This window comes from Scyliorhinus canicula, chromosome 1 (genome assembly GCF_902713615.1).
Source record: "Scyliorhinus canicula chromosome 1, sScyCan1.1, whole genome shotgun sequence".
In the NCBI taxonomy this organism is placed as follows: Eukaryota; Metazoa; Chordata; class Chondrichthyes; order Carcharhiniformes; family Scyliorhinidae; genus Scyliorhinus; species Scyliorhinus canicula.
Window position 1 is genome coordinate 270,072,823 of NC_052146.1, and position 288,358 is coordinate 270,361,180.

At 47.4% G+C, this 288,358-nt stretch overlaps 1 protein-coding gene across 2 annotated transcripts; it reads right to left on the reverse strand.

Moving 5' to 3' along the window:
* Positions 1-33,889: 33,889 nt before the first annotated feature.
* On the reverse strand, positions 33,890-216,240 carry epas1b (endothelial PAS domain protein 1b). 2 transcript variants are annotated; one of them, XM_038813208.1, is made up of 15 exons: positions 215,716-216,240; positions 120,844-121,031; positions 88,044-88,189; positions 84,818-84,902; positions 79,077-79,195; positions 77,055-77,257; positions 71,319-71,425; positions 58,266-58,413; positions 56,393-56,616; positions 54,378-54,586; positions 51,618-51,728; positions 48,866-49,347; positions 44,995-45,112; positions 36,419-36,551; positions 33,890-35,741 (listed from the first exon to the last, which is right to left on the reverse strand). In XM_038813208.1, the coding sequence occupies exons 1-15, from the start codon at positions 215,739-215,741 to the stop codon at positions 35,590-35,592; spliced, it is 2,451 nt and encodes an 816-aa protein (XP_038669136.1). In that variant the 5' UTR covers positions 215,742-216,240; the 3' UTR covers positions 33,890-35,589. The 2 variants fall into 2 exon arrangements, with proteins under 2 accessions (XP_038669136.1, XP_038669129.1); XM_038813201.1 differs by having other exon boundaries at positions 120,844-121,034; positions 215,716-216,239.
* Between the last annotated feature and the right edge of the window lie 72,118 nt (positions 216,241-288,358).

The window sequence follows — 288,358 nt, forward strand, 5'->3', positions numbered from 1 at the left end:
CATTTGTGCCCGGTGACTACCTTAAATTGTATCAGGCTAAGCCTCGCGTACGATGAGGAGGTATTAACCCTGCTTAGGGCATCCGCCCATGGACCCGCCTCTATCTCTCCTCCTAGCTCGTTGTCCCGCTTACCCTTAAGCTCCTCCACGGGGGTTTCCTCCACCTCCGAAAGCGCCTGGTAAATATCCAATACCTTCCCCTCTCCCACCCAGCTACTGGAAACTATCCTGTATCCCCCGTGGCGGCAGCAGCGGAAAGGCCGGCACCTGTTTTCTCATGAAGTCTTGCACCTGCAAATACCTAAAACCATTCCCTGCTGGCAATTTAAATTTATCCTCCATCTATAAATAGATCCCCCATCCTTCTAATTCCTGCCCTTTGCCATTTTTGGAACCCGCCATCTAGCCTACTCGGTACAAATAAGTGGTTATTATAAATCGGGGTCCAAATCGATGCTCCCTCCACTCTCTTATGTCTCCTCCATTGCACCCAGATTCTCAGAGCCGCTACCACCACTGGACTTGTGGAGTATCGGGCCGGCGAGAACGGTAGAGGTGCCGCTATCAGTGCTCCCAAACTGGTGTCTTTGCATGACACCGCCTCCATCCGCTCCCATGCCGACCCCTCCCCCACTACCCAATTCCTAATCATGGCTATATTAGGTGCCCAGTAATAATTGCAGAAGTTTGGCAGCACCAACCCACCCTCCCCCTGACTGCGCTCCAGTAACACTTTCTTCACTCGCGGGGTTTTACCCACCCACACACAGCCCAAAGTACTCTTATTCACCTGCTTGAAAAAGGCCTTGGGGATGAAGGTGAGGAGGCACTGAAAGACAAACAGAAATCTGGAGAGGATCGTCATTTTCACGGTCTTTACCCTCCCCGCCAGTGATAGCGGGAGCATGTCCCATCTCTTAAAGTCCCCTTTCATTTGTTCTACCAACTGGGATAGGTTTTTTAAAATGTTTTTATTCTCCATTTTCGCATTTTCCTCCAGAATTTACACCCCACCCACAAACAGTAAATGGTAACAAATACAAAATCAATCCCCTTAACAATAACAACGATCCCATCCTCCCACCACCCCAAACAACAGCCCACCTGTCAATATATGCATCCAATAAAACAAACCCTCCCACGATGGAAACAAAAAGCAAAGGAGAAAAAGAAAAAAGGAGTCCGGGACAGCTCATAGTCACCATAGAGTCTACTTACCCCCCCCCCCCCCCCCCCCCCCAAACACACACACACACACACGCACTCAACACCGTCCAACCTCTGAAAGAGTGCCGTACATGATACCCAAGAGTTGCAAATCCCCCCCCCCCCCCCCCCCCCCAACTCCTCCCGTCCACTACCTCTTGTAAAACTCCTTCCCCCAACCTCGGTTCCTTCCTCTCCAACTTTCCACCCCGGCTAGACCACTCGGACCCTGTTCTGCCAGGCTCCGATGGCCGCAGCCCCTCCCCCCACATCACTCCTGTTCACTGGCCGGCTTAAACCGGCCAGCGCGGAGGCTCCCGCCCGGGTCCCTTTCCCCCTTGCCCGGCCCTAGGAAAGCCCAGAAATCCCCCTTTTAGCACACACACCCCGCATATCCACCTACACCCCAAAGAGCCCTCACTTCGAGTGAAAGTCCCATCACTTCCCTAGTCCAAATATATACAACATTGGCTCCTGTAGCCCATACACCCGCACGCAGTGAAACAAACAAACAAAAAAAAAGAAAATACAGTCATGAATTTACATCGGTACATGGTCATTTCTCAATTTCTCAGTTCTGCGACAGTCCTTCTGCCTTCGCAAACTCCTCCGCTACTTCCGCCGTTCCAAAATAAAAGTCCTTGAGCTTGTAAGTCACCCTCAGCTTCGCTGGATATACAATGCCGCACTGCACCTTGCTAATGTACAGTGCCCTCTTCACCCGGTTGAAAGCAGTCTGCCTCCTCGCCAGCTCCACCGTAAAGTCCTGGTATACACGTATACCAGCTCCAGCCCACTGCACCACCTGCTTCTGCTTGCCCAGCACAGGACCTTCTCATTCACACTGTACCTACGGAAGCATAGAGTCACTACCCTTGGTGGCTCACTCGCCTTTGGTAGAGGCCTCCACGACCGATGAGCCCGATCCAGTTCATATCGGGAGGGTTCTTCCCCCTCCCCAAATAGTTTCGCCAGCATCGCGGCAAAATACTCAGTCGGTCTCGGCCCTACAACTCCTTCGGGCAGCCCCACAATCCTCAAATTCTTCCGCCTGGACCTGTTTTCCAGGTCTTCCATTTTTCCTCGCAGTCCCCTGTTAATCTCCTTCCGCATCTCCTTCCCCATCGAGGTAAGTTGATTACCGTGCTGCAATAATGTCTCCTCCACTTCCTTCAGCGCCTCCCCTTGCTCCCACACCTCTGCCACAGCGCTCGCCACCGCCGTCGTCACTGGGGAAATCGCCTCCTCCACCAGCACACTCAAAACCGCCCTCATCTCCTTCCTCATTGTCTCCATGTATTTTGTAAACTGTCTTTCGAATTCCGCAGCCATCACCGTAGTTATTTCTTCAGCCGTAAGCAATGCAGTCTCCCCGATGCTCCAGCCTCCATTTTCCTTGGTTGCCCCACGGTGACCTTTCCACTCCCCGACGAACTTTCAGCTGTATTCACAGCCGTTTTCTTACTGGACCTCGACATATCTCTTCCCTGTACTTTCTCCTGGCCTTCACCGCCTTCGCTGTCCCTAGGACCAGGCGTCAATCCCCGACAATGCCATTCCCGAACGGGAGCCCTCCAACGCGCGGCTGCCTCCCGCCCGCCGTCACCAGAAGTCAGCCGTCACCGCTTCTTCAATGGCCTTGGTGAGATCTTTTCACAGTTGTTCCCTCTGCTGCTAGAATTCAGCTTTCATAAAGGCCCTCAAGTCAGCTTGAGGCCTTTAAGCTCGCCCTTCCCCCGCCTGCATGCTGGAAGAGGCTTTTGTCTCTGCTGTAGCTTCAGCCAAATCTTTCACTGTTTCTGCGGGTCTGGTAACCAAGAAACCATTCCTGGGGGAAAGTACTCCTCCAACATTCACCTACGCCTTTTCATCAAAATTCCACCCCGTATTGCTTAAAAAAGAGCTCTTTTCTGTAACCTTGGGCAGGAGCTGCCTTTTGTGTGACCACTTACTCATGGTGCACACTGGAAGCCCAGCCGGAATAGGTTTAACTTGTGTCGTACCTCTCATTCCCTGGCCACCTGGATTCCCAGATATCAAAAGCTCTTCCCTACCATTCTAAGCAGCAGATCTCCCAGTCTCTTCTCCTGTCCTCTTGCCTGGATCGCGAACATCTCGCTTTTCTCCATGTTCAATTTATACCCCAAAGAATTGCCAAATTCCCCCAAGATTCGCATTACTTCCCCCATCCCCTCCAGCGGGTCCGAAATGTACAAGAACAGGTCATCTGCACAGAGCGAGACCCGGTGCTCCTCCCCCCCCAACCAGCCCTTTCCAGTTCCTGGAGGCTCTCAACACCATGGCCAATGGCATCTGGCCAGAGCAAACAGTAACGGGGAGAGGGGGCACCCTTGCCTCGTCCCTCGGTGTAGTTTAAAATACACCGACCTCAGCCGGTTCGTCCACACACTCGCTACTGGTGCCCGATAGAGCAACCGCACCCACTCAATAAAGCCCTCACCAAACCCAAACCTTCCCAGCACCTCCCACAGGTAATTCCACTCCACCCGATCACAAGCCCTCCCTGCATCCATCGCTACCACCACCTCGGCCTCCTCTCCTTCTGAGGGCATCATAATAACATTGAGAAGCCTTCGAACATTGGCCTTGGGTTGCCTGTCCTTATTAAATCCCATCTGGTCTTTCCCTATCACCCCCGGGACACAGCCCTCTATCCTTGTGGCCAGGATCTTAGCCAGCAGTTTGGCATCCACATTCAGTGGAGAAATTGGCCTGTATGACCCGCATTGCTCCGGATCCTTCTCCCGTTTCAGGATCAATGAAATCGAGGCCTGCGACATTGTTGGGGGGAGGACTCCCTTCTCTCTTGCTTCACGGAAGTCACCTTTCACATAACATGATCGAACATGTCCATTGAATTTGCCTTAGTTAATGTTCAATTTGAAAATAAATTTATATTGTGATACCATCTAGTTATCTCAAGTATCATAGAATCACAGCTCCACAGAATACGACAGTGCAGACGAGGCCCTTTGGCCCATTGAGTCTGCACCAATGCATGAAAGGCCCTGACCTGCCCACCTAATCCCACTTGCCAGCACTTAGCCCATAGCCTCGAATGTTAAGTTGTGCCAAGTACTCATCCAGGTACTTTTTAAAGGATGTGAGGCATCTCGCCTCTACCACCCTCCCAGGCAGTGCATTCCAGACTGTCACCACCCTCTGGGTAAAAAAAAGTTTTAATTAAATCCCCTCTAAACCTCCCACCCCTCATTTTCAACTTGTGGCCCCTCGTAACCGACCCTTCAACTAAGGGGAACAGCTGTCCCCTATCCACCCTGTCCATGCCCCTCATAATCTTGTACACCTCAATCAGGCCACCCCTCAGTCTTCTCTGCTCCAGAGAAAACAACCCAAAACTATCCAACCCCTCATTATAACTTAAATGTTCCATCCCAGGCAACATTCTGGTGAATCTCTACACCCCCTCCAGGGCCGTTATATCCTTCCTATAATGTGGCGACCAGAACTGCACACATTACTCCAGCTGTGGCCTCACCAAAGTTCTATACAGCTCCATCATGACCTCCTTGCTTTTGTAATCTATACCCTGATTGATAAAAGCGAGTGTCCCATGTGCCTTTTTCACCACTCTATTAACCTGCCCTTCTGCCTTCAGAGATCTATGGACAAACATGCCAATGTCCTTTGTTCCTCGGAACTTCCCAGTGCTAGACCTTTCAAAGTATACCTTCTTGCTAAATTATTCCTTCTAAAGTTTATCACCTCACACTTTTCAGGGTTAAATTCCATCTACCACTTATCCCCCCATTTGACTATCCAGTCTATAACTTCATGTAACTCAACACACTCAACCTCACTGTTAACCACCCGGCCAATCTTTGTGTTATCCCAAAACTTACTTATCCTAGTCATCTATGTAATTTAAATGACAAACAATAGGGGTCCAGCTCGGATCCCTGTGGTACACCACTGGTCACTGGCTTCCAGACACCAAAGCAGCCATCTGTCATCACGCTCTTGTCTCTTCCCGCTAAGCCAATTATGAAACCACATTATCAAATCACCCTGTATCCCATGTGCATTTGCCTTCTTAATAAGTCTCCCATGTGGGACATTGTCAAAGGCTTTGCTGAAATCCATGTAAACTACATCAACTGCACTACCCTCATCGATACACTTGGTTACATGCTCAAAATGTTCAATCAAATTTATTTAGACATGACCTTCCTCTGACAGAGCCATGCTAACTATCCCTGATAAAACCTTGCCTCTCCAAGTGGAGATAGATTCTCTACTTCAGAGTCTTCTCCAGTAATTTCTCAACCACTGACATGAGACTCACTGGTCTGTAGTTCCTTGGCTTGACTACATTCTTTCTGAAATAGTGGGACCACATTAGCTGTTCTCCAGTCCTCTGGCACCTTCCCTGGTGGCCAGAGGGGAATTAAAGATTTGGGTCAGAGTCCCAAAGTATGTTGGAAAGCTAAGATTTCTTATCGCTGACAGTTGTGAGATGGATTGTGATGGCTGTTACCTGTGAAAGAGAGAATGAGGGAGAAAGAAAGGAAGGGGAAAATGCGGGAACATCTCAGCAGGTCTGGCAGCATCTGTAGGGAGAGGGAAATGAAGGGGGTTGGAACTCATACCCCAAATGCAGTCGTTTTGTTGCTTTCCCTGTCATAGAACATAGAACATAGAACAGTACAGCACAGAACAGGCCCTTCGGCCCTCGATGTTGTGCCGAGCAATGATCACCCTACTCAAACCCACGTATCCACCCTATACCCGTAACCCAACAATCCCCCCATTCACCTTACACTACGGGCAATTTAGCATGGCCAATCCACCTAACCCGCACATCTTTGGACTGTGGGAGGAAACCGGAGCACCCGGAGGAAACCCACGCACACACGGGGAGGACGTGCAGACTCCACACAGACAGTGACCCAGCCGGGAATCGAACCTGGGACCCTGGAGCTGTGAAGCATTTATGCTAACCACCATGCTACCGTGCTGCCATGCCATGCTGATGCCATGCCACTGACCAGAACCCACCTAAAAGGAGAAAGAAATAAACAAAAGAGGTGTTGGTAGTCAGGGGAAAGGGTTTAAGGACATAACTGGTGGTGGAGAAAAGTAAGTGAGGATTAACTTGGCTTCCCGTGGTGATTCTTGAATCATGAGAAATTTGGGGATCAGAAAAAGCCTTGATGTGCCACAGCCGGGTCTGGTGATTGTTGGCTAAGCCATTTGTATGCTGAATATGTTCAAGTCTGCACCCTTTGCTCTTGAGGAAGTGAAGATGGGGGAAAGTATATATTTTACTGCGAATGAGGGCACCAAAAGTGGGGGGGGGGGGATTGAGCAGCTCAACAACTGCCGAATTATAATGAATGGAAACCCGAATATCAAGCAATTCCGTTTGAAAGCACGAAGATAAATGACTTTGGGAGGAAGGTTTCCATAGTGGATGCAGAAGGAAATAGAGTTGGAAGCGAAAAACAGGGAAGTAGTTTGCGGTGGCCTTGTCTATGACTGAGACCATCAGAGCAAAGAGGCAATGCAAAATAGTAATGTCAAAGGAATGATTATAAATACGATTTGAACAGTTTATATGGATGGAGAAGTTTAGTGTAGACAGGACCATGATAGCAGAAGAGTGTGTATACAAGACGAGCAGAGTCACTTGGGGACAATAGTGGGTGGTGGTCCAGGGTGTAAAGGAGATTAAGCCTGCATGAGAAGGTGTTGAAAGACCCGTGGTATGCACATGTTCTTTGATACTGCTGAATTAGCAAGTAAATCATTGCACTTTAAATTCAATTAAAAATATATTTTTGTATGTAATTCACACTATTTTATACGCTTTCATTTATTTAGCATTCATTCCTAACCTCTGCAATTGATAATAATCTTTATTGTCACAAGTAGGCTTACATTAACACTGCAATGAAGTTACTGTGAAAATCTCCTAGTCACCACATCCCGGCATAGAGGGAGAATTCAGAATGTCCAAATTATTTCATTTCAATTACCTAACAGCACATCTTTTGGGACTTGTGGGAGGAAACCAGAGCACCTGGAGGGAACCCACGCAGACACGGGGAGAACGTGCAGACTCCGCACAGACAGTGACCCAAGCTGGGAATCGAATTTGGGACCATAGCGCTGTAAAGAAACAGTGCTAGCCACTGTGCTACCATGCTGCACTTACATACACTTTGAAATCACATTTCAAATTACTATATTAATTTCATTTCAGCTTTCATGTCCAGTGTATTATGGGTGCGATCTAACGGAAATGAAATCGAGTCTCATGTCGAATGCGTTTAGCCGGGTGTGTTATTTAGTGGCCACAGCGGGGAATGCCCTGTCGAGGCCACACTTATTCTCAATCATTCCCCTATCATTGGCGCCCCTAATGTGAGACCCCCAACGCAATCTCCGGACCCCCACTGCGATCTCCGGACCCCCCAATGAGCCAATAAGGGAGACATTGAGCAACCCCGGACCCCACCAAGGCAGGGAATCTCCGGTCCTGATCCCTAGTCTGGGCAAAATGCCAACCAGATACTGCCAGGGTGCCAACCTGGTTGTGCCACCTGGGCACTCTGGCAGTGACAGGGTGGCAGAGCTAAGGTGCCCAGGTGGCATTGGGAGTGCAAAAGTAGCACCCTGCACAGAGCCCAGTTGCCAAAGGCCTAGTGATATATTCACAAGAGTAATTCATAAGTTAAATCATATACATCACTCTTGTTATAAAACAGTCTATTTGCTCACCAGAAGAAAGTATGTAAAAGAAAAGACCATAAGAAATAGGAACAGAAGGTTATTCGCACCCCCCCCCCCCCCGCCCCGCCTGCCTACTCCGCAATTCAATATAGAATCATAGAATCATAGAACTTACAGTGCAGAAGGAGGCCATTCGGCCCATCGAGTCTGCACCGGCTCCTGGAAAGAGCACCCTACCCAAGGTTAACACCTCCACCCTATCCCCATAACCCAGTAACCCCACCCAACATAAGGGCAATTTTGGACACTAAGGGCAATTTATCATGGCCAATCCACCTAACCTGCACATTTTTGGACTGTGGGAGGAAACCGGAGCACCCGGAGGAAACCCACGCACACACGGGGAGGATGTGCAGACTCCGCACAGACAGTGACCCAAGCCGGAATCGAACCTGGGACCCTGGAGCTGTGAAGCGATTGTGCTATCCACAATGCTACCGTGCTGCCACAATGATCCAACATTCCTCACGTCCAGTTTCGCGTAACCCTTGATTCCTTTATTGATCAAGAATCCGTCTATCCTAGCCTTAAATATGCACAAGGGCTGGAATTTTCTGTCCGCTGGCGGCGGGATTCTCTGGTCCTGTCGGCAGCACACCCCCACCTGTGGGTTTCCCAATGGTGTGGGGTGACTTTATTCGTAATTCCCATTGACAAAAGCGGGAGCAGAGAATCCCGCCATCGGTGAATGGCACACCTCCACCTACTGACGAGAAACACGTGGTTGAGAGGACAGAGAATCAAGCCCAAGGACTCTGCTGCACAGCTCTCTGACAAGGAGTTCCTAAGACTCACAACCCTCTGAGAGAAAAAAATCCTCCTCATCTCAGTCATGAAGTTTATTCTGAAATGATTCCCCCTGGTACCAGACCCTCCCATGAAGGGAAACATCTTTTCAGCGTTTACCCTATTAAGCCCCTTAGGAATACTATTTGTTTCAATGAGATCACCTCTGATGCTTCTAAATTCCAGCGAGCAGAGTCCCATCCTGTTTAACCTTTGCTCACAAGACAAGCCATGCAAACATGGACCTGTCATAATGGCAACTGGGAGGGCGTTCTCCCAGACTATTGGAGACCCCCCTCCTTGGTTGGGGACAGGGCAGGGTGGCACCCTGGCTCTCCCTCTGGCATCCAGCACCTTAACACTGCCATAACCAGGGTTCCCAGGTGGCACTGCCAGGTTGGCAGGAGTACTGCCTAGGTGCCTGGCCAGTAGTGCAAGGTTTGCACTGTCAGGGATCAGGACAGGAGGGGGTCTTGCTTAGTCGAGGGGAGGGGACGGGATGGTTCAAAGAGGCCTCCACAAAGTTGGGGGGTGAAGGGATAGAGAAGATTGTGGCAGCCCTCCAAAATGGCGCCCCAATCTAAGCTCACCAGCAGGAAATCCCTCTAAGTGCTGCCTCAGTGGAGAGAATCTCCCCAAAGCCAAATGGCAGAAATGCGTTGAATAGTGCGATGTTTCTCACACCCACTGAAACGCTCCCAATACCCTTCCTTAAGTAAGTGGACCAAAACGCTGACAGTATTCCAGATGTGGTCTCACTAGTACAATGTACAATTGTGGCAAGACTTTCCTGTACTCCAACCCCCTTAAAATAAAATAAGGATCAACGTTCCATTAACCTTCCTGATTACCTGCTGCACCTGTGTGCCATCTTTCTGTGTTTCGTGCGCAACTATCCCCAAGCCCTTTTGTGTGCAGATTTCTGCAGTTTTTCTCTATTTAAATTCAATTTTTCTCTATTGAATCACCTGAGGAAGGAGCAGTGCTCCGAAAGCTAGTGTTTGAAACAAACATGTTGGACATTAACCTGGTGTTGTTAGACTTCTTACTGTGCTTACCGGCATCTCCGCATCATAGATAATACTGTTCTTTTGTTCTCCCTTCCAAAATGAGCAACTTCCCATTTTCCCATATTATACTCCATTTACCAACTTTTGTCTAGTTACTTAATCTGTCGATATCTCTTTGCAAACTATTTGCATCCCTCTTGCAACTTGCCTTTCCACCTATTTTTGTGTCATCTGCAAATTTGGCTCCAGTACATTTGCTTTCTTCCTCCAAGTCTTTATATTGTAAACATTTGCAGGCCCAGCACTGAACCCTGTGGAACCCCAATGGTTACAGGTCACCAGCCTGAAAAAGAACCCCTTAACCCCACTCGCTGTTTCCTGCCCATTAGTCAATTCTCTATCCATGCCAATATACTACCTCCAATGCCATGGGGTCTTATCTTACACTTAACCTTTTATGAGGTACCTTGTCAAACACCTTCTGGATGTCCATAAACAGTACATCTACTGGTTCTCCTCTATCCACTCTGGCTGAGACTTCTTTGAAAAACTTTAACATATTGGTCAGATATGACTTTTATGAATCCACGCTGACTCTGCTTGATTAGATTATCATTTTCCAAATGTGCTATTATTACTTCCTTAATAATTGATTCCAATATTTTTCCAACAATAGATGTTAAGCTAAACAGCCTACAGTTACCTCCCTCCCTTTTTGAATAGGAGTGTCACATTGGCAGTTTTCTAATCCTCCGGTACTTGTTCAAAATCCAAGAATTTTTGGAAAATCACAATCGATGTATCCATTGCACACGGTTAAGTGAATGAGCTCAGTAACTAGCTTTTGCTTCGATATTTTCCCCATTTCTTCTGTCACAGTTCTGTCTCTCACTCACTCTCACGGATTGTTCGAGGAATAGGACTGTGTCCATGAATCTGAATCCCCCACAATTTTCGCGTTACCAAAAGTGTAGACTGCGACCCTTATCTCCACGGCCCTTCTGACACCTGCCCTCGACCCACCCACAGATCACAACCTGCACTTTGAAAAATCCTGCTCTAATCTGCTGGTGGAAGACCATTGCACTGACAAATGGGACACGATTTAATGGAAACGTTTCTAAGTGTGGTAGCGAGCGGGAACTGTCGCGATGGTTGACCCGGTGAGGCTGTCACTGGCACCAAACGGTAATTGGTCCACTTAATGAGGCCCCCTAGGCTTTATGCCGCAAATGACTGTCCCGCTGTCTGATTGGCCGGGACCATGCTCGCCAACCCCTGCTAACGAAGTGGAGCAGCACTTAAACCGATCCCGCAGAGGTAAACCCACAGAGCACACAGCTATGCTACCAAGGAAACCAGCTTCAAGATTCAGGGATGTCGAACTGGCCCCCTGCTGGATGCGATGGAGTTACAACGGAGCCCCACCTGATCCCCCAAGGGGCTTGGTGGGTAAGCCACAGGGCAGCCAGTGCCGCCTGGGAAGAAGTGGCAGCGGCCATCATCGCAGGAGCGTGATCCGGAGGACCGCCACACAGTGTCGCAAAAAATCTAAATGACCTCCACCAGGCCACATGGGTGAGCTGGCATCGGCTCCCGGCACTAGTCCCACAGCATGTCCCTGTCGCTGGGGGATGTTTCCCAGATATAGGTGGATCTTTCTGAGGCACTGCGGAGCATGTCCCAGCATCAGGTGGGCATTGCCAAGGCATTCCAAAGCATGTCCCAATCACTGAGAACCATGTCCCAGACGCAGTTGGACATTGGCGAGGCCCTGCAGAGTGTGGCCCAGTCACAGAGGGACATCGCTGAGGGCGTCAACACCATGATGCAGACATTGGGTACAATAACAATCTTTATTGTTGAAAGTCGGCTTACATTAACACTGCAATGAAGTTACTGTGAAAATCCCCTAGTCGCCACATTGCGGCGCCTGTTCGGGTACACAGAGGGAGAATTCAAAATGTCCAATTTACCTAACAGCACATCTTTCGGGACTTGTGGGAGGAAACTGGAGCGCCCGGGGGAAACCCATGCAGACACGGGGAGAACGTGCAGACTCCGCACAGACAGTGACCCAAGCCGGGAATCGAACCTGGGACCCTGGCATTGTGAAGCAACAGTGCTAACCACTGGGCTACCATGCTACCCATCGTGCTACCGTGCTGCCAATCTGCTACTGTGCTGCCCATAAGACATCCGTGAGCCTAACGTGAGTCTAACGGGTAGCTGCCAGGGCTGGCAGAGCCAGAGGACGCAGAGGATCCGGAGCTCAGTCCAGCTGCCCCTCCATCCCAAGGTGACCCCCAGGGCCCTATAGACACCGACCGGGAGGAGGGGACGCCTGGGGCCAATCCAGAGCCTTCACACAGGGTGGCGATGGCGGCCACTAGCATCTCGAGCCTCCCCTGACAACCACGCGTCTTGGAGTCGGCATCTGGAACAAGGCGGCAGGGCAGGGTATGTTGCACTGGTGAGTGGACGGTGGGCCCCAGGTCCCCCAGAGGAGTCCCACCAGGGGCATCAAAGGCCACTGGACATGGTAAGCAGCAGGCTCCACCACTGCATCCTGGGGAAACACCTAGACAGAGTGGCAGAACACGAAGGACTAAGCAGATAGAGAGCGGATCATTGAGAGGGCACTGGGGTGGGGAAAGGGGGACAGGGTGGGTGGGGCGGGGAATGGGTTGGGAGGTAGATGGGGACGTGGGGAATGGGCACGGCACCATCGGGGGCTCGGGGCAGTTGGGGTCACTATTGTACAATATTAACCACGTTGCACCCGTGACATGTGAAGCCTCTGGCACATTATTCCGAATGCAAGCCAGCCTCCAAACCCCTGCCCCAGCCCCTAGACACGGTGGTCCTGGGTCTGCCACCCTACCCAAGGCAGACCATGTGCAGGTGATAGGCGCGGGTGCACACTTGGCAGCCATGCAGTAGCCAGACTGTGGCCTAGTGAGGAGCACCAGCGCTCAGGTCACCCTCCTGCCCTCTACATGGATCCACTAACAGTGCCGACACAGGCCCATCACTGTGGAGTGATGTAACACAGACAATGGGAGGATGGAACCGGGCGATTGGAGGGAGGGGGCGGAGGAAGAGAGAGAAGATGTGGGGGTGGAATGGAGGGAAGGTGATGTGGAGGAGATAATAGAGGAAGGTGAGGGGGAGTGCCAGGTGGGGGATGTGGGAAAGGGCGGAGCAGGACGGTTGGTGGGAAGCGGAGGGAGAGGGTGCGGTGTCGGACTTAACCGCATCCTATGTGAAGCGGGCGAGGATGTGGGCCTCCCTGGCCCTCCAAGCATGCTGGATGCTTGCCGCTGCTGCTTGTCCTCTATCCTCCAACTGGTCCTACGGGGTCCTCCGGGCTCGTCCTACACCCCCACCTGGTCCAACACTTCCTCATCCTCCTCCTCGGAGGTGGCCGCATGTTCCTCCAGATCCAGCACATTGCCCCAATGCTGTGCCAGGTTGTGGAGGGCACAGCAGACCACAAAGCAGACGACCCTCCAGGGGGTGTACTGCACTGCACCACCAGATCGGTCCGATGCATCGCTCAATGATATCTGGGTGGCCTAGTGGGCCAAATTATATCGGATCTCCACATCAGTTACTGGCTTTCGTACTGGCTTCATTAGCAAGGTCCTAATCGGGTACCCCTTATCCCCTAAGAGCCAACAGGTCACCCTGGGTTGTCCCTCGAAGTTGCCAGGATCTCCGTGTGTCCCATGATGTAGCTGTTGTGCACATTCCTTGGGAACCATGCACACATGTGCATGATCTGCATGTGGTGGTCTCACAGAAGTGGCACGTTCAGGGTGTGGGACCCCTTCCTGTTGATGTAGGGCGCTTCCTGATGGCCCGGTGGGCGCAAGGTGACATGCATGCCATCTATAACTCCCTGGACCTGAGACATCCCGGCGAAGGTGGTGAATCCTGCTGTCCAGGCATTGGAGCTCTCCCTTCTCTTCCCCCCTACTTCGCAGACATTGGAGTTGTCTCCTCTCCCCACCCCCAATAGGCTTTGCCACCTCCCCCGCCCCCCCACTACCACCACCACCATCACAGGCATTGAGATGCTCCCCTTTCCCCCCCCTTCTGGGCATCAGGGCTTGCTGTACCATCAATTGGACGCAAGACACAATGAAGATCCAAACTATGGCTTTAATCAGCTAGTTGTTAGCCCGGTGTTCGACTACAGAGAAAGGCCGACCGCCGGGAAACCTGGGTACTTATACCCCGCCTCGGAGGCGGGGTCTGTTTGCCTCTCGACCAACTGGTGAGCAGTCACATGACTAGTCCCAGCCAATCAGACGGGAAGCACATGACCAGCCAGAGCCAATGGGGAGCCAATGCTCTGCACCAATGGCAGTGCTCCCACTCATATCACCACATTCACCCCTTGTGGAGAAAGAAGGCGGGGGGTGTTTGTGTGAGGGGAAGAGAGAAGGGGGGTCCGAGGACTGGTGATATGAGTAGAGATAATCGAAGATATGGGCTGCCCACTGGCTCGTGGCAAAATAAACAATACTACATACTACATTAGGATGCAAAAAAATTACAATAGAGTACAATAAAGTCCCATGATTGCATCATATGGTCACGATCAGCCTGTCGGGTGCCCGTGATGTTCTGGTGGAACATTGCAGTGGAGCCGGTGACGTCGGGCCGATGGTCGTCCTTGCCTCCGGGAGCGTCGGTCGTAGATGTGTCTCCGTACCCCGGGCCGGTTGTGGGGATGCTGTAATCGGGGAAGAGGGGGTATATGCGCTGGGTCGTGGGGGCGCGGGGGGTGCTGGGGGGAATTGGGGTTGGGGGGGTGTTGATGGAAGAGGAGAGGGCCGCACGACGGCGGGTGCCAGGTCCTGAAGCGAGACCGTATCCTGCCGACTGTCGGGATACTCCACGTACGCATACTGCTGCCCGTGGGGACCTCGTGGCAGCTGAGGGCAGTGTCAGTGGCGTCTGCGGGCCGGTCAGGGCAGCCAGGAGCGGGGGTTGGGAGGACCGTGGGCCTGTTGCGGGGGCCGGGAGGCGGGCCGGAGAGGTCGGTGCGCGGCGTGGGGCCCTGGGGGGTCCGGGGGGGGGGGGGGGGGGTTGGTGATCCGTGGTCACTGTGCGGAACAGCAGCGACCGACTTGGTCTGGCAGACCACCGCATCGTGGCCCTTCTTCCCGCAGCTCTTACACAGAGCGGAGCGGGCCAGGCAGCGCGGGCGGGGTTGCTTGGAGAGTCCACAAAAATAGCAGCGGGGCCCCAATAGCTTGTCGGAGCGTCCCGCAGCGCAGGCCTGGGGGAGGGGAGAATGGGGTAATGGAGGACGGAGGTGGCATGTGCCACGATGTCCAAGGGGTTGCTGCGCGGCCAGGGGCGTATGCGCGGGCGTTCAGGTGAGCGACCTCCAGGGAGGAGGCAAGGGTCCGTACCTCAGCTAGGCTGAGGGCGTTCTTCTCCAGCAATCGTTGGCGGATAGAGGAGGATTGCATGCCAGCAACATAAGCGTCTCTAATTAAAAGTTCCATGAGCTCGGTCGCCGAAACTTGGGGACAGGCGCACATTCTCCCTGGAGCTGTGAGGGCTCGGTAAAACCCGTCGAGTGACTCACCAGGGAACTGCTGTCTAGTCGTCAGGAGATGCCGTGCGTATACTTCGTTGACCGGCCGGAGAAAGTGTCCTTTCAGGATATCCATGGCCGCATCATAATCGCTTTCGTCCTCAATCATTGAATATACCGCCGTGCCCACGCACGAGTGGAAGATGTGGAGTTTCTGCTCCTTGGAGGGTTTGCTGGCTGCAGTTGTCAGGTAACTGTTGAAGCACGCCTGCCAATGTTTAAAGATTGCAGGCGCATTTGAGGCATGTGGGCTGGTGCGGAGGCAGTCAGGCTTGATGCGTAGCTCCATTCCAAAATTCTAGCTGATTAAATTGATGTACCATCAATTGGACGCGAGACACGATGAAGATCCAAACTGTGGCTTTAATCAGCTAGTTGTTCGCCCGGTGGTCGACTACAGAGAAAGGCTGACCGCCGGGAAACCTGGGTACTTATACCCCGCCTCGGAGGCGGGGTCTACTTGCCTCTCAACCAATTGGTGAGCAGTCACATGACTAGTCCCAGCCAATCAGACGAGAGGCACATGACCAGCCAGAGCCAATGGGGAACCAATGCTCTGCACCAATGGCAGTGCTCCCACTCATATCACCACAGGGCTCTCCCCTAACACCCCCGCCACAAACATTGCAGGCATCAGGGTTTTCCACTCGCATGCAACAACCCCATGGCCCCAACACTGCAGTCTCGGGGGCACCCTCCCCTCTCCAACGTCATGGGAGGGTCTCCAACCCTCCAATAACGCTTCCCAGAGGGCCCACCCTTGGCACTGCCCTCTGGCACAGGTTGGTACCGCCAATCCAACCCGTGCTGGGGGAAGTACCAGGACACTTCCTGGATATGTCCCTCTTCCACCGGGGGCTAGACTTACCTTGGCACCCCGAAAGGATCCCATCGTCACAAAGCTGTTGAGAACCTCACCGACGTGATATCACATATCCTGTGAAGGGGGACAATATGGAGGGGAAGAACTTTAAACAGGTGTAGACATATTAAAATGTACCTAAATGACAACATCACAGGCAAGGAACATAGCACATAGAACAGTACAGCACAGAACAGGCCCTTCGGCCCTCGATGTTGTGCCGAGCAATGATCACCCTACTTAAACCCACGTAACCCGTATACCCGTAACCCAACAATCCCCCCATTAACCTTACACTACGGGAAATTTAGCATGGCCAATCCACCTAACCCGCACATCTTTGGACTGGGGAGTGGGCAAAATCGGGAAACGTGATCTCTCCAGCAAGAATCTCGTTTCCCGATTCTTGCGAGGCCTTGCTTCCGCGGCGCTATTCTTGCTAACAGCGAACGCGGCACAAAATCGGCCTCATGTGGGATGTGGTCGGCTGAAGGAATACTTATTGACATATACGAAGATTTAAGGGCAGACTGGATGGCAGACTAATGAACATATGGAAATATTTGTTCACAAAGCAAAACATGATGACAAACATTGCACACACAAACCTTTTCCTGCTGCATTGAGAATGCAATAAACACTTGTCTATCCAAAAAGAAAAGTGATGATAAATCACATTTTGAAGACTATAGCACAATGCAAAACCCTACTCCTAGCATAAGCAAAGTAAAATAGAAAGCCTCGATTAGCTGGACGGAAATAATTTTGAACCATTTGAAATTATTAATAGTTTTATTTTTGCATTTGTTATCCCCAATGGAAACATCCAAAGTACTATTGACCTGTTTGTGCTTGAGCAGAATTGTGTATCATTTTCAAGTCTCTGTTACGCTGTGGCATTTCCAGTCAGTGAACTGGACACTGATAACCTTAACAGGACAGATCAGTTCCTCCACCCATTTTATCTTGCGTTTTCAGCAATCTAGGAAAATAATTTTTTAAAATATATTTGTTATTGTAACAATGCCGTTTGGTTGATTTTTCATGGTTGAGTGCAAGTGCTTCTTTAGTATTAAGTACTTTGTGTGGCAATGGCGGTACATGGAGGATTTGGCATAAAATACATGTTTTTCTTTCACTTGCTTTTTATGGAAATTTATACTGATCACAACAAGAAAATAGTCCCAGGAAATGGAATGCATTCAAATGAGTTAATCTCTTTTCATCCTCCCCTGCTGCTTGAAGAAAGATAAAGGCCACTTCCATCATACTAGTGGTTTATCTGGGTGACCAGCATTCCCCATTGCAAGTACACAACTTGTTCGGACATAAAAGATAATCAAAGACGTAGGTCGAGAAGCATGACGTTTCTGTAGGGTCTAATAAAGTCATTTTAGATATTGCTTAAAATGTAATTGCGTATTCAGCTGTAATGTATTTCACTTTTCCTGCTAAGATGTGCATAGTTTTTAAAATATATGAATAAACAAACATGTTCCAGAAGTGGGCTTAAATTTATTGTGAACTTTATTAATTTCAGTGTTTGTTGCTTTTGCTTGAGAATAATCAACATGAAATATGGCAAGCCCATACTATACTTATGGTCAGTAACCACAACAGCCAAACCCATAAGTGCTTCATGTTTGTTTGGTTCCACTTCCCATCTTCCTATTAACATGACACATCGGCGATTTCTTTTGCACTGTAAAATTTCAGAGAAAATAGGAAGCCAAAGATTTCTATCATTAGCACTGAAACCTTTAAAAAAAACTAAACTGGGATTAAATACCAAACCCCCTACTTTCCTACACCAGTAGAAGTTAAAACAGGTTGAAAAGGTGACTGAAGATCTTGGCCGTGGTTTTCCAGCTCTTCCCGCTGGCGGATCAAAGGATCCGGCCGAAGGTGACCACCCGGCGGTGGGATGGGCGAGCCGGGCAAAACACCGTAGACACCGTCGTGACCAGAAAATCCTGCCGACACCCAATGGCGAGCCGCCTCCCTCACCAGACAGCATGCCGCTGGTTGGCCCAAAAATCTCACCCATAGTATGGAGAGAGGATTGAGTTTGAGAACCTTAAAATGGTAAAACGTAGCAGAATGCCATTCTGATCATTGAGTCTGGCCAGCATTTTCAGAAGATAATCCCGTTAGCCCCATGCACTCAGCATATCCCCACAACTTTGTCCCCTTCAGGCACATATGTATCCATTTGAAGGCCATTATTGAATCTGCATATGCCCTCCTTCAGGAAGTGTATTCCAAATCCTACCCACAGGTTGCTTTCAAAATATTTTTCCTCATGCCTCCTATGGTTCTCTTGCCAATCACCTTAAATCTGCCTCCTCTCGTCATCAGCTCTACAGCCATTGGAAATAGTTTCTAATCATTTACTCTTTACCTTCCATGATTTTAAACAAGTCTGACAAATCTCCACTTAACTCTGTTGTAAAGATAACCCCACTTCTCTAATCTAACCTTGTGAATGTAATTCCTCATCCCTGCAGCCATTCCAGTAAATCTCTTCTGTGCCCTCTCCACTTCCTTCCTGAAATGTGGTGACCAGACATGGACACAGCACTCTAACCGCTGCTTTCCGAGAGTTCGATATACGTTTAGATTTTAAAAGCTTGCATGTTCTCTTGAGCAAGGAAGATGGAGATTTGACAGAAATACTCGGCGGGGTTCTCTGTTCCTGAGACTAACTGTTGATGCTAGCACAGGATTCGTGGAGTTCCATGACAGTAAAACTGGCGCCGCACCTGGACCGATTCAGCAACTATTGAGGGGCTAGCACCGGCACCACGTGGAACACAATCGATTCCAATGAGAAACAGTGCGGGATTCACCGGGTTTGCGATTGACACTCAGGAGGCTGACAAGCTGCAGCTGCATATACACACTTGACTCCTCACACACACCATCCCAGCCAACAAGATGGCAGCAATGAGAGCAGCATCATGTTTCACCAATGCCGAACTTGAGACCCTCCTGGACACCGTGGAGGAGAGGCAGGTGACACTGTACCCTGGCACGGGAAATAAGCTGCCAGCCATTCTCTGTGCCCGGGTGCAGGTGGCAGAGGCAGTAAGAGCCACCAGCAACACCATCCAGACCTGCCTGCAGTGCCATAAAAAACTGTATAGTCTCCTCAGGGCAGGCAGGGTGAGTAAGCGGAACCGTGCCCCTGGCATCAACCCCCGTCACACACACGCGTAACCCCAACCCCCACCAGAAGAGTAGCTGAACCTCCACTCTGCACTACATGCCAGCACCCATACCGGGTGCCATGGCCGGGTGCTCTGGTTACTGAAGCCACAGCTACCCACCCCCCTGGGCTGCATGCATCGGACTGTCTAACACTGTGCATTTTACGTTCCCCCCTCCACCCCCGGGGAAAGACCACCCATAACTGCCAGGAGTGGGAGAAGACTGCAGAGGGACTGCTGGACCTGTGGCCCCTCACTGCGGCAGAGCCACGGGCCCTGGATGTGGTCAGCAGGCCCGAGGATATGGCAGTCACCGGGGTCAGCCTCGGGTGAGGAAGTGAGATACTGCTGAGTTGCGCATGCCATGCCACGTGTGTCAACCCCCGCACGCATTCTTACCCCCACACCACCCTCACACCACACCCACACTCCCACTACCCCCCCCCCCCCCCCCCCCCCCCCCCCGGCCCGCAGTCTGATCAGATGTCTTGTCCTGTGTCTTGCAAGACCTGCTGGTGATGGGGTGGGCCCTTCTGGTGTCCCCCAGCCACAGCCACTGCCAAAATCCCAGGAGCCAAGCAGTGATGATGACACCGCCACAGAGGGGACCCATATGCCTGAAACCCAAGGCACTCCAGAGCTTGAGGCTGATGTTGACATGGATTTCTCGTCACAGCTGTCTCCAACACACTCCAGCATCCCAGAGACACTCACCTCGGTTGGGCAGTTTAGCGAAGAGACTCCTGGAACATTTCCTGGTGCGCACCACACACATGCTCTTGTATATCAGGTGGAGGTAGGAAGACCAGAGGGGGCGGAGAGTTGGAGGGCGGGCCGACCACAGGGACTAGCTGCCATCCAGATGGGTTTCCGGCTTCTGGATGGGTTTCAGGCTTCTTTCTCCCATCAATCATGGAGATGACGGCGAGCATCCAGCACCTGCATGCGCAGGTGGAGGAGTCCAACCGTGCACAAGAGCAGGGGTTGGTGCCGGCCTTGCATGATCCAGGCCAACACTGCACGGATGGGGTCCACATTGGAGGCCTTGGGTGCAAGGGTTGCGGCTGTGGATCAGCATGTCTAAAGCCTGGGGTATTCTGTTCAGGCGCTGGCCAAGACCCAGGACAGGACTGCCCACTCATAGGCAGCAATGTCCCAGAGCCACCTGGACAGTGCAGCAACTCTCTTGAGCGTGGCCCAGTCACAGAGGGCCATGGCTGAGAGCGGCGGCAGCATTGTCCAGGCTCTGGCCGACGTGACACAGATGCAGAGGAAGTTGGCCCAGTCCCAGAGTGAGATGCACAGTCACTGGCTGTTGTGATACAGACCCAAAAGATGGTGGCACAGTCAATCGGTGATGTGGCACAGTTGCAGATGGAGGTGGTCCACTCCCTCTGCTCCATGCCCACGAGCATGCAGACCTGGCTGAGATGGTAACGGACCTCCAGGACTGGCAGCGTCAAGTGGCGGGGGCGTCTCAGGGGTTAGCCAACCCATGAAGTAGTCCAGGGGTGGAGGAGATGATGGGGCCCATGTCAGTGACTCCCGCACGGGAGGTGCTGAAACACTGCAGTACCTCGGACCCCCGCCCCTGTCCCTTGCCCACCTTGTGGGCAGCAGGCAGAAGAGGATGGCACCACGCTACCTGGGACACCCAGCAGCAGCCGGCCCATACAAGCCCGGTCACCCTAGAAGACAGACACCAACAGGGACCCCAGTCGCAGGACAGGAATCACAGCAGGCCGCTTCCACTCCTAATGTACCATCTGGAAATCCACCTAGACATAACGTTAGGATCCGTAAGGCCAGAAAGTTAGACACCAGTTAAGTTGGCATGGGTGCAGGGCACAGTTTAGCAATAGTGGCTAGGTATATATGTGGCCACATTAAACACCTGTTCACAATGTTACAATCTGCCTCGGTGCTCTGTCAGAAGGGTGCTGGATTGGATTTGTTTATTGCCACGTGCACCGGGATACAGTGAAAAGTATTTTTCTGCGATCAGCTCAAACAGATCATTTAGTACATGAAAAAAAGAAAAAGTAAATACATAATCGGGCACCACAAAGGAACACAATGTAAATAGATAGACACCGGCATTGGGTGAAGCATACATGAGTGTAGTATTAATCAGATAAGTCCATAAGAGAGTCGTTTAGGAGTCTGGTAACAGCGGGGAAGAAGCTGTTTTTGAGTCTGTTTGTGCGTGATCTCAGACTTTTGTATCTCCTGCCCGATGGAAGAAGTTGGAAGAGTAAGCTGGGTGGGAGGGGTCTTTGTTGCAGACAGTGTTGAGTGCAGTACTTTGCATCCTGAAGTCAATGAGCAGCTCTTTAGTTTTATTGGCATTGAGGGGCTGGTTTAGCACGGAGGGCTAAATAGCTGGCATGTAATGCAGAACAAGGCAGCAGCACGGGTTCAATTCCCGTACCGGCCTCCCCAAACAGGTGCCGGAATGTGGTGACTAGGGGCTTTTCACAGTAACTTCATTGAAGCCTACTTGTGACAATAACCGATTATTATTATATTATTAGATTGTTGTCGCTGCACCACTCCACTAGGTTCCCTATTTCCCTCCTGTATTTTGACTCGTCGTTGTTCGAGATCCAATCCACTATGGTCGTGTCGTCAGCAAACTTGTAGATGGAGTTTACTCCCACAAGTCCCGAAAGACGTGGGTCGGGATTCTCCGAAATCCCGGCCAAGTGTTGACGCCAAAATCAAAACCGGCATGAGCCGTCGTCGGTGTCAACGGGCCTCCAGGCCCAGGCATTCACGCCTTCTTTGGGGGGTTAGAAGGGCGCGAGAGTGCAGTGTGCTATTGCGGCGCCGAAAGCTAGCCTGCCATGGCCAGTGCGGGTCCGCGCAGGCGCCGCCATGGCCGGCGCATTTCTGTGGCCCCTGGGCAATATGGCTGAGCCCTACAGGGGCCTGGTGTGGAGGAACATAGGCCACGCCGGAATGAGCCCGCCCGCCGATCGGTTTCCCCCTAATCACAGGGCTGGACACCGTGGAGGCCCCCCCCCCCCCACCCACCCAGGAGTTGGCTCCCCCCCCCCCCCCAACCAGGACGGCCCCCGTAGCCAGAACGCCGAGGTCCCGCCAGGAGGACCATACACAAATGACGCCGGCGGGATGCACTCGGCCCGTCGAGCGCGGAGAATCGCCGGGGGGGGGGGGGGGGGGGATTTCAACAGCCCCCGAGTGGCGCTGCGGCGACCTCACCGGTGCGATTGCCGCCGATTCTCCGAATCGGAGACCTGGTGTCGGAACGCCGTGGCAGGATTCGTGCGGCCCCCTGCCGATTCTCCGGCCCAACGCGGGATTAGAGAATCCCAGCCATGCTGTTCGGTAATTTGGACATTCTGAATTCTCCATCAGCCTACCCGAGCAGGAGCCGGAATGTGGCAACTAGGGGCTTTTCACAGTAATTTCATTGCAGTGTTAATGTAAGCCTACTTGTGACAATAAAGATTTTTATTACAACAAAATCATAACAAATCTTATTTAAAATGAATCTGGCTAAAGATCAGTTGGCAGACAGTATACATAGGAAGAGCAGAGACCTGACAGCTTCACCTTCTATTAAAGAATGTGTTGTCAACCAGAACATCAATTTCAGTGTAGTTTTCTGAAAAGTAGACCACATCAAAGTAAACTAGTAAACTTCTTTGAACTGGTAGGTAGATAAGGAGGATCAAAGTTTGTATTTTCAGAAAGCATTTGATAGTAAAGATAATGCAAAGAGATTGCCTGCTATTATTGAGGTACATGGAAATGATGGCAATCTCATGGTATGGATAGGAAATTGTTGAGAGATTCAAATGGATTTGATGGAAATTCCTCCCTCCAGCCAAAGCTGGGCAAATCTTTCAGTCTTGTTTAAATCCTCCCGAGCTTCATCTCTTCAATCCGAGCATGAACTCCTCCCCACATTCTGCATGGTGAACAATAGGGACTGGCTGCCTTTATCTCTCTGCTCTCCCTCTCTCTCCCTCTCAGATTTTACAGACTACCCTATCTGTGTGATTCAGGGTTATCTTTAGTAAACCTGCAACCCTATTCTACAATGGCCTCTGATGGCAACGTGAATCCAGATGGAAATGCCAAAGTAACTATACTTTAGACCTGCAATTCTGTGTTGAAATTAAATAGACAGTTTAAAATATACCATTGATTAAACCTGATATTCTTAATACATCCTTCTGAGACTTGAGTCTACTTATAGTCAGCATAGATGCTCCTGTCATTGTTTATAGGTGTGAACATTTTTCACCTTGTTTCAAGTAAAACAAGCTGGGCCTTACTGTTCCCATAGCAATCAAGTCATGTTGCCAAGCAGGATTCAGAACAGGCTACACGATTCCTTTCACTACTCCATTTTACATTAAGTTAAACAGACAATCCCAGATATTAAAAACGTATAAACTCTTTATTTATAGCAATCCTTGCTTTAGCAAAGTTTAAAAAATGTAATATTCCATTACCCTACTATAAAGATAATTTGTATACACTGGAAGCAGGCAGAGTTGGTGAATTGTGACATCAAACAGTCTGTAACATTCATTTGGCACATGCTCTGCTATCTTGGACTATGAAGGTCAGGTCACCCTCTCTCAGTCACTGATGTTCAGGTGATCAAAGTAACCCTCCACCCAGCTCCTCACCCAACAATGGTCTTTTAGGTACCATTTCTCCTATGTCTGGCTCAGCCAGGTAGTGTTTGAGACACCTAAATTTCACAAAGTATGTGAACAAAGAACAAAAGACAAAGAAAAGTACAGCACAGGAACAGGCCCTTCGGCCCTCCAAGCCTGCGCCGACCATGCTGCCCATTAAACTAAAATATTCTACACTTCCGGGGTATCATCCCGGGATGAGAATCAAAGAACACCAGGACCCTAAATTTCAACACCCGTCAATTATTCCAGGTGTAAGCGTAGGACATCAGCAGCATTTTACAGTTTGCTGTCCATTGCTGTATCAGGACGGCTGGGACATCATGGAGCAAAGCATTGGCATCCTGAAATAACAGTTTTGATGCCTGCACCACTTGGGATGGGGGGGACCTCCAGTATATGGTGGTCTGCTGCCCACAACCTAGCTATCACAAGGGCCCAACCCTTGCTAACAGGGCTTCAAAGGGCACCTCAGAAGGAGACAGAAGGGAGGGGGCATCTGGGACCCCGTCACTCTGTAAGTATGATTTCTGATCAGATACTCTGGATCCAGATGCGTTCCCACATCATAGTTGCTCCACAAATCAATCCACTGGCCACTTACCATCATATTGTGCTCTTGGCCAAAACCCTGAAACAAAAACCACCACAATAATCTATTCCTTCCCAATATTATGCAATGGAACTTCCAATAATACATCTAAAACAGAACTCCACCTTTGTGCATTCCCTGAGTGCTAGTCTCATGAGGGGTTTTTGTCTGGTTTTGTATCCTGAAGCCATGCTACCCCAGTAGCTGTAGCATGACTGGTGGAAGGTTGCTGACTTTTAATAGGGGAGATTGCAGATGGCCTTGGAGGATGACTTTGAGCAGCTCTGGGCTTGCGTGTTTGGCTTTGGACTGCTCTATCTCAGTTGGGGGATTGCAGCAGCCTGGTCTGGCTGGCTGAAAGACAGCAGGAGAGCATTGATGGAGTGGCAGTGGTGGGAACACAGAGATGAAGGCAGGTTCATGGACCGCAGAGCCACTGCCATTTCCTGGGGCATCATCTCATCAATCCAAGTACTCTGTAGGGGGTCAGATTGCTGGTCTGCTGATTTACAAGCTCTTTTTGAGGTCTTCCTCTGCAGCAATGATCACAGAAGGGGGAGCCTGCATGGCAATAATCTGGGGTTGCAGAGCAGCACACATGAATCCTATAGACCTCGGTCTGAGATTCCACTGCAACATTGACAGGTTACGTGCTGGCATAGTGGCTTCTGTCTGTGCTGCAGTGGCAGCTGAGACTTCGGCCAACTGATGTTTCGTCACTGGTAGATCCTCAGGTTCTGTCTTCAACTTGACCATCACTTCTACATTAGCAAGGATGGGCCGCAAATGTATGCAAATTTTTGGATCAAGTTGCATCTGGAGTCCTCCATATTTCTTGATTGTGACAGAGTGTCTGTGGCAGACCTACCAATGCACCAAACATCTCTCTGTGTAAGCTCTTGGGCATGCTCCTGTGCACCACCCCATCAAAGATCTCATCTGAGTCCTCTGAAGTAAAACCTCTCTGTGATCTCTCTTGTGCGCTAGGCCATGAACTATCTACCCCCAGGCCTGACTGCAATTCAGATGAGCCTGGTGATTCACAACAGGAAGAGTCCGACTCTATACTACTCTCTAAGGCAGTGCTTGTCAAACTTTTTTCCTGGGGCTCACTTTTACCAAGCGGCCGACCTTTGCAACCCTTGCCTGCCGACCTTCGTGACCCAAGCTGGCTGATCTTCGCGATACACCACTACTGCTAACATTTAATGCACAGAAGAGCCAGCTTGGTCCTCACAATTTCACTTGCTTTGTCATTCAATGTTACATTTCTGTTAAGGATGGGTGATATGCATCACTGTAAATATACAAGGGGTTAATGTGAATACACGTAGACTAGCTAGATACTAGAGGGAGCACCAGCGACATGACACACAGACATTCAACCAATAGGTCAGTAAGATAGGACACGACTAATGGGCATTCACGACACACACAGAGGTGACACTATCACAGGAGGGCATTACACCAACCCATATAAAAGGACACAGCACACATGATCTTCCTCTTTCCAGTGGAGACACTCAGTGAGTACACTGGATTGATTTGAAACACATCACACCCACCACCTGGATTGTAGCAGACTGGTTCGTCAGCCTGAGTAGCTATAGCAGGATTAACAGGTGAGTCGAATCCATGTAAGAGAATCATTAACAGTTTAATAAATGTGTTAAACCTATCTCCAAGTCTGAACCTTCCTTTGTCAGAGTGTACATCAAGGAAGCAGCTTATGCTACCTCAAGAGCATAACGAAACAAAGGACTTCAGCTGGTGATTTAAGTTCTTGCTGCATCTTTTGAAAAAAATCAAGAGGTTTGTCCTCAAACTCGCCATGCTTAGTGTTCAAATTCCTTAGAAGCTTTGAGGGATTTAAACTTTCATTTGTCAGTATTTCTCTGAATATAACACACATGGGCGCTGAATCCTGATTTGCATTGGCATAACCTAAGCCACACCTCAAGAAATCATCTTTATACAGCTTTGTTACCAATTTCAGCTTCTTCTTAATGGGTTGTTCCCCAAAGGGCCTGGAACTCTGTACAGAGCTAACAGTAGTACTGCTTTGTCCTGTTATGGACTCTCCTGTATAAAAGCAAATTACTGTGGATGCTGGAATCTGAAATAAAAGAGAAAATGCTGGAAAATCTCATCAGGCCTGGCAGCATCTGTAGGGAGAGAAAAGATCTTCGAGTCCAGATGACCCTTTGTCAAAGCCCTGTTAATGTGCGTGCCGGGTGTGTGACCTTTCCTCTTCCATCGCATCTGGCAGAAAGACCATCATTTGTATTTAAAGGCCAGTGGCAGCTGCCATTCTCAACTTAAAAGCCCATTGTGGCCGGTATTCTTTTTTTTTTAAATTTGAAACTTTCCAAGTTAATGACTTTTTAACTACTGAAAATTTAAAGCAATTATTGTTGAATATGCACATACTTAGATTTGCACACAAACTTTGTTTTAAATATCTTTAGAAATTTAAATAAGTATAGCAAAAAGTGCCATCTTGCTTTTCTGATAATTAGACGAGATGAAGTAACTTGTCAAACATACACAATGTCACAATATTTCTTACTGGTTCCACTGCATTGCACTGTCAAACATCCAAGTCATCTCTTTCTCCATTCTCACCAAAGCACGTACGTCCTGGTTCCCAGAGAGTGGCTCACAAAGTGATGACTGTGTATGTTTCTTCCAGTGGTGACATGTGGCAGCCTTATTGACTGGCCTCATTTGATTGGTATTCCTTGTCGACAAAATTGACCTGACTTCCCTCGCAATATCTAGTAGCTGTTACTGTTGTCCAATGCATCTGCCCCAGTCACAGACTGCTGACCACTTCCCAACCTGTATTTCACATCTTGAGAGTGCAAGTGGACGTTGTGCCAGCCGTTGAGCAGTTTGACCACGGAGCCGCAGGTCACATACTGCTGATTGGTGGTTGGGGATCAGCCGAGTAGGGTGCAGAGGGCGAGAACCAGAGCAGAGCTCCAAGCTGGGGCCACCACGTCAGCATCAGGCATCCACCTGGCTGCCCGTCAGCCCCTGCCACCCCCCCCCCCCCCCCCCCCACCCTCAGTGACCAGCACACAGGCCAGCCTCTCGCCGTGCAGCCCCTTCGAACACAGCAGCCAATCAGGGACTGTCCATGGCATGTCGTGGCCCTGGGAATTTCTTCTGCAATCAGGAATACCACGACCGGTCTCTCGGTGACCCTACCGACACCCGCCTGCACTAAGGTGCGCACAACACCTGATTTGAACTGGTGACTGCAATTATCAGATTACTGATTCTTCATCAGAGGTCTGGTGGTGTTGTTCCCTTCATGATCATTGAATCGCTACAGTGCAGAAGAAGGCCATTCAGCCCATCAAGTTTACACCAACCCTGTCAAGGCTCACCCTACCTAGTCCCATGCCCCCATTCTACCCCGCAACCCCACTGAACCCTTTGGACATGAAGCAGTATTTTAGCATGGCGAATCCATCTAACTTGCACATCTTTGGACTGTGTGAGGAAACCCACACAGACCACAGGGAAAATGTGCAAACTCCACAAGACACGCAGGGCCGGAATCGAACCCGATTTCCTGCTGCTGTGAGGTAACGGTGCTAACTACTGTGCCACCGTTCTGCCCTATTATGAGGCTACATTGGCTATCCAGACAGAAAACATTTGGTATCTGAAAGCAGAAATGCAGAAGGGTAGGGTTAGGGTGAGGGAAGGTGAATGTGTGGAAAACAAAAGGTGCCTGGCCATACCACCTGAAGCTTGCACATCATGCCACTTGGCAGGATGAGGGTGATGGGATTTGGGATAGCACATAAGGGAAGTTCAGACTGCCATTCTGAATTATTTCAGTGACGCCAGATTCAACAACCTCAGTAATAGTAATAATAATAATTTATTGTCACAAGTAGGCTTCAATGAAGTTACTGTGAAAAGCCCCTAGTCACCACATTCCGGCGCCTGTTCAGGGAGGCTGGTACAGGAATTGAACCCGCGCTGCTGGCGTTGTTCAGCATTACAAGCCAGCTATGTAGCCCACTGTGCTAAACCAGCCAGTAACAGCTGGCCCCATGATATGGAGCGCCCTCTCACCCAGTGGACCCAGGAGGTTCAGGTGCACCCCTGTCTCCTCGTGGTTCTTCACTGCTCCCGATGCTTCCACATGCCCGGCAAACGTGAGGAAGAATGTTAATGATTGTAGTGCGATAAGTTTGATTGAGTTCAAAAGGCATCTTGACAAGCACATGGATAGGATGGGTATAGAGGGATACGGCACAAAGAAGTGCTGAGGTTTTTGGCAAAGGTTGGTATCATGACCAGTACAGGCTTCGAGGGCCGAAGGGTGCTGTATTGTTCTTTGTCCTTTGAGTGATGTGGCTGAGGTGCATTGAGTAGATAATGGTGGAGCCGTGTGCAGGAAATGCTCTTTGATGATCCATTCACTGATGTTGCCCACCTGTGAGAGGTGGACTTGCTCCAGCACTGCAGCCAGTTCCTCAGGGCCAGTCCTTGGCCATCTCCAGATGTTCTGGGCAGCATATTTCATCAGCTCCATTATAACAGTACAATGATGTGGAGATGCCAGTGTTGGACTAGGGTAAGCACAGTAAGAAGTCTTACAACACCAGGTTAAAGTCCAACATGCTTGTTTCAAACATTAGCATGAAAGCTAGAGCTTGAAACAAACATGTTGGACTTTAACCTGGTGTTGTAAGACTTCTACCAGTACAATGGTATTGATAAAATCGTTAAAACACGTGTAATCAGGTGCTCAGGAAATGCTGCATATACTCATATTAGAGCGATACATACTGTAAAATGCTCAGCTACACATGGCATGTCCATTCATTTAATCTTTTGACAAATTAAAGTGATTTTTCACAACATCCATTAACTGAGGGCTGCTTGGACCTGCTGCAGGAAGTACAAAAATATTGTAGTCTTGTAGTGATTTCCCAAGAGTTGACTTATATGATCTTTACTTCCACCCTCAAAAATAGATAAATCAACAGCAAAGAAAACTCTACCAAATTATTTTGGCAAACAAAGTAATTTTTCATGTGCATGACTGCATTCCTAATTCTGGTAGTAACATTCCTTCCCATTACTTTTTCCTTTTAACTTCTGTTCTAACGTGTTCTTTTCCTCTGCTGACTTAAATATTTACATTTGTTCTTTTAAATGTTTTTTTCTTCCTTCCGCTTTAAAAGCAGATAGAACTGCAGATTTTAAAAATACCCGATTCTTTTTTTATCAATAAAGGGGCAATTTAGCATAACCAATTCACCTACCCTACACATATTTGGGTTGTGGGGGTGAGACCCACGCAGACACGGGGAGAATGTGCAAACTCCACATGGACAGTGACCCGGGCTGGGATTGAACCCGGTTTCTCGGTGCTGTGAAGCAGAAGTGCGAACCATTGCGCCAATGTGCTGCACTCGAACTGCAGATTTCTCCACTTCCTCCCACCACACATCCAGGAAGCAGACAGATAATCAAACACCCAGGCCTCTGCCCCATTGTTTATCCTGGCATCCGTATAAGAGTGACTCTATCACACATTCGTAAACCAAGTTCACCAACACACAATTCTGATTCACTAGAAGTGGGAACTACAAGTAGCAATCACATTCAAAAGCCTTCAGAATAGCTGATGGAGAATGTCATAGTGGTGAAGCAGACAGTACTCTTGTGTTATTGATTTGAGTGCTGAATGTACAATACGCTTTCTTCAATATCATGCAGCAGTTTTAATGGTCTACAATGCATGTTTGCGTGTGTGTGTTAGCTGCAGTATTATTTTCTGTTTTGTCATAGACTTTATCTCTTTTTGTAGCACCTTGCACATCGCTGAGGAAATTGACAAGCATCGGTACTGGTAAGATTGGCTCTGCAGTTTAAGATTAGTGCTTTATGTTCCCATGACTCGCGCTTCCAAATACTTGCAACGCCTCAAACCTTTCAGCTCTTCAGGCCCTGAATTTTCCAATGGGCACAATGCCAAAGCACACACTTGAGATGCTGTGTGGTGTTTTTGGTGCTGAAGATCTGACTGTAGATCACCAACTTCGAGCAGCCTGAGTGCATACATTGGCCAACATGCAACCTGTACCCCTAAAAATTACAATGGGCAGCACAATATAAAACACATTCAGTTTGCCACATGTACTATCAAAACTTGTTTTGAAGCAAATGTATATGGGGAGAAAAGCTAATTTCTGCTGGTGTTATACTTTGGATGATGATTGTATATAATATTAGTTTGTGTTATCCAAACTGAAGAAGAGAAAAATCTTCAAGAGATCAATAGACTATAAGCTTTCCAAGCAAAAAGCCAGAAATTAGATGTGACCTAAAAATGATAGGGGGGGCGAACTAAACTTGCAGTTTCTAATTGACTTTGTTTTGTTTTTTCACACACACTTTCTTTCCCTTTGGGGAATAGTGAGATAGTGTGGTAAAGATTAACTGGCTGATGATGCATCTGTTGGACTACAGATGAATGCTCCTTCCGTGGTCAACAAGTCCTGGAATGAGACTTGTACTTGAAACATCTGGTAATCAGACCTCCTGGATCTGTTGGATGCAGAGCACCTGCCCACTCCAAGCAAAGCTCTCAATACCAGGGGTTTCCACAAACCCAGATTCTCAGTCATTTGGTTTGTCAATAGTGAGACCAGCCATCCAAGGCTGTCAGAAATTGGGATCATGGACTCATGAAGCCTGGAATTTTCTTCTGATCTTTCAAGAGCGGGCTATTCCCACTTTATTTGGCAGGAAAGGTACCCTTATTTCCCAGGTAATTCTTGGCCTATTTAATATAGTGGGCACCCATATCTTAAAATTAGGTGATCTCTGACCCTGCATTTTTCAGTGGGTACGGTGACTTTTGCACGTCACTCATTTTTGGGGTTGAGTTCTTTCCAGTTCCATTTAGCAAAGCAAGCAGTAGGTGCAGACAGATGATCAATTGGGCTTTTTTGGTCCTGTCTGCTGTAACATGTAGCTTACTAAATCAGAAAGAACAGTTGAGGTCAGCAGTCAGCACTTGGCAGCAGGTGCCATTGCAATTTACATAAAATATCTCTTTGGCTGTGAGTATGCCTGGAGAGGTAAGCACAGAGGATATTCTGAAGAAGCTGGGAAGCCAGGAAGGCTGGTGGAGCTGCTACACAGCAACAATGCAAAATAAGCTCATGATTCAAGATTTTGAATGAAGATGTATAGCACTCAGTGAAATGCGTGTTTGATCTTTAAGCTTTCTCCACGTAATGAACGCTACTATCTGGAAGCTGTATGGCAAACATAATTCATTTATGTCCATGCATAAGCCGTGTGTGTTTTGTGCTGTGCACTATGAGCTCCTGCTTGCTGATTTTTCTGACTGTGTGCTTCCCTAACGCAAGTTGCACTACCATTGGGTAGCTGCATAGTCAATTAGACAGCTGCATGGGCACAGATCGTCAAATCTGTGACTGATTCTGATGACCTGCCTCATTGCCACAGCCTTTCACAGAATGTTACAGCACAGAAATGGACCATTCAGCCAAAGTCTGGACCAGCATCTACATACTCTCCTATTCAATCCCCAAACCAGGATACAAAGGTAAAAGGGAATCAGGCTGTACTGGGAACTCAGGACAGTAGTTTCAACAAGGTATGTATGGATTGGGGGTGGGCAGTAGTCTGCAAGCCCAGGTAGGGTGGATCCAAATGGTGAGCAAAAGCAGTCTCCAGAAAACTTTTAAATCACTTACCTAGTCCTAGCATCTTTCTGCCGTCCGTTTCTGCTGATGAGCTGTGAGACTCCTGACGAGAAGGTCTTTTGGTGCAGCTGTAGCATCCCTACCTCTGAGCCAGAAGCCAAGGGTCTGAATCCCACTCTATGACTTGATGGCCACAGAGGATGAGTTCAGAATTAATTATCAGCCTGAAAATCCTTCCAATACGCCCATGGCAGGAGGTAAGAGTGGAAGAGTTTCATCACCATTGCCTCCCCACATGGGCGGCACGGTGGTACAGTGGTGAGCACTGCTGCCTCACAGTGCCAGGAACCTGGGTTTGATTCTGATCTTGGGTGACTGTGCAGTTTGCATTTTCTCCCCATGTCAGCGTGGCTTCCTCCGGGTACTCCTGTTTCCACCCAGAGTCCAAAGATGCAACATATGTTCTTATGTTCTTATGTTATGTGCAGATTAGGTGGATTGGCCATGCTAAATTACCGCTTAGTGTCCAAGGATATGCAGGTTAGGTGGGGTTATAGTGGGGGGAGTGGGCCTGGGTGGGGTGTCTTTCGGAGGGTCTGTGCAGACTCGATGGGTCGAATGGCCTCCTTATGCACTGTACAGGTTCTATGAACGCTAAAAGACGCGGCACATAGGTTCTTGTCAAGCGAGGTATTCTGTGGCATTTAAATTAGGTCCCTATTTTGGGAAGGGTAATCTCCCTGAATTCAACAATTAATAATTGTTTGAGGCAGGAATGTGAAACAAGTGTTTCCCTTATTTCCAATTGCCTTCGAGAATTGAGAAAAAAAGCAGGTATAACTTCATGTCTAACATTCTGTACGCACTCACCCTTATACCCAGACTGCTTCCTGGCTCAAACACTTGGCTGTGTCAGATGAAAGCTGTCTTCAGCAGCTCTATACTTTGCAAAGGAGATCAGATGCTGGCTGCTTCTTACTTAACCTGCAGATCCCAATTGGTGCCATCATACTGGATTTCTTTTCACTTGAACCTTTTGCCTGGCACTATCTCTTTCTCAAATACCCACCTTTGCAAAGGCTATTATTGAGAATCCACTTTGATTATTAAAAAAAACTTATTAAAAATGTAAACATATTTGCAGCCACTTTTGAAGAGGTCACATCCTTTTAGGTATGAACTGCTCACCATATTTTATACATTTTCCATTAAACCAACTTTGGGCCAAAGGGAAATGCTATGCTAGGAACTGATGCCTATTTTTCTAAGTAAGCTGACATTAGGATGTTGCGATAGTAAGCTTTGTGCTTTTAATTCACTCTGGAAGCATTGCAAAACTGGTACTTATGTGACATCCCCTTTCATTCCTATCATGTATTATATAGTAGCTTTTTTTTATAGCCACAAAGTGAATGACAAAAGACACAAGCACAAGTGAATTTGTGACATGAAAGTTTTTATGCTTTAATAAGCTAGTGGTGTCAAAAATACATTACCTCATTAGATTAAAATTTCCCGTACAGAATAAGATATTAAGAGCCAAGCCTTACAGATATTAAATACTTGTAATAAAACCTATGGTTATTAATATTAGAACTGAAACACTGGCATAATATTTTTAGCATGTGCTTGCATTGTCTGTTTAATGTTGAGACTGCACCAAGTCTATAAATCCCCAAAAGTTTGCCTGCAACCCTAAACTTCAAATGCATTGACATTTTTGAGCCAAAATATCAGATGATTCCTCCACCTAAAATTTACCGTACCCTGACCCCCTTCCTTCGATTTTCAGAAACTAGTCTTGGTGCTTCCTTTAAATATTTCCTTCGGGAAAAAAATATCAGTGCTCAAAACTAGTGGCACTTAAAGGGTTCCCTGCAATGTAAAAGCAACTTTATCACTGAAGAGTTTATGTATCGAGGTCAAACCTTCATAGTCTGTTGTAAGTGTGGACCTGTTGAATATACAGTGGGGAAGAAGTATCACAATATAATGTCACTCATCTGTAGAATACCCTTATAAAGGGAACATTTGAGCTCAACGAATAAATCCGAAAAATTAAAGTATGAGGCCCCATTGTTTTTCAATGACGGTGAGAATTGACCCATTTAACCCCCAATTTACAGTCTTTTGGGAAAACTTTGCACCTTCCTCTCATGAAGTTAAGTGTAAAATACTTTCTTGCAACAGCTAGCCCCATTTATCATGTGTAGAGCATAAAGGTTTGACCTTAATTCAGCAGGGTCCCACAAAATTCCACGACAAGTCAACAGAATAAAAGAACTGTGTTATACCTGACCAAAGAAAAATACAACTAAATATATTTTAAATCTTTTATTTTTTGTGTTTTGATGTATTCTCTTACTGTGCATTGGATGTGTAAAATATTCCAGCTTTTTGGCAGCTTGCCATTCTCAAGACGCCCCTAGGTTACCACTGGCCAGAATGCCAATTGAATGCAAAACCCAGTGCTGAATAATAAAATGATTTAACTTGATTATGTGATTACAAGTAGAAATCCATTCTGTTTCTGCTACTTGAAGTACCAGTACAAGATTAACATCAAAAATCTATAAATCTTTCAAAGCTTAATATTTAGTAAATGAACCACCAAAAAAGAAAAAAAAAGCTTATTGAAGCTACAGTGTGCAACTGAACAAAATGTCCACATACAAATATATCTGCTTTCTAATATAAATTTTTAGTCGTTAGTATTTTAATTCACTGATCATCTGTAGGAAAAATAGTAGAACATTTTAATTGTCTTATTTTTAAAAAAATTAAGTGCATTTCTTTCAACACATGAAAATAGCTGCTTTTTAATTGAAAGAAGAGTGAGTTGAGAATTAAGAAAGAACATCGTAATGCTACAGGAACAAAAAAACCGAGAATCTTTTTTCGAAATAAAAGATGTTTTAGTTAAAAATCTAGAAAGATTCGGCTCGACAGGTGTGATGCTAGAATGGCAAGAATAATAGAACACGCAGGCTAATCTGAGAAAAGTCATTATGTAAAGATGTGGACAAGTTGAACAAATGATTCTTTAAACTACATGTCAATAATGGACTACTTGCAAAATATATCTTTAGGAACTGAAGCAGTTATCACAGTTCAGGCTAGTGGTTTATTGCAGAACCATTTAAGTTGCTTGGTCGAGCGCTCTAAGCAATTCGCGTCCATGCAGAAGTGTTGAGCTCCCCAGTACAGGTGCATTTACTTCACAGTCATACCTTGTCAGCTCTGGCAAGGAATAAGCAAGAAACGATGAACCCAAAAGACGACTTGCTGTTCCTGCAGTTATAAAAATGGACAAAGAAATGTTTATGCTATGATTAAGATTACTTTAAAATAGTTATCCACCAAACATCATGGTAGAAAGTATCAATTTTACTATTCAGGATACCGTGCACATTGTTGTTTGTGCAGTTCCTAAAATTGCAAATTAAAGAGGGACATGCTTAAAACCAATGTTTTAACAGGTGGAGACAAAATAACATACGGATCTAGAAATTGGGATACACCAGGGGATAATTGCTGCATATGAGTGTTGACGACCAAGATAGCCCAATATTGAGCATCGGGTCACATTTTAACAGAGCCTGTCAATGCCAGCATTTCATTAATGAAGGAATGATGGCAGCAGCTCTCAAATAGGCGAGTAGGATAGACAATTCGGCATTACTTTTTTTGAAGTTATCAATGACTGGGGAGTGGAACAATTGAGACTCGGGTCTGAGGAATCAGTGACTGGATCAGGGTGGATCGGTGGCTGGGTTGGTAGTGGGGGAGGAGGAGTTTAGAGGGCACGTTGGGAGTGCGGTGGGAGGTGGTGGTTCTTTCGATGTGGAACATGCACATTCAGGGAATTATGGAGGCTTTCCTACCATTAAACAAATCACTCAGGAGATAGAAATCAGAAGGAATTGAGTACAGAGAAGAACCCAGGGAAGGACAATATCCATTCTTACCTGTAAGTGAACCTGAACTCCAGGATTTCTTCTGTATTAATGGGAAATCATTCTCAGACTTAATGCTTTTCATTCGCTTCCACAGCATCTGTGAAGAAGCGTTACTCCTTGGTGAGTCTTCAAATGGCGATTCCTTAAACAGAAATAAGTCAATCCATAGATATCCATTTGACCATATAACTCATGGCAAAATGCTGGCTTAACCAGGGATCTTCCACATCCCATGAAATAATTTCTAAAAAGAGACACATTAGATGGTATTCAATAGAGGTGATAGGTGTCTCACACTTAGGATGGAAGATTGGCTAGAGCTTCACGTCATCTCTTTTAGGGAAACCTGCTGAATTAATTGGAACTAAGGCACTTAACTGAGCAGCAGTGGGCCTTTCCTAGCATCCTTAATCCTGGGACTGGAAGCTCTATTGAATATCAGTGCCCACCCAAGGCTTTATCATTGCTGGATCCCAGACCATAAGTGAGTCACAATGGGAGGTTATGGCGAATCAGCAGCAAGGGCGGAGAGTTGGCACTCGGTGGGCCACCCCCTTCTCGAGGCTGGGTTTCGCAAGCAGTGCCGACAGGGTTTGCTTGTCGTACTCCCTGCATGGTGATCCTACTGCCTGCCACTGGTTGAACGCCAGTGGAATGAGGCCCTTACATTGGTGGAGGCAGAAAGGTGGTCAGCTGCAGAGGCAGTGTGGGGAAAGGACAGATTTAAGAGAGGAATCAGGTAGGAAGGAGGGGGTTATAAGGTGAAATATAAGCTTTTTTTTTCTTTTTGTTGTTGATGACGTGGTGATATTGATATTGCAAGTCCGCTGTGAATGTTGTTGGTGTTCCTTGTTATCTTAAGTACCCAATGCGTCATCCCGAGGTGTCTGCATGGTCACATCACTGATGTTGACTGGCATTGACTTTTTTTTTGTGCTTGTGGTGTTGATTTATTGTCTCATCCGCCTTGGATGCTGGTGTGCTTTGCCATTGTGTACAAGTCGTTGTTTCATTGCTGTTGTTTCTGTCGTTCCTGTTTTTGTTGTTTCCGTTGCCGTACTTGTCGCTGTTTTTGTCGTTTCCGTCTTTGTTGTTGTCGCTATCTTTGCTCCTGACTTTGTTGTGTTTGTTGCCATTCTTGTTGTTTCTGTCTCTGTCGTTGTCGCTATCTTTGTTCCTGACTTTGTTGTGTTTGTTGCCATTCTTGTTGTTTCTGCCTCTGTCGTTGTCGCTATCTTTGTGCCTGACGTTGTTGTTTGTCTTGTTGCGCTTCATGTTGCTTTTATTCTTGCTGTTGTCGTTCTCGTTTCTGCTGTGCTTCTTGCTATTGTTGTTTGTCTTGTCGCGCTTCATGTTGCTTTTCTTCTTGCTGTTGTCGTTCTCGTTTCTGCTGTGCTTCTTGCTATTGTTGTTGGTCTTGTCGCGCTTCATGTTGTTTTTGTTCTTGCTGTGTTTCTTTTGACTTTTGTTTTTCTTGTTATACTCTATGAGTGTCCCGAGTGGATAATTTGAGTCATTGAGCATTCCGTCTCGCGAGTGGTGCAAATGATCTGATGTTGCATCGGTGCAGGTGACATCAATCAGTTGTGGAGAATTGGATTCCGCATCTTTGCTTTCTTGGTGCTCGTCTTCTCGCGAGTGGTGCGAATGATCTGATGTTGCATCGGTGCAGGTGACATCAATCAGTTGTGGAGAATTGGATTCCGCATCTTTGCTTTCTTGGTGCTCGTCTTCCGGAGTCAAAGTCTTCTCGATTACAATTGACGTGGTGTCTGTGGACTCTCGGCGCTCCTCTTCTGGAGTCCAAATCTGCATGATTTCACTTGGCGTGGTTTCTCTAGACTCTTGGTGCTCCGCTTCTGGAGTTAAAATCTTCATGATTTCTGTTGATGTTATCTCACTGGACTCCAGGTGCTCCTCTTCTGGAGTCAAAATCTGCATGGTTTCTTTTGTTTGATGTCTCTGGACTCCAGGTGCTCCTCTTCTGGAGTCAGAATCTGCATGGTTTCTTTTGGCTTGGTCTCTCTGGACTCCAGGTGCTCCTCTTCTGGAGTCAGAATCTGCATGGTTTCTTTTGGCGTTGTCTCTCTGGGCTCCAGGTGCTCCTCTTCTGGAGTCAAAATCTGCATGTTTTCTTTCGCCATCGTCTCTCTGGACTGTTGGGTGGCCCGACTCTGTGCTTCTGTACAGACAAGCTGAGAACTGTCAGTCTCACTGTGATCCTGTACGTTGAGTGTGATCACCTTGTCACTGTCTTCGCATGCAGTGGGCAGAGGTGCATTGTCTTCTTCTTGTTCCTGTGAGCGTGTTGGACTTTCATAGTCCGCTCTTTCTTCTTGTTCCTGTGAGCGTGTTGGTAGACTTTCATAGTCTGCTTGCGGTTGCTCAGGTACAGCGGGTTTACCTTCATGGTCTTGTTCATGCTTGGTGTCCGCCCGGGAGTGTTTGCTTGCATCCCTGTTGGCGTCTTTCATCACTCGCACTGTGGAGCCTGTCATCGCTCGCTCCGTGGAGTCTTCCTGTGCTCTCTGTGTGGCGTCGTCTTCGTCTTGGGTATTGCTGTCATCCAATGTATCGACGAGCTGCCATGGCACCATGGTGTTGGATTCATCCACCATGAGTAGAGTCGTGTTGAGCTTTGCAACGGTGTCGCTGATGCTGTGATCAGCATGTCCAAATAACTCCTCCATGTCTGAGTAGTATTCTTTGAAACCCATTTCATCTTCGTTGGCTTCTTCTACCACGAGTTGATTCGTGTTGAACTTTGCGACCGTGTCGCTGATGCTGTGATAAGCATATCCGACTGACTCAGCTGTGTCTGAGTAGTATTCTCCGAAAACCAAATCATCCTGGTTGGATTCTTCTACCACGAGTTGATTCGTGTTGAACTTTGCGACCGTGTCGCTGATGCTGTGATAAGCATATCCGACTGACTCAGCCATGTCTAAGTAGTATTCTTTGAAAACCAAATCATCTTGGTTGGATTCATCTACCACGAGTTGGTTCGTGTTGTGCTTTGCGACCGTGTCGCTGATGCTGTGATAAGCATATCCGACTGACTCAGTCAGGTCTGAGAGGTAATCGTCGAAAAACAAATCATCTTTTGTTGTTTCGGAATTCTTTTTGTTCGCTTCACTGTGTGTGGTGAAGGCAGCTTTTTCCAAGGTTTTGTGCAAGTTGTTTTTCACTGTTGGTTTAAGTTCAGGCGTTTTTCTGTGTTCTGAGGCAAGAAAATTTGGTTTTACCACTTTAAGTGTCTTGGTTTCAATTTTCGGGCATTTCCCTTTTAAGTGGGCGTGGTCAGGATTATCAGACGTCATGACGTCACGCGTAGGAACGACTTGCACATGCGCAAATCGGCTTTCTTTCCTTGTGCGGTTCGGTGTCCATTGCGCATGCGCGGCTTGCGCATGCGCATGACGGTCCGCGACGAAGACTTTTTTTGACTGTGCATGCGCGGCTTGCGCATGCGCATAACGATCGGCGCCGCGATCTTTTGTAAACTGCGCATGCGCGACTTCCGGTTCCGGCGCATGCGCGACTTCCGGTTCCGGCGCATGCGCGACTTCCGGTTCCGGCGCATGCGCAGACGCGATTTGTAGTTCTTTGCTTACCAGAGACTGCAAAATGTGCTCCGACGCCATTTTATCGCGGATTTCAGCGTTTTTTCTTTCTAAAAGTTGTAAGTTACCTTTTCTTTCCGATCTGGACTGGATTTCAGCGTTTTGGCTTTGTGAGAAATTCTTTTTATTTCTTCTTTTTGATCTGTACTTTTCATTCGCGATTTCTTGCTCTTTTCGTGATTTTCTAAGTTTTGCATCACTCAGTCTCTGTGCAGTTTGGACTCTGAGTATGTCTTGCTGTTCAAATTTCTCACAGTACTCTTCAAATTTGTTTAGTAACGTTTGTAAGCTGTTTTTGTCTTCACCTTTTGAGTATTTAAATCCATTATAAACTTTCCTAGCTTCATGTCCTTCGATGAGGATTGCTATTTTAATTTCGTCTGAGGCTGCTGCTGCATCATATGCTATGATACCGAAATCGAACATTTGTTTAAACCTTTCCCAGACACTTCTTACTTTTCCAGTCGTGTCCAGGTGAAGTGGGTATCCAAGGCACATCCTCTCATCAGCAATGTCTTCCCAAGTCGAATGTCCAGCAGGAGATCTCCATGCCATTCTTGGTTGAGATTTCCATGCCATTTTTTTTTGTTTTCTGTATCTGCAGCTGAGTTGTCCTGTCATAAGCGTCTGAAATCACTCCTGGGTACCATGTGTTGTTCCTCGTGTCTTAATAAAGCTCGCAGTCTCAAATGTGGAGAAGATGCTTTATTGTGGGTTCGTTCAGTTTCCAGAGCTCGACCTAGAACTACCTTCCAGTGCTAACTACCAGCTTTGCTTGCTGTGTCCTGCTTACCAGCCCGCCTGCTGTGAAGAGTGTGTCCTCACTTCCTGTCCTGATCTATTTATATGGCTCTCCCGTGCTCCCTCTAGTGGTCGCTCAGTTGTGTTGCATCTGGTTAACTTGTGATCACCACACACGCCAAACACATTATGGCATGGTAGTGTATTATTAGGGTGACTAGGCTTGATAACTAGGTTAATTGGCCCTTGAATTGTCATTCGGCAGCCTGCCAGCCCCACAGCCCCATGTATTACTATTGGGGTGAGTTTGGGGATGGGCAGAGTGGTGGTGGGATAGGTGTCCACCAGATTTTACATCACCTCCTCCACCCCATGGGAAACACACCTACTGGGGACACATAAAATTCAGCCCAGAGTTAGCATCCACTATCTCTGGTGCTTCCTCTTTTACAAGCCTAGGAAGTAAGATATAGGCCATCCGGTCCTCGGGATTCATCAGCTTTTAATACCGGATATTTTTCTAACACTTTATCTCTGTTGATAGTAATTACTTTAAGCTATTCATTTTTATTACCCCACATTACTCTCTATTTCTGCTATGTAATTTGTGCTTTCTACTTTGATGATGGACGCAAAATATTTGTCCAATGTCTCTGTCGTTTTCTCATTCCACATATTAATTTCTCCTATTTCTGACTCAGGATTGTTGACTTTAGCTGCTTTCCTCCTTTTTATGTACATGTAAAATCTCCTACAGTCTGGGCGGGATTCTCCGTCCCGCCAGACCTATTTTCTGGTGCGGCCCGTCCCCACTGGCGGCGGATTCTCCGTTCCAGCAGCCGGAAATGGATTTTCCCATTGTGACCACCCCCATGTTGTCGGAAAATTCGCGGGCGGGAGTGTAATGCCGGCGAAGTGGAGGATCCCACTGACGGAGAATCCCGCCCTCTGTATTTTATGTTCCTGGCTGGTTTATTCTCAAATTTTCTCCCTTTTAATCAAATGTTTTGTCCCTCTTTGCTGGCTTTTAAAAACCCTCCCACTCCTCAGACTGTGAACCATTTTAGCAAAAGCAAAGGGCAGTATATAACTGTTTCTGATCTTTTAAAAATAAATTACACATGACCACAAATTGCAGACTTACTTGATTACAATGGAGATTGGGCAAAATAGACAAATCAGGTCCACATTAATCTTCTACCTTTAGATGTTGCACTGTATTCCATTTTTGGAACTGACTTCAATATAATTTCAGGTGAGCTAGCTCAAACCCGATTCAAGGACATGACGTTCTTAAATTCTGTGTGATTACGGGTGGGATTTTCCCATTTTTGTTTTTGCAGAGAGTGTTGCAGCGGTGTTGAAGCCGTCAACCCCAACTGCGGTTTTCTCCACCGTGTTGCTCATGGAATTAGTCAAATAGAATTGAAGGGGCGAGTCCCACTGTGTCACCTTGATGGGGCAAGCTCGCCACCAACTTCGTCCTGGTACACTGAAGTAAAAATAGAACACTCCCACCCCACGCAACACCCCAGCCCTAGCAGGGTCAAGGGGAAAATGAAGGGTCTAATAATCTGATAATCTAGTGGAGGTGAGTCGAGCGGGGGAGTGGATTATTAGGCGTAGAGGCTTGATAATTGTGGTATCTCCATGGAGCACATGTATCAGGGTTAATGATTGTCCTCGTATGGCTCGAGGACTATGCACTCCCCCACTAATTATGGGGCAGGGACTGTTGTATATAAGGTCGACCTGGCTGGAACAGGTCTCCAGAAAGGCCGGTAAAGCCTAACCGGGTCCTGTGTGTGGAAACGTTTCTGTTGTGAATAAACTAATACTTTGTTTTTACTCAACTTACTCCGTTGCTTTCACTAAACTGGCGTCGAGGATCAACTGTGATTATGGAACTGTGTTAGCTGACATGCTGAGGGACTGTTTCATCTGTGGCAGTAATGGCCATGATGTCTACAAACGTCTTTTGGGTGAAGGTTCCCTGACCTTTTCATCAGGCATTACAAATTCCTCTATCGCAGAAAAGCGTAGCCCGGGGAGTGAAGGAACTTCAGACAATTGAAGTCAATGACCTCAACCGCAACCCCCCGCAACACCCCATGCCTCCACATGCAGACCATTGCGAGACTGCGGAACGGTGGCCTCATGATCAGAGGCACCCTCTCTGGACTTTCAGAGCTGAGGGCACCCCCTGTGCCAAGTGTGGCCACTGCAATCGCCCGCTGCGGCGCCCCTGTGAGTCGCCTTCCATTACCAGAGCAGGCAGTTGACCCCCCCAAAGCAGGCAAAGTCGTGACAGTCCTTAATTTCATGGACTCCCTGCCATCGACTGCTCCGTGCATCCACAGTTGGATGCCGTATGATCCCATTTTATCCAAAGTTTAACATATGGTTTTGACCGGTGGCACAGGTCAACAACTCCCAGTGGAGCTGAAGGCTTTTTCAACAAAGGTGGCAGAGTTGACCGTGGAGTACGGTCCTCCTCTGGGGTACCAGGGTCGTCGTTCCCAAGAAAACGTTCCTGTTGTGAATAAACCTGTACTTGATTTTTACTCCACTGACTCCATTGCCCTTGCTGAAATAATTACATTCTAATTTATTATTAATGGTGTTCCTGACGTTCAACGTTGGGATTCCCATTACATAACTGGCAGGGGGATGGGAACAGTCGTAATGAGACTTCCCTCTGGTACAAAACACAGTTTGAGCCTCTTGCATGATTCCCTCGCTCCCATCACTAAAACAGCCTGAGAACAATGGGAACGTAACCTCCCAGCCTAAGTTAATTTTAATTTGCTGCTTTGGATTAAAGGACTGTGCATGTTGATCAATGTGGTGAATTTATTGCTGTAACAATTCACCATGTGCTTATCTGTATTACGCTGTTGCCCATGTGGGCTCCACCTATGGACCATTGTATGGTATTACCTATAATGTAGCATGTTGGGGCCTGTGTGGGCTCCGCCCCTGGCTCCACCCCTTGAGGGGAGGTATAAAGAGCAGTCGCCCTGTAGGCGACTCCCACTAACAGATCAGTCGCAGGCAGGCACTGTTCTAGTTGATTAAAGCCACAGTTTACATCTACTCCTGGTTTCGTGTGAATTGATGGTCACATCAATCAGTTAGTTCTTGTTCTGTATAAAATAATTGGAGCTAGTAGTATAACCCTTTAAAGTAATTGAGAACTCTATAGTGTTTACAAATTGAGTTTGTTCTTTGACCTGTTTATAGATTTTTTATTTTACCGTGGTCTCCTCTAATAATTATTGCAGAGTAAGAAGTCTTACAACACCAGGATAAAGTCCAACATGTTTGTTTCAAACACTAGCTTTCGGAGCACTGCTTCTTCCTCAGGTGAATGAAGGGGTATGCTGTGCTCCAAAAGCTAATGTTTGAAACAAACATGTTGGACTTTATCCTGGTGTTGTAAGACTTCTTACTATGCTCACCCCAGTCCAACGCCGGCATCTCCACATCATGGCTAATGATTGTTCCAGAAGGTATGACATTTGATCATTGAAACATCGCAGAATCCGTAAAATCCATAGAACCCCAACAGTACAGAAGGAGGCCATTAGGCCCATCGAGTCTGTGCTGAACCTCTGAAAGAGTACCCTACCGTGCCTCCTCCCTTACCTATCCCCATAACCCCATAGCCATACATAACCTGCACATCTTTGGACACTATATAGGAATCAGTAGAACACTCTTTAACCAATTTAAATATGGAAAACAAAAAGCATTTCGAAAAGTGCACTACAGGCAGTCCTTTACTTTATGACATTCCAGCTACAACGAACGGCACTTACGACGTTTATAAATTGACACCGTTTCATCTTTACAATGCTAGTTTTGGCTTCATGATACCACACCAGTGAACAGTTGGTCTTTACCAAATGTTACCTTCCTTTTTGTTCTGCCTTTCATAGCCTCAGAAGAACAAATTGCTGCTCACACACAGTATAGAAATGTTTTTTAATAGTTTAGATTCTCTTATATCATGGGAGATACACTGCTGTCAGGCAATTATACGAAAGCAAAATTCAGTGAAAATAGGGGATCGCGACTTTGTTCGGGAGCCAAACCTCCCAATTGTCCCGATGGGAAAACCAGTTCTGAGTGCGGTTTCGACTCAGTCATGGTTTTCTGGAACCAGTTATATCGTAAGTCCGAGGACTGCCTGTACTGATTATATGAAAATAGACTTACTGCTGAGAGTTGGAATATCTGCTCTCCAAAATCCAGCTGCAGTTTGCGTTTTAAGTTGTTTCTGAAAGTCATTTCGGTGTTCATGTCTTTCCCATGCTGTCCAAAGTTGTCCAGGGACCTAATACAAAGCAGTAACATGGTGTGAAACTCTTTTCTTCTTCATTCCCCCTCTCTTCTGAAGATGTTGGGGCTGAAATTTGTTTTTATCAGTAATGCAAACAGGCCTCGTAGCAAATTGGCTGCCTGTTTCACAGTGTGTCCCATTTCCATTTCTACTGATGTTTGGCAAAGGCTAATTTCACCACTATTGATTCCACTGTAGGATATGGTTCCAATGGTGCTGATCACCACATGGTGCATTGCTAAAGAGACCATTCCCTATATGACATCCGATACAGTGAGCGCTAGTAGAATATATGATGGTGGAAGATGTTACATCCAATCTTGTCCTTTCCTGAATTCCATCTGTGCACTTAGAATCAGAGAATCCCTACAGTGCAGAAGAAGGCCATTTGGCCCATCGGGTCACACCGACCCTCTGAAAGAGCACCCAATCGAGACTCACTTCCTGCCCTATCCCTGTAACCCCACCTAACGTTTTGGACACTAAGGGACAATTTAAAATGGCAGTCACCTAACCTGCACATCTTTGGACTGTAGGAGGAAACCTGAGCACCCGAAGGAAACCCACGCAGACACGGGGAGAATGTGCAAACTCCACACACAGTCACCCTAGATTGGATTTGAACCCAGGTCCCTGGTGCTGTGAGGCAGCAGTACTAACTACTGTGCCACCGTGCTACCCACTTGGAGCAGGGAGCAACTAGGAAAGGGAACCTTGGCCAGTTTCCCTCCATAGCCTCGGGTGCTAAGTCTAATTTTACCAACCTTATCATGAGCTCAGCTGAGACCAGTAAATCTTTTGTTAAAATTAGTTTTTAGGATGTGGGTATCGCTGGCTGGGCCAGAATTTCTTGCCCACCCCTAACTTCCTTCATTTTCAGAGGGCATTTGAGAGTCAACCACATTGTTCTGGATCTGGAGTCACATGTAGACCAGAACGGGTAAGGTTGGTGGAGTTCCTCCCCCAAACGGTGGTTACAATTGACAATGATTTCTTGGTCATCATTGGACTTTTAACACCAGATTTTTACTGATTTCATCTGCTGTGATGGAATTGAACCCAGATCTCCCAGGTCTTGCCCCGGGTCTTTGGGTTACTAGTCCTGTGACAATTACACTAGGTCACAGCCTGTCCTGTACTCCAATGCCTCCCCTGACTGGCAGTATAATCTGGGACTTTGCCAGTATGTATAGTTTAGCTAGTCATTGGATTAACTAGCCGAGACTTCACTACTCTTCAGTTTTCCTTGGGCCTCTTCAAAAGCTTACTCCATATGAAAGCAACTTTCAGTCCCACATCACCTCCCTCTCCATCCACCAATGCTGCTTTATTGACCACGAGGAGGTGTGTGAAGCAGAACTAACTGCTAAGGTTCTCTCTTCCTGTTCTTTTTCAATGGCTATAAGGAAGTAAAGTAGTACTTTCGCTCATCACGAGAGAAAAGCTGAGAATGGGAGTTCAGCCAAACCACACTTGCATATGCTACATCATTGTGTTTTAAATATTTAATTCTTCATGCTTTCATACATAATTCTTCATGCTTGCAAACAAGATAAAAGTTTAAATGACTTCAATTTCCTTTTGTATTAATTTATAATACTTTTATAATTATGGACATCATTTAATGAGTGGCGGGATTTCCTGCCCAGCTACTGAAGTAAGGCAACCCCACAAGCATTTAATGCCCTGAGGAGCGTTAATTGGTCGAGACGGGCCTACTGTCCCATCTGGGGAGGAAGTGTCAACTCCAAGAGTTATTGGCCATCTATCTTGTCAGCAGCTCTCTGGACCCTGCAGCACCACCGAGACTGGTGGCCACTGCTGCGACTGCATTCAGTCCCAGAGGAGAAGAGCCAGGGGCCAGATGCAAGGTGAATATTGGCAGGCTCTTTCCCGAGCCAGACCAGGAAGCCGCTACGATGGAGGGAGGGTGCGCAGGGGGTCGGGTGAAAAGCAGGAGGTGAAAGGGGGGCCCCCCAATCACAAATGAATGAATGAGTGCCTGTGAAGGGCGGCAATTGAGGAGAGGGTCGACAGGCTGCCTAGGTCTTGCACACTACCTGTAAACTTGCAACAACTTTGAGGGTGAGAAGGTAGCTGGCAGAAAAGCCATCTGCAGAATTTTACCTGCTGCACCCTCTGCAGACTGTAAAATTCTGCCCTTTGTTTTCCACAACTTCACTATTAATTCACTATGAATTAATTTACTATGAAACCATTCACTATTTTCTCTTCAGGATTAAATAGCACTTTGAAGTGACAGAAGATCTGATGGTTGAGGAATTATTTTAGAAATGCAGTTTATGTTTAGGGGCCAGTTGACCCAGTTAGGTGAAGTATTGCTTAATAATGCCAATGGCATGAGTTTGAAATCACAACCTGGCTGAGGTAGATCTTAGGACTTGCCTCTTAGACTCATCCCATTTTGATATCATGCCAGTCATGGAAAGACTGTGACTGGAGTGCCATGGTTTGCGATCCACATTGAGGGCATGAAGAATCAGTTCAAGATACTGGGGGCGGGACATTTACCATCCCAAACGCCGCTGGGATTTCTGACCCTGACAAGAGTCGATAAGACTTTTGGCTGGGCTGCGGAATTTCCCACGGTGGGTCCTGCCACAACAGGGCTGGAATATCCCGGCCTGAGTCCTGCATTAAATTCAAGCAACCTCTTTGTGTTTGCTTCAGGAGTTCAGTTCAGAATGAACAACTGAGAGGGGACAGAGAAAAATAATTTGCTTCAATTGGAAGAAAGACTTTTCAGATAGCGTACAGAAATCCAAGAAGTCCAACTTTAGGATAAAGTTTGCAGAGCGTAAAGGAAATGCTAAATAGTCATGAATAAGTCTGTGTGCTGGAATTAAATTATGCCGTGAATATCAGTGCACAATTGTTAGAATTAGCACTTCAGTTTTGAAATGCCTGGCGAATTGCAAGATTTTTTATATTTCCAAAGATATAGGGCGGAATTCTCCGCTCCCGGGAAAAATCGGGAAGGCCGTCGTGAACTCGGCCGAGTTTCACGACGGCCTCGGAGGCCGCTCCTCTCACCGTATTCACCCCCACCCGGGGGGCTAGGAGCGGTGCTCCGTTATTCTCGGCCGCCGGGCCTTGACGCTTGCGTCAAGGCGGCGCGTCAAGAATGACACGACGGCGGCGCCTATGTGACGTCAGCCGCGCATGCGCAGGTTGGCCGGCTCCAACCCGCGCATGCACGGCTGACGTCACAACGGCTGATGGCTCAAACCCGCGCATGTGCGGTGGCCGTCTTCCCCTCCGCTGCCCCGCAAGACGTGGTGGCTTGATCTTGCGGGGCGGCGGAGGGGAAAGAGTGCGTCGCTTTTAGACGCTGCCCTCCCGAGCACGGCCGTGGTGCTCACTCCCCTCTCAAATGGGCCTTTGGCGCCCATGTTCACGACGGCAGCGACCAGGTGTGGTTGCCGCCATCATGAACCGGTCGCGGACGGCAGACCATTCGGGCCGGAGAATCGCCGGTCGCCGTGGAAAACGGCGAGCGGCGATTCTTCCGAGCGGGGGGTGGGAGAATTGCGGGGGGCACCAGGGGGGCGTGAAATCAGTCGCCCGGCCCTCCCGCAATTCTCCCACCCGGCGTGGGGAGCGGAGAATCGCGCCCGTATTGTTTCAGAACCACTCCCTAAAACAAACATCAGTGTCTTCAACTTTTAAACTACCATTCAAAAGTACATACAGTACAGTAATATCATTTCCTATTGTTCTCTTTACCTTTGTTTATACAGTGACATATGCACTGGTTGGCCAGGTGGGATACCAGGCAATGAGCCCGTCCTCTGATCCGTTAATCTCCATTTTGTGGGTGTACAGTTAAAGGGCGGATCCGGCGGCCATTGAACGTTTGGCCTGCCACCCATCAAGGATGCCGGAGTACTTGCAGGTGCTTGGTAAGATGGCAGGGAATTACCATTCCCAGTGTTGTACGACAGTGGATGAATATGAGCGGGGTTGCTCTTGTTTGACGGTGTCATCTGGGGACCATACTTGTCGAGCGTCATCTGTCGGTGTGAAGTCACAAAATTTGGAGCAAATGACTGGAACATGCTGTTCATGTTGGTGGAATAATCTTGCGTTCTTGACGGGTTCTCGGAACTGAGCTGCTCATCGTGGCAGATTGGGCTTAACTGGAAATCCTCCCCATCCATAGGAATGTAGGGAGCCAGAGTTTCGAGGTCCAGGTCACTCAATTCCGTCTAGAACAACAAATGAAGGATAATGAATGGAGTACAGGCTATTATGTGTTGAATACTTGGAACATGGATCAGACTGTTCAGCTTTACACATTCAACAGCACGTAAACTAGTCTACTTAACAGCAAACCAAATGAAGATAAAAAAGCAGCACAGCATTTCCGGAACGAGGATAAGGTTTAGACAGGACTGCCGCAGCTTGAGAACAAACTTGTCACAACAACCATGCAAAATAAGGAAAAAGAAAATTTGATTTTAACTGCTTTCAGAAACAAGCCCTGAGGAATAGTAATGATAAGCTGGAATTTAACTTCAATTTCTGCTCCCCACCCCACAAAAGAACATTTTGCTCCCTTATCGAGAAGCACAAAAGTTATCTGCCATGTCATTAAATTCCTGATGAGGGAAAGCTGTCCTGATATTTGAAAAAACAAGTATTATTCGCAAAAAATAAAGACCTCAGACTTATTTTTCCTGTACTTTGCTCTTTTATTATTCCCTGCAGATGCTTATGGAAAATTACCTTCTCCAGTTTCTTCAGCGATAGTTATGACTTAGTGCACTGCAAAAAACCCAGTTAACACATTAAAAAGGTGTAACTTATTTGAGGTTTTCTGCACGATCTTGCAGCGTAGAAGGGGAAGTTCTCATTAGTTCACTGGTATCTAAATCAAATTTGGGGAGTTCAACAGCATGTAAAATCACTGTGGAATGTATGCATTTAACTGCGCATGCGTGGGCTCCACTGGGAGGTAATGTGGTGGAAATCTTCATATGGATGGGCAGATGGGATTGGATGCGGGTAGGGGGCGTTAAAGGACCCAAAATGGAAGCTGCTTGGAAGCTGGCTTCAAACTCACCGACAGACAGGGTAAGTGGGCAGAGAGCCAACTCGTTCCCAGGAGGTGGGTTTGGTATTTTCAATATATTGAGGCTGGAAGGCTGAGATTTAAACTGCTTTACAGATTTAAGTGTGGTAGGCCAGCTTCCCAGGGCTTTGGGAAATTAGGTAGTTGCAGTGAGTTGAAGAAAGCCTTAGGGAGCACTCCTTGTGGGTCATGAGGAGCAGGTGTCCTTCCTCCTGGCTCACATACACCCCTACCATCAGACCTTCCTCCCTCCCCCAACCTACCACAGGATTGCATAATCTCTGGGATTGGATGCTCTCATGGGGTTAAAAATTGTACCCCCAATGGTCATAAATCAGGATGATTTAATCCTGTGGCTTTTTCCAAAAGATTCCCTATCTGGCTAGAAGCCAAGCCCATTGCTCAGGCTGTCTTCTGTGCAGAATGTCAAAAGGCACACACTATAGGGGAAAACCCCACATCCAGCGGGGAATTTCAGATCTCCACGTTTCCCACACACTACCAAGACCACCCTCCTACCCGTTCCCAGTGAGTCAGAATGCTAGGATTCGCTTTCAGAAGTTGCTGTAAGTTTCAAAGGAATAATGACAGCGATCGCTGACCATTTTATCATCTTTGCTACTGCAAAATCCCGGCCAATATTCCTGATCTGCTCCTTCATATTCGGCAGGTTGGAGGTTCAATGTTGTGTCTCACATGTAAAAATGAAGCACGGTGCATTTTCCTTGGAAACAATTTGGTGTTTGAATTATTACATTCACACGTTATTATTTACTGCCTTACAATCTTGTATATTTTACGTGGTACTCTTTCGCATCACCAAAAAATGTGGATATACATTGTCTACTCAGTAGACTTTTTCAAATCTCTGAATATTGTGTTAACAATGGATAAAATTGTGGAGAGTATACTGCACTTTAAGGTACTTTTGGAGTCATTGTGCTAGTGAGAGGAAGTCAGCCCTCAACAAAAACCCTAACCCCTCAATGACTGTTCATTTTCCCCTGAAGGAGCAACGTAACACAAATGGAAATACTCCAATCCATTTGATATAATAATTTTGAACAATATTAACATTTTAGGATACTCACCAAATGTTACTGAAACAAGATGTGGTACTGTACTTACTGCCGTATGCCTATGCTGTTCTCTATTTATTTATTATATTTCAAGAAAAGTACATATATAAGTAAGAAATAAAGGGTGAACCAAGTTCTCTGAACTCCTTCATTGCACAGTACAAGTAATAATCCTGCTCAAAGAATTCTGAGGTGACCTTGCTGTACCTTAATTAAACAGAGGAAATAGATGCTCTTGTCTTTATATCTGTCTCCAAGGAACCTCACTGACTGAGTGATACAGCTTAAGTTAATGGTTATTTTGTGTTTATTTTAACAAACTAACCTGAGTGCTGCATTGTTTTTTTGTTTCAGTGTCCATAGCAAAAAGCTTCTCAATCAGTTCAATCTTGAGATCATTGTCGAACGAACTGTAGTAGTCTCCAGGGCTACTTGGCTATAATTGTAAAGTAAAGAAACATTTTGAAATGTATTGTCCTCAAGAATAATCTGATTCATCCCCTCACTATAGTGCATCACTAAATGGTATCAAGCATTACTTACAGCTGTCTCACAGGTCTGATTCTAAACCTTTGTTGCGTGCAATGAATGAAGGTACTGTTGTTTTTCAGAACTTGGTTTCAAAAACAATGGAGGTCGAGAAAATAGTCTGATAGTACAATTCTACCTATCTTAGAGACTATTGTGGAAAATGGGTACAAAATGTGAGATAAATTTCATCCTACCAGAAGTAAAAGAACATTGAAATGGTAGACTAAAAAGTAACATTAAGACATAAAATCCTTTCAATTTGGGAGAATTTTAATTTGTGTGGCTACAGACAGTGAAAAAAACTTAATTTACACTGAACTGTCATATAAACTAGACAGCTTTATTTAACAAATATTATTTTAAATAAAAGTTCTTATTATGTTTTTTAATACTGTCTCAGAAAAGGTCTTTCTAAGCACCCTTTGGATACACACACACTGCAGAATTAAATTTAGGGGCATGTAATATTCAGCGGTATCACATAAATTACTGGTCAGAAAACCATAGGCAATACACGGCATTTAATGGAAAGCTATAAGTAGCCATGCAGTGCTTCCTTTTGGGAAGGCCCACTGTATTAAATGCTTCTTAGGGATTATGGAACCCAGGGGTCGAAATCCCACCCTTCAACTGCTCAGCAGTGCGAGTGGGAACGGTGGTTGCTATGGGCAATGCACCCACCTGAGGCTAGGATCACAGTGGGACCGAGGCCACAGGTGAGCGATGCAGGATGGGGGTCATGAAGTTGGCTGTTGGCAGCTTTTGGCTTTTCCACCCCTCCCTGGCTTCCTGATCAGGCATTGACTGTGTTTGAATGAGGGGTACCTGCACCCCGCCCAGTCCCCTTCTCCCACTCAGAACACTGCAAGCAACCCGGATAGGGTTTGCCTTTCGGCTTCCCGCATGGCTGAACTAGAGAGCACTTTCTAAGCACTCGCTTCATTAAGGGAGGCATTTTCTGGGCTCGCCAGCCACCGGGATCATCTGCTCCTGACGAAAGTAGACTGATTTGTGTCTGGGCCACTAAATCGGCAGTAGCTGGTCATAGAATCATAAAATTTACTGTGCAGAAGAAGACCATTCGGCCCATCAAGTCTGCACAGGCTTTTGGAAAGAGCACCCCACTCAAGCCCATGCCTCCACCCTAACCCCGTAACCCCATCTGACCTTTTTGGAAACTAAGGGCAATTTAGCAAGGCCAATCCACCTAACCAGCACAGGTTTGAACTGTGGGAGGAAACCGGAGCACCCAGAGGAAACCCACGCAGACACGGGGAGAATGTGCAGACTCCGCATAGACAGTGACCCAAGCCAGGAATCGAACCTGGGACCCTGGAGCTGTGAAGCAACTGTGCTAACCACTGTGCTACCATACCACTGGCCAAAACATCCCAGGCAAAGTGTTTTTTTCAACAAAAGCTTACATTTATATTGTACTTATTATTTTAGAAGGGAAGAAAGGAATTTGAGGAGAGTTAGCAGAGACTGTCAAAAGCTGGGTTGAAGTGATATGTTTCAAAAAGTGTTTTTAAAGATCATAAAATGAGGGGGTGGGTTTTAGGTAGGGATGTTTAAAGTGTGAGGCAAGGTTTGGGGCTGATGCAGGCGGCCAATTTTAGAGGGCAATATAATGTGGAAGAGAACAGAGCCAGAGGGTGAGCCAAGTGGATTTATAGATGAAGGCAAGAACTTTAAATTCCATCCTTTGAGGCAGGAACAAAAAGTATAGACCAGAGAGAATAGATTTGATGGGCAAGCAGGACTTAGTGCAAGGCAGATGGAAGTGAGAGCTTTGGATGATTTGAAGTTTGTAGAGGCTGGAGGTCAGGGGCGTTGCACACATCAAGTGTAGAGACAATGATACTGTGAATGAGATTTATGTGGTAAATGTAGGTAAGGTAGAGGCGAAAGTGGGCATGGCTTCGACCAATATTTTGTCAACCCCTCAATTTTGTTACTGCGGCACGGGGCTGGATTCACCCGCACTGCCCGCTGCAAGAACGGTCGAGCCGCGTACAATGGAGAACTCCATTGACCTCGAGCGGGATTTTCCGGTCGCCAGAAGGATGTGGCCGGAGAATCCTGCCCACAGTGTGTACTCCATTTTCTCTTCATCTTCCCACGCCCATGTGGCATGTTCTACACCAGAGATTCCCAACCATTCCTTTATGCAGACCATAGTTGTCATCAAATGCTTTTTTGGACCACAACATACACAAGCCATTTTAAACATTTTTTTCATAGCTTATGGCTGACGGGAGTCAAACTTACATATCAACAGGTATTAAAAACTCAGCTGTTTCTAATAGTTTATGATGCACACTGACAAATGCACTGTGGATTATATTACACAAGGATGTTTGTGAAGCACATTACATTGTGAATTGATTATGATGCATACAAGGTACACTGAATAGTATTTGTTTTTCCGCAGACCACCTGCAGTTCTCTCGCAGAATGAACCACTGCTTTATACTAAAGATTACATATAGATTTGAGTTACTCCTGCTGCTGTTCAAAAGGCGAGCAACAGTAATTTTATCTGGTCACTTACGGAAGAGCAAGAGGTGCTGCTGCATGTGCGCGGAGTGGAATTGCCTGATGGGACTTGTGGCACTGTAAATGAGTGCAAATCCGGTGGTGACTGCTTGCTGAGCTCGTCAGGGCTGTTCACATTTGGTTTTGTAACTTCCATTGGCCACAGCTTATTTTGTGGCATTATAGCCTTATTATAAAGAGGGGCTTCCTTGAACTGCTGGTTTCCTAGTGAAGATGACAAAGGACATTTATTGCAATTGTTGGTCTGCCACATCCTCACATACTGATTCATTGCTAGACAAAAATGACCCTAATTTGCCAGCTTGACAGGATACGGACAAATTGGCACCCAACAATGGGTTTTACAATGAATCATTTCAATTGCATCTGAGACAATTCAGATCGTTTTGCAATAAAGGCTCAACTAGACATTCTGCCCGGTTTGCATTGCCTATCAGTGCCCAGTGATTTTATTTGCTTCCTTTGTGCGTTTGCCTCTCACAATACAGCATTCCCAAACCATGCTGAGATCTCTCACAATACAGCATTCCCAAACCGTGCTGAGATCTCCCACAATACAGCATTCCCAAACCGTGCTGAGCTCTCTCAATGCGGCATTCCCAAACCGTGCTGAGATCTCCCACAATACAGCATTCCCAAACCGTGCTGAACTCTCACAATACAGCATTCCCAATCAGTGCTTGGATCTCTCACAATACGGCATTCCCAAACCGTGCTGAACTCTCACAATACAGCATTCCCAATCAGTGCTTGGATCTCTCACAATACAGCATTCCCAAACAGTGCTTGGATCTCTGACAATACAGCATTCCCAATCAGTGCTGAGATCTCCCACAATACGGCATTCCCAAACCGTGCTGAGATCTCTCACAATACAGCATTCCCAATCAGTGCTTGGATCTCTCACAATACGACATTCCCAATCAGTGCTGAGATCTCCTACAATACAGCATTCCCAAACTGTGCTGAGATCTCTCACAATACAGCATTCCCAAACCGTGCTGAGATCTCCCACAATGCAGCATTCCCAATCAGTGTTTGGATCTCTCACAATACGGCATTCCCAAACTGTGCTGAGATCTCTCACAATACAGCATTCCCAAACCGTGCTGAGATCTCCCACAATACAGCATTCCCAATCAGTGCTTGGATCTCTCACAATACGGCATTCCCAAACTGTGCTGTGATCTCTCACAATACAACATTCCCAAACCGTGCTGAGATCTCCCACAATACAGCATTCCCAAACCATGCTGAGCTCTTACAATACAGCATTCCCAAACCGTGCTGAGATCTCCCACAATACAGCATTCCCAAACCGTGCTGAGCTCTCACAATACAGCATTCCCAAACCGTGCTGAGATCTCTCACAATACAGCATTCCCAAACCGTGCTGAGATCTCTCACAATACAGCATTCCCAAACCGTGCTGAGCTCTCACAATACGGCATTCCCAAACCGTGCTGAGATCTCTCACAATACGGCATTCCCAAACCGTGCTGAGATCTCTCACAATACAGCATTCCCAAACCGCGCTGAGATCTCTCACAATACGGCATTCCCAAACCGTGCTGAGATCTCTCACAATACAGCATTCCCAAACCGTGCTGAGATCTCTCACAATACGGCATTCCCAAACCGTGCTGATATCTCTCACAATATAGCATTCCCATACCATGCATAGACCTCTCACAATATAGCATTCCCATACCATGCATAGACCTCTCACAATACTACTCAAAAGAGCACAAGAGCAGCCTGAGTTATTTTTCCTCCCATTTCTTCTCCTCGCGTGGAGCTGCCTATTTTCTATTTTGTTGCCTCACTCAGAGAGCACAGCTGAAATTGTAGCATTTTTGATTGTGAACATTATCAATCACCAATTTTAAAAAAAATTGGGGATGAAAGTCAAATATTTATTGAAGAAAATATGGTTTATATACCATTAAAGTTTAACTAAATCATGATGTTTTGAATTCTAACAACTTACTACAGTTCTTAACTGCATACCATTGATACCGAAATCAAGTAAAATGATGGAATCTCCAGGTGTCGGAGCAAGTTGTGCTAGTTCTTCAGGTTCTTCCTTCAGTTTGCTGAACAGCAGGTTACCATCGTCTGGCATTGGAGTTCCATTGATGTGCTTCCCATTCATATTTCTCACACCCTGGCAAGGCCTGAACAGAGACTCTGTCTGGTCCATGGAGAACACAATATTGTTCTCCTCAATCTCACTGAAAATGCAAAACAATTGGTTTCAGAATATTTTTTAACTGCATTGTAGAGTGAAAGAGAAAGGAACAGTGTGCATTTTATTTACCATGTCCTCAGATTCTCATGACATCCCAAGGCAATTTATAATCATAGATTGCTTTGAACTATAGTCACAGTTATGTTGACAATTGCTGTAGCCAGTTTGGCACAGGACAGGGTTCATTGAATCAATTAAAAAAAGTATCTGATTTTGGTGTACATGAATGTTAGCCTGGATGCTGGGAGAGCTATTTGCTCATGTTTAAGTTGTGTCACGGGATTTTCATATCCTGCTGAGAACAGATGTGAAGAGCTTTGGTGTTGGCAATGACAATCAATGTGATTTTTTTACTTAATACAGAATGATCTCACAAGAAGACAATGGCTTATATTCCATTGCTGCTTTGACACCTTTGATGATGTCCAATCTGTAACCCAATTTTCTATGCTTTCGAGATGATTGATCATTCCAATTAGATAATGCATTCTCACCTTAATAAAAGGTGGATAAAGACTTAAGTTTAAACGGTCTTGCTTCTTATTTGGGATTGGCAAAATGATTCTCTGTAAGTATTCAGTCAAGAGACTTGTACATCTCTTGGGTATTTTTCTTCCATCCTCAACATAGTCACTAAGTAGTTGTTTCAGCAGGGATATATTTGGGCAGCATGGTGGCACAGTGGTTAGCACTGCTGCCTCACAGCACCAGGGACCAGGGCTCATTTCCGACCTCGGGCGACTGTCTATGCGGAGTTTGAACTTTCTCCCCGTGTCTGCGTTGGTTTCCTCTGGTTTCCTCCCACAGTGCGTGTTAAGTGGATTGACCATGCTAAATTGCCCTCCAGAGTGGCTCGCTGGAATAGGTCAAGGGGATTGGGCCTCAGTTGGGTGCTCTTTCGAAGGTTGGGACTCATTCAATGGGCCGAATGGCCTCCTTCTATATTTTAGGGATTCTATGATGTATACAAATTAAATAACCTTGTTCCCATTTTCACGAAAATGTTTGCTTTGATGCATGTGACCTGTTTTCTTTTTGTCTTTACATATAGACATCCAAATCTGCCCAACAGAATTATTTTCTCTGATTAAACCATGACGCTTTCCATGTGTAATGATACCCCTTCAATGGTGATGGAACACGGCAACTTTTAAATATTAGCACCATGTTTGTATTCAATAACTGTTGATGATAAAATGATTTTCAGCACTCTGACAGATTCAAACCCTGGTCATATGCAGGTGCAACAAGGTACCATTCTGTCTTTCTATTTTTTTCTATATTTTGGCTATTTTAATCCAAAAACAGCTGGTCTAAGTTCCTGTCAGTTCTGTCATTTTTGAGTAACTAGCTTCTTGTCCTTCCTTCAAAATCTTTCTAAGTTCCATTCACAGAAGTATATTTTACCACCAGGTTGCAAAAGGACCACTCCCTTTTACCACCAGGGCTGCTGAAGCACCACTCACACCTTCCCAAGACTGTGCAGTAGATAGCAAATTCACCAAGTCTCGATTCACCACATCTAAAGAACAATAGGAGACTCATAGGTATCAAAATAGGATAATTTCAAGGCAGAAATCCTGTGCTTAGTTTCCTGGCCCTCAAATCAATTGTGTAATAATGCAGGCTTACCTCAGTACATAGTTGATGCAGACAATGCACTGTGGCTGAGAGTTACGGCTGTTGTAGATGACTGTCCCTTGGGTCTCAACCCACACATATCCACCACGTTTTGCGAGCATCCGGTACTGGCCAGTAACTGCTTGACCTTTGGTGCACACTTTTGAAACAAAGAGACAAAAAAGGAACATCGCTCCAGTTAATCATTTTTTTTTAGTACCCAGCAAGAAGTACTGATGGTTGCTATATATGTTGCACTTCATCTGGTCGGCATTTTATATATAATTTTTGATTATATAATACTGATAATAGCAATTCTGAATATTGTCCCCAAGAAACTCTGTATTCTATTTTTGTTTATACTCTAAATAGTAATGGCTATACTTCACTGCGTTATATTTATAAATATTATCAAATTATATCTTCAAACTTCTTACACACTTTAAAAACACTTAAAAGATTAAAACACTAGAAAAATTACATTCAGCATTTCTGATTGATGTTTTCTCTGTTTACACTGTACATAAATACAGCACTATTTTTGTGATCTGACTTTTGAAAACCTGTTACTTTGTAATCTAAGCTGTACTTTGATCCAATATGAGTTTGGGTAGGCTGCTGTAATCTGGCAGTTATCATTGAGTTTTGAAAGGATAATTACATTGGTCGCAATCAATAACATCTCAATGTGCGCCATGCCCCAGTTACTTGTTTTCCAGAAGGCCTTGTTATTACAGTAATCTTGTTTTATGCAGCACACAATGTCACCAGAAGGATAGCTGCCAATCTGATAGGCCACTGATTACGCAAGTACTGCCATGTGGAAGCTAAACTCTACTGCTGATTTCTGTTTGCCTTATACTGATCTACAAAACAGTTGCCTATGGGCACCTTGCATTAGAGACAAAAGATATGGAATAAACAGAAATTGTCAATTTAAGAGATTACATTTTTTTCTTTTGTCACCACTGAAACTTGAAAGATTTCCCACCATTGAGGATAAAAGCTTTGTAAAATAAGAAATTAAATGAGGTATCAAAGGGAGAAGTGCATAGTTACAAGAAACAGAAGGTTTGAGATTACATTCATTTGAAGTTAGCTGTAGAACATGGGTCATTAATATAGACAGTTGAATGAATTAAGGATGAATTATATCGATCAAATAGGGTTTAAAAGTCTTTCCAGTTTAATTTAGATAATTTCACTTAATTGCTGATTTCTCATCTCTCTCTTTACTTGTACATTGATGTAGTACAGCCCTATCCCTCAATCATTATTATTCATCCAATAAGACCCAGAATTTAGATCCCTGAATCCCTCTTTACCTTTGACAATATAATTGACTGGGAAACAGGAGGTGTCTTCCTGTGGCTAAGTCTGACCCTGAAATGTCTTCCTTCTTCCTCAACTGAGCCATCTTCTGAACATGCTGGAAACCTAAACCCCAATTAGGATGGCTAAAATGAGGATTCAAAGGCCTGAACCATTTATAAATCACCCTGAATCCACAAGGCTGGGGCTGATTTAGCTCACTGGGCTAAATCGCTGGCTTTGAAAGCAGACCAAGCAGGCCAGCAGCACGGTTCGATTCCCGTACCAGCCTCCCCGGACAGGCGCCGGAATGTGGCGACTAGGGGCTTTTCACGGTAACTTCATTGAAGCCTACTCGTGACAATAAGCGATTTTCATTCCATTTCATTTTTTTTATTAGGCCCATTATATTACCAAGTGAGAGCAAATGGTCACTGGCGGTAAATACAGTGGACTGTACATATTCACAGTTTCAATTATACTGATGTGCATTTCCAATCACCAAATCTAAATTCCTAACAATAAAACTCTAGGGTGTTCCTGTGGCTCATCTCTTTAGAAGCTAGGGGTATTATGTCTTGAGGGATGCTGTCCAGTTGCAATATGGACATTTCCAGTGGTCTGAATACATTCCTAAATAAATTATTTAAGATCAAATTTGCACCTGGTTTTGGGAATAAAGTTGCACAAGAGGAAACTTGAGAGTGCTGTTTCCAAAAATCACCTGCACCTCATCGCAAGGTAAGTTCAGATGAAGAAAGCCTTTAAGCCCATGAATGCTACACTGTTGATTTCCCATTTTTGCATCTACATTGAGCGAGTTCTTCAATAGTGTTTTTTGGAAACAGAATGTTTCCTGTTAAGAAAGCTGGAGAGGAAAAGACGAACCATTCTGTCATCAGTGAGGTGGTTGAAAGAGAATAATACCATAACTTTGCATAAGGAGGTTTCAAGAGACACACAGATTGTACATTGATTATACCTGTAAATTTGCAATTCACGAACAGGGTATTCTAATTGTCTACATTATTAATCTACTGAACGCTAGATTAAAGATTAATGAAAATGTCCATACTAAGTTTCTATGCACCCAGCCCAAAACTATAATGAGGAATTTCCTCATAAACTACGATTTAATAACCTTTGTTTCTGCCTTATCTTATAAATGTCAGCTTCAGGTAATCAATATTGATGAAAACTGGACAAATGTATCTTACACACCTCTTTTCTGGTTTCTAATTTCAGCTGCTGTAAATTCCTGAGATCTATACTAAATTCGCCCTTCACAACGCTAAACTTGTCGGGTTCAATGCCCGAACATATCTAAAAATATTAAACAGAATTTCATGGGCTCCCACTGGCAGGTGGCCAGGCATAATAGTCTCCAGATGGCCTTTCCACCCAGTCTCAACTTATCATAAATTGTACCGGGGGTGGCGGGGGCACTCTTTCCCTAATTGAGGTCCAAAAGTAGCCAATAATTAGTTAGCCTGCTTGTGCCTTTGTGGGGAAAAGGGTGGGTGCCTCCATCACTGGTGCCCCCTCTCGATGGGGTCCATCAACTCTTCCTTCCCCTCCTTTTCTCCCCCGCTCCCATCACGAGACTTCTGGATTTACCGTTGTCCTGACTTCCCAGTACTTAGAACCCAGGGTCAGCTTGTAGTTCCAGCTGTAGGCCACCACTGCAGATAATGCTGTTTGGACTTGGCCAGTCAGACTGGTCAGCAGTTCTCTGAGTTGGGACTTGCTCCAGAGTACGTGGTTGAAGACCTGTCTCAACCAATTAACATTTCATAGAGTTTTAAATGGCTGTGGGCTGCCGACATCAGTGAGGATGTGATCTCCACTGACTTTTTCCTTGGCAGGCTGAGAAATCTTGCCCATTGTTTCAGGACTATTTTTTTTACCCTATTGACCAATTTTTGTAAAGTTCCCCAAAAGATGTACCTTAGAGGCTGATGGGTTTCTGGTTGTTCCTTATAGCCATTTACTATTGGAGAGGAAATCAGCCTCACTGTTGCTCTCTACACTGCATCTAGGGCTTGAATGGCCACTAGTGGTGCAGTAATCAGAATTATGTTCAGTGTCAGCCGTAAAGCTTGAACAGGGCAATATGCAGCTTCTGTATGATTGATAGAGACTTGGCGATATAACCTAGCACATCTAAATCAGATATATGTAAGTTACACCATGTAAGTATTGTAGTCCATGTCTGTGTTTATTCTCCACATGGAAACATAAGAAAGAGGAGCATGAGTAGATGATGCATCCACCACCCAAGCCTGCTCCATCATTTGCTAAGACCTTGGCTAACAGTTGAACTCAACTCTATCTTTCCGTCTGATTCCCCCAATCCCTTAGATTCCAAGAATCTATTAATGTTAATCTTGAATATGCAAATCGACCGAGCAGTCTCAACGCTCTGTGTTAAAGAACTCCAAACTTTCAGACCCTTTGAGTGAAGAAATATTTCTTCACTTCAGTCCGAAAAGACAAACCCCTTTCGCTCAGACTATGTCATCTTGTTCTGGACTCTTCAGCCAAGAAAAACAACCACTTAGTGTTTATCCTGTCAAGCCCGCTCGGAATCTTATAATTTTCAATAAGATCACTTCTTGTTCTTCTGAACCAGAGAGTACAGACCCAATCTGCTAAATCTCTCCTCACAGGACAGCCATCTCAGCCCAGCTACCAATCTAGTAAACATGCCTTAGGTCAGGAGACTAAAGTTGTACAAAGTTTTTCCAACTCCTATGGAAGTGGCTTTGGCGGCATGGTGGCGGCTGAAAATTTAGAGGGAAAGGCATCAGGATTCCCCAAAATGCTCCTGCCTCTTTGCAATTTTTTCAGGGGTGGTTTCACATTGGAGCTGCCAGCCACCCTTCACTTCGGGCACACTATTTGGCCTTCCTGCATGACTGCTGTCCCTAATTAGACTGCGAATGTGGAGGAAGCCTTCTAACTGCCTTCAGTAAAATTATGCTGGAGGGCAGGATGCGACAATGAGCAGGGTTGGAACACGAGATGACCCTGATTATTATTGAAGTTCACAAAATTCAGCCCTTTGCATACTCCGTGGAGTTTATTTTCCCACCTAGTTTTTTGTATCGGTGGGTACATTCCAGTGCGATCCTTCACCTCAGTTACTGATATAGATTGTAAATAGCTGAGGGCTCACCATTGATCACCTTGGTACCTCAATTGAAACAACCGGCCAACTCAAAAATGACCTGTTTATTCTTGCTCTGTTTTGTGTTTAACCATGCTAATATATAGCCTCCAGCCCGATAAACCCTTGATTTGTGCGGCACTTGGTGTCACATCTCATCGAATATCTTCTGAAAATCCAAATATACTACTTCAACTACTTTTCCTTCATGTACATCCTCAAAGAACTCATGTTAGATCTATTCCCGCATAGTTTCCTCATGTTTACTGTGCTCAATAATTTTATGATTTTCTGAAACCGTTACTACTTCCTTAATGATGGATTCCAGTATTTTCCTGATATCTGTGTCACAGTAACTATTCTGTAGTTCCTTGTTTTCTTGCTGACTCCTTCTTGAATAACCTGTTACTTTAATTGCCTTCCAATCCACTGGGACCATTCCAGAATCTAAAGAATTTTGTATGATGACAAACAATATTATTCTGCAGGCACCTCTTCCAGTCCCAATAATTGCTCCGGTACTTTAAAATTAATTATGTTCCCCACACTCATTAGACCCTTGTTTCTCCATTATTCCTAATGGCTCTTTGTTTCATCCAATATAAAGACAGATGCAACATTTCCATTTAATGATTCTGCCATTTCCTTATCCCCTATTATAATTTCTTCTGTCTCAGCCTTTAAGGAAACCCAGTTTACTTTTGTTAATACTTTTTCGTATATTTAGAAAAAGCTCTTGAAATATGTTTTTATATTCGTGTCCTCGTTATATTTTCTCTGTCTTTATCAATTTTTTTTGGTCATCCTTTGCTAGTTTCTAAATCTATCCTAATTCTACTCTTCCTGGCAATATTATAAGCCTCTTCTTTGAATCCAATACTACCCTTCATCTGTCCATCGGTGGATTACCTTTTCTGTGGAGTTTTTATTTATCAATGGAATGCATATTCTTTAAGAACTATGAAATATATTCTAGGCTTTCTATCAAAATGCATTTTAATCTGATTTCTCAATCTGCCTCAGTCAACTTGTCCCTCATACCTATGTTACCGACGTTTTTCAAATTTAAGACTCTAGTTTTAGACTTAAATATGTTATTGTCAAACTCAATATGAAATGTTCTTATATTATGTTCACTCTTTCCCTACAGTATCCCTTACTAATTTCCTTACACAATTACTAATCGTGTTGATGTAAAATGTTACCCAGGGTGATCTAAAATAGCCTGTTCCCTTGCTGGTTTCACAATGTTTTAAGAAACAGTTTTAAGAAACTGTCTCAAACATATTCCACAAACTCTCCCTCCAAGGTAATTTCCCCAATTTAATTTGACCAGCCTATAGGATGATTTACAGTTCCTCATTATTATTACATTACCTTTATCTCAAATTCCTCTTTTCCTTGAATAATATCCTGCCTTACAGTTTAACTATTGTATGGGGGCCATGTTATGAATGCACATTCCATGGCTATTAAATCCAGGGGCAGAATTTTATGTTTCCCCACTTGTGAGTCTGCAGGTAGCTTGGCCCACAAAATTCCTTGGATGGCCATCCCACTCAGCTCGCACCTGCCCCGAGCACTCTACAATTTTATAGTGGGATGGACAAGACCTCGGCCAGCCCATTCACCCTTTCCCCAATTGAGCCCTTAAATGGCTAAATAATGACCACTTAAGCGTTATTACCTGCCCGGCCTTAATTTTCAGGTTGCCAGGAGAAATCCCGCTGTGCAGGGAGGGCCAGGAAGTGACTCTATTCAGGCCTCGAATTGGAAAGGAGGGGAGGGAGCGTATCTCCGACAAAAGCCTCCTTTCAACACTGGGTCCTTTCCCCACTCCACCCAGCTTCCCCATCAACATCCCCAACCCACTTCTGCCCACTAGCCCTGGATCTCACCTCCCTTCCCTGCTCTGAGACCCTCCCCAAAATTAATCTTGTCCTGAATTCTGGGACTTAAAGATTCTGGGAACTGCATGCAGTCTCAGTCCACTAAAGTTCTTGGTATTGCTGTGATTAGAGAGCTGGAAGCCAATCAAATTGGCTAGTAGTTCGTTGAGGTGCAACTTCCTCCTGACTGATTGGCTGAAAGCCTCCAGCAATTTAAGGTACTTTGGTTGTGGGGCAGCCAGTATCAGAGGCAATGAGCTCTCCACCAACTAATTTTGCTGCTGGGGTGGAAAATCCCATCATGCGAAAAAAAATCAAGCCCTGGAGTGGTACACAAACCCAAAGCACCTGGTTCAGAGCCACTGCTCACTCTGCGACAGGAACTCCTGTAGTAATTGGTCTATCCAATTTAAATTGTTGATTTAATCATCATAGAATTTACAGTGCAGAAGGAGGCCATTCGGCCCATCGAGTCTGCACCAGCCCTTGGAAAGAGCATCCTACTTAAGCCCACACCTCCAACCTATCCCAGTAACCCCACCTAACCTTTTTGGACACGAAGGGCAATTTAGCATGACCTTCACTGTACCTCGGTACATGTGACAATAAACAAATCCAATCCAATCCAATCCAACCTGCATATCATTGGACTGTGGAGGAAACCAGAGCACCTGGAGGAAACACACACAGTCACGGGGAGAATGTACAGACTCCACACAGACAGTGACCCAAACTGGGAATCGAGCCTGGGACCCTGGAGTTGTGACGCAACAGTGCTAACCACTGTGCTACCATGCCGTCCTTAATAAAGTAGAGCAAATAGATATAATTGCATGTATTCACCCCGCTCCCGTATTCATTCAAATCTCTTTCATCCAGCTCTTAATGTTCTTTATTATCACTTCATAATGTTTGCACAGCAAAACTTATTTTGCCACTGAATAACCCAGATGCAAACCTCATTGAGCTTTCTTACTAATATCTGCCCCCTTTCATTATGGTTAATTGAGCAGATGCCTTTGCACATTTAACTATCATGATACTGTGATTTTTATTAATTTCCATGCACCAAAAAGTGGAGAGATTACAATACCAATAGCAGAGTCTGACACTTTCCCTTAACGTGACCCATCTCCTCTTATTGCCACCTTCTGCATCCTTATCATTAGTTGTTAATCTGTGCCTTGGTCTTCTACTTGGTAACAAGTGACCTTGCTTCGTAAAAGAGTTCCCCCTGAGATATAGGTGTGATACTTCATAATGCCTCCTTCATCCCCCCCCCCCCCCCCCCCCCCCGGCCTCCAAACCAATAAATTTGGCATATTATTTCCTCCAAAAGGGCAACATACAACTTTAAAATCCACGTTGGCTGTAATTTATTCATTGGCAATGCATAATAATACATTTTTTTCTGATCATTTGATTCCATTATTCTTCCAATTACTGAGGTTTGTAGTTACCAGCTATGGCTCCTTCACCACTCTTCCATAAAACTGACCCCATGACTTTCAGATGCGTCAGCCCGAACCTTTGGTTTACTAATATTGTAGTCCCTGCGCACATGTGTGCTTGATACGGCATGGTACACTGTTAGTGTAATTCCTGATAACTGCTTTCAACCAGGTGCTGACTGATGGAAGCTGTATGAAAGATGTCTGATTATAGATCTTCAACCTTCCTTTCTGCCGTAGGGTAACATCCAGGATTGGCCCTTTCCCTTGGCTACCTCAGAGAAATATTTAAATTCTGGGAAATTAACATGACTCCATAATTTGGCGACTTGCATTTTGAATTATCAGGAACATGTCTGTAATTTAATTGCTTTCGCACGGGCATGAAAGATTGGTACCTTTTGCGGAATCTATGTATACTTTCGCTTCAACCATTCCTTCATTCTAAAGGTTCAACTGTACTCTTAATAAACGGAACAATTTACTTGGTTGTGGATTGTTTGCTTTTTCTAAATGTACAGTATTGTAACACAAAATGCCAGAAACTCAATCTGTGGAGTCAATTTGAACTGTTCCTGTCAGGAAGGGAGCAGGCTGCAGGGGGTCAGCTGCCCATCTTAAACCCTCCCCCACTTTCCTTTCCATTGTTTAACTAACAGTTCTTAACAGGCATTCACAATGTGTTTTTCCATAGGGTGTTGAGTTGGACTATTCCAATCAGGCTGTTTTAGGGAGGCAGCTTCAAAGAGAACAGTCCACAAGAAAACTTTTTGCGTCTCATTTAAAATGTCCCTCCTGTGCAGATGTGTACGAATATGTGAAGAAGTCAGCATGGTCGCACAGGGGCAGCACGGTGGCACAGTGTTTAGCACTGCTGCCTCACAACACCAGGGACCCGGGTTCAATTCCGACCTCGGGTGCTCCGGTTTCATCCCACAGTCCAAAGATATGCAGGTTAGATGGATTGGACATGCTAAATTGCCCCTTAGTGTCCAAATGTTGGGTGGAGATACAGAACTAGAGCGGAGATTGGGCCTAGGTAGTGTGCTCTTTCAAAGGGTCAGTGCAGGCTCGATGGGCTGAATGGCCTTCTTCTGCACTGTAGGGATTCTATGATTCTAGATGCAGTGAATGGGGGGTGGGGGTTGGGGATTGGTGGAGGCAGTTAACTCCCAGATAAAGGGAACAGGCATAACCCACTTGACTGTAAATAGCTCCTTGGACAGATTATTCCTGTCAGCAGCTTTTCTTTTTATGCACTGAGACAACGCTCTGACTGTGGAGAGTTGGACCATAGTTAAGCTTATAGTATTTTATTTGTGTTGTAAGCAAATGCAACTAGGTTTACTAGATAAATCGTTTGCCTATCAATCGAACTGTTTTGGAAAGTTTTTTTTGTCATTGTCAGGATAGGATTCCCTTTTCCCCCTTTCTCTCTGCAAGTCACCTTTTTATTCTGTGATTCAAAGTCTTGCCATCTTTACCTCTGAAGCCGTCCTTCACACATTGACTAAATCTGACCATAAAATTGTCCATCAATCGATCGACGGTGATAACATTGATAATTGCAAACTTCAGTTCCAGTATCTGACTGGAAATTTGAGACTTGCTACCGAGCTAGATACTGCAGCTTTCAACTCCCAACAGCAATATTTATTAAATATGTTGGATGGGATTTCCATTTGCCGACGGCGAAATCACAAAACGCGATTGGGCAGAGAATAGATTCCGATGCGAAAATCGCGGTGGGCGCCGATTTGACGCCAACTCGAGATTCTCCATCGCCTTGACAATGGTGTCAATGTATACCGGAACGCACGTACAGTAAACACCATTTGAATATCATTAGCAGGCCCGACTCGGTATTCTCCGGGGCCTCCACCATTCCCCTCATTTGATGGGCCGAGTTGCTGATGGCGTGGTTCACTTGTACTTTCAAAATTCGAGAAACCGGTGTGTTGGCTGCTGAGGGAGAGAGAGGAGGGAGGGCATGGAGTGGAGTGACTGCGGTCTACAGGACCAGACACTGGCCATGCTGGCTGGGGTGGGGGGGAATCCTGCTTGGGCTGGGGGAGGGGGAACGGGGGGGAACAGGCCGAGCCACCTGGGTGACCTACCACGGGACTGGGGCCGTGCCCAGGCACCGACCGGCATTACTCCGGCCATCTTGCTGCACACCCACTGACCACCCACCTTGGCCCCTGGTTCTGCAGAGGGACACGAGCCATATGGGTGCCCCACCACTACACCCCACCCTCCGCCACAACACCCCACTCCCACCCGGCCGTCACCCACCAGCGGCCCACCCAGGGCAACACCCAAAGTAGCTCCTACGGGGGTTGTGGTGCCTACCCCTGGCAATGGCAGTGCAAGCCAACGGTACCCTGGCATCAGGGACGGGTGTCAGGGCCAGAGGCCCCCACGGTGCTGGCCACCGTCAGAGCCAGGGGTGCGGGTACGGGTACAGGGAGCGACATGCATGGTCAGAGTCCAACTGGGGCCACCATGTAGCCCAATGGACCTGGTTGGGCATGGGGGTAAGCATCATGCTAACATGCTGGCCTTTCACCTCCTGCAGCCAATGGATATTGGAATTCAGCCATCAATGGTGGCCTCCCTGCTAGTTGCCGCAGCTCTGGGGATGCCCTGAGGTTGTACGATCAGGCGCTGCTTGAGGAGGAGGAAGCTGCAGCAACAGAGGAACACATGGCAGGTGTCCAGGTTGGAGAGCCGGCTGCCCAACAAGCTGATGAGGAGGAGGTGCCAAGGAACTGCCGCATGAAGCCTCGTGTACCAGCAGCGCCTGTCATTCGAGGACCGGTCGGATTGGGCATGCCATCGAAGACGCCGACTGAGCAGAGAGACAGTGCGACGTATCTGCCAGATGATGGCATAAATGGCACCATGGAGGGAATGGGGGAAGGACACCTGCTCCTGGTGGCCATCAAGGTGACAGTCGCCCTGAACCTTTATGCAACGGGGTCCTTCCAGGCGCGCAGTGGGGACCTGAACGGAATCTCACAGACCTCAGTGCACAGATGCATCCGTGCTGTCACGCAGGCCCTATATGCCCAGGTGGCTCAGTACATCCACTTTAATGTAGACCGAGCCCAACAGGATGCCCGGGCAGCGGGATTCGCCACCATCGCCGGGATGCCCTGGGTCCAGGGGCTGATCGACGGATGCATGTCCTCCTACGAGCTCCTGCAGATGACAGGCTGCTCTACACAAACAGAAAGGGGTTCCACTCGATGAATATGCAGCTGATATGTGACCATCAGCTGTGCATCATACACCTCTGCGCCCTATACCCAGATAATGTGCACAACGACTTTATCCTGGCATACTCGATGATTCCTGATATGTTCGAGGTGCACCCCCGCCTAGGGGGCAGGCTCCTGGGCGACAGGGGTTATCCACTGCGGTCGTAGCTGATGACACCAGAGTTCATACATGCACAATTTATGGAAGTAGCTGCCACTTATATCGCCATCACCCTCCACTGAAGCGGGATTTTGAAAGAACAGATGTTTCGAATGCAGTGTACAGAATAGAACAGGCAAGAGGAGGACTATCTTTGTGGACGTGTTTTGAAAGGTAGGTAGCCTTTTGGTTAGGGTCCTGACATACCATTGGAGAGGTAAGGCACCCTTTCGGATTGTTAACGATGAACATGATTATGCACATTTTATGCATAAATAGTTGGAACAGTCAAGCTGACAAGGAATTTTGCATCTGTCAAGGAATTGCCTGACTGTTAAAGAACTATTATAGAGCTGTCCAGCTGTCAAGGACCTGTCTAGATGTCAAAGAACTGTTAAAGAACTGTGCAGCTGTAAAAGAAATGCTGAAGAGCTGCCCAGCTGTCAAGGGATTGTAAGGAATCTGTCCAGCCGCCAAAACTGAAGAAATGTCAAACCTGTCAAAGTCATCCAGGAAGTGTTAAAGCTTTCAATGAACTGTCCAAAGATACTCTGTGAGTTGGTGTGTAGGGGTAAGGGAAAAAGGGGCCATGAGTTAGCACTTAATTGGCTTGAGGATTGTGGGAATGGGTGGAGGCATTGAAGATATGGGGACCATAGGGGAAGAGTGATGGCGGAGTGGGTTGGCATAGGTTGGCATTGATAAGGCATAAGAAGGGGTGAAAGCTGGAGGATGTTTTTGTTTTAGTATTATCTTTTATTATTTAAATACTGTGCTGGAGTACAGAGGCAGGTCTTGCGTCCAGCCTGCCTCCCCATTTGTTCAGGGGTCACCTGCCCCGGCTCCTTTTTCAGTCCACGTAATCCCCTGACTGAAGATTCAACCGCAGGTGACATTTATAAACGTCAGACTTGCCAAGCCGGGAAACCTTCCGATTCTGCGCACCGGCTCCACAGAGCGAAATATGGGCCTCTTTAAATTGTTACACAGGTTTCTTTGTAGAAATGGAAATAATATGCAAATGTGATTTTTTTAATGTGTGTTTTGTAAATGCTGGCAAGGAAAGTACGTAGGACAATTGCTGACAATCCGCTGCACAGGCTTTTAGCCGAGCTGGTAGCAAAGCAGCTTCAGCAGAGACCTAGAGATATCTTACAGGTCACAGGCCACCATGAAGCACATGGGGAAAAAGGTAATCATGATTCATCCCATCTCCCACCGGCAAAAGACTTCATGAATGTTACCAGTTTTTCACTGATAGACTTAATAAATTTAGAGTACCCAATTATTTTTTTCTCCAATTAAGGGGCAATTTAGCGTGGTCAATCCACCTAACCTGCACATCTTTGGGTTGTGGGGGTGAAACCCACGTAGACATGGGGTGAATGTGCAAACTCCACATGGACAATGACCCAGGGCTGGGGTCACATGCCACCCCACTGATGCACTTTTCATATTTATTATTAATGATTTCACAAATGTTTTTGTCCTGGTAGTGTTGGGAAATCCTTTGGGTTCTTTACAGGAAATTTATGTCTTCTGCAGAAGAATGCAAATCGCTGCAATAATGGAAGCTGTTTCCAGAAGTAATTAAAAGCACTAAGGTGCTAATACGCCACCAGAACATTTCATGAGCGTACTAGTGGCCGGGGTGGGGGTTGCAAAAGAAATCACAAAATGCACTGAATCAAGATCCAAAGATACGGGTGTCAATAACACATCTTTTCAATGTCCTTAATTTTTAAATTAGTCTTGTAATGGATTAACTTCCTTTTGTCAGGCTACTGCATTAAATAACAAGTCTTTTGAATGGACCACTTACGATTTTGGTGACTTTTAATCATGTGATCTGAATCCAGTGCATGGTAAAACTCATAAACGGAACGTCCGAGCAGTTCTTCTGGACAATATCCCATCAGTGCTGCAATTCTGGTAATACAGACGTGAAACCATCACAGTTTGTACATAAAGATTCCCTCGAGTCCGGAAAGAACATGCTATATATTCTATTTTAAAAATAAAGTGAAGCATAATTAAATATTTCAAGGGAATCTTAAAAAGGCATATGAAGGGGAAACCGGACAGTATACCCTTATAATGGGGGAAGGAATGTTTCCAGTGAACAGCATGTACAACAGTTGTTGAAGAAGATGCAGCTTTTAACTTGGTTTTGTTCCATAATTCAATGCATAGAATTGTTAGTACCTACCTGGGAATTGTAGGAAGGAATGAACTGAAACAAGAGGTTGAAGAATTAACTATTATTGAGTACTATGTTTAGCAGGGTCACAAGCCATTCCACAATATAGAATTCCTACAGTGTAGAAGGAAGCCCTTCGGCCCATCGAGTCTGCACCGACCCTCCAAAAGCACACTCACTACCCCATTCTATCAGCAGATCTCCACCTAACCTTCATACCTTTTGACTGTGGGAGGAAACTGGAGCACCTGGACGAATCCATGCAGACTCAGGGAGAATGTGCAAACTCCACACAGTTACCCAAGGCCGGAATTGAATCCAGGGGCGGGATTCTCCCGTACCCGGCAGGGCAGGGGTCCCGGCGGGAGGGAGTGGCATGAGCCACTCCGGCGTTGGGCTGCCCCAAAGGTGCGGAATCCTCTGCACCTTCAGGGGCTAGGCTGGCGCCGGAATGGTTTGCGCCCTGCCGACCGATGTGGAAGGCTTTTGGCGCCATGCCAGCCGGGGCCGAAGGGACTCCGCTGGCCGGCGCACATCCGCGCATGCGCGGGAGCGTCAGCGGCTGCTGACGTCATCCTCGCGCATGCCCGGGGTGGGGTTCGCCTTCGCACCGGCCATCGCAGAGGCTGACACAGCCGCCGCATAGGAATAGAATGCCCCCACGGCACAGGACGTGGGGGCACCCCCCCCGGAGCCAGATCGCCTCTCGCCCCTCCCCCCAGGACCCCGGAGCCCGCCCGCGCCGCCAGGTCCCACTGGTAAGGGACCTACTTGAATTTACGCCGGCAGGACCTGCATAGAACGAGCGGGACTTCGGCCCATCGCGGGACGGAGAAACGCCGGGGAAGGGGGCGCTGCAAGCGCTCGCCGACTGGAGCGGCGCAATTCCGGCCCCCGCTGAACATCCAGCGCCGGAGATTCGGCAGCCGGAGGGGGTGGGGTTTACGCCGCCCCCCGCCGATTCTCCGACCCAGCTGGGGGGTCGGAGAATCCCGCCCCTGGTCTCTGCCACTGTGAGGCAGCAGTGTTAACCACTTTGCTACCGTGCCACCCCATGTGATTATGTGCTAAGGAGCTGGGCAGGGATGGCTCAAGACAAGAAGGCAATAATCATTTCCAAGTCATAAGATCTACCTGATGTTCATTAATTATAAACTTAGATTAAAACATCCACTTATGATTGACTGAATCCTGTTGACTATAAAATAATAGATTTTATTGCTATTTTGCACTGGAAGATGAAAACCCAGACAGAAATTTTCAAAATTCTGGAGAGAGTCAAGTTCAGACTGTCAACTAGCGTGTATCTCTCCTGATGTACAGCTAAGTTTTCATTCCAGACTTTCTGGCTTGCAGTGCTCAGCGAATCTGGGGGCATGGATTGTGCTGCCACTCTTGTGGGCTGAGGCCTGATAAGGCTCAATCCACAGAGATCGGGGCACCATCTTTAAAGGACGGTCTGGTCAGCACTGATAATAAACTCACAGAAATGGAGGACTCCCTCACAAGCATTGATCCCCCCCACCTCCCCCCACAACCACATAGAATCTGGGTAACCCTCCGCAGACATGATGATAATCTTTATTGTCACAAGTAGGCTTACATTGCAATGAAGTTACTGCGAAAAGCCCCGAGTCGCCACATTCCGCCGCCTGTTCGGGTACATAGAGGGAGAATTCAGAAAGTCCAAATTACATAACCAGCACGTCTTTAGGGACTTGGAGGAAACCGGAGCACCCGGAGGAAACGCACACAGACACGGGGAGAACGTGCAGACTCCGCACAGACAGTGACCCAGCCGGGAATCGATACTGGGATCCTGGCACTGTGAACCCACAGTGCTAACCACTGTGCTACCATGCTGCCCAACACCCCCCCCCCCCCCCCCCCCAACCATTCAAGCAGTGTCCCCCACGCTCACAGGCATCAGGGTGCTTTCAGCCACCTCCACCACACATATGGGGAACTCCTCCCAATGGAGCTCCCCAGATGGCCCATATCGACAGTGCCAACCTGCCACTGCCACTCTGGCACTGCCAAATTTGGCACTGTCATGTTCCTCACCGCCGGGGGCTGTACTTAACTGTGTGCCCCGGTGTAATCATCATGACGGATTTTTGTTTTTGAAAGCCAGTAGTGATTCATACCGCTTGACGTCAGAACGGCTGGGTTGGACGATACTTTGAGGGTGGAAGTAGCGACGTTAAGCCCGCCAATGATATTAAACTATATTCCTGGGCCTGAACCTGGTTGCATCATCAGAAAGGAGCTGAGAAGATCCCGTTCAAAATCTTGTTTATGACCTCTTGCGATATTTAGCAGCCATAGTGGCTAGAGTGGCCATTAAATCGCAGGGTGGGCTGTGTCCGATGGGCTGGACAACACCAGGGACTCCTGGCCCCAGGCTGCGCTCCTGCCTATCCTCTTCCCCGGGCTCCTCCATGGTATAGAGGGGCAGCTGGAGTGAGATCCTCTGGTGCTGAAACTCATGGATTCCCACTAGTGCCTGCACTATGCAATTGGAGCTCAAGCCCTCGGGCATGGAGGTCATGAGCTGATCTATGGAGTGGACATCCCCGACCATGGAATGCATGTCCTACACCAAGGTCTACACTGCGGACGTCACCCTCGCCATGTTGACCTTGTTGCGTTGGACTGACAGCACCATCTCCTCAAGACAGAAGGCAATGTGACTCCTCCAGTTGGCCTTGCAATGCAAGGAGGAATGCTTTTGTTCCTTCCTGATGCTTGCGGCTTTGCAGTTCGGGGACGACCGGACTGAAGGACACATCATCGGCCAGGGGCTCAGCAGAGTCCTGGGCTCCAACATCCCTCCGAGCGCTGGAACCCTGTGGCGTTCCTTCCTCTGCTTGTTGTGGAGCTTCAGCTGTGAGGTGCTAACCAGTGAGTGATCCAGAAGCCTGCCTACTAATTAATCCCACCGAGGTGTGAGTTTCTGTGCTGGTGGAGGGTGCGGGGGATAGCTGTGTTGCCTCCTCGATGCTTGTCTCCGAGATGTCTCCCTCTGAGCTGCTCTGGTCTGTGGTCTCCAGAGGGCGCAAGGTGGTCCAGGCTGGCCGATTGTCTGACCTGCAAGGAAAGTGAGGCATCATTAGTGCATCACAGGCAATGAATGATGACCGAAAGTTAGCTCACCTGAGGCTTGCACCACAGCTGCGTTTTGTGACGGTTCTCACTTTGTTTGGTGCCACACTCCGCACTCTGCACCACGCATGCCAGCTGAAGGGCTCTCTTCTCATTGAGGTCAGGGTTCTCAACTCAGGCATGACTCTGGAAGACTGTGCCCACTCACACCATTTGTGCTCCAGTTTGTCCTGCAATGGGACAGATGGGAAGAGTCTAGCGGTTGCCCTGCTGGGTCAGATGGTGCTGAATGCTGGCAAGCGTGGGACGTGAGTGGGAACGGGGATGTGAAGAGCAGATTATCGACTGAGGGGAACCATGGAGGAGTGGCGGGGCGGGGGGAGCTGATGGGTGCCATGACAAATGTTGGGATTCTGTGAGGTGGCTGGGAGATCACCAGGCTATGGAGGTATGATGGGTGTGTGAAGGGGTGCAATAGAAGACATTAAGGAGCAGACTTACCCTGGCTGCACATAGAAGGTCATTCATCTTCTTCTGGCACTGTTGTCCCATCCTCTTGTGGAGCGAGCTGGCACTCACTGGTGTGACTACTGCCTCCCAGATGGGGTTGGTGACCTTACTTGATGGATGTCTGCGAAATTGCGGGCAGAAGATGTCACGCCTCTGCTCGACACCATCCAGTAGTGAATTTTGGTGCTGTCTCCCAGGCAACTATCCCCTCCAGTAGACTTGAAACAAGTACGTGGAGGTGCTTAAAAGGAGCGTCCCACTAATTACAGGGATTACATTTTCCCAGGGTGAGAATAGCAGAGGCAGGCCGCCATGGGCGCGGTGTAAATCATGTGGAAAATAAATTGTTAAAGAGGCTAAACATTCGGTGAGTTTTCCCATGCTCCCTGTCGGCGGGATTCTCCCTGGTTTTCTCACTAGAATCGACACTTGAAAAAAGGTGGGCGGGATTCTCCGTCCCATCAGCCCCATTTTCCGGTGCGACATGATCCCGCCGGCAGCAGAATTCTCCATTCCTGTAGCTGTCCAATGGGTTTTCCCATTGTGGGCCACCCATGCCGCGGGCGTGCGGATGCTGCCAGTGAGGTGGAAGATCCCGCCGACGGAGAATCCCGCAGGGTAAGTTTCCACCCAACATTTTTAATGGCCTTGTTTATAACTGTCAGATTTCAACAGCGGTCAGGGCACCAGTAGATTTTAAGGAAGATGGCATGAACAGACTGTTAATTACTGTTGTTAGCGTGGATCCGTATGGCTTGTATCTGCTGATCAAACAAGCTCTATTACTCTTCAGTTCAGGCTAGTAAATTGTATGAATCTCTGATTAGTTGAGCTTATTACATGGCTGTTCATAACCTGGAAATCTCAATGATCGCAAATTTGCTTTTTCCCAATACTGCAACTGTGTCTTTTATGCCAAAAAGGCTTTTGTTTTATGAAAACTAATTAAACTTTAAAATATTGTCGAATGCATGCTATGCTGAACTGAATATGCCATTTGATCTCCCATCCAAACTCACTGTGGTTAGATGTAGGGCAACATTTCCCAAAGATGTGCCTCGAGATCAAAAGTCTAAGCAGACTGCTTCCTTTTGATATTCTTTTCACTTCCTGTCCAAGTCACCATATGATGTCTGTGAATAAGATTTTCAATTTAAAGCTTAAAAATGGAGAGTCTTATGCTGTGATCGCACAGCCACAACAGTAAGTTTTATACTTTTGCGTTGCTGTGGTGGATTTGACCTAAATGTGCTCACTTTGCTCTTTGCGGATGAATAATAAATAGGCACTGCAGACCCCAATATAGCACGTGTTCAGGCCACAGGAGTAGTGCGTAGTGTACCATAATGGCCCTTCAAGTTACGTGAAAATAGCACTGGGCTCATTCCGGACGCTGTCTGCTGTTACGGACGAATAATTCCCATGACATATTCATCCATTGCTTCACGTGTTTTTGTATTTAGACCTGAGCTTCTTAGAAAAAAGAACATTCTGGTTAGTACTGCTGCCTCACTGCGCTGAGAACCCGGGTTTGAACCCGGCTCTGGGTCACTGTCCGTGTGGAGTTTGCACATTCTCCCCGCGTCTGCGTGGGTTTCACCACCACAACCCAAAGATGTGCAGGGTAGGTGGATTGACCACGCTAAATTGCCCCTTAATAATAAAAAAAAGAACATTCTAAATACAATGAAGAAGTCACGGCCATTTACAGGTTCAGTTTTATCACTTAAAATATTACTGTACCTCTCGTCACAGTAGGTAAATTTCATATCCATGCTGTGACGGCTCAGGAATGTTTTGCTGTCCAGTGGAACATCGATATTAGATGGATGCTGAATCGGCTCGCACATCATGATCAAGCATGTCAGAGGTGGCTCCTTGTACCCACACAGCGTGTGAGCCTGACAGGCATTGTATATTTTGATGTGTCCAGTGCAGTGTAACACCTTTGACAAAATAAAATAGAAAATGTAAAACAGATTTGGATTTTTTTCCCCCCACACTGTCATTTTGGTACTATTTGCTCTCCTCTTCTGAAGGTACTGGCTCTTATTGGAGAAACCGTGGGTGCAAAATAACCCCTTCAGAGTGAGATGGTAGTGGGTACAGATTGTAGCAGCATGGACATGGCAACTGCGCAAACAAACGTTTAATAACCTCACTTGGGTGATGGGACCTAGGTAAGAGTGACAGGGAAAACTGTTTCCCCTGGGGGAGGGGTCAATTACCTGGTGGTATAGATTTAAGTGATTGATACAAGGATTAGAGGGACCACGAGGAAAAACATTTTCACCCAGAGGGTGGTGAGCATCTGGAAGTCACTGACCGAGTTTGAGGCTGAAACATTCAATTCGTTTAAAAAGTATTTGGATCAGTATCTGAAATGCTGTAATCCACAAGGCCGTGTATCAGGTGCTGGAAAGTGGGATTAAACTGAGCAGCTGCTTTTCTTTGGCCAGCACAGCTATGATAGGCCAGAAGGCCTCTCTCTGCTCCATAACCTTTCTACGGTTCTATGGTCAAGGTGAGTGAATGCATTGGCTCATCACATCTCATACACACACATCACCCACCTTTCACATTGATCAATGCACTGGAACCCCATCACTCACCCAATGCCACACCCAGCCTTCAGGACTTGCCCCTAACAGCCTGACACCGACGCACATCCCTTCAAAGCACGCCAGCCTGATACTCGCCTCGCATTGCCTCCAACTACCTCCATCTGAATTGGATTGACCTGAATAGCATCAGGTTAGGCACCCTTAAAGTGGCCCATACAGGGCGCAATCAAGCAGGTAAGTTTGTAAAGATAATTTTCCTTAATGTGGAACTGGGAGGTACAGAAGTCTTCTTTCTGGTTTCACATTAGCACCGCATTTTACTTAGGGTTGCCACCACTCAAAGATTTGCCTGGAGTCTCCAGGAATGGAAGATTAACCTCCAGGACACTTGTGTGCAATCCTGGGGGAAAATCATTGCCATAATAAAACAGATTTTTTTTCTAACATTTACTTTGAACATTTTTCTCTAGCAGATATAAAAATATTGAAAATGGAGGGAGAGAAAAGTTGTTTGACTAGCAGTCAAGCATTATCCAATTGGGTAATGAGTCACATTGCTTTGCAATTGCCATAGGAAGGCAATAAACATCACAAGGATGGATGTGTTGACCGACGAATGGCTGGAGTATGTGGGAAAATCGTATGATGAAGCCTCCAGGAATACATTTGATCACAACTGGCAACCCTAGTTTCACTGCGGACCACCTGCTACTCATTCCCTGTCCCTACCTCCACCATCCCGATATCCTAATTGCTCCCTCCGCCCTGATTGCTCCCTCCGCCTGATTGTCTCTCTTTTCTGGCTGCTGCTGCCACCCAAATCAGTTTCCCTTTAACAACCTACCTGAAGGCGGCCGGTAGCGATACAACAGCCCCAAATTTAAAGCTTCACTGCCTTTCTCATTACAATGAGGCCTAAGGTCCAATATTCGCTGCCTACCCATTCAGGTGTTGGGATCAAAGCTTTTGCCCGCTCACAACCACAGGATTCTTTTCCACTCAACCTGCTAAAATTGATCCTTCATTTGGCGACAGTCCCCTCAAAATGATTTCAATATCGCAATCTTCAAAGTATTATTAGAGTAAATATCTTAATCGATTGGCAAAGTTTTCTCACACAGGAAATGAACTTCTGACCCCAAATGTATATTGAGAAAACCACCAAATGTAGCTCACTGAATTTCTGCTTCTGGTTCCTCACCTTCCAGGTGGCAGACTTGAGGTTGACAGTTCTTCCGCGGTTTGTCACAGTACATTTCATTCTCATGAAGAAGTCACGTTCTGTGTTCATGTCTCTGTGTTTCTTTCCAAAGCCTGGGGCTATAAGGCAAACGAAAAGAATTAGCCATCATGGTTTTTATTTTCAACATTGCTATCAAAAGTCTCTACGTCTCCTCTTCGAAATTTCTCCCTCTTTTCCACCCCCAACCCCAACCCCAACAATAATAGCTCAGGAGCTGTGGGGGGGGGGGGGGGGGGGGGGAGGAGGAGGAATTGAGGTTTTAAGTTCAGGTTAATAGGGCAGTTTGACTGCGCAGGTTGTGGCTTTTTTAATTATAAACTTCAGCCGTGATTGAAGCCATTGAGCAGCTTCCTGCCAGATGGCCTGATTTAGCTCTGATTCTGGGAATCTCTGGAGCAGAGAGAACACAAACAGGGCTGAGCTGCACCAGGTTCACTGGCCTTTCGTAATAATTGTATCTGCACTCCACTGAGCTGATCTCACACTCTTAACATGAGGTTGGGTATTTAAATAATGTTTCAATGTTCCATCACTTGGAGCATGATGCTCTGGGAGCGCCAGTGGGCAGGGGACAGGTTATCTGGCACCAGTAAATTTCAAAAAAGAGGCTGGAACTTCACAAAACATCTGACCACTCGCAGAAGCAGGGCAGTACTATTCCAGTTTCTGATGTTGCTTTAAGAGAAGCAGCTGCGTAGCGGACTGAGACTTCGGGAGGGCAAGGTCACTCCCCTGTCATAAGGTACTGCCAGAGTAACCTGGAATGGAAATCACGGAGAAAAAGTCAATCCTGTCTCATTTGGAGCCAGAAAGTGGGAACATGACGAGGAAGATTTTGCTGGACCGGGGGGGAAATGATTTTGCAAAGTAAATGTGTACGCACTTTGCACAAGGCAATGATTATCTCTCGGATTGTCAACCCTCTTGGATTGGCTGCGAGTCTGTCAGAATCAATATCTATCTCCTGGTGATCGTTGAAAGCAACCTGGGAGATTTAGGATAAGCGAAATGCTAATGGGTATGGAGCAAGTGAGTGGGCGGGGTCTGTAGACAGCTGGGGCGAGGGAGCAGGACTGATGGTCACCAGATATTTGGAGAGCACTTGTTCTGTTTCAGTTAAGAGACTGATTCCCAGAGCCCGGTTGAGCCCCCCCCTACCTTCTCTCTGGATCCTAAGGATTGCTTTGGGTCTCCTCATCAGCTGCAGCACTTCTCGGGTGGAAGAAGTGCAGACAGGGAGCACATCTCGGGGTTAGTTCTTGCCGAAAGGCTGTCGTTCCGGGTCGGACGCAAGATAGAAACTGAGCTCGGCCTGAAATACAGTGAGTGCCTGGACTTGGGAGAGTAGGGCAGTTCCAGGGTCTGCTGCTCTCAACCTGGCTGAGGGAACAATAGCAGGGGTCTGGGGGAGTGTCAGTTTGAGGGAGGAGGTCATGTGACATCTCCCACAATATATCCAGCCAAAGTTAACAACTCTGAAATGAAATGCAAAAGCACATTGAGTAAGCAGGGTGCAGCATCAAAACGGGGAGAACGCCAAACCTTTCTGTAACTCTTGATCTAATTTCCAAACACATGGATATGTCACGTTTCATCATATATCATGGAGCCCAGTTAAAGAGTTTCAGCAGCATGAAATACAGAGCACAAAGGAGAGGAGACAGTGTGGGTGGAGTTGGAGGTCGGTGTAATCTGTTTTGCACAAGTCCAGCATAAGAGCACTGAGTTTTGGCCACTCTCCTGCACAGATTTGTGGAATATATGCTTCATTCACGTTCTCAGGATTAGGGACATGCATGGCAGCACCAGTGCAATCAATGTTCTATGCTGTAGGACTCTTACATGTTATTAGTTGCTTTCCAAAGAAATGCTCGCTGTGACTACTGATATGTCAGTGTTTTATTCAATATAGTCTGCACTGAAGATCGGGAGATATGACAGAGATGTCTTGCAATTGCTGGAATGTTCCTTCTATATAGAAATTCAACCCAGCTGTTACCTTCCCAGTTACTCGACAGCACCTCATACTAGGTTTTTAAGTCTCAATGGAGAGTGTGCAAAATCTTGTGATTGCCCCCTTCAGGAATTATAACCTCAGCATACAGCTGTCTCCAATGAAGTCCTGGTGCAATAGCCTGGCCCTTTTCACACACTGGTGGCTGCAGAAGGGCAAACTATAATTTGAGCAAATACAGACACTAGAATGTCTCCTGTGAAGAGCACAGCTCCAACACCACCCGAGAATCTCGACACCATTCAGGACAAAGTAGCCCACTTGATGGTTACCCCATCCACCACCTCAAACATTCACTTCCCCCACTACCAGTGTTCAGTGGCAGTAGTGCGTACCATCTATGAGGTCCATTATAGTCAAGTTTCTTCCGATAACACCTTCCAAACCCGTGACCTCTACCACCCTGAGGAGCAAGGGCTGCAGACACACCAGCAGCACACCTTTCTTTAAGCCACCCACCATCCTGAACTGGAAATAGCGTCAGTCCTTTCCTGTCATTGGGTCAAAATCCTGGATCTCGCTCCTTAACAGCACTTGAGATGTACCTGCACCAGATGGAGTACAGTGGTTCAAAAGGTGCCTCATTAGTACTTTCTCAAGGGCAATGAATGGTGCCTTAAATTCCCAAAAATGAAAAAAAAAAACCATATGTGACTCTTTGGAAGCCTGCTAATAGACAATGTTGGCCACGGAGATGCCAATAGTTGCTCTCAAAACAGCTCAGAGACCATTTCCTAGGAAAATTAGCACAGGTTATTAATGGAGCAGGCTTGAAGAACGTCAGAAAGGTTATTCAATGTGAGTATCTCTTCCCACCATCAACACATTCAAAGTGTCAAAAGCTAAGACAAGGCTTCCAATGTATAGTTGTATTTGTAATCTATCATCTTCGGAAGGGCTTTGTGAGCGGAGCCCTCATTCCAAATGATGCGCGATCAATAACTACTGAAACGAGGATGTAGTCCGAATTGAAGGCTTTAATCAACAAGATGTTTCCCCAGCAGCTCGAGTACAGAAAGAAGGCCGGCTGCTGGGAAACACGGGTTCTTATACCCCGCCTCACTGGGCGGAGCTACCTTACGTTCCGACCAATGAAATGCAAATACTTGGGCCAATGAGCAGCGAGCCTTCTCCACCAATGGTAGCTCACACTCCCAGGTACCGTAGTACCTCTAGTCATACTACCACACCAAATATGGATAATCAAAAAACAAAACTGGGAATTATAAAGCTGTGAATTATAAATCTATTATTCCTGAACCATATGTTAATTTCAAAGTAATCATGACAATAATTGAAGGCAACTCGTGTTATGTTAACAGCTATCATTTGTAAATTTCAATGCAGCTCCATTCTTTACTGTTTGGTCCCGCTGCTGGTAAAAAAAATGCAATTTCTGCAGTCAGGTAGTTTCAGAAAAAGAGACAGGAGATAGTCGCGGCCTCCAAAAATTAGGCACGTCTGCTCCCAGGCTGTACTGTAAATGAAGCAGTTTCTAGGTGACATGACAGTACAGTGCCTTTTCTATCTTGTTCATGTTAATATTTTTATAAATCTGTGTACTAATCCATGTGCACCTTTTAAAAATGCTACCCAATTATACAAAGAGCCATTGTTTCAACCGCTTGAACAAGTGGGCAAGTAGGTTTGACAATCTCGGAAAAAAAAATTTGGCCACTGATCTTTGCAAATGGCTCTTGTTTGAGTTGGCTTTCTCGAGTTGTACTGTCGACAGCAATTAAAAGGAGGCTAAGTAATATTCTGCTTGAGCTCAAAATTTCTACTAGAAATTGTGTAGCGTGCAGTAAAACTTGAAATTGTACTGAGTTTACAATTGCACTCACACACTTGCATGTCACTGACAGCTCTGCACTAATCTCAAAGTTTCAACCTCTGAATCTTAAGGAGTTCCAAAGGTTGTTCATATTTTCTTCAACCAATGTCATTTTTTTCTGTAATTATTAATTTATTGCCACATTTTACGTTGAAATATACTAATAAAATTAATTCTTAAGCATTGATTTTGTTTTGGTGGCAGACTTTGTCCATCTGGAATCCCTTGGGGAGTGTCAATATTTACGTGGGTTTTCAGGAGCATGTATATGTTTGCATGGAAAAAATGAAAAACCACCGAAACAGACAAAGCAATTTGCTCTACTTATGATTCATGGTGCAAATCAATTTTTTTGTGTCACAATAAATACTTTACCACATTAAGAATGGTAGAGACAATGCTTTGCCTAAGGCATAGTAACCCTTCAATTTTATTCAGCAAGACAAAATAATTGGGAAGCAAATACAGCTCTTACAAATACCAGCAGAAGGTACTGGTGTTCACTCTTTGGAATGGTAGGATGCATGAGCTCATCATAAATCCCCACATGTCTCCATTTGTCTGTGTGTCAGAGGCCATTAAGAACCTTCTTACTTTCCCCAAAGGAGAGGGAAACTTAAAGGCCGGTCTGAACAGGCTACCCATGTGGGCTTTTACAAGAGGGTCAAACGCATGGAACATCAATGCAATTCATAGGGCGTGATTCTCCCAAAAGGGAACACAGTCCCTTAACAAGCGCGTTTAGCCGCATGTTTCCCGGCACTAACAGTACCGAGATACACATGGCTAATTTTAATGGCTAATGGGCTGGTTTAGCACACGGCTGAAAGCAGACCAAGGCAAGCCAGCAGCACGGTTCAATTCCCGTACCAGCCTTCCTGAACAGGCGCCGGAATGTGGCGATTGGGGGCTTTTCACAGTAACTTCATTTGAAGCCTACTTGTGACAATAAGCGATTTTCATTTCATTTCAATGTGACTCGTGTTGAATAATGGGCCAGAACGGGCAATGCACGGGCAAAGATCGTTCCAGCAATTGCAAGAGATCTTTGTCATATGCTTGCTGGAGTTCCCCATTGTAGCGCGAGACGGGATGCCATTTTTTAATGGCATCCTTATCTCCAAGGCCTCACAAAATGATCCCCGACAGCCCAAACACACCCCCTCCCCGCGCCCCTCTAACACCCACACCAGGCAACCCTGGCCCAATCGTGTGCATGCAAAAAATGCCAGCTTGGCAATGTCAACCTGGCAGTTCCCATGCCAGCATCACCTGGGTACCTTGGCAGTGTCAGCCTGCCACTGGCAAGATGTCAGTCTGCCACTGCCCAGGTCCCCAGTTGGCACCAGCACTGCCAGGCTACCACCCTGCCCAAAGGGCATGCAGCTGGGGGCCTCCAATTCCCTAGGGGACCCCCACAAGTACTGTTCCGTCTGGTCTCCATTTGTGGGGATCAGTGATGAACGGCGCTCGCCCAAAGTTTCTGAGGCAAAGAGGTTGAATCCCAAAGCCTCAGTTACCTTGCGAATCTGCACATTAGGATGAGGCTAATTGCCTCACTCTAATATGCAGATTTGCCCAAAAGTGATCCGTCCATTGTGGCTGGGATTTTACATCGTAACATCTCGCGAGATCCAATCTGATCTTGTGAGGGGTGGCGAGTCAGTTAGGTCCTGGGAGTGGGGTCTCCCGGCTTTCACTGGCCACACTGCGCTGCGACGAGCTGCTTTTCTGGCAGAGTGGCCGTTGGATCGCGCCCATAGTATATGGAGGCAATTGAGAAGGCATACTTAGTGGTAGGATAAAAAGAGAAAATTATGATGACTCAAATTCTAATAAAATATTTCTTACCATTCTTTACAGTCAAATTTTCTCTTATCTCCTCATGATCACATGGGTGTGTGAAATCAAAAATGCTGTGTCCGGTCAACTCCACCTGTTGCAAACAAATCCTGAAATGAGTTGGGCAGTCACTGATAAACTGATGAATTACACTCAATTTAACATGTTAAGATAAATCTTGTGCTCAAAATAAAGAATGGTCACATTGAATATTTAATTATTTTCTATTTTAGTGGGTCGTGGCAAGTTGATTCAGTGCAGTTTCAATGTGGCTTTGAATCGCCTTATATTCACTCATCTTAAAGCAAATCTTTTGCTACACCAGGTACTTTTTATCTTTCTGATAGTTTTGAGGGAAATTAACTGCATAAGTGCTCAATGTGTAAGTTTTAGGTGGAACTGAAACTGGTACAGTTGTTTTCCCTCGGGCATTTGCATTCGTGCAAAAATAGTTTCTATTCCTGTCGTCATATATACCAGAATTTCCTCAAATATCCTCATGGCTACTCCTGATGCACTGCTGGAAGATTGGTGTGAAGGCAGGGGGCGGGATTCTCCACCCCGCGCACCTCGGGATTCTCCGTCTCGGCTGCCGGCCGATGGGGTTTCCCATTGTGGGCAGCCCCATGCAGTTGGAAAACCCACGGGCTCCTGGCGCAATGGGGAATCCCAACAGCGGAGAATCCAGCCCAGGGTTTCTACTGCACTTCCAACTAAACTTTGGCTTGGAAGTGGCAGGAACTCCAAGGAAATTCTCAAGTCAAAATTGCAACAAGGAATGTCACTGCATCTCATTCTAGTCTACCTGTGCAGCCTTTACTGAGACTATTCTAAGACAGCAGCCTCGTGGTAAATGTGCATTAACTCGGTGGGCCAGATTTAAAGGGTGGGATGGGCACAGGAGGATGGGAGGGGTGTTGATGGTGAACTGGGTTGGCGTGCTAGCACGGTGGTTAGCATAGTTGCTTCACAGCTCCAGGGTCACAGGTTCGATTCCCGGCTGGATCACTGTCTGTGCGGAGTCTGCATGTTCTCCCTGTGTCTGCGTGGGTTTCCTCCGGGTGCTCCGGTTTCCTCCCACAGTCCAAAGATGTGCAGATTAGGTGGATTGGCCATGCTAAATTGCCCTTAGTGTCCAAAAAATGTTAAGTGGGGGTTACTGAATTACGGGGCTAGGGTCGATACGTGGGCTTCAGTAGGGTGCTCTTTGTAAGGGCTGGTGCAGACTCGATGGGCTGAATGGCCTCCTTCTGCACTGTAATTCTATGATTCTATGGTTCAGCATCATTATCCCTACAAAACTTACTGAATTACGGGGCTAGGGTCGATACGTGGGCTTCAGTAGGGTGCTCTTTGTAAGGGCTGGTGCAGACTCGATGGGCTGAATGGCCTCCTTCTGCACTGTAAATTCTATGATTCTATGGTTCAGCATCAATATCCCTACAAAACTAACCATGACTTCGGGGCATGTGCCGATTAACATAGAAATCCTGAAGTTGTGATCTGTCACGCAAGGTTCTGGCACAGGCTGTTCTGTGGCTCTCATCAGAGCTGGCAACCACTGAACATAGTGATTAATAAAATTTGATTGTACAGAGAAGTGACCCTGAAAATATAATTTATAATCACAGAGTGTTGTTAAATGATGAATCAATAGAAGTCATATTATCTCATCAGCAAACTATCAGGAACCTCCTGCGGAGCAAACACCAGGGGCGAGATTCTCCGACCCCCTCCCGCCGGGTTGGAGAATCGGCGGAGGGCGGCATGAATCCCGCCCCGCCGGCTGCCGAATTCTCTGGCGCCGGGAATTTGGCGGGGGCAGGAATCGCGCCGCGCCGGTCGGTGGCCGCTGTCCGGTGATTCTCCAGCCCGCGATGGGCCGAGTGGCCGCCGGCGTATGTTACGACAGGTACTTACCGGCAGGACCTGGCTCCGCGGTCCTCCCGGGGGCGCAGGGGGATCTGGCCCTGGGGGGTGCCCCCATGGTGGCCTGGCCCACGATCAGAGCCCACCGATCTGCGGGCAGGCCTGTGCCGTGGGGCACTCTATTCCTCCGCACCGGCTGGTGTACCAGTCCACGATGGCCGGCACGGAGATGAACCCCCCCCTGCGCATGCGCTGTGATGACGCCAGCATACGCTGGCACTCCCGCGCATGCGCCCCTTCGGTGGTGCACGCCACTCCTTCGCGCCGGAGTTGCCCGCCCCACCGGTTTCCAAAGATTCCCGTCCCTCCTCTTTGACTCTCTGCTACTCTGGCTGAGTACTGAACTTGTGTCTGGAAGAAATCTAAGCACTGAAAACTGGTAGATGTCCAGCTGAATGAAGAAAATCTTAGGGGTAATCCAGTCAACAAAACAAATAGGCTCCATGCGCTCTGCAACATTGCCCAACCACAAATCCGTCATGTAGAAAGTACAGCACAACTGATAGAAGTGCACAAAAATCCAAATCTGCCTCTGGTAGGAGATATTGACCACCCGCCCAGCATATGTCTCATCACAAGACAGCCAATCTGGACCAAGCTGCCCGAGCCAGCCAGATCTGCTGCAGAACTGTGGAAGATCCTATGGCATAACAGCAACACAGCCCAGAATCAACACCTGGGTGATGATCCCAGGCTCTGACCTCCCGCATGTCGAATCGGTCAAACCGAACAGGTTTTGCACTGGAATCGGACCCTGCCGCAACCACCTGTTCCATTGGGGGCACCATGACTCACCCCTGCGCCACTGTGGAGAAGTGCAAACCATAGTGCATATAATCGCAAGTGTCCCGCTGTGTGCTTCAATACCAGTCTCACTGCCCGACACCAGGCTGATGAGGAGGGTGCCAACTGGCTGAAGTATGTCAAATTTGACATCTGGCTGTTCATGAGTGCATACGATAGTAATAGTAATGAAAAAAACTGTGGTAGCCCCAGAAAAAAGGCATAAACCACCACAGGATTAAACCCCTCTATATTTAACAGATAGCATTAGCCAATCTTATTCTGGGCACTTTTGTGGCAGATTGGCATTTGTCTCTTGCTGACTGTGTTAATTCCATCATCAGGACACTTATCAATGCAACCACATAGAAATACATACTTTGGTAATAATACGCATATCATATTCATGGCTAAATATATTAATCTGCTCTCAATTCTGTGGAAGAGAACACAAAACTCTCAAGACAGAAGTAGAGAACTTAGTGTACTATTATACGGACAGTTTTGTTAGCTGTGAACTCACCTGTGTAAGACCCATGTACTTGCTAATATTTTCTGATAGGAAAATTATATCTCCATCCTGCGTGGCCATCATGATAAATCCTTCCAGGGCTTTAAGGTACAAAGCGTCCATCTGCTTTTCAGTTTCACTTTCAGTCTCTGGCACTCCTGTAATAAATAACACTCAATATGTAAAACAATTGGAGCATTCATTTTTGCATTTTATACACTTCAAGGCAGTGCCGGTAAAAGAAGCATTATTCCACAATTTGTAATTGACCTCAAAGACTAGAGAAATTAGAACAATCCTCCAATCACAGAAGGAGAAATTGCATCAATCAATCAAGTTGCTGAAAATTGCATTAAAAATGTTCCCCCGTCATGAAAGTCAAAGGAACCCTATGGCTTTATGTGCCAAGTTGGAGCTAGAGTTCCATTTACTTGGTGTGAGATTGAAATGTCGGCTGCCTTGATAATCTAATTTATTTCCTGATTCCCCAAAGCTTGTCCATCATCGTCCATGAGCAGCACGGTAGCATAGTGGTTAGCACAATTGCTTCACAGCTCCAGGGTCCCAGGTTCGATTCCAGCTTGGGTCACTGCCTGTGCCGAGTCTGCACGTTCTCCCCGTGTGTGCGTGGGTTTCCTCCGGGTGCTCCGGTTTCCGCCCACAATCAAAAGATGTGCAGATTAGGTGGACTGGCCATGCTAAATTGCCCTTAGTGTCCAAAATTGCCCTTAGTATCGGGTGGGGTTACTGGGTTATGGGGATAGGGTGGAGATGTGGGCTTGGGTAGGATGCTCTTTCCAAGAGCCGGTGCAGACACGATGGGCCGAGTGGCCTCCTTCTGCACTGTAAATTCTATGATCCACAAATTCAGGATTGTTGGAAATACTCTCCACTTGCCTGGATGAGTGCAGCTCGAACAACACGCAACAAACTCAACACCTTCCAGGACAGAACACCCGCTTGATTGGCACACCATCCAACATTTTCAACATCCATTCCGTCCATCACCAATGCACAGTAGCAGCAGTGTGTATCATTTACAAAATGAACTGCAGCAATTCACCAAGGCTCCTAGGACAGTACCTTCCAAACTCGCAGCCTTTACCATCTAGAAGTACAAGGGCAGCAGGTGCATGGGAACACCACCACCTGCAAGTTCCCCTCCAAGACACCCAACATCCTGACTTGGATCAAAATCTGGAACTCCCTTCCTTACAGCACTCTGTGTGTACCTACACCATATGGGCCACAGACGCTCAGAAAGGCAGCTCACCACCACCTTCTCGAGAGCAATTGTGGATGGTCAATAAACGCTGGCTCAGCCCATATCCCATGAAAGAATTTGAAAAAAAGCATTACATCACGGATTTCACTTGCGTCTGAATCTTTTGTGTATACATGTGTGCACTGTGGGGCTCCAAATGTGCTGACCTGAGCTCTCTCAGTCAAGAGGGAGCACTGGTCGGCAGCTTCTCTAAGAGTTGCCTGGCTTTGGCAGGTGATTGGTTTGGGTTGAAGGCTGGAGGATGTCCAGTTTGTATCCAGGGCGTGTGGGGTGCCATCCGCAGAGGCAGTCTCAGGCTTGATTCAGGGCAGGAGGGTACTTCTGAAGTTATGTTAGGCAGCGAAGACTGTCTCAAGCTCAAGTCCAGTCTCAAAACCAACTGACCCACCCTCACCCCAATCGTACAGTCATGTCAGCAACCGATTCCCCCACCTCCCATGGAAAAGTGTATCTTACTTTGTTTCCCAAAAGTTGGTCACCATGTCTGAAGCAGGATGATGTGGTGGAAATAGTGTTTTATCCAGCTCATTCTCATAAATTTCACAAGTTCTTCTAAATGATACTGAGGTCCATTGTCAGATACAAATTCCTCCAGGAACCCACCAGCAACAACATTATGCAAAATATCTAGTTTGTCATGTGAGAGTACCTTTAGGAAATGGGTGTTTATCAGTGATATCAGAGTGTGGGTGGAGCTGGGTTGTCTGTCAGCGTTTTACTTTCATTTTAGGCTGTTTGCTGCAGGGTGTGTTTTAGTTTCGTTTTCAGTGTTGGAGCTGAAGCCAGACAAAGCAGGTGTACTGCTGTTCTCTCTGCCATCAAAAGACTATCTCTTGATCATTTGGTGAATTCAGAATTATAAATGTTCTCAACCGTGAATGTAAATCTAATGTGCTTCTGCTAAAAGGTGTTTTAAGTCTTATGGATGTTAAAAGGAAAGCTTAAAGAATTACTTTGTGTTGTATTCTTTGGGGGTTGTATTTGAATTAATGGTTGCTAAGATGTTCACTGTATGTTTTAAAAAGGTTAACTTGAGTTCATAGAATAAATATCGTTTTGCTTTAAAAAATACTTTTCCATTTCAGCTGTACCACTCCTGTAGTGTGGTACAGTTCCCTATACCACAATCTATTAAAAGTTGTGGGTCAGGTGAACTCCATGATACACTTTGGGGTTCTCTAAACCCTGGCCCATAACAAGTTATGCTAGCTGTCCTTTGATTCATCAGAAACCGCTCAACCCACTTTGAATGGCTATCTATCATAATGAATAACTAATGCCCTTCAATTTTCCACAGCTCGGCATGCTGTGCACTGCCGTGCTCTGTCTTTTATGTCCTCATCTAACTCTGGCCACAAAAGATAGCTTCTTGTTGGACACTTCGTCAAGCTCATACCTAAGTGTTGAACACAAGAACTGCGATCTGTACCGTTCAGGAATTACAACCCTGAACTACAACCCTGGCTCGCCACATAACACAACGTTTATCAAAGGACAATTTGTTCCTAGGCATAAAAAGTTGCCTAATTTCTAAATCCAGTATGTGTGGTGGCACCCATTTGCGATTTAGTCGCCCAATTTTGCCAGTAGAACATCCCTGTGAGTTGTTGGACCAATGTCATCTGCTGTGACTTGCAACTCATCTGCATGTGAAAAGAAAAACACATCTTCCCGTGTTGGGCTCTACCTTTGATGGGGATGGTAATCTAGACATCGCATCAATATTAGAATGATCTTCTGATCATCCATAATTAATGTCATACTGATAAGCAGACACAATCAAAGCCTATCTCTTCATTCAGGCTGCAGTTAAAGTGGGTTCTGGAGACTTTAGATTCAGTACTGTTAACAGTGGTTTATGATCAGTTTCAATCATGAAATTACAACCGTACACACATTTATGAAATCTTCTTACACCAAAAATCAAAAGCAGTGCTTCAATTTATATCGAAGCATAATTCCGCTCACTGGCACAAAGGTAAATATAGCCAGTCTCTCCTCACAGTTATCCAACAGCCACTGTTGAAGGTCAGTCCAACCACTTGTACCAACAGCCTTTTCAGGAAGGCTGGATTTTGAAAAGTATTTCTCAGTTAAAATATAACTTGGGACATCTTCAATCCCACCTTAGTGCCAGTCTGTGGTACATTCACTGGACAGAAAGAGACAATATGCCACATGTTGGGTGGAAATGTCCATTTTGGAGATTAAATGTGGTGGCCGGCAGCTCCGGTTGGTACCTATCCCGCTGACCAAAATGGCACGATCCCATGCCAGATTCAGCACTTGGAACTTCAATAATTATGCACAGGCGGGTTCCCCTCCAGCTCTCCTGACGGGCCAACAGCTGATTCATCCTCCTGTCGTCAGTTCGCAGGTTCAGTGGTTTTGGCGCCATATTTAATTACCAGTCCAGCACATTTGCATCAATCTCTCTTCGCCAGACAGTGTAGGATGTCAGCATTGCAGAGGGTAAAAGTTAGCAGCCTCAAGAAGACGTTTGTTCTTCAATTCAACTACCCTCTTCCTGAGCCCATCACCTGTGAGGTGCCCATGCTCCACTTGGGCCTCTACCCACTGCCTCTGGAGTCTTCATCCACCCCCTTCTAGTAAATGATGTAGTATCCCTTTGGCCCTCTTGTTTGCCAGCCTCGTCGGGTCCAGCTTCCCTCCCTCGCTCTTCCCTCTTTCTTCCATTGTTCATCTTCTTCAGCGACCTCACAGCCACTCTGTCAAATATCGTGAGCCTTCGCCCTTCCCTCCCCCTTCCTTGCACAGCTCTCCTGGTCTTCATCAGGCTTCACACACTCCAGCCTCACCTTGCACTCCACCCCAGTCGAATGTCAGACCTTAGTTGCGCTGGCTGCATGAGATTCATAGCACAGTGCTGTACAGATACAGCCTGGTGTGTGCGGGGGGAGGGGCGGGGGGGGGGGGGGGGATGCCTGTACGCCCCAAAACCAGGCACAGTACTGATCCAATGCGGTGACTCAGGGGGTTCCATTGGTCCATGAAGACTAGCTCGGCGTGGAGATGAAGGGCAGGAACCAGTCTTCCCCGGCAGAGTGGTGAACAGCGCATCAGGAGCAGCGCAGGACTATGGCAGAAAGGCTTTGTTGCACTCACCTCAAAGTCCCTTGCAAACTGACGACCTACTTGTGCATGTCACTCTTTAGCAATCAGGTTTTAAACAGACGTAATATCCTGCTGGAGTGATGCAAGATTGCAAGGTTTGACGGAATACCAGCGGCTAACTGTTTCAACGGGTATTCATCAAATGCAAATTAATGCAAATGATGTTCATGCCACCAGCCGGCAGGAAGACTGACCTGCCATTAAGAAAATTGTAACATGATGTTACCAGTACCGGCAGGTTTCTGACTTCATGGGCGGGATTCTCCCCTACCCAGCGGGGCGGGGGGTTCCGGCGTAGCGGAGTGGCGCCAACCACTCCGGCGTCGGGCCTCCCCAAAGGTGCCGAATTCTCCGCACCTTTAGGGGTCAAGCCCTCACATTGAGGGGCTAGGCCCGTGCCGGAGGGGTTGGCACCACACCGTCTGGCGCCTAAACCGTCTCCAGCGGCCTTTGTCGCCCAGCGCCGGGGCTAGCCGAAAGGCCTTCGCCAGTTCGCGCATGCGCCGGTGCGTCAGCTGCCGCTGACGTCACCACCAGCGCATGCTCGCTGGGGGATTCTCTTCCGCCTCCGCCATGGTGGAGGCTGTGGCGGCGCGGAAGAAAAAGAGTGCCCCCACAGCACTGGCTCGCCTGCCGATTGGTGGGCCCCGATCGTGGGCCTGGCCACCGTGGCCGGGGCCCCCCCAGGATCCCGGAGGCCTGCTCGCGCCGCCGATCCCGCCGCCACCAGAGGTGGTTCAACCCACGGCGGCGGGAGAGGCCTCCCAGCGGCGGGACTTCGGCCCATCGCGGGCCGGAGAATCGCCGCAGGGGGCTCGCCGATCGGCGGGTGGTGTTTACCGCCCCCACCAATTCCCAGGTGGCGGAGAATTTCTGCCACGGCGGTGGCGGGATTTTCGGCGGCCCCGGGCGATTCTACGACCCTGCGGGGGGTCGGAGAATTTCATGCCTGACCTCACAAATCGTTTCACAAATTCTTCTTCAAGTTGGCAGGATTCAGTATACCAAGAAATACAAGTACCATGTAGATGTTCAATAGATGTATTTTAACACAAAGACATTTTGCTGGCAAAACCAATCTATATGTTCTAAATTAAATACCTTTTGAAGTAAATATTTATTTTGAATTCTCGTGTCAAAATTGTTGTCTTTGTTGATCTTCACAGGATAGTAAGTGTGACATTATATACAAAATTAATCTGAAAGAACACAACCAATTTCATCTACATTAATAGAAATGAGTGTCAACCATGGCTCAGTTGTTAGAGTAGCCTCTGGTTCAAAGGTTATGGGTTTAAAACCGAATCCAGGACCTCAGCACAAAACCATGGCTAATACTCTAGTATGCTCTAGTATACTCTAGAAGGAGTGCCGCACTGTCAGAATTGCAGCAAAACAGAGATTGTCTGCTCTCTCAGGTGGATGTGAAAGTTCCCTTAGCACTATTTAGAAGAGGAGCCGGGTAATTATCCCCAGTGTACTGGCCAATATTTATCCTTCAGTCAGCATCACAAAAACAGATAGGATGGGATTTTCCTCCCCCTGTTTTGTAGCGGCGGAGGCTGGCTCGCCAGTGGCTGGTGGCGGGATCTTCTGGTCCCGCTGCTGTCAACGGGGTTTCTCATCGCGCACACCCCTCCATGCTGCAAAACCCATGGTGTGGATACGCCGCCAGAGGGACCGTAAGATCATGCTGGCAAGAACGGCCAGAAACTCCTGCCCATTGTCTGCTCATTAGCGCATTACTGTGTGGGAACTTGCTGTATGTTAATTGGCTGCCACGTTTCCTACAACAGTGACAGGACTTAAAAGTAAGTGGATTTAAAACATGTTGGGGTGTGCTGTGGTGTTCAACACAGTAAGCTGTGTGGAGTAGCAGCATATGGTCCAGTAAGAAGATTGCAATGGTACAGCGTCTGAGATGATTGCCTTTACTTCCTTTGTGGAGGACTCACTGCTTGAACTTGGCAGCCTAACTGTCTCCAATTATAATTAAACCAGTAGATTCAAATTTCCTGTGCTTCAAGGAGCAGCTACAGAACTCAGCACTGATTCCCCAGACCATGAGGGATTTGAATCCACTCAAACTCATATACGATAAAGGCACTACTGCATATGCATCTCAACTCTATCAATTGTTCAGATAAAGCAGAGTCTTTGACTAAAGATCTCTAACTTACAAAAAAAGATGACTTGCTTCCTAGCTGAGAAATGGTCAAATAACAGTCCCATGAGAAAATGAGAGGATTGCAGAAAAGAAGATCCGAATGAAAGACTGATAAAGGCCAAATAGTTTTGTGACCTAACAGAGGGGAAAATGCAATGCTGAACACAGCCAGCCTGCTTGTGATAAAGTGATGATTTTAGATCCCATTCCCAAAGTTCACACATCAGGCCTTAAGAGACATGCCAGGGATCAAATTCATTTTCAGATTCTCACTTCCTTGTTGTGGCGATTGCCTAGCCATCACTTTCCGCACCTTACTCAGGAATTTCTAGAGTGGGGAGTCCACTCTGACCTTCACCGGCGGCACCACACAAATCAAAATGCCTTAGGTTGGACAGTGATGTGTTACAACTGCACATACTTCACTCGTCATTGGTATGAGTGACGAGCTGACCAGAGGTTAACATTCTAATTTTTAGCAACTTTTTTTAATACTGTTCTTAGAATCAAATATCTTCAGAAAATTACATCAGCATTTGCTTTCAGATACCCTTTTTAGGTATGTTTTGAGTAAATTATTTTATTCGGACACAAGAAATAGAAACAACTACAAACCGTTGAAATTTCATAAGAATTTTGGCTGTCAGTTCAATCCAAAGTCCTTAAAATGCTACTGACAGAATTGTAACCAGTTGGTCTACACCAGCAGGACATTGGCTGATGCCCAAGACAAACTGAAGGTATCCTGCTTCTCCACAGTCTAAATTTTGCTGACCTTTTGACGTTGCAGAAGCTGTGTTTGTTTTGAATTCCAAAAGTGAGATGTGAAGATTCCACACAATGCATTTCAAAGAGTGCTTTTGAAGTTTGCAAGGAATTATCATGAGAAAGAAAAATCATAACTATGCATTGTTTAAAAAATAAATATCCTTCCCCACCCACTGCTACCTTTTCACAGGAATGTTAAAAATAGAAAATGATAATACAAATATCTTGAGGGGGCAGACCTTCTCACAATAAGGAAAATGGGGATATCGGTACAAATGTTCTGCTATGAGCCATTTGGTAGTTTGACAGAGATAATTTCTAGTTCAACTCAGTTTGTCAAAGTCGCCATAAGATCTGTCATCAAAGGGCAGCACGGTGGCTCTGCAGTCTCATGGCGCCGAAGTCCCAGATTCGATCCCGGCTCTGGGTCACTGTCCGTGTGGAGTTTGCACATTCTCCCCGTGTTTGCATGGGTTTTGCCCCCACAACCCAAAACAAAATGTGCAAGGTAGGTGGATTGAACACGCTAAATTGCCCCTTAATTGGAAAAATGAATTGGTTACTCTAAATTTATTTTAAAAAAATAAAAATTAAAAAAAAAGATCTGTCATCAAAAAGTGTGCCGGAAAACATGATTTACTTAATATCCCAGAGTCACTAATGCTAGCTTGCCTTTAGAAAGTGATAATAAGAAATCCTTTTGTTCGTAGCTTGGTTCAATACCTGGAGACAAAGACCCAAAATAAATCATGCTTACTTACAGTGAGGACTATGATCACTGGGCAGTGCCACTTTCATCATTCCAATAAAATAGTTAAGCTTTCTGTTTTCTATCCATGTTCTCTGCTCCTGTCTGAATGACTCAACGACATCTAAACCAAAGGGCAATCCTTCACATGAGCATGAATACATTATAGATTTATATAACCTAACTGCTAATTGTTCTCACGTACCCATGTCTTTGTTCAACTTCTACCCCAACTTCTTTGAAATAATATTTCATTTCAAAGGTTGGCTGAACCTAGTTTCATTTCACAGCAGAATGGTGGCCAATCCTCCTCAAATGCTACTACTGTAATGATTTTGCATAATTTTGAAATAAAATATGATTATTGGTTATTTAAATATTTAGTAGTTGCACAGCCTCGTGTGTGAAATGAGGGAAATATTTGCAATGAACAGAAGGACTCACTCTTCTTTCCCACCTGTTTTAGGGAGTAGGAATGGCGGGGTGCTGTTCGAAATACGTCAATCCTTTTGGCGATGCCTTACCAATGCTGAGTGTTTAGAATGCCAACTGCATTCTTGGCATCTCGTGTCTCGTAGCAGGAAGGTTGCAACATGAAAGGGTTCTCTTATCCAGTAAAGAGATCAACTGCCTTAAAAATGCAGGAGTATTAAAATAATTTTGTAAAAAGGTTATGTTTTTGTTAGCTGGGTCACTGCTTGCCTTGGTACATTGTGGTAAGAACTGCACATATTTTCATTCACCAGCACTCTCCAAACCTCACCTGAGACTGATGAGCTCACAGACTCAGGGGCACTGCTGGCAGCCCACCACCACCAAATCTGAAATTAGCTTCATCACAGTGAGCTGCAGGTGTCAAAGTGAAGGCAAATCAGCATGCGGACATTCCAACTCTTTTCCAATGGGAACTATGCTGGAGTTGAAACATTTAGGCTTTTGCCCCTCCTTTGCATGAGGAAACAGTTCAAAAATTAAACAGGAGCAATGTTCTCTGATGAAGTTAGGAATTTTTGTCTCTTTTAAGAGCCTCAAGACTTACTGCGCTAAACATGCTGCACAATAATAATCGTAATAATCTTTATTATTGTCACAAGTAGGCTTACATTAACACTGCAATCAAGTTACTGTGAAAAGCCCCCAGTCGCCACACTTCAGCACCTGTTCGGGTACACTGAGGGAGAATTCAGAATGTCCAATTCACCTAACAAGCAAGTCTTTCGGAACTTGTGGGAGGACTCCGGAGCACCCGGAGGAAACCCACGCAGACTCGGGGGAAACGTGCAGACTCAGCACAGACAGTGACCCAAGCGGAAACTGAACCCGGGTCCCTGGCGCTGTGAAGCAACAGTGCTAACCACTGTGCTACCATGCTGTCCTATAACTGCATGTGGTTATTATTTAAATGTTTTCAGTTTTTTTAGTTGTTGTCTCTTTAAAGGCAGTTTATAGTACACAAGTAGTTCAAATACCTGTATCACAATGACTACAACTTTAATGTTCTAAAACATTTCCTGCTCCTGATTTGTATGTTTCCACGGAAGCAGTTAAGGAGATATTAGGACAGAGGACTAAAATCTTGGTTAAATGTGTAGGTTTTAAGCGGCGCCTTTTAAAGGAGGAGAAAGAGGCAATTCCATGGTCTAACCATCGAAAGGACCGTTGGCTTCCGATGGTGGAATAAATAAATTTGGAGCCTGCATAATGCTGGCGTTGGAGAATTACAGACACCACGATGGGTTGGAAGAAGTTACTGAGATAGGGAGGGGCGAGGCTGAGGAGAGATTTGAAAACAAATTTGAAAATGTTAAAACTCCTGTGTTGCCAAACAGAAAGCAGGTCAGTGGAATGATAAACCTCAGAATGAGTAGAAAAATTGCAATTTGTCTTCTATTTAAAATTACCTAATAATTCGACTGGGTCATTTTCCCAAATCTGCCTAATCTTTTGGTGCACTTAGAAAATCCTACAAATATTTTGATACATTTCACAAGCAGCTGTATATCCTATCTGATGGAGTCGCAAAGGAAATCGGGTTCAATAGAGAACACTCTTGGTAGTCTGCTAGGGAAACAAAAGTATTTGGTTCTTCAAGGTGCATTGAAACTTTCATTCAGTTATGTATAATAACCTTCTTTTAAAAATAGCAGCTGTAAACAAACTTTGATTAATTGTCTACACAGGATGTACATGGTCCTGAGGTTTTGGAGCACTTTTCCATGGATGGCCTCCTCCTCCTCCACCAGCTTCCTTTGGAGGATGGCCTCTCAGACACAGTCTGCTGCACAACAATTTCTTATTAATACATCCTTTTATGGGATCCGTGATAATCTAAACACAATCCAAACTGTTTTTCAGACATATTTTACAGAGTCTAAAAATTAATTCTTGGGACGTGGACATTATTGACAAAGCCAGTATTGACTATCCACTGTCCCAAGAAAATGGTTCATGTAGTCCATGAGGTGAGCGTGATCCCGCAATGCTGTTAGGACTAAGAATTTCAGGATTTCAACCCAGTGATAATGAAGGAATGGTGGCCACTCTTACCAATGCTGTCAAGGATCGATGCATCTATGAGAGATAGATTTGTCAGGTCAAGGTCAAATAGGTTTCTCCCTTCTGTTACTTCTCTCACAACATGCAGGAAACCCAGTCAAGAAGTTATGGGGTGCAATTTAATGGAAAAGTTTCTAAGTGTGATAGCGAGCGGGAACCGTCACGGCTATAAAACATTAATTGGTCCACTTAATGAGGTCCCATGGGCTTCGCACCGCAAATGATTGTGCCGCCAGCTGATTCGCCGGGACCGTGCCCACCATCCCCTCACTAACAAGGGAGAGCAGCACATAAACTGCTCCTGCACAGTCAACCCCACACAGCTCTCATCCATGCCACAGAGGAGACCAGGCCCCGATTTGAGGGCGTCGACATGGCCAGACTGTTGGACGTGGTCGAAATAAGACAGGATGCCCTGTTCCCTTGAGGGTCAGTCACAGGGCAGTCTGCTGCAGGAAGTGGCAGCGGCCGCCAGCTCGGGGAAGGGTCACCAGGAGAACCGGCAATGACCTCCACAGGGCCGCACAGGTGGGTTGGCACCAGCCCGCTGAAACCGACCCGCCCACCAGCCCGACAACCCACCCGGGCATGTGCCTGGCACTGCTCCCGCACAGCACCGTTCCGCGGCCCAGCCCACCCAGCAGGCGGTGTGGTGCCAGATAAAGTCCCCCCCCCTACTAGGAATGGGCTCTGAATATCGTGATGTGGCCGAGGACAGATCTGTCACTGGCGGAGAGGTTGGTGTACGGCACAGAGGTGAGATTCCACCTGCCCCCACCCAGATGACCTGACACATATGAGTTGATAATGCCATACAGAATGACCCATATCTCCCACTGACCACATGTTTATTTTCCTGCAGAATCTTCAACAGATGGTGCCAGCCCATCCCAGGTGGTTCCTCCACCCGCTCCCATGAGAGCACCTCGGAGGGGAGTTCTGGGGAGACCACTGTATTCGCGACCTGCTGTCAACAGGACCAAGATATAATTGAAGAAATAGGCTTTTGCTTTAAAGCTTAGAAATAAATGCCGTTTGTGTTTCTTCAGCTCTTACTTTCTCTTTGCCATGAACCAGTCTGCTTAGGAGAGCATGGTGGCACAGTGGTTAACACTGCTGCCTCACAGGGTCTTAGGTTCAATTCCAGCCTTGGGGCGACTGTCTGTATGAAGTTTGAACATTCTCCACGTGTCTGCGTGGGTTTGATCCAGGTGCTCCAGTTTACTCTCACAGTCCAAAGTTTACTCTCACAGTCCAAAGATGTGCAGGTTGGGTGGATTGGCCATGCTGAAAACTGCCCCTTAGTTTCCAAGAATGTGTAGGTTAGATGAGGTTACAGGGATAGGGCGGGGGAGTGGGCCTAGGCAGGGTCCTCTTTCAGAGGGTCAGTGCTGACTCAATGGGCTAAATGGCCTTCTGCATTGTAGAGTTTCTGACCGGGATTCTCCCCTTCCGGGGTCTAAGTCACCACGCCGGCATGAAAACTGGCGCCAATGACTCCGGCATCAACGGGCCCCCAAGGTGAGAATTTCTCACCTGTCTAGGGGGCTAGGTGGACGCCGGAGGGGTAGGCGCTGCTCCAGCCAGTGCCGAAGGGACTGCCCGAGTTCGCGCATGTGCGGAACTGCCGTCATGATCTCACGCATGCGCGGAACCGCCAGCATGATTCTGTGCATGCACAGACCGGCCAGCATATTTTGGCGCATGCGCGGGGAGGGGTTCTCTTCTCTGCGCCGACCATGGCAGAGCCCTACCGGGACGGCGCAGAAGGAAAAAGTGCCCCCATGGAACAGGCCTGCCCGCAGATTGGTGAGCCTCAATCGCGGGCCAGGCCACCATGGGGGCCCCCCCCGGAATTGGATCCCCCTGCGCCACCCCGAGGGCCACCCATGCCGACTTACCTGCCAGATCCCGCCGTGTGGGGGGCACTGCCAACGGCCCCCGACTGGTGTGGCGGGAATCCCGCTCCCTCCCAAAAAACGGCGCTGGAGAATACAGCAGCTGGCGTCAGGGTGGCTAGGCGGGATTCACTCTGCCCCCCGGGGATTCTCCGACCCGGCGGGGGGGTCAGAGAATCCCTCCCTCTATGGTCTATGTCATTCCTATTCCTTATTCAAGGTTTCTGACTGCCCTAATTTGAATTGGTCTTCAGGATACATGTGAGACCCAAACAGGATGACCTTGCTCTCAGGCTATGTTTATGTTGATCTACTGGATTGAGACAGGTAGCTGCAAAGCCAGTGTTCATAGGTAGAATTATTGCTTTTATAATCAAGGCTGCCAATCACTGCAAATTTGCACTCTTGCTGCTGTGGGAGGCTCTGCACATTCCTGCTTAGGAACATGCACAGGCCTCGGGGCCTGACAGATACATTTTAAATGTTTTGAGTGTGTGCCTAGTTAAATAAAATAAATCTTTGCTTCATTTTATAAAGTGTTTGGAAGGTTAAATTATGACATTATCTCTCTCTCTCACATGCCGCAAGAAACCTCCCACAAGCTTCCAGGCAGCTATGAGGCCTTGTTGGATCTACCCAAGTCCTGCGTGGCTGCGTGACTAGGCCATGCGCACTTAAGTAGGTTTTAAACCCCCAGCGAGGCCTCAGCTGGGCACCGTCCAGTACTGCTCCACACGAGCATAGACCAGGCGGAACAGCACCGGGGGGGGGGGGGGGGGGGGGGGGGGGGGGGGTCTCCCAGGCATCGAAGGCCCATGTGTGGTCAGGGATAGGTAGGGTGGCCCCTGGAGAGAAAAACACCTTGGCACTGCCCAGTCAGCAGCTGGGCACTTGCATGGTGGCAGCAACAAGGGTCAGGATCTCAGGGGGGGTCATGCCCATGACAGGAGGGTGGAGGGTGTTTGCATGGCAGGTAAGTAGGGGGGGCTGGGAGGTTGGGGCGGGGTGAATGGTGGGTGTCCTGGAAAGGGGGCCCTACAAGGGGGTATGGGTGGGCCTGAAGAGAGTGTTACTCAGGACTCCATAGAAGGGTATCCTCATTTGGGGTGTGTATGTTAATGCCCATGTGCGTGGGGGGGGGGGGGGGGGGACACTGCTCTTGGGTGGGTGTTATGGGGGACGCTCAAGCTCACAAAGAGATCAGGGCACCCTTTCAAAATGGCAGCCTGATCTCCAAGGAGCCTGAACGAAAGGGAAAATGCTGGGCAGGAATGCTGGGTTTTTTTCTCCAAGGAGCCGGTCTGGCCAGTGAGTTCAGCTCCCCAGTGATGAAAATAATTCTTATGGGCCAAGCCAGTGAGAAACTCCCCAGGGCCAAAAAACGTGACTAAGTGTGGTTAGATAGCATTGGGGAACTCGCCCAGAAAAACCCGCCACTAATGACACTTAGAAGCTAATGCACTATCAATTGCGACGAGATAAGAGTAGAACGTAATCGAAGCTTTATTACACAGAGATTTGTGGCCTCCTACAGCAGCTGCCAAAATGGCTGCTGTACGGAGAGCACACATATTTATACTCTGCCTACTTGGCGGAGCCAGCAGGCAAGGATCTACCCCCGTACCTGTAGTACAGGGGCCTTACCGTAATACCAATATATACAATATAATACATCAGTGATGACTACCACAGAAGCGTTTCTGTTAGACGTGTCCACAGTTACCCCCTCCTATTCTACACAGAACTGCAGTGATCCTGCACTTATAATTCCAGGCAATTTTTCCTCTGTATTTCTAATTCATTTTGCAGGATAAAACACACGTGAACAACACAGTCAACTAAAGTCTTTGTTAAAATTAGCAAAGAGGGGAAAACATGATACCATGACGGGATTTACCTCCCAACCCACCACGTGTTTTTCAGCGGTGAAGGTGGCCTGCAGGCGGGCTTTACTGACCCACCATTGCCAACAGGATGTCTGCACCCCTCGTTGCCCGGGAAACCCATGTGCCGACATGGGACTGGAATATCCCACCGGATGAACAGCTCGTTGATTGTGCCCCGAAGGAGAGAATCTGTTGAGATAACAAATTTGCAGAGAGAATGGGAAAGGTTTAGGGCCACAACAATGTAGCCCCAAATCTTCAACCAGTGGGTCGGACTTCCAGCTGGGAGGACAACATTGACGAGTTATGTCATGGGAACATGGGAATAGCACCTTAAAAAAGCTGAGGTGAATGCATCCAGCATGAAATATTTTTTTTTTTCTGTGCTCTACATTGTATCTCTTAAAGAACCTTAGTGAATCCATGCGGACCATAGAATCAAATGAGACTCAATTAAATAAAAGGGAGTTCTCCATGATATCAGCCAAGGATAATGTTTGAATTATGTATCTTCAATTTGGCACCGATTAATATGTAGCTGTTCTGCTTCCAGACTAAATCAGGAGGGCTTTATTTTTAACTCTGTTTACATCAATGTTTGGGACAAAAATAGACAGCTCCCAATCAGTTTGGAAATGGACCAGCAAAACTCAAATGAAAGCCAGGTACTGAACGTTTAATAGTTTTCTGGCTGCCATAAAAAAAAACTTCTTTGGTTAAATGGTCTTTCAGGCTCAATGGAAGGGCTGCTTCAAAAGTGAGATTCCTCTTTAAAAAAAAATAACTAAAAAAAAAGTTTCAACCCAGTGCCCCATACAGTGGAATGGAGGCTTACACCTGCAAATCCCCATGTGGCAATGCCCCAGTCTCAGCAGATCAGGACAGTTGCAAAGTGGAAGCCATAAGTTTTCTACACACTGAGGAAGAGAAAAATTGGAGGTGCAGCCATCTCGAGCTGTACCTATCCCATAGCAGCTATTTCCAATTGCCTGGTTGCAGGTTGTCCGTCTGGGAAATAATTTGTGGCACATCGCGACCTAAAAGGGCAGTGGAATTAATAAAAACAAAAATTCAATTTTTGTACCTATTTGATTTTATTGTGATTCCAATCTCATGTTCCAATCTTAATGCTTGGTGTTGCTAACAGTCCGAATTTCATTGTTGCTTATTTTTTTAGAAAATAAAAATTTCAGTAAAAAGCAAATCTCCCAACCAAAGCAGCTCTGCTGGTTAGTCGAATGTATTTGATTACATTTGCAAAGTTATTTTTATTGTACCTGTATATTCCAGCATCACCATGCTGTACACATATTTGACTTTGGCAGTAGTGTCTTGTGCTACCAGTAGCCAATGACCTTGCTGTGATAACATAACAAATGTTGACAAAAATAGATTGTACAAACTTGCAAACACAAATAGTCCTTTCCCTTTGTTTTTGTCATTGTCTTAAGTTTGACTTTTGACATCAGTGTGTCACGCTAAGAATAGAATTTGATCAAACGACAACATTCCTGCATAAGGCAATGAATAGGCAGAGATCAGAAAGTCGAACTGCTCTTCATATAATGGTTGAATATATAGATTTGATTCATGAATGCAGTGATTTGACTCTGTTTCTGTGGTCTTTACAGCTTTAAAAATGGCTTGAAATAAATGTGTTGACAGCTCGAGAAAACATTACAATCATTATTACACTCATCGAACTTGAAGTGTGATTTCTCTTTACCCTTACTTATCAATGCTGAAATATGGCTAGTTTGGATGAAAGCAATTTAGTCCAAGAAGAATGGGGTTAAACTTGAAGATAGAAGGGAAATAAAAGCAAAACAAAAAAATCTTGAGAAGAACTCTATACTTCAAGCATGTTAAATCAATTCTTCTTCGTTTTTTCCAGTCACACCGTGTACCTTCTGTGTAGAACATGGAAGTATTATTATAAAACCATTGTTCCAGCTGATTTCCTGCGATACTAATCTCAATCTAGTCCCTAATTCAGGAGCCGCAGTTCCTTCAATTGAATTCTTTCACTCCTCGCATTCTCATATCATACTACATAAGATTAACCAATCAATGTGGAATTGTTATTAAACAAAGAGAAGTGCTTTTGTTTCCCGAATGCTTTATTCGGTAAAGGCACGATTCAGTATGGCATCAAGACCTAAAGACTATCCACGAATCTATGCTGCCCGACTTGAATTTTTGGATGGTTCCCTCATCAGGTCGTGTGATGATATTAAAGCACAAATTGTGATCACATCATTCAGAAAATGTGGAATATCCAATTTAATGGATGCAGAGGAGGATTATTTGTTGTCAAGGAATGAATCTGAAAGCAAAAGCATCAAATTTGATCCAGAGTGGGATCCTTACGTTGATGCCATAGTCAAGCTAACTCAGATTGAATTTGATGCATCTGTGTCGGATGCCAAACACGATGGGCGGGATTCTCTGTTTCTGAGACTAAGTGTTGACGTTGACACAGAATTCCTGGACTTCCACGAAACCAAAACTGCACCGAACCTGGAACGATTCAGCAACTGTGGAAGGGCTAGCACCGGTGCCACATGCAACACAATCAATTCCAATGAAAAATAGTGCGGGATTCGCCGGAGTCACTATTGACACTAAGGGGGTGTGGTAGTCGGTATTAAGGGTATTATGGTACCCTGGACAATGCTGTAAGACCATTGGTGTGGGAGGTACCTGAGACTGCTATATCAGTGGTGAAGCCTGCCTGCTGGTTCCGCCCAGTAAGACGGAGTATAAGAGCCCGTGTCTCCCCAGCAGCTGCATTCTGTACCTGCACTGCCTGGGGAAACATCTAGTACAATAAAGCCTTCAATTGTCGTCCAATCTCGTTTCTGGAGTCACTGATCGAGCATCAGGGGGCTAACAAGCTGCAGCCGCATATACACATTACAATCCCCACACACACTCATCCCAGCCAACAAGGTGGCACTGATTGTGCTGGAGCAACAGCTAATGGGAGAGCTGGGGCCAGAAGGCACCTAGAGGGGTGGCCTAGGAGACCCACCTATACGACCCATGACCCTAAGTTCACAGTGGGCTGTTAGCAGCATGCACAGTTGCATGGCTGCATTGCCTGCTGCGGCAATGGTGTTCTCTGTCCCTTCACCCCGACCCCACAGCCCACTTCCTGGCCATTATTCCCCCTAGTCCTGGCAGAAGTTTCCTGGCCATTGTTTGCTGACAATTGTGCTGTTGGCCAGGGGGCTTTAGCCAGGGCCGGTGGGGGAGTAATGGCCAGGAGGTGGGCTATGGCTCTGTCGTATCAACAGAATTTTTCTGAGGACCAATCTATCATTTTCGATAGAAGCTGATCCTCATCAAGATCAATTCTAGTTCACCAGCCAAATGAACTATACTGAAAAATTCCACTCTATTAATCTAATGGTTGCCTGTTGCTAATTCATTTGCTGTCATTAAAACTGTTACTGTATTTGTTTGTCCAAATTAGATATTTTTCAACATCTGGATACTGGTGAAGTCAGACATTACACCATGAAATTCACCACATGGAGATGCTTGTCTCACTGGGATATTTTGAAGAAGAATCTCTCTCATGATAGATGAAGTTAGGAAGTGCGTCAGTTTGTGCCAACAAGACACATCTGTAGGTGCCTGCTTTGCAAAAGTCTCTTGCTCAGCACCATTCCACAGTCAGATCAGAAACTCACGATGACCCTAATTGTCACAAAGCTCGAAGAGTTCAGCCCCTTTGCCAAAATGGATCTGGAGGCCCAATTCTAGAAGGTCCATCGCTGAAGCTGGCACCCGGGGAGAGGGTGGGGCACATACTGCCATGCCAAGGTGTAGCAACATCATGGCGCGACAGCAAACCAGACTTGTTTACAATTCGCCTTTCAAAAGTATCGTTAATGCAGCATCTGAAAATTAATTTTCCGCTCTCACTTTCTATTCCTGGCGTATTACTGCTACCTGTTCACGGATATCATGGATTCAGTTCCACATTATTCGGCTATTTCACCAAGTTGTACATGGTTGGAAAGTAAAATATATCAGTAATGGATTTATTTTAAAATCTAAAGTAGAAACGAAAGAATGATCACTTTGGTGGTAATTTTTAGATTGCATTGGAGAACTGTAAGAAGTCCACTCTAGCACCTCATGTAAGTCTCTGAATCAAGAGCGTTGCAGCATGAATGAATAAAGCTTCGAGCAGTTGACTGGATTAAGATTCCTGGAACTATCAAACACAGTTTCAGTTTGCACCTGATCACATTATACAACTTAACATTAACAGTACACAACTAATTGTGCAGGCATAAAGAACATTTCCTCCACAACTTTCTAAACATGCTTTCCTGGTGCCAGCTGTACTTATTCGCAGTGAGATGGGCAGAATGGTTTTGTGGACCAGTTTATCATGTTTCCCTTTGATTTTCAATTCTCTTTTGTTTTGTCTTCATAAGGAAATCTTTGGCAAAACATTTCACAGAAAACTAATATATGTCAAAGCCATCATCTATTTTGTTGGTGATTTATTGAACTATTGTAAGGAATATCCTTATTGTTTGTGGTTAGGGAGCATTAAAACAAAGAAAACCCACTGGAAATGAACAGCAAACTGGTCAGAATCCAAGAAAACAAAGCTTGGTTATGAACATGTGGACCGTTAAACTATCCATTAATCAGATGCTGTTGATCTGCTGTATGTCTTGACCATTATATGTTTCACTTGTAGCATTTGCATTTTACTCTCTCTCTCCCTCTTTCTCTTTGCGCCCCCCCCCCCCCCCCCCCCCCCCCCCGCAAACACACACACATTTGCTAGTCGTGCTTTATTGTACGAGCTAGGGTCAGTGTTACTAGCGTCCTCTCAGAATGGTGTCAGAATCAATGTTAGACAGAGGTATGTCCTCTCACCATATTTATTCAGTATCCTAGCAGAAATGATTATAAGAGTCATTTGATCGGCATATAGGTGGGATACCGACCGGCAAGGCAGCAAATTGTGAATCTTCGATGTGCTGATTACATTATTTTGCTAGTGAACTCAGCGGAGTTGCTACAGGAGTTGGTGGATTGTCTTGATCAAGTTAAGTGGAAATACAGGCCCATACCTTCCTGGTTCCCCAGCGTTGCAATTAGGGGTACCCCGATGATGTGCTGGGAAATCCCTCTTGGAAGTCCCCACGTAATTGCCCAGAAGTGCTAACTCCCTCTGGATAATGGCACTGGGCTGGGAACCATCCAACAGAAGCACTTCAAATCGTTAACTTCGGATGGTTCTGCCTGATTTACCGTGATAGTTACTCAGAAAGAGTTAGAAGATAAAAGAATTACTTCTAACTCCAGAGTAACTAATTAAACACTCAGACTCAGCCTCGCACAAGCCCCCCCCCCCCCCCACACACACACATACACGACCCTCTCAGGGAACCTACCAGACCACTACCATTCCGGCCCGACCCACCCCACCCACCCCTGCATCGGAACTATAAAGGGCCAGGGAGTGGGTGATGGACATGAGGTGGCATCGGTTGGCATGGATGGGCATGGATAGTGTGTGGGGTGGTTAGTGCGTGTGAGAGGTTAGGACTGTAGGGCCGTTTTTGTTTTATTCATTTCTTGATATCTTCGACAAAGCACTGATGCACCGAGGTAAACCTGCCATCCAGCCTCTTCCGCACTCTGAACTCTTTCTGGGATTGCCCGCCATAACTCCCATTTTCATCTGCATCTCCAGACCAAAAATCTGAACTTCAGGGGCATTTTTTCCAGGTAGAGTTTACGGAGTTTGGAAACGTCCCGACTCTGTGCTCCCTGCACCCGGAAGCAAAAATTAAGGTCACTGAATTCCTTTTAGAAGTTTTAATACTCCCATGCTAGAATTATTTTTTAAATTATATTTTGCTGACATTTCAGCGCAGTAGTAAACAAGGGGCAGATTGTTGCAAGTGATGTCTTTTGATGAGACATTAAGATGACGCACTGTTTTCCCTCTAAGGTGGATATACAAGTTCCCATGGCAATGTTTCAGAGTGAGAGATTTCTCTGCAGTATTTATACATATCAGTCAATATTTATACCTCCACCTGTTCAAACTAAAACAGACCACCGGGTCAAGAAATTGTGAAATTTTGCCCAGTGTAAACTGGCTGCTGCGATTCTGACATTATTGATGTAAATATGTTTGAAAAATGCTTAAATGGCTGGAAGGTATTAGTGGTGTCACCGTAATAATAATAATAATCGCTTATTGTCACAAGTAGGCTTCAATGAAGTTACTCTGAAAAGCCCCTAGTCACCACATTCCGGCTCCTGTTCGGGGAGGCTGGTACGGGAATTGAACCCACACTGCTGGCCTTGTTCTGCATTACGAGCCAGCTGTTTAGCCCACTGTGCTAAAACAGCCCCTATATAAATGTCAATTTATTTCCTTTTATTAACTTCTTATTTCTGCATTAGTTACAGTTTTCCCTCTTTTGGGTGTTGATGTTTGACTCAGTGGGCACAGGAAGTCCCAGGAGCACATATTTGCAATGGTTCATCCACATCAGACATGCAGCCTCATTATAATATTTAAATTGTCAAGTTAAATTCATTTCTGGGAGCAAGTAAGCTGGTCTCTATCTACCAGAGGTAGGGTCGGTGGCAGGAATCAGATTTTTAATACCTTAACTTCCCAACCCAATTCACCTGTTTTTGGAGTTGTAATTTACTGATGATGTCTAAACTAACGTGGCAAGCAAGCATTCTAATCCTAGATTGTTGTATACACTAGATTCAGTCAGAGGCTATGGCAAAATATAGTGGGTGGTGGGGTTTCCCACTCCGCTACCCAAACAATCAGTGGGGAAGACATACCCTCTACCCAGAGGTAGACACTTCACACTTAGCAGGGGCATTAATTGGTTGGAGGTGAGACTCTGACCTTTACTCATATGGAAGACATGGGCAATGGAGAGTCAGAAGAGCAGTATAATTTGATGTATTTGTTTGATTTTTTCCTTCCTCTTCCCCAAAACATACCCCATCTTAAATTAGCAACCCACTTTGTGAAAGACGCCTGGCCTAAAGCTGTGCTTTATTAGAACACCTCGCTACCTTATTGGGCTTCAACAATAAATACATTTTAAAACCATAGTTCATGAGATCAGTGTATTTTCTAGAAGAATATGGATAATACAGTGGGATTGGCCACAGAGAAAGACAACATTATTATCCACTGATTTGGTGCCATACGGGAATTCAGAACTGTGGTGGTATGACTAGGGTGTTTACGGTACCTCAGAGCAGTGCTGCCATTGGTGCAGAAGACTCGCTACCCATTGGCTCAGGCAAGTCATGTGCCTCTCTGCCAATTGGCTGAGGCTAGTCATGTGACTACTCACCGATTGGTCGAGAGGCCGGTAGCCCCACCTACGAGGCGGGGTATAAGACGCCCTCCACTCGATTCGGTCTCTCCTCTGTACTGCCACGAACCAAACACCCCATGAACGTCTTCTTGTTTTCCCCAGGAAGTCGTCCGCAGGATCCCCGCTCCCGACCTGGCTGGCCACCCCCGGGCCCAGCTTGCTCTGGAAGCATGTGCGGGTGCACAAGTCCGACCCGTTGGTTGAACGAGTCCAGTTACTCCACGCGAACCCACAGTATGCGTACGTGGAGTATCCCGACGGATGACAGGGCACGGTCTCCCTTCGGAACCAGGCACCCTCCGGCGTGCGGCCAGAACCCCCAGCACCAACACCCCCCCCTCGAGACCCGACCGCCCCTGGTGCCCCCGCAACCCAGCACTCAGGAACCCCCTCCCCCGGCCAGAGCTTCGTTAGCACCGACCAGGGGTACGGACACAGGACCACGGCCGCCGCTCCCGGAGTCACGGATGACCGCCGATCCGACGTCACCAGCACTAATGCAACGGTCCAGCAGGACATCGAAGGCACCCGTCAGACTGATCGAGTCGATTTGATGTTCCACTGGATTTTGTTGGACTCTTCGTGTTCATACAGTGTTCCTTTATACAATGTTGCATATTCTTTTCGTTTTTTTGCGTTCATTGTTTGTAAATACACTGTGTGCGGTATTGTTGTTCTCTTGTGCACATTCGTCGCGGGCCAGTGGGCAGCCACCAGAGATCTCGGTACACTTCGTTCTCTCTATTCATACCACCAGTTCTATGGCCCCCCCCTTTTATTTCTTCTTCTCTCCCCCCCCCCCCCCCGGCTTCTTTCTCCATAAGGGGTGAATGTGGTGGTATAACTAGGGTGTTTATGGTACCTCAGAGCAGTGCTGCCATTGGTGCAGAAGACCCGCTGACCATTGGCTGAGGCTAGTCATGTGACTACTCACCGATTGGCTGAGAGGCCGGTAGCCCCACCTATGAGGTGGGGTATAAGAACCCATATCAGCTGGCAGTCAGCCTTTTCCTGTTAGTCGACTGCCAGGCACACAACTAGTTCATTAAAGTCTGATATTTGGAACTTCTTCACAACTCGAGTCCAATTGATGGTACATCAAGAACCTACAGAGATGAGTATATGATAAGCTGCTTAAATTCAAAGATACAGGCTGGAAGAAATCCAGGGGTTGAATCTTTATCATTAACTTCATTAGATTTCCTGGGCGGAATTCTCCGACCCCCCGCAGGGTCGGGGAATCGCCGGGGGCCGGCGTAAACCCCGCCCCCGCCGTGGCCGGAATTCTCCGCCACCCGGGAATCGGCGGGAGCGGGAATCACGACCCGCCGGTTGGCAGGCCCACCCCACACCAATCAGCGGGCCCCCTGCAGCGATTCTCCGGCCCGCGATGGGCCAAAGTCCCACCGCTGACAGGCCAATCCAGCTGATGTGGTTTAAACCACCTCTGTGCCGGCAGGATTGGTGGCACGAGCGGGCGCCCAGGGTCCTTGGGGGAGCGTGGGGCGATCGGACCCCAGGGAGTGTCCCCACGGTGGCCTGGCCCGCGATCGGGGTCCACCGATCGGCCGGCGGGCCTGTGCTGTGGGGGCACTCTTTCTCTTCCACGGCCTCCACCATGGTGGAGGCGGAAGAGAACCCCCCTACCGCGCATGCACCGGTGGTGACGTCAGCAGCAGCTGATACTCCGGCACATGCGCGGACTTACGCCGGCCGGCGAAGGCCTTTCGGCCAGCCCCGATGCCGGCCGGCGTAGTGCCAAAGGCCGTTGGCGCCAGTCGGCGGAGCGGGAGCCACTCCGGCGCGGGCCTAGCCCCTAAAGGTGCAGAGGATTCCACACCTTAGGGGAGGCCCGACGCCGGAGTGGTTGGCGCCACTCCGCTACGCCGGGACCCCTCGCCCCGTCGGGATGTAGGGGAGAATTTTGCCCCCTGTCTCTGAGGAAATAAAATTTGCACTGGCATAAAAACTAGATCAACAGGGGAATTTCTGATACTTTTCAATTATAATGCTGGCACTATAAGTTAAGTTTCAACGCTCTGATTTACCGAAAAGTTATTTCATTATCAAATATCCTTCATAATTCTGGTAACATAATGTATTTCAAAAAGCAGCCTTTTTCACTGTTAATCCAAGCTTTACAAAACACCTGAAATACTGTGAACAGTTTTGATCCCCTTATCTATGGAAAGAAACACTAGCATTGGAGGCAGTCCTGAGAAGGTTCACGAGGTTGATCCCAAGTATGGAAGGATTTTCTCCTGAAGGGAGGTTAAGTAAGTTGGGCCCGCACTTCTGGTGGCGTTTGCGAGCAGGTCGGCCGCATCAAGAGGAGCTCCTGCCGGTGGCCACTATTTGCAGCGCTTTCGGGGGGTTTCCCTGATTCTTTGCTCTACCGGCCTTTGAAAACCGGCGAAGAACCCCACGGGGGTGTCGGGCATCTGGTGCTGTAACGTCGGGCCCAGCGCGCACGGAGCTCGGAGCAGTGGGGCCAGAGCCAGGGCGTGATGTAGGTGAGATGCCCCACATCGGGTGGCTCCCGCCTAGAATGTGGTAAAAAGACTGAAGTCCGGTCCCAGGGAAATTCTGGAGGAATACAAGAAAGAAGAGAAAGAAGTTTTAAAGAAACTTGGTGAAAGTTTTTTTTTGAAGGAAGAATTTTTTGTTTTTCTATAAAATAAAAAAAAAGATTGAAGAAGGAAAGAAGGGTGAAAAAAAGGAAAAGTAATAAGTCGTTAAAAGATGCGAAAAGCAGTGTCGTGGAAAGGAGGAAATGCGGGCTCGCCGTTGAATGAAAGGACCAGAAAAAGTGCTGACAAGATGGCAGATGCCGGACCGCACTACGTACGGTGGAGAGGATGACCGAGGTGATGGGGGTGGAGCTGGAAAAGCAGTTTGCAAGACACATGGAGGCTTTGAGGAAGGAGATGGCGGTCGCATTGAAGTCATTGGTGGAGGAGGCAATCGCCTTGGTGAGGGTAGCTGTAGCAAAGACATCGGCCAAGGTGAGAGAGCAGGGTGAGAAGCTGAAGGAAGTGGAAGAGGCCGTGTCGCAGCACAGCGACCAGCTCACCTCAATGGGGGACGAGCTGTGGAGGGTGGTGGAGGTCAACAGAGGACTCCGAGCAAAGCTCGAAGACTTGGGCTGGAAGGATCGCTCGAGGAGGCACTGTTGTGTTATGCTTCTTCGTGCAGCATAAACTGCTTCCTTGATGTATGCTTTGACAAATGAAGATCCATACTTTGTAATGAGTTCAATAAGTTTATTGAACTGTTAACACAGTTCTTAAATTAGTTTGACTCTCCTGCTAATCTAACTGTAGTAACTCAGCCTAACTAAACCAGTCTGCTCTAAGCCACGTGCTGGGTGTGATGCTGCTGATCAACCCTGATGTACTCTCTAGATGTCTGTCTGTGGAAAGAGACGGAGTGTGAGTGCCACGTGCCCTTTATAGTGATATACCACCCCTGAGTGTCCTGCCTGCTCATTGGTCATGTCCTGTTCTCTGTGTTCATTAGCTGCCTGTCTGTGCCTGTCTGTATATCATTATCTGCATGTCTTCATATCATGACAGGCACAATATGAGAATTGTGGGATTGCCCGAAGGAACAGAGGGTCCAAGGCCAACAGCGTACTTCGCTAAGAAGTTGGCGGAGTTGATGGGGGAGAATGAGAACCCCTCCTGGTACAAGCAGGCCCGATCTCATCGGTCATTAAGGCCGAAGCCCAAAGTGAATGAGCTGCCAAGAGCAGTAATTATCTGCTTCCATAAATACTGCATGAAGGAGAAGGTGTTAAGCTGGGCAAAGCAGAAGCGCGAGGTGCAGTGGGATGGTGCTGGAGTTCGGATCTACCAGGACTTGACGGTGGAGTTGCCAAAAAGACGAGCGGCGTTTGGGCGAGTGAAGACGGCACTGGACCAAAAGGGGGTGCGATTTGGTATGGCATACCCGGCGAAGCTGGGGGTGACGTATGATGCCAAAGACTTTTATTTCGAGACAGCGGAGGAAGCCAAGGCATTAGTGAGGGCAGAAGGCTTGGGACAGACGTGAGGAGCAGAGTTGGAAGAGAGACTGGGGACTGTCATTGGGGAGCTGGAAAATGTATTAAATGCTATAACTTTCTTTTTACTGACGTGTATTGTAATTTACTTCTCTTCACATTGTTACAGAGTTCAAGTCATTGGTTGGGTTGATTGGCATTCTGTGTTGCGACGGTTATATCTTATTTTAGTGAATTGTATGGGTTGGATTTTTGTTTTTGTTTTTCTTTCTCTGGGACTGGGTGGGAGGGGACAGTATAGTGTGGCGGGGGGCACCCACGCTAGCTAATTAAAGTTGGCTAGGGAACGGAGGTGAGGTGAGGGGAGGGCTGCGGACATTGGAGCCTGGTTAGCAGGTTTCGATGGGCCTACGAGGCGAGCGGGGTGGTGAAGGGATTGATGCTGGGAGATGTTTTTTCGAGAGGAAATGTAGTGGTGGGTTTTAGGAGGGGGGGGGAGAAGGTGTTCGATGATAATTATGGATAGGGGCGGGTCAGGCTCACGGGGCAGGGCCCGGTGGTATGATGATGGTGGATAAGAAGAGTGGTGGGGGGTGAGAGAGCCCCAGTTAGGATAGTCATGTGGAACGTGAGAGGGTTAGGAGGACCGGTCAAGAGGTCAAGGGTGCTTGCGCATCTTAAAAGTTGGAAAGCCGATGTGGCAATGTTGCAGGAGACTCACTTGGGGTGAAGGACCAGGTGAGACTTAAAAAGGGCTGGTTGAGTCAGGTGTTTCACTCTGGACTTGACGGAAGGACTCGAGGGGTAGCGGTAATGGTCAGCAAAAGAGTACGGTTCCAGATGGAGAAGGTGGTGGCAGATCGGGGGGTAGATATGTGATTGTGACAGGGGCGCTGGAGTGGAGGTTAGTGGCGCAGTTAGTGTATACAGTCCCAATTGGGACGATGTGGGATTCGCAAAGAAGATGTTTGGGGCCATCCTCAACTTGGACACACACAAACTGATAATGGGGGGGACTGGAACTTGGTGCAGGAGCCAAGGTTGGACAGGTCACGGGCGCGCTCGCTGGTCCCATCGGGGGGCTGAATGCGTTGGCTGGGCTAATGGTAGAAATGGGAATGGTGGACCCTTGGAGGCTTCTGCACCCGAGGGAACGGGAGTACTCATTTTTCTCAGCAGTCCATAAGGTATACTCACAGATCAACTTTTTCCTGGTGGGAAAGGCTTTGCTGGCTGGGGTTAAGGGGTCGGAATACTCGGCAATTGCAGTGTCAGATCACGCGCCACATTGGGTGGATATGGTGCTGGAGAAGGGGGTAGCACAGAGGGTGGGGTGGAAACTGGATGTGGTGCTTTTGGGGGACCAATTGTTCTGTGAGAAAATTGAAAAGGTAATTAAGGAATATGTAGGTTTCAGCTGTACGGGTGAGGTGTCAAAGGTAGTTATCTGGGAGGCTCTAAAGGCGGTGGTGAGGGGTGAGGTAATTTTGTTTAAGACCAGGGTGAACAAAGAGGAGAGGTTGGAGCGGCAGAGAGTAATAGATGAGATGTTGGAGGTAGATAGGAGTTATGCAGAAGATGGGGACCCAGCGAAGCTGGAAAAGAGAAAGGAACTACAGGCAAGCTTTGACCAACTGTCTACCAGGAAGACGGTGCGCTAACTGAGACGAGCAAGGGATGCAGTTTACGAACATGGAGATAAGGCGGGGTCAGCTCCGGAGGGAGGCAGCGGCAAGGAAAGTTCTTCAGGTGAGGGATAGGGCAGGGAAGTTGGTGGTGGCTCCGGATCTGATTAACAAGGTTTTTGAGGAATTTTATGAGAGGTTGTACAGGTCAGAGCCACCTGGGGGAGATTGTGAGATGCAGGAATTTCTAAATGGGTTGGAGTACCTGAGGTTAGGGGAGGGGGACAGGGCTACATTCGAAGGAGCGATAGTGGCGCAGGAGATAAAGGATGCGACTAGAAGAGTGCAGACAGGGAAGGTGGCAGGGCCGGATGGGTTTCTGGTGGAATATTATAAAAAATTCAAGGATAAGCTGGCACCCCTGATAGTGGGGATGTTTGAAGAGGCGATAGGGAAGGGGGTGTTGCCACAAATTTTGGGGCAGGCATTAATTTCACTGTTGCTAAAAGAAGATAAGGATCCGACGGAGTGTGGGTCGTATAGGCCCATATCACTTCTGAATGTGGACGCAAAAGTATTGGCGAAGATACTGGTGTGTAGGCTGGAGGAGCGCCTCCCGAAACTGATAGGTGAGGATCAGACGGGGTTCGTGAGAGGGAGGCAGCTCTTCTCAAATGTTAGACGGGTATTGAACGTCGTTATGGCACCAGCAGAGGGGAAGGAAACAGAGGTGGTTGCGGCATTGGATGCTGAGAAGGCGTTTGACCAGGTAGAATGGGGGTACTTGATGGCAGTTCTGGAGCGGTTTGGGATTTGACCAAGATTTGTGAACTGGATAAAGCTATATAAGGAGCCGAGGGCGAGTGTCCACACAAACAACATCAGCTCGAGATACTTTTCTCTCCACCATGGTGTCATAATATACATCCATGTATATGATAGAGTGCACACAGGCAGTGATTGACACACAGGATGACCAGTGAGCACACAGAACACATCAGCCAATCACCAGACAGGACATGACCACTATAAAGCCAGAGGGCACCAGTTTTCCCGCTCTCTTGGGATCAAGCCTCTGAGACAGTCAGAGCTCGTGAGCAGCAGCTAGTACAAACACCATGTGGTAGTCAGTGAGTCTGGTCAGGCTAGCCTCAGGTCTCCAGTCAAGTCAGCATAGTGTCAACCCACAGTTAAGCATGTAATACAGTTAGATGTTCAATAAAATTTTGTTGCATCTCATCAAGTGTTGGAAGCCTGTCTCTCTCTACACTGCATCAAACGCAGTTCACGTAGACCCAACCTGCCCAACACATCACATGGGACTAGGCAGGGATGTCCTATGTCCCCCCTGCTGTTTGCACTCACGATGGAGCTGTTGGCCATCGCATTAAGAGGTTCGAGGGTATGGAAATGAATAGTGCGGGGGGGGGTGGAGGGGGGGGGGGGGGGTGGAGCATAGGGTGTCCTTATATGCCGATGACTTGCTGATATACGTATCGGAACCGAGTGTGTCGATAGGGGGAATATTGGAGCTGCTTCAAGTGTTTTGGTCTTTCTCGGGTACAAACTAAATCGAGACAAGAGTGAGTATTTTGTGATGTCTCGGCCGGGGGGTGGGGGGGGGGGGGGGGGGGGGGGGGCTGTCATTCCGTCGGACAGAGACTCACTTTAGTTACCTGGGGGTGCAGGTTGCCCAGGATTGCTCCGCAGGTACATTTTTAGTTTGGTGGGGAAAGTGAAAGCTGATCTGCCAAGGTGGGATGGTCTCCCTCTGGGCAGCACGGTAGCATGGTGGTTAGCATAAATGCTTCACAGCTCCAGGGTCCCAGGTTCGATTCCCGGCTGGGTCACTGTCTGTGTGGAGTCTGCACGTCCTCCCACTGTGTGCGTGGGTTTCCTCCGGGTGCTCCGGTTTCCTCCCACAGTCCAAAGATGTGCGGGTTAGGTGGATTGGCCAGGCTAAATTGCCCGTAGTGTCCTAATAAAAGTAAGGTTAAGGGGGGGGTTGTTGGGTTACGGGTATAGGGTGGATACGTGGGTTTGAATAGGGTGATCATGGCTCGGCACAACATTGAGGGCCGAAGGGCCTGTTCTGTGCTGTACTGTTCTATGTTCTATGTTCTATGTCACTGGCGGGTCGGGTACAGGCAGTTAAAATGAACGTGTTGCCGTGATTTCTGTTTATTTTTCAATGCCTGCCGATTTTCCTGCCGAAAGTTTTTTTTTCAGAGAGATTGAAGGAAGGATTACTTCGTTCATATGGGGAGAGAAGGTGGCCAGAGTTAGAAAGGTGCTACTACAGAGGGGAAGGCAGGCAGGGGGTTTGGGTCTTCCGAACCTGATGTATTACTACTGGGCAGCGAATGTGGAGAAGGTGCAAAGCTGGGTCATGGGGGTTGATTTCCAGTGGGTCAGAATGGAGGAAAGAAGGTACAGAGCTTCCCGGTGGAGCCGGCCTCCACATTGCTGAGGGAGGTGCTAACGACAGGGATTCTGGAGAAGGGGGTAGTATCAGCGGTTTACGGAGCTAATTTGGAAGAGGAGAAGGCACCACTGGAAGGGATCAAAGCAAAGTGAGAGGAAGAGTTGGGAGAGGATATGGAGGAGAGGTTCTGGTGTGAGGTGCTCCGGAGAGTGAATGCCTCCACCTTGTGTGTGAGGTTGGGGCTGATACAGCTGAAGGTGATATACAGAGCACACCTCACGAGGGCGAGGATGAGCCGATTTGTGTGAAAGTTATGTCGAAACAATGTCCAAAGCTGGAGGATTACTGGAAGGAGGTTTTTAGGGTAATTCCTAAAGTGGGGCACGTGAAACTGAACCCGGACGCCCGAGATACCATATTCGGGGTGTCGGACCAGCCACAGTTGGAAACGGGTGCGGAGGCAGATGTTGTAGCCTTCACCTCGTTGATCGCCCGAAGCAGGATCCTGATAGGTTGGAGAGCAGCCTCTCCACCCTGTGCCCTGGCGTGGCGGGGGGACCTGTTGGAATTCTTGACTCTTGAGAAGGTTAAGTTTGAACTGAGGGGAAGGATGGAGGGGTTCTACAATTCATGGGCATTATTCATTCTGCACTTTCAAGAACTGGATAACATTGAACATTAGTTGGGGGGGGGGGGGTGTGGGAGGGTTGGGGGGAGGGGGCTGTGTATATTAAGGGTGACTATGGGTAATCCCTGATTCCTTTTTGTCATTTGTTTATGTAAATATGCGGGCTGATGTTTGGGGGTTGGTGGGAGGATGGGATCGTTGTTATTGTTATGGGGTTTGACATATCTGTTGCTGATTATTGTTTATTGTTGGTGGATGTAAATTCAGGAGAAAATGTGAAAAAGGAGAGAATAAAAATATTTTTAAAAAAAAGTAAGTTGGGCCCGCACTCATTGGAGTTTAGAAGTATGAGAGGAACCTGGGGCGGGATTTTGTGATCCTGAGGCTAAGTGTTGACGCCGTCGGAAACGCCATTGCGTTTCCCCACAGCGTCAACACGGCCCCAGGATCAGCAATTCTGGCCCCCCGCCCGGCACTGGAGCGGTTCACACAGCTCCAGCTGCAGATCCAGCTCTGGAATGTGCGGCAGGGAGAAACCCCCCCCCCCCAACAGGCCGGCCCCCAGACCCTTCAACGCCGAGGTCCCGCCGGCTCAGAGCAGGTTAGAATGGCGCCGGTGGAACTCTTTTTTTATAGCCGTTCGACCCATCCGACCTGATACGGGGTTGGAGAATCCTGCCCCTTATTGAGATTTATAGGATTCTTGGGGGAGTTAACAGGGTAGATGCTGAGAGAATTCTTTCTCTTGTTGGAGAGTCTAGGACCAGAAGGGTAAGGGGTCGCCTATTTAAGATGGAGATGTGGAGGAATTTTTTCTCTCAGAGGGTAGTAAATCTGTGGAATTCTTTACTGCAGAGAGCTGTGGAGGCTGGGCCACTAAGTATGTTCAAGGCTGAGATAGGCAGAGTTTTAATCAATAATGGAATCAAGGGTTTGGGGCATAAGGCAAGAAAGTGGAGTTGAGGATTATATCATGATCTCATTGAAAGGTGGAGCTTACTCGATGGGCCGAGTGGCTTACCCCTGCTCCTACATCTTATGCTGTTATGGTTGGTCGGGGGGAAGGAATGCTAATTCAATGAAAACTACTGTCATATTCAGCATGTAACGCACACCAACTACAATGTGCATGCATCACTTATGAGGGTAATTTACGATTATTGCTCCTATTTGCTCTTGAACTGAGTGGTTTGCTCGTCCATTTCAGGGGACAGTTAAGAGTCAACTACATTGCTGTTGGTCTGGAATCACATGTAGGCCAGACCAGGTAAGGACAGCCGATTTCCTTCCCTGAATGACGTTAGTGAACCAGATGGGGTTTTATGACAATTAATGATAGCTTCGTGGTCACTATTATTTAGACTAGCCTTTCAATTCCAGATTTATTAATTGAACTTAAATTCACAAGCTGCTCTGGTGAGATCTGATCTGGGGTATTAGTTTGGGTGTTTGGATTACCACTACACCACCATCTCCCCATGCTCTTCACACATTTGTGCTGGCTTTCCTTAATTAATTTATACTTGGCAAAGTGACTATTAATTTGATCCTAAATGGGGCTGGTTTAGCACACGGATAAATCGCTGGCTTTGAAAGCAGACCAATGCAGGCCAGCAGCACGGTTCAATTCCCGTACCAGCCTCCCTGAACAGGCGCCGGAATGTGGCGACTAGGGGCTTTTCACAGTAACTTCATTTGAAGCCTACTTGTGACAATAAGCCATTTTCATTTCATTTCATTTCATAAATTATTTCTTCTAAAAGCTTTCCCACCACATTGGAATATTATAGCCATTGCTTCCAGAATTTCCACTGTCACTTCCCTCCGTATCCTTGGAATCATCTCATCTGGCCCTGGTGACTTATCAACTTTAAGTACAGCCAGCCTATCACATAACCTGCATCTTGATGTTTGGTATACACTGGATTCTGCTACATTGCCCCCGATTCACCAGCAACAGACATCAGAAAATTGGACGAAGGAAAGTCTCACATTCCAGCAGCACATATCAATTTCTCCCAATCGTCTATCCACTTTTAATAGGTGAAAAACAGGTGGAGTGGCACCAGTATCCTTGATGCAGACTCACTGCAAAAAACATTTCCCAACCAGGAACACAGTTTCATAAAACTAGGCTCATAATACACGGCTAGCTTGCGATGCAAATCTGTGACAGAACTACGGTTTGCACTAATAAATATATATATTACTTCTAACCTTAATTTATTTTGTATTATCTTAACCAACTTTGTATTAATTCAAGATTCTTTTCTTATTAATCGTACCTGAACTCAAAAGTTTTCGAGTACACAAGAAACTAATTGTCAGGCGCATGATAGATGCTTTGTCCAGGTGTGTGCTGACGCTATGTGGCAGTGGCAACTGGTGAGCCAGCTCATAAAACACTTCCGTCTCTTTGCTCCTTCTGCATCTTGCGGCATCCCTCGATTTCTCCTTCCTTCTCTCCGAGTTACTTCTGAAAGCAAACAGTGCATGTTTAATTCAGGGCTCTCAATCCATAGATTCCACAGAACAAACATCACAGTTGCATAAATCAGGCATACTGAATTATGTAGATAGAAGCTTCTTTTTGTTCATCCCAAAATCCAGAATGAGCAGCATACCCGCAGGTACCTCCACGCCATCCAATCTTCATTCACCAATAGTCCACCAATTGCCTCCCCCGAGACGTAAGCTGGCCCTCAAATTGATGTCATTGGAGGGTGGGATTAACATCATCATGCTCCCAGACCCCTCAACCCCGAGTTCACAACCCGTACTCACGAACATTGCTCCCAACATAATTTTCACTTGATGGCCAAGTAACTTGAAAGAAAAGTTGTAAATGGGGAATTCTGGTCTGCCCCAATCCATTGAATCCCTACAGTGCAGAAGGAGTCCATTCGGCCCATCGGGTCTGCACCAAACCTCTGAAAGAACACTCTACCTAGCCCACGACCCTGCCCAATCCCGGCAACCCCACCTAACCTTCACATCTTTGGACACTTCAGGATAATTTATCATGGCCAATCCTCCTAACTTGAGGGCAGCACGGTGGCGCAGTGGATTAGTACTGCAGCTTCACGGCCCTCCGGTCCCAGGTTTGATCCCGGCTCTAGCTCGCTTTCCGTGTGGAGTTTGCACATTCTCCTAGTGTTTACGTGGGTTTCGCCCCCACAACCTAAAAATGTGCAAAGCTAGGTGGATTGGCCACATAAATTGTCCATTAATTGGAAAAAATGAATTGGGTACTCTAAAGTTTTTTAAAAGTCCTCCTAACTTGCACATTTTTGGACCGTGGGAGGAAACTGGAGCACCCGGAGAAAACACATGCAGACACGGGGAGCAGCGCCGGCCCTAGGGTTGCTGGCGCCCCAGGCAAGCTGAACTTCGGTGCCCTTTGGGCGGGGGGGGGGGGGCGGCGGGGGCCGGAGTGAGCCCAGGGGGGGGGGGGGGGGGCGCCGGAGTGACCACCGGCGAGCCTGGATCCATCCGCCATGTTTGTGCGGGGCGGCCTGAGGGAGGGCGGCCACCGCGCATGCGCTGGTTGACACCGGCCCAACTGCGCATGCGCGGGACCCGAGTCTTTTACGCGGCGCCCCTAGCACATGGCGCCCCGGGCGACTGCCCGAGTTGCCGGTACCTTGAGCCGGCCCTGACGGGGAGAATGTGCAACTCCGCTCAGACAGCTGAGGCTGGAATTGAACCCGGGTCCCTGGCACTGTGAGGCAGCAATGCTAACCACTGTGCGACCGTGCCAAATCAAAACTTTATTTGTGACATTTTTCTGTGTGTGCTAAATCAACAACATTGCAAACTATGATTAATCTTGTGCACAGAGGAAAACTTCACACAGTATGCAATATTGGATTTACATTAACAATGTATTCAATTTCACTACTTCCGGCATGTGTTAGGAATGTCGGACACAAACCATGGACTGGTTTGAAGGTGGTGGCGAGATATGGCTCATTGAATCCAGTGGATGGCCTCCCACTGCTTACCCACCCGTTATTGCCCCCATCACAACAATACCAGTGGTGGAGATGGCGTCAGCAGATCCACCCACCAGTGGGCCACTGGAGGACCTTAGTGGATATGTAATACCAGCATAAGGGCCTCACCCCAACACCTACAGGATTTTAACAGCAGCAGAAATGCCCATGCCATGCAGCCAAATCAGCAGGGTATCTGTGGTGGGTGCGGGGGGGGGGGGGGGGGGGGGGGGGGGTCCTTCTTCAATGGGACCTCTTTCCCATCCAAAGGCTCCCTTCAAGATTTTACCCATTCTCTTAGGTTAGCCTTCCCTCACTTGACCTCTCAAACTTCAGTTCCCTGCCCGCTCGCCGAGGCCTGCCAATTTAGCAACATATCCACAAACCTTGTCCAGCACCGGATTCCTCTGTCCTTACGTGCTGGAGAGCTGCCAGCACCTGATTGACCCGCAGCCTCTGAAATGGAACACCCTGATTCAGAAGGGCAGCAGCCCTACCTCCAGCCTATTAACTGCTAATTGGCCAATGTTCCTTCAGCAGACTCGCCCCTGAAGTTTTAGTGAGGATGGGGGCATGCAATCTGGTGCCTCGCCTACCTCAGCCCAATTGATTTTCACCAAGTGCGAAACTACTTGTCACAAAATAAGGAGAGTTAGTGCACAGTATTGGAATACATAAACCATTTTAGATAGCTTCAAGTACTCCTAAGAGACAGATGTAGAGCAAAACATCCCTCCCTTGGTCCCAACATATTCTTAACCCCAACCTCAGAAAAGCATTTTCCACTTCTGCCGTCCTTATAGCTTTCCAAATGAGTTTGACAATTTAGTGCCAATTACTGCTGGATTATGGATAGCTTTATATTCTGGGTCCTTAGAAAGGAGAGTAAGACTAAACAAGTCGTTGTCGGAACCCGAGACAAGGGGTCGCTGTTGGTGGGAGCAGAGGACCCCCCCCCCCCCCCCCCCCCCCCCCCCACCAAGCGTCATTCCGCCTGATCCCCATTTATGGAAACCAGTGCTAATGGTACGTGTCTGGTGTCTCCGTGGCAAAGGGATTAGATCCCAATGCCTTGGGCAGGATTTACCAGCTATTTCACGCCCGGGGGGGGTGGGGGGGGGGGGGGGGGGTCCTCTGCTCCCACCAACAGCGACCCCTTGTCTCGGGTTCCGACAACGAGGGGTGCATTCAACGGGAAATCCTGTTGACAATGGCGAGACCAGAAGATCCCGCTGGCTGGCCACCTCTGCGGCTGAAAAACACGAGGCAGTCTGCATGGTAAATCTGCCTCTTGGGTAGATCCGGCAAGTGCCTATTAAAGTGAAACCAACTGCTCATCTTCATACCCAAATTTGCCAATATAGATTCTGCCCACAATCGTGACGTCTTGCGAGATCCCGTTAGATCTCGCTAGGCATGGCGAGCCGGATAATTTTTGCGATGGGCCCTCGCGCCCCGAGTCGTGGTTGTTAGATCACGCCCTAAATCTCTGAAGTTATATGAACTAAATGGATTAACACTTCATGCGAGGGGCTTCTCAATGAAATGCATTATATATTACTATCTCATGAGTGTCACCAGATCATACCTCCATGAAACAACAATAATTTTTCTTTACTCTTCAAACTGGCGAATTCTTGCGAGTGACACTGGAAGCCTGAAATTGGAAAGTCTTCCCTTACACCCCAAGAGCCTTTGTGAGCAACAGGTTCCACACAAATAGTGCCTTCTTTCAATTTTAATAATAGCCTCACAAAAGATGGCACTGTTGACTAATTTTGTTTAACTATTACAAGAACACAATTGGAAACAGAGTTAATACCACCAGCATACCAAATTTTAAATTACAGAAGTTAGCAAATTGTCAGTGAACCAGTCAAACGCAATTCTTATTTAATTGGTAGGATAAGGATTAGTATTGTTGCCTAGGGTTTTTTTTAGCTCGACAAAATGTCCCTTCTGAGGTATAAACCTTTGGATAATTAATTCCATTGGGGTTTATTTAATAGATAATCATGCAAAGAGAGAAACTGCTTCTTGAGCACCTTCTATCCTTAACGAGGTTTTATAATCCTTTGCTGGTTTTTAAACAAAGGGTTTTAATATCCTTTTGTGAGCTATGTGGACCCATCACCAGCAGTCCGAGCATTACAGAATATTGCTTTCAGTTTGCTGTGGCTAATTGCTCTTGATTTCTACTCAGCAAAAACAGCAAACGACAAAACTGAATGATATAAATGACTAAAAGGTTGAACTGAACTTGTCTGTTCAGATGTCAACAAGCTGGCGCCATGACTACCGTTCACTCCTAATGACCTACTTTTCATACATATAAACCGTATGGTTAGAAATTATATTTATTATTTATCGTGGAATCACTGAAACCAATAAAATCCAATTGGTGCTCCATTTCGCGTTATGTAACTTGCATTTGATGAGTATTCAAAATATTCAGGGTATAACATATATCACGGTAGCACAGTGGTTAGCAATGTTGCCTCACAGCACCAGGGACCCGGTTTTGAGTCCCGGCTTGGGTCACTGTCTGTGCGGAGTCTGCACGTTCTCCCCGCGTCTGCATGGGTTTCCTCCGGGCGCGCCGGTTTCCTCCCACAAATCCCAAAAGACGTGCACGTTAGGTGAATTGGACATTCTGAATTCTCCCTCAGTGTACCCGAACAGGCGGCGGAGTGCGGCAACTTAGGGATTTCCACAGTCACTTCATTGCAGTGTTAGTGGGCAGCACGGTAGCATGGTGGTTAGCATAAATGCTTCACAGCTCCAGGGTCCCAGGTTCGATTCCCGGCTGGGTCACTGTCTGTGTGGAGTCTGCACGTCCTCCCCGTGTGTGCGTGGGTTTCCTCCGGGTGCTCCGGTTTCCTCCCACAGTCCAAAGATGTGCGGGTTAGGTGGATTGGCCATGCTAAATTGCCCTTAGTGTCCTAAAAAATAAGGTTAATGGTGGGGGTGGTTACTGGTATAGGGTGGATACGTTGGCTTGAGTAGGGTGATCATTGCTCGGCACAACATCGAGGGCCGAAGGGCCTGTTCTGTGCTGTACTGTTCTATGTCTATGTCTAATGCAAGCCTACTTGTGACACTAATAAAGATTATTATTATTATATCCTGCCACTACTTGTGCTTCAAATACCTTTTTCTTCAGGTCTGCTTAGCTCCTGTGTGACAAGACTTGAAGTGAGGAAGGACTTGAAACACTTGTGGCTAATAATCCCACCTGGTATTCATTTAAAATCTTCCCTGCACCTGTTTTCATTGCATTCGTATTCCAGCTATATTTCTGGGTAGAAATTAGTGCGCTAAAGGGTATCTTTAAAGCCTAATTAAAGGACAGAGGGATTTTATTGCTGGGAGGCCCAGCTAATGTTGGGACTTGCGCCTCATTAGCACAATGGTGAATCCCAAGCCTCAAATAGTGCCTCGGGCCGGCTGAAGGTTGGTCACCTGATGGCAGGAGGTTAGTTCCAGAGGACGATCGACTGTAACAGGAGGGAGAGTCTGACATGGAAGCAGCCCACATTAATCTCACTGAACCTAGAAGAGCTCAGAATTCAGCTCCTCATGGTCTCACATAACTAATGTTATACTTCTGGGTCAGTTCCTCTTGACAACCAGTTTTACGGAGGGCAGCATCTCAAACAGTATGCCCTCAAAATTGTGTGGAAGTCTTATGTCTATCGCAGGAACCTGAATTGGGTAGTTAATGAGATTTCCCCTTAATTCAAGTAGGCATCTGGACAGCCCAGCAAAAAGTTCCAGGAAAAGTGCCAGTGAAGCAGAAATTCGACAATAAATCAATCAGTTTGAATTTATCTCTGCTACCTCAACTCTGCTTCCTAATTTCACGGAGAAGCTTTCTTTATGCATCATTGAACCATTATTACTGACACCAGGGAAGCCTCCACATGGAAACTCTTTCCATGGGTTCCAAAAGCTGGGAAATCAAGTCTCCCTCTTATTGTACCTAATTTCCTTACCAATTCAGGGTGTACTACACCGCGTAGCAGAAGACTCTGTCACACCTACCTGTCAGTGAAGAAAAAAGTTGACCGACACAGAACTTGGATCTGAAAAGAAAACAATGGGGGGGGTTCTCCGTTTCTGAGACTAAGTGTTGATGCCAACGCAGAATTCGTGGACCGATTCCGCTATTATTAAGGGGCCAGTACCGGTGCTGCGTGGAAAACAATCAATTTCAGTGAAAAATGGTGCGGGATTCAGCGGGTCCGAGGTTGAAACTCAGGAGACTGACAAGCTGAAGCCACACATACACACTCCCCACACACACTTATCCCAGCCAACAAGATGGCACTGGTCCTGCCTCCAGTGTCCATCCGGTCTAGTAGATGCATCATTTGTACTACTAGGTCGCAGATGCATAAAACAATTGGATGATGCAGTGTTTGATGACACTAGCTAGTAACAGCTAGTAACATCCTATCCTACTGATTCATGCAGTATAACCTAGAGTACTGTGTTCAGTTTTGGTGTCCTTATCTGAGGAAGGATGTTCTTGCTATGGAGGGAGCGCAGCGAAGGTTTACCAGGCTGATTCCTGGGATGGCAGGACTGTCATATGAGGAGAAACTAAGTCGGTTAGGATTATATTAATTGGAGTTTAGAAGAATAAGAGGGGATCTCATAGAAACTTGCAAAATTCTAACAGGATTAGTCAGGGTAGATTCAGAAAGAATGTTACCAATGGTGCGGAAGGCCAGAACTAGGGATCATAGTTTGCGGATAAAGGGTAAACCTTTTAGGACCGAGGTGAGGTGAAATTTCTTTGCGCAGCGAGTAGTGAATCTGTGGAATTCACAACCACAGAAAGTAGTTGAGGCCAAAAGGTATAATTTCAAGAATAAATTAGATATAGCTCTTAGGCTTAAAGGGATCAAGGGATATGAGGGGAAAGAGGGATCAGGGTACTGCACATGATGATCAGCCATGATCATAATGAATGATTGAGTAGGCTTGTAGGGCCAAATGGCCTCCTCCTGCTTCTATTTATGTTCCTATGCATAATAAAATCTTCCAAATGTAACTGTAATGTTCCACTTCACAAGAGTAAAGCTGGGAAACTACAGCTCTTGGCCTATTACCTCTACTTGTTCCTCCTCACTTGTGCCCACTGACACACCTGAAGTGACCTCTTCAAGCTCACTAATTATATCCTTGGATATGTTGTTACGGGTGTAAGGTTTTCTAAGATGATTGTTTTTTGGACCGTACCTACAATACAAGATACAATGAAGTGGTGAAAATGGTCGTGTGATGTGTTATGAGTTCTGCCTGGCAGTATCTGTACGGCTTGATTACATTGGAGACTGCAGCCCAGGTTGAAGCTTACAAAGAGCAAGGCGCAAAATCTTCACAGCTGTCTGTGAACTGACTTTCTGGGCTGCATTTTACATGCCCCCACCAGCTGTGTGTTCGGCTTGAGGCACATAAAATAGGCCAGGTCCCTACCACATTACATTCCCGCTTACCTCGAGAGGAAAGATATAAGAACTGGCTAATACCTGCCGATAATTTAGGGCTGAATTTGAGACTGGGTTGGGGTCTCTGGCGCCCACTGAAAATATTGGAGGTAAGCCCACTCCAGCTCACCCCCGCGGCCTTTTAATGACCGTCGGACTGTTACTTGGCTCAGCCCCACCTCCGAGAGCTGTCCATCAAAGATCTGTAGTCCCAGCAGCATCACCAGAATCAGTGGCCACTGCCAGGACTGTATCAAGTCCCCAATGGCGATCATTGCTGGAGCCGCATGTCAATTTAAATGTGGAGGTATGACAGGGGTGAGGCTGGCACAGTCTGTGAGGGGATGGTGCGGATGGAACAGAAAGGAAAGGTTAGAGTGGGGGTGCGACCCGCGAGTGGGTCAGATCCGCCGTCCATCGTGGCGCTCCCGATCACGCAAATCTACACGCAACAGCCGCAGCAGCCGGCTGGGTCGCACCCCCACTCTAACCTTTCCTTTCTGTTCCATCCGCACCATCCCCTCACAGACTGTGCCAGCCTCACCCCTGTTATACCTCCACATTTAAATTGACATGCGGCTCCAGCAATGATCGCCATTGGGGACTTGATACAGTCCTGGCAGTGGCCACTGATTCTGGGGCCTTTAAAATGGTCGCGAACATGTAAAAAAAAGCGGCTGCACTGCGCATGTGTGCCAGATCATCGCGCGCATGTGCAAAACTATGTGCATGTGCGCTGATGATCGGGCACACATGCCGCTTTTTAAAAAAATGGTCGCAGCTTTTTGTTTAACAAGTTCGGGGGGGGGGGGGGGGTTTATTCATTTTATTCATTTATTTTATTCATTTAATTTTTTTTCATCTATTTTATTCATTTATTTTTTGTTTTACAAGGTCGGGGTGGGTTTATTTGACAAAATGTTACAGGAACAAAATGCAGAACATTGGACAGATGGAGACTCCATACTTTCCAACACCGGAAGGCTTCACTTTCATCCAACAGGTTCCATTGAAAGAGCATGTACGAGGGCCAAAGGGACCCAAAACCATTTCCTCCATTTTTGTCAGCAGCGACCAAGGTAAGAGAAAATGGTGGGTTGCAGGTCGGCCGGCGTGGGTCGCGAAGGTCGGCCGGGTTGGGTCCTGAAGGTTGGCCTGTTGGTAAAAATGGGTCCCCGGAAAAAAAGTTTGAAGAACACTAGGTTAGAGGTTAGACAAGACAGAGGGAAGGAGAACCACAAGGTTGGGAAGATGTTGGTGGGTGGGCCTCTGATGAGAACAAGGGGCCCCATAAAGAAGGCACCCTCCCCTCTCCCACCGCCAACTGTGAAGCAATACTGCCGAACTTTACACTGGCTTATGCCTGCCAAGGGTTAAATTTCAGCAGTGGCAGGAGTAGTCATTAATTGCCACTTATGACTTCATTCGGCCCACAAGCAGACAGTCCACTCTGCCACAGGTAAAATTTCAGGTAAGCAGGCAGGCACCAGAATGGTGCCCATGGCATTGTGCCAAATGTAATGCCCCCACCTGCCAAACTGCCCCCAGAAAGCATAACATTCCATCCTTAGTGGAGGTCTTAGATTTGTCTTGCTACTGCTATTACAGGATAAGTTTATTGGGTCTTCTTCAAGGCAGTTATGAGCTGTGACCTCCTCTTATTGCTGAGTGTTTCCTTGCATCAGCTGCCATTCTGAGTGATTTCGCTTAACTTCTTTTCAGTTATTGATAATTAAAGTAAGGTCACCATAATCCCAGGCGATCAAAGGCTGCTTTCCCCTTTGAGGGGGAGAGCTGACTGGTGGTGATTTAACCTGAGGATCGCAACACCTCAGGTGAGGGGCAAGTTTGTGGGGCCTTCAACTGGTATGGGAATTGAACCTATGCTGCTGCCATTGCTCTGCATCACGAACCAGCCGGCTAGCCAAGTGAGCTAAACCGAACCCCGATATTGATAATTACCAACTTTGCAATATGTACAATGTCACCTGTAAATTGCAGGATTGCTTTGCTATGACTTGTGCTGTTGCTTTTCAGTGAATTTGAGAACAGCACCTAACAGGTTCACTCATGTGTAATTGCTCTAGTGCACTGGCAGCATCACACATGGGCATGTTCCATGCGGGTGCACTTCAGCAAAACTAAGTTTCACTGCTAGCATGTTTGGGCAGGATATCACAGGCAGACAGAATGGCAATACCAAACCTGGTGATGCTGGTCAGAACTGGTTATATCTGCCATTTGAGGCACCACATAAAATATCCTTTTAAGGGCAGCCAACTGCCTATAACAGCACTGGACTTGCTACATTTACATTCTGTGCATGCTGCCAATGGCAGATTTCCTATTAGAAGCAGAGCTCTAAACTAATTAGGCTACTTTATTACTGTACACCTGCACATGATTTGACAGCACGGCATTAAAAGAGCCAAAGGTTACTCACTGAATCATAATCCTATAGTTGATACAATTCCATGAGAGTGCAGATATACTAATCATTTTTCATTGCAAGACTGTTAATCGATGGACCACAGTAACCCATTCGCTGGTAATCTATGAACTACATTCAGACACACCCAACGATAACACAAAACTATTTTAAAATGAACTATGAAACACACTCAGACAAGAATTCAAACATTGGAAAATACAGGAGTTTGGTGATGCGCGTGTGTTAGGGTTAAGGTTTGGATTGTAACTCGTGTGGGTTCAGCCCACCAATTGGAGAACTGGTCGGAGAATCCCGTCACTTTTGAGGGGAAGGCTCGACTAGATTAAGTGTCTGTCAGGCACTTAACTGGTCAGCATAAGGCTTTCCACGTGATTCAGGACCCGAGTTTGGAAATCCTGCCCACTGAGAGGTACCGGCCAATCAGAGGCTGATAGATCCGCGTTACAAGCAGCGCCACTGGGAGTGGTGGTTGATGCCAGTAATACACTCAAGGAGAGTCCTTAATCACCATATTTAACCATCCCCTGTGTTTCTAATCAGGACATGATAGCTCATTCTGCCTCTCTCTTCTCTCCTGTATGCGTGTTGTTGACTTATTTCTTGCCTTTCTTATGTTCCTATGTGCATAGATACATAGAAGACAGGAGCAGGAGAAGGCCTTTTGGCCCTTCGAGCCTGCTCCGCCATGGCTGATCATCCAACTCAATAGCCAAATCCTGCTTTCTCCCCATAGCCTTTGATCCCATTCTCCCCAAGTGCTATATCTTGCCGCCTCATGAATACATTCAAAGTTTTAGCATCAACTACTTCCTGTGGTAATGAATTCCACAGGCTCACTACCCTTTGTGTGAAGAAAAGTCTCCTTATATCTGTCCAAAATGGTTTACCCTGAATCCTCAGATTGTGATCCCTGGTTCTGGACATACTATCCATCTTTAATTTTGTTCCAGTTTTGACAAAACGTACACTTAAAATGTTAACTTGTCTGTTTCCTCCACAGTTGGTGACATATGGAGCTGCTGAGTGTTCCCAGCCTCTTCTATTTTTGATGCACTAACTGAATTCAGGTCGGTTGTGTAAAATCTGTTTGAGGAGATTGCTGCATTGCTTCAACTTCGCACTGCAGCCACAGCAAAGTAAACTTTTAACAGGTCAATTAACTTCAATAATTGTAAAGGAGATCAAAATTTAATTTGTGTTTAAATGAGGCTTAGGTGCAATGGATGGCCTTATCCCAGGAGAGCTGCAGATCCAATGGTATAGGTTTAGTTTGTTGGTTACACATCACTCTTAAAGGTCTTTTGGGTTTCAAGTAGAGGCCTCACTAACCACTTACCTCTCCATGCTTATCACAGGCAGCCATTTTTCTCAGGGTAAACGGCTCTAACCATTTACCATTTCCAAAGATGTCACTTTTAAAGATGCCATTTATAACACATTAAGTGCCCAGCTATTTTGGGCAGTTTAATAATTACCATATATTTACCAATGAAAAAACGCTCTGCTGATTTTAACTCAATTCAGGATTACGAATAGTTTCGATCAGCTGTTCACATCTCATTAAAATGTCAGATGAGGTTCTGCATGGGTGCTAACAATTAGTTGTTATATGATATTTCCTGATTTAAAAAAAATGTGTTGGCCACTTATCATTTTGGTTTAAACATCGAACATGTACAGTGGGGAAGATCGCAATAACACACAATACACAATATTGAAACAATACAGTTACATTTATGATTTATTCGAAACAGTGACAGATGAAATATTTCATTTGTGTCAGCAAAACTGTGCCTCCGATGTTCATTTCAAAATCTGTGTTGATTGGTGTCAATAGTTCTGTCAGGGTACGTGTCAGATTATTTTGATTATTATGAGATGTCAAGTTATTTGAAATTTGGTTACTGTTAATTTACACATGGAGAAGTTTCACATTGCTGTCTGGAATCCTAAACAACACTTTAAAACTTTGGGCAGGATTCTCCAATCCTGGGGCTGTGTTGACACCGTCGTGAACGGCGCAGCGTTTTACGACGGCGTCATCTGGTCCCTAGGATCAGCGACCCTGTGCCGCACAGGGGGCCAGCACAGAACTGGACAGCCTCACGCTGCTCCAGCTGGTGATTCGGGCACGAGCACGGGTGGCGCGGATCCGCGCATGTACGCCACGGCCGGCGCGATTTCGCGCAGGCGCATGGGTTGCCATCTCTGCATCGTCGGCCACGACGTAACATGGCGGAGACCTACAGTGGCCCAGCGTAGAGGAACATAGGCCCCCACCGGGATAAGCCCGCCCGCCGATCGGTAGGCCCCGATCGCGGGCCAAGCCACTGGGGATGGCCACCCCCCCCCCGGAGTCGGTTCCCCCCCCCTCCCTCCCACCAGGCCGCCCCTCGTAGCCAGAACGGTGCGGTCCCGACGGGTAGGACCCCACGGGAACGACGCCAGCAGGACTCGGCCGAACTCGGCGGGCACTCGGCCAATCGCGCGGGGAAAATAGCCAGGGGGGCCACTCAACACGCCGATTCTCTGGAGTGGCGTTGGAGCGCCGTTGCATGATTCACGCCTCACCCCACCCCCGGTGATTCTCCAACCCGGCGCGGGGTCGGAGAATCCCGTCCTTTATTCCTCAGCAAATGGATTCCAATTGCAAAGTAAACAAACAGAGGCTTTGAGTGGAATTCTCTGCCCCCCCACCACTAAAATCAGGGGCTGGATTCACCACAGCCCCGCACCGAAATCGCATTTGGCACGAGGCCGGAGAAACAAATTTCCTGCCGGAATCGGGCCCGGCAATTCTCCGGACCCCGAATATCCACGCATCCGCGAATTACGGTGCGCAGCTGGGTGGCCCTTGCCAGAGGCCCACCCAGCGATACTCATCTCCCGACCTGCCGAGTTCCCACAGCGTGGAACTAACAGGTATGGCCGGTGGGGACTCAGTCCGCGGCTGCCCTGGTGGGGGGCGGGGTGACCTGGGGGGGGGGGGGGGGGGGGGGTCCTTATGGGCGGCCGAGGGAGCGATCGGGCCAGATGGATCCTCAGGAATGCGGCCGATCGAGGGGGCCTAGTTTCTTTGTGTAAATCCGCGGTCTGAGACTTCCATGGCGCTTGGCGCGGCTGCTGGAGGCCGCCACCATGCATATGCACGGACTGGGAACCGGAAGTGCGAGGGCCCGTATCCGCAGCCAAAGCTGTGTTAAGCACTCCGGGTCCCTGCTGGCCCCCTGAAGGTTGTATTTTTTTCAGGAAACTCGGGAGTTTTTACGACGGCGTGGGGACATAGCCCCATTTTGGGAGAATCCAGCCCCAGGAATCCCGATTGGATGGAGAATCCCATGTGGGCCCAAAAATGGGATGGACGCCATGCGGCAAGCCCATCCCCAGTCTCCGGACATCCCGCCCCTTGCCGGCGGGAACATGAAAACAGCTCATATACTGGAAGCCTGAATTCACCCGCCCCTCCCCCATTGTGCTCCACCCCTACCAGCCAGGACTCACACGGGTGTGATTTAGTGCACATATTTACAAATGGGGTCCTGGCGCCATGGCCTTTGAGGGGGAAGAAGGAGATAAGTACCTTTTTCATTGTCTGCGGGCTTGATGGGGAGTGTATGCCTGGTGCTCTGGGACTAATAATAATCTTTATTAGTGTTACAAGTAGGCTTACATTAACACTGCAATGAATTTTGTGATAATCCCCTCGTCGCAACACTCCGGTGCCTGAGGGAGAATTCAGAATGTCCAATTCACCTAACAAGCACGTCGCTCGGGACTTGTGGGAGGAACCTGGAGCACCCGGAGGAAACCCACACAGACACAGGGAGAGCTTGCAGACTGCATACCGACACTAGTGGGGGCTGACCATGTGGCAAGTGTGTGGACTCGGGTACCCCTCGAGATCGGGTGCTGTAGCTGAACAACCCATTGCTGCTGTGAAAGACAAAGCCACATTCTATGAGAAGCAGGCAAGGTTGAAGGCCCTTCGGGTATGCTGGACCCTCGCCGGCACCTGTCCTCCATCCTCAGGATACTCCCACGGGTTCTCCCGGGGCTGCCTTCCAGACCCTCCAGGTCCGGCATCTCCTGGACCGCCTCCTCTGACGAAGCTGCATGTTTCTCCACCTCCAGCATGTCACCCCACTGCTGTGCCAGTTTGTGGAGGGTACAGCAGACCACCACAAAGTGGGCGACCCTTTGAGGGCAGTACTGCAGTGCACCACCAGAGCGGTCGAGGCATCGGAACCTCATTTTAAGCAATCCGATGCACCGTTCTATGACAGCCCAGGTGGCCACATGGGCCTCATTCTATTGGGTCTCCGTGTCGGTCACGGTGAACCAGGGGTGTCCTTTGAAGATGCTGAGGATCTCTGACTGCCCCAGGATGTAGCTGTCATGCAGTCCCAAAGAAGCCTGCACACACGTGCATGATCTAGAGTTGATGGTTGCATAGTGGTTGAACGTTCAGGGAGTGGAACGCCTTCCTGTTAATGAAGGCCATTCCTGGACTGCCTGGCGTGCACAAGGCAACAGGTGTGCCATCTATTAAGCCCTGGACATGGGGCATCCCGGCATTGGCAGAGAATCCTGCTGCCCATACAGCATTGTCCCCTTGTTGAGGCAGAGCCTCCTGTGGCACATGCTATCCGACATCTCTTCAAGCGGTCAGTCACGCCTGTGCATCTTGGGCTGTTGCCAGCCTCCCCTTCAGGGTCCCTCCCTGGCCTGATGGACGGGGTGTGGGACAGGCCACTGCACATGGGCTGTCACCTCGAGCCCCTGTCAACGCTGCTGCTGCCGCCTTCTCCAGCATCTGGCCACTGGACCTGCCACCTCCAGAGTAGCTGCTGCGGGTCCACATTTTCATCCATACCGTGATATCTGTAAGGAATTGGAATGGGTGTGTTGTACCTGCAGATGCTGAGCCCCTCCTCCCCACTCCAGCCCAGGGGCAACCCCTGACCAGCTCCCCTTCCGGATGCCCTCGGGCTGGTTGCCTGTTTTCCTCGATGGTTACTTACCTTCTCTGATCCCCACAGCAGCCATTCACAAGCTTAACATTTTTAAATAGGTTTGCTGAAGGATGGCTGCATGACCGCTCGCCGGGGAGTTGGTTAGAGCACAGGGGGGCCATTCGATTGGGGGTCCTTCCCGTTAATGGGATGGAGTTTCACTTTAATTGGTGATTATTGGTTTCTCCCCACACCAGCGGATCTGGATCTTGCCAACAGAAGCAGGCTGGTTAGATTGGAAACCGATTGACACCCGCGCGGTTCCTGATTCCAGACTCTCCTCCGATCTAACCAGTTCACTTGGATTTGCACCCCGTGTGGCCATTAGATCCTGCCCTTTGTCTTGACGGTTGTACAAACGGTGCACAATTGCTTCAACCCTCGATTCCCTGACTCTAGTAAAATGGCATCAGACGTTTGATATACCTTTGAAGGCTGCTGTACCACTTTAAATCTGGGTACTACAATTGTCTCTTTAACTTAGAACACTTTGTTTACTCTTCGTTGAATTCTTCTGAACAAGACCTCCTGAGATTGGCCAGCATTTTCTGTTTTTGTTTCAGATTCCAGTATCCTCAGTAATTTGCTTTTATACAAATACATTTTTCAAACATGAACTGACTCCTTCCAAGCACAGAAACATTACATTAAACACACTTAAAACTGTACCTTATTTCTAATGTTTACCAATACACATCCCTTGAAACCACAGGGTTTGTGTGATTGATTGTGTGCATGGATATGTTTGTGTCTGATTATGTCAGTGTGTGTGTATGTATGTGTTTGTTTGTGAGTACGCACCAGTGTGTGTGATTTTTGTTTGTGTGTGTGTGTATATGGATGTGTGTGATTTTGTGTTTGTGCGTACCTCTGTGTGTGGGTCTGTCAATGTAAGTTTATGTGTATGTGTATGCATGTCTGTGTGTATATTTGTTTGTGTCCATTTGTGTGTGTATATGTGTGTGTTGTGTGTATATGTGTGTGTTGTGTGTATATGTGTGTGTTGTGTGTATATGTGTGTGTTGTGTGTATATGTGTGTGTTGTGTGTATATGTGTGTGTTGTGTGTATATGTGTGTGTTGTGTGTATATGTGTGTGTTGTGTGTATATGTGTATATGTGTGTGTTGTGTGTATATGTGTGCGTTGTGTGTATATGTGTGTGTTGTGTGTGTTGTGTGTATATGTGTGTGTTGTGTGTATATGTACCCGTGTGTTTTTTTTAATGCAGTGCACTCACTTGCTTTCTAACTGACTTACTAATAATTTCTAACATGTTCTTTTTTGTTACAGATTTCTAGCATCTGCAGTTTTCTGTGTTATGTTTAAACATCAATGCTGCATGCTTACATAACAAGACTAAAGTTCAAGTGTTTGGATACACTTTAAATCATTGAAATAAGTCCAAAGTTATATTTGACACCGAACACAATAGCATTGAAGGCTGTTGGCAAACCATGAACCTTTAACCACACAGGATTCAATTCAGTGGAGGAAATACCAACTCAAGTGTGGATTATGTGGTAAGAACAGTGGCACTCCACTGTGCCCAAAACACTCGCTAGCATCACCTAATCTTTATTTGAATTGGGCACTTCTCATGCAGCACTACTTTCATGTGGTTGGAGCAGCTAACCACCATACGGTAATTGTAGCATGCATGAAAGATCAGCAATGTTAATTATTGACCTTGCATTACATGAGCTACCAGAGAGATTAAGGTAATCAATTGAGTCTAATTGATCCCTGAAATCACAGCAACAGAATAATATTTTTAAAAACAATTTAGAGGACCCAATTAATTTTTTCCAATTACAGGGCAATTTAGCACAGCCAATCTACCTAGCTTGCACATCTTTGGGTTGTGGGGGCGAAACCCACGTAAACAAGGGGAGAATGTGCAAACTCCACACAGACAGTGACCCAGAGCCGGGATTGAACCTAGGACCTCAGCGCCGTGAGGCAACAGGGCTAACCCACTGCGCCACCATGCCGCCCAAGCAGAATAATAATTTGACCAACCCACTCTTGAACCTTTACCTGTTGGGCTTCTTTGAACTTAAAGAACTACGTCAACCTTCAATATGCCTTTCAAAATCAAATCACAAACCGTTATCACTAATTTTGACATGATTTTGTTTTATTCAATGGTTCCATTATAAAAGAATTTGCTCCCATTTCCTTTCCTCCCTTCATTTCAACCCACACACACACTCAGGCACACACACACTCAGACACACACACACTCAGACACACACACACTCCCAGACACACACACACTCAGACACACACACACTCCCAGACACACACACACTCCCAGACACACACACACTCAGACACACACACTCAGACACACACACACTCCCAGACACACACACACTCAGACACACACACACACTCAGACACACACACACTCAGGCACACACATTCACAGACAAACACATACTCCCAGACACACAAACACTCAGGGTCACACACACACTCATACACACACAGACTCAGACACACACACACAAACTCAGACACACTCACAGATACATACACTCACAGACACAGGCATGCACACACACAGACACACACACACAAACTCAGACACACTCACAAACACATACACTCACAGACACAGACCTGCACATGCTCAGACACACATACACACTCTGACGCACACAAACTCAGACACACTCACAGACACATATACTCACAGACACAAATAGCACACGCTCAGACTCACACAAACACTCACTCAGACACACAGATTCACAGACACACACATACTCATAGACACACAAACACTCGGACACAAACTCAGGCACACACACAGACACACACATGCACTCAGATACACACACTTACAGACGCACACACACAAACTCAGGCATTTCACCTTCACAGACACATACACTCACAGACACACACGCACACTCAGACACACACACACACTTAATCACAGACACACACACACATTCAGCATTTCCACTGGGAATTTCCACCAGTGGTCCTGATTGGCTGTCCCAGCTTTAGAAGATCCTTTGGTAATGAGAATAAATACCTTTATCAGGAATAAATTATACCAAACTATGTTCTCACTGCAGCAATAACACCCACCGAGGATTCCATATTCCACTGTGTTATTGGACTTTCAAGAAGACAGTGGAGCCAAAGGCCTGGATTTTCATCCGATTGGGTCAGGAGTCCTTTATAAATGGAGACTAAGTCCAGATTCGAGGATGTTTGATCCAAACTGCCTGATATTTGGGAGAGTCTTTAAAAAATATGGGCTGGCTCTTGCCAAAGGTCCACATCCAGAACTCTTGACCTGATTGGCTCCATTGCGGATTACAATTTTCATGGGGTCGGGCCAGGTTTTTAAAGAGTTGTGGTTCATGGTCCCCTGGAAGGAGTCATGAACCTTAGTCTGTGTGAGGGGACTTTTTAAAGCTAAGTTCAAAAGGTCCTCCTCAAGCGCTCTATGCCAAGTTATGACCCCCACCTACCACACTGTATCCCTTTATGCCCCCATATCAAGCTCTGCCTTCCCACTCACTCCCTCATGTCCTTAAAGCCAAGCCACGGCACATCCATGCCCACGAACCCACTGTACAATTTCACAAACAATGAATCCATGGTTATAATGAATTCCCAGAGAGCTGTTATAATACAAGAACAACTATGCCCAAGAGGAAACATAGGGCGGGATTCTCCGACCCCCCGCCAGGCCGGAGAATCGCCGGGGGGGGGGGGGGGGGGGCGGCATGAATCCCGCCCCTATGCCGGCTGCCAGATTCTCCGACGCCAAGAATCGCGCCATGCCGGTCGGGGGCCGTTGGCAGCACCCCCCCCCCCCCCGGAGATTCACCGGCCCGCGATGAGCCGAGTGGCCACCTGTTTTCGGTGGGTCCCGCCGACGTAAAATACACCTGGTCCGTACCGGCCTGCGGAGCCCTCGGTAGGGGTGTGGGGAGGGGGGGCTGGCCCCCGGGGGGGGAGGAGTTCCCAGGGTGGCCTGGCCCGTGATCAGGGTCCACCGATCCGTGGGCGGGCCTGTGCCGTGGGAGCCCTCTTTCCCTCTGCGCCGGCCGGTGTAACAGTCCGCCATGGCCGGCGCGAGAAGAACCCCCCTGCATATGTACTGGGATGACGCCAGCACACGCTGGCGCTCCCGCGCATGAGCCAACTTGCGCCAGCCGGCGGAGACCCTTCGGCTCCCAATGGTGTGTTGCCAAACCCTTCGGTACCGGCTGGCACGGCGCTAATCCCGCCGGCGCTGGCCTAGCCCCTGAAGGTGCGGAGGATTCCGCACATTCCTGGCGGCCCGACGCCAGAGTATTTCACGCTACTTCTCGGCGCCGGTACAGCCCGCCCCACCGGGTAGGGGAGAATCTCGCCCATAGTTTGATTGACAGCTCAGGCTCTTTGATCTCTGCAGTTGAATTCACAACGTCTCTTCACACGAGTTCGCAATTTCAAGGGTTTGTAGTTTTTGAAACTTCAAATGACCTGGATGTTGGACACTTCTATTTGCTTGCAATGCAGACTTCTTTTTCAAGAAACGGAAAAAGTTATCAATGGATTTTGTTGTTTTTACACATAACACTATATTGGATTGGATTTGTTTATTGTCGCATGTACTAAGGTACAGTGAAAAGTATTTTTCTGCCAGCAGCTTAAACAGATCATTTAGTACATGAAAAGAAAAGAAAATACATAATAGGGTAACACAAGGTCCACAATGTAAATACATAGACACCGGTATCGGGTGAAGCATACAGGAATGTAGTATTAATCAGGTCAGTTCATAAGGGGGTCATTTAGGAGTCTGGTAATACCGTGGAAAAAGCTGTCTTTGAATCTGTTAGTGCGTGTTCTCAGACTTTTGTATCCCCTGTCCGATGTAAGAAGTTGGAAGGGTGAGTAAGCCTGGTGGGAGGGGTCTTTGATTATGCTACCCCAGGCAGAGGGAGGTGTAGATAGAGTCAGTGGACGGGAGGCAGGTTTGTGTCATGGACTGGGCTGTGTCCATGATTCTCTGAAGTTTCTTGTGGTCTTCTGCTGGGCAGTTGCCATACCAGGCTGTGATGCAGACAGATAGGATGCTTTCTATGGCGCATCTATAAAAGTTTTTAAGAGTCAGTGTGTACATGCCGAATTTCCTTAGTTTCCTGAGGAAGTATAGGCGCTGTAGTGCTTTCTCGGTGGTAGCGCCGATGTGGGTGATAGTTTGTTCTAGAAAGTGTTTGTTGATCAATGGACATGAAAGTCCAATAACCTGGCAAAAAGGGCATGAAGGGCCATGGCTCATGGGTTCAAGACCATGGCTGCATGAGGGATCTGAGAGAGTGAGTGGAAGGGTAGAGCTTGGCAAGTGGGCATAAGGTGGAATGGATGGGGCACGCGGAGCATGAAGGGTTTATGGGGTAAACACTGGAGGGCCATTTTCTCACTGACGCAAAGTCCCACGACACTGAGGTGGGCCTTTCAAACACTTGGTCACCACAGCCGGCAGACTCTGTGGCAGCGAGCCCAACTGCAGCCCGCACCCAGCCCCCAAAAATGAAAATCCTGCCTTTGCGGGCACTTTCCCTCCAGGCAGGAGGGCCTCACGGGAGTTTTCCTGACTCCCCCTACCCGTCTTGAGAATGAAAATCCAGACTAGAGTGAGTCTCGCTGAAAATAAAAACTTACTTGGTCGATCAGGTGATTTATGAAATTCTGCTTTTTGTTTTATTTTTAGAAGAAATATTATTTGGATTCTCTGCCCGCCAGCTGCCAGTAGTGCAGTTCCTGATGTGGCAGACAATGTCATGTCGGGCAAAAAATGGGATCAGCACCGGGGTGCAGTAACAGCTGCTGCTTTTTACACCTGCCTGAGGCAGCAGGCATAAGGGACAGGTAAGGGAAAAAGCCAAGATTTTTCACTGTTTGTGTCTGGACTGTTCTTTAGCTACCAGGGTGACAGATGGGGGTTGGTCTCTGATGGGCCACGTCTCTGATATGAAGGTCTTTGATAAAGGGGGAGTCTCTGATATGGGGGGGTCTCTGATATGGAGAGGGGTCTCTGATATGGGAATCTTTGTTATGGTGACTCTGATTTGGGGGGTCTCTGATGGGGGGGGTCATCCTCATGCATGCATGCTGTGGGGGGTGGGGGGGTGACCCAAGACCCAAGCACTTCCTGTGGCAGGGGATAAAGGATGCCCTTACTTGTCAATAGAGGCGGGGCAGGATTTGTGTTGTGGGGTGGGGGCAGGCACGGGACCTTGATATCTGACCACCCGCTCATAATGGCGGTCCAATACTGGGTTTTGGAATCTCCTGAGCTCCCCGCCTGGCATAAATTTGCATGCCATGGGAAAGGGAATCGCTTCTGCCCGTTGCTCCGAGCACCAGCGCAAACCAACCAGCAGAACATAGTCTCCCAAACAGGGAATCCCAACCCTGTATGATCCAGGTTCCGATGCTTTGGTTACTTTACTCAGAAGGAATTACTCCATTTCTTCGATCAGGTTTATTGAAAATTTGCATTGATATTATGAAAATTATATATGTATAACATTTTAAAAATAAGGAATTACGCCTGAGAAAAGGCGAGACATAAAAGAAGTTTTGCAATGAAGTACTGGTTGGCAACATTGTATGAAAGAGAGTGTTGTACAGATGTGAGGTTGTGACTGAGTGCTCTGTATAAGAGTTCTGCGCCTCCTACTAATGATGATTACATTTTAAGGTTAATTTCCATTTTGCGCTCTCTCTCTGCTGGGACCAAAAAGAATGAAAATGAAACTTTGGAAGATTGCAGGATGTTTGGCTATCTCCAAAATCAGCTGGCAGTAGATATAGGTGTTCCTCGGATCTTTGACACTGAGCAAAGGGTTATTTGAATATGAACTATACACTTTTTTTTGTTCAACCCGGGAATCAAAAAGGACATGGAATCCTGTCATTGTCTGGATGTTAGCATATTGTTCACATCAGCGGGTATTGCTGGCACTAGACAGCACAACACAACACAACAGAGACATGAGTTATTTGTCATCTGTAATAATTTTCCTCTGTATTTTGTGGTTTCTCTGTGATGCTGCTCTCTCTCTGTCTAACCTATATTCTATCATTCAGAACTTCACACAACTAAACATTGATTTTCAGAAGTCCTTCACTGGTCTTTTCAAATTAGCTTTTATTTTCTTGTTAATTTCATCTTCCTTCCCCCTGAAGGATATTCCAGAAGTCATGAATCAACCAATATTCATGCAGGCATGCAGAGAATACCAGCAGGAACTCATTGTAGCTGATCTAACTTTTATGTACATGGAGTTCCAGCAAGATTTACTGAACAACGATCAGGAGTAGGAACCATGGACAATTTCCCCCCTTTCCTGGCCCATCAATGTTGAAGTCAAATGTAGTATCTTTATTGCCCTCTTAGCTGAGGTCAGCTAATTAAGCATCGACTGACGTTCTTGACAAACAGACAATAACCATGAAACAACAGCCCTACTTTCTCTGGTGACATAATTGATATATCCTGTCAGGGCCAGTTAACAAATATGGCAGTCCGCTCAAATACAGGTGGCGGGATTCTCCGATCGCTGACGCTGAAATCGCGTTCGGCGATCGGCCGGAGAATCAGGGGTGGCGCCATTTTTCCGATGCTCTACCCCCTCAAAAATGGCGTACTCCTCACACAATGTCGGGATGGCCTCAGGACACCACCTGAGGCCCTCCCCTGATGGGTCGACTTCCCGTCGCCATGGGACACGTGCCCTCTCACTTTTCGTAAACCTGGTGTGGCGGCTCCGGACTCCGTCCAGCGCCGCCACCGTCATGGCGGAGGATTGGAGGACTGGTTAGGGGTGGCCCGGGGATGGCGAGGGGAGTTACGGGGGGGGGCATTTTTTGGCAGGCCAGGTCCACGTGTGGCCAGGCTATTTTGTACGGTGCAGCCGCCACAGGCCGCCGCCGTGCGCGCCCACGGACCCGGCCATTCTGCGTCTGTATTGGCAGGTAAAGCGGGAGCTTTACGGGCCGCAGCTGCTAATGCCCCAACCGGCGAGGCATCGGTGCGGGGGTGCTGCCGACGTTTCGGGCGTAAGACCAGAAGGATTCTGTGGACATAGCCGCAGAATCAAAGATTCCAGCCCCAGGTTTGCATTTTTGTTCGCATTCATTAAATTGCCATCTTTGTTGGCTCGGACATGTCCACAAGATGGAAGACAGACGGATACCCAAGGACTTTCTGTCTGATGAGCTAACTGGAACCAGATAACCAGTAGAACACCCAAAGTTCTGCTTCAAGGATGCAGGCAAGCGTCACATGAAGGCACAAAAAATCGATTATTGCACGTGGGCTGGTGACCGAGGAAACTTCTGAGGGCTGGTGTGCACCACTGCAATGACCGTTGGCTATAGTGGCTTGGCAACAGGCACTAACACTCAAAACAGCCCCAATAACATTTGGAAGTTTCACCTGTGGCACCTGTGGCAGAATTTGTCTCTCAAGGATTGGCCTGTTCAGCAAAGGTGTGTCATATGAAGATGCCCCAGCAAAAATAGATTGTTTGTTGCATGTCCATAATGTTTGCAGGGATGGAAGGATACCAACACTGATTGCAGTTTAAACATTTGTTCATTCACGGGATGTGGCATCACTGCCTAGACCACAATTCTTTGCCCATCCCTATTTGCCCTTGAGACGTTGGTGGTGAACCACCTTCTTGAACCACAGAAGGCCATGTGGTATAGGTACACCCACAGTGCAGATAGGAAGGGAATTTGACTGAGCGATGATACCATTTCTAATTAAAATAGTGTGTGGTTTGGAGGAGAACTTGCAGGTGGTGGTGTTCCCATGCATCTGGTGCCCTTGTCCTTCTAGGTGGTGGGGTCATGGATTTCAAAGTGCTGTCAGATGAGCCTTGGGGAGTTGCTGGAGTGCATCTTGCAGGTGGTGCACACTGTTGCTATTGTGCATCAGTGGTGGAGGGAGTGAACATTTAAAGTGGGAGATGGGGTGGCAATTAAGCAGGTTGCTTATCCTGGGTAGTAGGGAATCTTGAGTGTTGTTGGAGCTGCACTCATCCAGGCAAATAGAGAGTATTCCATCACACCCCTGACTTGTGCCTTGTAGATGGTGGGCAGGCTTTGGGTGGTCAGGACATGAGTCACTTGCCACAGCCCCTGACCTGCTCTTATAACCACAGCATTTATATGGCTGGTTCAGTTCAGTTTCTGGTTAATGGTAGCTCCAATATTAACTGTGGGGGTGCTAAATAGCTTTAGCAATTCCCCATTAATTAATCAATTGATCATGAAAATTAATCACTTGGAAAAAAGTACTTTCCATGTTCACAAAAGTTACCATCCAAAGAAAAATCAATCGAAATGGTACAAGTAAAACTTCACCTTTGTGACAATTATACATACTAACTGCACCAGCACAGAGAAAAACAAAACATAATTACAGAGGAGAAAATAACTGTGCTGTGCCAATAGTAATCAGTGCGTCATGAGAAAATCAGCAAGGAGATATGTGAGGGGCCCAAGATGGGTTAGGCAGTGAGGCTCAATTATTGCAGATGCTCTTTCATTCATAATCATTCAGGGAACTTTACAGAAAGCAGATGAGAAAAATATGCACACTTAAACTTTATGAATGCAGCAATAAATGCCAGTAACTTTAAAGAGATGTTTAACTCAATTTAGTAAATGAATGGGAGCTGACAAGCTCTGTGCTGTTTACTTTGTATATTTTTTGCACTGTTATAGAAGAATTTACCACTTCCTGAGGAAAGACGTGACCCCCTTTTCTTTCCTTCCAGTTCGGAAGTTTTGCTTCATTCGCCCATTCAACCAGACATCTAATCAGCGTTTACAATAAAATACAAGCAGTACAAATATGCACATTTCACAATTACCACAGCAAATATCACAGCTTTGGAGATCAGATTTCAAGACAAAATAAAATATGTGCCTTCAATGTGACTGTATAGCCATCACCCTGTTGCACATGATTACATAGCAACAAGGACTGAAATCACATCCAGCTAATTCGACACAATTTTTACACTCTAAATTATCCTGGGTTTATGTATTGTCAGCCAGTATATATAAATCATCCAGAAGGGCTGGAATGGATTCTCCGCTGCCCACCGCTTGTAGTGGGTTTCCCAATCCGGCAAAGAATCGAGTGTCGGCCAAAAATCTAGATCGGCGCGTTCTGGTGCTCCGGTCGCCCGCTAGTGGCGGCAGCAAGCTACATAGCCCACCCCAGTGGGGAGATGCAAATGGGTCATTTACACCCATTTGCATTCTATTAACAGGCTTGAACTCCAATTCTCTACCCCCCCCCCCCCCCCCCCCCAATGATCCTCCAGCTCTCTCAGGCGTGAATTGGTGCATGTATTTCCAAGCTTTGCCCTGAAGCGGTGGACCCCACGGTAGGTCAAGAGGTCAGTGCATTAAAGAGGTGCTCCCCCAAAGTCCATTATAAGGCCCCCTCCCCCCACAATGCAGATCCTGCCTCCCCCCACAAGAGAAACTCCCATCGGGAACCATGCCTAAAGGTCGAAAAGCAATCCAGGCAGTAGGGTGGCAAATCACCACATTTTCACTTCTCTTTCCTAACATCTGCTGCCTCAGACAGAAGTGTTTAAAGCAGCAGCTGTTGCAAGTGTCAGAGGCTTTCTCAAAAGCCTAGTACACTTCAAAGTGCTTGAAATCCACTGGCAGCCTTTGAAATGCAAATCTTCCATTCAATTTCACGCATCAATACATTGCATTAGCCAGTGATTTACAATTTTGTTACTGCAGACACAGCATATCCTGCTTTGAGGCTAACCACAATGTTTTTAAACACTCTTGCTATGATTGACAGCTCCTTACCACTTCAAAAGCAGCTAAGTAATTTGTGCTGTGACAAAAGGGAGTCAAAGCGCTTAGCTGGATCTCTGATGGGGTCCCTGTTTGGGGATCTTATGGGATTCACTGTTGGGGAGTCTCGGTTGGGGCTCTGCTGGAGGTCTCTGCTGTGGATGTCTTGGGGTGTGATGGAGAGTCTCTAATGGGAGGGTCTGGTTGGGAAGGGTCAGGTCACCCTCATGGGTGAGGGCTGTGGGGGGTGGTGACCTGTTATTCCCCTGATGGTGGTGGGGGAGGGGGGAGGTGAGGATGCCCCTACTTGTCAACAGGGGGAAGAAGATTTGTGTTGTGGTGGGGGAGGGGCCCAGCCTCCGGACAGAATCCTACAAGCTCTCCACCATGCATGAACTTTCATGGAAAAAGAGAGGGAATTGCACCTGGACACAGCTGCTATTGCCAGCGGGACCAGGAACGAGTCTCCGCTGGTGGGAGCATTTAGTCTCCAGAATGGAGACTCCAGCCTGCTGTCCTTAAAGTGGGCAGATCAATACAATGAATTGATTTATAAAATTGACCTCCAAAACAAAATATAGTGCTGTTGTTACTAACAACGGCAGAATTACAATGTAAAACACCCTCGCTTTCGCATGGGCATACTCTTGAATAGTCTGATTGAGCACTTCAATAAAATTAACATGATCAAACTTCAATTAACTTTTCCTGAGAGCAAAAAAAAACATACACAGCCAGCAGGAAGTCTGTTCAAGAATAAATCTGCACACGGTAACATGATATTAACATGATGGTAATTAATAGTGTAAACTGCAGCATACTGTGTATGTATTTTTAATTTCATCCCAATTGCAGGTTTGAATTATGATTCAGATGTGACAGCAAAGGGCAGCACGGTGGCCTAGTGGTTAGCACAACCGCCTCACGGCGCTGAGGTCCCAGGTTCAATCCCGGCTCTGGGTCACTGTCCGTGTGGAGTTTGCACGTTCTCCCCGTGTCTGCGTGGGTTTCGCCCCCACAACCCAAAAAATGTGCAGAGTAGGTGGATTGGCCACGCTAAATTGCCCCTTAATTGGAAAAAATAATTGGCTAATCTAAATTTATAAAAAAAAAGATGTGACAGCAAAGTGAAACAGCACCTATTACATTTTGCTACACATGTGGGGATCTGAAGTGCAAATTACATTTTTGCCCCTTTGTGTCAAAATGCTTCTCTCTTCTTTAAAAACAATACCCCACACTGGCAGCCCATCACCCTCAGCTCTCCACAACGGGCAGGAGTATGGATGGGAAACTTGCTTACAGCCTCTGCTAATCCATTCCATAACAGGCCACCCACCGATTGAGAGAATGCCCCAGTTAACTTGCCCTCTCCCATGCAGAGAAGCACTTTGCTTCCACTCAGCCGAGGGGAAAGGTTTGCAGCATTGTTAAACACAACGGGAAGATTTCCTCTCATTGCTATTTCTAGTGGACTTAATCTCTCAGGACACATATCATTTTACTCGAAATAGAAAACATAGGAAATCATCCCGCTGTGGTTTCAACATCACAGAAAACCATAACCCCGAAAAGAAGCAAGCCCATGTCCTTCACAGGAGATCTGTATTAAATCAGGTCACACTACACGCTATTGTGTATATTCCAGGTGTTGAGGAAAACTGACAGACCAAATTATTTGGCTTTTAAATTTCCAACAGTCCTTTTAGAGCATCTTGTAGTGATTTTGTCAAAAAATAATCTTAATTTAAATCTTACACTTTGCTGTCCAATCAGAGGGGAGATTTTCAGCCTCCGTTTGCCATGGGCGAAAATGGCAGCGCCAGCGGAAAATCCCACAAATCCATGGGATTGAGACTCTCACCGGTGAGATCTCATTCTCGGATTATCCCCGACCCTCGACAGTGATGCAATGGGATTCCCAGCCAGAAAATAAATTTAAATGTATTCAAAAGGCTTCCCCCAGGTAGGGAATTCCCTCTCACCGATGTGATGTCAGGTCGGCAGGTTTACAATAGCTGCTGCACAAAATGAAGCTGTGACGGAGTGGCCGTGCCAGTGTGGCAGTGCCGGAGAGCCCCATGGGGAAAATGGGGGTGGGGGAGGGAGGGTTGTGCCCTGATGCTTTTTAAGGATTGAAGTGGCTCACGGCTTGTTGGGGGGAGGGGGTGGAGTACCCCAGTTCTTGCTGGGGGAGGGGGCGGCACCCCGATGCCTACATAGTGGGCCGGGTTTCCCCGATGCCTCTAATGAGGGCGGGGGTCGCTTCAATGACGATGTGGTGTGGGGAGCCACCACCCCAATGCCTGTGTGGCTAGGGGAGAGGGAAGCCCCAATGTCTGTTGGTGGCGAGGGGGGATTCCTCCATGTCCGTGGGGGAGGGGAGATAATTTTTAACAAAGATCGGGTCGTCCTTTAAAGATGGATCGCTAATGTTTGTGGCCGGCTCTATCAGGCTCTGGTCCATCAGAGTGACGGCAGAAACCACGCCCCAGATTCTCTGTGCACTGAGAATCTGGAGAGAAAACTCGGCTGAGCAGCTGGAGTGATACACACTTGTCTTCTCACTGAAACTGAGACTCTAGGGCTAGGCTGAGGAAATGCATGCAGAATTACCTGCAGGTGAACGATACTGGAGAAATCTCAGCAGTGGTGCTATGGGAGGCACTGAAGGCAGTGGTGAAAGGGGAGCTGATTTCAATCCGGGCGTACAGGGACAGGACAGACAGGACAGAGACGGACCGACTGATTAAGGAAATTCTACGGACGGACAGGAGTTACGGGGAATTCCCGAGGCCAGAGTTACTCCGGAAATGACAGAGGCTGCAGGCCGAATTTGGGATGCTGACTACAGGCAAGGCTATCGAGCAGTTTAGAAAAGTAAACGGCGCGATTTATGAGCATGGGGAGAAGGCCAGTAGAATGCTTGTGCAACAACTAAGGAAGAGGGAAGCGGCTAGGGAAATAGGGAGGGTAGTGGATGGGGAGGATAATCTAATGGGTGACCCGGCAGGGCTGAACAAGGTCTTTAGGGGCTTCTATAGGAAGCTGTACACTTCGGAACCCCCCCGGATGAGGCAATTCCTGGACGGACTGACCTTCCCAAGAATGGGGAGGGGGTTGGTGGATGGACTGGGGGCCCTGGTCAGGGTCGCAGAGGTACTGGGGGACCTGAAGGTCATGCAGTCGATTAAAGCCCCGGGGCCGGATGGGTATCCGGTGAAGTTTTACAAAAGATTTGCCGGGCTAATGGGGCCGGTGCTGGTCAGGGTCTTTAACGAGGCAAGAGACAGAGGGAGTTTACCCCCGACGATGTCGCAGGCCACCATCTCGCTTATTCTGAAACGGGATAAGGGCCCAGAGGCTTATGGGTCATACAGGCCGATCTTTTTGATCAACGTAGATGCCAAGTTACTGGCCAAGATCTTGGCGACCAGAATTGAGGACTGTGTACCGAATGTAATTGTGGAGGACCAAACTGTGTTTGTAAAGGGGAGGCAGCTGGTGGCCAACCTAAGAAGGCTGCTCAATGTGATTATGATGCCCCCGGAGAGTAGGGAGGTAAAGATAGTGGTAGCCATGGATGCTGAAAAGACTTTGACCGCGTCAAGTGGGATTATCTGTGGGAGGTACTAGGACAGTTTGGGTTCGGGGCGGGGTTCATCGACTGGGTTTAATTATTATATCAGGCCCCGGAGGCGAGTGTAAGGATGAACAGGACAACATCGGACTACTTTAGACTGCACCGTGGGACAAGATAAGGCTGCCCTCTCTCCCCTCTGCTGTTTGTGCTGGCCATAGAGCCGCTGGCAATTGCACTGAGAGCTTCTAGGGGCTGGAAAGGGCTGGTACAGGGGGAGTGGAACATAGAGTCTCGTTAAACGCAGATGATCTGCTGTTATATATATCGGACCCAATGGTGGGGATGGACGGTATTATGGAAATCCTGAGGGAATTTGGCTGGTTCTCAGGATATAAATTGAACATGGCTAAGAGCGAGTTGTTTGTAATTCAGGCGAGGGGGCAGGAGAGTAGGCTGAAGGGGTTGCCGTTCAGGTTAGTGGGGGAGAGTTTCCGATATCTGGGGATTCAGGTGGCACGGGACTGAGGCAAGTTGCATAAGCTCAACCTGTCCCGACTGGTGGAACGAATGAGGGAGGAGGTCCAGAGGTGGAATGCGCTCCCGCTGTCATCGACGGGGAGGATGCAGACTGTTAAGATGACGATGCTCCCACGGTTCTTGTTTGTTTTTCAGTGTCCCCCATCTTTATCCCGCGTTCCTTCAATAAGAGGCTGAATAAAATTATTGTGGGATTTGTATGGGCAGGGAAGTCCCCGGGGGTGAAGAGGGTGATGCTCGAAAGGAACAGAGAAAGGGGGCTGGCGTTGCCGAACTTCAGCAACGATTACTGGGCGGCCAACATAACGATGATAAGGAAACGAATGGTGGGTGCGGGGTCGGTTTGGGAGCGGATGGAAGCTGCTTCGTGCAGGGGCACTAGCTTAGCAGCCCTGGTCACGGCGCCTCTGCCGCTTCCGCCAGCACGGTACTCCACTAGCCCGATAGTGATGACGGCTCGTCGGATCTGGGGCCAGTGGAGGAGGCATGTAGGGGAGGTAAGAGCATCGGTGTGGACCCCAATCTGCGGCAACCACCGATTTGCCCCAGGGAACATGGACGGGGGGTAGCGACTGTGGAGGAGGGCGGGGATTGTGAGGATGGGGATCTGTTCCTGGAAGGGAGCTTTCTGAGCATGAGGGCGCTGGAGGAGAAGTTTGGGCTGGCGCGAGGGAACGACTTTAGATACTTACAGGTGAGGGATTTTGTACGCAGACTGGTGCCGTCCTTCCCACGTCCCCCACCGAAGGGTAGGCAGAACAGAGTAGTTTCTAGGGGAGAGGTGGGAGAGGGTGGAGTCTCAGATGTCTACAAGGAACTAATGGGAGCTGAGAATACGCAGACCGAGGACCTGAAGCTTAAGTGGGAAGAGGAGCTCGGCGGGGGGGGGGGGGGATGGACAGTATCTGGGCAGAAGCCCTGAGCAGAGTGAACACGATCGCAACATGTGCCAGGCTCAGCCTGATCCAGTTTAAAGTCGTGCACCGGGCCCACATGACGGGGGCCCGGATGAGCAGATTCTCCGGGCTGGAGGACAAGTGTGCTAGATGCGCCAGCGGGCCGGCTAACCATGTACACATGTTCTGGTCGTGTCCTAAACTCAGGGGGTATTGGCAGGGATTCGCAGATGTCATGTCCTGGGTATTGAAAACTGGAGTGGTAATGAGCCCGGAGGTGGCAATCTTTGGGGTTTCGGAGGATCCGGAGTCCAGGAAGAGAGGGAGGCCGACGTTCTGGCCTTTGCTTCCCTGGTAGCATGGCGACAAATATTGTGTGCATAGAGGGACTCAAAGCCCCCGAAGGCTGAGGTATGGCTATCGGACTTGGCGAGCTTTCTTGGCCTGGAGAAAGTCAAGTTCGCCTTGAGGGATTCGCTATTAGGGTTCGCCCGAAGATGGCAGCCATTTATTGACTTCTTCGCAGGGGAGTAAGCGTCAGCAGGGAGGGGGGGCAAGTGTTGAGTAGAGTAGAGTAGAGTAGGGGGATATTGAGGCAGGTCCGTGCGTGAACAGAGCTGTGGTTTGCACTATGTTTAATTTGTGTCTTGACTTCTTTTTTTTTGTACTGTACAATGTCACTTTTTCTATATGCCTAAAATACCTCAATAAAATTGTTTGTTTAAATAAAAGTAACTGAGACGCTGACAAAAATCGAAAGATTCCACCCATAATTGAAGGGCAGCACGGTAGCATTGTGGATAGCACAATTGCTTCACAGCTCCAGGGTCCCAGGTTCAATTCCGGCTTGAGTCGCTGTCTGTGCGGAGTCTGCACATCCTCCCCGTGTGTGCGTGGGTTTCCTCCGGGTGCTCCGGTTTCCTCCCACAGTCCAAAGATGTGCAGGTTAGGTGGATTGGCCATGATAAATTGTCCTTAGTTTCCAAAATTTCCCTTAGTGTTGGGTGGAGTTACTGGGTTAGGGGGATAGGGTGGAGGTGTTGACCTTGGGTAGGGTGCTCTTTCCATGAGCCGGTGCAGACTCGATGGGCTGAGTGGCCTCCTTCTGCACTGTAAATTCTATGATAATGTTTGTCTTAATATTTACCATTTGGAATGGGCCTCAGTGAAACTGCATGAGTAATAGAGCTAAAGTGTCGAATGACCTTAAGGCTTTTCTACGGACTGTCAGCAGATTCACAAACTCCCTCGGCTGGATTCTCCGTTATTGGGACTATGTCCCCCACGCCGTCATCAAAACTGTGAAGTTTCAGTCCAGAAAAACTGGTGTGAAAGGGGCACAAATTCCTAGCCAAACAGGGGGCTAGCAGGGACCCAGCATAGATCAAGCAGCTTTTGTTGCACATATGGGCCCCGCATTTCCTGGTCGGAGGCCGCGCATGCACACGGTGGCGGCCTCCAGCAGCCATGCTGTGCTCCATGGCAGACTCAGACTGTGCAGCTGGACCCCAAAAATAAATACCCTGATCGGCCGTGCGCCAAACCTGCAGAATAAGAGGCCGTTGGAACTTTGGCCAGTCGGGGGCAGATAATGGTGGACCGGGCCTCTGGCAATGGCCCAGGTAGATCTTCGGTGGCGGGGCCCGCAGAATCGGTGAACCAGCGCCAGTCCCAATTCCGTACGGGGAAATGGATTCTCCGCCCCGCGCTCGCTGTGATTGCGCCGTTGGGGTGCAGAGAATCCAGCTCCCTGTCTGTTACGAATGCTGGGATGATGTTAGCAAACGTAATCTTATCCTCCTCAGCTCCTGTCTGAATCTTTTTTGATGTCCTCTGCTGCCATCTCGGGCTAAGCCTAAAAGTTTGGGACCTTGCCTCTGCCCTATCCCAGGGTGTAACGTCAGCAATAACTTCACAGCGCCAGGGACCCAGGTTCGATTCCCGCTTGGGTCACCGTCTGTGCGGAGTCTGCACGTTCTCCCCGTGCCTGCATGGGTTTCCTCCAGGGGTTCCGGTTTCCTCCCACAAGTCCCAAAAGACGTGCTGTCAGGTGAATTGGATATTCTGGATTCTCCCTCAGTCTACCCAATCAGGCGGCGTAGTGTGGCAACTAGGGGCTTTTCACAATAACTTCATTGCAGTGTTAATGTAAGCCTACCTGTGACACTAATAAAGATTAATACCCCTCTGACCAACTGCAACAAGCCTCCACAAGCCATGCAAAATGGTACAACCCCCATCCTGATTTGCACTAAGTGCCACATACACCTCACCCTCCAGAGATTCCCCTGCCATAAAATGTTTCTGGTTTCAAATATTTCTAAGGCCTCACACCCCCATCCCCACCACCAGCTTGCAGATATCCTTCTGCCTTACACTTGTGCTCTGATCCATTAATGCCAGACTTTTCCTCGTCCCTCTCTCCTGTCACTGTTCTCTGGGAAACCTTCCTTGTTCTGGCCTTGGTATCATCCAGTGAATCTACATGGGATGCTTGCTACCTCTTTTATGTCCTTTCTGTAATGAAGTGTCAAAACTGTACAAGCTATAAATTAGCCATTGCCTTACATTAATTATTTCTTTAGTCATGTATTCTAATATCCCTCTTTACAAAACCCAAAATGGTACACGTCTATTTGAAAGTTTTATTTAATGTATTTTCATCCTATAGACACATCAGCAACTTTAAACTGAATGAAAAATCCTCAAACAAACTTGCTCAAACTTCACGACATTAAACTGCATCTACCACCCTATCTGCATTTTGCTCATTTTATGTCCTCCTTTATTGTATAAGAAATATCAAGAATAATATAAGAAATATCAAGAAATATCCACCCAAATCGGAAAATATTCGTTGCCCTAACCTTCCAAATTCAGCCTATTAATCAACACTCTATTGCTGCATCTATACTTCCACTTCTGTCATCCACCTGAAGTTTTGTACAAGCTATTTTTAAGAAACCTTTAACTACTTCAGGAAATCCAGATGCACTTTGCAGTTACTGCATTCCCTTTAACTACATAATCACTTTTTGAAAGAAATATTGCATTTTACAAATCCCTAATGACTGTCCTTGATTATTCTATGCAGCTCCAAACGCACTCTCATTTGATCCTGAATTATCACTTCCAGGAGAACATCATGCAAAATGTTCTCACAAATTCACCACAGGAGAAGATAAAAAGTATTGTAGAATATATCAAAGTCTGATACCGGGCAGCACGGTGGTGCAGTGGGTTTGTCCTGCTGCCTCACGGCGCCAAGGTACCAGGTTCGATCCCGGCTCTGGGTCACTGTCCATGTGGAGATTGCACATTCTCCCCGTGTTTGCGTGGGTTTCGCCCCCACAACCCAAAATGAAATGAAAATCACTTATTGTCACGAGTAGGCTTCAAATTAAGTTACTGTGAAAAGCCTCTAGTCACCACATTCCGGCGCCTGTTCGGGGAGACTGGTAGGGGAATTGAACCGTGCTGCTGGCCTGCCTTGGTCTGCTTTAAAAGCCAGTGATTGAGCCCAGTGTGCTAAACCAACCCCTATAATAATAGCTTACTGTCACAAGTAGGCTTCAGTGAAGTTACTGTGAAAAGCCCCTAGTCGCCACATTCCAGCGCCTGTTCGGGGAGGCCGGTACAGGAATTGAACCCGCGTTGCTGGCATTGTTCTGCATTGCAAGCCAGCTATTTAGCCCCTGTGCTAAACCAGTCAGATGTGCAGGGTAGATGAATAAATTGCCCCTAAATTGGAAAACAATGAATTGGGTACTCTAAATTTAAAAAAAATGGCTGATACAAATAAACACATTGGATTTGGAAGAATTCTCATAATAACACAAAACTTTATAGAACTAGGCTATCAAGTCAGTCTCGACAATAACAATAGGGTGAGTAGAAGTGACATTTAGAATTTAATCAAGCACAGCTGTCGGGCAAGGGCTGGTTAATTCAGTTTTAGATTATCATAGAATTTACAGTGCAGAAGGAGGCCATTCGGCCCATCGAGTCTGCACTGGCTCTTGGAAAGAGCACCCTACCCAAGGTCAACACCTCCACCCCATCCCCATTACCCAGTAACCCCACCCAACACTAAGGGCAATTTTGGACACTAAGGGCAATTTATCATGGCCAATCCACCTAACCTGCACATCTTTGGACTGTGGGAGGAAACCGGAGCACCCGGAGGAAACCCACGCACACACGGGGAGGATGTGCAGACTCCGCACAGACAGTGACCCAAGCCGGAATCGAACCTGGGACCCTGGAGCTGTGAAGCGATTGTGCTATCCACAATGCTACCGTGCTGCCGTTAGTTGACTAGATAGTTAGCATGTAGTTCAGAATAACGCCAATGTGAGTTCACTTCTTGTTCTGGCTGAGGTAGACTTGGGACCTGCAGCCTTGCCTGCCCCATGCTTGATGTAAAGTGGTGCCCCTCAAACTATATAATCAATTGTCTCTCTCTGATAGAAAGAGATGCCTCCAGTCTCTCGTGGACTATGACTAATTAGCTACATACCTAACTCCGAATAACCTTTAAATACAACACTATTTTTCAAATGCTACTTAACCTACACAATATGATTATAGCTGTGCGTCTGCAAAACAATTGCCTGGCTTAGGCAGATCGCCACTAGCTCTAACCTGCCTCCAGATGTCAACCAGTGCATTAGTTCCAGATACTTTGGAAATTTTAAGAAAACCCAGGTGTCAAGTATGAATAGCTGATGAACACGGCTACAATAACATGCGTTAGAATCATCACAGAATTTACAGTGCAGAAGGAGGCTATTCAGCCCATCGAGTCTCCACCAGCCCCTGAAAAGAGCACCCCACTTAAGCCCACACCTCCACTCTATCCCCGTAACCCGACCTAAACGTTTTGGACAATAAGGGGCAATTTAGCATGGCCAATCCACCTAACCTGCACATCTTTGGATTGTGGGAGGAAACCGGAGCACCCAGAGGAAACCCACGCAGACACGGGGAGAACGTGCAGACTCCGCACAAACAGTGACCCAAGCCGGGAATCGAACCTGGGACCCTGGAGCTGTGAAGGAACAGTGCTAACCACTGTGCTACCATGCCGCCATGATCTGGGTGTTAAATAAACAAGGAAATATCCTCCCCAGCACCAAAGTATCAATCAAGATATGTTTAGCATTCTCTAAAGTCCCTTTTTATGTCTATAAACATGGTTTTAGAAAAACAAACTTAAAGTTACACAAATGTCCATTTTAAGAATGTCAGAGCTGAACGTGTAAGATATGTATATTTTTAGGAGACTCATATGATGAAGTTTAAACATGCAGTTAGTCATACATATGTATTAGAATGTTTAATGCTCCTGTTTAATTGTTTCAATGTGATGTTAATATGTTAATATTATTAAAACGTTATACTATCCAATGTAAATTGCATAATGTTATTCAATCTTGTCATATATCAGGCAACTCAGTGGCCCTTATACATAAACATGTCGACCACAATCCAAACCATCATCCTTTTAATAAGGACACAGGGAGTCCACACCAAGTGAAATAAATGACTTTGATTTATTTACAATAACGATATGTACACAACCCGGTAGAACCCTACGGGATTCCTTCTCTGGCCAGTGCCTTACTAGCCAGCCTTTTATATAGTGGCATGGTAGCACAGTGGTTAGGCCCCGTGTTTTCAAGCACTCTCAATTGGGTGGGACTTCCACTGGTGGGAAAGTCAATCATGGAGTGAGGCCCGGCAGTGACAATGTAGGTGCCTGAAGGGCACTTGGTTCCATTGGGTCTTCCCCACGGAACTGGCAGGGGTCCACGTCGGTTTAATGACCACTGGGCAAGCTCCATAAAATCCAGCCCAATAATTACATTTGAATGGGTGAAACAGCCTTTTTTTGTGTTCAGTTAGGGAAAGTAATCTCACTGTTTATTTATAAAATCATCGAACTCTATTAATTTAACTATTCTGATACATCCAAATCCAGCTGCTTCAAGGATCCCTCTTGAACTTTGATCTAAAGCCTTCGGCTTTTGAATGCCGCTTCATGCTTTACAGGAGAAGTTGAATAAATCCTACATCTTTTGTCTATCTATTTGCATGGTTAGCGTGTGTTAGTCCAGAGTAAACATTAAACAGATCTCTCAGTGTTGCTGGTACTTTATTAGCTTTGGTTTCTTTATCAAATTATAAACATTGGTGGTTGCAAAGTTCAGTCTATACATTGCATCATATGATTTTAAGAATATTTTACAGTGAATGCTCATAAATTAAGTTTCATCAATTAATTCAGAGAATACAAAATATGTATGCAACTGCAACGTATACACCAAATTTTATATGAAGCACATTAGTGACATTTTTAATTGTACTATTGCTCCTATGGCAATTTCTTTCTTAAGAACTTGAACAACATGATTAATGAACTATCAAAGATAACAATACTGGTGTAAACATAATTGTTATTGCACCTATTATAGTTCCACACATCCTCCTTTTGCTTTTACAGTTTGTTTTTTGAACATTTTATTCAAAGGGCACCGAAAAAATATCCGAGCCCAATTTCCTTTGGAATATTTTTCAGGTGGCCTGACAGCCATCTAATATGGGAATTTGTCTCTTATGTATGTAATTAAATGGCCTTTTGCCTGTTTAAGTTCCCCATTCCAAAATTAAACGATGTTGAATGGAGCAGACTTCGGTGCAGGACGTTGGTACTTAAAATTGGATCTGATTACACCAATACAATGGATGCAACAATTTTGTCCGATTGTTAAAAATTATTTTTGCCCAAACCTAAAAATCCCCGAAATGTTTTCAAAATCGAAGATAACTTCAGGGGGAGAGCCCTCTGCATTATTTCTTTAAGAATTTACAGTGCAGGAGGAGGCCATTTGGCCCATCAAGTCTGCACCGGCCCTTGGAAAGAGCACCCTACTTAAGCCTCCACCCTATCCCAGTGGACACCAATGGACAATTTAGTATGGCCAATCCACCTAACTTGTGCATTTTTGGACTGTGGGAGTAAACCGGAGCACCCGGAGCAAACCCACGCAGCCACGTGGAGAATGTTCAAACTCCACACACAGTCACCCAAAGCTGGAAATGAACCTTATTTTGTTCCACATAGCACTCAGGAAATTGTCACTAGAAACTCAAAAAGGTTAAACTAAATTAAGAGATTAAACTAAATGGGAAGAAAGTCCCACTGCAAGCGCATTTGGCTGCATGTTTCCTACAGGACTGAGAAACACAACGCTATCAAAACGTCATTTAGGTTAGATAGGGGACCACAGCGGAGAAGGGAACATGTAGCCGACGTGACACAGAGCCCCATTTTCTGCACTAAGGAGCTCCGCTCACCGGAATTCCTCAGGGTAGTGAAAGATCGGGATGTCATTTTTAAATGACGTCCCAATCTCTGGTGCCGCCGACATAAACTCCCCAGCCCCGGGCTCCCACAACCACCCCCCCCCCCCCCCCCCCCCCCCAACACCCGTGCAGGGCACCCCTCCGTCTGTGTGAAAAATGCCAGCTTGGCACCTTGGCAGTGTTGACCTGGTATCCTGGCAGTGCCCCTGCCCATTGGCAGTGGCACCTCGGCAGTGCCAGGCTGGCACCCAGGTGGTACTTCCAGGGTACCAAGCTGGCATTGCCAGGATGCCCAGGTAGCCGCAGCAGTGCCAGCGACCATCCTGCCCAGAGGGCATGCATCTCGGGGGTTCCGACATCCTGGGAGTCACCCATGTGTGCCGTTCCATCTGGTCCACGTTTGTGGCGGCCAGTACTGAATGCCATTCGCCCGAGGTCTCCGAGGCCATGGGGATTGATCCCAACGCCTCAAGTGCCTCAGGAAACTGCATATTAAAGTGAGACTCGCAGGGCAGCACGGTGACGCAGTGGGTTAGCCCTGTTGCCTCACGGCGCCGAGGTCCCAGGTTCGATCCAGATTCTGGATCACTGTCCATGTGGAGTTTGCACATTCTCCCCATGTTTACGTGGATTTCGCCCCTACAACCCAAAGATGTGCAGGCTAGGTGGATTGGCTACGCTAAATTGCCCCTTAATTGGAAAAAATGAATTGGGACTTCAAATTTATATGAAAAAAAAGTGAGACTCGCAACGTCTCGCTCGATCACTTTAGATCTTCCGAGGGTTGCAAGCTGGGTAGATCCCGGGAGTGGGCTCTCCCGGTTTCTATCGACCATATTGTGCCACGCTGTTTTTCAGGCACAGCGTTCGATCACACTCATCGTAGGCTGATTGTAGTACTGCTGGCAGCCTAATTAACTACAGAATTTAGAAACGGGATTCTTCGGTTTCCCAGCTGTGTGTTTCTCAGCCATGTCCTGCTCGCTATCAGCGAGGTTCTATCCTCCCGATTTCCCATTGAAACTACCCCACACCGCTGCGAAACCCATTCGCGGGAGTGGGCTGCCAGCAGGAAAAGTGAATGCTGATGACCAGATATTCAGCTCCTATTTGCCACCATACTCAATCAAATTAAAATTTGAAAATCCTTCTCTTTGATAGGTTCTCATCCATATAGAATGAAGAACTGGGAGCAGTCACTTTCTGTTCCTGCCATTAAAAATTCCAACAAAATCAAAAATAATCTACAGGTGGCAAAAGCCTTCACTTACCAGGACTGCCTCACAATACTGTCAGCAGTTACTCAAGTCTGGTAAAAGGTGGGAAGTGCTGTTCCACAGGGATCGGTGTTCATCATTTACATAAACAATTTGTACTTGGGAAATGCAATTTCAAAATTTATAGACAATACCATATTGGGTTATAGTTAATATGGAACATAGAACAGTACAGCACAGAACAGGCCCTTCGGCCCTCAATGTTGTGCTGAGCCATGATCACCCTACTCAAACCCACGTACCCACCCTATACCCGTAACCCAACAACCAACCCCCCCCCCCCCCCTTACCCCACCTTACTTTTATTAGGACACTACGGGCAATTTAGCATGGCCAATCCACCTAACCCGCACATCTTTGGACTGTGGGAGGAAACCGGAGCACCCGGAGGAAACCCACGCACACAGGGGGAGGACGTGCAGACTCCACACAGACAGTGACCCAGCCGGGAATCGAACCTGGGACCCTGGAGCTGTGAAGCATTTATGCTAACCATCATGCTACCCTGCTGCTGGAGATCTGGGACAGAATATAGGAAGACATTAAACCTGCAGAATGGATATGTAATTGGAAGATTAATTTCAATATAGGTAAGAGTAAAATGGTAGATTTTGGTAGAAGTATAAGGGGGCCACACACTCTTTGGAAATAAATGTCTAAATGGAGTGGAGGAGCATGTATGGAAAACTGTACGGATACACAAGTCACTGCAAGCTTCCATGAATGGCAATGAGATACGGGGTCATCTGTTTTTTGTGATGTTGAATGAGGGTAAATGTTAGCCAGCACATTGGGGGAGCATTCCTCTGCATAGAAAAGTGCTGAGGCTATTCAGGCCACACTTAATCAAGGTTGTATGTCTTCATAATAATAATCTTTATTAGTGCCACACGTAGGCTTACATTAACACTGCAGTGAAGCTACTGTGAAAATCTCCAAGTCACCACATTACGGCGCCTGTTCGAGTACACTGGGGGAGAATTTAGAATATCCAATTCACCTAACAGCACTCTTTCGGGATTTGTGGGAAGAAACCAGAGCACCCGGAAGAAACCTACTCAGACACGGGGAGAATGTGCAGCCTCCACACAGACCATGACCCAAGCCGGGAATCGAATCCAGGTTCCTGGCGTATTGAAGCAACAGTGCTAACTACTGTGCTACTGTACCGCCCAACTGATTGTGGCAAGTCCATAATTTGTATTCTTGTGATGCCCAAACAAAGCCCAAGAAAAAAAAAATCAAGGGCTCATAGGACACAAATAGGAAAATGGGAACATATTGGGAAAGTCTAGTCACAGTCTGAGAGCACCTCGTTGCTTTGCAGCAGCATTATGAATCCAATAGGATGAGCTTTCTGTGCCTAGCGCTGGGATTTACAGATTTCATGAACATAGAATGAGACATATTTCTGTTGTAAAAGTAAAATAGTCCACTAAATAAGGCAATAATTGTCCTTGAGATTAAATCTGCATTTTCTCCCAGGAATTTAAAGCAGTAATATTATGGGGTGGGAGTTTCTGTCCTGATGCAATTGTTGTTCGCTGCAGATGGACAAGATCGAGATACTTGTTTTTCTGATTTAGTCCTTTACCAAGCAACTGATGAAGGATAATTGTCCTTCAGAGAAAAAGTACTTGTTTGCATTAAGCTCTGCACAGGCTTTTTAAGAGGTCACTGCTAAAAGGTACAATACATTAAATAGTGTTTTTTTTATCTGTAATTGGAAGACCAACTGCAATGTAAAGTAAACAAATTAAGTCAAGATAGAAAGCAATACAGCTACACCATTATCCACTAAACTTTTATAATTACATTTTCTGGATTTTAAAACTACAGTACATATTGTATGAACAGGCAACACGAAAACAATGAATTCAATTACAGAATCTATTTGTACATTTTCAAAAAAAATGACAAGAGTGCATCAGAAAGCAACCGTATGGTAACATGCTTATTATTGCCAGCCCACATTACCAAGAAAACAGTACTGTAATTATCGCAATTATCAGAATCAAGAAATAAACATTATGTTCTACTAAAAGCAATCAAACTTATTTCCATGCCTGCCTGTCCCCAGCTTCCTCCCAAAAACCTACCTGCTCTTCGGGGGGCCTTACCATTGAGATGCTGGTGTTGTAGCCTCAGTGGTGGCCGCCACTAGTGGTGATGCTACCAAGGCCATTGAGTTGTCAGCCCTCTGACTGGACCAGTATCTCTATGTGGCAGGCCACCAACCTTACAGCTGTGACCTGTTAAATGGCTGACAGCTGCAGATCCCACCACCTGCTGAAGTGGCTGGGCCTCAGCTTCCCCAGAAAAATTCAGCCCATGGTTTTCTTCTACCTTCTTTGAAATGTAGGAGACGGCCATAATCATAAGGACTGCTTTATTAATGCAATTATTGTAGCACATTTTCTAATACATTCTCACTGTTGACAATGTCAGAGGACAGGCATTGTATTATTATGGCTTTCCTCTGTTGAGATGCGGGCTTTAAATGGGACGAGGCCTCCGCTAGAGTACCAGACAGAGGAATGTTGTGCAAAGACAGTAAGCATTTGTCCACTAATATCATAAGAACCATTCCTAATCTTAAAAGCCTTTCCTAATGAGTGGAGCTGAAACAAAAAGTACTTTTGGTTGTTAGGTGTCATAGATTCTCCTTGGCTGTCACCCTCAAACGTTAATGAGCAAGTAAGTAGACCATTATTAAATAGTCTTTCTTCCCCTCGCCCCATTCCTTATTTAAAAACTGTCACATCTCACTTTGAGAAAGTCAAAACATTGGCTCTCTTCTCTCTCCACAGACGCTGTAAGACCTGCTGAGATTGCCCAGTATTTTCTGTTTTGGATTCAGATTCCAGCATCCGCAGTAATTTGCTTTTAACATCTCACTCCCAGTTGAGACAAAGAACCCCTGATTGGAGCAGGGTTCTCCCATCTTCAGGGTGGCCGGCAGGAAGGTCAGTGCGGGGAAAAGAGCAGGATGGTTCCCAATGCAGTTACCCCGCTCAGAGGTTTCCCAGCAAAAGGACCTGATGTGGATTAGCTACATGCTGAATGGTGGTGAAAAACCAATTGAGATAACTAAGGACCCTATTGAGGGTTTTCCCATGCCTCTGGCATTTTGCCAAATAGTCCCCCACCTGGTGGGGACGTCACCAGCTTCTTGGAGCCGGCCTCCCTGCAGCCAAATACAGCGGATGCCATGGGAGCTGGAGAGTCCATGGCCAAAGAGTGGACCGTGGGCAGGGAAGGCCACACTACAGTCCCAATGGCTGATCCAGGGGGGCCTGCTCGCTTGTCCCCTCTGATTTTCAATTTTTTAATTTACCTCTCCCAAGAGACTTCCATGATGGGGTACCCTCTTGATCCTCAACTTTCCTCAGCAGCGCCCATCTCTCTGATTGAGCCGGGGAGGCTTCAGAGCTCCTGGTCCTCTGATTGGGTCAGCAGAATCCACATCCCACCCGCCATCCATAATTGGAAGGCAAACCCAGTGGCAGCCAATTAGGAAGCTGCCTCCGATAAAATTGCTGAGTTGGTTACGCTGTCGGCAAGTGCAGGCTTGGGACCTCCATCTGATCTCTGAATTGGGGTCCCCAAAACCCAGAGGAAAATCTCCCTCATTAACTTTGCTTCTCTCTCTCTCCACAGGTGCTGTGCATGTCAAGGATTTTTCTTTCTTTCAGTTTTACAGCATCCCCAAATTTTGCTCTTGTAAAACAACAGACCACGTGGACCCGGATGTTGCCATTTGTAACGATAGAAAAATTGTTAGCACTCAACATCATTACAGCTGTGAAAGTAATTACAATTTCTAGTGTCTGGTGAAGTTACATAAGGAAATCCAGAAGTTGCTGTCAGTGATTCCACACTCCTCTACATGGCGCTCTATTAAAGGCACCCATCTGAAATCATCTGAATTGACACAAACTTCCACTTTCCTACCATTGCTGTAAAATCTATTGAGAAAGTTGTTGAATGAGTTGTGACTGGGTTCTTTAAGGTGTAATAATATCATAATTATTATTGAACAAATCTCACTGGCCCTGCAAAATTAAACTTTTATATTTATTCATGGACTGTGGCCATTGCTGGCAAGGCCAGCATTTATTGTCGATTCCTAATTGCCCTTGTGAACATGCTGGTGAGCTGCCTTCTTGAACTGCTGCAGATTATGGCTGGGATTCTCCATTCCCTGTCACTGTGATCCGGCATCTCAATCAGGCGGAGAATGGAGCATTGCCGAAAAACGGGATTGTTGCAGAGTGACAGACACGTGGCTATCCTCTGCTGCCTCATCGCCGGCCATTGCATGCTACGCACCCCACGCAAAATTCAGGTTTTTGCATGCATAAACATGGAATTAACGGGCTGAGAGCCCAATTCAACACTCTCCGCCCCTCCCCCCCCCCCCCCCCCAAACCACCCCACCCCCCACCCATCGTGATGCACCAATCTCTACAGCAGGAAATCCATCGGGAGGGCTTTAGTGCAAGGTTGGCCAGAGATATTCCTGCCATGGTGGAGCCCACGAGGGGTCAAGGGGGTCAGGGCACTGATAATGTGAACCTACGTTGCTGCCAGACTGCAGATGGGGTCCCCCCAAGAGTCTAGTAGGTTGGTTGACCCGGGACACCCCAACCCTGGGATGGGAGTCCCGTGTCCTGTCTTCCAGTTCCAGCTTGGGGTAATCTGAAGATCAGACATGGGACCCCCATCCCAGGGCAAGGAGAGGGGTGTGCCCCATGGCCAACCTCTCATCCACAGCCCTCACACACCAACCCCGAGGACCCTTCCCTAGCCTGGCAGCACCAAAGGGCACTTGGAGTCCACCATGCCAGCCAAATGTTTCACTGCCATGGTGCTAGGGGGAAGTGGACCATTGGCAATGCTAGGTGGCACAGACTGAAGGGGGTGGCTGAACTGGGAATACATGGGAGTGGTTGAAGGGGGGGAATGGGTCAGGTCACTCTCATGCAAGCAAGATGGGGGGGGGGGGGGGGGTGGTGACCCATTATTCCTGTAGTGGTGTTGGAGGAGGATGGGGGGAGTTGGGAGGGTCAAGATTTGCATTGTCGGGTGGAGGGGGGCCTGCCACCGGGCTTTGTGATTGGGCCACCTACTCAAAATGGCGGTCCAATTCTGGGATCCCGATTAAATCCGGCAAGCTCTCCACCATGCATAAATTTGCGTGATTAAGGACCTGGGCGAGCCAGCAGAGATGAGTCCTGATTCTCTGCTGGCAGGAGCACTTAAGACCCCCATGGAGAATCCCATGGAGAATCCCAGCCTTGGGGCACGATTCTTCCAAAATGTAACAAAGTCCTCCAGTGACCACTCGAAGTGCGGAGAAACACATGCCTAAACAGCCGAGGCCGCACATAGCCACGTTTTGTACAGTGGGGAGCTCCACCCTCTGGAACTTCCCAGAATAGCGAGAGATTTCCGAGGCCCCCAAACAATCCCTGACCTCCCTCCACCAGCCCCAACACTATGGCATGGTCCCCGGCCCCCCACGCAACCACCCCCCAACACCCACGCTGGGCAACCCCAGCCTGATCGTGCGTGCAAAGAAAATGCCAGCTTGGCATCTTGGCAGTGCCAACCTGGCACCCTAGCAGTGCCCGTGCCAGCTGCCAGTGCCATGTGCATGCAGCTGGGATCCTCCGATCCCCTGGGAGACCCCGATGAGTGCCGTTCCATCTGGTCCCTGTTTGTGGGGTCCAGTGTTGAATGGCACTCGTCCAAGGTCTCCGAAGCAAAGGGGATGAATTCCACATCCTCAGGTACCTCGGGAATCTGCACATTGGAATGAGACTAACATCCTGAAAGATAAAATCCACACCCCAGAGATCGTTATATATTTGTGGGGGCTTTGTCAGGGTTGGGTGCCATCACTTTGCCATTGACTGAAAGATCCGATGAATACAGTCCTCACTGAGGTTTCGTTAAGGCTCATAGGTTTTTATAAAAAAAATTAATTTTAGAGTACCCAATTCATTTTTTCCAATTAGGGAGCAATTTAGCGTGGCCAATCCACCTAGCCTGCACATCTTTGGGTTGTGGGGACGAAACCCACGCAAACACGGGGAGAATGTGCAAACTCCACACAGACAGTGGCCCAGAGCCTGGATGGAACCTGGGACCGCGGCGCCATGAGGCAGCTGTGCTATCCACTGCGCCACCGTGCTACGTCGTTAAGGCTCATAGATGCGGGTACAACATGTGGTCCTGTTGTCATTGTTATCTTGAACTAGTTTTTCAGAATTACTTTTCAATATGTATTTTTAACTTCTTATTTAAGAACCAGAAGTCATCACCTCCTTTCAAGGCTGCATTATATCTGATTCGAACATTTTCTGTGATAAAAACACAAGACTGATGTAACGGTGCTTAAATGTCTGTCATTGGTGGTAAACTGAAAATCAATCAAAGACTAAATAGTTTAACTTTAAACCTATTGACATAAGCATGCTGTTCCTACAGCATATAAATTGATGTATGCTAAAATATGCTTATTTTATGATAGCTTTGCTCAAAGACTAGTATGTTGAATACCCTTTGAATTGTAGTGCTAAACCTGTAGAAGAATGCATCGGGTCAAGAATTGCAGGAAGGAAGCTCTCAGCAATCCACAGCTTGAAACAGTTTGTTCCAACTATTACTTTAATTAGCCAATATTTCCATGACCCCCATCATAAATTTACAGAGAGTTTTTATGTACATTGGAAAACATTGTTTATAAATAAATATGAAAACTTGGCGGGGAGACAAATACTTTGGGAATCAGTTGTTAGGTTCTTTGAGGTTGACCTCAGCTGTATCAAGCTTGCTAGCAGTTTTCTCAGGGATAATTTGCCATAGGGTAAATGGTCAGCTCAACAAGCTAAACAGATGGTTAAGTCTTGGACTCTGCCAGTCCCCCGAGTCCTTACTGAGAATTCCTGCTAGGCATAATAGCAAAATCATTTTCCCTTAAAAAGACATTTCCCCGTGATATACAATTTACCCTATTTTTTAATCAAAAAGCGTTCTTTTAAATATTTTTCAAGAATTTTAATGGCTGCTTAATGAAACCCAGCTTATAGATTGAAAATTGTTTTTAGGTTATCTTGCATGTGTATCCCTGAAGTTTCTGCTTCTGAAAGTTTATTGTAAATCACAAGGGTGTATGCACTATGGAATCTACCATATAATATGGCTTAAGCCACATTGCACCATCTCTCTGTAGATAATTAATTTGCCAGCTAGTGCAGTCGGGCAATGACCTATTAGGTAAATACCGTATTGAATTTATCACAGTCCTTACAACTACACCACCAATAATTAATTGCATTAAGTGCAACATATTTTGGATGCTTGAAATCTGAAACGAAAAACAGAAAGTGCTGGAAACACTCAGTAGGCAATGTCTGTGGAGACAGAAACAGAGTTAACATTTCAAGTCAAGTATGACTCTTCAAAACTGAAGGAGGGTAGAAATAGGTTATAGGCTGTCAAAAGGGGGGAGAGGGAGGAAAAAGAAAAGCGGGAGATCTGGGATAGGATAGAGGACGGGAGAGGTTAAATAACAAAAATGTCATGGAACGAAAGGCAAAAGAAGTAGTAATGGTAGTGGTAAAGGGACAAAGCACTCGTCCAGAGTGAGTGTAAATGTCAAAAATGATTGACAATTCTTGGCCAATTCATGATGTTGCCGAAGGGGCTGAGTATCAATTTGCAAATCCTTCCAACACACGCCAATGGCAAGCAGTAAGAGTGGGAGAAATTTCTGGTCAATCACGTGATGGAACAAAGCCTTTATCATCACTATCCAAAGCTCTGGGCTATCTCATGCATGTAAAATTGTTAGCTGTCACAGCAACACAGACTCCTTGGTGGCCAGTTTGCTCAATTGGCTGGAAGGCTTGCGTTAATCAGATTGGCGCCAACAGCAAAGGGTTCAATTCCCATTCTGACTGGGGTGGAATGGGATCTACCGCCTAGCCCTACCTGTGGTGGAGGTTGTGGTGCTGTGGGTCAGACCAGCCATCGGTCGGGGAACACAAGAAGAAGATTTATATAATCCTCTCTGAACCTCTACGTAAACTCCAAATTTTACCACAACAAGGTCTACCATAAAAGGAATGTCTGAATTACAAGCAGAAAATGCTGTGAGTGCGTAGCAGATCAGTCAGCTTCTGAAATTAAAACTTTCTTGTTTTGGGTGTTTTGGGATAACATTCAACACAATACACAAAGTACCTAATTAACTGTTCCTGTTGTTTTCTGCCAAAAATTGACCATTTCCGAAATTGGTTGATTTATATCCAAAATTGTGATTTATGTGTGTTTGAGGACCGGTTAACAGTTTCTAATTCTCCAATGATACAGCACATACAATTATGCTGCTACCATAAAACAACCACCAAGAGAATCCTTGAATGTGTTGACATTTCCTAGTTCCATGTCCATCTCTTTCACAATATTTCTTGGGTGAATCATTTTCACCCTCCTCTCATTATTTTCACACCATTGTGGCCCCGATCAACATTAAGCCTGTGTGACTGTAACCATGGTGTTTTATCCTTCCTTCTCAGACTTACCCACAGTGTTCTACACACATGATCGCCTACATTACCCGTGGTCTCTGGAATTGGGTTTGCTTGTTTCCATTTCTGATTACCTGAGTTTATCGCAAGCAAAGCTTATGTTTCCCTCCCCCACAGCATCACTTCTGGGTCCCCTTAATGGTCTATCAATGGGCTCCTCTTCTAAGGATATCCTTAGTGACAACAACTATAAACATGGGGTAGTTTTCCCCATAAAATCTAGACAAAGTATCTTAAAAGAACCTTGGAGAGGATGCAGAGGTTTACCAGAATGAGGGAATTCTGTTGTGAGACTGGAGAAACTGAGAAGATTATTTTTCGAGCAGGGAAGATTCAATAGCGGCTTTCAAAGTTATGAAGCATTTTGGGCAGGGTAAATAAGGAGAAACTGTTTCAACTAGATCAGTGTCCAGTCCACACAGATATAACAAAGTTGGCAAAAGAACCAGAGGGGAAGTGAATAAAGTTATGATCTGAAATGCTCTGCCTGAAATGGTATTGGAAGCAGATTCAGTATCCTAACTTTCAAACACGGATTGGAATTATGCTTGAAAAAGAAACATTTGCAGCACAGTGGAGTGAATGGTCCCCTTCTGTGATGAAAAATTCAAATAAGTGGATCAATATTATTATGTTGCTTGTGGGGGTCAGTTAGCTCAGTTGGTTGGACAGCTAGTTCATGAGGTGGAGTGGTGCACACAACACGGGTTCAATTCCCATGCTGGCTGAGGTTAGTCATGAAGGCTCTGCCTTCTCAACCTTTCTCCTTGCCTGAGGTATGGTGGCCCTCAGGCTAAATCAGCACCAGTCAGCTCTCAAAGGAGTCTCTGGAGCTGTGGTATCATTTAACAATTCATATTACTTATCCAACATTAAGTCTTGGGCGAGTCACAACTTCCTTCAGCTCTAAATCAGGGAATCCCAAAGCTATTAGGTGTCGTTTTCACTTTCACCAACTGGGGGATAATCTGTCAGAGAGTTTTGCTTATCCATTGCAGAATCCGTCTGCTTTTCATCCCAACGAATGAGAAATCCTTTCAAACTGACTTGGACATTTAATGCAGCCTTCATTCACTCCTCCCTCATCGCTCCATTGGTGGCAGAGTATTTAGTTCCCTCCCTCTGCCATTAAAACCACCCACCAAAAAATTGAAAAAGTTACTGATTGCTTCCGAATTAATTTGCACAGGAAATAAACAATACGGCATTCATTGATTATGAAAAGAGGTTGCAGCAATAAACACTATCATCTGAGCCAGAAAAATGTGTATTACCCATAATTACTCAATATCCCCATAATTACCATTTTTATTTTAAGATAAGTTACATTGGGCCAATTCCCAACGCCATCATTTATATCCATTTGAGCAGGGTGTTAATGCCTCAATCTCATCCAAACGACAACAGGAACGGGGATGGCGATGATCACAACGTATAATTAACCCGTATCTGTGGAGCGAATCTTTACCTTTTCACACTGGCTGGATGGAGCAAGTACTGCTGTTAATGCAGGAAGTGAATCTGACCGGTGGATGGCCCATTGCGTCCAGTTCTCTATTGGCCAATGCTCTCAAGGCAGCCAAAAGAAAAGGTAGAAGGACCCGCTCAAAGTCATCCTATAGCACGGGGACACTAACGGCATTGACTGGGAGAAGGTTGCAGACCACACGGCATGGCTCCACTTGGTCCATCAAGGTGCAAGCCACTTTGATGCTCAGTGACCTGACAGCAAGGCAGTATGACAGTGACAGTGGAATTCTAGTCCCCTGAACAACAACATGGTCCCACTTTGGAAGAAATTTTGGATCCAGAGACAGACTTCTCAGTCATCTAAAGACTCACAAAGTCAGATGGGCATCATGCTTGATTTTGAAAGACATCCATCGACAAATCTGACCAGATTGGCACAACATTGTAAAAGGCAAACTCCAAGACATACATGTCCACTGCACCCTCGCAATTATCATTTGTGTCAACTAATAAACTATGATTGCTAGATCAATTAAACAAATTATACGGCATTCACTGATATACTTGCCTCTCTCTTGCAGGACAAGGTACAACTAGAGTCAGCAGGAACTAACCAGAATGGGGAAAGACATACTTGCATGTCCGAACCCTCATGGAGGATAGAGTGCTGGCCATTTTTGGACTGGTCATTGCTCAGTCTGTGACCCATGGCAGGGCTAAACTATTGAGGATGATGGTGTCCTCAAACCTAATTTGCTTTCTCACATCCCACCTCCCTCTCAAACCACAATACCTCCTGATTTACAAGCCTCAGATGGTGGAAGTACAAAGCTTTCTTCTCTCTTCCCTGCGCCACAAACGTACCCTTTCAGATACTCAAAAAGTGAAACCTGGTCAGGGGTAGTGGAGGAACAGCAAGAGGTCAGTGATGGTAAAAAGCATCATCATTCGATTTCACACTTGTGGCCACTAACTGACACTAACACTATGTGTAAGTTGAAGGAGAGTTTGAAGTCAGGATTTGCACATAGTGAGATACCGGGCACAAGTGGCCTGCAGCCAGAGTAGGAAGGCTAGCACAGGTGCCAGCTTGATGGAGAACAAAGCCACATGCAGGTTCTGTGCCAAGGATTCAAAAGAGTATTATGATGGAGCATCATCTCGAGAAACACTGAGGCGCAGGCACAAATGCTTGGTACATTGAAGAAACCTGGAGGAAAGCCTGAGATCAATGTCAAAGAGCTTGGAGGAGTCCAGCAACTACTCGGCACAGGGATTTGCACAAAACATTGAGCCCAATCTATCAGCATGAAAGTTATGGGCAAGTGTGTCCGCACACTTGTGAACGCATCCAATAAAAATGCGGCACCTGATGGCCAATTTTCAATGCAGAGAAAGCAATAGTCAGCCAATGAGCACTGCAGTGGAAGTTCAAACTTCTGTCTTGCAGTGTCATCTTGCTGTCAAGCAAACTTCAAATGCTGCCTGTGGAATACAGGGGGAATTTAATCCAGCCCATTTCAGCAGGAAACATGGCACCCAGGCACACTTAATTTTTTTTAAAATTTAGAGTACCCAATAATTTTTTTCTTCCAATTAAGGAGCAATTTAGTGTGCCAATCCATCTACCCTGCACATCTTTGGGTTGTGCAGGTGAAACCCATGCCGACATGGGGAGAATGTGAAAACTCCACACGGACAGTGACCCAGGGACGGGATTCGAACCCGGGTCCTCAGTGCCGCAGACCCAGTGCTAACCACTGTGCCACATGCCGCCCTTCCCAGGCCCACTTAATGACGGGAGAGGGCGCACATCAGTCTCCTGGCAGTGGGAAAACCTCCCATGGTTAAGTTGGAGGCAGGAAAGTGCATTTGAGGGAAGCCCACCACACACTGTGGGTTGTCAATTTGACTCATTATTGCGCCAACTAACACAAATTACCCCGAACCCACAGAAATTTAGTTGTGGCTCAGGGATTAAATGGGAGTCCTCCCAGTGCCCCACATTTGCGGTCCCTGGTAAAGTCCCTGTAGAACTAGCTGTATTGGCAGTAGCCGCCGGTCCTGGTGATGCCGACGTACGGGAAAGCTGCGGGCCTCTAATTGGCAGGTGGGATTTCTGTTAGCGAGGTCCTATATCCAGTGAAAACCCGATGCTAGCAAGTTAAGTGCCTGAGAGGCACTTAATTTGGTCGATTTTGCTTCACGCAAACTATGCAGATTTCAGGGGCAATCCTCTCAGAAACGTGAGGTTGAGCAACATACAGCAGGGCATAGGAATCTTGACACCCACTCTATAGAGTACCGTAAGGGTCCCCCAGGGATCCAGCATTGGTTCAGCGCACCAAAGGTCTGCTCTATCACATATTGTGTGGCAGCATGGCTTTCATTATATGCATGCTGTCCATGTGTGTGTGGGCTACACACAAGAGTCACATGCCATGTCATGCGTAGACAGCCTTGTCAACCAGCTGTCAGTCTCTGGTTTGCCAGGGTGGCTGAAAAGCAGCTGACACAACGGACAGCCACAGAATAAAGACATCATCATTGCTGCCAGGAAACCGGGCATTGACTTGAATAGTTGATTGTGTGGTCACACACCAACTGGATATTCAGTGCTTCAAGGGAGTGGAATCTGGGATAGGGCTGAGCTGACTTGCCATATCCACAAGATGATTGCACCCTGCACCCACCATGGGAAACCTGAAACCTAGCAAAGCAGCATTCTCTCTCTGCCTGCTTCTCTCTGGTAAAATGGAATAAAAGAGAGCTCTCAGTGAGTAGAGAGCCTCAGTGGCCTGCCTGACACAACAGTGGACAGCAAATTGTGAGATGTTGCAAATATCTTCAGCTCTAGCCTGGAAGAAGCTAATGCACAAAAGTTAATTACCACGGCCATGTTACAACTAGCGGCAATTGTTAAGAATTGGGGAAAATTAAGATTTAAAAAATGAAATTAGGATAAGATAAAATAAAAAAGGGAATTGACGAGGGCAGCTGTCTGAAGGGGTGTTTTGACTTGCAAATTAGCGTACCAGTGAGAAAAGCAAGTGTTTACCTATGTGACTAGGGGAGAAAGGGACACAGTAGAGGCAGCTACCACCACAGCTACACCCAGCTGCAGCTCCTCTCAAAACAAGTTATTGCTAAAAGGGTAGCTGGTTAAAATCCAAAACTGAAGCCGAGAAGATTACGCTTTCGCTGAAACTGAAGACGATTTTCCAAAACCTGGACAAATAACATGTGTGTGGTAATTATCTGCTGGATTTAGAGTTATATGATATTGGATGTTGGTGGGAACAAGGGACTCCTAGAGTTCAGGAAAACAACAGGGTAACTCCATGTAATTCTGTGTGCGTGTAGCCATCAGTATAGTTACGTGTACTGTTGTGGTGTATTATAGTCCTTCATGTTGCATGTTTTTCTTTAAACTTAATAATATTCTTTATTAATTATCACAAAACGACTCGACTATTCTTCCCTGGTTCACATATTTTTCTCACCGTTTACCAAATTGAAAATATATGTCACTAAGGACCGGTGTTCCAAGTTACCCTTCTGGGTTTTGGTATATCCTCGCATTTAACATCAGCAAGGTTCTTAAAACTGTGTCATCTTTACCCTGGTCTGAAGTTGTAGCTGTAACAGTAGTGGATGGCAGATTACAGTGAAGACCTCCTTACCGAAACACTTAAGTTTTACACTTTGTTCCTTGTTGTGATTCAGGTGTGAAATATGCTCCCTCAAAACCCACGGTGGATGTGGTTTCCTGTGGATGGCTCTTCTCTTCCTTCTCCTCCACCCTCTCCAGCAGCTTGTTCTGCTCTGTTCATTAAACAAGTTATGCTACACTCTAAGAGGAATACCTACTCACACACCAATGTCTGGGAAGTCGGCAAAAACTTAATTCAGGACCTGCCTGGAGACTTTTACAACTTTCAAGCACCATAAAAAGTACCAAATGTTTGTAACAATGAAGTAACAACCAGATGAAATCATTCATGATCCATTTAAATAGCACTGGTAGGGGTGGCCCTTCCTGCTGCTTAACATGTGTTCAGCTGCACAAGATTAAGAGAGAGCATTAGCTGGAGCACCTAGCTCCAAAATGGCATTGCTAGCATCAAATCTGCCTTGTGCAGCGATTGATGCTATAATCTGCCTGCTCTGCATACTGGCCATTCACTGCATGCACCAACACCCGCAACAATCTGGCATGTAGGGGCGGCATGGTGGCCTCATGGCAGCAAGATACCAGGTTCGATCCTGGCTCTGGGTCACTGTCCGTGTGGAGTTAGCACATTCTCCCCGTGTTTGCGTGGGTTTCACCCCACAACCTAAAGATGTGCAGGATAGATGGATTGACCATGCTAAATTGCCCCTTAATTGGAAAAAAAAATTGGATACTTTAAATTTAAAAAAACAATCTGGCATGTGAAGTGAGTCACACGAAATGTGAGTACACATACACCAAGGACACTACTTTGGAGCAGTAAGGGCACTCATAGCACCCAAAAATGGGAACAAACAATCCCAATTTATTGCACAGTATCCCTTGCATTGCTGCCATATTTATGGTTGTCCAGGGCCCATATCACAGGACAGGAGGAGACACTATTTTACAAAATTAGAAAAAGAAATTCTCAGGATATGGGTGATATCCACAACGCTGCCGTTAGTGCCTTTTCTAGCTGCTGGAAAACTGATATACGCAGTGACAGGGGCCTTGAACATTTCATTGAGCCTATTCACTTGCCCTTTTGCAGTCAAACATTTTTCCCAAAGTCTCATTGGGTATATAGTGCAGTGAATGTAATACAGGAGCAAAACAATTGAAGTAAACAGTTAAATTGGAAAATATTTTACTCTGTAGAATCCAGGAAAAGTACTTTGACTGCAAACATTAACTTGCATCTCTGGCAGAGTGGAGCAACACTCCAGGTTTTAGTTTCACAGGGCAATGCATCCAAGGGAGGTGCCGAACTCAGATGTTCTCCAGTGATTCCAATCAATGTCAGATAAGGGAGGGCTAATTGTCCTATCGGTTTGTAAACAAGTGCACTAGAAAGAACTTATCAGATTTTGAAAAGGGGTCTGCATGTAGCTGTCTCGGGTTGACATGCATGATTCCACGTAAAGATTACTGCACTGACTGATGTAAACAAGAAGCATTTAGACCTTCAGAGACACTACAGCCTCTGATGTATGTTTACAGCTCACCCGTTTACAGAAAGATATCTCCTCTGTAACATGACCTACATCTATAACCCTTTATATAATGGCTGAAAATGACAACAATCCTGACTTCAACTGGGATTGAGAGGAAACAACGGAGCCTGTGGAATAAGTACCAGGAATGCTGGCGTGAACATTTTAACTCCTTGGCCTCTTTTGAAAATCTTTTGAATGAATTAAGCATGTCTTTCACACAGAGGTAGGCAAGCACAACATAAAAAGTCTTTGGTATGGACCCATTGGAATGATTTCCCCAATGCCTACCCTGGCAAAGGAAAGTCAAGCGAGGGAGAGGTTCCACAGGTGAATCCGGTGGTTGAGAGGGTGTCCAGACAGAGGAAGCCCCTGGTTCTTAAGGAATCCAGAGACATTCCACTGCTCCACATTCAAGAATATTCATAGTGGAGAGGCTAGCAATGAAAACAATGCTTGTTAACACTGACATGCATTTTATTTTATTTTTTTTTGGGGCAGTTTCAACCTGAAATCGACTTAAATTCTGGGTTGCAGTTTCCATGCAGAAGACAATCCATAAGTAAAGAGGAGTCAAACGACTTCCCCAATGCAATCTAAACAATGCAAGATGGCTATCTCAATTCTCAAGATGAGAAAGCATGGGGTGAGGAATCATAATTTCACCCGTTGAGCTCAATTTTCATTCATGCCTCACAGCGTCATATGGCATTTAATAATATACATCACTGTCTATATAGTTGCCAAGTTTAGAAAATAAATTTCTGCAAATCACTGATGAATGATAAACCAATGCGAACCTCATCCTCGCTTGACAAATGCTGCTTGCTAACTGCTGAGGTACTGTTAATATGGTTTGGTGGTGATTTGATCCATGACTCTTTTCAATCCATTTTGAAAAGACAAAGTTGCAACAGAAAGGTGCACATATAAGTGCATAAAAATTAAAACCACGTTCAAGAACAAAGAACATTACAGTAATACGCCAAAGAGGCAAACGACTTTGTGAGAAAGAATGGTTATGAGGAGGATTAATGCTGATAATGTACAGTTTTGATGTCATTGCTATTTGAGTATATGGCGGTATAATGAGTTTCGTGTTGGTTCTTAACCATGGTTGATGTTGGGAATGACTTTAAGTTCTGTGATTTTCTCTTGTTGGGAGTTTGTGGTATGGGACTTTGGCAAGAGGGGGTTTGAGTTTGTTCTTTCTGTTGGCAATAGTTCAGAGGGGGAAGTGGGGCTAAGGGTAGATTCTGGTGTTATGGTGGGGTTCTTTCTGTGGTTTTCCATGTGGGGATCACTACGCTAGCAGGGATGCGAGGAAACGGCTGCAGACTGAGGGAGGGGGCTGCAGCGGGCAGCCAGGGAGTGGGGGAAGGGTGGCGATCAGTCTGGTGGGGGGAGGCAGCGTGCTTCAGTTGGTTAGGTTCTTTTTGTTCAGTGGGGGGGGGGGGAGAGTGTGTTTTTGGGAGTTGGTCGGGTGGGTTGGTTGTTCATTCGGACAATGAACCTACAAACGGACCTAGCGGGCACGTTTTTCGGGGCTTGTGGGGGGGGGGGGGGGGGGGGGACTGGAGGGCCCAGAGAGGGCGCACACAGATGCAGGGTGCGGACTCCATGTGGACAGTGGCCCGGGTCGGTGGTCGAGTCCGGGTCCCTGGCGCTGTGGGCAACGGTGCTGGCCGCTGTGTTACCTTGCCACCGATACATCAGAGGTTGGGAGATTATATGAGAGGATTCTTCAAGACAGGATTTACTCCCATTTGGAAATTAGTGAGAGAGGCAACATGGTTTATGAAGGAAAGGTCGTGTTTCACTAACTTGATCAAGTGTTTTGAGGAAGTAACAAAGCTGATTGATGAGGGTAGGGCACTGGATGTTATCTACATGGACTTCAGTAAGGCCTGGAGGCTTGGGCAGGGAGATGGCAGATGGAGTTTAATCCATACAAATATGAGGTAACGCATTTTGGAAATTCTAATACAGATGGGAAATATACAGTAAATGGCAGAACTCTTAAGAGTATTGATAGGCAGAGGAATCTGGGTGTACAGGTACACAGGTCACTGAAAGTATCAATGCAAGTGAAGAAGGTAGTCAAGAAGCCATACGGCATGCTTGCCTTCATCGGCCGGGGAACTGAGTTTTAAAATTGGCAAGTCATGTTGCAGCTTTATCGAACGTTAGTTTGGCTTGGAATATAGTGTTCAATTCTGGTCGCCACACTACCAGAAGGATGTGGAGGCTTTGAAGAGGGTACAGGAAAGATTTACCAGGGTGTTGCCTGGTATGGAGGGCATTAACTATGAGGAGAGGTTGAATAATCTTGGTTTGATCTCACTGGAACGATAGAGGTTGAGGGGCGACTTGATGGAAGTCTACAAGATTATGAAGAGCATGGACAGAGTGGATAGTCAGAAGCCTTTTCCCAGGGTGCAAGAGTCAATTACTAGAGAGCATAGGTTTAAGGTGCGAGGGGCAAGGTTTAGAGGAGATGTACGAGACAGAAGTTATTACACAAAGGGTGATGGGAAGTCAGGCAGCAGCACGAGAGATAGCCCAGGTTAGGGATGAAGGCAGAAGGCTGGTGACAGCTCCGGACAAAATTAAGGGCACATTTGAGGCATTTTATCGAGGGCTGTATAGGTCCGAGCATGAGATGGAATCATGTTTCGACACACTGGACTTTCCACTGGTGGAGAAGGGGAGGGGACAGGGGTTGGAGGTGCCTTTGGGGCTGGAGGAGAAAATGGAGTGCATTGCTTCTCTGCAATCGGGAAAGGCACCGAGGCCAGTTGGTTATCTGGTGGAATTTTATAAGCAATGTGTGGGATTACTGGCACCGCACTTATTGCGAATGTATAATGGTTTGCTGTTGCAGGGGTAACTGCTGGCCATGTTGGCACAGGCGTCCATTTCCCTAATCTGGAAGAAGGATAACACTTTGATGGAGTGCGGGCCTTATTGGCCTATTTCTTTGCTGAACAACTGTATGAAGCGAAGGTCTTGGCGAGGTGTCTGGAGGGTTGTGTTCCAGAGGTGATCTCCCAGAACCAGACTGGCTTTGTTAAGGGTGACAGGTGTTGATTAATATTAGACAACACTTGAACATGGTCATGACCCCATCCAAGGGGAAGGTGCCTGAAGCAATCATCTCTATGGGCACAGAGAAGGCTTTTGATCAGGTGGAATGGCGTCCAAATTTATTATACTACTGGGTGGCAAGAAAGTGCGGCGATGGTGGAGGGAGCAGGGGTCGGGTGGGGGCAAATGGAAAAGGGTTGTGTTTAAAGGCATTGGTCATTGTCCCCCTCCCGTTCTCCATGGCCAGGTATACATCAGGCCTGGTAGTGGTGGAATATCTTTAAATTTGGAATCAGATTCGGCGACATTTCGGATTGGGGAGCATGTTACCATTACTGCCAACCTGTGGAAACCATAGATTTGCACCATTGGGTATGGATGCAATTTATAGGAGTTGAGATGGGTCAAGGGGATGAGAGGTGGAGGGTAGGTTCACGGGACTGGAGGAGATGAAGGAAGAATACCTACTCCCGAGGGGGAGCAAATCTAGGTGTATGCAGGTGCAGGACTTCGCTCACAAAGAACTTCCTTCGTTCCCGCAGCTTCTGTGTCATACATTGATGGATAGGTTGTTCTCGTGCATTGAGCTGGGGGAAGGGAGGATCTCAGATATATGTGGGTGATTGCTAGAGACGAGGAATGCTCTGGTAGCAGTGATAAAGATAATTGGGAGGAAGAACTAGCCTTGGTACTGGAGGGAGGGGCCTGGAGTTAGACGGGAGGGGCCTGGAGTGAGACAGTGTATTGGGTGAACCCAAACTCCTTTTGTGCTAGGCTGAGCCTGATACAAATTAATGTTGTCCATAGGGCTCACATGACTAAAGTGTGCATGAATGGGTTCTTCCCTGATGTGGATAGGTGCGAGAGGTGTTTGAGGGGGCCAGCGAATCACTCGCAGATATTCTGACCTTGCCCAAAATTGGTTGAATTTTTGGGCCTCGGTGTTTGAGACCATGTCGGTAATCGTGGTGGTGAGGTTGGAGCCCTGCCATTGGTGGCAATTTCTGGGGTGTCATATTTGCTGGACCCTCTAGAGGGGAAAGGGGCCAATGTCTTGACCTTCACCTCTCCAATTGCATGGCAACTAATCCTACCTAGTTGGAGATCAGCGGTGCCACCCTGGGCTTTGGCATGGTTGGGGTCGTGGCGGAGTTCCTGCAACTAGCGAAAATCAAGTATGCCCATAGGGCGTCGGAGGAATGGTTTACTCAAGGCGGAAGCCATTCATCGCTTTCTTTCTGTTTGTCACTGGCAATTAAATGGGGGGAGGGGATGAGGGAGGTGGTTGGGGGGGACTGGGATTTTCTTTGGGATTATAATTAGTTCATTCAAACAAAAATGACAAACTGTTTGCAATCTATCTCAGTATGTTTTATATGTTTGTGAAATTTTCTGCACTGTTTGGAATAAAAAGTGAAACATGAAGGTTCTTTTTATATTCTGCATTTCAAACACATTTTCTCTAAATTAAAATGCTGAAATAATGATGACATAACTTTGATAAGTAAATCTGCATTATCTTAAAGATAATGCCAGAAAATGGTAAATCATTCACCCATCAAATGTACAATGTCCGAAATTCCCTGTGAGTCATCCCAATGAAGGAAGGCCAGGAAAAACTATATGCAGAAGAACTTCAAGACAAATTTGTTTCCATTTTATTCTACATCTCGATTTTCCTGCGGTGTTGTGATTGAGACAAAAATTTTCATTTCCATTGAGTTTCTCATGTGTAGGAAAATGCATCAAAGTGCTTTACACTATGGAGGAAAACGTACACCAAGGGTAAAGAAAAAGGGAAAATTATGAAGGGGAGAATGGGAAACTGAAGCAAACTGCTTTCTGTAACCTTCCTTCTCTTATCACCTCCACAACGTCATCTCCCTTTTCCTTCCTAAGCTCCACCCCCCCTTAAAACCCAACTGATATTTGGCTATTTTTTAAATTTTGCTTCTGTAATGTTCCTTGCGATGTTTCCCTTCTTTAATGGTGTTATATGTTGGTGATGTTTGTGTTGTTTTGAGGATTTCCTGAAAGCAGGCAGGATCGAAGTTGTCAAATTGGAGCGAACCCGGCAGGGAACTCCAGGATTAGGGGTGACGGAATGAGCAGCTGCTAATAGTGAACTGAAGGAATAAGTTAGCAGGGCTGCTGGATGAAAACCAGGAATGAAACAAATCATTATGCTGAATTGGGGCGAGGCCATGGGAGGATTTAAGAGTTGACCTCAACAAGTTTGAAGCCAACTCATTCAATTTCACAACTCATGACATGCGTTACCATCCATTCTGTAAAGCGTATGGAATAGATGTTAATGTCATAAATAAATGGAGAAACCTTGGGCAGGATTCTCCCCTACCCAGCGGGGCGGGTGGTCTCGGCGCCTTGGAGTGGCGTGAATCACTCTGGCGTCCGGCTGCCCTGAAGGTGCAGTTTCAGGGGTTAGGCCGGCGCTGGAGTGGTTTGCGTCCCGCCGGCCAGCGTGGAAGGGGCTTGGTGCCACGCTAACCAGCGCCGAAAGGCCTCCGCCGGCCGGCACGAATTGGCGCATGTGCGGGAGTGTGTGCTGGTGTCATTCCAGCGTAAGCTCAGGGGGGTTCATCTCCACGTCGGTCATCGCGGACTTTTAGACTAGCCGACACGGAGGAATAGAGTGCCCCCACGGCACAGGCCCACCCGCGGATCGGTGGGGCCCGATTGCGGGCCAGGCCACCGTGGGGGCATCTCCCGAAGCCAGATTCCCCCGCGCACCCCCCCCCCCCCCCGAGGATCCAGGAGGCCGCCCGCACAGCCATGTCCTGCCGTTAAGTACCTACTCTAATTTACGCCAGTGGGACCGACCGAAAACGGGCGGCCACTCGGCCCATCACGGGCCGGAGAATCGGCGGGGGTGGGGGGGGGGGGCCACTGCCAGCGGACGCTAACTGGCGCGTTGCGATTCTCGCCCCCGCCAAATCCCCGGCGCTGGAGAATTTGGTAGCCGGTGGGGGCGGGATTCACGTCGCCCCCTGCGATTCTCCGACCCAGTGGGTTGTCGGAGAATCCCACCCCTTGCAACAGAAAATTGTATGATCAACATTTAAGAAGTGGTTTTCATTATAATAATGAAACATTGTAATAATAATATCTTTATTAATGTCACAAGTATGCTTCCATTAACATTGCAATGAAGTTACTGTGAAAACGCCCTAGTCGCCACACTCCGGTGCCTGTTCGGGTACACTGAGGGAGAATTCAGAATGTCCAGTTCACCCAACAAGCACGTCTTTCGGGACTTGTGGAAGGAAACCGGAGCACCTGGAGGAAACCCACGCAGACACGGGGAGAATGTGCAGACTCCGCTCAGACAGTGACCCAAACTGGGAATTGAACTCAGGTCCCTGGTGCTGTGAAGCAACAGTGCTACCTTACCAAAGCATAATTATTCAAAAATGTACTTTTAGTTATTCATTCACGGTGTGTGGACATCATTGCCAAGCCAACATTACCTAAGCCTGATTGCCCTTGAAAAGGTGATGGTAAGTCATCCTCATTAAGAGCTGCAGTCACTGTGGTGAACGTCCATCCACAGAGCTGCTAACTTGGATGTTACAGGATTTTGACCCACAACAATGGAGTGATACATTTCCAAATCAGGATGGATGTGACTTGGAGGAGAACCGAGACTTGGTGGTGTTTCCATGCACATGTTGCCTTTGTCCTTCTAAGTGGCGAAGGTTGAAAGTTTGGAAAATACTATCTAAGAAATCTTGGTAGGTTGCTGAAGTACATCTTGTAGATTGCACACACTGCAGTTATGTTGCATCAGTGGTGAGGGAGCGAATTTTTAAGATGGTGTATCAGGGACTTATCAAGTGGGTTTCTTTGCCGATGATGGTATTGAGACACTTGAGAGTTGACGAAGTTGTCCTCATCCAGGCAAGTGGAGAGTATTCCATTATACTCCTGACTTATGGCTTGAAGATAGTAGACAGGTTTTCGGGAGTCAGGAAGTGATTCACTTGCAGCAGAATAAGCAGTGCTTAATCTGTTCTTATATAAGTGTTTATCGTGGGTTGTCCAGTTAAATTGCTGGTCAATAGTGGCCCCAAAATATTGAGGCTGGGGGATTTGACAATGATAATGGTGATGAATGTCGTGGGGAGATGGTTAGATTCATTTTTATTAGAAATGGTCATTGTCTGGCACCTTTCACTAACACAAACCTGAATACTGTCCAGCTTGTGTAGCATGTGGGCATGGACTACGTCATTACCTGCGGAATTGCGAATGGAACAAAACACTGTGTCATCATCAGAGAACATCCCCAATTCTGACCTTCCAGTGGAGGTCAAGTCATTGATGAAGCAGCTGAGATGGCTGAGCAAAGGACACAACCCTGAGGCAATCCTGCAGTGTAAACCTTGCCTGAGATGATTGGCCTCCAACAATCAAAACCAGCTTCCTTTGAGCTAGCTATGACTTCAGCCAGTCTAAAATTTTACCCTGATTTACACTGCCTTGAATTTTACTCGGGCTCAGTCAAAGGCTGCATTGATGTCTCGGGCAGTCTCTTTCATTCCACCCTGAGAAACCAGCTCTTTTGCACGTTTTGGGCTGAAGGCTGTCATGAGATCTGAAGCCAAGTGGTCCCAGCAGAACCCATACTGAACATCAGTAAACGGATTATTGTTCAGTAAAGCTGCTTTAAAGCACTGTCGATGACCTCTTCCATCTCCTTGATAATGAGAGTAGCAATTGACTGGATTGGATTAGTCCTTTTTGTGCAGAGGGTGCACCCGGTCAATTTTCTACTTCGTCGGTTCAATTCCAAGGTTGTGGTTGCACTGAACAGCTTGGCTAGAGGCGTGGCTAATTCCAGAGCACAAAGAGAGAGCACTTAATACAATATTTTAAAAAATGTACACTGAATGGAATACCCCCATAAATCTTCTCGAGTGAATGCCTCTTTCAGACTAGGCAATAAACATGAATTCACATTGTAAAACAGCTGATATATTGCAACCATTCTGTGCAATAATTATTAGAAATTAAACAAAGATAAAATGAACAAGAATTTTGATTGAAAGGGCTATTTAATGTGGCCCAGCTCTGCATCCTATCAATGTCTCTTTGCAGCCTACAACAGCCCTCCACCTTATTCACTACTCCACCAATCTTGGTGTCATCAGCAAATTTACTGACCCACCCTTCAGCCCCCTCCTCCAAGTCATTGATAAAAATCGCAAATAGCAAAGGACCCAGCCTTGATCCCTGTGGTACACCGCTGGTAACTGGTCTCCAGTCTGAAAATTTACCAACCACCACCACCCTCTGTCTTCTATGTGATAGCCAGTTACTTATCCAATTGACCAAATTTCCCTCTACCCACACCTCCTTAATTTCTTCATAAGCCGACAATGGGGAACCTTATCAAACGTCTTACTAAAATCCATGTATACGACATCAACTGCTCTACCTTCATTTACACACTTAGTTACCTCCTCAAAGAATTCAATCAAATCTGTGAGGCAAGACTTACCCTTCACAAATCCGTGTTGACTATCCCGGATTAAGCTGCATCTTTCCAAATGGTCATAAATCCTATCCTTCAGGACCTTTTCCATTAACTTACCGACCACCGAAGTAAGACTAACAGGCCTATAATTACCAGGGTCATTCCTATTCTCTTTCTTGAACAGAGGAACAACATTCGCCACTCTCCAGCCCTCTGGCACTATCCCCGTGGACAGTGAGGACCCAAAGATCAAAGCCAAAAGGCTCTGCAATCTCATCCCTTGCCTCCCAAACAATCCTTGGATATATCCCATCTGACCCAGGGGACTTGTCGACCCTAAGGTTTTTCAAAATTGCTAATACATCCTTCCTCAGAACATCCACCTCCTCCAGTCTACACGCCTACCATCCTCAAACTCTCATCCTCAAAAACACAGCCACTCTCCTTGGTGAACACTGAAGAAAAGTATTCATTCAACGCCTCTCCTATTTCATCTGACTCCACGCACAAGTTCCCACTACTGTCCTTGACCGGCCCTAACCTCACCCTGGTCATTCTTTTATTTCTCACATAAGAGTAAAAAGCCTTGGGGTTTTCCTTGATCCGACCCGCCAAGGACTTCTCATGCCCCCTCCTAGCTCTCCTAAGCCCTTTGTTTAGCTCATTCCTTGCAACCTTGTAACCCTCAAGCGACCCAACTGAATCTTGTTTTCTCATCCTTACATACGCTTCCTTTTTCCTCTTGACAAGACATTCAACATCTTTTGTGAACCATGGTTCTCTCATATGGCCATTTCCTCCCTGCCTGACAGGGACAGATCTATCATGGACACGCAGTATTTGTTTCTTGAACAAGCTCCACTTTTCCTTTGTGCCTTTCCCTGACAGTTTCTGTTCCCATCTTATGCTCCCTAATTCTTGCCTAATCGCATCATAATTACCCCTCCCCCAATTATAAACCTTGCCCTGTCGTATGGTCCTATCCCTCTCCATTGCAATAGTGAAAGACACCGAATTGTGGTCACTATCTCCAAAGTGCTCTCTCACAAACAAATCTAACACTTGGCCCAGTTCATTGCCCAGTACCAAATCCAATGTGGCCCCCCCTCTTGTATTGTGTCACATAGTGTGTCAGGAAACTCTCCTGCACACACTGTACAAAAACTGCACTGTCCAAACTTTTCGACCTATAGAGGTTCCAATCAATATTTGGAAAGTTAAAGTCACCCATGCCAACTAACCTGAGACCTCCACACCTATTCATAATCTGTTTTGCAATTTCTTCCTCCACATCTCTATTACTATTTGGGGGCCTATAGAAAACTCCTAACAACGTGACCGCTCCTTTCCTATTTCTAACTTCGGCCCATGTTACCTCAGTAGGCAGATCCGCTTCGAACTGCCTTTCTGCAGCCGTTAAACTATGCTTGATTAATAATGCTACTCCTCCACCTCTTTTACCACCTTCCCTACCCTTACTGAAACATCTATACCCCGGAACTTCCAACAACCATTCCTGTCCCTGTTCTAACCATGGCCGGGATTCTCCCCTACCCGGCGGGGTTGGGTGTCCCGGCGTAGCGGAGTGGCGCCAACCACTCCAGCGACGGGCCTCCCCAAAGGTGCGGAATTCTCCGTACCTTTGGGGGCTAGGCCCGCGCCGGAGTGGTTGGTGCCATGCCGACTGGTGGCAAAACCGGCACCAACGGCCTTTGATGCCCCCCGGCCGGCGCCGGGCCTTCGCCGGTTCACGCATGCGCCGGTGCGTCAGCTGCCGTTGATGTCACCCCGTCGCATGCATGGTAGGGGGGTTCTCTTCCGCCTCCACCATGGTGGAAGCCGTCGTGGCGGGGGTAGAAAAAGAGTGCCCCCGCGGCACTGGCCCGCCCGGCGATCGGTGGGCCCCGATCGCTGGCCAGGCCACCGTGGAGGCACTCCCGGGGTCCGAACGCCCCGCGCCCCCCCCCCCCAGAACCCCGGGGGCCCGCTCGCGCTGCCAATCCCGCCGCCACCAGAGGTGGTTGAAACCACGGTGGCGGTAGGGGCCTCTCAGCGGCGGGACTTCGGCCCATCGCGGGCCGGAGAATTGCCGCACGGGGCACGCCGATCGGCGCGGAGGGCACGCCGATCAGCATGGCGCGATTCCCGCCCCTGCCAATTCCCGGGTGGCAGAGAATTCCGGCCACGGCGGGGGTGGGATTTTCGACGGTCCCGGGCAATTCTCCGACCCTGCGGGGGTCGGAGAATTTCGCCCCATGTCTCCGTAATGGCCACAACATCGTAGTCCCAAGTACCAATCCACTCTCCAAGTTCACCTACCTTATTCCAGATGCTCCTTGCATTGAAGTAAACACACTTTGTATTGTAAAAGCTTGAAAATAATTATTTGCATAGTCAAAGCTCTCATTGTAAATCTAGATACAGTATATTCAAATCTAATAACTAAACAAATGGTGCATTTCATTCTGCCTGCTTAGAGTGGTATTTTCGCATTTTGTTCTTCCTTGGGTCACCATGAGCTCCTTCAGTGAGAAAGACATGTGACAACAAGCTAATTCAGAGGAGAGGTGGCACCAGGACACCAGTTCTCTCATTCCCACAATCAATGTGTTACTCTCACCAACCTCAGCACCATGCATCAGGAATTTACTGAAGTCAGTTCAATCAAGCACCAGGTTAGCATAACCTTCACCATGAGATTCAAACATACGACTACTCTATTGGGATGCTGACGTTTTGAATTACTGCTCCAATTTTATTCACCTTTTAATCCTGTAAATAAATATATATAATCCCCATTACCTTTTCATGGCCAGCAGGCCAAAAGTGAAAGTGCATTTAATACAAGCTCCATATTTATATGTAGCAGTTCTATTTTTGAGTAATAGATAAAAGTGACACAACAAACTGCTGGTACTCTATTTTCCAGTTTTGAAACAATTTTTTCAGTAATGAACAACATGTTACGTGTCAAATTTAACGTTCCAGATGGGTAACGTCAAACTTCAGCCTTTGTTCAAAAACACATCACTTCGAACGACCAAAATTTCTTTTTCATGTTAATATAATCTGATGCCGTATGATAACCATTCGATGTGTTTCATTGTTTACTGCTGTCTACACTTGCAAAACAGCTTTTGTAATTCACAAATAGGAGTTGGGCAGCTACCCAGCCAAATATTAGGCTTATGCAAGATGCAAGGAAATATTACGCAAGTCCACAGGAAGTTAAAGGAGACAGTTTTCTGGGCAGGCCTGGTGAAAAGTCTGTGTGAACTTCAACTGGCAAGCGAGAGTTCAACAACAAGGGCCAAATCAGTGGCAGTCATTCCTACTGCGAGAAGGGAATTTACTATACTACAGTGTGTGGCTGTAATCCAGATCAACATGAGTACATCCTCTATACTCCTACTCCTAATGTGTTCATTACTACAACACTGATTAACTACTTAACTGACCGTGGGTACATTGTCACACAGAAGAATATCTGGTCAGTTATGTTTATCAATTAAACTTTAAACTTAATTCCAGATTACACTGCAAGAAGACACACATGGCGCCAAATTTTTGTCAGGGTTCAGAGGCACATTTCTGTGCGTGAATGGCCACACTTGGGGCTCTCCTCAAAAAACCTTTCTGCCTCCATACTCCCAACCCCCTACCATTTTGTTCTGGTATTTTTGCAGGTTGGGAATGCCTAATGTGCAAAATGCACCAACACCCCTGCTGGGGTCAGATTTTCCATTTTGAATGGCACAAAAAAGTGGATTTCTTCCCGTACACCATTTTTTACTTGCAGTACGGTGTTTCGGAGGCCCATTAATGGCATCCAAGATTTGAGAGTTTGCAAAGAAAATGGAAAGCCTTCTGAGGAATCTGTAACAGTCTGAAAGGGAGATGTTAAATATTTTCCCACCCTTCAATGTCACTATTAGGGACAGTATTGTAATCTAGATGTGTTTTTGATGCAGTGATTCATCATAGGAATACTTTTAAAGGTAATTTGACCTTTACATTGTCCAGATTTGTGTACTTCTTCACATGCATTGCAATGCCCATCCAATGGAGAAAGCACCATAATTCAGTAAAAATGAATCAAAATGACCTGTAAGTTGATACTTGTGAAGTATACTGTCATATTTTCTACTGTGATTTAAATGGCTCTCGCTGATAAATAAGAGACCTGATTTTGACAATTGAAAAATCAGCTTCCCCACATTGATTGTCAGGCACTGGTATACCGGCTTGAAAGTGAAATGAACAGCTGGTGTTTCTTTCCCAGAGGGTACTCTATTATTTGGATAGCTGTGGCAATTATCAATGCTTCACTAAGTTTCAGGTGCTAACAGATTTTATCATAGTCGGTATTCCATTCTTCTGAGAATGAATGACCATTTCAAGATGTTTTAAGTACAGATTGTGCCTTAAATGTGGTTTCTGGTTTGTTGGCACAAGCCAATAGAATTAAAAGTATTACTAAGAACGAAATCTTCCAGCAATTCAAACCGGAAGTATCTTTTGATCCCGCCTCCAGCGCACCCTCACCGCGGGTCTCCCAGCAGTGTGGGATAGATGCAATGGAAAGTCCCATTGAAAGCGGCAGGACCAGAGGATCCCACCAGAGGCCAATGGCGGACTGCCTCCCGCCGCTGTGAAACATGCCACAGGGAGGCCAGACAATCTCATCCTAGATTTTTTCACATTCAGAATGCATTTTTTATTAATGATTTGGAAACCTTTTTTAAATGACAAGGTTCATTTTTTCTCCCATAGGAATGTAAAGTATTTTCCATTAATACTGCAGGGATTCTGAGTACTGTACTAAGAGGAACAGAGGAATATAGGAATTAGGAGCAGAAGTAGGCAATTCAGCTCTTCGAGCTCGCTCCGCTATTCAATCAGATCATGGCTGATCTCTTCCTGGTCTCAAATCCACCTCCTTAATTGTTCCCCATATCCGTTTAACCTGTTTTTTTTTCAACAGAAATATTTCTATCTCCTTCTTGAAACCATTTAATGAATCAGATTCCATCGCATTATGGGGCAGCGAGTTCCACAAATTCACGACCCTCTGCAAGAAGTAAGACCATAAGACCATAAGACATAGGAGTGGAAGTAAGGCCATTCGGCCCATCGAGTCCACTCCACCATTCAATCATGGTTGATTTCAACTCAATTTACCTGCTCTCTCCCCATAGCCCTTAATTCCTCGAGAAATCAAGAATTTATCAATTTCTGTCTTAAAGACACTCAATGTCCCGGCCTCCACCGCCCTCTGTGGCAATGAATTCCACAGACCTACCACTCTCTGGCTGAAGATATTTCTCCTCATCTCTGTTCTAAAGTGACTCCCTTTTATTCTAAGGCTGTGCCCCCGCATCCTAGTCTCCCCTGCTAATGGAAACAACTTCCCTACGTCCATCCTATCCAAGCCATTCATTATCTTGTACGTTTCTATTAGATCTCCCCTCAACCTCCTAAACTCCAATGAATATAATCCCACGATCCTCAGACGTTCATCGTATGTTAGGCCTACCATTCCTGGGATCATCCGTGTGAATCTCCGCTGGACCCGCTCCAGTGCCAGTATGTCCTTCCTGAGATATGGGGCCCAAAATTGCTCACAGTATTCTAAATGGGGCCTAACTAGTGCTTTATAAAGCCTCAGAAGTACATCCCCGCTTTTATATTCCAAGCCTCTTGAGATAAATTACAACATTACATTTGCTTTCTTAATGAGAAGTAGTTCCTTCTCATCTCAGTTCTGCTCAGAAAGTACTGCACGGGTTACTGTGGAGGGTACATGGGGGGGGGGGCACAGTGGTGGCAAGAGTGACATTAGTTATCCAAAGGAGAATTGAGGACATTGAGGAATTGAGGACACATGAGCGCTTAGGGATGGCATGAGGGCATGTAGGATATATGGGGGCATTGGGGGCTGGCTGAGTGATGAGGGATGAGGTTTAGGGGACCATTTGAACACCAAGGGCTGGGATAAGGTGTTAGAGACATTCTAAACAGACCACTTCCTCACCCACACTCCCCCTGCACTAATCTGGAACTTGCAAAATGTCCTACAGACCTGATCCCGCTGTGGAAAGACAAAAATGGTGAGTGAAGTTACACATGGGTCAGCTGTGTAGTTTATGGGCCATGAAAGTGCACAGGTTGGGATTTCTTAAGCCCAAGGGAAGTTTTAAATATATTTCTTAATTATAACTTAATAAAGGCTGTATGAATCAATTTTTTTGTTTTTAATTAAATTTTCATTTATTCTTTGCCTGTTTTCAATTATGAAAACAAGCATATTTGCGTTGTAAACATTTGAGGTTTTCTGACACAGGGATTTTTGCTTTGAAGTACTATGTTGCTTTTCCAATTGGATAGCTTGAATGTTTTGGCAATCTCTAAGTCATGTGCAAAGATCTTTTATTAAGTTGTGAACATATTGTTGCAGCATTGTTCATCTCCAGCCTTCAGCAACACTTTGAAATGTGCTAATGGTTAAAAAAAACACAATTATTGTTGGAAAGCATTTTCAAGCAGCCTGCAGAATATTTCATAGTGAGAAGCTTAATTTGAATTCAATGAAGGACAAATTATATCTATTTTTTTAAATGATTGAACTTCATACTTTGAGAATTCAAACGATGGACCAAAATATCACAAGAGAGGAAAATAGTGAAAAAAAACTCATATAATTTCTAAACAAATTAATGACCCACTGGGGCTTGGATGTGATTCAGCGACCCTGTTGCATCTGGCTCGGATTCTTGAGCAACGGCTCAATCGCTCACGAGCCCCAAATCAGTATCCGCGCTGGGCACAAGACCTCAAGCATGTCACCTGACTCGCTCCACCCAGCATGATCTGGATCTTGCCATATTCACCCGGCGCTTGTGACTCAACGGACTCACCTGGGAGGCCTTGCCAGGACGTTGTTTAGTGCTGGTCCACACAAACTGGAACAGTCATAATGGCACATGGGGGGGGGGGGGGGGGGGGGGGTTGTCTCCCAGGCCACTGGAGACACTCAGTGGTTGGGGACAGGGTGGCACCCTAGCACTCCCCATGGCACCGGGGCACATTGGCAGTGTGCCTGGGTTGCACTTCCATGGCATCAGGTTGGCAGTGCCTGGGTGCCCAGGTGCCATTGGCACTTCCAGGGATCGAACCGTGGTGGGGAGGAGGGGGGGGGGGCTTGGCAGATAGAGGGGGTGGGGGGGTGGGGGGCTCTCCAGCAGGAAATCCCTCTAAGTGCAGCCTCGGTCGGGGGAGACTCAGAGTCAAACAACCCCCAGAAAAGTGCCGTCGGATAGCGGTGATGGGGAGCCAAGGGCTGTCCAATTTTCTGGATACCAACAGCCAATTCCTTCATATTTTGGGCAAGAACCGGACCTCCAGCATATTATTGATGCCATATTCAAATTGCTGTGATCTCAAACTGCCACAGACGGGTGGTAATCACTGGTTTTCTATTGAAGCTAAAGTGGTCAATGCTGAATAGCCCTAGATCACTCATGTCATTTAACCACTGCTGCATTTTCTCTCACTGTATGCCAATATAAAGAACAGTTAAGCTAAACAACCAAATGTGCACCTCTATTTAGGGCAGCACGGTAGCATGGTGGTTAGCATAAATGCTTCACAGCTCCAGGGTCCCAGGTTCGATTCCCGGCTGGGTCACTGTCTGTGTGGAGTCTGCACGTCCTCCCCGTGTGTGCGTGGGTTTCCTCCGGGTGCTCCGGTTTCCTCCCACAGTCCAAAGATGTGCGGGTTAGGTGGATTGGCCATGCTAAATTGCCCGTAGTGTCCTAAAAAGTAAGGTTAAGGGGGGGGGGGGGGGGGGTTGCTGGGTTACGGGTATAGGGTGGATACGTGGGTTTGAGTAGGGTGATCATGGCTCGGCACAACATCGAGGGCCGAAGGGCCTGTTCTGTGCTGTACTGTTCTATGTTCTCTCAGCTTCTCGTTAGACATGCTTTAGGAGCTTTAACAAACTACACTTAAAAGCTCTCCTACACTTTAGGAACCCACTAAATTCTAAAAACTACTGCACTCCCTAGTGAACAAATGCTGTAGACAAAGGCTGACTGCATCATTCCTGCTAGCACAGTACTTTACATATCCTGCTTGGTTCCAGCTGGAATTTTCCCATCCTGATGAGAGATCCCTGCTCGTATCTATGGTATTCGGCATGCTCCGGATGACCAAGTGACCGTTGTAACTGGAGTTATACTCCACACAGTAGTATGAAACTGCCGCCTCCAGGGACCTTTCCTCTAGAGTCAGATTGGGATCCAGTTATTGAACTATATTGAAAATTCAGCATCAGTTTGAAATCAATCCTCTTTCTACCAATAATGAAGATGCAATATAAGTTGCACACTAAAATTGTTTCCCTTCCATTAGTGCTGGAGGATTTTCCCCAACAGGTCTCCCTGTCTTGGAATAATCTAATACATTACTTGAACTTTATGGGGAGAAATCTTGTCGCCTTAGTCCCTGATGAAATGGTGGGACCCCCATTTACAGGTTGACAACCCAACCCTCTGACTCATAGACCTTCCAATTGATTTTTGGAGGGAGCACCAGCAAATTAAGCGGTACCTCTGGATTGGCATCCAATTATGTGATGTGGACAGGAAGGAAATTCAGAAGCCTGAATGAGGTTTGAGTATTTAAAGGGACATCGGAAGCATTGCATGTCATGGGTTACTCATTTGCCGACAAACAAGGAAGATAATCGATGGAACAAGTGGAAGGTTCACGATTTACGATCTGTCACTTGAGGCAATGTGGTAAACAACAAAGCACGTAAGCTATTTAATTTTCCAGAGGGCAGCAGGAGGGTGGCTAGCCACCCTTACAAAACAGAACTGGCTGGAGATCACAGAGGAGGTGAGTGGCCAACGCATAGTGCAGTCTATAGATCCAGCGCAGGAAATGGTTTATTGACCTTTTGAGTTTGACAGGGTGGAAGCCATGCAACTCTCAATTGGCAGCCATCATTCTTTCACCTCCCAGCTGTATCCAGCAGAGATATCCTTTGAAATACACTATCTACAACCACATAGAAGTATGTCTGCCCAGGCTTCACCTTAATCTCCAGCAGCACACATTGCAATAACACTCACCCTCAACGTAACATTCTAACAATCAACCCCCTTCAATTGTTAGGCACTCTTCCTGAGCAAAGTCTGCATTTCAAGAGTCATAACTCCCTGCCTTTTTTCATTGCAAGAGGAGAGAGCCAAGGGGGGGTGGAGAAGAGTGTGGCATTACATCAGTAGCTAACCGGATACCAATGGAGAATGCACTGGAAATCGGGAGGAAATTAGTGCAGATCGCCACCAATGGAGAGATGGGGGTGCCGCAGAGGTTGGGTGACAGCCTTTCATATAACATAAACAGCTGATTCTGTAATTTATGTGGAACCTTTCTCACCAATATCAAAATATAATGGTCAGCAAAATGCTGGGCCTGTATCTCACTGTCACCTGCATGCAGCACCATTGATGGTATTGTATCTCCCACAGGGGCATTATAGGACGTACAGTGAGAGTCGAGGGAGGAGGCCATACATACTCAGAGGAGAAGAATCATTCTGTGGAAGCACCATCACATGACTCCTTCAAATCTCCCACCAGCACAGATACACTTACCACAGTGGGTCCATTTTTCAACTAAAAGAGCCATTGCGACAAAAGCAAAATATTGCAGATGATGGAGATCTGAAATAAAACCGGAAAATGCTGGAAATACTCAGCAGGTTGAGCAGCATCGGGATGATACTGGATTGTCAGTCCTTCAACACTTACAGAAGAAAAGTAATTACAACAGGGTGTATTCATTGTAGCATTGCCACCTTATAACACCCTCAGGATTTAATGCATTCATTCTTGTTTTTCTCATGTCGACAATTTTATTCTTAATTTGAATATTCTACAAATAATGATGGTGCAGAAATTTTAAGTATGTCAACACGCCGTAAAACATATGATGTAAATAACAGTGAAAAATACCACATGCAATATGTAAGGAGAAATATGTAAACAAACCACAAATACTAAATATAGAACAACATCAAAGTTAGAATTGTCACAGTGCATTTGATTCAAACAATTTATACAAAGGTACGATTATTATGTTAGAACATTTGTATTGGTAGGATGCATTATAAAGTCATCGATATAGCTCAAGTCAAGTGCTAGCTGTCCTGTCAAAAGATTAAGCATATTATGCCATCAAGACTGCAGCTCATCATTGTCTCCGGATCCCAGGCTCCAGAGATTACAGCCAGGCGCTACACGCAAATTACCCCCAGCTGCACATTGATTTGAATTCAGAAACTACACGTTCACTGCACCCCAAATTCTTGGGTTGCGACCTATGACCAGATTTCTCTGGACAGTACTCAACTTACGTCATGACAAGTTAAAGGATCACAGTTCTGCAGTTTCACCCCAGAATAAAAATTGGAGAAACCTGCCCAATACCAAACACAGTAAACCAGAGGGGGCCCATGACAAATAGCTACAACAATTTCTTCTTCATCAAGTTCTTCAATCAACTCCTGAACAAGTCAAAACATCAGAAACTACATTTGATTTGTTCAACTTGCCGTCTGGACAATTATCACGGCGTGGACAAGCTGGGCCGGAGGGCCTATTTCCATGCTGTAAATATCTATGACTCCATAACTGGTAACACTCATTACCACTGGATAATCATGTACACTTGTGCTATGATCTTTAAACACAGTTTTTCAAAACTAATTCTGATGGGTCTAGGTCGATACATTCTACCCATTAGGAAAACTGGAAACTTTTGAAGCAGTGTGCACTTATATTCAAGGTTATATGATTCTATCAATGCAAACAACTATGATTTTATTTCTATTATTAATGAGCTTATGTTAACAAACTGATTGTCAGGTCTATAATTATTTCCTCATCAATTGCTGTGAAATGAATATGCACTGATGCTGTTCATATTAACAATATTTTAACTTCAGACAAGAATGATTCTATGTGAGAACTTTCTACTAACAAAGAACATTTCACTATAAAGAACATTTACAAGCTTTACATTAATCTCCCAAGACCAAATGCATTGTGAAAATTCTGTAATCTTTGTTTCTTCCTCCCATAAATTCCCCAATCGTTTTAAGATTCTTTTCTCTTTCACCATTAAAGGTGATGTGGTACCAAAGGTCTGTTTTTTAACCTCTTGTAAGAGGATTGGCAATGTATCAGGGAATGGTCCCTGTGTCTGCGTAGGTTTCCTCCAGGAGCTGTCGTTTCCCCCCACAGTCGAAAGATGTGCAGGTCAGGTGGATTTGCCACAATAAATTGTCCTTTAGTGGTCAAAAAAAGGTAAGGTGTGGTTACTGGGTTACAGGATAGGGTGGGGGAGTGGGCCTAGGTAGGGCACTCTTTCAGAGGGTCGGTGCAAACTCTATGGGCCAAATGGCCTCCCCGCACTGTGGGGATTCTATGATTCTCTGAATGCACTACTATCCAGTATTGAGAAATACTTTTAAGTTGTCACCTTGTACCAGAGAGGTGTTTAAATTTCAACAATCAGAGCCAGTTAACTCAAGTCAAATTCCACCTCAACTCCTGGTTGAAGCAGTGGCGGCACAGTGGTTAGCACTGCTGTCTCACGGCGCTGAGAACCCGGGTTCGATCCCAACCCTGGTTCACTGTCCGTGTAGAGTTTGCACATTCTCCCCATGTTTGCATGGGTCACACCCCACAACCCAAACAATGATATAATGTAGGTGGATTGGCTACGCTAAATTGCCCCTTAATTGGAAAAAACAAATTGGGTACTCTAATTTTTTTTTAAACTCCTGGCTGAAGCCAATTTCATGCCATTGTTGTGTGACACCATATGAAAAATACCTTCAGTGTTCTTCATCAGAAACTTAGAATGATCCTGATAATCTTAATGGGCTTCAAGCACAAAGAACAATACAGCAAAGGAACAGGCCCTCCAAGCCTGTACCGGTCATGATACCACCCTTGGCCAAAACCCTGAGAACTTCTTAGTGCGTCTCCATCTATACCCATCCTAAAAGAACAAAGAAGTTGGGATTATATTGAAAATCAAGAAAATGCATTTGCAGATACTGATTCATTTTGTCAATGATACAGGCCCATCTGACGGTTGGTACTTAGGAAGTTCCAAAGATCATAATTTTTTCCCCCCAATAAAGCCACAATTTAGCATGGCCAATCCAGCTATCCTGCATATCTTTGTGGGGGTGAGACCCACGCAGACACGGGGAGGATGTGCAAACGCCACACGGACATTGATCCAGGGCTGGGATCGAACCCGGGTCCTCCGCACCAATGCTGGTGTGTGGAGCAGGACGGGAGGAAGTTGGTGGAGACCATCAATCATTCATTATTTTCCTGCACTGCAGGGTGGTCCTTTTCTGTTGGGCAAAGATGCTGACCTTCCTTGGCACCCTCCCAGGCCAGCATGGTCAGGCGTGAGGGTCATCTGCTCCCAACCTGAGGAAAGAAGACCTCTTGCCTTTCCTGGAACAGCCTGGAGGAGAATCCCCAGGGAGGACTCAATGAACCATGGAGCATCGTGGTTTTGACTTTTTGGCCCCTATGGTGAAACAGATCTATACATCACTGCAGGCCTGCAGTGAGTGAATATCTGCGGGTGCTGTTTAAAAATTACGGCAGGACCACCTGTTGCTGTATGTGGCGGACCCGGTGGAAGGGATGCCGGAGGTGATGAGGATTCTCAGCAAATTTGGGGGCTTCTCTGGGTATAAGCTGAACCTGGGCAAGAGCGAGTGGTTCGCGGTGCACCCGGGGGATCAGGAGGAGGGGATTGGTAGGCTCCCACTAAAGCAAGCAGGGAAGAGCTTCAGGTACCTAGGAGTCCAGGTGGCTGGGAGCGGGGGGGCCCTGCACAAGCTCAACCTCACAAGGTTGGTGGAGCAGATGGAGGAGGAGTTCAAAAGGTGGGATATGTTACCGCTGTCACTGGCGGGGAGGGTGCAGTCCGTTAAGATGACAGTGCTCCCGAGGTTTTTGATCCTGTTCCAGTGCCTTCCAATCCTTATCCCGAAGGCCTTTTTTAGGAGAGTTAACAGGAGTATTACGGAATTTGTGTGGGCGGATGGGACTCCGAGGGTGAGAAGGGTGTTCTTGGAATGGGGCAGGGATGGGGGGGGCTGGCACTGCCCAACCTCTATGGGTACTATTGGGCTGCCAACGCAGCGATGATGCGTAAGTGGGTAATGGACGGGGAAGGGGCAGCATGGAAGAGGATGGAGATGGCATCCTGTCTGGGCACGAGCCTGAAGGCGCTGGTAACGGCGCCGTTGCCGCTCCCTCAATGAGGTATATCACGAGCCCGGTGGTGGTGACTACCCTCAAAATTTGGGGGCAATGGAGACGGCATAGGGGAGACGTGGGGGGCTCGATGGAGGCCCCGATACGGGGGAACCATCGGTTTGTTCCAGGGAGCATTGATGGCGGATTTCTGGGCTGGCACAGGGTAGGGGTTAGGAGGTTGAGTGACCTGTTTGTGGAGGGGAGGTTCACGAGCTTGGGGGAGTTAGAGGGGAGGTTTGGGCTCCCCCCGGGGAACATGTTTCGGTACATGCAGGCTAGGGCGTTTGCCAAACGGCAGGTGGAGGGGTTCCCCTTGTTGCCCCCACGTGGGGTACGGGACAGGGTGCTCTCGGGGGTGTGGGTTGGAGGAGGGAGGATTTCGGACATATACCGGGTAATGCAGGAGGTAGACGAGGCCTCGATGGAGGAACTGAAGGGTAAATGGGAAGAGGAGCTGGGTGAGGAGATTGAGGAGGGGACGTGGGCGGATGCCCTGGAGAGAGTGAATTCCTCTTCTTCCTGTGCGAGGCTTAGCCTCATACAGTTCAAGGTGCTGCATAGGGCCCACATGACTGGGATGAGACTGAGTAGGTTTTTCGGGGGCGAAGACAGGTGTGCTAGGTGCTCGGGGAGCCCAGCGAACCACGCCCATATGTTTTGGGCGTGACCAGCGCTGGGGGAGGTTTGGACGGGGGTAGCAAGGACGGTGTCGAGGGTGGTGGGATCCAGGGTCAAGCCAGGCTGGGGACTCGCAATTTTTGGGGTTGCAGTGGAGCCGGGAGTGCAGGAGGCGAAAGAGGCCGGTGTCCTGGCCTTTGCATCCCTAGTAGCCCGGCGGAGGATTCTTCTTCAGTGGAAGGATGTGAGGCCCCCAAGCGTGGAGGCCTGGATCAATGATATGGCGGGGTTCATCAAATTGGAGAGGGTGAAATTTGCCCTGTGGGGATCGGTGCAGGGGTTCTTTAGGCGGTGGCAGCCTTTCCTGGACTTTCTGGCGGAACGGTAGGGAAATAGGCCGGCAGCAGCAGCAACCCGGGGGGGGGGGGGGGGGGGGGAGGGTTTGGTTCGGTGGGAGGGAGAATTGTGTACATGGGTTTGTTGGATGTGGCGGGTGTTATCTCTTTCCTTTTTGTTGTTTGCTTTTTTTTCTGTTTTTGTAGTTGGGTGGGTGTTGTTCTTGGGTTTTTACCATGGTTGTTTTGTTAATATTATTTTGTTGTTTATATTTTGTGAAAATCTTAATAAAAATTTTTTTTTTTTAAATTATGGCAGGACCTTCGGCCCTATGAGGTAGCGGCGAGGTGGATGAACCCCTGCTCGTCCAACCACGAGATTCAACGATCTCATCGTTGATGCATAAATAATTAGCTGAAGAGTGGAAAATCGGGCATGAATATCCATCCTGCTGCCCAGTGGAAATCACACCGACTTTCCCACCTGCCACTGCATTTAGGCTCCGCAATCAAAAAATCCACCCATTACTTTTGTCAACCTGTTTTCAAAGCTTGCAATGAAAAAACAATTTTTGAAAGAATATAACCAAGGCTACATTGATTACAGATGGTGAGCTTTTTTTCTCTGAAAGGGGGGGATGGCTGGTGTGATTAAAGAAGCTGCTAACGGTGTTGGCAACACTTTTGAAGAGCTTCACTATCCTTACCGGTGGAAAAACTGCCAAGTGATTTTGGGTTTTAGAAAACAACTATTGGCATTTTCCACTGGAAATACTGGCCAGAAAAAAGGAAAAAAATCTTTCTCTGTTCCAATCACAGCTCTAAGCTACTAAATATGGTAGTCTGGGTTGAGGCATTATTATCGTTACCACATGCCAAATAATGATGTGATCAGCAGCCATAAGCAACGATACATCGACTTGTGACGTAAAATGTTTTGGACATTCTTTGCATCCCTCACATGGATGCCTTTATCCTCGGCTGATCTAAGTTATCTCCAATCCAAAAGCGTGGCTGGAAAAATCTAGTAGTTCTTCTTTCTGCCCTCGGGTCTTGCACTTCTCAATCAACACCAAAATCCAGACAGTCAAGAATTTCTTGAATTCAGAAATACCCATGCCGTCACTCTCACAAAAACAATCATGATATAGCAGAATGTGTACCAAACACAGGAATAATGGAAAAATGAAAATATGTATTCACAAAGAATTAACAATTGAAGAGCTCAAACTGCTAATCTAAATCAAGAAGTGACCATTTCTTCATCGGGAGACAAACGGTAGTGGTTAGCTACAGGGACAAGGCTGATCTATTTCCTATCCAGGGACACTCAGACCAATTGTAGCACCCTAACTGAGACCAGCTATGGGACATTCTACCAAAATGGGTCAATGTAAGAACAGTGCATTTACTTATCAAATCGCTAAGGGAGTCACTAACAAAACAGGAAATAAGCTACATAACGCAAGGCTTTATTCTCATCACTCATTATGATTTGACATTAATATTATTTATTATGATTTGATTGTGTAAGGAAGATATTTTAAAACACAACATAATAAAACATTTTATAATGGAGTGTCATTTCCTAGGCAGGAGACACATATTTGTGCAGTTATCCACTGTTTCGCTGGCAACAAAATATATCACAGAGAGTGTCTCTACTTTCACATTGACCAATTGACTAGAATGCGATTTAACTAAATGGGAACAAAATCCCATAGCGAGTGCATTTAGCGACTCATGTTTGATAAGGGGCCTCAACGGGAAACGTGTGGCCGAGGATGTGCATAGCCCCGTTTTGTACACTGAGGAGCTCCATTCACCGGAACTCCTCAGTGTAGCAAGAGATTGGGACTCCATATAAAAATGATGTCCCAATCTCCGAGGCCCCTGAGGCAGCCCTGCAAGCCCCAGCTCACAATGGGAGGGTCTCCGGCCCCCCACCTACACCCACAGAGGGCATCCCCGACCTGATCGCACCCATGCAAAAAATGAAAGCTTTGCAACTTGGCAGTGCCAACCTGGCAGTGCCCACCTGGCAGTACCCATACCAGCTGGCAGTGCAACCCAGGCAGCCACCCAGGTGGCATTGCCAGGGTTACTGGCTGACAGTGCCAAGGTGCCCAGGCAGCTCCAGAAGTCAAACATGACTCCTCACTAAAACTGATGGAGGGTAGAAATGCTGTAGAAAGGGGTAGGGCAGGAAGAACAAAAGGGAAGGTCTGGAATAGAGTAGAGGGTGGGAGAGTTAAATAACATTGGTGTCAAGGCAAAATGAGTGGTAATGATTCTAGCAGAGTCAAAGCATTTGTCCAGAGTAAGTGTAAGGAAAGTATCAAGGAATTAGATACTAAACACCATGGCCGGAATTCTCCAAAATCCCGGCCAAGTGTTGACGTTGGCATCAAAACTGGCGTGAGCGACGCCGGCGTCAACGAGCGTCCAGGCCCAGTTATTCTCCCAATCCTCAGGGGCTAGAACGGCGCTGGAGTGCTGTGCGCTGCTCCGGCACCAAAAGCCGGCCCGCCACGGCCAGTGCAGGTTCGCGCATGCGCGCCACGGCCGTCTCCGCGCCGGCCCACAGGCAACATGGAGGAGTCTTACAGGGGCCAGGCGCGGAGGAACATAGCCCCCCCCCCCCGAAATTAATGCGCCCGCCGATCAGCTGCCCCCGATTGCGGGCCTGGCCACAGTGGAGGCCCCCTCCCCCCGGGATTCGGCTCCCTTTTCCCCCCCCCACACAAGGACGGCCCCCTGCAGCCAGAATGCCAAGGTCCCGCCGGGTAGGACCATACACAAACAACGCCGGCGGGACTCAGCGGGCACTCGGCCCGTCAAGCGCGCAGAATCGCCGCAGGGCGTGCTTTCAACGGCCCCGACCGGCGCCATGGTGACCGTTCCGGCGCGATTGCCGCAGATTCTCCGGTCGGCAGACAATCAGCGACGCAGGGTTGGAGCGGCACGGCGGGATCTGCACGCATGCCCAGCGATTCTCCAGCCCGGCGCGGGCTCGGAGAATCACGGCCCATTACTATGACATATAGAAAACACATAGTACTTTTTTTTTCTACAGCCACTCCTATTTGCACTGTAATGCTCTCAATATCTAATCATGATGGTGCTATTGGTCGTACATATCTCCTAATCTTGATTTCTCGACTCATTCTTGGGGTGGGGGGGGGGGATGCTATATTTCCCCATACTCATGGAGGCAGTTTGGAGGCAGGAGGGTCTGAAAGATTGGACAAAGCATCTGTGGACACATATCATGACAAGTTCCCTCTTCCTCCTGTATTTTCCAGGGCTGAACTGAATGTGGCGGCAGCCACTTTCCAGACAGTGGGTACAATGTCAACTGAAACTGTTGAGGTGCTAATTAAGGGTGTTTTCCACATCTCCAACCCGGCAGATAGAAGTGGAGCAAGAGAAAAGTGTGAGGACTTCCTCAGTGAAACTGATAAGCTGGGTGAATATAAAACAGAAATGGACAGGTTGAAAGAACAACACTAATTCTGCCAGACAATGTTGGAACTGGTTAAGACCAACAGCTTGGTAGGCACTTCACCCCCTTCAGCTACACGTCCATGCTGCTAGCCTTCAGAGCATTGCGGCAGCATTTTATGCAGCTGCAATGTCCCCCTCTGTTAAGGCTCAATGTCATGGGCCATCCCACTGGAACTGCAGCAGCACCAGCATCCTCAGCTGTCTCTATGAGTCACATGTCCTTCCACAGGGCAGACAGAATGGATGCTAAGACATGGGTGGAAGGAGGCCAGACCCCATCATGGAGTCGACAGGCAATAGACTATCCATCCTGAATTATGTAAGCCTCTTGTGGAGCAGGCTGTCAGGCAGGTTGCTGCTGAAACCTGCACCCTCATGGTGCCAGAGTGCCTTCACAGCGGACTGGGTCGGCACACATTGCCAGTGGCCATCCCTGCCTCCCACAACAGACTCTCATCAAGTTGTGTGATCTCTCCCCTTGCAATGAGTGAAAGGAGGGAGGTGGGGGTGTTAGAGGAGAAATGAAGGCCCCACATCTCAGTATGATTACTGTAAGGCATGGGTGAGAGAGAGCAATAGTCTCCAGGTGAGTGAGAGCATGGGCAGCTCAGATGGGGATGTGAGGTCTTGGCTGAGAGAGGAATGTTGTACGGTATATAGCTCTGAAGCATTCTGTGCAAGTGAGAGTGTGATGCTTGGCACCTCACTGTTACTTTTCATCCCCCCCAGAGGTACTGGATCCTCATGGTCCACAACCTCCAGGTCCATGGGGTGATGGCGCTGCTGCTGTCTTTCTCAACCATTTCCATCCATGCCTATTTGCCACATCATACCACCTGTCCTCCCTAGTCAGAAAGCCCGGAGAGTGGCTTTTAATTTGTTTACTCAGGGAAAGAGGAATCGGACGGCCAGCTACTCTGGCCAACAGGCTCATGGCCCAAAAAAGGTCCCAACAACCAGAAAAACCTTTATGTCCCATAATCTTATTTTTTTTTTAAATGAGCTGAGTTTGGGAAATGCCAAGGCATTTTACACGTACATAAAAAGCAAGAGGGTGGCCAGGGAAAGGGTGGGCCCACTGAAGGACAGGCGAGGGAATCTATGTGTGGAGCCAGAGGAAATGGGTGAGGTACTAAATGAATGCTTTGCATCAGTATTCACCAAAGAGAAGGAATTTGTGGATGTTGAGTCTGGAGAAGGGTGTGTAGATAGCCTGGGTCACATTGAGATCCAAAAAGATGAGGTGTGATTACTACAGCAAGTTTCACACACAGGAAGATTCCTCTTCATGCAATTAAATGGCATGATCAGACTTACAGAGTGCAACTCTTCTTTTGCTGAGAATGGCTATTGTTTCGGAGTACTTAAGTCTGTTTCGGGTGCTACATGTATTTAAAAGAGTACGTGAACTTGCACTTCTCCTCATTTGTCTAATTTTCCTCAGAAGTCTTGGTTAAGATTAGAGTAATGCTATTCTTAGACCTGAGATTCCTAAAACCACAAACATCTCGTCTTGCTAGAATAACCGACCGAACAGCAATTCATATCTCAAACGTGCACATCTTTAGATGGACGTTATGCTCGACTATCAGGATTCCTTTGTTAGGAGCAGTAGCTCAGATTAAATTTCTATGATGAATCTTTAAAAATCTGTGGCGATATGATGTATTGAGAAGACTACATTAATCTTTCTCTTTTGCATTTCATGGCCCTAAACTCACATTGTGTAAGTCCTAGTGCTGGAAGCATGGGTATAACCCCTTAGCTTATAAATAGGGAATAAATATTTAATGCATCATTTTCATGCCCAGGTGGGATATACACTTTTTTTCCCAGCTGCCTGTTTTCCCTCCTCCTCAACTATAAATTGGCAGCCTGTTGCTTCAGAATTGATTAACTCTCATAATTATTCTTAATTACAAATTGTATATATCTTTGGTCCAATTTCAGAATATTACAAACCAAAAAGAGCATGACAGGTCAATAAGGCATCTAGTATTGTGTGCTTTTTGAATAGAGGCATGGAGCACATAAGTCAGTAAGTTATGTTAACCTTTATAAATTACTGGTTAGGCCTCAGAGATAGCACTGTCCCCACTCTGGGCACCACACATTTGGAAGGATGCGCATGCCTTGTCGGGGCCGCAGAGGAGGTTTCCCCGGAACCTACCAGCGAAGAAAGGAAGGTCAAGAGGTTTATGAAGAGAATTCAAAAATGTGGGAATAGATGCCCAAAGAGCTGAAAAAAAAAAGAATTGAAAAGAGGTCAGACTCAGAGACAGAGAAAATTGCGAGTGGGGTTAAGGCTGGAGAACGTGATTGGAAAGAGATTTAGAAACAGACAAAATGGTCAAATGTAAAGGTGTTGCATTTTGTGTAGGAGGTGACGGGCTTCTAGGGCAGGATGCAAGCAGTCGGGTTATGAACAAGTTGGAGTTTCCCAATGGCAGAGAAAACAGGTTCTGCCTGGAGAGCATTGTAATAATCAATTCTGGAGATGACAAAGACATTGATGAGGGTTTGAGTGGCAGATGAGCTGAGGTAGGGATGATGGTGGAGGTGACCTTCGTGATCAAAGGATAGGGGAATCAGAAACTCAGCTCATGTTGAACAGGATTTTAACCAGTCTGGTTCAGCCTGACATATTGGCTGGGAAAGGAGGTGGAGCCAGAAACAAAGGAATGGAGCTTGTGCTCCGAGTTAAAGTTGACGGCTCGGTCTTCTCAATATTCAGCAGAAAGCGAAAGGGTGAAAAGCTGAATACCTGTGATACAGTCTGACAACACAAAGGCAGTGGAAGGGTCAAGTGATACTGTCACAAAGAATGTAGTTCTCACTTTGTTTCATGCTGCTATTTGAGAAGTCAAAGCAAAGTTATTAGTGGGGAGGGGTAGGCCGCTCAGGGCTAAGACACACCTCTGTCCAAATGCGTTTGACACTATTAGTCACAATTTATATTTGTTGATGCAGTAACAGGTAATATGCTGGTAATTCAAACTTGGAAACACACTATCTATTTCTGTAGTAAGTTACTATTTATCATTAAATAATGCAAACGAATTGAAATTGAATTTCTGTTTTACTACAGTAGTTTAGGAAAATTACATTTATTGGAATAATAAGTGACAAAAGCCACAGTCAGGTCAAGTCCTGCAATGTTTATTTATTTATTATTAGTTCACCTAATGTTTAGTTTGGATCAAACCCAAAGTACAAAAAGATGTGACTGGTGTACCCAATGACTTTTACCTCAACAAAGATGTTGACCAAGTTAAAAAACAATATTGGTTTTGAAACGTAAAATAGTTTGTTTGAAAGCAGAGAAAATACCTCAGATCAGTCAATAGTTAAAAATACGCTTTTTAAAAAAAAAACAACAGACCAAATCAATGCTTAAAACTCAGCGAGGCTCAGAGTGATACTAATCCATAGGGGAAAAATAATAACGCTTGGGGAAATTGAACAAGACTTGCCCAAATCTTTACTTTTATGTTACAACACACAATGAAATCCAATGCAAAAGGCTGCAGGAATTAGATCCCAATCTTTTCTATCCAGAGGCTTCAATAATTACACAGTGGTAGGCTCCCGAATATTGTTGTCTCGATCCTTGGATGGGAACACCCTAAACATTCTGCAAATCAAAGAAAAATGCTGACTTCATACATATATATTTAAAATCAACAGAGGATAGGTCACAATCAGGACATGTCTTTCATTGAAGATTCAACATAAAAATTCAACTAAACCAACTTTGCTTCTCGTCTAACAAAATATCTGAATAGTTTTTATAGCAGTGAATGTGCAGCTTTTGTCATGTCATGCAGCAGCTACTGTAATTATGCAGTTAGGCTTCAACTCACAAATCACGTTCTACGTTTCTTTTATTTTAACTGAATGCCGGGCCATAATTTGCTCTCAAAGTAATGGTGCAGCAAGTGACCCTCATCGTTATTTATGCACAACTGTAACTACAACTTCAGCTGAGGGTAGATGTACAGTTCAACTCAAAAAATCCAGCAGTAGCCATTCAGGTTGTATTGTTCTAACATTATCTTCACTAAAATGACATCCCGCTGTCTGCCTCACCGGCCCCAGTAAGTTAAGCCTTATCCATTTCAGTCCAAGTACCCTGGGATTTTAAAAAAATTAATTCACGTGTTTAGGGTGTCACTGACTAGACCAGCATTTATTTCCCCATCCCTTATTGTCACTGAGAAGTGGGTGGCTTATTGTATGACTGATCGATGTGATGAGGGTGCTTCCACAGAGCTGTTAAGATATTAACCGAGTGACGACGAATGTACGCCAATATATTTTCAAGTCAGATGGTGTGTGTCTTGGAGGGAACCGAGAGGTTGTTGTGTTCCCACGTTCCTTCCCTTCTCCTGCCAAGTGGTAGAGGTCTCAAGTTTGAAAGGTGTTGTTGAAGAAATGACATGGAAAGTGTTAATTTCTGCCAATCAATCTCTCTGGCACTGAAAAATAACTATTACAAATATGGAGTCCCAATCCTTCAAGTCTCAACTGCAGGGTTTTTGTTAAATATCCAATGTTAACTGCAATGTTTTTTTCTCCCTCTCTTAATCCAATCATTTTCCCTCTGTTTATTTCTCTCCCTGTACCTTATTTGACATTGAATTCACTCACACTATTTTTTACTTCCTTTCCAACCCTTTGCACTATTAATTTCACAGTCTTTAATCTGATTGGTTCGCACAGGTCCCAGGTACCTCTGTTTTCCTTGCTGCAGTGTTATCAGCTCACACTTTCAACAACTTCCCCATTCAATTCTTTATTTAAACTATGGCCTAAGATATCCGAGTAGGTGTATGTCAGGTAAATTTCAATGTTTTGACTATTGTCTGAACTATGATGCAGATATAGGTAAATCTTTGCACATTGGTTCTCTCACTTTCAGCAAACTAATTTAGTTTTGTTTTCTTACTCAGACATTAGGTAGCGAATAGAATCCTATTGAAACCAGACTTACTGACCTCTGGTCACCAATCTCTCTCTCTCTCTCTGCCAAGACCTGTCATTGTCCCTCCATTTTATCACATGGTCATTTCCCCTCTGCCATTCTTACTATGCAATCCCTGCAGCATTAAAAGTAAAGTTCATTATCTATCAACTCCTCTAATTTATTATTTCCAGGACTTTAAAACTGAGGAATCCTCCTTACCTCTCTCAATCATCCCTTTTCCCTCATATCTACATGCAATTAAAACACAATTTGTTACCCTACCATAACTTTGTGCCTAACCCTATTTCCTTCTAAAAACTCAATTTGAATTAACAATTGCTTGCTTTTCAATTCAGTTATTAATTTTTTTGTTTAAATAATTTTCATTGGAATTTTTTGAAAAATATATATCAACAGAACAATAATAACAATAACAATAAACACCCCCCGGCACCTGTAACAACGCATATAACAAACCCCCCACCCCCCCAAACCCAATAAACAACAAAATAAATTAACAATAAGCAAATTAACTTAAACACTATCCCCCTAACCCCCCCCCCCTTTCCCCCCCTCCCCCCTGGGTTGCTGCTGCTGCTGACCTAGTACCTTATCGTTGAGCCAGAAAGTCGACGAAAGGCTGCCACCTCCTAAAGAACCCTTGTACCGACCCCCTCAGGGTGAATTTGACCCTTTCCAGCTGAATGAATCCCGCCATGTCATTGATCCAGGCCTCCACGCTCGGAGGTCTCGCATCCTTACACTGCAGCAAGATCCTCCGCCTGACTACTAGGGACGCAAAGGCCAAAACATTGGCCTCTTTCGCCTCCTGCACTCCCGGCTCCACCCCAACCCCAAATATCACGAGTCCCCAGCCTGGCTTGACCCTGGATCCCACCACGCTTGACACCGTCCTCGCCACCCCCTTCCAGAACTCCTCCAGTACCGGGCATGCCCAGAACATATGGGCATGATTCGCTGGACTCCCCGAACACCTGACGCACCTGTCTTTGCCCCCAAAGAACCTACTCATCCTAGATCCGGACATGTGGGCCCGGTGCAGCACCTTGAACTGGATGAGACTAAGCCTCGCACATGAAGAGGAGGAGTTCACCCTCACCAGGGCGTCCGCCCATGTCCCCTCCTCAATCTGCTCCCCTGCTCCACCTCCCACTTAGCCTTCAGCTCCTCTACCGACGCCTCCCCCACCTCCTGCATTACCTGGTAGATGTCAGACACCTTCCCATCCCCGACCCACACCCCCGAAAGCACCCTATCCCTTACCCCCCGCGGGGGCAGCAAAGGGAACCCCTCCACCTGTCGCCTAGCAAATGCCTTGACCTGAAGGTACCTGAACATATTCCCCGGGGGGAGCTCAAACTTCTCCTCCAGTTCACCAAGGCTCGCGAACCTCCCGTCAATAAACAGGTCTCCCAACTTCCTAATGCCCGCCCTGTGCCACCCCAGGAACCCGCCATCCATGTTCAATTCAGTTATTAATGATTAATCACCTTTTTTAACCAAGAAATTGATCAGTCTGTTATTTATATTACTAATAATGATAAAGGATAAATTTTCCTGCTGAATTCTTAATCTTTACTATTAAAATTAGCTTTGACTTGTGTATTCCCACTCATGGAAGTGTGACAAGTTTATTTGTAAAAGCTACCACAGGAATGTACCTCTTAGAACCATAATCACATGAGCTGGGAAAACAACTCAGTTTGGCAATGTTGAATATGCCATTATTGGTTTATTAGCAAGGTGGAATTTCACTTGTTACCTAGCACCATAGTGCAGGGAAAGACCACTCTATAAGTCTTCTAGCCTTTAATACCATATATTTAGATCTCAAGACATACTTTTTCCTGATTCCTCTGAGGTATCGCTTTACAGGCACCAGGAGATTTGGCCATTCTTCACGTATGAGCCTAAAAGGTGAGTGTCATTGAGTTATTTCATTATTAAGACATCCCAGCCAAACACTATCCTGTTGCCATTCAAGGACACTTTCCATAAAGAGGCGATATCCATCATTTTCTTTCAAATGTTAACTAAGCTGCTGTGCATTTACTGTCTGCTCTGGGTTTGTTTCAGAGAGGTCCAACATTTGTGGTGTTTCGTTTTAGCTGTATGATTATCTTTCCTGTCCTGCACAGCATATTCCTTGTGTCCTACTCTGCTTGCTAGCAAGAATCAATCATTTCTGACTATGTCTAAGTACCTCAGGCAATGAGGCTACTCCTTTCAGAAGAGTTTAAACAGTGCTCTCTGCAGAGATTTGCAGAATACAAGGGGCTAACAGCTGCCAACACTCCCATTGTCATATAAGTGGTCCCACGTTCATGGGTTTAATTAAGGCACCAACAACATTGCAATTCCAGCTGCATTATAATAATAAAAACATAAGTTCAACATAGCATGCTCCCAGTTCTCTTCCTCTTTTTTCCCCTCCCCAACCAGGGGATGTCCTGGGAACACATTTGTTACTCTTGGCAATGACAAATACTTGGAACCACATTTTAGGCGTCTTCTGAATGAGACAGGCAGCTGAGTATAATGCATAAGAGTTTGCTTTGACATTTTATTAACTCAGTAGACATAAATAAACACAAAACTATCAGATCCTATTTCTTAAGGAGAGAGGATTGCTTTTGAGACATTACAGCCACATCGCAATGTGTCCAGAACAGTTTCTTCCCATCAGCATGCCTATTACAAACCTAAGCATTGCTATAGTGGCAGAGGACCATAGGCTGCTCTCCATTTTTGAGAGCTGACTGGTGGTGATTTGACCTGGGAATCACCTACCACACCTCAGGCGAGGGCCAAGGTTGAGAACGTGGGGCATTCATGAATAACCTCAGCCAGTAGGGGAATTGAACTCATGCTTCTAGAGTTGCTTCTCATCAAAAAACACCGTCCAGCCAACTGCGCTTACTGACCCCCACAGCAAAGCTACTGCAAAACCCAATTCCATCAGCTCCACAATAATGGGATCATATGACTCCTTTGCTTTTGATATAGCCTGGCCATTTTAGTCACCTGCATCACTTTTGGTGACGTCTTCCTATTAGCATTTTTTTTTCCAACATTGTAAATGGGCTCAAAAATTGTGTTTTATGATTTCACTAAAAAACAAACAACCAAAGGAAAACTACACCCTACATCGGTTTTACATAAAACTCCACACTGCATGTACAGTTATAACCTGTCCCATACTTGTACTAGTTTTATTCAGAATCAATTAGGTCTCAAACTCAGTCCTGGTCTGCAAATAACTCCATGATCATACCCCTCTGTGGCTATGTGATTCACTTCAGCCCTGCATGCCAAGATCTTCAAACACTGTTCTTCAAACACTGGCCTTCTTTAAATCATCTCTCCCTCTTACTGTTCCTCTGGCACTTAAATATCTTGACTCCACACTCCTGAGTTATCCTGCTTCTGTGGAATCTGCCTCTTCTACTTTGGCTTTTCACCATCCCTAATTCTTAAGGCCTTTGCTCAACCTTTGCCTTTTTTTTGTTTGCAATATGAAGCACCATGGATCATTTCACAAAATTAATGCTCGCAAAGCAAGTCAAGTTATAGTTTAATTTATCAACACAATAAAATGCAATCTTGCAAATTAGTAAAACATTTCAAAACAGCTGGCTTGTAATGCAGAACAATGCCAGCAGCGCGGGTTCATTCCCGTACCGGCCTCCCCAAGCAGGCGGCCGGAATGTGGCAACTCGGGGCTTTTCACAGTAACTTCATTGAAGCCTACTTGTGACAATAAGCAATTATTATTATTAAATGCGTTTTGAAATATCTAGTTAAAATGTGCAACCACAGAAGGATCTCGTTGTACATGAGGAAAGTTGTTGGTGTAGAATTTTTTCATTCATGGGATGTGGGCATCGCTGGCTGGGCTAGCATTAGGCCTATCCCAACTGTCCTTGAACTGAATGGCTTGCCAGGTCATTTCAGAGGGAATTTAAGGAGTGAAACACATTGCTGTGCGTCTGGACTCACATATAAGCCAGACTAGGTAAGAATGGCAGATTTCCTTCCCAAAAGGACATTGGTGTTTTTTAGGACAATCAACAACGGTTTCACAGTCATCATTTGATTTTTATTTCCAATTTTCTATTGAATTCAAATTTCAGCAGCTGCTGTGATGGGATTCAAACTCAGGTCCCCAGAGCATTACCCTGGGTTTTTTGGTTACAACTCCAATGACAATACCAGTCTACCATCGCCTCCCACACAGCACCAAACACATAATTTGATGTTTACATTGGAAAGCAGAATTGGTGAAATATAATTGTTCTCTGCTTCTGCACTACGTGCAATTTAAACTTCATTTCCAATGTTTGTTTCTCTGTCTTTTTCTCTCTATAAACAAGAATGAAAACAATGAAAGCAATTATGATGTTTCACTAAAGATAAGAAATACTGTTGAGGCTATTAACCTGAAAGTGTCACTCTGCCATGGGATCAACACATTGAAGTTGATAGAACAGTGTTGGTCATCTCCATGAAAAATATACCCATTTGAACCATGTCCATATTTTAGAACATTTAGGTTAGGTGAACTAATAATGGGATCCCAGTACCTACCTTATAGAATGCAAAGAATGCCCACATACTTTTATACATCTTTGTACATACTTTTTCATCTGCTCAGAGTGCCTGAATGTGCTTCACCAGCAAAGAGATACTTCTGAAGTCATATTTTACTTATCTGATTTTTCCCACTCTCTTACACACACCTGCAGATGTCAGGCACCTTATTTTCTTTCCCGTTAATGGATACAGATCACCTTTTCTATAAAGTACAGGGAATCTCTGCAAAGATGGGAAGATAACATTTGCATAATTCAATGTAAATTCACTTGGCCCACCAGGGAATCTTGCTCAAAGCTTGCTCTGAATTCAGTTCAGGATCAGGCGATTGACAACATTCACAAAATAGCACACAACAACCTGTTAGCCCTCATGTAACAGATGCAACACTCACTATTTATGTGACGTTCACAGGCGTGGTACCTATGAGTTTGAGGTTGTAAGTGAGGAAATGTCACAAAATATTTGTTCAAGTCTTTTCAGGGTAGAGAACCTGTCAGGAACCCAGCCTAACATTGGTCTGTCCATACTACATGGCTGTATCTGAATGCCCTCTGGAGTGGCTAAGAAGCCACTCAGGTGTATCAGAAAACTTGGGATGTGCAACAAAATCAGCCTTGACAGTACCATCCTGATCCCAAAAACATTTATTTTTAAATAACTGCATATGTTCTTAATTCTGCTTCCCAAATACAGCTTTATTAATGTGTTTATTGAACCAAAAAAAATGGTCAATTTGAACACAACAATGTATTCTTGGGCAGAAAATAGATATAATTTGTGGGCATTATATGCACCAAACACATTTAGTCTACCCAGTTTGTGTTAAAATAACAAGTATGATATCTCCACTATAACACATGTAAAAGAGTGACAAAGCAGAAATAACTTCAGACTAAATGTGGTCCTTTTGTTGCTGTTACCCAATGCCGCCTCTGATTTTGTCTTGGGTTTCTAACTTTTTGTTATTTTGAAACACACATTTAAATAACACTTTAATGTCTTTCTGCATTATCCAGACAGCTGCCGCATCTTCAGCTGAATGACAGTGCGTCTTCTGTCATATATGTGCTACCCCGTGAGATGCGAAGTTGCTTGAAATTTCACTCAGTCGTAAACATGATTTTAATATGTTTAAAAAATGATCGCGAATCTGTTTCGGATCTACCTTGATCTGAATCTGCAGGTTGCGCTATCTGAGCTACCGTTTGAGACTATTGTTTAAACAAGGATATTGAGAAAGAATCAGTCAAGCGGATTGGAAATCCGCGTCCTTCAAGGTGCAATCAAACGAGTCTGCAGTGCAATGTATATTCGCGTGATTGTGGACCTCACTCCAGAGGTTACTCACACTGAATAGCTGCCCCTGGGTATCTATTGCAAACATGCCTTTTCCAAACATTCGTGCACATGCACATTTGATAGCAGATTAAGTCGGCGGTGTGTAATAACATTGTCCAGAAAATGTAGATGCCGCAACCCGAACCATGACCCGGGGAGCCCGCAAACCAAACAGCGCCCCTCTGTAGTAGCCCCTCTCCTTGCACACCAGTTCATTAAACGGAAGACGGGGCAGTTGGAGGGCAAGAATTGTAAAGTTTGTTGTATCGGCGAGAGTGAGATGTTGGAAACTGGGTTTTAAACCCGAAACCCATGTTGGTGTACCTTAATAAATCAATACCAAAGATCGCGATCTGATTGAACACGGTTAGAAAACGAACAAACTGCCTAGCGAGTCCATGCCAAGAGATTTGTCACCTACTTTAAACAATTACTATTGATATTTAAAAATAGAAATTAGTTTTTTATTTGACTGCAAGAAAGTGTCCCTGCTGCAAGTTTATTGATGGCTGAAGGGAAAGTAAAAGTAAACGTCTGAAGGAAAGCCTGGCAATTTAAGGCTGGCATATTGATCTTTTTGTATTGTTGATCTCGGAGAGACGTTTACCGTGCACTCCGCTGTTGGGCAGGGAGCACAGGCATCTCTCTGTATTATACAGAGGCACACACTGTTGGTTGGGCAGAGGGTGAGGGGGACACCAACCGGTGTCGAATCCACGCCGTTTTGTGTCGTTCTGCATCCGAGTCTCAACTGAGCTCACCGACTCACAATCACCACAATTGCCCCATCACTCATGTCGGCGTTGTAACGTGTTATAACTTGCACCCAACAACTAGTCTTTGAGAACAATTGCCAGTTTGGTGCTTTGCGGCGTGAAGCAGAACACAAGCTTTAACCACCTGCTGTCGGAGCGACTGAAAGAAAGCGGCTATCGCCTATAAAGGATAGCTTGCTAAAAAAAAAGTCAAAGCCTTTTCTCAGTGCGAGAACAATTCTAAATTAACTCACTAAGTGATCTTTCTGTGTGAAAGCCCAGGGGGTTCTTTCAAATTAATAATGACCAGCAACTCGTAATAAAAGCCTCCACCAACGGCTGGAAAACACTTTTCCCCCTGAAAATTAATGTTAAAATGAGCCCCCCCCCCCCCCCCCTTCTCCCGTCTGCGAATAGTGAAGGGTGGAGGAGATGATCCAGTCTTCAGGTTCACACACAAAATATAAAAGTCGCTGTAAAATAAATAACGGCTCGTTGCTAAACAAAAGTTTCCTTGTAAAGCCGCGTGCAAGTTAGTATAAAACATTAGCAGTACCCCAGCAGCCACAGGGACGGGGCTGGTTAATATTTGGCCTGTACTGACATCACTCGGACCTGGATGTCACTGAAGCCCGATATCAGTGTCTTCCCGCGTCCCAGCTTGTTTATGTAGCACACTCATTTCAATTCAGCAGTTTGCCAGGTAAACGTACATTATGAATGTTCCGATTCTGGTTTGAACTGTACCTTTAAATCGTTTTACGACATGTTAGAGGGCACGGCCAAAAGTATTTTGGTTCTGTCAATCTGAAAAGCAAAACTTCCTCTGAACGGGGATTCTCATTCCCGGTTCCCAGCTCAAAACCAGATAGTAATTCTGAGAGGGAAGAAGATCCTAAAACGGGACTATCACCCACGGCAGTTACTGAGAAACAGAAGGGCCATTCTGCTCACCCGAAATGTAAATCATTTCTGATCCTAACTAACCCTGCTGCTCACCCAAACCCCAATGGTAGCATTGCTGTCGAAATCACTGGAGTCTTTTCGGAGCGGGTTGCCACTTTCTTCCTGCTTTAGCCCCCTTCCTATCTCCGGGACTCCACCTCGCCCAGCCGAACGACCACAACCCACAAATTCCCACCAAACCCTCTCAATGTAACTCCTCAGGCACAGCTACAATCTCCCAATGGGCAGGTTAAATGTCACCACTCGGAATTAAATAACCAGTTTGTAGTTCTACCCTCCTTCCCCACAATAAAAAAACTCATAACGTCGGACGGATAAATCTTCAGCTTTAGTTTTTGTTCTCATCTAACGCTGATGCCCGGTTCCCACGACACTACCGAGCTCTCCCCATGTGCCCGTCCTTCAGCTCGGCGGCCACATTCAATCCCAGGTGACCTCTATCTAGCCACTTAGAGGCGAAGGCAAGAGCCGTTTGCAGTCTGACTAGTTTCCAGAGAAAATATGTTTTTGTTTGCTTATTGCAAATAATAACCGGTGGCTCATATTGCACTGGCCCTGCTCGATCAATCCACAGGTCTCCTCCAGATGCAAAGCAAACGAGAACGGGTTGATGGGGGGGGGGGGGGGGGGGTCGGCATTCAGCACGGTGGCGGCAAATGTTCGATAGCACTGCTGGTACAAATTGGCAGCAAACGCTTAAAAACTACACACTTGTTTTGAGTCGCTGTTTGGTGAGAGCTCGCCCACCTGAGGAGAGTTCGCACCCACCGCACTTGACACCTTGAACCGGCAGGTCAGGCCTGGCTAAGCCTGTTGTTGACACCGAGCAATATTGACAAACAGGTGAAGGAGAAAATAAGTCAGCGAGATCATTATTTAAACCGCATGGTCACTTTTTGCTTAATGTAGTTGGGGTTTGAGCGGACATTTCTTTCTTTCCAAGGGAGGGGGGGGGGGGGTGTTTGGGGGAATTGCCCTTGGCGAAGGGTTTGAGGGACAAAGTGCCAAACACTGCCGGCCCGCAGACCCAGGCTGCACAGGCAGGTAGCAGCTGACAAGGCAGCGAGAGACACACAGCTGCCAGCAAACTATTGACCTCAGTCCGGCAACTAAATCAAAAACAATCACAAGAAGTATTATTGTTATTTATTCTATTCTTATGTGTGTGTGTGTTTGTGTGTGTGGTTGCGGGGGAGGGGGGGGGAGGTAATGTGGAGTCCAGTCCCTCATGCAGACGTGGAGTTGAAATCTAAAAAGAAAACTTATTATGCTTAAACAATCGCTGGAAATCCCTCATCAGCAACGAATTGCGAACTTTACGGGAAGAAATGCAGTCTCACCCCTTACCTTTTCTTTTCCTTCTCGGCTGTCATGGTTTGGACGATTCACGTTTTATAGAGGAAAAGGAAAACAGAGCGAGAAGCGCGCAGTTGACAGTCGGAACTCGAATTTACAACGCAATATGGATGGAAACATTCATAACTTTTTTCCCCCTTTCCTTGACTTTTTTCCCCCCTCTCTCTCTGGCGCGGACTTTTTTTTTCTCTCTCCCCCTCTTTGCTTGTCAGTCTCTCTTATCTCTTCGTAACGTGTGTTGTTAAAGTTTTTTTTTCCACAAAAAAGTGTCCAGTTGGGTCAATTGGTTGAGATCGTGAAGAAACCCGGAAACGAGAGGCGACCGTACAGTCTCAGAAACACTGCTGAGGATTGTACAGCCGCTCCGAGGCGAAGACCAATTATAAAGAGGACAGGCAGGGGTGGAAATCTTTGGCTCTTAACTTCCCCCCTCGGGCGGCGGGAGGTTCGATCTTCCGCTGAGGCCGGGTTTCTGCCTCCCTCTCTCTCGTCCTTCTTGGGCCGGGTGACAGGTCGTAAATGGATCTTCGACATGCGATAGGATGAGGCGAGCACCGCCCCGCCCCTCTGAACTGGGTCAATATTTCTTTCCCTCACTCCCTCACTCTCTCTCTGCCTCAACCTTTGGCCGCTGCCAATGGGAGAGCCAGCTAGGAGCAGCCTGTCGAAGTTACATAACTAATTTTTTTTAAAGTTCTTGTCTGATAAGACCTACTTGCGACGATTGCTGAAGAAACCAGTGACTCAATTGCCCGGCTACACATATAAACCAGAAGGTTGTTTTTTTTTGGGGGGGGGGGGGGGCCTTCAAAAACAACCTCTAGTCTTTTACATCTTTGCCTCTGGTTAAAGAGAATCATCAACTCGGCGGGGATCTCGGTCAGTTTGATGACATGTTTGAAAACACTCGCAGGCAGGGCTCCGCAGAATATTTTGTCAGCCAGGGAATAAGAAATGGTTTACGGACGCTTTAAAAAAACCCAGCACGCAACGAGCATTTGAATTATAGAATGGGTGCGGGGGGGGGGGGGGCACTCGGTCCATCGGTTCCGTATTGAGTCTCTGCAACAGCAACTCAGCTCGCCCCACTCGCCCTTTCCCCGTGGGCCTGCATTTCTTTTCTTTTCCAGCGCTGATCCAATTTCCCTTTCGAAAGCTACAATTGAACCTGCCTCCACTTTATTTTTAAGCAGTGCATTTCCAGATCCTCGTCGACGTGTGAAAAAGGTTTTGCTTCATGCCATCTTTGGCCTTTTCGCCGTTCACCTCGGATCAGTGTCTTTTGGTTCTGATCCCTTCCACCAGTGTGAGAAAAGTATCTCCGCCCTCATGATTTTGAACATCTCCGTCAACCTCCTCTCAACCTTCTCCTTGTCCCAAGAGAGCAAACCCAGCTTCTCCAGTCGATCCATGTAACTGAAGTGCCTCAAACCTGGAACAATAACATAAAATTGCTCCTGATGGTATTTACCAACAGAAATGTCCAGCTGTTTTCAAAATCAATGTTATTTAGAGAAGTAGCGTGACTTGTGGGTCTTGACACTTCAGCATCTGTTCTATCTACTGGGTGGCATTTCTTGCCCCAAAGAGAATTAAAAGTATGGGTAAAACTTCACTTTGATATCCATTTGAAATACTTTGAGAATACAGGCCATGCAGCAGTTGTTCTCTGTCCTCCACATGGTGTCAAAACCTGACTCCAGGGGTCTACATAGAAATACAAGGGATTAAAGGGGAAGTTTAAAGGTGTATAGCAGGTCCCTGAAAGTGTAAGTATTTGATAGGGGATCAGTATTGTGCCAGCTGAAAGTCCTGACATAATATTGAAGTTCCTGTATAAATGTACTGTTAAATGGTTATGAGCTGGGAAAAGTCCTCACATACCACAGAGGTTGTAATACTGTAAACCACAATTTAGAGCATCTTAATGACAATTAGCACAAAGTCAAGGCTGTGGTTATGCTGCCACTTTTGGATGACAGAACTGTTTTCCACTTTATAATAACTTGAAAGAGTCAGCGTGATTATAGGATTCTACAGTACCCTATAATGGCAATAAAACTAGTGTCAAGAATTAGGAGGTTCCCAGGCAACATTATAAAATGTCTTCCAGAGTTCAGGTGGAGAGCAGGACAGGAGATGAATGTACTTTACCATGGGGATGTTAGGCCTATACAAACACCAGCCTATAGCTTAAAGGTCCTGTAAGTTTTTTACTTAACTTTACACACATGCATTAATCTGATGTGACATTATTCTGATACTCATTGCATGCATACATCCAGATCCTGGGAAACATTTGTTTCCCTTAAATCTTCAGATCCATGTGTACCATATAATCTAGTGACAAGTTGAAACAGTCCAGGTTTTCAGTGTTCCATCAGACATGCAGACCAGAGCTTAATGATTAAACCAGTCAGGTTTATTCACCAGAGGTGTTGTATCTTTAAGAACAGCAATGAATGGGACAGGAATAAGGACTTTTTATTTTTACTCCATTCTGGGGAGATGATCATCGCTGGCAAGACCAGAGTTTATCGCCCATCCATAATTATCCTTGAGCAACAGGTAGTTAGCTACCATCTTGAGATATGGCAATCCATGTAGTGCAGGTGCATCCTCTGTGTTGCAAGGGATGGAGTTTCAGGGTTTTGGCCCAGTGATGGTGAAAGGACAACGATATAGTTCCAAATCAGGATGGTATGTGACTTAGAGAGGAATTTACAGATGGCAGTGTTTCCGTTGCATATAATGTGTTTGTCCTTGTAGGTCGTAGGCATCGCAGGTTTGGAAGGTGCTGTCAAAGGAGCCTTATAAGAGCCTTTGAAAGTTGCTGTAGTGTAGTTTGAATATGGTGTACATTGCTGTCACTGTGCATTGGTGGTGAAGGGAGAGTGAATGTTTAACATGCTGGCTAGCTAACAGGAAATAGAGTGGGCATAAATGAACCATTTTCTGGTTCACAGGATGTGATGAGTGATGTGCCACCGGGATCAGTGCTGGGGCCTCAATTCTTTACAATGACTAGAAATTATTTGGATGAAGGGACTGATGGTATGGTTTCTAAATTTGCTAATGACGCAAAGGTAGGAAGGTAAGTTGTGAAGAAGTCCTAAAGGGGCTACAAAAAGATGTTGATAGGTTACGTGAGTGGACAAGGGTTTGGGTTAGGGTTAGGATCTGGCAAATGGAGTATATTATGGGAAAATGTGAGGTTGTCCATTTTGGCAGGATGAATAAAATATTGGGTACGATTTAATGGAAAAATTTCAAAGTGATATTTTGGGCACGATTGGTGGAGTATTTCTCGATGGCCGCATTAACAAGATCGCGGTCCGTATTTGATGGCACTTAGTGCCAGAAATGAGCCCACAAGCTCCTCGCCATTACTGGCTGTCTCGCCATCTGATTTGCCAGATTCGCACCTCAATGCCACTAACAAATGGGAGCTGCTTTTAAACGCTCTCACTCCCAGTCAATACACAAGTGCAGAGCTGCTCCTCGCTTTGGGGATGCAGACCTGGCCAGGCTTCTCGATGCTGTCGATGCAAGACAGGTCATCCTGTTCCCCTCAAGGCGTTGGAGGACCAGCAGCAGGGTCACCAATATTGCCAGGGAGACAGTCAGTGTGGACAGCATGACAAGGAAGACCGCCATCCAATGTCAGAAGAAGACTACCTTGCACCCTCCCCACATCCGATCTTCGTGCTTGTTCCTCAGAACTCCCCGGCGTGACTTCCGGTGTGCACCATGGAGTAAGTGGTCACACAAAAGGCAGCTCCTGCCCAAGGTTACAGAAAAGAGCTCTTTTTTAAACAATATGGGAATTTTGATGAAAAAGCATAGGTGAATGTTGGAGGAGTACTTTCCCCCAGGAATGGTATGTTTCTTGGTTACCAGACCCGCAGAAACAGTGAAAGATTTGGCTGGAGCTACAGCAGAGACAAAAGCCTCTTCCAGCATGCAGGCGGGGGAAGGGCGAGTTTAAAGGCCTCAAGCTGACCTGAGGGCCTTTATGAAAGCTGAATTCTAGCAGCAGAGGGAACAACTGTGAAAAGATCTCACCAAGGGCTCTTTTAAGGGCCTGCAACAACGCTGATTTGATTTTTCCCTGGCTGGGAACGCAGCCTCTGTGCTTGGCGGCCGGTGGATGGGCTGGACTAGAAGTGGAGCGACCAGAAAATCAACTTTGCAGCAGAAGAAGGTGCGAGGCAAAAAGGACCAGATGGCGGCGGGCGGGGAATCGTCAGCGAGGCAGCAGTGGGTGAGGGAGCAGCAGGAGCTGCTGCTGCGCTGCTTCCGGAACTAAAAGCTGAGATCCTGGAGCCATTGAGGGCATCGCTGGACAGGTTTGGGGCGACTCAGACGACTCAGGCTGCGGAGATTCGGGAGCTGCAGCAGAAGGCTTCGGAGAATGAGGACAAACTCCTCGGCCTGGCAGTGAAGGCGGAGTCGCACGAGACGCTTCACAAGAAATGGTTGGCAAGGATGGAGGAGATGGAGAACCGCACCCGCCGGAAGAATCTGCGGATTTTGGGCCTCCCGGAGGGGCTGGAAGGTTCGGATTTGGGGGCCTACGTGGTCCTGATACTGAACTCACTGATGGGCGCGGGGTCGGTCCGGGGACCCCTGGAGCTGGAGAGTGCCCATCGGGTGCTGCTGCGGAAGCCCGGGCCGAACGAGCCGCCCAGGGCGGTACTGGTCCGCTTTCAACGCTTGGTCGACCGTGAGTGTGTGCTTCCTTGGGCGAAGAGGGAGAGGAATAGTAAGTGGGAGAATACGGAGATCAGGATCTACCAGGACTGGAGTGCGGAGGTGGCGAAGAGAAGGGCTGGGTTTGACAGGGCGAAGGCAGTGCTCCACAAGAAGGGGATCAAGTTTGGCCTGTTACAGCCGGAATGCCTGTGGGTCACTTATAAAGACAGCCAACTTTATTTTGACTCCCCGGAGGAGGCATGGACTTTTGTCCAGGCAGAGAAGCTGGACTTGAACTGAGGACTGGGGGCTGGGGAACGTTGTACGCAGCCCGGAGGCTTTGTCCTCCTTGATGTCCTTTCGCTCTTTTTGGTTATATTGGACGATGTTTTTTTTTGCTGTCTTGCCTTTTCTTTTCTGCTTTTCGGGTCTATCTGTTCACTTGGGTGTTTTATCATATCATGTTGGGATTTTTATTATTTCACTGGTTGCGGGTTTGGGTGGGGTTCGCGGCCCTGTTGGGTCATGTGCCTGTCTTCCCGGGGGGCGGGGCTTGGGATGGGGGGCACGGGCCTCTCTCCCGCGCTGGAGAAGCAGGGGACGGGCTCGGCATTGGGGGAATGGTTGTGTGACACTGGGGAGGGTAATTGGGGTGGCGGGAGCAGCCGGGGTCAGCAGGAGACGGCTGACTTACAGAAGAGCAATGACCGGAGTTACGCAGCTAGGGGGGCCCTAGCTTGGTGGGGAGGGAGGGGGAGGGTTGGGGGGGGGGGGGAAGAGGGGGGGGATATTAGGTAGCTGCTGGAATAGCCAAGAAGGAGCTGGAGCGTGCAGAGGGGGTCGGGATGGAGGTCAGTCGCTGTGGGGAATGGACTGAGCGGGGGGCAAGGGCACGTGGCGAATTACGGAAGGGTGGTGGCTATTCGACGGGGGAGGGGGGCAGGTGGCCCTCCGATCCGGCTGATCACCTGGAATGTGAGGGGACTGAATGGGCCGGTCAAACGGTCCCACGTGTTTGTGCACCTGAGGGGGCTGAAGGCGGATGTGGCTATGCTTCAGGAGACGCACCTGAAGGTGGCGGATCAGGTTAGATTGAGGAAGGGGTGGGTGGGCCAAGTGTTTCATTCGGGGCTGGATGCAAAAAAGCGGGTGGTGGCAATCCTGGTGGGGAAGAGGGTGTCGTTTGAGGCGTCGAGTGTGGTGGCAGACAGCGGCGGGAGGTATGTGATGGTGAGCGGTAAGCTGCAAGGGGAGCGGGTGGTGCTGGTCAATGTATACGCCCCGAATTGGGACGATGTGGGTTTCATGCGGCGCATGTTGGGCCGGATTCCAGATTTGGAGGCGGGGGGCCTGATAATGGGGGGGGAATTCAACACGGTGCTGGATCCGCCACTGGATCGATCCAGTTCCAGGACGGGTAGGAGGCCTGCGGCGGCTAAGGTGCTGAGGGGGTTTATGGACCAGATGGGAGGGGTGGATCCTTGGAGGTTTGCAATGCCGAGGGCCAGGGAATTTTCATACTTCTCCCATGTGCATAAGGCCTACTCCAGGATCGATTTCCTTGTTTTGAGTAGGGTGCTGATTGCGGGGGTAGTAGACGCTGAGTACTCGGCGATAGCCATTTCTGACCATGCCCCGCATTTGGTGGACCTCGAGCTGGGGGAGGAGAGGGACCAGCGCCCGTTGTGGCGCTTGGAGGTGGGGCTGCTGGCAGACGAGGATGTGAGGGGGCGGGTTCGAGGATGCATCGAGAGGTACCTAGAGGCCAACGATAATGGGGAGGTCTGAGTGGGGACGGTCTGGGAGGCGCTGAAGGCGGTGGTTCGGGGGGAGTTGATAGAATAGAATAGAACAGTACAGCACAGGACAGGCCCTTCGGCCCTCGATGTTGTGCTGAGCAATGATCACCCTACTCAAACCCACGTATCCACCCTATACCAGTAACCCAACAACCCCCCCCCCCCCAACCTTACTTTTTAGGACACTACAGGCAATTTAGCATGGCCAATCCACCTAACCCGCACATCTTTGGACTGTGGGAGGAAACCGGAGCACCCGGAGGAAACCCACGCACACACGGGGAGGATATGCAGACTCCACACAGACAGTGACCCAGCCGGGAACTGAACCTGGGACCCTGGAGCTGTGAAGCATTGACGCGAACCACCATGCCACCGTGCTGCCAAATCTCCATTCGGGCCCACAGGGAGAGAGGGGAGCAGATTGAAAGGGAGAGATTGGTGGGGGAGATGGTGAGGGTGGACAGGAGGTACGCGGAGGCCCCGGAGGAGGGATTGCTGAGGAAGCAGCGCAGCCTTCGGGCTGAGTTCAACTTGTTGACCACCAGAAAGGCGGAGGCTCAATGGAGAAAGGCTCAGGGTGCGGTGGACGTGTATGGGGAGAAGGCGAGTAGGATGCTGGCACACCAGCTCCGTAAGCGGGATATGGCTTGGGAGGTTGGTGGAGTTAAGGATTGGGGAGGAAATGCGGTGCGGAGGGGGGTAGACATTAATGGGGTCTTCAGGGACTTTTATGAGAGACTATATCGGTCTGAACCTCCGGCGGAGAAGGGGGGGATGGGGCGCTTTTTGGACCGGCTTAGATTCCCGAAGATGGAGGAGGGACGGGTGGAGGGCCTGGGGGCGCCAGTTGAGCTTGAGGAGCTGGTCAAAGGGATAGGGAACATGCAATCGGGGAAGGTGTGGGGGCCGGATGGGTTCCCGGTTGAATTTTACAAGGCGTATGCAGACCTGCTGGGCCCCCTGTTGGTTAGGACCTTCAACGAGGCGAGGGAGGGGGGGGGGCTTTGCCCCTGACGATGTCTCGGGCGCTGATCTCCTTGATTCTTAAACAAGACAAGGATCCCTGCAGTGTGGGTCATACAGGCCGATCTCACTCCTGAATGTGGACGCCAAGTTGTTGGCAAAGATCTTTGCCACGAGGATAGAGGATTGTGTGCCGCAGGTTATCCACGAGGATCAAATGGGGTTTGTGAAGGGGAGGCAGCTGAACACTAATATACGGAGGCTCTTGAATGTTATAATGATGCCGGCGGTAGAAGGGGAGGCGGAGATAGTGGTGGCGTTGGACGCGGAGAAGGCCTTTGATAGGGTCGAGTGGGGGTACTTGTGGGAGGTGCTGGAAAGGTTTGGGTTTGGGGAGGGGTTTGTCAGGTGGGTGAGGCTGTTATATGAAGCCCCGCTGGCGAGTGTGGCCACGAATAAGAGGAGGTCGGAGTATTTTTGACGATACCGAGGGACGAGGCAGGGGTGTCCCCTGTCCCCCCTACTTTTTGCGCTGGCAATTGAACCCCTGGCTATGGCGTTGAGGGAGTCGTGGGATTGAAGGGGGCTGGTCCGGGGTGGGGAGGAGCACCGAGTGTCACTCTATGCGGACAACCTATTGTTGTATGTGGCGGACCCGGTGGGGGGAATGCCGGTGGTGATGGGGATTCTCCGGGAATTTGGAGATTTCTCAGGGTATAAGCTTAACTTGGGAAAAGCGAGCTGTTTGTGGTACAACCGGGGGACCAGGAGGGGGGGGACCAAAAGGGCGGAGAGGAGTTTCAGGTACTTGGGGGTTCAGGTGGCCAGGAGCTGGGGGGCCTTGCATAAGCTTAACCTCACAAGGCTGGTGGAGCAAATGGAGGAGGAGTTTAAGAGGTGGGACATGCTGCCGCTGTCTTTGGTGGGTAGGGTGCAGTCAGTCAAGATGACAGTGGTCCTGAGGTTTCTGTTCCTGCTCCAGTGCCTCCCCATCCTTATCCCAAAGGCCTTTTTCATGCGGGTTAACAGGAGCATTACGGGGTTTGTGTGGGCACACGGGACTCCAAGGGTGAGATGGGTGTTCTTGGAGCGGGGCAGGGATGGGGGGGGCTGGCGTTGCCCAACCTCTGCGGGTATTATTGGGCTGCCAATGCAGCGATGGTGCATAAGTGGGTAATAGACGGGGAGGGGGCAGCATGGAAGAGGATGGAGATGGCATCCTGTGTGGATACGAGCCTGGAAGCGCTTGCAACGGCGCCGCTGCCGCTCCCTCCGACGAGGTATACCACGAGCCCGGTGGTGGCAGCTACCCTCAAGATGTGGGGGCAATGGGGGCGGCACAGGGGGGAGGTGGGGGCCTCGATGGGGTCCCCAATATGGGGGAACCACCGGTTTGTTCCGGGAAGAATTGATGGCGGGTTCCTGAGTTGGCACAGGGCAGGTGTCAGGAGGCTGGGGGACCTGTTCATAGACGGGAAGTTTGCGAGCCTGAGTGAGCTAGAGGGGAAGTTTGGGCTCCCCCCGGGGAACACCTTTAGGTACATGCAGGTAAGAGCGTTTGTCAGGCGGCAGGTGGTGGGGTTCCCTCTGCTGCTGCCACGCGGGCTTCAGACAGGGTGCTCTCGGGAGTATGGGTTGGAAAGGGGAGGATCACGGAAGCGTACCAGGTGATGCAGGAGGTAGACGAGGCCTCGGTGGAGGAGCTGAAAGATAAATGGGAGGAGGAGCTGGGTGAGGAGATTGAGGAGGGGACGTAGGCGGATGCCCTAGAACATAGAACATAGAACATTACAGCACAGAACAGGCCCTTCGGACCTCGATGTTGTGCCGAGCAATGATCACCCTACTTAAACCCACGTAACCCGTATACCCGTAACCCAACAATCCCCCCATTAACCTTACACTACGGGCAATTTAGCATAGCCAATCCACCTAACCCGCACATCTTTGGACTGTGGGAGGAAACCGGAGCACCCGGAGAAAACCCACGCACACACGGGGAGGACGTGCAGACTCCACACAGACAGTGACCCAGCCGGGAATCGAACCTGGGACCCTGGAGCTGTGAAGCATTGATGCTAAACACCATGCTACCGTGAGGCCCCAAAAAAGGGTGAACTCCTCCTTTTCTTGTGCGAGGCTTAGCCTCTTACAGTTTAAGGTGCTGCATAGGGCTCATATGACCGGGACGAGGGTGAGCTGGTTTTTTGGGAGCGAGGACAGGTGTATTAGGTGCTCAGGGAGCCCAGTAAACCATGTCCACATGTTCTGGGCATGCCCGGCGCTGGGGGAATTTTGGAAGGGGGTGGCAAGGACGGTATCGAGGGTGGTAGGATCCAGGGTCAATCCAGGCTGGGGAATGCAGGAGGCGAAAGAGGCCGGTGTTCTGGCCTTTGCGTCCCTAGTAGCCCGGCGGAGGATTCTTCTTCAGTGGAAGGATGCGAGGCCCCCAAGCGTGGAGGCCTGGGTCAACGATATGGCGGGGTTTATTAAATTGGAGAGGGTGAAATTTTCCCTAAGGGATTCTGTGCAGGGGTTTTTCAGGAGATGGCAACCATTCCTAGATCTCCTGGCAGAACGGTAAAAACAAAAGGTCAGCAGCAGCAGCAACCCAGGAGGGGGGGGGGGGGGGGGGGGGGGGGGGCGGGGGGGGGGGGGGGGTTGTCTCTTTGTTTTTGTTTTGGGTTGAATATCTGATTTTTGCCAACGACGGGCGTTAATTTATTGTTTCTCTATTGCATATACGGGGAGGGGGGTTCTGTTCTTTTTGTTCTTAGAATTTTCTGTTATTGTTCTTTTTTGTGAAAATTCTAAAATTTGAATAAAAATTATTTTAAAAAAAAACAACTCCCCGGCATCCACCAGCACAACCCCTTCATGTCCAGGTGTGGTGCCCACAGAAGCCATCTGCTATATATCCCCCTCCCCCCCCCCGCCAGCCTGACCCATCAAGCGTGCGGCTCACAATGCCCTCTAAATGGTGCGAGGTTACAGAGTTCTGGGATTCAGAAGGATCTGGGTTTCCTAGTTCATGTATCGCAAAAGGTTAGTATACAGGTGTAGCAAGTAACTAGCAAAGTTAATATAATATTGTTGTTTATTACAATGGGAATTGAATACAGAGCTGGGAGATTATGGTTCTGTTATATAGGGTATTGGTGAGACCACGTCTGGAGTACTGAATGCAGAATTTGTCTCCATATTTAGGGAAAGATGCAAATGCATTGGGGAGGGGGGGGGGGGGTCTTGATTAACTGTTCATTCAAAATATGGCACTTACAACAATTCAGCCTTCCGCTGATGTGTCAGCCTAGATTTTTTTGAATGCCCCACCATACTCAAAGATAAGTGTGCTACCTTCTGAGCCTCATCCAAGAGAGACCAATATGTGCTCACAAGCAGTGGAAATGTCCAGGATACATTGTTGACTCCTCCATGAAGAATCATCTGGGATGGGCTTTACAAATAGGTCTGCATCATCAGTCTGCAAAATTCAGTTTCCTAACACCCATATTTTTGGCAAAGCAAGGTGCTGTTTTGAATCCAAAATATTGTCAGCTCGCAGCCATAGTGCCAAGATGACCTGCCCCATGATTCGGGGATGCAGACCTGGGGAGGCTCCTGGAGGCAGTCGAGGCCACTAGGAGGGATGCCTTCTTCACCCAGGGGTCCCGGAGAGTCAACCACAGGGCATCAGTGCTGGCTGGGAGGAAGTGGAGCGGCCATCAGCTCTGACACCGCGACCAGGACGACCGGCACCCAGTGCTGCAAGAAGGCCAATGGCCTACACTGGTTGGCTTGAACAGGATGATACTGATGAAGTCAAACAGGAGCGGCTGGAGAGATCTGAGCGTCAAACCTGAATGATGCATTCATCCCAAAATGCAGAGTTCTTCGAGAGCCGCCAGCTGAGTTTTGTTAAAAAGTCAACAAAGTCTAAGGACTGCTTGGATTGTAGCAGCATGGAGGCCATGCCTAACCCAGTTGCAATAGAAATCATGGCACAGCTAGCCCAGGAGACAGTCCCCAGCTGGTTGACCTAACCCATTTGGTGAACCAAGATGGACCCCCACCGCCTCCACCGACCTGCACCTGGCACCAACCCGCCTAGCACCATGCAGTGGCCTCGCATACCCGCAAAATCTCCTTTCCCCCACCCCAGGTCCCTCCCCAAACTCTCCCCTCCTGCAGAACCTCCCCCCACCACCCCATCTCGTGCTGAACACACATGTGGCTAACAATGCCCACTCTGTGTGTCTTCGCAGGAGAAGTTGCCCCACAACTGTCGGGAGAGGACCTACAGTGCCGGCGGGGTACCGGACATCGGAAGCCTCACCACCTTCGCAAAACAAGCCCTGAAGATTACAGAGGTGGCTGAGGACAGGGAGGTCACCAACGCAGATTTTGGCGGACACTGCAGAGGTGAGGATCCACTGGGCTCCACTCAGATCGACCGTCACACGTGAGTCTTTATTACCATACCTAATGACTCATCCCTCCCACTGACTGCATGTCCATTCTCTTAGGTCCTCCAGCCGAAAGCGTGAGCTCATCCGTGTTAAATCCCTACCCCACCCCTCCACCTTCCCCCTCCCCCCGCCTCCCAGGAGAACATCTCGGAGGACAGCTTTGAAGATGCCATTATCGCTGCGTCCCAACTGTCATCCCCACCCTCCACCAGCGCAGAGACATGCAGTGGACAACATTAGTGCTCAGGCTACTGGGGCACATTCTGATGAACACCACACAGTTGCAGATGCACATCAGGTAGAGACAGTAATGCCCAGGCAAGACAGCAGTTGGAGGTCTGCTGGATTAGGACCCGTGAGGGTTTCAGCCAGGTGCTGAGCCTCTGGACCAGGTTTACCCGGAGCAAATGCAGACGCTAGGATGCGGCCGTGATATTCAGCGGGGGATATCAGCGACACTTCAGCAGGTCCATAGCTGATTGGAGGAATCCCAGAGGCTACAGATGCAGGGGATGGTACCGGGAATGCGTGGCACACGGCAGCTCCGGCCGAGATCGGACATTTGGGCCTATTAACGGAGCTGTAGCAGCACTTCGACGGTGAGTCCCGGTGTGGCAAGAGACGCTGGAGAGGTTCCCCTCACTGCTGCATGGAAGGAACCAGGAATGGGGCCGTCAAGAGAGCGATTGCGGGGAAGCGAGCGGAACGGGTCAGTGAAGACAAACTGGCAGCCAGCGTGGACCAAGCAGCGTGGGCCCAGTGATCAAGAGAGCAGCAGGAGTTCCTAAAGAGCTGCTTCGCAGAGCTGAAGACGGAGATGCTGGCCCCTATGAAGGCCTCTATGGAAAGGATGGTGGAGACTCAGAAGGTGCAGGAGAAGGCGATCAAAGAGGTGGAAAGAAAGGCATCTGACAACGAGGATGAGATCCTGGCGGTCAGGGTGGAGGCGCATGAGGCCCTGCACAAGAGATGGCAGGAGAGACTGGATGACCTCGATTATAGGTCTAGGAGACAAAACCTGCGAATTCTGCACCTCCCTGAAGGTGTGGAGGGGGCGGACGCGAGCGCATTTGTGACTACAATGCTGGTGACGCTGATGGTCGTGGGGGCCTTCCCGCGGCCCTTGGAACTGGACGGGGCTACAGAGTCCTCGTGGGGAAGCCGAGGGCGAACGAACCACCGAGGGTGATGGTGATAAGGTTCCGCCGCTTCACAGACAGGGAGCGTGTCTTGCTTTGGGCAAAGAAGGAGTGGAGCAGTAAGTGGGAGAACTGCAAGATTCATATATACCAGGACCTGGGCCCTGAATTGGCTAAGAGATGTGCGGGTTTCAACCGGGCTAAGGCGGTCCTCCACCGCAAAGGGGTGAAGTTCGGGCTCCTGCATCCGGTGAAGCTTTGGGTAACGTACCAGGACCGGCACCACTACTTCGATACGCCGGACGAGGCGTGGACATTTATTAAGCATGAAAAGCTGGACTCGAATTAATGGACAGCTGCACGTGGGTGAAGCGCCCTGGTGGGGATGTGTAACCGGGTGTTGGCCTAATGTAAGATTGGAGTGGAATTTAAGTTGTTTGCTTTTCCTTTTTTGGGTTTTTCTTTTTTCCAGGGGACGGGGTAACACCTGGGATGTGTTTTTTGTTTCATGGGAAGAATTTGGATGGCTCTCTGACCTGTGGGGGAGGGGAGGTTGGGGGCCCGAAGGAGGAAACAACAGTGAAATTGGGGATAGAGGCGAGCGGCCGGGGTCAGCATGGGTCGGCTGACTTACGGAAGCGTAATGGGGGGAAATCAGTGCTAAGTGGGTGCTTGGCATGGAGGATTGGGGTTGGGGGGTTGCAGGGGGGATGGGGTGCTGCTTTGCTGACTGAAGGGGAGCCACCTTTTGGGTACAGATGGAGAGTCGGGTTGGGGGGCCTCAGGCAGGAGGGCTGGAGCGAGCGGGAGGCGCGGGCACGTGGCTGGCCGAAAAAGGGAGATGGCTAGTCGGTGGGGGGGCAACCCCCCGTCCAGGCTGATCACATGGAATGTGAGGGGTCTGAACAGGCCGGTCAGGAGGGCCCGCGTGTTCTCGCACTTAAAGGGATTAAAGGCGGACGTGGCCATGCTACAGGAGACGTGTTTAAAACTCGCTGACCAAACGAGGTTGAGGAAGGGATGGGTGGGCCAGGTGTTCCATTCGGGGCTGGACTCGAAGACCAGGTGGGTGGCAATTCTGGGTAGCAAACGGGTGGCATTCGACGCAGAGAGTATTGTGGCAGACAAGGGGGGGCAGGTACATTATGGTGAGTGGCAAGCTGCAGGGGGTCCGGGTGGTGTTAGTGAACGTCTATGCCCCGAACTGGGACGACGTGGAATTCATGAGGCGCATGCTGGGTAAAATCCCGGACTTGGGGTCGAGTAATTTGATCATGGGGGGGGGGGACTTCAACACAGTCCTGGATCCGGCATTGGACCAGTCTAAGCCCAGGTTGGGAAAGAGACCGGCGGAGGCCAAGGCCCGGAGGGAGTTCATGGAGCAGATGCAGGGAGGGGGGGGGGGGGGGGGAGACCCATGGAGATTCGCGCGGCCAAGGGCAAAGGAGTTCTCTTTTTTCTCCCACGTTCACAAAGTGTACTCTCGGATTGACTTTTTTGTGTTGAGCAGGGCGTTAATCCCGAGGGTGGAGGGGGTCGAGTACTCGGCCATTGCGGCCCTTTGAATGACTGAGTATCGATTTCAAAGGGCCCCGTCCCTCGACCAAACCGCAATCTGTACTTCCTTAACATCATAGATGAATTCTCTCACTTCCCGTTTGCCATCCCGTGCCCCGATATGATCTCCCATACAGTCATCAGAGCCCTGCACAGTGTCTTCACCCTGTTTGGTTTCCCTAACTATGTCCACAGTGACAGGGGTTCGTCCTTCATGAGCGACGAGCTGCGTCAGTACCTGCTCGACAAGGGCATCACCTCGAGCAGGACTACCAGCTATAACCCCAGGGGGAATGGGCAAGTGGAGAGGGAGAACGCAATGGTCTGGAAGACCGCCCTACTGACCCTACGGTCCAGGAATATCCCACTGGCAGGAGGTCCTCCCCGATGTGCTCCATGCAATTAGGTCCCTCCTGTGTACGGTCACTAATCAGACTCCTCACGAGCGATTGTTTGTTTTCCCTAAGGGCACTACCACCGGGGCCTCGCTTCCATCCTGGTTGAGGACACCGGGCCCTGTCCTCCTTCGGAAGCACATTCGGACATATAAAACAGACCCACTGGTAGAGAGGGTCCTACTACTACATTCAAACCCCCACTACGCATTTATCGAGCACCCCGATGGCTGGCAGGACATCGTTTCCCTCCGGGACCTGGCGCCTGCAGGATCTACTACCACTACTACCACTACCGCCGAGGTACCCCTCACACCACACCCCACCCAACCCCCCACGCCCTGCGCCCCTGCGCCTACAGGTTTCCTGCGCCCTCTTTCACCCATCACACCGGTCAGGAACGAAGCTCAGAACGAACCACCCCGGGAGTCCACCCTCGGATTCACACCGGACATCAGCACGCAGCCATCCGAAGCGGCTGCAACTCCGGTGCTCCGCCGGTCCCAGCAAACGATTCGAGCACCGGACCGACTCAACTTATAAGCCCGTCACCCCCACCGGACTTGATTTTTTTGACAGGGGGTGAATGTGGTGAATGTATCCACACTGTATATCACTGTGTCCCTGTGGGCTCCATCTGTGAGCCGTTGCGCGGCTCTGCCCACAGTGGGAGATGAGGAGCATGTACAGGGCTCCACCCATGGCTCCGCCCATGGCTCCACCCATGGCTCCTCCCACAACCGGTCGTAAAGGTCACCACAGCCTTGAAGGTTTATACCTCGGGATCATCCCAGGGCTCAAGCGGGAGTTGTGCGGCATCTCGCAGGCTACAGCACACAGGTGCATCCAACAGGCAGAAAACGATATAAACTTTGATGTGGAGATGCTGGCGTTGGACTAAGGTGAGCACAGTAAGAAGTCTTACAACACCAGGTTAAAGTCCAACAGGTTTGTTTCAAACACTAGTTTTCGGAGCACTGCTCCTTCCTCAGGTGAACTGAGATATAAGCTTGGACATGGACCAAGCCCAACAGGATGCTTGGGCAGCAAGAGTCTACGCCATCGCTGGGATGCCCCATGTTCAGGGCCTAATAGACTGCACACATGTCGCCTTGTGCTCACCGGACCATCTGGGTATGCCCTGCATCAACAGGAAGGGGTTCCACTCCCTGAACGGGGAACGTCCAGCTCATGTACGACCACCACCTTCGGATCATTCACTTTTTTAAAAACTTTGTTTGTATTAAAGTTTTTTTCAAACAGAATTTTTACATAACCAATAACAGAAAAATTAAAGGAAAATATTTAACAAAACTAGGTGGCTGTTATCATTATACAAAAAGAGAATATACATTAAATAAAATGTTCCCCACCTAAGTCCCCCCCCCTCCCCCCCCCCCCCCCCCCCCCCCCCCCCCCACCAGCCCCCACCGGATTGCTGCTGCTGACAGTTTAACGCTCCCCTAGAAAGTCAAGGAACGGTTGCCACCGCCAGGAGACCCCCCGCAAGGACCCTCTCAAGGCAAACTTTATTCTCTCCAGGCTGAGAAGCCCAGCCATGTCACCAACCCAGGTCTCCACACTTAGGGGTTTCGAGTCTCTCCACATTAACAAGGTCTGTCTCCGGGCTACCAGGGAGGCAAAGGCCAAAACCTCGGCCTCTTTTGCTTCCTGCACTTCCGGATCCTCTGACACCCCAAAGATCGCTATTGTTGGATTCGCCTGCACCTGCGTGCCCAAAATCCTGGACATAGCCCTCGCAAAGCCCTGCCAGAATTCTTTAAGCGCCGGGCATGCCCAGAACATATGGACATGGTTCACTGGACTCCCTGAACACCTCGCCAATCTGTCCTCCACCCCAAAGAACCTTCTCATTCTCGCCGTCATCATGTGAGCCCGGTGTACCACCTTAAACTGAATTAAGCTGAGCCTGGCACATGATGAGGAGCAATTTACCCTGCCCAGGGCATCAGCCCTCAGGCCCTCATCTACCTCCTCACCCAGCTCCTCCTCCACTGGGGATTGTCCTACAATCTCGCTTCGGGAGTTATTGATCGTGCATCAATTTATTGAACTAGATGTTTCCCCCAGCAGTGCAGGTACAGAATGCAGCACCTAGGGAAACACAGACTCTTATTCTCCACCTTACTGGGCGGAACCAGCAGGCAGGCTTCACCAATGATCTTACAGTATCAGGTACCTCCAACACCAATAATCTTACAGCATCAGGTACCTCCAACCTAGGTACCGTAATACCCCTAATACCGACTACCACACACCCTTCCCGCCAGGGAAAGCGGGAGCATGTCCCACCTTTTAAAGTTTTCCTCCATCTGCTTTACAAGCCGAGACAGATTGAGCCTGTGTAGGGCATCCCAGTCCCTGGCCACCTGTATACCTAGGTAACAAAAGCTCCTCTCCACCATCTTGAGCGGGAGCTCTCCCAGTCTCTCCTCCTGACTCTCAGCGTGGATTACAAACAGCTCACTTTTCCCCACGTTCAACTTGTACCCCGAGAAGCTCCCAAAGTCTCTTAGGATCCGCATGACCTCCCCATCACCTCGACTGAAGAACAGAAACTCAGTCATCTACACGCACGGGTGAGCTATCGTATTTCAACTCAACTTGATAGTACCGATTCATACACCAAGGCCCTTGCGATACTCGGCCGCCTGTACGTGCGGCCCGTAAATAAATTTTACACGCGGCATATTTTTACTACCCACCGCCAGCGCCCTGCAGAGTCGCTAGAAGACTACCTGCGTGACCTGAAAGCTCTAGCACGAGAATGTAACTTCCAGGCTGTGACAGCCTCCCAGCACACGGAACTCGCCGTCCGAGATGTGTATGTTGCAGGGGTCAGGTCCAATTATGTGCGCCAGCGCCTCCTCGAAAAAGGGGACCAGAACCTGCCTCAACTGTCCAAACATATCTACCGTCTTGAGTTTCCATCTTCAGAAGCCTCCTTAAAGTCTATCCCTTAACCACACCATGGAGCACTCCCCATAATATCTGCTTGGTGTATATTTCCCCCCCCCCCCCCCTGGTCAATTTACTTGGTGCAAATTGCAATATTGAATGTACTCTATATGTATTGGTATTGTGTTGGAAACCATAATTGATATTTTTAATAGACTAAAGCCACACTGCAGTGACTTAGTATCTCAGTCAAAAATAGTTGCAGATTTACATCACTGTACCTTCTACATTCCAAAACCACTGAAATTGAGATAGCTAGTCTGTAAAGCTGCAACTGGGACAATGGCCTTGAAATAGTTTGAATGGTTGCCACCTACTATCCCATTAGCAAAGTATTCAGACAATCACCTGGGTACTCAATTGGGTGGAGATAAATCAGACATAATCACTTGGACAATAGAAGCTGGCTGAGGAAGACATTCCTAACCATACCTAACCAAGTTCCAACTGGAATGCATTACCATATTTGTTGGAGAAAGAAGGTTGTGTATCAAACCAACACTTTGTGTGTTTAAGCATTTGCTTTATCTGCAGAACAGGACAAGCAACTTACGTACTGAAGGATCAAGAACCCGAATGAGATCACTTTCTCTCTCCATCCAACTTGGAAGCTTTGCACCCTGTCTGCTGTTTTTGACTAACTGGGTGCCATGTACAGAGATTTTCAAAAGAACTAAACCCAGTACTGCTGTCTCCATAAGAATGGATAAATAACCTATCTACATCTTCAAACCATCTCAACGTCGAAAGCACCAAAAGCATTCATTTCTGCCTGAGTCACCAAACTTCAAGAGCCATATAGTGCTTTAGTTTTACTGGACTCTAAATTGCTAAATCTATCTTCCCACTCTGTAATTTATCTGCGTGTGTGCATTTTGAGTGTATGTGTGTGTGAAAGTAATTATTTCACTTAAACAGGGTACCGTACAAAATAAATTTTCTTTTTAAAAACTCAAGAAACCCTGTCAGATTGTGGCTTTAATAGTCACAACACATACACAATTGAACTCCCAACACAACTAGCAAACACATAACTGTTTAAAAACAACCTTTTCTGATAAAATGTGGCAAGGAGCCATTCAACGCCAGTTCACTTGATCGTAACTGAAATTTTGAGGCTGCATCTGGAATTGAACCCACTGACAAAGGAGAAATTAGAAGCGGGAAACCAAATTGAGCCCCAGAAGTATATTTTTAAAAACTTCCATCAGTGGGACATCCAGTGGCGGCCATGAAATGAGTGGTCACACATTTAGTGGCTCCTGCTTGAGGTGGAATTATTGATCCTTGGTTTATATCAGCCCAATCAAACAAGGGGTGCAACTGTAAAGGAACAACAGTCAGACCAGGAGCTTTCATGAAGTGCGGCAGAAGGAAAGAGGGTGGAGAGCTCTGTGGCTTCATTGTCCGCTCAATGGTCCATGGGGCAGTTTTTGACGGCCAAGTTCTGGCAGCAAAGGCAGGAGGCCTCAGAGTACCTGGCTAAGGTAGCAGACCTGATTCGGGCAGCCATCAAGGGAGTGGAGCAGAGGTTGGAGGCATATAGTGCGTCGCTCCAAATAGTGGAAGAGTCAATAGCAGACCATGAGGACCGGCTGACCTAATTGGAGGCAAGGATTATGCTGGTGGTGAAGGGCCAAAGGAGAAAGTGGACGATTTGGAGAATCGGTCGAGGAAGCAGAATTTCAGGATTGTGGGGTTGCCCAAAGGTATTAAGGGGGCGCAGGCCATGAACCATGTAGTGAGCATGCTTGGGAAGCTGGTGAGGAGTTTGAAGGCGGACATTTGTCCTATGACTGAGCCAGGTCTGTATCCCATCTTGTCAGCGCATCTCTGATGCCGTGTGACTTCACTTTTTGTATTAGTCCGCCATGGTGACCTTGTCAAAGGCCTTACTGAAGTCCATGTAGACAACATCCACTGCCCTACCCTAATCAATCATCTTAGTCACTTCAGGGGCTGTTTAGCACAGAGCTAAATCGCTGGCTTTGAAAGCAGGCCAGCAGCACGGTTCAAATCCCGTAACAGCCTCCCCGAACAGACGCCGGGATCTGGCGACTAGGGGCTTTTCACAGTAACTTCATTTGAAGTCTACTCGTGACAATAAGCGATTTTCATTTCATTTTTCATTTCCTTGAAAACCTCGATCAATTTGTGAGACATAACCTTCCCTTCACAAAACCATGCTGCTTCTAGCTAATACGTCCGTTTGCTTCCAAATGGGAGTAAATCCCATTGCAAAAAATCTCTCCAATAATTTCCCTATGACTGACGTAAGGCTCAGCAGCCTGTTATTTCCTGGATTATCCTTACTACCCTACTTAAAAAAAAGAATCAACATTAGCTATTCTGCAGTCCTCTGTGACCACACCTGTAGCCAGTGAGGATATAAAGATTTCTGTCAAGGCCCCAGCAATTTCCTCCCTCAGTCTTCTGGGGTAGATCCCATCAGGCTCTGGGGACTTATCTACCCTAATTTCTTTCAAGACACCCAACACATCCTCCTTTTTGATGTGACCCAGGCTACACACCCTCCACCAGACTCGTCATCCACCAAGTTTTTTTGTTTGGTGAATACTGATGCAAAGTATTCATTAAGTACCTCTCCCATTTCCTCTGGCTCCACACATAGATTTTCTCCCCTGTCCTTGAGTGGGCTAACTGGTTTTGTGGCTACCCTCTTGCTCTTTATATATGTATAAAAAGCCTTGGGATTTTCTATAACCTTGTTGCCAATGACATTTCATGAGCTCTTTTAGCCCTCCTGACTTCTTGTTTAAGTTCTTTCCTATTTTCCTTATATTCTCACGGGCTTCATCTGTTCCCAGCCGTCTAGCTCTAACAAATGCTTCCTTTTTCTTTTGGACTAGGCTCACAATATCCCTCGTTATCCAAGGTTCCCAAAACTTCCCATACTTATCCTTCTTCCTCGGAGGAACATGCCGGTCCTGAATTCCTATCAACTGACACTTGAAAGCCTCCCACATGCCAGATGTTGATTTACCTATCCCCAATTTAGCACCTTCACCCAAGGACTACTCTTATCTTTATTCAACAGTACCTTAAAACATACTGAATTATGATCACTGTTCCCGAAATGCTGCCCACTGAAACTTCAACCACCTGGCTGGGCTCATTCCCCAACACCATATCCAGTACGGCCCTTTCCCTAGTTGGACTATCTACATATTGTTTCAAGATGCCCGCCTGGATGCTCCTTACAAACTCAGCCCCATCCAAGTCCCGAGCACTATTGGGTCCCAGACAATATAGGGGATGTTAAAATCACCCACCACAACAACCCTGTTGCTTGTATGCCTTTACAATATCTGCCTACATATCTGCTCCTCTATCTCCCGCTGGCTATTGGGAGGCCTGTAGTAAACCCCCAACATTGTGACTGCACCCTTCCTATTCCTGAACTCTACTCATATTGCTTTGTTGCACGAACCCTCTGAGGTGTCCACCCACAGTACAGCTGTGATATTCTCCTTAACCAGTAGCGCAACTCCCCCACCCTTTTTACATCCCCCTCTATCCTGCCTGAATCACCTAAATCCCGAAATGCTGAGCTGCCAATCCTGTCCCTCCCCCAATCAAGTCTCTGTAATGGCAACAACATCCCAGCTCTAAGTACTAATCCAAGCTCTAAATTCATTTGCCTTACATGTTATACTTCTCGCATTGAAAGAAATACGCTTCAGACCACCAACCCTGCTGTGTTAAGCAACATCTCCCTGCCTGCTCCTCCTCTGAGTCTTACTGACCAAATTCTCTAGTTCTCCTTCGGTTATTTCACCTGCTGACCTATTGCTCTGGTTCCCAACTCCCTGCCACACGAGTTTAAACCCTCCTGCATGACACTCACAAACCTCACGGCCAGGGTATTTGTGCCCCTCCAGGTTAGATGCAACCCGTCCTTCTTGGACAAGTCCCACCTGCCCCAGAAGAGATCCCAATGATCCAGATATCTGAAACCCTCCCTCCTACACCAGCTATTTAGGCACATCTTCAGCTGTACTATCTAACTATTTCTAGCCTCACTGGCAGGTGGCACAGGGAGTAATCCCAAGATTACAATTCTAGAGATCCTGGTTTCTTACTTTCTTAACTCTCTGAACTCCTGCTGGAGGACTGTAATGACTTAGGCCAGGCCTTTGAGATTGGCCAATTAGAATATGAGTTCCCTGATTAGTGGCCCAATCAGGGAACTCCTTTCTGTGTGTATAAAAAGAAGTGCCAGATCCTCTGAATGGTGATGGTCCTTCAGCTGTTGGGTTTGTAAATAAAAGGAATTCTGGTGACGGCACTTCTGCCTCCGTGGACTTATTACAGTGGCGATGAGGAAAACAGAACGACCCGAAGGAACCTGCTCATTAGCAGCCACCACATATTGAGAGTTAACCACTGACAGGCAAAATGCCTTTATTCGGAAAGTTGGACTCTTTTGACCCTGCAGTGTAAGACTGGGCCCAATATGTAGAACAGATTAAGTGTTTTTTTTAGAGCAAACAATATAATTCTGGATGAAAAGCAACGAGTCAGTCTGCTGACCGCGTGTGGGCCAGCAGCCTTTGCCATTATGCGCAGTCCCACTTTTCCGGAGGCACCGGACATGAAAACTTTCCAGGAATTGACGGCCTTAGTAAAAGAGTACTATGACCCTAAGCCACCTCTGATACTGCAAACGTACAGGTTTTACTCAGCATTCCGAGACACTGGGGAGTCAGTTGCAAACTTTTTAACAAGATTAAGGCGATTAGCAGAAGCTTGCGAATTTTGCCTGACCTTAAATGAGATGCTCCGAAACCGTTTGGTATGTGGAATAAATAATTTAGCAATACAGAAACGTCTGTTAGCAGAGGCCAAGCTGGATTGCAAACAAGCATTGCAGCTGGCTTTGTCCTTAGAAAAAGCGGCAAGCGGAGCACAAGAGTTACAGGGTACTCCGATGGAGGTAGACGCCCATACCAGTGAAACTGAGTTAAGGGACTACCACTGGAGGATAGGCAACTGCATAGCCACCCTCAGGAACGACTCGGATACTAAGTTAACCAGGCCCACTCGCAGAAGCCTTCCCAAGCAAGGGAAAATTAGGTTCAGACAGACAGCAGCCCCTGCAGCCTATCGCCCAACAAAATATTGTAGTTGTTGCCAGAGATCGGAGTCAGAAAGGAGAAATAGAAGCCGAAAACCATCATCCTGGAGAAGGTCATGTGGGCCAGAGTACAGGAGAATGCATATCCCAGAAGCCCCACCTACCTCTGACGAGGAACAACTAAATTGTGTAATGATGGTGAAATCAAAACCCATTAAATGATCCATTAGGTTGAATGGACGTCCCACACTGATGAACGTTAACACTGGAGCAGCCGTATCAGTGATGGGGAAACAATATTCAATAAAATTCGCACTGGACTCCAACCTTTATTCCTCACCAAGACCTCGGCAAAACTGAGGACATACACAGAGACTGGTTTAGCACAGGGCTAAATCACTGGCTTTGAAAACAGACCAAGACAGGCCAGCAGCACGGTTCAATTCCTGTACCAGCCTCCCCGAACAGGCGCTGGAATGTGGCGACTAGGGGCTTTTCACAGTAACTTCATTTGAAGACTACTTGTGACAATAAGCAATTTTCATTTTTTAATTTCATACACGGGGAACTACTGAGAGTGTTGGGCACAACGTGTGTAACTGTGGCTTATGGAGAGCAACTGGTTAGGCTGCCTTTAATGGTAGTGAAAGGTGTGGGGCCAAGCTTATTGGGACAAAACTGGCTAAAAGAGATCCAGCTGGATTGGGTAAACATTTTTCAGCTGGAAAATGGCCACCTGAGCGAACTCCTGTGCAAATATCCAGAGATTTTCCAAAAAGGGCTCGTAACAATAAAGGGAGGAAAGGCGACTTAGCATGTAGATCCAGAGGCAGTCCCAAAATTCTACAAAGCCCGACCAGCTCCTTTCACATTAAGGCAGAAAGTCGATATGGAAATAAAACGATTAGAGCGTGAGGGAATAATAAAACCGGTCCAGTTTTCAGAGTGGGCGGCACCCGTGGTGCCTATCCTTAAGCTGGACGGCTTGGTACGTCTTTGTGGACATTTCAAACAAACGATTAATCGCTACTCACGACTGGACAAATACCCAATTGCCCGGATTGAGGATTTGTATGCAAAGCTGGCTGGAGGATTCCTAGTCTCAAAGCTGGGTATGAGCCACACATATCTACAGCTGAAGCTGGACAAAGTGTCCCAAAAATTCTCAACGATAAACACCCTGAAGGGCCTTTTTCAGTATACAAGATTATCCTTCAGGATATCGTCAGCTTGTACGATATTCCAGAGGACAATAGAGAATATATTGCAAGGGCTACCACAAGTCACCATTTACCTGGACGACATCCTCATTACAGGAAAAACAAAGGCAGAACACCTGAAAAACCTGGAGGAAGTCCTTGGGAGGTTTTCATCAGCAGGCGTGCGCCTAAAGAGGGAGAAATGTGTTTTCCTAGTGCCTCAAGTAACCTATCTGAGGTACAACATTGACAAATCAGGGCTACACCCTTTGGAGGATTGGGTGAGGGCGATTAAAGATGCCCCGGCCCCACCACAATCCAAGAGTTACGGTCTTTTTAGGACTGGTGACATATTATGGAAAGTTCATACAGAACAGAGCTTCCATCTTGGACCCTCTACACCAATTATTAAAAAAGGGGCAAAGCCTGGGAGTGGTCTGCCCGCCAAGACAGGGCTTTCAAGAAGATAAAAGAACAGCTTTCCTCAGAGAACGTCTTGGCACACTACGACCCCAGGAAAGAGTTGATGCTCACGTGTGACGCATCTTCATGTGGCGTTGTTGCAGTTTTGGCACACAGAGGGCAAAACGGACAGGAAGGGCCGATAGCATTTGCTTCCAGGATGCTGGTAGCAGCAGAACAAAAGTACACCCAAATCGAAAAGGAAGGACTGGCTGTGATCTTCGCAGTGAAGAAATTTCACCAGTACTTGTACGGGTGGAAGTTCACTATAATTACAGACCACATGCCATTGCTGGGTTTGTTGAAAGAAGACAAAGCAATACCACCAATAGCTTCGGCCTGGATCCAAAGATGGGCCCTACTACTGGCGGCGTACCAGCATCAACTGGAGCATCAGCCAGGAACCCAGGTAGCAAACTCCATGCACTAAGCAGGCTGCCATTACCGGACTCCCCACCACTGGTACCCAAAATAGAGGAAATGGTAATGATGTTACATTTTCTGGACACCCTTCCAGAGGTCGCACAAAACATTCGCTTATGAACCCAAAGGGACCTGGTTTTTCGCAAAAATAAAACATATGGGGCTAACTGGGGAGATGGAAAGACCGGTCCAGGCGGAATTCCACCCATACTGGAGCAGAAGAGAGCAGATCACCGTGGAAGACGGGATCCTGCTATGGGGGGCTCGAGTCATAGTTCCAAGTCAAGGCCGTCGAGCCATACTGGCTGAACTACATCATTGGCACCCTGGAGTCTCAAAAATGAAGATGCTGGCCAGAAGCTATGTCTGTTGGCCGGGCCTGGACACAGACAGGCATTGGTAGGTCGGTGCCAAGAATGCCAACAAGGGCAGAAGGTGCCACCGGCAGCGCTGCTGCACCCATGGGAATGGCCAGGTAGACCATTGTCCGCAACTCCATGTTGATTTTTCAGGCCCGTTCATGGGTTCAATGTTTTTTATAACAGCAGACGTCCATTCCAAATGGCTGGACACCTACAAAATGAACTCTGCAAATTCAACAACTACCATTGAAAAACTCCGCACCTCATTCACAACTCATGGTATCCCGGAGGTGTTAGTTTCGGATAATGGATCGGTTTTCACCAGCCAGGACTTCATAAAATTTATCAAGTCAAATGTCATTCGGCACATGAGGCCGGCACTATTCCACCTGGCATCGAATGGTTTGGCGGAGAGAGCCGTCCAGACCTTAAACGTCGGGTTGAAGAAACAGTCAGCAGTATCATTGGACACCAAATTGTCACGCTGGCTATTTGACTGCAGAACAGCCACACACGCCACAACGGGAATAGCACCGGCGCTCTGCTCATGGGCAGACGACTCCGAACCCGGATAAGTCTACTATTCCCGAATTTAGATGGCAGAATAGAGCGGCACCAAGAGCCCCAATGCAGGGGCCACGACAACACTCACTGAGAAAGGCAGTTCAACACGGGTGAAAATGTATGGGCCAGAAATTATGCTAACGGCCCCACATGGGTACCAGGAACAGTCAAGGCCAGGACAGGACCTGTGTCATATGAGATACTCGTGGGAAAAGAAGTAATAAAGAAACACCTGGACCAGGTGCGGGCCTCAGATTTGTTTCCTCCTCCGGAGCTGACTCAGACCAGCATACCAGGACTGTGGAGAGTCCTCCCCGACCAAACTATTCACGCCCCTCCGACACCACTGGTGAGGATATCGGACTCGGATATGGACACCGTGGATGATGCCGCAGCTGTACCCCTGCCGCCGAAGGAAAGGGGCGAACCGCCCTCAGGCGCTCACATCGGAGAAGAAGGGCGACTAGCCATTATCCCTATGTCGGAGGCCGAAGCGGAGGAGCCGGAGCCGATGCAAAAACGAAGCAGGAGACCCATGAGTGACGAAGACCATGGGGGCTCCTCACACTTTGAGGGGGAGGGGTGTAATGATTTAGGCCAGGCCTTTGAGATTGGCCAATTAGAATGAATGCCCTGATTAGTGGCCCAATCAGGGGAGCCCTTTCTGTGTATATAACAGGGAGTGTCGGATCCTCTGCACTCCCGGTGTAGACAGCACACTGAATGGTCATGGTTGTTCAGCTGTTGGTTTGTAAATAGAAGGAATTCTGGTGACGGCACTTCTGCCTCCATGGACGTATTACAAGGACCACGCCACTCTTCCTGCCTATGTCACTAGAACAATATGTACCACAACCTCTGGAGGTTCGCTCTTCTCCTTTAGAATGCCCCCTGCTTGTTCAGAGACATCTTGGACCTTGGCACAGGGAGGCAACATATCATCTTGGAGTCTCTTTCACGTCCACAAAAGAGCCACCTGTGGTGCCACTGCTCTGGCTACTGGTGCTGTTATCCCCTGATAGGCCACCCCCCTAACAGTATCCAAAATGATATACTTGTGAGAGAGGGGGACAGCCACAGGGAATACCTGCCCCTTCTAGCGGTCACCCATCTATCTGCCTGTATCTTGGATGTAACCCCGCCCCTTTAAAACTCCTGTCTCTGACGCTTTCTGTCACCAGTATGTTACTAAGTGCATCTAACTGCTGCTCCAACCGACCCATGCGGTCTGTGAGGAGCTGCAATTGGGTACACTTCCTGCTATCAGATTAGTTAACACAGAAGAAGTAGGAAGATTAGGCACCAAGCTTTATTATTTAAAAGGGGAGCACAGAGGAAACATATCAAAGCTGCACACAGCATTTAAAAAGATCTGTAGGGACAAGGCAGGATGTGTAAACTGAGCCCTGCACAATGCGGATGTAGGATAGAACCCTCCCATCAGGCAATATTGTGAAAAATTGACTCCGGTTCAGTCAGAAATTCAGTGTATACTGGGGTACAACCTGGTTGAGCCCAGCCAGAGCAGCTGGAGTTCTCCTGCTGTGTTTCTGCCCAAACCCAACGGTTCAACAAGGCTTTGCATTGATTTCATAAGGTTATTGCAGTGACCAGAGCCAACTCTATACCTGAGTCCTCTATACCTGCAACTGACATAACAAAAATGGACATGTTAAATGGGTACTGGCAGGATCCCTTACCCACCCAAGCTAAGGGGATCTCAGATTTTGCCATACAAGATGGTTTATTCCAATGCCGATTTAAGCTGTTTGGGTTGATAAATGCCTCAACTTTTCAAAGGCTGATGAACCACGTTGTAACTGACCTACCCAGCTGTGTAGTATGCAGTGGCACCTGGAGAGACAACCTAGACCAGTTACAAGTGCCGTTCTGAAGGTTACAGATGATGCAAACTTCGCAACGGGCAAGTTCACTTAAGCTCTGATGACCTAGCAAGAGCATGTTGTGGGTCAAGGGTGTGTGTTCCCCAGGTCAGTGAAGGTACAGGTATTGCTGGATTTCCTCATCACACAACTGACGACAGCAAGCTTGTCCCAAACTTTAGTACTATAGCTGTCCCACTGACAGACTTCTTACTGAAAAAAACCCCAAAAGATTGTGTGGTCAGGGAGGTGACAAACAGCCTTCAAATCCAATGTGGGCTACTTCAAACTTTAACCTACTCTTTAAAGTGGTAATCGATGCTAGTGACATAGGGGTAGTCCTGTTTCAAGATGATGGATAAGGCAACGAAAGACAAATTGAACAGACACCAGAGATAGAAGAGGAAACTCTGGGGACTGTTACTGACTCTCAAGCACTTCCAAATATATGTCCAAAATGGATATAGAGAGACCTTGGTCCATACAGATCACCAACCCTTTAACACTTGTAAAGAAATTCAAAACCCATAACGCAAGGCTATTTTGATGCAGCCTCATTTTCCAACCATACATTTAAAGATGACCCAAATTACATGGTAAATCAGTGTGTTAGCTGAAGCTTTATCTGGAGTTCAACTCAGCACAGAATCGTCCCGAAAGCTGTGGATAATGGGAAGCGAGTTCCGTGATGTACAGAATGTAGCCACAGTGTCTGCTGTATCCGGGTAAGTGAGTATGAATGTGTATTTTTTTTAATAACATAATTGTAATGGTGTGCTAACATCATAGTATTTCATTCTGTTTGGTACAAAGGTGTTGTGAAATCATGCCCTAGAGATAAAAATGATTTTTGAATTTGCTACTTGAAAACTCCGAATTGATCTTTTTAACAGACTAAAGCCACGTTTAAGTGACTTAGGATCATGGTCAAAAAATGGCTTCACATTTCCATCACTGTCTTTTATACATTCTAAAACTATTGAACTGGAGGCAACTTGTCTGCCAAGCCATAACATGAACAATGGCTTTGAAAGTATATGAATGGTGGCCATCTCCTATCCCACTGGCAAAGTAACCAGACAATGTGCTGGGTACTTAACTAAGTGTAGACAAACAATTAGAGAGAATCACTTGGACAGTGGGAACCTGCCTGAGAAAGGAATTCCTCAGACGTGATCTAATAAAATTACAACTGGAATACACTTGCCATGACCTTATTTGGCTCATTGGGAAGGTAGAGCAAGGAAGTGATGGGACCCCTCTGCGTGTTTGAGTAACTGTTTTCTCTGCAGAAAAGGACAAGTGAGTGTGATATTAATGTTAAAGGTGCAAGACTCTGAGTTGTTTTCCTATTTCCATTCAACTTACAATTTTGAAATATTGTCAGCTGAATTTGGCTATTCAAGTGCCATAATCAGAGATTTAAAAAATAATTCAACCCAGTGTTGCTATTTACCAGGCCACCTGAGTTCAATCTGAAGCCAACCAAGTCACCATTCATCAAGAGCCATATACCCCATTAATTTTACTGGACTTTAAATTGTTAAATCTATCCCTGTGTGTGTGTGCACAGGCGTGTCTGAGAGAGAGAAAGTTATTTTACTTCGACCGGGTTAAGTACCTTATTTTCTTTTTAGAATTGGAAGAAAATACCAGCAGATAGTGGTGGTGGGGATGGTGGTGATGGTGGGGGTTGGGGGGGAGGGGAGGGGAGGGGGGGGGGGGGGTGTAGGGGAACGGAAACGGAAACGGACATGCTCGCTTTAAGGAGCAAAGGCAAAGTGAGCAGAGGAGCTGGGGCTGGTCTTGGAAGTGGAGGTTTGGAGCGAGGCACTGGGGTGGGTGAGCGTGACCTCGTCTTGTGCAAGGCTGAGTCTCATCCAGCTAAAGGTAGTGTTTCAGGCACACCTCACAAAAATTAGAGTGAGTGGGCTTTTCATTGGGGTGGAGTATAGATGTGATTTGTGTTCTAGGGGACCGGAGCACCACGTGCACATGCTCTGGTCATGCTCAATGCTGGTGGGCTTCTGGAGGTCCTTTTCTGATACTATGTCGGTAATCCTGGGCATTGGGTTGGAGCCTTGCCCACTGGTGGCAATTGCTTGTGTTTCGGATGTGCCGGAGTTCCGGACAGGGGCAGGGTCAGAAATCCTGGCCTTTGCCTCACTTGTGGCAAGGAGGCAGATCCTCTTGGGCTGGTGTTCTACCACACCGCCAAGTGCCTCAGCGTAGCTGGGTGACTTGATTAAGTTTTTACACCTCGAAGGTCAAGTTTACCTTGAGAGGATCAATGAAAGGGTTTTACTGTAGATGGCGACCATTTATGATATATTTTAAAGAGTTGGTCACTGTTCACTGTTAGGAGGTGGGGGGGGGGGGTATAGGGTGAGGTGGGGGGTTTAGTGGTGAGGTTGCAAAGGGAAGGGCAGGGTTCTTACTGTTTGGTTGTTATTGTGTGTTAGTGTATGCTTTGTATAAAAATGGTTTAAAATTACAATAGAAACCTTTCCAAAAAACTAACTGAAGAAAATGTGTCTGATCATTGCTTTTGTGGTCACCACATGTAAACATCTAAATATGCCCAGGCAAGTACATCCATTTGAAAAAAAACTTGTTTCAGTCATACGAGGAGAGGGAAAAGAGGGGAGACATTCAATCCCCTGATCACCTGATCATATCAGTATGGTACACAGGAATTCAGGGCTGGATATTCAGGTTTTCCACAGTGGCCCCTGTTCCAGGACACTACTCTATCGAGGAGACATCCAGGGTGAGATCAAACCTCCCAAAACTCAGTAACTAATACATGCTAAATCTATAATTAGAAGCACACATTGCATCAACATATTTGTAATATTTATGTATCATCATTCATTTGTCCATTGTTACTACCTAAAATTGTATTGAACACGATTACAGTGATATGAGTTGAGGTTTTTTAGTCTTCAATATTTTTACAGTTGAACAATTTTTTTCTCAACTTGTTTCCATTATTTCATTTTCTCAATCCTTACCTGTTTTCCATTCCTGTCTATATGCAAATGGAACCATTCAGCAGGTCACTCTTCCTGGTATAATTGTAACAGTTCTGGAATGTTTAGTCAGCTGTGGTTCTATTTTATCCTGTGGGATTTACTATATATATATATTCAAATGTTGTTTTGTCTAACATCTCCACGTTCACTTTTGTCCACATCTAACCATTGAATCTTAAATGTTACAAATTTCATGGATTTCAATGGACATAAATGTATGCAAAATTTAACCTTAGTGCTACCTTTAGCAACAGGTTGATCTATGTATGGCTGTTAAAATGTATGACTAGAGGCTTCTTATTGTTTAAAAAATAAATTCATCTTATGATAAGGTTACCATTTTAAAATGCTAATGACTGCATGAATGTGTATGTGTAATGACATCATTAATTTACTGTATTCACTAATTCTTTCTTGTTAAATTATTCTCACTTCAGTTTGACTAGAAATAGTCATGGTCACAGAAAGACCCATGTGTGTCTGGTCTCTGAATCAGGAGGAATACGTTTATTTTGATATGTAGCATTAATTATAGTTTTAGTTTGTGATATTATTTATGCCTATATTTCTGTTTAATGGTAAGTAAATATTCAGCTGCTTTAACCTGGCCAATCCTCATCACCTTGTTTCGGAACAAAGTAATGTTATAATAATAGACTGTAATTAATCCAATAGGGAGATTATTGCAGATGGAATGACTGTCACATTTTGGGGCTTTATACCTGCACAAAGTCTCTTCTGCACTGTAAATTCTATAATTCTATAAATTCATGCGATAGTCCAAATGGAAATATAGCAACTAGAGTAATTGCTACATTTTAACAATTACTTCCTTAGCTTCAGTGGCACTGGGCACCCTTGTTACAGGATCTCAGATTCACTGTGAATGAGCGTGTGCCTTTATTTACTCAGTGTCATAATACATGGAGTGACACCCAGAATTACAGGTGGATTGCAAATGAAATAAAGCTTCTGGATGTTGGGGGCAAAGTCTGCTCACAGGTCTTGTGAAACTATTAAAAGACAGACTCCTAAAATCCAAACTGTAACACTTACATGCATAAACCAGGACAGCATGCACACTCATTCTATCCAGAACATTCACAAAGATAAAGAAAAATAAATTCAATTGTATAACTTTAATATGTAAACATGTATTTTCAAATTATGACTCATAAATTATGCCACATGATAATTGAAAACTTTGTGTTCATCAATTAATAGAAAATTGTTTTCAAGCTGTGAGGAAAAATTATCACCATATTTAAAGCATATTATAATTTATTGACTGCTATAAATACCATTAGACTGTGTGACAGTAAACCAACATGGAAAATGCTGATAGTTGCAACATTTCTCCAGGATTGTTTTAAATTCCATTCGCCAAATGACAGAAGCTGCTTAAGAATCATCTATTGATAATGAGTTTCTTTTAATTTGTGTGAGGAAGTGTCTCCAATTAACAATTACCCAAAGTCTCCTGATTGAGACTATTTTGGGGGGAACAAAAATCAATCACAGACTAGTGACCATATGACTCCATGATGCAAAGACTTGTAGAATTCCTCAGTGCAACTCTCAAGAAAGTCATTGGATGGGATCTGGCCCTCAATGAAAGCCAATGAATAACTTGGATCTACACTGTGCTAATGCAAGAGAGGTAAAGATTAGATAAACAGGTTTGTGAGTACTGTTGTTTTCAGCGAAGCTGAATCATAGAATTTTTTTACAGTACAGAAGGAGGCCATTCGGCCCATCGAGTCTGCACGGCTCTTGGAAAGAGCACCCTACCCAAGCCCACACCTCCACCCTATCCCCATAACCCAACTCAACACTAAGGGCAATTTTGGACACTCAGGGCAATTTAGCATCGCCAATCCACCTAACCTGCACATCTTTGGACTGTGGGAGGAAACCGGAGCACCCGGAGGAAACCCACGCACACAGGGGGAGAACGTGCAGACTCCACACAGACAGTGACCCAAGCCAGGAATCGAACCTGGGACCCTGGAGCTGTGAAGCAATTGTGCTAACCACTATGCTATCGTGCTGCCCATACATTGTCAAGTTATTCCCATTCTACCCAAAGTTTTATTCACTTTGATGATTCAGTGCTGGAGAAGAAACTCACATTGCATTTAGGTTTGAGAAAATATCCCCTCTCAGTTTATTTAGCTTGTTTTTTATGCTACGATCTTAATAAGTACTCTTAATTTTGTTTTCGAACACTTTTCCATACACTAATAGGTACAATAGGGCCACAGTTTGTGTTTTGCCTTTTATTCCCCATGTCTTCCTCCCTTGCTTTTACTTTTTCTGCCTTTTGTTTCCAACCCAGTTTCCATCTCCTCTAACTCCCTGCACAATGACCCATACCCCTGTCATAGGTTGGAAGCACAGCTGAGGGCTAAATCAAACCCTTAAGTTACAAACAGCCTAGTTCAGCCTGCGAGTGACAAAGGAAGTTTTAGAATTGAAGGCAAAGGAACGGGGCTGGATGCTCCAATTCTGAGGCTATGTCCCCACCCCGGCGCGAGAATAGTGGCATTTCACGACTGAAAATTAGTTGAAAAACGGCCACCGATCCTCCGTTTTGCCAGGGACTAGCAGCGAAGAGCACCCGGCTCAGGTGGGGCTCAGGCAAAGTCCTGAGGCTGTCGGCATGGCGCGCGCTGTACTCTGCAAGTATGCCGCATTGGAGGGGGTGGAGCATCGTGAAAGTGGCACCGCCCCCGATTTGGTCAGGGACGGGTATTCCCCGGCCGATCACCGAACGTGATTTTGGGGTCAGTGACCAGAGAATCCCGCCCATGGAGTTTGATGGAGGGGTGGCGCAGACAATGGGAAGAAATTGTGGCCCATCCACGACTGGGTGTCGGGCAAGCAGGCTGATAATACAAAATGGCCGTGCAGGGACCAACAGAGATGGCATTGAAACAGAACTAGCACACATGAGAAATGTTACATTGTGTTTTGGGTTAAAGACCCCAAGGAGCAACATGTAAATGAGAAATAGAAAGGGGATGAGGATAAATCCATTCGGAACTTCAGGGCCTGAGTTTTAATGTTCGGGGTATGCCGCCGATGGAGTGAGTGAGAGCGGACATAAAACCCGTTCCTACCCATGATCACGTTGTTAACATAATACTACTCTGACTGGCCAATTAACAGCCATCCAGCGTGAAATACTCTGTAACAGGCCGAGTATTGCCGGGGAGGGTCGGAGGATGGTGGGCACTGAGAAAAGGGAGCATGTCCGCTGGTGCTTCCAGTGTGCTCCCTCGCGGGGGGGGGGGGCCTGCTGACAAGTAAAACGTAACTACCAGGCAGCATGTGGTGCAGTGGTTAGCACTGGGATTGCGGCGCTGAGGACCCGGGTTTGAATCCCGGCCTTGGGTCACTGTCTGTGTGGAGTTTGCACATTCTCCCCATGTCTGTGTGGAATTCACCCCCACAATCCAAAGATGTGTTGGTTAGGTGGATTGGCCACGCCAAATTGCCCCTTAATTGGAAAAGAAAAAGAATTGGCTACTCTAAATGTATAAAAAATAAAACAAAAACATAAATACAGGAAAAAACCTACGTCACGCGTGTCTGGCAATCGTACAGAAACCTCAGACGACTTTGTTAATTTTATTTGAGCCCTAACTTTCATCCTGCCCTGAGTCAAGATTGCAGCTAAAACAGCCAAAGGCATTCAGCTTCTGATCTCCGGGTTAGCGTTCTCCAAGGCGACCTTCAGGTGCGTGACAACGCAGAATTGCCGAGCAGAAACTGATAGCCAAGTTCCGCACACATGAGTACAGCCTCAACTGGGACCTTGGATTCATGTCTCATTACATTCACCCCCACCATCTGCCCTGGGCTTGTGAAATCCTATCTATTGTACTGGCTAGAGACAATTTAAACCTCTTTAACCTGTGATGATCCCTCTCTCCAGTCGCTCCTTCTGGATCTCTAAAGACTTAATTACCTGCAAAGATTCACATTCAAAGTATCATCTTGCATCATTGACTTTGGCTATATATGTGGTTGTGGAACCCACCTCTTCATTCACCTGAAGGAGCTTCGCTCTGAAAGCTAGTGATTCGAAACAAACCTTTTGGACTTTAACCTGATGTTGTCAGACTTCTTACTGTGCCCACCCTAGTTCAACGCCGGCAGCTCCATATCATCACGGAAACCTAAAGGCCACCTTGCCAATAAAAGGCCACCTTGCCAATAAACCCGTAAACTGAAAAGGCAGATGGGCCACATAAGAACCCAGTCAACTGCTGTTTAATTAGCTTAAAATTGGCTTCTTGATTGCCAGCAAGGGCACTTCTGACTCTTGCCCGCCAACCGAAATATCGCACAATATCATCGCCTGACGTCTCCTTGCGCAATCTTACAGGCTTCCAGGTTGGGCACGCGCCTGTCCAAGCAACATATAATTCTGGCCCAGAATTGAAACAACATAAAGGCAGGAAGAAAAGCCAATGGTACAGATTCAGTGGACACACCTGAATGGCTAAGAATGGATCCAGGCGAGCACAGTGACACTCAGCTGAACAACAGATAATGGTATTGGAGAAGGATGCTGTGAACAGCTCTACAAAGAGATTGAGATAAACACAGATGGATAGTGCACCACAGACACAATCACACATTTGGGATTTTGTCTGGGGCTGTATCAGTACTCTATTGAGGCAAAAACCTAATTAGAGAGGTAACTAGAGGAGGTAACAACACATTCAAGGCTTTAAATGGGAAAGGGAAGTTAGAGATGTGGTGGTGGTTTGCAAGCAGAGGTGAGTTTTTTCAGCAAGGACTAGTTATGGCAGGTTTGAGATTTGGGGGTGGGGGGAAAATCTGAAGAAAGGGAACCATCCACAAACAGCCAAGAGGATAATTTTCGGGGACATTCTGCAAGAGGGATTAAAGACAATCTTACTTTCAAGATTGGGAAAACAAAGGACTTCCAGTGGCGGCTATAAAGGAGTAAGTCGCACATTTGGTAGCTCCCACTCTGGTCGGACTTTCAGATCTTTCCCCCGGAGTTTCTTCCGGTATTAAACGGTGAAATCGAAGGCTGAGGCAATTGGGCACCGTTTCCACGTGTCGGTGTATGGAGAAAAGAACCAGAAGCGCGCGAAAATGTAGAAATAGTAAGAGATGCAAGAGCTGTGCTGAAGCTGCAGCAGGAGACAGCATGGCCAAGGGCCGGACACCTGGGGTGTCGGTGCAGCGATCAACGGAGCAGTTGATGCAGGTCATCCAGGACGGCTTTGCCAAGCAGAAACGGGACTGTCTGGAGCACAGATTGGGCGCCCAGGATCGGACAATCCAGAAGGTTGAGAAGGCGCTGGCTGAGCAGGAGGAGCATCAAACAGTGATAGAGCTAGAGGTGGGGTGCTGCTGGACCAGCAGAAAAGGCTTCTGGAGAAGGCGGAGGACCTAGAGAATAGGTCCCGCCTGCAGAATTTAAGAATTGTCGGGTTCCCGGAGGGGTCTGAGGGAGCGGATGCTGGGGCATACGTAGCAGGTATGTTCGAAAAGCTCCTGGGGGATGGGGCATTCTCCCGACCCTTGGAGGTGGACAGGGCATATAGAGCGCTTGCATGGATGCCGTGAGCGGGGGACTCTCCGAGGGCAATGGTGGTGAGATTCCACAGGTTCCTGGACAAGGACTGTATTCTTCAGTGGGACAAGCAAACGTGGAGCTGTAAGTGGGACAACAGTATGCTGCGGGCATACCAGGACCTGAGTGGAGGCAGCTAGGAAAAGGGCAGGCTTCAGCCAAGTTAAGTCAATCTTCTTCAAGAAACAGGTGAAGTTTGGACTGCTGTATCCGGCTCGTCTTTGGGTCACATATGAGGACGAACATCATTATTTTGAGTCGCCCGAAGATGCATTGGACTTTGCCAAAAGAAAAGGACTGGTGGTGGGCTGAGAATCTCAAACTTTGAGGAAACTTGTTGGCCTTTATTGGGCCCCTTTCTTTTTTAAATTTGTTTTTTCTCCTCTTATTTTTTTCTCTTCTGTGTTTGAGTTCTGTTTAAGAAGGGCGGGGGGGGGGGGGGTAGTTTTTTCGGTTTCGGGTTTTCTTTTCAGTGGATGGTGGCAAAATCTTTTTCGTTGATATGCATTTTTGTGGGGTGGAGACATGCTTGTTTGAGTTTCAGTGGGTGGTGTTTTTTTTGCAGCTGGGTGATTGTGTGGGGATTGTTAGATGAGGGAATTTGTTTGTACGAGCGGGGGGAGGGGAGTGAGAGAACAATAGGTTTTTGGTGCCGGGGGCAGGGACCACCAAGCTAGCTGGGTGAGCTAGCGCACGGAAGCACAGTGGGGGGTGTGCATATGTTTAGTTTACTATATGGGTTAGGTTTTGGAGTAGTGTTGCTGTGGGGGAGGGAGGGGGAGTAGGTCTGCTGATGAGGGAGGGACTTTGGTGGAGAGACAGTGAGGAGGTCAGTGGCGGGAGCTGCCGGGGGGGGCGGGCCAGAGGAGGCATGGCGCAGGGGCTGGAGGCGGACCCAAGAAAGGGGATAGCTGATCGGCGGGGGGGGGGGGTACTTTGCCCCCCAACTAGGCTGATCATCTGGAATGTTGGAGGGTTAAATGGGCCGGTTAAGAGGGCACGTGTGTTCGCACATCTTAGGGGACTGAAGGCGGCCATGGTAATGTTGCAGGAGACGCATCTTAGAGTAGTGGACCAGGTTTGATTGAGGAAAGGCTGGGTCAGTCAGGTTTTCCACTCGGGGCTGGATACAAAGACTAGAGGGGTCGCGATCTTGATTAATAAGCGGTGATATTTGAGGTGGGTAGAATAGTTTCGGCGATATATTATGGTTAGTGGTAAGTTGGAGGGGATGAAGGTAGTGCTGGTTAATGTATATGCACCAAATTGGGCTGACGTGGATGTTAGGGAAGATACCGGACCTGGATTCGCAAAAGCTGGTCATGGGAGGGGACTTTAATACAGTTATTGATTCCGGCCTGGATCGGTCATACTCGAAAACGAGCAGGGTGCCAGCAATGGCAAAGGAACTGAAAGGGTTCATGGAGCAAATCCGGGAGAGGGGGGGGGGGGGGGGGGGGGGGGGGGGGGGGTTCCATGGAGATTTAAACAGCCAAGGTGAAGGAGTTTTCCTTTTACTCCCACGTACATAAGGTATACTCTCGGATCAATTTCTTTGTTTTGGGTAGGGCATTGCTGGCAGGGGTTGTGGACACAGGGTATTCGGCGGTTATGATCTTGGACCATGCTCCACACTGGGTTGACCTGCAGGTTAGTACAGATAGCAACCAGCGCCCGCAATGGAGGTTGGGTGTAGGGCTGTTGGCGGACAAAGCGGTGTGCGAGAGGCTGAGGAAATGCATGCTGAATTACCTGCGGTAAATGATACGGGGGTGCTCTCAGCAGCAGTGGTCTGGGAAGCGCTGAAGGCAGTGGAGAGAGGAGAGCTGATTTCGATCCGGGCTCAAAGGGACAGGACGGATAGGGCAGAGACAGACCGACTGGTGAAAGAGATTCTACAAGCGGAGGAGGATGAGAGGCGACTTAATAGAGGTTTATAAGATGATGAGGGGGATAGATAGAGTGGACATTCAGAAACTATTTTCTCGGATGGATGTAGCTGTTACAAGGGGGCATAACTATAAGACTCAGGGTGGGAGATACAGGAGGGATGTCCAAGGTAGGTTCTTTACTCAGAGTGGTTAGGGTGTGGAATGGACTGCCTGCTGTGATAGTGGAGTCGGACACTTTAGGAACTTTCAAGCGGTTATTGGATAGGCACATGGAGCACACCAGAATGACGGAGAGTGGGATAGCTTGATCTTGGTTTCGGACAATGCTTAGCACAACATCAAGGGCCGAAGGGCCTGTTCTGTGCTGTACTGTTCTATTTTCTATGTAAGTTGAAAAGAGGTACGCGGAGACTCCAGAGATAGGGCTTTTAAGGGAACGGTGGAGGCTACAGGCGGAGTTTGGCTTGTTAACCACAGGAAGGGCAGTGGAACAGCTCAGAAAGGCGAGGGGGGCGATATACGAGCATGGTGAGAAGGCCAGCAGGATGCTTGCATAGCAGCTCAGAAAGAGGGAGGCAGCTAGAGAAATAGGGAAAGTTATCGACGGGGATGGGAACTTAGTTGGCGACTCGGTAGGGATGAGTTAGGCGTTTCGGGATTTTATCAGCAGGTTGTACAGGTCGGAACCCCCTGCAGGGCCGGAGGGGATGAGGCACTGCCTAGAGGGGCTGACTTTCCCGAAGGTGGACGGATAGCTGGTAGAAGGGCTTGGGGGCCCCGATCGGGTTGGAAGAGATAGTGGAGGACTTGAAGGCTTGCAGTCGGGTAAGGCCCCGGGACCGGACGGGTACCCAGCAAAGTTCTATAAAACGTTCTCTGGGATATTGGGACCGGTGCTGATGAAGGGGTTTAATGAGGCAAGGGAAAGGGGGGGTTCTGCCCCAGACAATGTCACAGGCCACGATTTTGCTTATCCTGAAGCGGGACAAGAACCCTGTGCTATGTGGGTCCTACAGGCCGATTTCCCTGTTGAACGTAGATGCCAAACTGCTGGCCAAAATTTTGTCCTCTCGGATTGAGGATTGTGTGCCAAACGTCATTGTGGAGGATCAGATGGGGTTCGTTAAGGGAAAGCAGCTGGTAGCCAATGTAAGAAGGCTATTAAACGTGATCATGATGCCCCCAGAGAGTAGGGAGTTTGAGGTAGTGGTCGCGATGGATGCGGAGAAAGCTTTCGACCGGGTTGAGTGGGAATATTTATGGGAGGTCCTGGAGCGGTTCGGATTTGGGAGGGGCTTTATTGACTGGGTCAGGTTGCTGTACCAGGCTCCTGTGGCAAGTGTACGGGTGAACAGGATGACTTTGGACTATTTTAGACTGCACCGGGGGACGAGACAGGGGTGTCCCCTCTCCCCACTGCTGTTTGCACTGGCTATAGAGCCGCTGGCAATTGCTCTGAGGGCCTCAAGGGGCTGGAAGAGGCTGGTCGGGGTGGAGGGGGGGGGCGTTGGGAAGCACAGAGTCACTGGAATTTTAGGGGAATTCGGCCGGTTTTCGGGGTATGAGCTTAATATGGGGAAGAGCAAGATGTTTGTGGTCCAGGCAAAGGGTCAGGAGAGGCGACTGGGAGAACTGCTATTTAGAGTGGTCGGAGACAGTTTCAGATACCTAGGTATCTAAGTGGCACAGGATTGGGACCAGCTACGTAAGTTGAACTGGGCCCGGTTGGTGGATTAGATGAAGGATGATTTCCGGAGATGGGATGCGTTCCCGTTGTCTCTGGCGGGCAGAGTTCAAATGGTGAAAATGACCATCCTCCCGAGATTCCTGTTTGTTTTTCAATGTCTCCCCATCTTCATCACGCTGTCCTTTTTTAAGCGGGTCAATGAAGTTATAGCGGGCTTTGTATGGGGGGGGCAAGTCCCCGCGAGTTAGGAAGGTAATGCTTGAGCGGAGTCGGGGGGAGGGCGGGATAGCGCTGCCGAACTTTAGCAATTATTACTGGCCGGCTAATATAGCCATGGTTAGGCAGTGGCTGGTGGGGGAGGGTCGGCATGGGTGCGTATGGAGGCGGCTTCTTGCAGGGGCATAAGTCTGGGGGCGTTTGTAACTGCGCCTCTGCCGTTCCTGTCGGCGCGGTTCTCCACAAGCCCCGTGGTGGTGGCGGCCTTGAGAGTCTGGGAGCAGTGGAGTAGACATGTGGGAGCAGTGGGAGCATCGGTCTGGTCCCCAATCTGCGATAATCACTGGTTTGCCCCGGGGAGGATGGACGGGGGGTTTGGAATTTGGCGGAGAGCAGGGATTGAGAGGATGGGGGGCTTGTTTATAGAGAGGAGCTTTCTGAGCATGAGGGCGCTGGAGGAGAAGTTTGCATTGGCGGGGGGAGACAAATTTTGATATCTGCAGGTGCGGGACTTTCTGCATGGACAGGTACCAACCTTCCCACTCCTGCCGCTAAGGGGGATTCAGGATAGGGTGGTTTCTAGAGGATGGATAGGTGAGGGGAGCGTTTCTGACATTTATAAGTAGCTTATGGGATCAGAGGAGATGCAGACCGAGGAGCTGAAGCGAAAGTCGGAGGAGGAGCTGGGGGGAGAGATAGAGGAGGGCCTTTGGACGGACGCCTTGAGTAGAGTCAACGTGACCGTGACGTGTGCCAGGCTCAGCCTGATTCAATTCAAGGTCGTGCACCGGGCTCACATGACAGTGGCCCGGATGAGCAGATTCTTTGGGGTGGAGGACAGGTGCACAAAATGTGCGGGAGGAACGGCGAACCATGTCCACATGTTTTGGACATATCCAAAGCTTACGGGTTTTTGGCAGGGGTTTGCGGACGCCATGTCCAAGATATTAAATACAAGGGTGGCATTGAGTTCAGAGGTGGCGATTTTCAGGGTGTTGCAGGATCCAGGAATCCAGGAGGAGAAAGAGGCAGACGTTCTGGGCTTTGCTTACCTGGTAGCCCAGAGACGGATACTATTAGCTTGGAGGGACTCAAAGCTCCTGAAGTCGGAGACCTGGCTATCGGACATGGCTGGCTTTCTCTGCCTGGAGAAAATTAAGTTCGCCATGAGAGTGTCATTGTTAGGGTTCGCCCGGAGGTGGCAACCATTCAGCGACTTCTTCGCAGAGAATAAATTGTCAGCAGAAGGGGTGGGAGGGGGTAAGGTAGCGTAGAGTAGGTGGTTAAGTAATGGTGGGACCTGTGAGGGAGGGAGGTGGTATTTGCACTATGTTTATATTTTTAGATACATTGTTTATATTGCTGCTGTTACAATGCCAAAAAAATGCCTCAGTAAAATGTTTATAAAAAAAAAAGATTGTGAAAACAATCAGAAACAGCTTTTGAATAAGTGACCATTGTTCATGATTTTACAAAGTAAATCTTACTGCACTAAAAATGAAATTCTATAATCAGTATTGCTACATCTTCAATCTTGTGACAGACCAATCTACACTTCAAGGAAAGGATGTCTTTCCTAACACCTAGACTGCAGAGGTCAAACTTCTCACGCATGTGTAGGTTTGTTGTCAGTGACGTAATCAGCAGCTTCACTGCTGCACATATGTCCTCCATTAAAGATGGAAGTTTGTTTGTAGGACATACTTCTTGTCAACAACACAACAGAGGCAGCTTGGATTGGACATCAGGAATCACTCCACCAGTGGCATCAGATTGTGTAGCTCCAATGTAGACCTAAGCCAGGAGACAAATCGGTGCAATGAGCTAATAATGGCTATCCATGTTTCAATTTCTAAGCTCCTCTCAGTGGAAATGGAAGGATGTTTTTTGTGCAAGAGAGTGAAAGACTGGGTAACGAGAGAAGGAGCAGAGAAGTGAGAAAGATCCTGCAGTCCAGGCTGAATCACCTGATTTTTCTGTTTTGTTTGTTCAAATTCTTTCAGTTGCAGAAGTTTGGAAGCAAAGATTTTCCATTTCTGATAGCGGTCATTAAGTATGCTGATGAGAGTTTTATTGCACTAGTCACCCACAGTAATTAGTGGAATTACTATTATGCAAATCTTCCAACAATGAGTCAGGGACTCAACTTACAAACAGAAAAACTAAAGCAATGATAAACTCTTGACATAAATTAATTTGATTAAATTTAACCCTGACTCAGAAATGAATCAGACATTAAACAAAGTAATAATTTATGATTGCTTATCACAAACAGTTTTTTGGACTGCTAGTATGATGTTCAACTAAAATTGAAACTGCGAGTTAAATACCATTTTGTTTTGAAAGGCATGGTGAAAGAATATCGAACTTTGCCGCAGCATTCAAGGCTCCGTGGGCAGCACTCTCACCTGTCTTGGAAGACTGTGGTTTGAAGTCCCACTTTAGAAAGTTAAACTCTAAAATCTAGGCTAACGTTCCAGTACAGCACTGAAGGAGTGCTGCACTGTTGGAGGTGTTATTTTATGGATCAGACATTAAACCAAGGTTCTATCTACACTTTCAGGTGGGTGTAAAAGATCCCAAATTTTGAAGATGAGTCTAGGGTCACCACAACGTTGCTTAAATATATTATCTTATCACTAAAACCTTGTTGTCTATGGGTGTTTGCTGTTGCAAATTGGCTGCTGTATCTCTTACATTACAAAAAGTGCTTCATTGGCTGTGATGCATCATGGGTTATCTTGAAATCATGAAAGGTACCATATGATTGCAAGCCTTTCTTTAAATAATTATAGGTTCATTCATGGTTGTTGGATTTGGGTAATTCAAAAATACTTAAGTACTGTAGGTATTCTAGTTGCTCAGTAGGTAAAAACACTAAAAAGCATGATGTGGAGATGTGGAGATGCTGAAAGATGCCCTCGTACGAACGGGATATGGCGCTCGACTCATCGATCGACAGTTCCAACGCGCCACAGCAAAAAACCGCACCGACCTCCTCAGAAGACTAACACGGGACACAATCGACAGAGTACCCTTCGTCGTCCAGTACTTTCCGGAGCGGAGAAACTACGACATCTTCTTCGCAGCCTTCAACACGTCATCGATGAAGATGAACATCTTGCCAAGGTCATCCGGACATCCCCACTACCTGCCTTCAAACAACCGCGCAACCTCAAACAAACCATTGTTTGCAGCAAACTACCCAGCCTTCAGAACAGTGACCACAACACCACACAACCCTGCCATGGCAATCTCTACAAGACGTGCCAGATCATCAACATTGATACCACCATTACACGAGAGAACACCACCCACCAGGTACGTGGTACATACTCGTGCGACTCGGCCAACGTTGTCTACCTCATACGCTGCAGGAAAGGATGTCCCGAAGCGTGGTACATTGGCAAGACCATGCAGACGCTGTGACAACGAATGAACGGACATCACGCGACAATCGCCAAGCAGGAAAGTTCCCTTCCAGTCGGGGAGCACTTCAGCAGTCAAGGGCATTCAGCCTCTGATCTTCGGGTAAGCGTTCTCCAAGGCGGCCTTCAGGGCGCGCGACAACGCAGAATCACCGAGCAGAAACTTATAGCCATGAGTGCGGCCTTAACCGGTACCTGGGATTCATGTCTCATTACATTCATCCCCCACCATCTGGTCTGGGCTTGCGAAATCCTACCAACTGTCCTGGCTTGAGACAATTCACACCTCTTTAACCTGGGGTTACCCCTATCTCTGGATCTGTAACAACTTGATTACCTGCAAATGCTCGCATTCTAAGCATTGTCTGGCATCTTTGGATTTGTCTATATAGATGTTTCTGGAACATACCTCTTCATTCACTTGAGGAAGGAGCAGTGCTCCGAAAGCTAGCGTTTGAAACAAACATGTTTGACTTTAACCTGGTGTTGTAAGACTTCTTACTAAAATGTATGTCATTAAGTCATGAAGACCAGGTTGACTCCCAGGTCAAATTCCTCATCTGTGTTAGACTGAAGACAGCAGTGAGGTGCTACAATTTTCCTGAGAAAATATGGGCTCGGGAGATGATAAATAGAAGCAAGGTTCTGATTTCTGGTGACTATCCACCATTTTGCAACCCCCCCCCACATTTCGCAAGCCACTCCCCCCGCTTGAAGCCACCCTCTATCTTTTTCACAGTAAGAAGTCTTACGACACCAGGTTAAAGTCCAACATGTTTATTTCAAACACTAGCTTTCGGATCACAGCTCCTTCCTCAGGTGAAATCTGCGATTTTCCTTGAATTGTATGCATCCCTTTACTCACCCTCCCACCCCACGCTGCCACAATCAATGTTCAAATCCCATTACAAATGTCCTCCCTGTTCTCGACCGTAATGTTTTCCGATGAGAAAAAACACATTCACTTCTGTGGCTCCTTCTCTTTGGGCCTTGTATTTCCCATTCTGTCCCCACTGTAGTTTCTACTTTGTTCCCTCTGCCCACCTGCAATCCTTGCCGGACTCCTGCACTCCTCAAACTGCTGCCAGGACTAGAAAAGACCTGGGTGACCTGCCAGTATATTTATCAAAATAAAGACTCACAAAATCTTATTTGGATACATAACGTTTCACAATGTATTTGTACGAACTGATGGAAGCTGAACCCCACTTGCAGACAGCACTGAGGTCTCCAGAAGCCACCCTTTCTCCATATGTAGCACAGTAATACTTTGTCAAATAATTTTTCTTTCTTGTCCCCTCAGGCAAACTATCATTAGTGGCAACAGCTGGTCGGACTGTTTTAGCCATCAAGGCCACCAATTTGTTCTGGCTGTTGTGCGGATGTTAATCCATTAACCAGTGACCTTGTTGACAGGTGAGGCTCACACGATACATGACCGCATGAATTAACATGACAAAATTAGACTTCCAAACTCTGATTGTCCCACTTGTAATTCTGAAGAATAACATAATACTCCATCAATTTTAATGTTCTAAGGCAAACAAATACTGCTAAAATGAAGAAAAGGTATATACATAGTGACTATACAATTCTCAATCGCTATGAAGAATGAGAAAATAGATGAATAAATGAAACACATTGCACACATTGGACCGTATCAAAATTACCAATATACACAAGCAAACCTTTAAGTCATTGCTTGATGAAAATGTACTCAGAAGTAAACTTTCATTTCAGAACACCATTTCACCAATTTCCCCTTTGTTTTATAAAAAGAGGCCCACAGCTTCTTAAAATATAGTCAATTCCCCACATTAAACTACCAGAGATAAAATCACAGACATAAGCTGGTGTCCTGCCCACCAGCTGGTCAGCCACCAAGAATCATGAGTCGCATTGTTGGGGAAGGCCCAGCAGACACGTAACTGGCCTGTTGTAGGACCTCAGGGGCAGAACTTCCACCCTCTGAAAGGTCTGGGACAATGAGCAGTGGCCCACTGGGAGTGGTGGCAGCCGCTTTCAATGCACCCACCAGGGTCTATGATCTTCCAGAGACCCAGGCCACAGATGAATGAGGGCGTGATGGAGGTCGCGGAGAGGGAGTCATTAGCTGGGGGCTTAGAAGAAAGGGGAAGGGTGTCTCTCAGTAGAACCTCCCCCGTTCGCAAAGTCAGGTCCCTCAATCAGGCACTGAATGCCTTTGAACAAAGGAACTCTTCCCCCCCACCCCATTCCCAACCCGGGACCATGCAAACAGACCCAACAGTGTTGAATACCAGTGGTGACGGAATGAGGCCCTTACACGGACATTAATTGCCCACTTAAGGGCCTCAGTTAACCTCTGGATGGACAGGCCTCCATGAGCTTTCATGCCCCAGAGCTAATTGGGGCAGAGGTGGGAGGTGGTGTGGTAGCCATCGAACACCCTCCTGCCTGATTGAATGAAACCCCCAACTCCAAACCCACTGTCAAGCGAGGCATTAAATTCCATCCATATCACTGCTGGTTTCAACTGCCATTGTCTAAATAATATCTCAACTGAACTCCTATGAATGATCATCTCCTCATGTCTTCAGTTTAAACACAGCAAGTTTCCTACTGTTGAAATATTAACATGCGATTTTGTAACTTTTTTGGCATCAGATCACCTGAGGTGGCTCAGTGTAAAATCTAACAATCCTGTGGAGTGCTTTGGGATATTTTATTACACTTGTAATTTATTAGGAATAAAGCTTAACTCGTGCAAATGCAGTTGCTCAAGTTGTTCAGGAAGTCTATCACAATTCTAACTAAGGCAGTGCCAATATGGAGAGACCAAGACAGTTCTCCACTCTGTCCATCATCATACACATATAGATGCTAAGTCAGTGCATTCTATGCTTGCCCAGCAATGCTTTGTTCAATGTAGCATGAAGGCGTTACGTGAAGGAAAGCAAGCACTTTACACCAGATTGGTTAAAAAAAATTCCCTCGGGTCAGGTTTTAAATGCAGTTGCGAAAGAATTACACTGAAACTTTAACTGACTCGGTACATGCTTATTAGCTAGGTTTAAACTGTGCTATATTTGCCAAACAGGTTCAGCATTCAGTTTGAGGAGGAAATTTGCCACAGCCTACATATTTAAAAAAAACTCATTAGCATGAAGTAGGAATTGAAACCATCTTTCGTATATTTTTGTTGGAGCAGTAACTATTATATTGGCAGGACAGGCATTTATTTGCTTATTTTGACCTTTTATAGAAATTTTAATGTATGAAATAGTTTGATGAAATAATTGCAGAGACTTTCCTTTTAATAGGCAATTGATTTTCCTTGAGGCTGACAAAATGTACATCTTCACAATCAACAAAGGGCTTTGTAACCCGTTAAGTCTAAATTTTAAACAGGGAATAGTTTACCTTCCATTTGATCAAATGAAACATTTGTTTCTCAAAAGCCATTTTCCTGTAATTCTGACCTGGTGTTCTCGCTGAATGCTTTTTCTTTATTCACCGTGTCTATTAAAAGCACCAGCAGTGGCTAAACAAATTAAGAGTATGTAAGACAGTTTTCACATTCAGCTCAACACTTTGGAGGGTCACTTCTCTATTTGGTTTCAAAACACAGGATTGTTTTTTACTGTTAACATACCGCAGTCACACTCCCTTTCAGAATGCAAACAGTAATGGTTTGATCCAGAGACCTTGGCAAAAAATGGAACGAGGATTCTTTGCACAGGTAGATGTTGGGGCAAGGAATGGTTGTGTGGATGTTGACCCAGATTCAACAATGCGTTGTCCAGAACGTAAAGATGCTCTCAGAGCACAGTCTCCAAAACATTTTTACTATACCAACTCATAAATTACCAAAATTACTGTGAAAACAAATCACTAGATTCACAATTGAAAGTAAAGGTAATTTGGACTTTCTTGATAGTTCAATGAGCTTTATCGAGTGAGGAACTGTGCTGGGCAAAATACAGGTCCAAGTTTGTGTAAAATAAGAGACATCTCTCGGAGTATAATTGGGGGAGGGGGAGCTCTACAATTGACCCCAGTGCATTAGATTATAAGAAAGAAATTGGCCATGCTGCTTGCTCCTAATATGTGTGAATGCTACGAGTCCAACATGTTTTCCGTTAGCTTGCACTGACCTAGCCTGTATTTTCAGGCTCAATTGATTGAGCTCTGAAATTCAGCAATGCCTCTCATTGGGAGGTCATCCAGTTGGTGGGAAATTAGTCATTTAACGTTCATGCCCACATATGGTTTTGCGGCTGGTTCACAAACAGACCAGTTTAAATCTTGCTTGAGCAGGTATGTTAGAGAATGGGAGGCCCTTTCCCCCAGAAAGTGGCACCATGATCACCACGGTTCAGGTAGTGAGTGAGTCAGGTAATCGTTACTGACATGGCTGGTTTGAAATATCAATAATAAAAGAAAGTGCCAAAAGAAACTTGTAACCTCACCAGATATGCCGCTAAAGCAGAGGTTCCTATAATTTTATAATAATGTAATGTAGTAGGCACGACGGGCATGTACAGTTAACTTCCACAGCAATTAAATGTTTCCTACAGGTATCTGTTATGCAATATTTATGATCAATGCCTAGTCCTTCTGAGGTCATTAAGAATCAGCACACAGAGTTGAACCGGGGCAACATGTGAGGCAGGCACTGTGGGAATACCTACACAACATGGACTGCAGCCGTCTAAGAAGGCAGCACACCACCACCTTCTGAAGGGCAATTTGGGGTGGGCACTAAATGCTGACCTTGGTAGCAATGCTGGCATTTCCTGACTAAATAAAGAAAAAGGCCAGTAACTGGCCTTCACTGAAAGACACTAATGGACGAGTTGAGTTGATATTCAATCCAAATACAAGTCTTTGTTCTAGTGCCTCACCAAAAAGTGACCAGATTTATTGAATTAGCTTTCATAACTTGTCATGGTGGGATTTCAATTTTTTTTTGGAAAAATATTTTATTGAGGCATTTATATATTGACACATAAAACACAACCATAAAATAAAACAAGCCAACAGGGCTGCTAATAATCAAACCAACTAAATACTTAACACCCCACCATCCCGCCTCCCGCTCCTCTACCTCCCTATTTTATGCCCCCCCCCCCCCCCCCCCCCCACTGCTGACATCTTAACTGTTCTCAAAGAATTCGATGAATGGCAGCCAACTCTGGGCAAACCCGTCCACAGGTGAACTTTATCTTCTCCAGCCGAAGAAACTCTGCCATGTCACTCACCCACACCCCCCCCCGGTTTAGGTGGCCCCGAGTCCCTCCATTCTAATAAGATATGTCTCCGGGTTACCAGGGTGGCAAAGACTTCCGACATAACGTCAGCAAACCCCTGCCAGAATCTCCCAAGCTTCGGACAGGCCCAAAATATGTCGACATGATTCACAAGCCCACCCACACACCGCCCACACCTATACTCCACCCCTTCTAAAAACCTGCTCATCCTGGCCACCGTCATATGTGCCCTGTGGACCACCTTGAACTGAATAAGGCTAAGCCTAGCACATGAAGAGGATGCGTTCACCGTCCTCAACATCTCCTCCCACACCTCAGCCTCCACCTCCCTCCCACATTCTTCCTCCCACTTACACTTCACTACCCCTATCGGGGCTCCCTCCCAATCTATCAACTCCTTGTAAATTTCTGACACTCTACCCTCACCTACCCCTTTTTTTGACACCACTTTGTCCTGTAGCCCCTGGGGGCGCAGGTGAGGAAAGGATGGTACCTGCTTCCGGACAGAATCCCTCACTTGCAAATACCAGAATCCATTTCCGGCGGGCAACTCAAATTCCTCCATCAACCCCTCCAAGCTTGAAAAGCTTCCCCCAATATAGAGGTCCCCAAACTGCTCAATCCCCACCCGTTGCTACCCCTGAAACCCCCCATCCAGCCCTCCTGGAGCAAACCTATGATTCCCACAGATCGGTGTCGAAACCGAGGCCCCCTACAGGCTCAGGTGCTGCCGCCACTATCGCCACACCCTCACGGCCGCCACCGGGTTGGTAACTGGCGAGAACGGTAAAGGCGCCGTCAACAGTGCCCCCAAACTTGAGTCCTTACAACAGGCTGCCTACATCCGATCCCATACCGACCCCTCCCATACTATCCACTTCCTAACCATGGCTATATTCGCCACTCAGCAGTAATTTAACAAATTTGGAAGAGCTAATCCGCACCCCCCTCGAGCCTGCTCCAGCAGCACCTTCTTCACCCATTGGGCTTTACCCGCCCAAACAAACCCCAAAACCAGTGCATTTACCTTCCTAAAAAAGCCTTAGGGATAAAGATCGGGAGATTCTGGAACACAAACAAGAACCTCGGGAGGACCGTCATCTTCACCGACTGCACCCACCCGCAAACGACAGCGGGAGCATATCCCACCTCCTGAAGTCCCGCTTCATTTCCTCCACCAACCGAGCCAGATTCAGCTTGTGCAGCTGCTCCCACCCTCGCGCCTCCAGAATACCCAAATACCGGAAACTCGCACCTCTACTCTAAATGTCAACTCCCCCAGCCTCTTCTCCTGCCCCCTCGCTTGAATCAGAAAAACCTCGCTCTCTCCCATGTTCAATTTACATCCCGAGAACCGGCCAAATTCCTCCAATATGCCCATAATCGCCCCAATACCTTTCAAAGCGTTTGATATATAGAGCTACAGATCATCCGCATACAACGAGACCCTATGATCCAGCCCCCCCCTCCCCCCGCACTATCCCCTGCTAGTCCCTTGATGCGCTCAATGCCATTGCCAATGGCTCTATCGCCAAGGCAAAGAGCAATGGGAAGAGTGGATATTCCTGCCTCATCCCCAGATGCAGCCTGAATTATTCCGAACTCGCCCGGTTCATTCGCACACTCACTACTGGTGGCCGGAGCCAATCCACAAACCCCTGCACAAACCCAAACCACCCCAGCACCCACCACAGATAGTCTCACTCCACCCGGCCGAAGGTCTTCTCCGCATCCCTGGTGACCACCACCTTCCGGGGGCATCATTTTAACATTTAACAGCCGCCTAATGTTAGACGACAAATGCCTCCCCTTAACAAACCCCATCTGGTCCTCCCCTATCACACCTGGTACACAGTCCTCAATCCTTGAGCCAAAAACCTTGGCCAACAACTTAGCGCCCACACTTTACAATGAAATTGGCCTATAGGACCCAGACTGTTCTGGATCCGGGGGTTCCAACTCATACAATCTCTTATAAAAATCCCCAAACACCCCATTCACTCCTCCCGGGACCAAGACCGTATTCCGCCCCCCCTATCCTTCACCTTTCCAATCTCCTTCACTGCCTCCTGCTTCCTCAATTGATGTGCCAACATCCTACTTGCCTTTTCCCCATATTCATAGACCGCCCCTTTAGCTCTCCTCAACTGCCCCACAGCCTTACCCAAGGATATCAGCCCAAACTCTATCTGAAGTTACTGTTGCTCCCTCAGCAACCTCACCTCCAGTGCCTCCGAATACCAACTACCCACCTGCAAAATCTTATCCACTAACCTCGCCATCTCTGCCCCCTCCGCTTATCTCTGTGCACCTGTATTGAAATAAACTCCCCCCTTACTACTGCCTTCAGTGCCTCCCACAGCATGGCGGCCGAAACTTCCCCCGTGTCATTCAGCTCCACATATCCCCGAATTGCAGCCCTGATCCGCTCACAAACCTCCTCGTCTGCCAACAGCCCCACATCCAACCTCCACCGCGGGCGCTGTCCCCCCCCCCCCACCCCTTATTCACCTGCAAGTCCACCCAATGTGGCGCATGGTCCAAAGCCATAATTGCCGAATACTCCACACCGAACACCCCCGCCAACAACGTCCTGTCCAACACAAAATAATCAACCTGGGAGTACACTCCTATGCACATGGGAGAAAAACAAAAATTCCTTCGCTATTTGCCTACCAAACTTCCATGGGTCCAACCCCCCATGCGCTCAATAAACCCCCTCAGTTCCCTCACCACCGCCGACACCCTCCTTGACCTTGGGCTCGACAGATCCAATTTCGGCTCGGGAACTGTGTTAAAATTCCCCCCCCCCCTCCTATTATCAACCGGTACGAGTCCAGTCCAGGATCTTTCCCAACACCCGCCTCATAAACTCTATATCGTCCCAGTTCAGGGCATAAACATTCACCAACACCACCGGTATGCCCTCCAATTTCTCACTCACCATAATGAACCTCTCCCCCTCCCCCCCGGAGTCTGCCATTATGCTCCCCACTTCAAAAGCTACCCGTTTATTTATCAAGACCGCCACCCTCCCACCCCTTGTCTTCAAATCCAATCCTGAGTGAAATAACTGCCCTACTCACCTTTTCCTGAGCTTAGTTTTGTCCCCAATCTTCAGGTGCGTTTCCTGTAAGAATGCCACATCCGCCTTTAAGCTCCTCAGATGCACAAACACGTGAACCCTCCTAACTGGACCATTTCAGCCCCCTCACACTCCATGTGATCAGCCTGGTTGGGGGACACCCCACCCCCACCCCACCCAATCAACCATAGCTCCTCCTGGGCCAGCCTCCAACCCACGTCCCGTCCTCTCAGGCCCCCCCTCAGATTTCCACCGTCATCTACCCTCCTCATACCACACTTCAAAAGCCTCTCCCCTGTCAGCAGTCCCCCCCCCCCACTCTACAAAACAACAATCCCAACCCCCATCAACACTCTAACCACCTGTTCACCCCCCACTGTGCTTCCATGAACTAGCCCACCCAGCTAGCCTGGTAGTCCCCACCCATGGCGCCTAGCATTCTACCCCCATTGATTCCCCTCCCCCCGATCAAACTCTATCCTGATGCAAACAACAACATTGACATTCAAAGACCAAAAAGGGAAAGAATAACCACCCATCCCCCATAGGACAATGGACAATGGCCTCCAAAAAAAAAAGAACACCTTCTCCAAAGTTCAATGTCTTCCCTCGCCTGCCTGGGGATTTCAATTTATTAGAATTGCAAATGGTCAATATCAGTAGCAGAACGAGAACTGGTAATGAGTCAGAAGGACATTTTACACCATGCCTGACTTTATTTTCCCAAAAAGAAGGGAATTAGATTTGCTTGAAAAAAAGAGGTATGGACTATTAGTATCAAGTGAGAGGTATTAGGTGAAGTAGCTCATTCAGAAGGACCGACCAGGTGGGTTAAATGGCATGATTTTATGCTGAATTTTCTCTAATAACAGTGGTGCATTGTAACAATTCTCCTGCATTCTTGTAGAATCCATAACCAAGGAATCTCACAGAGCATCCAATGTTTCACAGGAATGAAAGGAAGATAGTAGAATACTGCCAATGCTTTGTTTGATATGTTTTCATTGGGATCCATTTCCGATTTTGGGGACTTGAGATGCATCATCTGCAGGATTTGTGATTCACGACCTCCCCTGCGAGGTAGGAAGCAGGTAAATTTTGTGCGGCCTTATCATCTGCACATGATTGTAGCACAGGGCTGAGTTTCTGCTGTGTTGCTGGTTGGGCTCATCATGTTGTGGGCCAACATTGCTCAAGGCTCGCCTCCAGCTCTTAAAGTGAAGCAACAGCATTAAACAAAACGGCTGCCATAAATCTTGTGAGAGTGAAAAACTGCAAAATGGCACAATGTACAAGGAAGCGGCCTTCCAGATGCTCTGATGTCATATTGGAGGCACTCGTTACACAGCTGGAGTCCAGGAGGGAGGCCATGTTTCCCCAGGAGGCCCTTATGGAGCAGCGTCCGAAGGGAATAGGAGAACATGGCCAGGGAGGTAAATACAAGTTGTTGTTGTTTTGGGGAGATGAATGTCCAGCCTCTGACCCCAGGAACATGGCGGCAGTGCCATTCGAAGTTTAATGATCTCATGTAGATAGTCATGGTCAGTGATGCATCCTCAAAAGGTCATTTCCTACCCACCATACTACCAGCACCTTAAGTTGCTCAATGCACCACACTCCTCACCACTTAACCATCCGGTGTGATCCCATGCGAGTATAACTTTTAATTGTTTTTGCAGTTTGATTTAACTCCTTAGTATAATATTCCCAGTCTTTGGTAATAAAGTGAGAGTTGACCACAACCTATGTTATAAATTTGCACTGTGCTGTTGGGGTACTCCTTTTTATTTTCAATTTATGTCTCCATAGTAAACTGGCAGCTGGTAGTTCAGTATGAATCACAGTCCTTACATTAAATCCTCAGTGTGCCATAGATAAGTCATTCACAGAGCAGTACTAAAGATGGCTACCCCTCCTACGGTTTACAGTGAGCTGTGTATTATGAAAAGTTCATTCACACTACTCAATTATCAAACAGAGACAAACAATCAGGGTGCGATCGAACCAAAATAAAACAGAGTGCGTTCGGGCAGGAATCGAGTGGTCATTCCCAGCTTGAAGCGGCGAGAATGACCTCGCTATCTCCGACACTCTGTTTCTTTTGGTGGCCTCGCAGGGAACTCCTCAAGATTTATGGCAGCCGTTTTGTTTAATGCTGTTGCTTCACTTTAAGAGCTGGAGGCGAGCCTTGAGCAATTCCCTGCCCACCCCACCCCGCCCCACCACCCCCTGAGGCTGCGCTCAGACACATTTCCTGCACTGAGGAGCTCCGCTCCCCGTAATTCCTCAGTGCAGGACGAGATCGGGACACCATTTTTAAATGACCCCCCTCGGCGTGACACTCAAACCTCCCAATCACCTCTAAGGGCATACTCGGGGCCCTCTACGCCCCACCTCACACGGGCTGGCAGTGCCAGGGTGCCAGGCTGGCAGTGCCAAGGTGGCCTGACGGCACCAGCAGGGTGGCCTATCTCTCTCTGTCTTAAATATACTCAGTGATTTAGCCTCCACAGCCTTCTGCAGCAAAGAGTTCCACAGATTCACCACCCTCTGGCTGAAGAAATTCCTCCTCATCTCTGTTTTCAACGATCGTCCCTTTAGTTTGAAATTGTGTCCTCTGGTTCTAGTTTTTCCTACAAGTGGAAACATCCTCTCCACGTCCACTCTATCCAGGCCTATCTGTATCCTTTAAGTTTCAACAAGATCCCCCCTCATCCTTCTAAACTCCAATGAGTACAGACCTCAACCATTCCTCATATGACAAGTTCTTCATTCCAGGGATCATTCTTGTGAACCTCCTCTGGATCCTATCCAAGGCCAGCACATCCTTCCTTAGATACGGGGCCCAAAACTGCTCACAATACTCCAAATGGGGTCTGACCAGAGCCTTATACAGCCTCAGAAGTACCCCTCTGGATCCTATCCAAGGCCAGCACATCCTTCCTTAGATACGGGGCCCAAAACTGCTCACAATACTCCAAATGGGGTCTGACCAGAGTCTTATACAGCCTCAGAAGTACCTCCCTGGTCTTGTATTCTAGTTCTCTTGACATGAATGCAGTACACCTCCAAGTTGAACAAGTTAAACGAGTGAAAATGAACTATTGAAAACAAAAACAAAAAGCATTCTGGAGTCAGTTTTGTTCCAGCATCAATGGAGTCGATTGAACAATGTGTCCATGGTACCCTACATAATGAAATGATTTATGATCACATTAAGGGGCAGCACGGTTGCACAAGTGAATAGCACTGTGGCTTCACAGCGTCAGGGTCCCAGGTTCGATTCCTGGCTGGGTCACTCTGTGCAGAGTCTGCACATTCTCCCGTGTCTGCGTGGGTTTCCTCCGGGTGCTCCGGTTTCCTCCCAAGGTCCAAAGACGTGCAGGTTAGGTGGATTAGCCATACTAAATTGCCCTTCGTGACCAAACAAAGTTAGGAAGGGGTTGTTGGGTTGCTGGGAGGGGATGGAGGTGAGGGCTTAAGTGGGTTGGTGCAGATGCGATGGGCCAAATGGCCTTCTTCTGCACTGTATGTTCTACGTAGTATTCTGGTGGTAATGTGCGATAAAAGGCTGTCTGAGCGGTTACAGTTACACTGGAAACAGAGCTCTGTGAGGCAATCATTTAAGCAAGGCCAAGGGAAGCAATTGGACAGGAGCCATCTGAAGGATCAAAGTTTGGGCAGTTGAACAGAGGGGGAGATCCTAGCAGACTAAGAAAACATTTCAGCCAATGTATTTGGAAAATGTAATTAGTCAGCAGCATAGTTGAGGAGCCATTCTTGATTGGTGGACAGATCAGAAAGTCAAGTGCATTGGTTACCCCACCCAGTTCACAGTCCTTTTGACTTCTTTTTAATAGTCTTTGAAATTAATAACAATAAATGTGGAAGGGCCATGAATCAGCAGCATTGACCCCTGTTCCCAAGTGATCCGTTGTCCCTCTGGGTGAGCACTGGGAATGCTATCTCGGAAAATTCACCATATATTACCATTTCTTGGTCCGGGACAGAAAAGGCAAGAGAAATGGAGAACCCACAATAGATTTGAAAAAACTCACACCTTGATGCCCCAGCAGAGTTCTGAAGTGTTATTCTGAGTGAAAAGGACACTACTGAAAGTAGGATTATCACTGAAAGGTTGCAGAAAAGCAATAGATAAGTTGGTGGCTGCTTCTAGCCAGTTCCAGAAGTTCTCCGAGCCATTGCCAACGGCATCGCTATCATCTTGTCACTAAATTCAGCTCCCTCCCCAGCCACCCCCTCAGGCTGAGCTGTTTAAAACTACAAGGGTGGCATGATGGCACAGTGGTTAGCACTGCTGCCTCACGGCACCAAGCACCCAGGTTCAATTCTGGCCTAGGGTGACTGCATGTGTGGAGTTTGCATGGTCTCCCCGTATCTGCGTGGGTTTACTCTGGGTGCTCCGGTTTCTTCCTACAGTCCAAAGGATGTGCAGGTTCGGTGGATTGGCCATGATAAAATTGTCCCTTAATATCCAAAGATTTGTAGGTATGGAATTGTGGCGGGAGAGTGGGTCTAGGTAGGGTGCTCTTCCAGAGGGTTGGTGCAGACTCGATAGGGTGAATGGCCTTTTCTGCACTGTAGGCATTCCATGATTTCAACAACAAAACCCCTCTGTTTGCGCTGAACTTCAGACCCTTCACACACCTGGGGCAAAATTCTCTGACCCCCAGCAGGGTCGGAGAATCGTATGGGGCTGCCGAAAATCCTGCCCCCGCCGTGGCAGAGATTCTCCACCACCCGGGAAGTGGCGGTGGCGGGAGTCTCGCCACTCCGATCGGCGAGGCCCCTGCGGCGATTCTCCGGCCCGGATGGGCCGAAGTCCCGCCGCTGGGAGGCCTCTCCCGCCGCTGAGGTTTGAACCACCTCTGGTGGCGGCGGGATCGGCGGCGCGAGCGGGCCCCTCGGTCCTGGGGGGGGGGGGGGGGGTGGGGGCGATCGGACCCCGGGGGGTGCCCCCACGGTGGCCAGACCCGCGATCGGGGCCTCCCGCTCAGACTCCGGGCCAGTGCCCTGGGTGCACGCTTTCTCCTCCGTGGTGGCCACGGCCTCCGCCATGGCAGAAGCGGAAAAGAAACCCACATCGCGCATGTGCCGGTGGTGACGTCAGTGGCAGCTGGCTGCTGACGTTACCGCCGGCGCATGCGCCGACCGGCGAAAGCCTTTCGGCCAGCCCCGCTGTCGGGGGCGCCGGATTTTTGCGCCAGTCTTCTGGTGCCAACCGCTCCAGCGCGGGGCTGGCCCCCAAAGGTGGGGAGAATTCCCCACCTTCGGGAAGGCCCGACCCCTGAGTGGTTGACGCCACTCCCCTACACCGGACCCCCCGTCACGCCGGGTAGGGTAGTGGGCCACTCTGGCGCCGAGGAGTGGCGTGACCCACTCTGGCGTCAGGCCGCCCCAAAGGTGTGGAATCCTCCGCATCTCCAGGGGCAAGGCTGGCGCCGGAGTGTTTGGCACCGCGCCGGCCGGCGCGGAAGGGCTTGGTGCCATGCCAACCGGCGCCGAAGGGCCACCACCAGCCGGCGTGAGTTGCCACATGCACGGGAATGCCAGCGTGTTCTGGCATCATCCCAGCGCATGCGCAGCAGGGTTCTCCGCACCGACCATGGTGAAGGTTGACAGCGGCCGGTGTGGAGTGAAAGAGTGCCCCCACGGCACAGGCCCGCCCGTGGATCATTGGACCCCGATCGCGGGCCAGGCCACCGTGGGAGCACCCTCTGTGGCCAGATCCCCCTGCACGCCGCCGAGGACTCTGCAGGCCGCCTGTGGAGCCAGGTCCCACCAGAAAGGACCTGTTGCGATTTATGCCGCCGGGACCTGCAGAAATCGGGCAGCCACTCGGCCCATCGCGGGCCGGAGAATCGCCGGGGGGGGGGGGGGGGGGGGGCGCTGCCAGCAGCCGCCGACCATCACGCCGCAATTCCCAACCCCGCCAAATCCCCGGCGCCAGAGAATTCGGCAGCCGGCGGGGGCGGGATTCACGCCGCCCCCCCCCCCCCCCCCCCCCCCCCCCCGCGCCGATTCTCCAACCCGGCGAGGGGTCGGAAAATCTGGCCCCTGCTCTTCTGAACTTCCCCAAAATAATCTGGGTTGGTGGCATCCAGCAACCCTCCCCCACCCCCGCCCCTTACCTTACAGACTACAACAATGGCCTCCATCTTTTTCCCTTTACTCCTACTTACCCTGCTGCTGACCCAGCAGCTGTCATATAGAAATATAAGCAGAAAATGCTGGGAAAACCCAGCATCTGTGAAAGAGAAACAGATTTTTTTTAAAAATAATTTTTATTGGAATTTTTTACAGAAAATATAAAAGTATAACAACAAGTATAGCAACAAGCAGTAATATGCAACTAACAGCACCATAACACCCACAATTCCCCCCATACCGTAACATCACATGTATCACACTCCCCCCACCGCCCCCCCCCAACAAGAGAACTTAACCATAAATTAAAATTAAATATAAATAAAATAAGCCAACATAATCAACGTTCCCCCCCCCCCCCCCCCCCCCCCCCCCCCCCCGGGTTGCTGCTGCTACTGTCCCAGTACCCTATCGTTGAGCCAGAAAGTCGAGGAAAGGTTGCCACCGTTTAAAGAACCCTTGCACCGATCCTCTCAGGGCGAATTTAACCTTCTCAAGCTTAATGAAGCCCGCCATGTCATTGATCCAGGTCTCCACGCTTGGGGGCCTCGCGTCCTTCCACTGTAGCAAAATCCTTTGCCAGGCTACTAGGGACGCAAAGGCCAGCACACCGGCCTCTTTCGCCTCCTGCACTCCCGGTTCTACCCCAACCCCAAAGATCGCGAGTCCCCATCCTGGCTTGACCCTGGATCCCACCACCTTTGACACCGTCCTCGCCACCCCCTTCCAGAACTCCTCCAATGCCGGGCATGCCCAGAACATATGGGCATGGTTCGCTGGACTACCCGAGCACCTGACACACCTGTCTTCGCCCCCCAAAAACCTACTCATCCTCGTCCCAGTCATGTGGGCCCTATGCAGCACCTTGAATTGGATGAGGCTAAGCCGCGCACACGAGGAGGAAGAATTTACCCTCTCCAGGGCATCAGCCCATGTCCCGTCTTCGATCTGTTCCCCCAGTTCCCCCTCCCACTTCATTTTCAGCTCCTCTACTGACGCCTCTTCCACCTCCTGCATAAGCTTGTAGATATCGGATATCTTCCCCTCCCCGACCCAGACCCCCGAGAGCACCCTGTCACTCACCCCCCTCGCGGGGAGCGCAGGGAATCCCTCCACCTGCCGTCTAGCAAATGCCTTTACCTGCAGATATCTAAACATGTTTCCCGGCGGGAGCCCAAATTTCTCCTCCAACTCCCCCAGGCTCGCAAACCTTCCGTCGATAAACAGGTCCCTCAGCTGTCTAATGCCCGCTCTATACCATCCCCGAAATCCCCCATCCATGTTCCCCGGGACGAACCTATGGTTCCCCCTTAACGGAGCCTCCATCGAGCCCCCCACTTCTCCCCTATGTCGCCTCCACTGCCCCCAAATCTTGAGGGTAGCCGCCACCACCGGACTCGTGGTATACCTCGTGGGAGGGAGCGGCCACGGCACTGTTACCAGGGCCCCCAGGCTTGTATCCCCACAGGACGCTCTCTCCATCCGTTTCCATGCTGCCCCCTCCCCCTCCATCACCCACTTACGCACCATCGACACGTTGGCCGCCCAGTAGTACCCCGAGGGGTTGGGCAATGCCAGCCCCCCCCATCTCTACTCCGCTCCAAGAAGACCCTCTTCACCCTCGGGGTGCCATGCGCCCAAACAAATCCCATGATGCTGCTGGTCACCCTTTTAAAAAAGGCCCTAGGGATAAAGATGGGCAAGCACTGGAAGAGGAACAAGAACCTCGGGAGAACCGTTATTTTGATGGATTGCACTCTGCCCGCCAGCGATAGCGGCACCATGTCCCACCTTTTAAATTCCTCCTCCATCTGTTCCACTAGTCTGGTGAAGTTAAGCTTATGAAGAGCCCCCCAACTCCTGGCCACCTGCACCCCCAGGTACCTGAAACTCTTCACTGCCCTCCTGAAGGGGAGCCTCCCAATTCCCTCCTCCTGATCTCCCGGGTGCACTACAAATACCTCGCTCTTTCCTAAATTCAGATTATAGCCCGAGAAGCCCCCAAATTCCGCTAACAGCTCCATCACCCCCGGCATTCCCCCCTCTGGGTCCGCCACATATAACAGCAGGTCGTCCGCATACAGCGATACCCGGTGCTCCTCCCCACCCCGCACCAGACCCCTCCACTTCCCTGACTCCCTCAACGCCATGGCCAGCGGTTCAATCGCCAGTGCAAAGAGCAGGGGGGACAGGGGACACCCCTGCCTGGTCCCACGATAAAGCCTAAAATACTCTGATCTCCTTCCATTTGTGACTACACTCGCCATCGGCGCCGCGTAAAGCAGCCTCACCCATTTGATGAATCCCTCCCCAAATCCAAACCTCTCCAGCACCTCCCACGCTTTTTCTGCGTCCAGCGCCACCACTATCTCTGCCTCCCCCTCCACTGCCGGCATCATGATAACATTGAGCAGTCTCCGCACATTCGTGTTGAGCTGCCGCCCCTTGTCAAATCCTGTCTGATCTTCATGAATTGCCTCTGGCACACAATCCTCTATCCTGGTAGCCTGGATCTTCGCCAGCAACTTAAAAGAGAAACAGAGTTAATGTTTTGAGTCCATATGATGCTTGGAAGAGTCAGCAAATTCGAAATGTTAACTCTGTTTCTCTCTTCACAGATGCTGCCAGACCTGCTGTGTTTTTCCAGCATTACCTGTTTTTATTTCAGATTTCCAGCGTCCGCAGTATTTTGCTTTTAATTGAGCTTTTATGCTGGTATTGGTATCTGCTACGCATCAAGGTGCCTGTTTGACAGCCACAGTTTTGCCAGCTCAAGTTAAATGAGGCCCAACCTCAAAATTATCGTGGCCTCGAGATCCCCACAATGGATGGTTTATTAGCCCAGTCCATCAGTCACCCATCCAACAGTTAAACCAATCCCAATACATTTAGATCGTATTGAATGGAAATGAAAAGGGTGAGACAGGGGGTTGTCTGCCAAATAGGCGTGATGGTTCAGGTGTGTTTCCAAGTTCTGGTGTATGAGAACTATGTAGAATTATATGTAAGTTATTCACATAACTTTCAAGGATCCTTTCAAAAATAAAGAAGGATTTGAATCATCCCCCTCCTTAGGAGCTCCTCAGCAGATATGGTTTTAATTAAGGAAACAGCATTTTCAGCATTCACAATAGCTTGTTTTTTCCCCCTATGTTCCTCTTTATTTACCATTCAGCACTTCTTTGATTTGTTTTAATTGTAAAAGAATAAAAGAAAATTCACCAATCCCATTTTTGCTTAAGACTGATGCAATGCCACCTTGTACTGTGAAGCAACCCAATTGGCCATCTTCTTCCCATCAGGTCATTTAAAACAAACTACACCACACAGAAATTGCTGAAACTGAAAATCTGAAATAACAATACAAAAGCATGAAATCTGTGTGCAAAAAGGAAAAAGGTGTATGGCCCTTTTACTCCATTGCGTTCATGTCACAATTAAGTTCTACTCACATTACCAGCAACTCCAAGCTAAATTGTGCTGTTTTAAAGCTACAATGAAGCACTAATTCATGGCTGTGCATAAACCTCTCAGAATCATAGAATGCTTCCAGCACAGTAAGGAGGCCATTCTGCCCATCGTGTTTGTGCTGACACTCGGAAGGAGAAATCTACTCAGTGCTTTTCCTTGGCTTCCCCCCACTTCCCCACACAGCCTTCCGTTTCAGAGAATTTGCCTTTGAATGCCTGGATTGAACCCGCCTCCTCCACACTTTCGTTCCAGATCCCAACCACTCATGGCAAGAGAAATTCCACCTTATGTCTCCATTGCTTCTTTTGACAATCACCTCAAGTCTGTGCCCTCTTGTTCTCAATTGTTCCGACAATCGGCATCTAGAAGTGTGGCATCTAGAAATGGGCATAATGCTCCACTTGAGGCTGAACCAGTTTTTCTCTAAGTTTAATACAACCTTGCTTTTGTATTCTACTGTATTCTATGCCCCTATTAACACCGTCTGAAATGGTGTATATGTTCTTAACTGCTCACTCAACCTGTGCTACCACCCTCAATGACTTATGTACATGCATACTCAGGTCTCTCTGTTCCCATACCCGCTTTAGAATTGTACCCTCTATTTTTTTATTGTCTCTCCATGGTCTTCCGACCAAAATGAATCACTTCACACTTCTCTGCATTTAATTCCATTTGCTACTTCCATGTCTATTCCACTAAGCTATCTATGTCCTTCTGAAGTTCTGCACAATCCTCCTCACAGTTCACAGTGCTTCCAAGTTTAATTTCATCTGCAAAATCTGAAATTGTGTCCTGTACAGTCACCAAGGCCTAGGTCAGTAATGTATATCAGGAAGGGCAGGGGTCCCAACACTGGTTCCTGGGGAACTCCACTGCAACACTTGTCTTAGGATAATTAATTCCCTAATGTATTTTGTACGGTTAAGGATGGCCATGATTAGTTTAAAATTATTTGCAGATTTCAAGTCACTCCTTTCAAGGTAATAAAACAGAGCTAACACTGCCAGCAATATGCTTTAATGCAGTGGCAGGGGAATGTTTTCAACATTTTAATGTATTTGGCATCTTTGATATTGGCAGTCTGGGAATTTATAAAGCAAGGCCTTTTGATTTTTTGGAAAACAGCAATTATTCTTTTTAATGCCGGTGCCAACATTTAAGATCAAATATTTAACACTAACTTGCCGCATATTTGCAACGTTTGTCACTCCAGATCGCTGCTTATCCAGCTTACCTTTTAATGCACTGGTTCCTGCTTCAGACTGGCTAACTATCCATGACCAAGAAACTACTACAGAGAGATGAGAGAGAGCGGGAGAAAGAGAGGGAGTGCGGAAGAGAGATCACTGGAAGAAATTTAAAGGGCTGGGCCAGTTTATTTCAGCGAAGGTAACCATTTCTCGTGTTGTGTCGCCTTTCGGGGCGGCACGGTGTTTAGCACTGCTGCATCACAGCTACAGGGACCCGGGTTCAATTCTAGCCTTCAGTGACTGCCTGTTTTGAGTCTGCACGTTCTCCCCGTGTCTGCGTGGGTTTCCTCCGGGTGCTCCGGTTTCCTCCCACAGCCCAAAGATGTGCAGGTTAGGTGGATTAGCCATGCTAAATTGCCCCTCAGTGTCTAAAGATGTACAGGTTAGAGTTGGGTTATGGGGGTCAGGAGATAGGCCAGGGTTGTGGGCCTGGGTAGGGTGCCCTTTCAGAGGGTTGGTGTGGACCTGATGTGCCGAATGGTCTCCTTCTGAACTTTAGGAATTCTATGATATTCTATGCTCCAGGTACACGTGGATACGTTAGTTTTACTGTCAATCATTTGGTGTTGTCTGGAGAGGAGCAGTTAATGAGGAAAATAAATTAGTCAGTGGGGAAGCTCCTGGTTCTGTGTTTGTCTGTTTATTGATCCACTGAGGATTATACACCATCAGAATGTGGGAAGAATTTTCACACTATACTCAAAGCATCAATAAGGTGGCCGAGCGTAACATTTGATGTTTGCTTTTAAAGCATGCTTCTTCCTCTCATTCACTTCCAATAAAACATATTTATCATTACATGCTGAAAAACTCGTGGGTGGGATTCGTCGTCAGCCAACGCCAAAATCTGGAAAGGCGATTGGATGGAGAATCGGCCCTGAGGCAAAAATCATGGCCAGCGCGGGGCCCCCACAAGAGTGCCGTGCTCCGGTGCCTCAATGGCTGCGTCAATACATTCTTCTCCGCACATACAGTAAATGCCGTCCGCATATCACTAGTGGGCCTGACCCAATATTCTCCGAGGCCTCTGCAATGCTCCGCGCCCACTGGGAGGAGTAACCAACGGTGGTTTCACATGTGGTTTCAAAAGTTGTGAAACAGACACCGTGGCCGATGAGGGAGGGTAAGGAGGTAGGAGATGCAGAGGCGTGACAGTGGGCTGCCAGACCTACCACTGGCAGGGCTGGCTGGGAGGGGGCTCGGGGAGGACGTCTGCCAGGCCTGGGGTGTCAGCAGGGGGATGACCAGGGGATGGCCCGTGGGGTCGAAGTTGTTGCTCATTGTGTTCTCTCCTTAATTGGCTCTGTTTATGGTGGTTAATATCGTCACCTTCCTTACTTCTAGTTACGTTTGCTCAAGAGTCGGCAGGTATCTTTCGGTACAGCCACAAGGTTAAAAACCGAATACTGATCAAAGACTCAATACACCAGTTAGTAAGTTCGAAATCAATGCTCATTTCTTCACACACAGTCAAATATACTCATGCACAAACTCTACCAACTAAACTATCACTGCTACTAAAGCCTATACTTAGCTTTGGGCGCCCACTCAGTCGGAGGAACAATGGCCGTTGTCCGGTTCTGAGGCTGCTGGGGTCGAGCTGGTACGGAATAGTAGCTAGGAGCATCTATCTCATAGCGTGCGTTGACTTTGGACTTACTTGTTCTGGTGCAGCTGCTAGGCAGGTCACTCATCGCTGAGAGCCAAGGCCAAGAAGAGCAATTCTCTCCTGGGGGCTTCTTCTTATACCCAAAGGGGGCTTCGCGTGATTTTGGGCGGGCTTTGAATTTGGTCCCAATTAATCGGACCGCATCCTGATCATCGATATCGATTTCCTCCAATAAAGGGGTGGGTGCCCTGATTGCTGGGCGGGTGGCTGTTGGCCTGCTTTGTTCTAGTCTCCTCTGGCGCCGGGGTGTCTGCTTTAGTACCGTTTACCTAAATGTTTCTCTTTTGTTCCCGGAGATGGCTCATTAGTATGGTAATGGCTTTGCAGTATCGGTCTTGTCTGGGAGCTACAGCTCCAATCAACAGACAAACCTTGCACCTGCTTGCTTTCTCAGTATTGTCCATTTTCCCAGCATTCTTTGCAAAGTGTCCATTTTGTAATCGGGATGTGGCCACCCCAGGTGGCTACACTCCCTCCTTGTGATCTTCGACACGAAGCGTGAAGGATCACATTACCGCGTCGTCTTCGTTCTCTGACCAAGCAGGGCACCCATAACTAGGCTCTACACTGCCCTATGCTATGTAACACAATTTTACCTAAAATCATTTTAAATACATACATTATTATAAAACTCTATGGGGTGCTATGACATTCAGGCATGCATTACAAAATAAAAAAACTGGAACCTCTAACTATCCTCAATAAACTATCCAAAAATATTCTATAACATCTTAACTGTACAAATAGCAGCACACAAATTTATCTGGCTTGGCAGTCAAGCAATACATTTCTTTATTGAACAAAACACACACAAAAAAAATGGATGCACTTCAATTCATGTCAAGGGGTTCGGGGGTCTGGTGAAGCCCAAAAATAGGGGACCTAAACGTGTATACCGGGGTGCAAGAGTGGTAGGCTCTCCTTCGCCATTTCCTGATTCTAAGTGTCTGCACGACACTGCAAAGTATCGCCAGTGCTAAGAGGGCGTTTACTACGTATGAAAGTGAATACCAGGTGATAAACTAATCACACCAGGTCGGGGTATTGTTAGTGGTCGCTGGGCTCTGTGTATTGCAGGGGTGGGAATCATTGACGGTTTGTGTGGTAGGGGTGAGGCGGATAGCGTCCGCGTGCAATTGAAGGGATCTCACTAAGATCCAGGTGAAGAAGATGGAGGTTGTCTTCATCTTTCTTCTTTCTTTCTTCTTGTTGCTTCCTGAGGTTCCGGAATCCTGTGAACACAAGCATCATATCTGTCATTATCTTGCTTAAGATCTCGTATGTCTGTCTGTCTGTCCTTTATTGCCAATTACCCTTTATAATTGGTCACCATCTGTGACTCCCTCATTTTAAAAAAAACCCAAATTGCTGGACAAGACTTCCGAGAAAAATACTGACACAGTGCGAGCCGTCTCGCAGCCTGTGCAATTTACCATCCCAATGTTTGAGGATGTAAATAGCATATGGAGAGCAACCTAAAAGTCGCCGTGAAACAAACAAAAACATTTAGAACGAAAAGTGCCAAAATGGGGTGCGTATGGGCCGCGGCAGGTAAGAAATGGATGGAATCCCCGGGTATGACGGTGATCAGTGCCGTATGTGCTCTACCTGAGTGTAGCTGACCAGAGGGGGGGTCCTCAGGCAGGGCGGGGATCAGTGGCGTTTCTCCACTGTCTGAGTAACCGGCAAGAACGGGGAAGAATGTGGTTGTCGTGGGGTTGAAGTTATGCCTCTTCTCTCTCGAAGCAGAAGAGCAGTTATGAACTGGTGTCTGGGTCAAATTTTTACCTCTAAAAAGCTTTCTGTAGACAAACTAGTCCCAACGGTTGTCTGTGGACAAACTTATTCCATTAACTGCCAGGAGGCGTTAAAGGAGTGGTGGCGTGTGGCCGTAATGAACACTTAACAGTAACACTAACAAACAAACATACAACAAATATGGTGCAGGTTCCATCAGAAAGGACGCTGTATCTCTCCATCGGTTCCTTTTTACCATCATCTGGACACCTCATTTCTCAATAGTGAACAGAGTCGCAAAGGGATTTGTTTGGTGGGAGTCAGACTCTATGTCATCACCCTCTCCCGGCTGCCATACTCTCGACTGGTGTAACTTTGCCAAAGCTGCATGGGGCGAATTGGGGTCCATCTCATCATTCCAGATGAGCCTGAACGAATTGTCTCGGTGCCAGAATCGTGTGTCTAGTTTGGAGCTACAAGGGTTTAATCCGTAATCGTAGGGCGGTGGGTCTGGGTCAGGGGCTTTTATGTATGTAATCTCGAAGGGGTCACCAGAATCATGGTCGGATTCGCTGGGAGTGGGGCCTGGTACAGGGGGATAGTCGTAACGTGGTGTGCTGTGGCCGTCGTAATTGCTGTCGCTATCACTGTCGCTGTTGTTGCTGGTTGAAGGAAGGGAGAGGCGGAGTCGTGCCTCTGGGGGTGGAGTTGAAGTTGTGTCTGAGGACGGGCTGGGGAGGGTAGGAATGCGTCATCTGTGGGCGGGGCATGCTCGTCTGCTGCTGCGAGCAAGATGTGGTGTGTATAGTTATTCTGCGAGCCATAAGCCTTGAGCTTTGAAACCACGCAGACTTGCCATTGCGATATGCAATCTTGTATACCGAGGGGCTGACTTTGTTGGAAATGGAGTACGGTCCATAAAATTTTGGGGAAAGGAATGAACTGGGGTTGTATAGGGAACGCGTCACTTGCTGCCCTACTGCAAACTCAGTGGCATGTACTGTTTTGTCGAAACAAGCCTTGCTGTTTCCTCCATGTCCCAAGTCTCACAGCTGCTGCGAGTTGGTCTGCCTTTATATTATCAATTAGCTGCTGTATAACGTTTTCATGTGTGAGGGCGGTGACTGCGGGGCTGGCCAAATTCAGTCCTAATAAATATTCTGTCCCTTTCATGGGGCGTCCAGTCATGAGAGTGTGGGGAGGTGTATCCTGTGGACGTGGATACCATGTTACATAAAAACATTAAAGCAAATGGGAGAACTGAATCCCAAGTGCTGTTATTCTGCTGTACCATTTTCCTGAGGATAGCTTTTAATGTCCTGTTCATCCTCTCTACAATACCACTTGGGGGTGGTATGCTGTGTGAAACTTTTGTCTTATGCCGAAAATTGTGAGGACGTTTTTCATTACACGTCCTGTAAAATGGGAGCCTTGATCGGACTCTATACTGCGGGGGAGTCCCCATCTTGTGAAGATGTGGTGTGTTAGGATTTTTGTGGTTGTTTTCACTGTATTCGTTTGTGATGGAAAAGCTTCCACCCATTTTGTGAAGGTATTGATGACCACCAACACATACTTATATCCATTTCTGCAAGGGGCTAGGGGCCCTATGTAATCTATCTGGAGATTGGTCCAGGGGCCATTAACGGGGCGGGTATGACTAAGTTGAGCCTTTTTTGCATATCTGTCCGGATTGTTCTGGGCACAGATCAAGTAATTCTCAATATGGTGGGTTACATCGGATTTTAAATTAGGCCACCAGCAGAGCGGTCTGAGGTGGGCTAAAGTGGGTTCAATACCTTGGTGTCCATGATTGTCATGGAACTGACAAATGATCTGGTTCCTGTCCTGCCTGGGAACTACATAAGTGTCGTCTTTCAAAATCACACCGTCATGTGTGGTTAATAAATTTTTAAAATTAAAAACATTTTTTTTAGAGTACCCAATTATTTTTTTCCAATTAAGGGGCAATTTAGCGTGGCGAATCCACCTATCCTGCACATCTTTTGGGTTGTGGGGGTGAAACCCACGCAGACACGGGAAGAATTTGCAAACTCCTCACGGACAGTGACCCAGAGCCGGGATTCGAACCCGGGTCCCCAGCGCCATAGGCAGCAATGCTAACCACTGTGTCACATTGCTGCCCTGTTAATGAATTTTTAAAACTTAACGTAAGGGGCTAGGAAGGTTCCCTTTAAAACTTCCCTGAGCTTCTCATCCTCTTTCTGGGCCTTCGCTAGATCCTGGATGTTGGTCTACGAGTCCTGAACTGCGTGTACTGGGGTGCTTCCGGGGGGGGGTTCCAAAAATAACCATGCCTGGAACCTGCCTTCGCTAGGGCGTCTGCTTTAACGTTACCGGGGGGGAAGAGCGTTGATGACTGCGAACCTTAATGATTCCATATTTTCTGTCTTTTGCTTTATCCAAGATGTGTCGGAGTAATGAGGCTGAGGGTAGGGGTTTTCCGTCTGTGGAAACAAATTCTCTTGTTTCCCACAGGGGTAGGAATTCCGTTAAACTATTACAGACATACATGCTGTCCGAATAGATGTCTGCTGGGGTGGGGAACGAATTGGGTGGTCTACAATATAAGCGATTGCTGCCAGCTCTGCTGCCTGCGAGCCTAAGTGTCCTGGCAATTTTAGTGAAATCTCACCTAGGGATCCTCTACATAAATGCCGCAACCGGTGATTCTCTTTCCATTTAAAACTGTGGAGGAGCCATCCACATAAATTTTCCGGGGTGCGCACGTGTCTGTGGGCTGGGGTCTCTGGGGTGTACTACCTGTTTTCTTGGGAGGTGTCTTCGGTATGAATGGGCCTGTGTTGTGTTTTGTGGTGATGATCTCACACTCATGAGGGGTGCCTGGGTACTGCAAATTATCGGCAAGGAAGGTGTGGGTCTTTGTTCTTTTCACTGTAATATCCCGTCCCTGTAAAAGAAGGGTCCAACGGGCTGCTCGGATTTGGCTGACTGTGCCATCTTTAAGTCGGCCATCTAACAATAGCTGTGTTGGGGTGTGTTCAGTGAGAACGGTGATGGGGTTGAGTCCTGTAATGTAGGCGAAGTATTGTACTGCCCAAAAAATTGCGAGCAGGTGCCTTTCACAGGCAGAAAATCCTTGCTCGACAGGATCTAACATGCGGGAGGCGTATGTAACGGGGCATAATTGGTCATGGCTTTCCTGGAGGAGCACGGCCGAAAGGGAGCGGTCAATGTTTGCTACTTCGATAGCGCACGGGGAAAGTGGATCTGGGACCTGTAGTGCGGGGGCTGTGCTGAGTGCTCTTTTTAAAGCATCCACGGCATCCGTATGCTGTGGAAGCCATTCCCAAGGTGCCTGCTTCTTGAGAAGTTCAGATAGGGGCGCTGCCTTTGTGGCGAAACCATCTATATGGTTTCAGCAGTAGCCAACCAGTCCTAGAAATGACCGGAGGGCTAAGACATTGTGGGGAAGGGGCAATTTGATGATCGAGTCAATTCTCTTTTGCTCGATCTCGCGTTTACCATGAGTGATTACAAGTAAATCTCTTTTTCTTTCAAAATCTGGGCCTTCTTGGGGTTGACTTTACAACCAATCTCTTTCAGGAGTCCTAGGAGTTCAGCGAGAAGTGAAATGTGCTCTCCCTTTGTGTCTGTCTGTAGTAGCAAGTCATCTACATACTGGACCAGACAATCGGGCCGGGAAAATTTTGCTAATCCATTTGCCAGCTGTCAGTGGAAAATGGAGGGGGAGTTGTGGCAGCCTTGTTGAAGGCACGTCCATGTATATTGCTGTCTTTGAATGTGAAAGCGAGTTTGTACTGGCAGGCTTTATCCAATGGAATGGACCAAAAGCCGTTGCTAATGTCCAAAGCCGAAATTTTTTTTGACTGGAGTCCCTGTTTGAGCATGGTCTCAGGACTCGTGGCTATGGTGGGGGCTGCTGCTGGGGTTACTTTGTTCAGTTCCCGGTAATCAATGGTCAGTCGCCATGATCCATCCGGTTTCCTGACGGGCCAAATTGGTGCATTCTTTGTGGAGGCTACTGATCTCAGTACGCCTTGGTCAAGTAAACTCTCTATTACCTTTGAGATTTCTCCCTCTGCTTCCTGGGGAAATCCGTACTGCTTCTGGGGCCTGGGGTCGGGACCTGTGATATGCACAGAGCCAGCCAGTGTGCCACAGTCGTGCTTGTGCTGTGAAAATGCTGCTTTGTGTTACTGCAGGACTGCCCTACCCTGTTTGTCTGGACTAATGGCTCGAGGGTCAAACCAGAAGTCTCCTACCGAGCTAATCCTGTTCTCGTACTCTCCAACTGTGAACGGGGGCTCGTGCTGCCTTTGCCATTTTCCAAACACACTTGTTTACCGGATCAAAAGAAAGGTTGTGGGAGCTCATAAAATCGATCCCTAGGATGTTCAGCTGTCTGGGGCAGTTCAACCAAAACTACGGGGTGCTAAGTTGTAATGTTACCTACTTGTATCGCTACAGGGGCTGTGATGTGTCCCTATTGCAAATGACCTGTAAAGCCGCTGAGTGTGATGTGTCTGTTGTGGGCCACGTGTCCCTCTGGAACATTGTGGAGGAATTGAGTGTGGTGCGGGACCCTCCTGTGTCCCAAAGAAATTCTATGGGCTGACCCCAGACTTTGCCTGCTACGGCCGGTCATCCGGACTTGGCCCAAAGGGTGTCGCAGACCCAAGTTGGGGAACCCGAACACCGTCACTCGGTGCCGTTCATGTCTCCATTGCCTGAACGGGCGCTAACGCTATGGATCGGCTTTGCCCTATTCCTATTTAGGGTGCCTGCCTGTTGGTTTCTCTGCTGCTTTTGTGGTGCGTTGCACTCTCGTGAAAAGTGTCCTAGCTGTCCACAATTGTAGCATTCCTGGGATTTGGGCTGGGGTGGGCTGTCCTGCCCTCAATTACCCATGCGGGGTTCTGGTGCGCTTTAACTGGATTCATGTCTGCCTGTTCTTCCTCAGGTTTTATAAGTGCGGTTTTGCCTTGGACTGATTGCTCCTAAGCACGGGACAACCTTTTCAAAACCCATTTTTCATAGTGGGCCTCGTCTGAGGGGTCATAATTTGCACAAGCTCTCTGTCCTGCCTCTGTTGCATGAGAGACCAGGATTCGAGTCCATTTGGCCATATTATCTGCGGACAAATGGGCGCGGGCTAACTCTTCAAAAACTGCTGTGAAGTGAATCCACAAGCGTCCAGCAAACGCTGTGGGGTGCTCTGTCTTCTTTTACCTACACTTGTTTAGGCCTTCTACCGGGTCTCCTCTGTTATAGCCGATCGCATCAAGGATCACTGTGTGCATCTCTTGGAGCGTGCCTCCTCCTACATTCTGTGGGTCGGGAAGGGCTGCCACGACTGAAGGGTTGAGGCTTAAAACTGTGAGCTTTACCTGCTCTGTCTTGTCCAGGTCCTACATGGTGGCCTGCTGTTTAACTCTTGCGAAAAACTGGTGGAGGTCTGATGTGGGAAGGAACGGTGTAATTTGTCCACATGCGTCCCGTAATTGGGTTACAGTTAACGGAGTTGTATAAAGGAAATCTGCATCTCCTTCTGCTGCGGCCCTGCGCTGTGTGGTTACAGGGTCATGGGGGTATGTTCTGCCTGTTCAGTCAGGGGTTGGGTGCTCTCCTTTTCTGGGGTTTTTCCTGCGTACATGTCCCATGCACGTATCTATGGGCCGTTTCATTCAATTCCTGCCAATCGGGGCCATTTTCCTGATCTAACTTGGGTCCAAACGTACTCTGAAACCCATTTTGAACGGAAAGCAGAGATTGCAATTCTGCAATTTGCTTCCGGCACTTTGCGTGGTCTACGGAGCTCTGCCTTTGTTCTGTCGTGGTAGTACGGAGTGCTCGTAGGGCTGCTTTCAAATCATTGCACTGTTTCTGCAATTTCTCTACCTATTGCTCGGTCTCTTGTCTTACCAAGACTGCACGTTGTGTGTCCTGGTAGGCCTTATCATACTGGGTCTGGAAACTACTCAAATGTACGAGACAAGACTGGTGTGCCCTCTTCTTCCTTCTTCTCCTTCTCAACTTCAATCATATCTACCTCACTATTTCTGTATCTCTCCTCAATCTCTCTACGGAGCGTCCTAACGACCTCCTCTGTGCCTCGCAATTGTGCC

What these genes read in the sequence shown, in the direction of transcription:
- epas1b (XM_038813201.1), bottom strand. Translation starts at nt 215,741, where the DNA reads ATGACAGCCGAGAAGGAAAAGAAAAG. An exon ending in ATGTCACTGTATAAACAAAG is followed by an intron (nt 45,113 to 48,865) that starts GTAAAGAGAACA and finishes GCTTTGTATTAG; the next exon opens with GTCCCTGGACAACTTTGGAC. An exon ending in AGATATTCCAACTCTCAGCA is followed by an intron (nt 36,552 to 44,994) that starts GTAAGTCTATTT and finishes TTTCTGTTTAAG; the next exon opens with GAATCGCCATTTGAAGACTC.